This window comes from Cavia porcellus, unplaced genomic scaffold, assembly GCF_034190915.1.
Source record: "Cavia porcellus strain 051 isolate PalLab524CR breed Dunkin Hartley unplaced genomic scaffold, mCavPor4.1 scaffold_13, whole genome shotgun sequence".
NCBI lineage: Eukaryota > Metazoa > Chordata > Mammalia > Rodentia > Caviidae > Cavia > Cavia porcellus.
Genome location: NW_026947496.1, coordinates 12,563,756 through 12,782,118, shown reverse-complemented (window position 1 = coordinate 12,782,118; position 218,363 = coordinate 12,563,756). Strand labels below are relative to the sequence as shown.

The following is a 218,363-nucleotide window of genomic DNA, read 5'->3' as shown; positions in this document are numbered from 1 at the left end:
CAGAGCTGTGTCCTGGCCTGTGCCACCGTGAGGCCACGGTTTTCTGAAACCATGTACTTGGGCAGCTCGACAGAGCCTGCAGCCACCAGAAGGCAGTGGCGGCCGCAGCCCTGGGCCCTGGGCTTGTGCCCTGCACACTGCTCCCTGCTCCTCACTGCTTGGCTGTGTTCCCTGGCTTTTGGCTAATCCCCAGTAGATTAGCACATCTACTCTGGTTAATGTCCGCCTGTTTAAATGTCCCTGCTGAGCAGAATTGGGTGCTGTAGAGCCGCACCTGCAGACAGCTTGGGAGGGGCTGGCGGGCCTAGTGCTCCTGGCCTGGCACCAGGGCTGGGCCCAGGTGAGGTCTCCGCGCCTCTGTTCAGTTTCGGATTTGCCTTTGGCACAGTGAGGCATTAGACTGAAACCGCACCTGAGAAACCTGAAGTGCTTTTTTCTTTACAGAACTGGGTATCGGCCCCGGGGGCTCACCCCTGCTCAGTGAGCTCTATTCCCAAGCTACCCCAGCACTTTGTTATTAACATAGGATCTTGCCGAGTTGCTCAGGCCTCAGACTTGGAATCCTCCTGCCTCAGCCTAATGAGGAGCTGGGATTTTCAGACTGCATCACCACACTCAGCTCTTATTTAGTCTAAAAGTTACAGAGGTGATTCATGCCTTGCTCTGTTCCCTGGCTTCCCTGGTTGGCCCCTTAAGTAGCCTTCAGGAGGTGACATCGTCACTGTGTAAACATGGCTGTCCCCTGCTGGCCAGTGAGCCTTGTGCCTTGGGTTTGAGCCCTCTGGAAGCTGGTAGTAAAGAGTTATGGGAGGGAACAGATGGAGCTCAGCGTGGCTGCCTCTACTTCCTGCCCATGCCCTGTGAGGACAGGAGTGGGGAGGGACAGTGAGAGCTTGGGATACCCAGCCTGGGTGTTCCTCCTCCTCTGCTTCCCCTCCTCTTCCTCCTCTGCTGATGAATAGTAAGTGTGGGGCCAGAGCTGGGTGTGATAGCACAGTCCTGTAATCCAGCGCTCTGGGAGGCTGAGGCAGGAGGATCAAGCCCAGCCTGAACTCCACAGTAGGACCCTCTCCACAAACCTAGTGAGATGCAGTGCAGTGGGGAGGCCTTGGGGTCTGGGAGTGTCCTCAGTGCCCTCCAGGCCCTAGGTTTGCCTCCAGCCTTGAAAGCGTCCTGGGCAAGGCAGGGCCGGTGCTTGGCCTGGCTGTAGGGAGGCCACAGAGAGCCAGGCATCGTGGTGCTTGTCTTAGCAAAGGTGTTGGCATGCGGGACACCTTGATGCTGTTTCCCGATGACGAGGTTGACCTGATCATCCAAGGGCAGCAGCTTCAGACCCCGCAGGCCTTGGGATGCCCAGAGCTCAGCAATCCTGCCCGCCTGTGGAGTGAGCAGTGGGCTCTGCAGGTGTCATGGTCCCAGGGCCACCTGGCATCCCTGTGCTGGCACAGTACAGGGCCAAAAGACACGTAAGCACCCCCAAGGACACTCCCTCACAGAGAGGAAGCAGGCGCCCTGGGCTGGGAAGGGTGGGGCTCTGTCCCAGCCCTGTGCCTTGTACTTCGGTGACTGGTGTTTCACGGCTGGAAGGCTGCTGGGGGCTCTGATCGCCATGGCCCTGTGTGCCAAGGGCCCTGGGAGGCTGTGACCCCGCCCGGACAAGGGGCCACCAGGGTGTCCTCTCCCCTCAGACTCGCCCATAGCTGCCCTCGCCGCAACGCCTGCCTGACCTGTTTCCCTTGGGCTACATAGTGAAAGGCTGTCTCAAAAAAAAAAAGAAAAGAAAAGAGTGAGGCTGAGTGTGTGGCGCTGGGGACAGCCGGGCCTCCAAACAGAGCTGTGTCCCCAGCAACTTAGCGTTCCATGTTGCCCATACCGAGCTGGAATGTGCAGTCCTGCCTCAGCCTCCCAGAGCGCTGGCCTACAGCCGTGTGCCCCACATCCAGCTTTCAGTGCTAGCGCGTGCACAAAGCGTGATTTTCTGCAGCACAATTCAGTCAAGTTTTACTGTGGAACGCTGTTTGGCGTGAAGCTGTGGGTGGTGACTATTGGAACCGTGAGATCTCTCAGGTCTCCATGTGGCAAAAGTGGAGGCCGTGACCCCCAAAGCTCCTGCAGGACCTTCCCGCTCTCCAGGGATCTGTGTGGGCCGGTGCTTGGCTTTCTGGTGGGTCCCCCACCCGACCCGCGGCTGCCCTGCCTGCTGTTGGCAGTGCCACCTTACTCCTGTGGCGCCTTGAGAGTGAGGTGTGCCCTGTGCCTGTGACTGCCAGCTCGGAGCTAAGCAGCACAGAGTTGACCTGAAACACTGCTAAGCAGAGAAAAGCAAGTGTCACAGATGTGTCATCTCCCCGGAGCTCTTCTGCTTTCTCTTTGAGACAGGGTCTCACTGTGCAGTTCAGGCTGCCTTGAGCTCACTTTGGAGCCCAGGCTGGTCTCAAACTTGGCAGTGATGCTCCTGCCTCAGCCTCCCGAGTCCTGGGATTACAGGTGTGAGCCACCATGCTCAGCTCCACTCACTTTTTGCAGATGACATTTTGACACCTGTAGCAGCAGTAGCTGTGGTATCCAGGTGTGGAGGACGAGGTGACGCTGTCACTGCCTCTGTCTCAGATGTTGCGGCACCCCACCTGCCATGTGTGCCTCTCTGCTGGTGACACCGCGGTGCCTGGTTACTGTGAAACCTCTGTGCAGCAGCCACGGTGAGCTCCGGGTGTTTGCTCACCATCCTGTCCAGAGCGGGGTACTGGCTCCGCACCCGTGTCCTGCTGCACAGAGGACGCAGTCACCTGGGGAGGGTGGGTGTTCTCACACTTTCCTGCTGAAGGGAAGAGGAGCTGTTTGCAGGGTGAAGCATCTGGACAGTGATGAGCTCGGTGTCTGTCTTCTCCACAAGCTCACAGGCTCGGTGTTGGGTTTGAGTTCACTCCGGGTGTCTGGGAAGGTGGATGAGGGTGCTATGCGCTGGGGCTGCGGGGCCTTTTCCTCTCCAGGACATCTGCACTCTGCGAATCTCATTATGGGTGCCGTAAATGCAGTGTGGAACGCACCTGCGCCTGGGAGGTGCAGGTAGTGACCACGGTGATTTTGGACAAGTTTTCCGTGACCCAAGAGAAAATGAGTGAGCTGTTAAATCTTACCTGTATGTGGCCTGTGCAGAGGAGCTCGTTAGGGTGTGTGCGTGTGTGTGTGTGTGTGTGTGTGTGTGTGTGTTGTGGTGCTCGTTAAGGGCGTGTGTGTGTGAGGATGGTGCCGTGTGTGCGTGTGCGGTGCCCAGGGCCCTCACACTGGGCTCCACCCCAGCCCTTTGCCACTTGTGAAACTTTGGAGAGTGGCTGTCCCTGTGTCGCTCAGTTGCCTGAGCCGGGCGTGGGTGATGCTCCTGTCTCAGCCTCAGGGTGCGGGGACCCGCGGGTGCATCCTTGAGGCCCAGCAGGGGCAGCGTCCTGGATCCCGCCCGCCCTGTGAAGCCCAGAGAGCCGCCAGGATAGGAGGCAGGAGGCGGGGAGCCCGGGCTGCGGTGGGGGGGCAGAGCCTTGGCCCCTGCAGCTCGCCCTGGGGACAGCCCCCGAGGCCACGCCGGGTTCTCAGGGGGCCCTGGGTCACCCGCGGCTGCGTGGCTGAGGCTCGTGGCTGGGTCGGTGCTGTAGCCCAGGGCGGCGACAGCTCCGCGGGCCCAGACACCTCAAGGCAGAGCGGATCTGTGCCTGTCGCCTGGCTGGGCTTTGCCGCCCTCTGCTGCCCGCCTGTGGTATCGCAGCCACTGCGCTGTCTGCTGCGGCGCCTCTGCTGAGGCTCCTGGTTACTGCGGGTAGAAACACTGTGCCTAAGGCGGGTCCCCAGGGCCACCTGAGGGCTGGGTCACGCCAGTGTAGACCGGGGACAGTGAGCCAGTGACTGGAGCTGGCTCTCCCCCTCCAAGGTCTCACTGCTCCAGACCCCTGTGATCCTCCTGCCTCAGCCTCAGCCTCAGCCTCAGCGTGGCTGCATCTGTCTGGAGTGTGTGATTTAACCCTCACTGCCTCCCATGAGCCTTGGCCTTAGGGTTTACTGGCTTCCAGCACTGTGGGGTCCAAGAGCCCCTCTAGCAGGCCTGTCCCCCAACCCGGCTGGCCGAGGGGGTGGATGCAGACAGGCTGACCCTGGGTCCCCTCACGCCTCATGGCACCTGGGCCTCCCCGGGGGTGCCTGACTGCCCCAAGACACTTGTTCCCTGCCCTCAGCACTGCTTGTGCATCCCTGCCCACCACTCCATTCTCATCTTTTTATTTACTTTGCAGGACTGAGGACTGAGCCATGGCCTTTGCATTGAGCTGCATCCCCAGTCCTTTGTTTGTTTTCTATTTTGAGACACGGTCTTGCTGAGTCGCCCAGGCTGGACTGAAACTTGGACTCCTCCTGCCTCAGCCTCCGGTTGTGGTGAGCGTCCTGGTGTGCAGATCTTTGTCGCCCTATGCTGCTGCTGGCCCTGAGGCCGAGGCGTGCTCAGCTCCACTGAGCCAAGGAAGCGTGTGCTTTGTAGCTGCCAGAGGTGCTACTCCAGGCACTCTTGAAGGTCACCTGGCAGGATGAGAGCATCCCCTGCTGTTTGGGGATCAGGGCCGGGGCAGTGGGAAGAATGCGGTACTCTGCTTGACGTGGCACCTCAAGTTGCCCACTGGTGGTGGGGACACGATCACCTGCCCGCCCCCACCCCAGAGCACACAGCTGCCTTCATCCGGGTCAGCTGTGTCCCTGTCATGGCTGCCTGGACCCGCGCAGGTCCTCAAATCGAGAGGCAGTGGGAATGGGGGCCCCAGCTGGCCTGCCACCTGCCCCCCCGCCTGTTCCCGTGCCCTCTGGCCCCAGCCCCACCACAGCAGCCACTCCGAGCGCCCAAGCCCATCTGGTGCCTCTGTGCGCTTGTCGAGGTGCACAGCCAGCCTGCCGCGCCTGTGCAGCCCTGGGTCCTCGGTCTGCAGCATGGGTGTTAGTGCCTGTGTTGCAGACTCTGGGCAGCGTGGGGACCCTGGATCCTGGCCGAGACTGCTGGCTGTGGGGCCCAAGTTGTGAACTCCTGGTGGTCAGCTTGGGCTTAGCCTGGGGCACAGGTGGCACCGAGAGAGGGATCAAGCAAGGTCATAGGCAGGCCCCAGCTGCAGCGCAAGGTGGCCAGGCTGCGAGGTGCTGCCTACAGGTCACGGGCATGGCTCGTGCGTCCTGGCCTTGCATGGTACAATGCGGGTTGCACAGCACTGACACTACTGGCTGAAATAAATCTAGGGTGCACTTGCCCTGAGGCCCCACACTTGGGCCTATGCTGGCCCAGGTGGGGATGGGACGCTGGGCCTCTGGGTACTGAGGGCTGGGCAGACAAGAAGGAGAGGGGGAGGAGGAGAAGGGGGAGAAGAGGGTCTGGAGGACACAGGGCCCAGGAAGTAGCAGCACATGCAGGAAAGGAAGAGAAAACCATCCCCCTGTTCCGTCTGGGGACGGGGGCTGTGTAGGTCCCTCCATGGCGCGGATGCAACACTGAGCACACACCCTCCCCGAGAGAGTTATCCCGGCTCATGGTTACCCAGGGCTTGCTCTGTGGCCTCCCGGTGGCTGTTAGGAGTGAAGGTGACCACCTCAGGGCAGGAAGGGTGACGGCAGGACAAGGAGGAGCTGGAGAGGGGATCCCATCCTCATCGCCCGGCCCATACTGCCTGTCTTGGTTACTTTTCTCTCCTTGCTGAGATAAAATACCTGGCATCCAAAATGAAGGAAGGAAAGGTTTATTCAGCTCAGTGTCTGTGGAGGTTTCAGTCCATAATCAGCTGGCTCCAAGGCACAGTGGCACAGGGGCAGCCTTTCAAGGCAGCAGCCAGCAAAAGGAGGAGGGGGAAGCGGTCTCTTTCTATTTCTCCTTTATATTTCACATCCTCCCCTGCCCCCAGTGGGGGGTGTAATACTCAGAAAATGTTCTTGCCTTCCTGTTGCACAGGACAAGGTTGTTTACAAAGTAAGAACCCTGGTTCCCTGCTGAGTCTCCCAGTTAAACTTGTAAACTTCTCAAGTTGACACAATGTATCATCCATAACAATCCACCCGTTGTCAACCAGACACATTTCTTTAAACTGGTTTCCATATACAAGACATGCTTATTCTTACCAATTCACAACTTGAACACTGTAACACGGGTTTAACAACCCTTAAGAACCAGTATTGTCCGTCAACACTGTATTACATTAGAGCCTTAACATTTTGTCCTTGGCCCCCTAAAGACTCATACGCATCCCTTCTACGCAAAAGACTACACTACATAGTTAGTCTGTAAGAGTTGCCAAAGTCTTTTAACAGTTTCAGCCTTGCTGAAAAGTCCCAAGAAGTTTCAAGTATCTTCCAGGATGTGAGGCAAACCTTAGCTGCAAGCCCCTGTACAAATGAAAACAAAGTTAACACTTCCAACATGCAATGGCACAAGATAAACAAATGGTGATACAAAGCATTGGGACCAAAACAAGTCCAAAATCCAGCAGGGCAGATGTTAAGTCCTGGAGTTGCACATCCAGCATCTGAAGCAAACTGTGGGCTCCAAAGGGCTTGTGTGCCTCCCCCCACAGCACTTCTGGGGGTTGGAGCTCCAACAACTTGTCTCTTGGGCCCACTTTGCTCCCTCCTTGCATGTTTCCTTGACAATTCAAGCTCCTGGCTTTTCCGAACTTCTGGGTTCTCCACTGTACCTCTGGCTTCACGCCCTGCCCTCTCAGGGGCACACTGCCTGGCCCCCCAGGCCTTCTGAAATTGAGGCAGAAGCCTTTTAAACCTCAGAACTCTTGCATTCTGCATCTACCTAAAACCAGCACCATGCAGATGACGCTGAGGTCTGCTGCCAGCTAAAGCAGTGGCCAGGCTTTCCTTTGCTGTAGGGCCCAGTGGATCACTGGGCACTCTGGACCTGAGTGTGAGGAAAAATTCTCTATGCCACCACCACTCTGAAACTTGGTTCTGTGCGGCTTTCTCATCAAAGCAAAGTCTTTTACTTTTGCAGTTCTGAGGCTTCCAAGGGTAGAGACCTCTCACTTCCTGGGATGTGCCAGGCCATCTTTTCTAGCCTTGCTGTTCCTTCTCAGCAATCAAGATCTCAGCTCTCTCTTTGCAATCCAAAGCTTTACTGGAGCTTGCTTTCTGGTCCAATATACAATGTTTTAATTCACCCTGCTGGGCTCTTTGCTCTTGATTTGCAACATAAATCCGGCTAAAAGCCCCCACTGTAGCCATGACACAACCTCAACATTCAACTGCCTTGAAGTTTCTTCTGCCACATTAATCAGTCCGCCACCCTTAATCTCAGTCTAAGGCAAAGTCTCTGGACACGAGCAAAATGCAGACAAACTTTCTGTGAAGCTGTAACACACATCATCTGGAGTCTAGCAACCAATGCAGTCCTTCCCAGTAGAAACCTTCTGAGCCTGGTCTTTACCAATTTTTTTGGTCTTCTGAGCTCTGACCAGACTGACCATAATCTCCCATACAGAACAGCTTAACACATTCCAGCTCTACTGTTTCAGGCAATGTATCTGAACCTTTCCAAACTCTTCCCACCAGCCATTCCCAAAGGCTCTTGTGACACATGTTCAGGAATAGACACAGCAAGGACCTCACTCCTCTGGTACCAAATTCTGTGTTGGTTACTTTTTTCTCATTGCTGAGACAAAATACCCAACACCCAAAATGAAGGAAGGAAAGGTTTATTTAGCTCACAGTCTGTGGAGGTTTCAGTCCATAATCAGCTGGCTCTAAGTCTGGGTGGCACAGCACAGGGGCCACACTTCAAGGCAGCAGCCAGCAAAAGCAGCCAGAGCGAGAGAGAAGAGCAAGCCTCTTGTCCTTCCTTATATTGTATACAGGCCACCCCCTCTAGCCAGCGGGTGTAGCACTCACAAAATCTCTGCCCTCTTCTTGCACTGGACCAGGATGTTTACAAAGCAAGAACCCTGGCTCTTTGCTGAGTTTAGCTGAACTTCTAAACTTCTCAAGTTGATACAATGTATCAACCATAATCACACCACATCCTTCCACCAGACCCACCCAAAAGGTTCCTCCTCTCCCAAACACATCAAATCAGACTCCTTCATGGATTCAATGCTGATGAAGTTTGAGCCCTTGGATTCCAGCTTCTGAAATCCCCACCTTAGTGGCATGCATGGGATAGGGACAGGAGATCCACACCCCTACACCTGCTAGATGAGAATCTCGTTGAAGGGAATTGTAACCCAGCAGCTGGTGGGGGGGGGCACTTGGAGGGCTCCAGGCAAGACCAGGGCTCTTCCTCCCTGAAGAGCGTCAGGTAAGTGGTGTTCACACAGCACACCCAGAGCCCTGGGGTCCCTCACATGGCTGCAGGCCAGGAGAATTTCCCCACTTTGCAACCACATTAAGCGGACCCATTTCTTGTTCCTCTGACTGCTGGGAAGGCATCGCCAGTGATGTGTGGGGAAGAGAATGTGACTTGTGCAGCCTTTGCCCTCCCAGCATGGCACTGACGGTGCCCAGGGAGGATCTGTCACTGGGCCTCGCCCTGTGCATCCTTTTCTGGGCACCCCAAGGCGGCTGTGTGTGGGTGGCACGGCTTAGTTCTCAGAGGTTTCTGCAGTCTGGAGCTCCAGCAGGGCTTCGGGAGGCTGCGTGGATTCCGGCGTCAGCACTGCTGCTCTCGCTCACGGGCGCGATCTCTTTGGCTGTGACCCACGGAGAGCTCCTGGGTCCCTGACCTGCGGCTCCGGGCTCCAGGGTGAAGCCGGGCTCCAGGGTGAGGCCGTCCTCCTGCTCCACCATGCCATGGTCATCCAGTTGCCAGCAGTGCCACATTGTTCCCCTGTGCCCACGGCACAGACACCTCCTCCCCATCACCCAGCTGGGGCCCTGGCCTCCTGGGTCTCCTCGGCATCTCTGGGTCCTGAGTGCTTCTTAGAGGGCCAGGGCCGGTGTGGGACATCATTTTAATGCGTTCCTCCGTGAAGAGCTGTCTGTGGGTGCTGCTCCATCTGGGCACTGCAGCCGTCCGGCCAAGCCCTTGTCATGCACTGGATATGCACAAGGCCAAGAGAAACCATCCCTCCAGGTCAGCCCTTCCTGACGACATTTCATAACCAGGTGAACCCCACACATGCAGCTCCAGTTCTTGCAAGTAACTGGAGACCCCTCCCACACCTGGAATTCTAAACCTCAGCTGGGGGCGCACCTGTAGGTTCAGCACTCTGGGAGGCTGAGGCAGGAGGGCTTCCAGTTGGAATGCAGCCTGGGCAACTTAATGATCTAACCAGACCCTTTAAAAATAAATAAAAATTGAAAACGGCTGAGGATGTAGCTTGTTGTAAAGTCCTTGGGTTCAATCTGCAGTCTCTACCCCCGCTCCCCCCCCCCCAAAAAAAAAACCCAAGGAAACACAACAACCCGGAGATCAGAGCAGAGGAGCAGCCTGCGGGGGGCCTAGCTGCTGAGCTAACCTGAGTTTAAGGCCGGCCTGGGGGGCAGATTCTGTCTTAATAACTGACCAACGGGCTGGGGATTTAGCTCAGCGGCATAAGCGCTTGCGTTGCAAGCGCGCGGTTGTCTGATTCCCGTATTGATTTTAAAAAACAAAACTGACCAGCTCACTAGCACCAAGACCTCACCTGGGCCCAGCACGTGCCGAGGGCCGTCCTTGGCGACCCCACCGGCCCGCGGCGGGCACTGGTTCTCGGGCGCCCCCTCGCGGCAGCGCCGCGCCTCGGCACTGGAACGTCCCGGACTGCAGAGCCCGCGCCTGGCAAACCAACCCGGCCCAGGAGCCCCAAGTCGGAGTCCACGCGACGCCGCGCTGCCCCTCCTGTCCCCGGCCTGGTCGCTCTGCGCCTCTGCGCACCCCGATTCCCCGACTTGCGCCCCCTGCCCACCCGGGTCGCCTCCCTTCCTCGTCCCCGCCTGGAGGCGGGGACCGGGCACGCGTTCGCAGCATGTCCCCTCCTCGCTACTCCAGAAGCTGCGCCCCCCACCGCGACCCCGTGTCCGCACCCCAAACGCCCTCGAGCCTCCCACGAAGGAGTCGCAGTCTCTGGGCGACGACGTCACGGGCCTCGTCGAGGTTGGCTTGCAGGGCACCGGTGGGGCGCTGGGGCCGCTGCGGCCGGCGCGGGTGCCGAGGTCACCCGAGGCCAGGAGCTGCAGAGTCCGAGGCGGGGTGGGGTGGGGGTTCCGCCTGCTGACCGGAACCGGAACCCGGACCCGGGAATGGGGTCTTCAACCGCCAGCCTGGGGACTGGGGGGAGGGGCGCCGAGGGTGCTGGAGGGAGAAGTCGGGTGTGGGGGTCCCGGGATGGGGCGCAGCCCCCTCCATCCCGTCAGTGCCGACCCTGCGTCGGGAAGAGGCTGGGGTCACGGTGGCCACTCGGTCGCCTAGACCGCACGGAGCCTGGGGCGCCCAACGCGACCGCCAAGTCCTCCTGCATTGGGAAGCTGAGGCAGGAAGGTCGCAGCGAAGTTGGAGGCCGGCCTCAACTACACACTGCAAGTCTCCGGCTCAGAAACATTCTGCAAACTTGCCAGAGCCATGCTGGATCAGGCCGGCAGCCAGGCTGACGCAGGGGCAGCCCCTTTGCTTCGCTTCCTGTCCAGCAGCAGCTGAGGATCGGGCTGGCCCCAATCCTCGCCAGGCTGTGGCTTGTTTCTCCTGAGAAGCCCGGGAAAGGAGCGACTGCCTGTTTCTTATTTAGGACGCAGGCTCTGGCGGCCTAGACCGGCTTTGTTGCCCTGAACGTGCAACCTTCAATTATAAGTTTAAAATAAACGGAACGCTTTCCCTGCTTCCTGGGGAGCAGGCGATGGGCGGGGGCTGGCGGCGAAGGCACTCGGCCCTTCAGAGGAGTCTTTGGTGCCCGGAGCAGCGGTGCGCGCCTGTGACCTCAGCTATCCCAGAGGCTGAGGGAGAATTCTGATTTCCTGGGGGGAGGGGGGGGCATCTTAGCGAGATGGCATCTCCAGCCCTCCAGGAGCTGCCTTCAGGGTCAGCGAGCCTGGCGCGAGAAGCCCCGGAGACCCAGCAGGGCTGGTGCCAGGAGCTGCTGCTCTGCCCACCTGGGGGCTGGGGGTGCACCCAGCTGAAGGTACCGCAGCCTAGGGCCGCGGCCCCGGGGAGCGGGGTGTGTGTGTGTGAGGTCACAGTGGGGTGAGCCCTAGGGGGAACCTCAGCCTTGCCCTCTGCACACCTGCCCCCCGCAGTGCCACCTCAGGCCCAAGGGTGATGACTGAGCTGGTGGTGGAGCAGGAACTGGCCTCCTCCCCCGCTGAGCTCAGGGGTCTGTCCCCGACACCCCCTGCCATCCATCGTGACCCTGGGGCTGTCAGCCCTGCGGCTGCTGCCTGGAGTCTCCGGGAAAGGAGTCCTCCCTCGCGCCTCCCGGCACCCCAGCCTCACCCCACTCAGGACCAGAGACAGCAAAGCACAGGACGGCCGCGTGCCCGGCATCTGCCGTCTTTAAAACATAAGGTTTATTGCTCAGATGGTTCCATTCAGAATAGCTTTCTTCTCATTCTGGATTTGCAAGTTCTACACAACTTGAGTACAAAGAGGAACGAAAAGTACCAAAACCAAACTTGTGATTCTCTGTTCGTGTGGCATAGACCAATTTGTACATAACATGTAGCAGCAGTTTTTAAGTTCCCTTTAGAAAAATATGAATTCTACATATTATTGCTTCCTGTTTAATGCATGGGCTGAAATCACTAGGATCCACTTCCTTCTGGAGACCCGAGGAGGGAAGCCACCAGTGGGGCGCATCGGCCTGCAGCTGGCGTCCGGGACCTGTCTGCGGACAGCTCCTGGGCGCTTTGTTCAGTTCTCACCGCCGGGTGTTTCATGTAGTGATTGAATCTCAGCGTTATGTCCGTTAATCAAGAGAAAAAAGAAAACAACTTGCACCTCAAAAAACTTTTCAGAAGATCCATATATATATATATATATGTGTGTGTGTGTGTGTTTGTATATATATATATATATATATATATATATATATATGCTTTTCTTTTTTTTTTTTTCTTAATAGCCCTGAGAGAAGGAGAAAGAGAATCAAACAAAATGTATAGAAACAAATTAGCTGGACATGCAAACTAAGCTACGATTCACCCAGCCTTTAAACAAATCACAAATTTCACAGTTTAATATTGGGGGAACAACAAACAAAGAATACACTTCTCAACCTCACTAGTAAAATGTGGCAAGACCTTACTGACTACCGGTCCAGATCCAGGCTAAGTAAAGCTTTAACTCGATAGTGATCACTCCGCAGGCTGGGAGCCGCCTGCTACGTCCCGCCGCAGCGGGGTTTAGTCCTGGCTTCTCCCCACAATATTGCAAGTTTAGTGTGGAGAGCTGCGAAGAAAACAAAACACAAGAAACCCCAAACAACAACAACAACTGTAATAATAGAAAACAACTAAGGGTGCATGAACTGTTTTAACTTAGAGGACTCCAAGGGATGATTGGTTCTGATGTGCACTCGCCTCTACAGTAACTAAAACCTCCCGCTAACCTGCTCCGCACATCCCTCAACCTCCCTTCATCTGCAAAGACGCCACCTCACTATCTCAAGAGTCCCTTCCTGTGATGTCGGGGTTGTGCTTTAGGTGCTGGACACTGGGGAGGGGGAGGGGTGCAGGGCGTCCTCCCCAGGGAGGCTCAAGGCCCAGGGCTGGCCCGCGGCTGAAGCAGGCCGACCAGGCGCCCTGAGGGCCGGCTGGAGCCAGGGTGCGAGCACCGGGTCAGCTACAGTAGGATTTCCTTCGAGTCACGCAGCGGCTGGGCTGCTGCCGTGGGGCTGTAGTAAGGGAGGCCCGCCTCTCCGAAGCAGGGCTGCAGGCCAGGCGTCGGTGTCTGTCTTTAGGCAGCACCTCTGTTGCAGGAAGGGAGCGGAAACTTCCCATCTGACACCTTGCTTGTGTAGTTTTATTAGCAGTAGTAGTATTTCCTTGCTTTTCAAATGACAGTAGCACAGCTGGGGCGAGGCCTGCAGGGGCCTGGCAGGCAGGTGCCCCTCGCTGCTAGCCTCTCGCGGAGCCGGCCGGGCTCTGTGGTCCCGGAAGGAGGGCTGGTGGATACAGTAGAAGAGCTGTCACCGTGGCGGCCGGGGAGCGTCAGGCACACGGCACTGGGGACGGGGCGGGGGTGGCACAGGTCTCCCAGGACAAATATTGCCCACGTGTTTCTGCTGACTTAAGAGCCCAGCAAACTGGTGAACTAAAAATAATAATAATAATAATAATATTAATAACAACATATACCAAATGGGGAGGGGAGCGGACAAGCTGGCGTTCAGGTGTGTCTTCTGCAGGGGAATCCCAGGAGGTGACCCTTCTGTAAATCAGGAAGGGACGTCCTGACGCCTGGACAGCAGCCACCTCTGACGCGGGCAGAAGGCACACACTGGAGGCTGCAGCTGCACATCCTTCCTGGTTTTGGCTTGAGTTCCACTGCAGCCCGCGCCGACGGTCACATCTGGTGACAGAGGACCAGGCCATAGCTCCTCCACGTGACACGTGGCACAGAGCGGGGTCTACTTGAGACTTGGCGCGGCGCCCACTCCTGCCCGGGCGGGGCATGAAATTCACATCATTTTCTTCCAGTTATTGGCTATGGGCATCCGACAGTATGCGGTTATTTTATTTTTCTCCTGTTTCCAGCTCACAGAACGAACAATATGATCACAGATTCACCAAACCAGCGTGCACCAACACCAAAGGCCACATCAGCACTCAGGTGAGCAGGGCTCCTGGCGTGCCTCACGGGACACCTCCGTGCTGCTAGGGGCCATGTGGGGAGCCAGAAGGAGCTAAGGCACTGGCATGGCTGCTGGCCCTGCACGGCACACAGAAGGCTATGGCACAGCTGTGGGCCACACTGCTGTCCCTCTCCTGCCCCTGCAGTCCCAGTGTGGACGACACCGGGCCCCCAGGAGCGCGAGGCGCTGTGGCTGTCACTCTAGCCCCAGGAGCTGTGAGGCGCTGTCGGCAGCCAGGACAGGGCGTGCTGGCCGCTTGGCACACAGCTCCAGCAGGTCCTGCACCAGGGCAGCGGGGCTCTCCAGGCTGGGGTCCCTGGCAGACGCCTGCTCCCTGGGGGCACGCCCGGCCCCGGCCTTCTCCTCACACCGGCCGCAATTCTTGGTGGCACTGGCGCCGGCTGGGCCCTCCCTCCGGCTGCGGGTGAAGGCCACATGGCCCACCTCGGCCTCCTGCTCACAGCTGTGCGTGGACTCGCCCTCACTGTCCTCCTCGGCCCGCTCGTCTTTGTCGCTGTCCTTCCCGTGGGGCTTCCCGTGCCGGGCTTTCTGGTGGATGCGCTGGTGCCGCACCAGGCTGTGCTTCAGGGTGAAGGTCCGCTCGCAGGTCTGGCACTTGTATGGCCTCTCCCCTGGGGGCGAGAAGTGTCAGCATCAGAGCACAGCCCGCTTGTTTACATGGAGTGGTAAACGGGACAGACGTGCGCCCTCGCAGCCTTTCCTCCCGCTCTGCACCCCAGCAGGCCCTGGGGACACGCGGGGACCCCTGCAGAGGATGGGCCGGTCCGCCCCGGCTAGTGGGGACAGCAGTGCCCCCAGGTCCTGGGCCAACAGAGGGAGAGGGCGGGCTACTGCTGTGCAGGGAAGGTGGGGGTGAGTGCTGGCGTCCTTGGCTCCAGGGTGGACCCAGGAAGCATGGGCCTGGCCTCCTTACCTGTGTGCGACCTCATGTGCCGGGTGAGGTCCTGCAGGGACCAGAAGCGCTTGCTGCACACGCTGCAGACCTTCTTCCTCTTGTCGGCCTTGCTGGCTGCACTTTTGGGGGAGTCCGTCTTTGGCTTCTTGTCATCGTCACTCCTCTCTGAGGACTTCCTCTCGGCTGTGCCCTCCCCATCGGAGGGGCCCTCCGCCTCCTCGCCCTGCTTCTCTAGCGCAGCCTCCCTGGCACCCGGGGCCCGCTGTGCAGCTGGGGACTCCGCCAGCTTCTCCTCGAGTTCGGGGGTGGGTGGTGGGCCTTCACCCTCCAGCTGCAGCACCTCCTTCTCGTCCCCTGGCTCCTGGTGGCCATGTGCCTTTCGGTGGCGGCTCAGGGTACCCAGGAACTTGAAACTCTTCCCGCATGTGTCACAGGTGTGCTTCTGGTCCTGTGGGGCTGAGCCCTGGCCACCTGGGGTGCCGGCCTCGCCTTCTGCCAGCTTGAAGTCCATTAGCTTGCTGGCAAAGTCCAGGTCCAGGCTCCTGTTGCTGGCCGCATCTTCCTCCGGGCCATCAGCACCCTCGCCTCCCTCCTCCTCAGTGCTGCGCTCCTCCTCTGGCTCCTGCTTTTCCTCGGAGGCTTCCTCCTCTTCTTCTTCCTCCTCCTCTCCAGGCGCAGGGGAGGCCGCCTGGGCCTTGGCCTCCTCCTCTGCCTCCTCTTCCTCTGGGGTCTCCACTGGGGCTCGCTCAGCTGGTGGTGTCGGCTGCCGATCTCGGGCCGTGAGATCCAGCACCTCCCCGGCCACCAACATCTCCGAGTCCGACTGGCTGTCTGTGTAGGCAAGCACAGGGAGAGGTCAGGCTGGGGCTCCACAGGCACTGCACTGGCCCACTTGGGTAGCTGGATCCCCACCCCATAAAGTGGGGTGCCCTGCCCTTTACCACCTGACAGCCTGATGGGGGCCAAGGGACCCCAGGGGGTGGAGAAGGGAACCTGGGTGAGCTCTGGGCCAGCTAAGCACCCTGGGGTGCTCAGAGGCCCTCTCCCAGGAAGGCGTGAGTGACACAGGCAGTGCAGGCAGAGGCTTCAAGACAGGAGGGGGTGCGTTCACTAGGGGTAAGGAAGCCGAGCTGTAAGTCACTTTTCCAGCGCTGAGGTGACACAAACATGCAACACACACAGGGCTGTCCCTGCATCCTGCAAGCTGCTTAAGAAGGGCCCCGAGTACCGTGCCTGCCCATGTGGGGCACACACTCGCCTCTGGCCACAGGGCAGGGGCAAAGGAGACACATGCATCACTGTGCGGGTGCCACAAACACTTCAGGGGCAGCTGTGTGCGGCCCGAGTGTAGGTGTATGTGGGGATGGGGACTTCTGGGTCCCAGCCATGGATCTCACAGGCTCCCAACTTCCTCCTCCTGTGTGCTGCTGCCTGTCTACTTCCCTTATGGAAAGAGGTGTGCGAGGCCTCAAGCAGGCCAGCAAAGACATACACCCTGACCAATGAGCGTCACTGCTGAGGCCAGGCATGCCCCATGGGCCTCTTATTCTATCCAGAAGGGGGCCACGGGCTGGGTCCTGCTTTCCCAGGTCCCCAGAGGCGGCGGCACTCTCGCGCCTGCCTGCCTGGGCTCTGAGCTCACGTGTCCGGCACTGCCCCCTGCACTGCCCTGCTGAGCTCATGTCAGCTGCAATGGTGACAGCCACTGTCCAGGCACCTCGAAGAGCTCTGGAGTGTGGCTGTCCCAACATGAACCAGAGATGTGTGCTAAAGCCTAGGCCATGTTACAAGGAGAAGCCCAAACACACAGTGGAAAACAGAACCATTAGCTTATCTGTTGGCTTTGCAATTTTAAAAAAGGTCTAATGTCTGGTTATTTCCCCTTGGTCCCAGGACATCCTCCCCAGATTTGTTCTTTTCTGAGACAAGATCTCATCGTGTTGCCACCTAGCCTGGAGCCAGGCTTAAGGGATCTTCCTCAACCTCCAAGGAGCTGCAATCACGGGTGGGTCCTGAGACTGGTACCCAGGCTGCCTAAACCCCGTGGGATGCATTTACACCAAAAAGCCTAAAAAAATTCTGATGCCACACTCATGGATACACAGTGAGACCAAATCTCACCTCCTCGGGCTCTTCCCTAGTGTGGACAGGCAGTGGAAAACTCCCAGGTCCAAAGGCAGCCAGCTCCCTTCTGCTCTGAACAAAGCCAATGCCACCAAACCTCTGCTGGGGGCTGTTTCAGCAGGGTGGCCTGTACCCTTCATGTACAAGCCAGTCTTAACTGATTTCTACTGTGACTCCTGGTACACACCGACCACCTCTCTTTGACACCCGGGCTCTTGACACAAGCAGCAGAGCAGGTGCACTTTTGTAAGTAATGCTGCCATAAAAGCACAGATCGCCTCTCTGTCCCCAGGGGTGCCTGGTTTGTGCTGCTGTGAGCAGCCTTGAGGAAAGTGCTGCAGGCTTCGAGGACTCCGGGAGACACAGAACCCATGGAGCCTTGCAGGGCAGCCGGATAGCCAGGGAGCCACCATCTGCACTCCCTGGGGTCTGTCCCGGCCGGCAGGGGCCTTCTAGGCCGGCAGAGAGCCAGGGCGAGAACCTTCGAGTTTATACTAAAAGCAGCCACGCCAGGTACCTACTGCCCCAAGGGCGCCCTTCAGAGGCAAAAGGGGGTGAGGACACCCCTGGCCATCGGGCAGTTTCTGATTTAACCCGCGGCATCCACACAGCGACGGCCCCTCGCTGGGCACTTTCAGCTCTGTTTTGGGACAGACCTGGAAAGCTTTTCCCTGAGACTCCTTAGTTGACTAAAAGCCTCACTGACACTACGAAGTCATGGTTAGGAATTTTCAGAAGACGCATTCTAGATGTAGAAGTGTACAAATTCAGCCTGTTGGAGAACAGTCTTGCCCGCCCCTTCGGCTTCCCTGGTGTGTAACTTTCCCCTGAAATCCCTGAACTCCTGCCCCTGACCTGCTTCCTGGCCCTTCGAGAGCTTGCTCTACTCACCACGGACTGTGACCAGTGAACCCTAACAGCTCTCCTCTTTGCTGGATGCACATTGCAACTTTCGGTGACTTTTCTGTTCTGAGGCTTTATCCCTTTAAGAAAAGGTATACAACCTCTGGAAAGGGCGCAAGAAAAACAGAAGCTGTAACTACAAACTTAAAAAGCAAAGGCATCCACAGGCTCCAGGACCCAGAGGGCTCTACTCCTCCCACGGGACAGGAACACAGCATGCAGCCTGGGCCTCGGTGCACACTCCGACCCCTCAGGACACGTTTGCAAACACAGCAAGCAGAGGAACTCAACGTTCAAACGCCCGCCTCCTCCAGAAGTGCCATCACAAGGGACAATCCAGAAGGGACAATCACAAGGCTGCCTTGGAAACTGAGCCACCACAAAGTGTTCCAGACTAATGGATGGCAGGCCTGCAGCCATGCACCGACCGGATGGGCCGCGGTGAGGGCAGTTTTCCGCTGCAGGAGGCCCAACACCCCTGCACTCTCTATTCCACAGGAGCCAAGGAAAAAGGCCATCTCCATTGGGCTCACTGCAGCGGGGCGCAAGTCTGGGCTCAGTTCTGCTCCTGGAAACACCGCCTGGTGCCTTCGGCAGATCCTGGCACTGAGCTAGCACAAGGGGCAGAAGTGGGCCAATGCCTGTCCCTCTGTCCACACTGACTTCTACCCTGCACAGACTCCCATCCATGTCCGGGGAGGAAAAGCCAAAGGACACCACAGCAGGAAGTGCTAGGCCTCTGAGTCAATAGAACCAAACAAGGCACTGGTGACAGCCTTGCACCTCAGGCGCCTTCTGTGGTCTGGTTTGTGGCTGGACTCTTTTTGGGGTGGGGGTGTCACACCCCAGCAGCCAGAGACGATGGAATGTACGGAAGAGGACAAGAGAAAACACAGAAGCTGTAAGAACGAGAAGGTGGCAGAGAGAGGGGAGGGCGGTGGTTAATTGCTCTGCAGGGGCTGGTGGGAGGAAGCGCACAGCGCAGGAGAATAATACCCGGATTCGGGTCAAGCAGAGATGTGATTAAAGAAAGGACACGCAGAGTAGTTTTTAAACAAGGACACAGTTTTACACTGGGAAAAGGTGCTGGAAAGGAAACACCCTGTGCTGCCCCTCCCCAGCAAGGGCTCAGCACCCCAACTTTCTGCAACACCCTGACATCCCAAGGGCCCCTCCCTGCTCTGGGTGCTCAGGGCTGGGCGCTCCACACCTGTCTGGTGCCCCGGTCCTGGGGGCTGCTCGCTGAGAGGTAGGATCACTTGCCGGCCCCTCACCTCCCGCCTCCCGCACCTGGGGAAGGCAGCCGCTGCTGGCAGGGCACCGCACCAGCCGAGGCCCTGGGCTCTGGCTGGGTCAGTCTGCTGTGTCTAGGCTGAGCTGGCCTGGGGTGAGGCTCCCAGCCTAGACCGGCCCTCTCCGGGCTGGACCCAGTGAGCAGTAGAGGAGCGGGGGACAGGCAGTGGTGGCGGGGCCCAGGGCTGGCTATGCCTTCTCGTGAGCTCCTAGCACAGCTGAGGTTCTCTGTCCGCTGGGCACTACCTGTGCTATCATGGGGTCCAACATCACTCTCTCTGGGGGGGATAAGCCCGTTTCTTCTCGGGGAGCAGGCGGTAACTCCGTGTTTGCGCAACTGGTGGCGTTCACAGTTAGATTTGGTAGAAAAGAAGGCATCGCATTTTTGACAAGGGAAAGGTTTCTGACCTGAAGCAGGAAGAAAAATATACATTTATCTGGCTTTCTACCACAGTGCAAAAGAAAAGTCGCTTCTGATTTATTCTCCTGAGGTTACTGGCATTTGCTTCCCTCTCTTCTGCCCTTTCCTTTTAAGAAAAGAAACAAAACACATGTAAAACAAAACGAAACAAAAACAAAACAAAATAGAACAAAATGAAACACCAATGACTAAATGGGTAATTTTCCCAAGTGGAATGAAGTGAGTTTTTGTCTTCAAAATACAAGATAATTAACACTGAAACCAAGGTAACATGTTTGAAGTGACACAATGGTATTATAATTAAAATACATTAAACGGTGACCACATGGTGGCAGAGGGTCTCAGAGCGTGGTGAGACACCACCCAATCTGACTGCAAAGGGGAGGTAAGAGTCAGGCCTGGGCAGTGCCCAGTCACGTGTGTGCCCGGGAAGCAGGCAACCTGGGGACCCTCAACCCAGAAGCCTTCGGGGCCCTGTGGAGCAGCCAGGTGCCCCCACTTGACCTGGCATGGACCAGGTGGCCACAGTCGCCTGCGGGGACAGACACGAGCACCCTGACTTCCCAACTCTTCTGCCAGCTGCTGGGATGGCCTGCAGGAACCTCTGCTCAGTGTGAGCAGACAGGCTTCACACAGGGCTCCTGTGCCCACCGTGGGCTCTGGCCAACTTGTTGCCCTGTACCGACCACTCCCGGGGGCTCTGCTCCAAGGATGTGCTGCCATGAGAGGGGAAGTTGGCCACGAGTCCCTGAGGGATGAAGGCCCTCTTCGCCTCTCCTCCCCTTCCTCCCAGGTCCTGTCTTGTCTGGTCCTGCCCACTTTCTCCTTGTACTTGGATTCCATTCCTTTCATACTGCAAAGGTGATGTTTCAAATGCAACTTATCCTGGGTTTGTGTGGATGGACCGGCAGGGAGGGGAGTGGGGAGCATGGGAACGGCAACAGGAGGAAGAAGGTGAGCAGGGCAAGAGAAACAGGAGAGGCAAGGGAGGAAAGGGGTCAGCGCTCTCAGGACAGAGAAGGTGGCGGTGCATCATCTGCTACACCGCTGGCCACCAGATCCTAGATCCCGGCTTCTGACTTCACAGGGCAAAGGCATCAAGTGGCCTGATCCTGCTACCTCAGACCCTTGGGCATGTCAGAGCCGAACACTGGAGTCAAGAACTGGCACACAGGGCAGGTATGGTGGCATGCAACAGCACTCAGGAGGCTGAGGCAGGAGGGTCACTGTGAGTTTGAGGCCTGCTTTGCTACACGAACTACACAGCGAGCCTGTCTCAGACACCGAAAGAACTGGTGGGCAGTCACAGCACAGCTCCCTGCAGACACGGATTCCGGGACCTTGGGCCTCCACAAAGGCCAAGGTCACATGCTTGTGGGGCCTTGGCAAGACCTAGTGCCAGGCGGTGAGCCACAGGGCAGCTGGCTCCCCAAGGGAGGGGAGGAGGAACACTGCTTGGCACTGCCTGGCCGCATGACTTGGGGAGCACCTATTGCAGTCTGGAGGGCATGATGCACAGGGTGTCTGTTCCTCCTGAGCTGAAAGATTCCTAAGATGAGGGTCCGAGTCTCCCTTGTAGCTGTTCAAGAGCACAGCTGGGCTTCCCATGGCTCAGGAGCAGGAGCCCAAGGTTGTACCCCAAGCACCCAGACTCCCAGGGAGAAGGAGCAGAAGACCTTGTGCTTGGGTTCTTGATTGTGGAGGAAATGGCAGCTTCTCGCTTCTCTCCTGTATGACTTTCACACTGGGCAGTACTTCGCCTTCACCAGTCTGTGATGAAGACAGCGCTAAACACAGAGACAGTGTGACGGCCAGCGGCCGGCGCTTTACACTCAAGAGGAGGAGCCACAGTGGATGTGGTCAGCAGACACGGCAAAGCCTTACCATTTCAACAGTGGGTCTCAGCCTCCAAGGCTGGTTTGACTTTATTAAGTGGAACCGCCCAGGCTACCACTCAGGGAGGGCACCTGGGACCACAAGTGGCCTCTGAGCCCTAGACCTACTGAGCTCTAACCTCAGGAGAGCAGCGGTCTCTCCTGGCAAGCCTGCGCATGACCCTGGAAACACCTGTGCTCACTCACAGCTCGAGGCGGGGGGACCACGACACACACGGAGCCAGCTCCCCTCGCCACTCCTCCCCCTCAAGGTGAAGGTGTCTTCCTTTTGGTATTTCCTTCTCGCCCATGTCTGCAGAGGTGTACACAGGGCTGGGCTAAGGAGGTCAAAGCTGCCACTTAAGAAAATTAAAAGCAGCCAAATAAAATACAGCTGGTTTCTAAGGTGCTTCCCATACTTACAGAAGGGCAGCTTACTAATTTCAATGTTTTTTGTGTGTGGCACTAGGAATTGAACCCAGGGCCACATGCATGCTAGGCAGGCATTTTACCATTGAGCTATACTCCAAGCCCTTTTAAAATTTTATTTTGATGCAAGATCTTAAGTTGCTCAGGGAAGCCTTCAACTTGTGATCCTCCTGCCCCAGTCTCTTAATACAGCTGGGGTTACAGGCATGAGTCACCACACTGGTTCTTACTTAAAATCTGACTCTGATTTCCTGTTAGGAGTAGGTAGGAGGAAGACCCCCAACTGGCAAAGAAAAGGAGCTCCAGGTACCCACGTGAAAGCAGGCCAGTGGGGAATCCAAAATGCCAGAACCAGCAGGGACTTGCGATGTCCCGAGGCCTTGTCTCTGGGGGACAGGAAGGGAACTGAGGGAAGGAGGAAGAAGATGAGGCCAGAGCTTCGAGGGACACAGGACAAGATGCTGGTGAGAGAGGAGTCCTGGCAGGAATAGTGTGCTACCAGCCCGGAGCCGTCCCCACCGACAGGGAAGCTGGGGCTGGGACAGCATCCGAGAGTGGCAGGAGGGAGGCAGGTGCGTGGAGACCCTGCCAGGGGACGTGAAAGGTGACAGCCCACAAGGGCAGCTTCCTCCTCAGATAAGTACCTGGACTTGGTGCCAGGAAAAAAAGGGCCCACCGCACACTCTACAGCACCCTACACCTGGCCTCCTGCCGCCCTGTGGCAGGCTGGGGCCAAGTGTGGGGCAGCGCAGAGACACAGGGTGACTGCACAGTTTGCTGAGAGCGCAGCGACTGAGCTGCAGGATACAGGCAGTTTGTGGAACTCGTGCAGCAGACCCTTAGCCACTTGGTGCTGCTGACTGGAACCCAGCTATCGCTTTCTTTTGAGGTAGGGACTTGTAACTCATTTGCCCAGGCTGGCCTAAAGTGACTCCCCCGTTTCTGCCTCAGTCTCCTGGGGGATGCTGTCAGCTAGATGTAAACCACACTTGAAAGGCTGCACCCTGGTGACAACCCCAGCACTCTGAGGGGCTGGGACAGGAGGCCACAAGTTTACACTCAGCCTGTCCTTGCTGCTGAAGAAAACTTAGCTGGGGATGCGGCTCAGTTCAGAAGCGCAGAATACAGCCCCAGCACTGATTAAAAAAAAAAAAAATGCCAGACAGTGGTGCCCAACAAAGGAAGCTAATGGAAGCAGCCCTGGGCCACTGAAGACCCGAACCAACAGCACTGGGACTCAGCGGTGCTCGCCCGGTCCTCCACTGCTTCCCAGGCTTCAGGACTCCGATGTGTGAGGACAAGGGATGCCTCAGGGAGGCCCAGGTGGTCACAGGTTCCCTGATCTTAGCTGCTGCAGGGAGCCTGCCCCTGGGCAGAGGCATGTCAGCCTCCCCAGGCCTGGGGTCTCCTGTGGTAGGGTCAGGATTGCCTGGAGCCCTGGGTCTAAGGAGCTCTTGTGTTAGAGCAGACAGGACAGGCTGCAGGTAGCAGGCCCAGTCTACCTGGATCCTCAGTAGCCATGAAGAGCATGTGTGAGGAAGCCTCCGCTCACCTTGCTTAGGTCTGGAAACCACCTAATTTTATTTTATTTTATTTTATTTTTTTTTTTTTGTCTTTTTGAGATAGGGTCTCACTGTGCAGTTCGGGCTGGCCTTGAGCTCACTTTGTAGCCCAGGCTGGTCTCAAACTCGTAACAACCCTCCTGGCTCAGCCTCCCAATTGCTGGGATTACAGGCATGAGCTACCACACCTGGCTAGGACACCGAATTTTAAACCAATGACACTCACTGGGCACCCCAGAGTCAGGAAACCCCAACTGGAACACGCAGGGAACATGTGTCAGGTGCTGGCAAGACTCCCTTCCTTCCAGCCCGGTGCTTGAAAGGAAGAGGAAGCCATCAGCTTGCTGGGAACAGAAGCTCCCGAGGCTATGTGGCCGCGCAGAAGGAAATCTACACAGCCCAGAACAAGCTGGAGGAGGGACCAGGAGGCCAGGGACCGAGGCTGGGGGGAGTGGAGGCGAAGAAGGCCCGGGTCAAGAGGATCTGTGGGTAAGAAGTGGTGGCAGAACTATTTCCCCAAAGACCCTGCAAGTAACGAAAAGGGCAGCAAAAGACACTGCCAGGCGAGGCACTGACTTGGAATCACTGTGTTCCTGGGCACTGCTAGCCTGCTTAAGTTTAAATTATTTCAGTGAAAAGAAAAGGAGCCTGAAAAGGCAGGCTGTGCTTCAGGGACCTGGACCAGCACCACTTAATTCTTGGAGTCCAGGCTTCACCGCCAGGAACAGACGCCCCAGCTAGGTGGCAACCTCTGGCCCTGGGGCAGTGGACAGAGCCTCCAGCCTCTCAGCTGCAACCCGTGGCTTGTGCCCCCTCCCCTGCCCAGGTGCCGCCTGCTCCTCCCCCTCCTTGGTGGACACAGCCTGGCAAAATGGGGTACCCACCACACTGACCTTGGGCTGGCAACAAGTAACACTGAGTCTTTTCCAAACACTTCACAGAAAGGGTTTAGGACAAAATACTTGCTATCTGAATTCCGAATTTAACAGTGACCGCATTTTCATTTCCTGCGGCAGATCTGTACTGTGTGGACAGCACAGCTTGGTTTCTAGTCTTATCTGTTAATGTTTGGGTCATAAACTCCAGACAGGCAGAGATCTTACTCCAATGACTTAGTGCAATGATGTAAACCAAATACACAGAAAATTGTAATTAAAATGCATGGTGTGCGCTGGCATAAAATTACTGATGACATATTCTAAATGCTAAACTTATCTTTGAAACTCAACTTACAGAAACTAGCACCTGAAAAATTCTTTTGGTACATCACTTTAAATTTAAATACCTTATTTAGGCTTTCAGTCATTACTGGGAGGGTTTCTCTGAAAGAGCTGATGATACTAGCATAAAGATATAATCCATCACCAATTTTCAAAATAAACGATGTGCACCCGGCTTAGTGAACTGAAAGAACATGGCCAGTATTACATTTGCAGTATTTCCCTTTACCAAGGCACAGGGTGGCCAAAAAAACTTCACCATGTTTGGAATTTAAAAAGCTGCCTTGACCCCAAGACAGTGTTCTTGCCCAGCACTGAACTCACCACACCTCAGCATCTGGGTTCAAAGTCCCACTTCTCTGGCGCTGCTCCCCCCACTAGCCCTGAGGAAGGTCTGGGGCCTTGGAGGGGGTGGAGGGGCTGTGTGTAGGGGGTAACCCCTTCAGGCTAGGACCACCTTTGCCTGCAAGTACCTCACCCTGGGGCTCAGATCACTGGCACAGGTCAGCATGGGCGTGATGAACAGGGGGGAAATCAGAGCACCCCTGGCTCCGAGACTCACAGAAGCCAGAATGTGTGGGCCCTGCCCCTTCCACCTCTGTGCTCCCCTCCCCTTCCTGGCTCAGGGCACCAACAGGAAGCAGGCCTCTTACCAGTGTGTGTGAGCATGTGCCTCTGCAGGGAGCTGGCCCACGGGAAGACCCGGGGACAGTGGGGACAGCTGATCTTCTGCAGACAGCTGGCGTAGGAGTTCCGCTTTGCTCTCAGCAGCTTGTCCTCGGGCGGCCCGACCTGCTCTTCATCGCTGGGCCCGTGGGGGTCAGCTGCGCCCCCGGGCCCATCCTCCTGAGCATCGTCCTCTGCACTTTGCAGAAACGGGCTGAATTTATTGGTGTCTGTGGTGGCCAGCATCTTCTCGATGCTGGCGAATTCCCCGCTGGAGTCTAGGTCCACCCCACTGCTGTGGGCACAGGGCCGGCTCCTCATCACCTTCTTTCGGCCCCGCTTCTTGGAGGAGTTGGCCAGGCCTTGCTCAGTGGGGGAAGCCGCTTCTGGGCTGCTGGCCACAGGAGGCAGCTCCCCGGACTCCTTTGGGCTCGTGATGTCAGTGGGGGTGGCAGCAGCTCTGGGGACGGCACCTCCTAAGCTGTCCACAGCTGCCTCACTACTGCTGGAGCTCAAGGGCCCTGAGTTGGCCACCTTGGTGGTTTTCAGCAGGGTGGGGGCTGAGGACACGGATGAGATGATCTGGGCGATAGAGGCCAGCGGGGGTAGTTCTTCCGTCACTGGGGGCTTTGGCAAGAGAAGCGGGGGCTTGGGCCGCAGGGGCCGTAGCAACGCTGGGCTGCTCAGGAGGGCAGAGCTGCCCAAGATGGGAGAGCTGCTGACGAGGGCCGAGGAGTAGATGGGTACAGTCAGCTGCACAGAGCCCTGGAGGGGCTGGGCATGGGGGTCCAGGGAGGTGGCCGTGGTGGCCGCTACCACAGCAGTAGTGGGGCTTTCTAGGATCCCGCTGGGCCCCAAAGTTGGCGGCAGCGTTGAGCAGGGCTGCAGACAGGAAGCCAGCTGCTCAGGGCTTCCCGGTTCCTGCTCCAGCTTCTTGACTTCCCCAGGAGCAGCTGCGTCCTGGTCTCCTTTCCTGCAGTTCTTGGGGATGGACAGGTCGATGGGCTCCATGGAGCAGTCGTAGGGGGTCAGAGAGGAAGGGCTCAGGAAGGACACACTCTCCTGCTTCACCTGCACCAGCGCCAGGCCCTTTTGAGAGAAGTCCAGGGGCTCGTTGAAGTCCAGCGCAAAGCTGCTGGCCGGCTCCAGCTTGACCGCCACATGGGGAGGGGGCGGCTGAGTGGAGCCTCCGTGCAAAAAGCCGTTGTGCGGCTCCAGGAAAGCAGCAAGGGGCTTGTAGTCTCCAAAGGCCGCACAGCCGCCCTCCTCCCCTCGCCCCGGGGCCTCCGTGCTGGCCTCGGTGCTGCCCGTCGCCAGCACGTGGCTCTCAATGTCCTGCTCCGGCACGTGCACGTGCTGCTTGAGGATGTGGTGGACGCAGTTGCGCTTGGCGGTGAAGGTAGCACCACACTCCTTGCACTCAAAGGGCTTGCGTGCCTTGTGGCCGCTGCCCGGGCCACGGCCGCAGTGCGTGCGCATGTGGATGCGCAGGGCGCGGTAGTGCTTCAGGTCCTCACCACAGAGCCGGCACACAGTGTCGGGCGCGCAAAAGGCATCTACCAGCTCGGCTGTGCTGCTGCTCACGTACTCGATGTTCTTCTCGATGTCTTTTCGCGTGGCCTTGAAGTGCTTCTTGCGCAGGTGCCGCTCGCAGTTGGCTTTCACGGTGAAGGGGTAGTGGCAGATCTTGCAGATGTAGGGCCGCTCGCCGCTGTGCGTGCGCAGGTGGCGGATGAGTGCGGCCTTATCGGCGGCAATGTAGTCACAGATGTTGCACTGGTAGGGGGAGATGCCCAGGTGTGAGCGCACATGCGCGCGCAGGACCCCTGAGAAGGCGAACACCTGGTTGCAGAAGCGGCAGGGGTAGAGCACCTTGCGCATGGCGGGGGTCTTCTTGCCGCCAGGGCCCGTCATGATGGCCTTGAGGTCGCCCTCTGTGATCTCCTGTTTGATCTTGGCCTCCATGCTCAGTGGCAGCAGGGCCTCGATGATGCTGTCCTGTTCGAGTTGTGTCTTCATCTCGGGCTGGCCGGGCAGCTCTGGGCGCGGCTGCTGCAGGAAGAGTTGCGGGGCTGAGTTTGGCTGTGCCCCAGACTTGGATTGCAGCAGATGGGCGGTGGCGGCCGCCTCCACTGAGCCCTTCAGGAGCTTCAGCGGTGGTGGCGGGAGGCTGGGGCTGATGCAGCCCGGGGAGGCCTGCTGCGCATTGATGAGCGGCGGGGGCGTGGAAGTGGCCACCACCGTGCGGGGCGTGACCAGGGGCTTTGGCTTCAGCGGGGGCATGTGCTTGAAAATTGCCTGCAGCGGGGTGGCGGGGGCCTTGGAGAGTGGGGGGAGGCTGATCTGTGGGGGCGCAGACGCTGCCATCTTCAGGATCTGCTGGATGTCTGCCAGCTCCAGGGCCGACTCCCCGGAGATGGGCTTGACCACGATGCTGCTGTCTGGCTGGATGATGAAGCCCTTCTGAAAGGGCTGCAGGGACAGATGCCTCATGCCCTCCTTGGTGGCCGGGAGCACAGTGAGGGAACTGCCCAGGGAGGCAGCTTCGAAAGGAGACAGGCTCAGCATGTTGGCGCAGCTGGCATCCTGAGGTAGAGGACACTTGAGTGTCTGGAGCTGTATTGCTTGGTTATCATCTGGCAGGGGCTCCTCAGCGGGCGCGGGCCTGACGTCTTTGGTGTGCTGCAGGCCCAGCAAGGCCAGGAAGACCTTCTGCTCCAGCATGTCGCCGGCCAGGATGTCAGCCTGCAGCTTCTCCTGGCCCTGGTCCATGGTGACATGGGTCTGTTTGTGCAGGGTGAGTGAAGAGAGCATGGGGAATGCCTTATCACAGGTGTCACAGACAAAGCGGTGTTGCTCGCTGATGCACCTCCGAAGATTTGTCTCACACCAGGCCTGCAGGGAACCAGAGGGCAGAAGCAGGAAAAAAAGGCAAAGGTTTAAACAGAAGCATTAAAGGGAAGCATCTGTGGCACAGTAGTGCCAATGTGCAGCCTTTCTCTGCTAACATAGGAGCAGAGGACTGATCTTCCTGTGATCGCTGCCTTGGGGCTGAAGCGGTGAGACCAGAAAGCATGGAAAAAACCATGTCCTCCCTGCACCACCGTGCAGGGGGCCAACGAGGCCATGCCACAGAGGCACAGTCCTTCCTCTTTTTAGAAATGGGTGTGTGACACTGCTGATGGTGACAGAGAGGGGAGAATGGCCCCCTCTGTGACTGAGGAAGGGGACACTGCCAGGGAGGTGATACCTGTGATTCACAGGTCTATACATGCAGGAAAATCCACACACATGAAGCTTGTATGTTTATGTCAACTTTACAAACTAGAAAGACAATTTCAAAACACTTTTAGCAGGGTCTTTGTGAGCAGACAACAAGGATGGTTCTTTCCTTGTTCAAACAAAAAAATGATCTAAATCTTTTCTTTTGGGGGTGGTGGTGGTGCTGGGGACAGAACCTGGGGCTCTATTGCTCTATGCCCCCAGCCTCCAAACTGGCTCCTTTAACAGACACTGCAACGCTAAAACATGCATGTAGACACTAATGAAAGATTAAACATATGAATTCTAATTACCGTGGCAGGTGGTAAACAATTCATACTCTAGCTCCCAAATGCCAAGAATAGCAAAAAGCACCAAGGAGCCAGACCCACGTCACCCATCCTCCCAACCTGACACCCAAAGGAGACAGAAAGGGCCAAGTGGATGTCTTTTAATTCTTTATATTTTTTTGTCCTGGGGATTGAACCCAGGATCTTCACACTAATCTATGTCCTTGGTCCTTTTAAATTCTTTTAAAAATTTGGCACCAGGAATCGAACTTGGGTCTCTCATTTGTCAGGCAGGCATTGTGCCACTGAGCTCTATCCCCAGCCCATTTAAAAAAAATTTGGAGACAAGGTCTCACTACAATGCCCAAACTGTGCTCAAAATTCATGAGAAAGGAGATTATAAAAAAGATAAAATTCAATGGATAACATCTTAGGCAAAGGGAACTTCAGAGTGATGGAGTTCAGTCCACCTGAGTGGACTGAGCCAGTCAGAATACCTGAGAAATACAAGGGAACTTCCTGCAGGAGAAGTCCGTGAATCCTAGGTCGTGGAAGCCCGCAGGAATGGAAGGGTTGTTCTGGATGAAAGGTCTTCCCATCGAGTCCCGGGGAAGCTGCTTGTGGACAAGTGCGTTGTGGCGCAGCAGCCCTCGATGTGTTCGGAAGGTGACACAGCAAATGTCACATCTAGGACAAGGGGGAGACGAAGATTCAAGAAGGAGGCTCTGCTGGGCTTCCACTTGCCCCTTAGCTTAGCACCGTGCCTTCATTTCCCCGGGACGCATGGAAATGAGACAGCAGGAAGCTGCTGTGCTCCTGGGCAGCACCAAACATGCTGCCTTTTAATTCATGCTATGAATGACACTCTGCCAACTCTGGGCACCGGATCTTGGCAGGCAGTAGGAGAGGTGCCTAGGACCAAAGGGGAAGGGAAGGGAGCTGGGACCCACAGTCGCCACCACAGACCAGTGCTGTGACCTGCCTGTGCTACCAGAGGTTTTCTCCTTCCCCCACTCACCAGACGCAGTTACTGTAAATGTTTAAGTGGCAACAAAGCAGACATTGCTGTAGTGCCTACAGCGACCGGCAGCACATAGGCCTCTGGCCTCTGCTACAGGTAAAAGAATTAAATGACCTGCCTGAATTGGTAGCAAATGCCATCCCTGTGCATTCAGTTCTGGCATCATTACTGTCATTATCTGAAAACTGCCTGCACTTCTCACCTTTTTTGTTGTTGGGTTTTTTTTTTTAGGCAGGGTCGTGCTATGTAGTGGAGGCTGGCTTTGAACTCACCATGTAGCTCAGGCTGGCCTGGAACTCACAACAATCCTCCTGCCTCAGCCTCTTGAATATGGGACACAGGTGTGCACCCCTATACCCAGTGAGTGCCTTCCCATATCCTGAGCCACAGTGAGCACGAGGCCCTGCCATGGCCATTTGCACAGTGGTGGCAGGTGAGTGGGTGTCACCAGCCTCCTGTAAGGATGAAACATGAGGCTCAACGACTCTTCTTGGTGTGACAGACAGGAGGAAGGAAGCAAAGGCTGAGTCCCTGCTCCTGTGCTCACCTGTGCCAAGGTTGCGTCCCTTCCTCCACAGACTCCCACAAATGACTTCTACCTAGACGTCATGACTCTCCATTTAGAGATGGCCTTTGGCATCCCAAAATGTTCTGGACCACAGAGGTGGCGTAAACGCCATTTGATAGAACAGTTTCTACTTTTCCTACCGGTGCCAGCCTCTAGTCTTTGTAAGAACCACTGAAAAATGATGCAGGACTCATGTTATCAGCATGCCTGGACCTGTTCTAAATAAAGCCACCAGATCTGTGTAGAGTGACTATTAAAATTCCTGGTTCACAGTAGTCTGCTGTCCTTGGGCTCAACTGAGGCAGGGCAGATTGGGCATTCTGCCCGAAGGGTGGGAGCCCTGTGTACCAAGCATCCTTCCATGTGTAGCCTTCCTCCCACTGATTTCTGGAGAGGTAAAGCAATGCACACCTAGCTACACTGCACATTCTTTAATGGAAACTGTTTTTGGTTCTGAAATTCTTCTCTGAGAATAAAGATAATAATGAAATCACTTTGCTGAAGTGCTAAAAGACAGAAGTGTCTGGTGTGTGCTGCTTCATCATGTCGTGGTAGGGCACAGTGGAACACAGTCCTAGTGTATGGCCACTGTGTTCCTGCCTTCTGTGCATGGGACAGCTCTCCAGTGAGATTCCTGTCATCATACAACTACATTTAGAACACCAGCTTTCATGGACCACTTGAAACAGCACTCTTTGGTGGGCATTTTGCTGAGTTCCCCAGCTGTGGCCAAGCCCAGGGAGGGGATGAATTCAGACAACCTAGAAGACCTTAGGGGCTAGAAGTGCTTGAGCCATGGGTGCAGGCGGTGTGATTTGTACCTCCCAAAGCAGGGAGTGTCCTAGCGGACAGACTCCCTGCCACAGGGATAATTCCTCTACCCATTGCCCAGTGCAAGTCTTCAGGAGCTGACAGTGTTAAGTGGGGAAGCAGCATGGACACAGCTGCCCTGGGCAGGATCTCTTCTGGCTGGAACCCACCCCCCCCGCCCCGCCCTAAGGTGCACCCTCGAAGGGACTATATCCCTGGTGGCTGCTGAGCTCCAAGTGCTGTCCAGTGTCCTGAGCACAAGGGGTTCTGCTGTACTGCCCGGAGTAGTCCGTGTATTAGAGAGGCTTTGTTCAAGCACAACTTTCACTGGTGCAGGCCATGAGCTTGGTTAACAAGTCAATAGCATATGAATAAAGGTGTCCACACAGAAATGTAAAACCAGGCATGGCAACACACCCCTGTAATCCCAGCATCCTTAAAGCTGAGGCAGGAGGATTGGGAGTTCAAGGCCAGCCTGGCTGGCACAGCAAGAGCATGTCTCAAGAAACTAAAACAAGCAGGTGAGCAAGCAGGAGGCACAACAGAAACATAAATAAAACAAGCTATGTGCTGATCAGCTGATGGAAAGGAGACGAGAAGCACCAAGGAACTTAGCCCGTACTTTCCTGGGGACCAGTGACTCAGTGTTTGCTAATTCTGTTTACAGTGACTTCACAGAATGCAACCAACACAAGCAGTGAGAGTCAACTGGGCAGCTGGGCCTTCCGCATCCACAACCAAGCCTGGGTTGAAAAGACCAGGAGAGATGTGTCTGTACCAACCCACTTTGTGCCCTTGTCATGAAGCTGCACAGCAGCCTCGCTCAGTGACACTTGGCAAGGGCTCCCAGCACCACTTGCAAGTTTTGTGTCTTAGGGAGGGCCGAGGGGCAGTGCGTGCGTGTGCGTGCATGCTGGGACAGGGCCCAGACACAGGGGCAGGAGAAATCAGCATGTGGGGTGACCTTGGACAACTTATGTAACACCACCCAAATATGTCGGGGGGAGAGTGCCCTTGTGACTCTCTTCAGAGAGTAGATGCCTCACCACAGCTCAGGCCTATCGAGGAAGTGCAGGGAGAGGGCAGGCCTGGAAACCGGCCTAAAAGAGCACACCAGGGGATGCCTCACACTGAGGCAAATCCAAAAACAAGCCACTAGACCCTAGAACACCTGCAGCTATGAGTGCATGAGGCCCTGGAGGATCTTACCTTTGTAACCTGTCCCCTTTCTATACCTGCTTCCCTTCTCACCTGGGATGGGGATCTCCAGGGTCAACTCGAACACCAGACGATGAAATGTCTGGAACCCCAAGGCACTATTCCACATTTAACAATTATTTTATCTTGCAGGGAAGAACGAAACCTGGAAAAGCTGATTTCCTGGCACATGTTAGTAAACATGCAAATGCAGGAAAAGTGGGGTTTTAATTTCCAGTGTGTTTTCTTTTTTATTCCAGAGCCTCCCCATGGGCCCCAGTACTTTGGTTTAATCTTGATACACATGGGGTGAAGTGCATGCTGCTTCTGTGGAGCCTCTGCTCTATACCTCTTCCTTGACCCTGCCAGCTCCCGGGAGCCTCAGCTCCCAGAGAACGACGTGTCCTCCCAGTCTGACATGGGCCTGGTGCCTCCGCGTCTAAGGTGAGGTCCAGATCCACACTTCGCACCTCCATCTCCTTGGGCTCTCAGTCTACCTGCTCCCAGGACAGGGTCTCTGCTGTGCCGCCCAGGCCCTAGCCTTCTGAATCGCTGGGACAACCAGCAGGCACTGCCATATCCAGCTTCTGTTGCATTTCTGAAAATACCCATTCTGCTTTGAAATGAAAAGCTTACTGCTAGGTTGGTTAAAAGAGAGAAACACCCACAGAAAAACACTTGCCTCCTTGCCCCACACCTGCTGATGGCCCTTAAACCAACATGAAAATCCATCACTCAGAGATATGGGCAGACACCGGGCCCAGCCAGACCTCCCAAGGCTTGGGAACACTCTGCACCCTTGTTTCTAAGGAGCAGTTCAAGGACAGTGGGGCCACTGGGAATCTGTGCTCCAGGTTGCAGAGTGCAGAGCCCACAGCAGGCCCAGCTATCAGAGGGATGGTGCCACCTGGCTGGGGCTTGTTAAGCTTCATTAGGGGTACAGGTGGGGAAGGGGGTCTCTGAACTCTCTGCACCCCCATTTGTGAGGTTTTTCAGCTTTGCCAGGGACTCGTCAGAGAGAAGGATTGCAAAATATTTAGACGAGGTAGAACTCCAATTAGAGGGTCACAGCAGAGGGGAGTGCTGTAGGTCAATTTCATTTTGCAAGAGATTTTGACAATGTGCCAGGGGAAAATCTGACAAGTCTTGACAGCCCGCCTTTCCATTTTCTGGCAACTGAGATGGCCCCACACTGGAAACTCAGGGTAATTTTCCCAAGGGGAAACCGACTTTGCTGTCAGTAGGACTCACGTATTTGGGGCACTGTCTTTTGCAGAATCTAAGGAAGCTAACGGAACCTCACTGACACCTCCTTCTAAAAACAAAACTTCCTCTTTATTTTAAAATCATATTGAAATAGATTACCCTCAGGAAAACAAAACAAAACAAAAACAACAGCTCGTCAGTGGAAAACCCTCTGGCAGACAGTTTCCAGTGATGGTTACAGACAGATGCCTGGCTCACCTGGGCTCAGTATGCTGCGCTCCAAAGCACTGTGCCCACAGAACAGCATTCTGTGCGTGGCGCAGTGCACAGATCCACCCAGAAACCATCCACATTCCAGCACACATTAAATTTCTGTAGGAAAAAATGTGTTTGAGAATCCGGGCATGGATTTGGCCACTGCTCACTTTCGTGATACCCCAGCCCCCAACTTCAAGTCAGCAGGGCTGCCCCTGAGGCTAGGTGAGGACTCTAGCAGTTCTTGGGGGTAGGGAGCCGGGGGTCTGTAGTGTTGGAGTACACAAAGTCGGAGGGCTCTTTGGAACTGTAGAGGGCCAGCAGCTGCCCATGGCTTATCTTCTCTCTTCTAGTCATCCTCAGCACCCCTTGCATAGTCACTGAGGAGTACTAGATGGGAGTGAAACACAGACAGAGGTCTGGGGCTGGAGGGGGTTCCATGGCCAGAAACATCCGCCAGTGGCATGAGGGGTGGCCACAGGTTTCGTGGAGATTGCTGATGTGTAAAGTCACAGAAGCAGGATGGGGACTGTGATCACAAAGCTTCCATTTGAGCTTAGAAGCCCTTTCTGTTGTCAGGACAAGCACAGGAAGTCCCTGCCACAGTAGGACTAGCTTTTTGGGCTGCAGTGCAGCTCAATGGTAAAATGCTTGCTTAACATGTGAGAGGCACCGGGTTCAGTCCTTGGTACCGCGCATGTATGCACACAAACACAAACAAAAGGTTCTCCTGACATCTGTGACACCTGTTACTCCTCCAAAATCAGATAAGCACAGTCCTACCATACTCGGGCCAGGCTAGAAAGAGCTTAGTGCTAAGATGCAGATCGGAAGCCTGCCACTCAGAGCAGCTGGCGACCTCCATTCTGTCCTCAAGTTAGACCAACCTGCAAGCCACCACTTGGTCACGCCTGGGGTCACCAAGGCAGTGGAGGAGCCAAGCAGCTCCCACAGGTCAAGGAGACAAACATTTGCTAGATGACATTTGTCCTTTCAATTCTCAGAAGATTTTAATGCAAGAAATAATGTTTTTGTTGAAACTTGGGTCTCAGTCTGAGGAAACAAGAGGAACGATGAAAAAAGTTCCGGTGCCACTGCACACCTACTCAGAAGGGCACTGAGACACCCATCCTTAGACAGCAAATGACCTCGGAAGGCGATATCCATTTATACTCATTGATTTTTTAAAGAAAGGGACTTAATAGCGACATCCTGTTTGGGAAACAAACAAACAAAAAAAAAAAAAAAAAAAAAACAAAGCAAACAGAAAAAAATGGCTCCATGCTGGGCTGGAGTGGAAATGCAGCAGAAAAACCTGCTGCTATGTATGGTAAAGATCCTTGAAGAAGGGTGAAAGGACCAGCCTGAGAGAGCCCACAGCGGGAAATAGCATGCACCAGAGATACCGGTCACTGTTAGAAGCATCTCCCTGAAAGGCCAACTGCATGCCAGTGCTGCAACCTGGAGTGGTTCCCCAATACCCTCCCGGGAAGCCCCACGATGAGGTGAGGGGCATGGGCATATATACCCAGGGTGGGAGCCAACCCCATGCAAACTCAGCAGCAGCATAGTTCACAGACATGGAAAGGCTGACCCTTAGGATCTCCTGGCTTCCTTCCTCCTCCTCCCTGTGCTTTCGAGTTTTGTTGCTGCTGTACAAAGGGATCAAATCCCGGGCCACTTTTTCTTTATTTTTAATTTTGAAACAGGGTCTTGCACTCCTCGTGCCTGCTAAGTAGCTGGGATTACAGGCATGTGCCACATCTACCCCCTGCCCCGCAACTTTCTGGCAAAACAATTTTAGAATCAGTTCCCTCTGTGCCTGTGACAGGAGTACTTTTTTCATTGGGTAACTTTACTCTCTAGAACAAGATGAAAGTCCTGAAGGCAACAGAAAGAGCCTGACACAGGAGCCAGACTAAAGAAGTGAACCACTCAGGGGTCCCCGTGTGGCTTCCCTGCACTGCAGAGCACCACTGTGGACCTCCCTGTCTTCCAGCCCCAATCAGCAAGAAAGGGTTACTTTTTTTTTTTTTTTTAAACTACATAAAGTGTATTTTCAAAAGATGACACTGGCAACTTTGAAACATTAGGAAACTCATTTCTTTAAACCCCCAGGCCTCCCCAGTGACCTAACAAAACGATGTGTTGCTCTAATTTTAAAGATGTCAGCTCCCTTCAAGCTCCATCGGCGGCCTCCGACACAGTTCGGCAGGATTGTGAAACTCAAGGCTGGAGGAGGACAGGACTCAGATTGAGTTGAAATAGCACTCAGTTTCCCAATCCTGACAAAAGTAAAGCTTGATGAATACGGTTCTTTGTAAAAATAAAGAGTAAAGGACACAGTGCTTTCATGTCCTCTGTAAGTCAGCAGGACTTGGGGACTCCTGCATCTGCCTGCAGTGGGATAGCCAAGGGCCATAGTCAAATCCTCACTGTGAATGGTGGAAGGCTCAAAACAGTGAAAAAGAGATGTGATCTAAATAACAGTATCAGAAGAAAAGCTCACTTAGTATTTCTTGAAGTCCCAGGGCCGGATGAACCCCTTTATTCTCAGAAGTCTTCGAATTTATTTTCTGGATGGGCAGACTGAGCCTCCACTGTCCAAAGTCACAGAGATGCTAGGCAGCACATGCTCGGCTCCTTACATGACCTGCATCGCATCCTTTGTGCCCGGACACTGGCTCAGCACTGGCTCAGCCAAGTGCATTCCCGACCGCCACTCCCACTCCCAGCAGCATGCTGCTCTGCAGAACCTGAGAAATACACCTGCCAGGAGGCTGCAACTTGTAGGCCGCTTGCCGAGACACCGAATCCCTCGCTCATTATAGTGCTTTGAGAGACCAGCATTCCTTTTAAAAGGGATTTCATGCTTCATTTTTCTTGCTCTATCTCCAGAGCCAGGAGGAGTGAGTGCAAACAATCCCTCCTTGGAGCCCCACCTGGCGCAGACATTCCTGCCCCTCAGCCCACCCTCCCGCCCATCCTGGCCAGTGCAGGGAACTGACACCCACAGCTGCACTAATCTCTCCCAGTTGCTGTGAGCAGCGGTGACTACCCTGTGACAACCCTGGGTGGGAGGCCTTGCTGCCCTGTGCCCTAGGAACCCGCCGGGCTGGTGAGGGCCGAGAAGAGGGGGATTGAGTTTTAGGGGCTTCACGGGGGCAGCCAAGGAGTGGGCACAGGCACCACATGAGCTGGTGTCTTCCTCTGGGACCTCTGCCTGCCGTCCTCGGATGCTGGTGTCAACTGAAGCGTGCTTCCCCTGGCTGAGCCCCAAGTTGGACACTAACAGGGTGTCCTGGTTCAGGATAACATTCGCCAAGTGCAAGGCCGAGGCCTTGTGGAGAATGTCAAGGATTCCCTACAGGTGTAGGACATGCAGAGAAGGGAGCCCAAGGACCCTCAGAATAGCCAAGAATGAGCAGAAAGAAGGTCCTGGCATCTCCAGGAGCCAGTTCACCAGGCCAGATTTCCAGGGTTTCCCCTGTGCTCATTCCTACAAGGAATGGAGGGCACCAAGTGAGACAAAGGTTAGAATCACCTGGGAGGTAATCCTGCCCTGAGCAAGGGGCCTCAACCTGGAGTGGGAAGCCTGGGAGTGGGGTTTGCAGCAGGTGCTTTGGGCACAGCAACCCCTGGACCTGGCCAGAGGCAAGGGCCCCTATACCCCAGATTTCCCTTGCTGCCTTCTGAGCAGCCAGGGGCCTGTGGCTCAAACATCAGTTTTTCTCAAGCCTAGTCAGATCAAAATGAGGACTCTGTCATTTGCTGGGTACATTTTAACTGAAATAGTGTTAAAATTACTTATTACCTGATCTTCTTTAATCAAAAAGCCACCTAAGATTATACAGTAACTCAGGCCAGGGCCTGCCTCTGGCAGCTGCTTCATCAACACAGTGACCCCAGCTTCTGCCCTCTCAGCTCATGCCAGGGGAACAGTCACCCACAAAGAACACTGGGGTTACCACCCAGCCCATTTGTGGGCTGCTGAGCTCATGACAAGGGAGTCTGTGACAATGCCACATGAACTGGCATTCAAGGCCTAGGACAGCAAGAACGTAAAACTTAGCATCACTGACACTTTATGTACCGGGCATGCTGACAGTCTATTTTGACTACTGCAGTATGATAATCACCTAAAGCGTTAATATTGCTTGTTTCTTTTCTGCATGGGGCTGAGACCCAGGGCCTCACACATGGCGTGCACATGCTCTACCACTGAGCTTCACCCACCCCCAGCCTCTGTGACAGTTTTTTAAATGAGGCTATAGAAGATTTCAAAAGATGGCAGGGCCAATGCTGCGCTGGCCTGGCTGGACCTCCTAGCAGTGGACAGCTTACCTCTTTGCTCGAATCTAACAAGTGAGCAAGACCTCCCTTGTCCAGCACCCACACAGAGATGCTCACGGGTTACTGAAACTTGAGGCCAGGGCTTCACATTTGTCAGTGCTACATTCCTAGCACTTTTTAAATTTTATTTTGAGATAGTATTGCTAAGTTGCCCACTTTGGCCTGGAACTTGGAATCTTCCTGCCTCAACCTCCCCAAACAGCTGGGATTGCAGGCATGCATTGCCATACCCTGCTACACCTGCTCCGTGAACACAGCCCTCCCTCCAGGTGCCAGCATCTGCAGGCTTTGTGTGGTTCCCTTCCCGGCCTCTGCCCCCATCTGGGAACCACAAGAAAGGGACTGCTGACAATGCCTGACCCTGAGAGCTGGAATCTCTGCTAGTGGCTTGGTGCCTTCCTTTTGCTTGAGGCCGACGCTTTGTTAATTTGAAACACAGCAGAGTAGAGGAACATAGACTCAGCCTGTACTCAAGTTTGGATTTCCAACACTTTTTTAAAGAACAACAGGCACCTTGCCAGCTTTGTGGGGACGGTAGGGAGGGGCTGGGGCAGGAGAGAGAAAGTAGCAGCTGTTTTGAGTTAGACATTTTGCCTAAGCTGGTAGCATCCCACTGTGGCTCTGCTGCCTTTGGGGCTTGAAAATGGAGTCGGTGTCTATTTTAGTTCTGGGTTAACGAGCAGTCTCTCCCACTACCACTGCCACCTTCATAGCCTGGCCAGGCCTGCTGGCCCACGCTTGCCACAGGCCTCCTCTGAAAGCAGCAGAGCAGAGAGGGGTAAGGGGAATCGACTGCATTCGGTAATTGTTCATGTCCAGATGCCATCCCCACCACACACTGCAGTGGTCACTAGGTAGAGCCACGAGGCAGGGCTGCCTGCTTGGTCCGCACAAGGGATGCCAGCCTTCTTCCTATCACTGCCAACCCCATGGTCAGTGCTGTGGGTCAGCAGGGTGAAGACTACCTAGGAAGGCCCAGCTCCTGCTAGGCTACGAGGAGCTGCCCCCTCATCAGCATAGAGCCCAGGAGGGAAACCCTGCTCAATAGCAGACAGGCAGCTGGAGCTTCTGCCGCGTGGTCCATCTGTGCCACTGGCCCTGGAGCCACGGAGGCCGAATCATCTACCAAACTGCACCTGAAGCACGACCAGTGTTCAACACAGTGCCCATCTCTGTCTGCCTTCAGAGAACCCGGCCTCGCCAGACGCTAGTCCTGGAAACTCACACCTCACCACAAGTTTGAGGCACAAGGGGACATGGGGCCTTCTGCTGCTACTGCTGCACACTGCACTGTGCAGGTGTGGGTGCTCAGAAATCCTTATAGCCCTGGGTTTCCCTCTATGGGATCCAATTACCTACCAGGGGGCAAACAAGTAGTTCTTAGCCTGAGACTAAGCAGTTCTGTAAGGACATTCACAGCATTTTAATTGGTTCAGCAGGTTAGCTTCTCCATAAATTCTGTCTCTCCCCTAACTGAAAACAATCAAGCTAACGTGGTTAAGGATAATGATCCTGGCTGTCACCTCCCATCGGGGTACAGTTAAGCTTTTCCTTCTGCACAGGAAGTCACCTTGTGCAGATCTCAAGAAGTCACCTTGCATCCTTGGGAAGGAAATACAGTCGACAGATCGGGACACAGGCAAACAGGTGCCCAAACTGCTGTACTCCTGAGTCGCCTCTGAGAAGCCACACAAGGACCTGCCCTCTGCGCTTGGATGAATCTTCAGCAATGTGTGACTTTCAGGACCAGTAACTTTCTAGTCTTTCAGCTATAGGAGAGGCTCCTGGGTGGTTATTAGTATTTTTTTTCCCCTCTCATATGGTTGTAAGTTCTTATCAAAGCTTAAAAGTAATAGCACTAACTTTTTTTTAGACAGGGTTTCATTATGTAGTCCTGGCTGGCCCTGAACTTGCTATGTAGCTTAGCCTAGCCTCCAACTGGAAGATTCTCCTGCCTCAACCTCCCGAGTGCTGAGGTTACCACCATGTCCGACTGGTACGCTAACATTTTAAATGTGGTGACTGTGTATGAAAAGTCTCTACACTTTGCTGTTCAAGAACACAGGGCTTTGCCTGGTGAGAGTCAGCAGGGAAGCAGAGAAGACAGGCCTGTCCCTGAATCCCATCGGACAGCTGACTTTCTATCTGTGTTCACCACTGCGGGTCACAAGTACTGGAGCTGAGAAGACTAGAAATGAAAGATAAACAGGAGAATCACTGTTTAAAGCAGCTCTCTAGACCCTACTTCACTCGGTAGAATCTTTCTTACCCACAACACTTTGGGTTTCCATGCCACGGGTCCGGTTCAGCCCAGACACCTAGAAAGGTCTGGCTCTGTGCTGGGCGTGAAGCATACAAACAGTTCCCCAGCACCGTTTGTCCATGGAAGTTGACACTCATTTGGGTTGTGATACCTTGCACGGAGAAACTATGTTCATCGTTCAAAACCGCTCTGTGACAGGACAGCTCCCTGGGGACTGCCCACTGGGCTCACTGGACAGGAAGGAACAGGAGCGGCAACTGCAGCCCGCTCTCCTGGGGAGCCTCCGCCCGACCCTCCTCCATGCACTATGCATTTCTTAGCTGCTTACTAAGGTCTCATACACACATCTGATTGCTAAGGTGCGGCTCAAAGACAAAGAAGCATAAATGCCAGAAGAGATGGAAACCGAAAAGCGTCTTCCAGCCCGCAGGTCCAGCTCGCCTTCTCTCCTACCTCAGTGGGTTATCCGAATGGGTCTCCATGTGGGTCTCCAGTCCGTACTTGCAAACAAACTCCTTGAAACACACTGGGCAGTGAAAGACTTCATCAACTGCCTTCTCTGAGTCACCTGAGTGTCCATCCTCCACCATCTGGGGGAGAAAAGAGAGCAAAGTTACGAAGTGCTCTCCCCTGTGGACGCGCTTCGTAGGAGAGGCCAGTGCCAACACAGAGGCTCCTACTGAAAAGCACGTGTTCCCTGCCTGAAAGTGAAGAACCTGCTGCCCGTCCACTCCCTCACGCTTCAGACAGCAGAATGCACTCAACATACTGCCTGCCCACTGCTCCTCCATCCTTCGTGCCCTCGACAGTGCTTAGGGGGTGTTTAACATCTGCAGAACACTGACCACCAAAGGAGAAGGGCGAGGGGCCCAAAGCTAACAAAGCTTTCCTATTAGCTTGACGGCAAACGTAAAAAGTATGGAAGTTCCTCATTTCACTCCTCGGCTCAGCAAGGGGCGCTAAAAGAGGAAATACATACAGGTGTTCTTTTCTTAGTCCTTTATAAAAACAGTGTGGGAAAACACAGGTTAAAAAGCCTAGGGTGGATGCCTGCCAAGTCCCCATACTGCAAAAATAAAGATTAGAGGTATTTTTGCTAAAAGCCCTACACTGAGGCCTGTCTGTGCCAGGAGCTGATAGGACCTTTTTAGCAGGTGCTGGGTCTTCTCTCTCTGACTCGGCGTCATGACTCAGTTTCCTCTTGGAGGACAGCCGCCTGCGCTTCAGAGGGGATGGAGGGGCTGCAGTTGTCGCACTGTTGGGGTCTTTCTCATGAATCTTCATATGTCTGAAAAGAACATACAAACACATGATGTGAATTAAGAACAGCAAACTATCCAGTTCCTTTATTTCTTCTAAACTTTCAAGATTATACCTGTAAGCACTGGTATTTGAATTTTCATTTTGCAATGCTGGGAAGGGGACCCAGGGCCCGCTGCTTGTTAGCAAGTGATCTATCACCAAGCGACACACATCCCTCACTCCTGAATTTTCATTAGTTAAGAGATGCAGAAGGCAACTTATGCAGTGGCTTCTTTTTAAAACTTCATAATCTCCCTGAATCTCTGTCCAAGCTCCTGTGAGTGTCATCCAGAAGGGCTGGTCAATGTCTTGCTGATTGCTGGAAGACGTTCATAGACTTGACTGGCATTAACAAGTCGGAAACAAACTATCCAGTGACCTGTCCTACTTATTCAGACAGAAAGTACTATTTTAGGACACGTAGGTCTACAGAATGAAGGATTCCTAGCTCCCTAAACTGTACCACTGGTGCATAAGTCACCAAATCACAACTGTGTACAGCAGCCCAAAAGCCACCCAGCATCTACCAATCACAAGTCTCTCCCATCTCTGGAAAGCATTTGGGGGTCAATTTGAGACATGCTGCCAGAATGGATGCCCAGAGCGCTTAAGACCGAAAAGCTTTTCTCTGTGCCTCATGGTATTATATGGATTCATAGAGTGTGAGAGTAACTGGACAGTGCAGTGGGTGAGCTACGGGTTACAGCTCTAACATCGGCAGGATGAGGACACAGAGTAAGAAAGTGTTGTTCGTAATATCTATGTGTCTGTTCCAAAAAGTGAGTTTAAGTGTCCTGATTTAAGTGAGCTTATTTCATTTAGTCCTTAAAAAGGGTCCCAACATACACAGGAAAAGAAAGAATGGCATTATAAACAATCTAACCCAGCTTCCTTATATTCCAATGTAAAAAGGGATTCATTTTGCTAGTGACAGTCCCATCATGAGTGTGGTTAAACTGTGCCAGATGTAGGAATGTAGTACAGTTTTTACAAATACCTATTTTATGATGACTTTTCTTGAGCAGTAGTTTTATTTCCTAGTGATGCTGCTAGGGAAGTCCCCCACCACCAAGCGACACCTCCAGCTCCTTGAGAAGTTTTTAGGAGTGGGGAAAACAGCAAAGCTCTTGTGTACGCTCCTGCCACTCCCTGAAAAGCAGTTCAGTTTCGCCTTTTTGCAGTGCCATCTTAAAAGGAGATGATAGGTGGAGGGTGGAAACCCCAGGCAGGGTGTGAGTCTTTGAGGGATGTGTGCTGCAGCTGTGCCGGGCAATGACTTGAGAAGATGGCCAGGATGCTGCGTTCCCACACCACCTGTGTCCTCCAGCAATGGAGCCCTCTTTCCTAGAAGCACGTAGATGTGCGGTGCTGGACACTGCCGTGAGGCTCTCTGGTCCACTCTGTAGATGGATGTAGCATTAGCCCCCTTCGCCTCTGTCCTCTACAGACAATGCCAGCGCCATGGCCATCTGCTGACTGCAACTGCTGAAGCTGTGGCTTAACCTTTGCGAATGTGGGACTCAGAAAGGAGGTTCCAGCCAAGCCTTTGTCCTCCTCATGGGAATCAGTGTGGTGGGGCAGAATGATCCATGGGAGGAAACAGGTAAGAAGCATAGAGAGTGATGCTGACAGCCATGTGACTCCTTGCCTGACTATTCGGGAAGGACATCACTTAGCTGTTCGCCACCTTAATTTCCATGAGAAAATTAAATGATATCAGCAGCCTTGATAAGTACAGAAGATGGTGATTTGAGACTGTTTCTTCATATCAGCATTTGGGATAAAAAAAGAAAGGTTGATAAGTTTTTTCCACTTTGCATGGCTCACCTCAGTTTTAGAAATGTTTACTTTTAAAAAGCATCTAAAAATTGAGAAACATGATAAAGAGTGCAAGTGAGTACCAAAACTGCCTTTTTGATAACACACTCAAAATTCGTCTTAAATTATGAAATCAATATCAATACGTTGAAAATATTAGAAACTAGAGAATAACAACTGGCAACTGTTCTCTGCACACTTTAGGCTACATATTCTCAGTCATCCAGTACAATTACATGAAGTACACAGAAAGGATGCTTTGTTATTTCGTTCTGGGATTTATAAGAAAAGCTGTTTAAAAAGGAGAGGAGGAGGAGGAGGAAGTTTAGAGGCCAGAGCCTGCATTTAGCAAGGGTCTAGGGAGAACTTGTTACTGACTGCTCCTTCAATGTTGTGGGTAGGGCTGGTGAGCTGCAGAGGGGCCCTGTGGCCTCATGTGCAGAATGAACTCTGGTGTGCTGGTTCCCGCCTGCACGGTCTTTCTCCCACCTTGGTCTGCCTACTCATTAACTCCTTATGGACCACTGGCTGGACTCTCGGGGCAATAATCAAACCTCGGCACTTCTTCTCTAGTGGACTGTGGTCCGAGAGGGAGGAGCTGGTACTAAACTCTGAGTTCCACCAGAAGATGAGGGAAGAAGAGCTCAAAGGTCAGAACTTGTCCCTCCTCTAGTCTCACCAAGGACTGAAAAGGGTGGTGGGAGAGGCAGGTCACAGCAGTCTTAAGGGCTGCATGACATGGACGGGGCTGATGAGTACAAACCACTCTGTTCTGTCTGAGCCCCTCAGACCTCAGATTCAAAACAAGCAGAGTTCTGCTCCAGGGTGAAATTTCAGGTTGCTGGCCACAACAAGCGAAGTTTCCAAGCTGTCTCTCCAGCCACACAGTAACCAACAGCAGCCGGAGGAATCAAGTCTTTGATTCAGTCAGTGGCCTGAGCTCCAGCCAAGTCCCATGTCCAACTTGATCAGCAGTTAAATCCCTCCAACCTGAACCCTGCCCTGCTTCCCTAGGCTCCAGCAGGGAGCTGTTCATTTCCTCCCAAAGGCTCACAGGAAGTAGAGTAAGTCATCCTCTCGGCAGAGGGTCATGGCGGAGAGATGAGGCAGTAAGGAAGAGACATTTCTGGCCCTGTATTTAACAGCTGGGGCCTGCATCCCTCCCAGGTTTGACTTCAGAGGCCAGTCTGCCTCATTTCCATATGACCCAGGGTCAGTGGATGGTAACGAGCCCTGAGCTGGAAGGGGGCTGAGATGTTATCCAGCTACCCATTCAGCACAGAAAGTCCCTCTGCATAGCAGACTGGAGACGGCATCATCTGGTTCTGCTTGAATACTTCCAGCAACGAGGACTTCGCCATTTGCACCATTGTTTTCACTGAAAAGCTGCCACTCCCATAAACTCAGAAATTGCACTCCCACTCTAAGTGTCTGTCTGTCCTCAGGGGCAACATGGTATCAGTCTGTACTCTTCCATGAGGCGGCTCTGCTAGTAATGCAAGAGGACACTGCCTTTCTCCCAGTTCTTTTCTCAAAATTAAAGACTCCGCCTCTAGCCCCGACCCCTGGCTCCAAGCACTGCTTCCAAGTCGCTGGATCCTTCTGGTCACTGACCTTAGAATCCTCTCTAGTTTGTAGCTCTCCTTCACCAACATCTGATTGTGCTGGAGCCAGTACACACTCATCTGGAAGTGGCCTGTGAACTCACTTCTGTAACTCACACTGAGTTAATGACCTTCCATCCTTAGTTCCTACCTAACCCCAGCCCTGCCCCACTGTGGATTAAACCCAAGGCCTCTGCCCACTACATCTCTAGTCTTTTATTTTCTGAGGTAGAGTCTCACTAAGTTGGTCAGGCTGGGCTCAGACTTGCTCCTGCCTCAGCCTCCCGGAATGCTGAGTACAGGTGCACACCTCCACACCCAGCTCTACCTACAATTTGTTCATTCAGACTGCCATCAAACCACATCTCCCCTGCTCTGCACCTGAGCAGGCAATGGATGTCTTCATTTTCCAGGCCAGTGAGGGTGAGTCTTGCAACATGCAATGATGGTGGGAGAGAAAACTGGTAGCTACCTTTGTGCAAAGCAGGTGAAGGACAGGGACTGAATTTTCAAGATGTACATCTCCACTGCACTAATTCTACTGACTGGGATCACCGGAAGAGCTCACAGGCAGACACAGGCCACACATAACCACTATAGATCTCCTACTAGGAGACCTTAGTTTTGTAACCTGGTAACCACACTTCCTTTCCTGTGTGCCATGCATTCTCTGCAGAGCAGCTGGTGTGAGCTTCTAAACACAGACCCAGCACACCTCACTCAGCCCAGATCTTATGGCAGACTGGTTCTTGGGAGTACACCTGGCCTCCAGCTGTTTCCTGGCCCTCTGGGGCCCTTCACTCATCCAGCAAGCTCTGCAGGGGGCTCAACCCCTGTTCCCCCAGACCTGGCTCCAGCACTATGTTTCCCTCCCATGAGGCCACACAGCCCCCTCAAGCAGAGGCTCTCGAGCATACTCCTGGTTTATTCCCCTCATAGCATAAGGCAGGGACCAAAGCTACAGTGAATTTTGTTTTGTTTTTCGAGACAAGGTCTCACTATGCAGTTCAAGCAGGCACTGCACTCACTATTAGGCCAGGCTGGTCTCAAACTCCAGGCAATCCTCCTGCCTCTGATTACAGTCCTGTGTGACCTTGCCTGGCTATGCGTATCTGCTGCCTTATGGGAAGGATGAAAGCAAATACAAAGTCTTCCACTAGAGCATCATTAGAACACGCACTCTTGAGTTTGGGTCACTGTATGATTTATCTCACCAAGCCTGGCTTTTGATTATTAGCAGAGCTAAGCCAAAAGGTCTTTAAGGGAAAGCATCATGACAGTGGATGCTGGGGATAAAGGTCAGCACTTTGTTGGAATTAAATAGTGCTCCTTCATAAAGTAATACCTCTATTCATAGTAGAGGTTAGTGTAAAAATCAACATTTGCTTCTGCATAAAATTCTGGACTTTTCCTTAAAGAGGCATGCTATTTCCTCTCAGTATGATCCTGCCACACTGTAGTCTAAGGAAGCAATTTGTTAGCACATTGAGAATCAAGAGATGCTTTCTGCCATTTAGGAACAACCACAGGGGCTTTTATAGTGGTGATAAATGAAAACAAATACTGCAGATGAGAAAAAAATAACTTGGTACTTTTTCAAGTACTGAGAGGGGTCCACTTTGAATTCAGAAGTGGCAGTTGATTTCTAACAGTTTTTTCTCCAGTAAATCTAATTTTTTGCTTTCTATAGTTTGAGTAGATCTACTTTATTTATTATTTTGTGGTGCTGGTGCTTGAACCCAGGGCCTACACATGCCAGAGAAGTTCTCTATCTCCAGGCTACACATCCCACCCCCAGAGAGATCCACTTTAGTAAGGGAGACTGACCGTGACAAGAGGAAGGCACTAGAGCTAAACCAGATAAACGGGCGCAAGGGCGAATGGCAGCCAAGCACCAAGTCCTAACCCACACCCCTGGCCTTCCCAGGTCTAAACACATGGGCCTGCTGCCAGCCTTTCCCAGGCAAATGTGCCATGGAGATCATGCCCTTTAGACACTGGTTTAGGCTGAGCAGCAAGCAGGACTCTGGGAGGGAGATGGAGAAGAAGAATATGAGATAGCAAGTAGCAACTAAGTCATAGAGTGAACTTTGAACCCTGATGCATTTTGGAGGTCAGATCCTGGTTCTCTCACCCAGTAACCATGGTGATTCCAGTTACTCAGGCTATCTGGGCTTTTGTTAGTGCTTCTGTAAAATGAGAACAATACTGCCAGTCTCTTAGAGCTGGAGTCCAGATCAGGGTCTTCCTACCAGCAGCATGGCATAGTGGGAGGCTGTTACAGATGAAGATCCCTGTGGTGGGGCCCAGCAATCTGGGTTTCTAGTCCTGAGGGGGCAGGGATGGACCTGAAGCTTGCTCAGGTGTGAGAGCCACAGGTCCAACTGAATTCTTTAGCTCTTTATGTGCATGGGTTTAGTTAACTATTTGACTAGGATGTTAGAAGTTCTGAATACACGCATCAAACCTCATCTTCTAATAAACTGCAGTCTCTGGGTAAGTCTGCCTTGGATAAGCACTCTGCAAGGTTGGGAAATCTAACATGCTGTCCTCTGGGAGCAAAATCCCTTTGGGAAATACTCAGCAAATTTACTAGGACTCAACCTGAGCACTACATAGTGGCATCCTTCAAGCCTTCTGGTATCTAATCCGTTTGTGAAGGTTAAACTCAGGTGATCTAGCTAGACATTTCCAGTATTCGCTAACTTTCCAGTCTTAATTTCCTCATCGGTTATTCGTGGAAGAGTAGAATTGTTTGCTCCTCTCAGCAAAGTGCACTGTGACGAAGGTCGCTCTCACTACGTGGACAGTAGCTGGTGTGTTGGGGACGCTCACTGAGCACAGCCGGCTCAGGGAGGTTTGGGCCGCCTTGCTGCAGACGCCTCCACCTGTACAGGGAGCCGATCTTTCTGTCCAGCGATGCCTTGGGATATAGAGGCAGTAAGATCAACATGCACCACAGCCCTCCAGAAACCTCCATATCTAACCAAAGAAAAGCGCATTTCCAGAAAGATTTGTGTTCATGTTTCTTTGACCACTGCCTAAGAGGGGCACTCAGGGTGGAGGGCTGAGTGGTCTAACATCCAACAAGATCTGCGCAAGCAACAGAGCACAGAGCTTGAGGAGAGGAGAGGCCTGGGCGGGGTGGGGGTGGTAGGGCTTCTGCAGAGGCGGCGGCAGGTGCACCCCACCTGTCTGTCAGCACCAAGGTACCCCTGAGTAACTTGTATGTTATTCACATTCAGTCACGCTTGCCCTGGGCAGGTCGTGTCAGTTGTGCCAGGCCACAGAAGGCTGGGTGAGGTGAATGCAGCTGTGCTGACCCAACAGCCAGCACCTGGAAAAGTTGAGAAGTAGCCGGGTGTGAGAGGTGAACTTCTCTGTGGGAGTGCCTCAGAGCCCGTTCCGGTTCCTGGGAGGCGTGGGGAATCGCCCTTTACCTGCACCCATGGCCCAGTTACAGCCCTTATCCTTCTGCCCTTTTGCAGCAGATGTGGCCAGCAGAAGCTATACGTGGCGCCCCAGGCTGGACAACTGCGGCTCTTCCCCTGCCCCGCCCTGGGCGCCCTGCAGTGCTGGGCTGCGCACCTCCCTCACTCGGTGACTGGCACTCTGCCGCACCAGCAAAGGGGTAGCCCAGTTTTGTTCAAAATTGGGACTCTAAATTCAAAGGAGCTTTCATGACCACATTCTCACCACCCTTGCTGACACTTTGGGGGTGCTCTCTCCTCCACTGCTCTCCAGCCCAGCATGTCCCTGTCTCCTCATCCTAGGGTGGTCTCTCCTGGTCAGGCTCTTCTCTGACACAGCACAGCAGCGGGAAGAACCTTGTACTCAGGCACCTGGGGCGGAGCGCGAAGAAGAGCACCTCTTTTTTTTTCCCCCCAATTGGTACCGGGGATTGAACTCATGACCCCCTGCTTGCAAGGCAGGTGCTTATGCCACTGAGCTAAATCTCCAGCCTTGAAGAGCACCTCTGGATCCCAAGTTCCTCTCCTTTCCTCCTTCCTGACCTGGAAGCTGCTGGCCTTAGACCAGAGCTGAAGAATCACATCCTCTGACCGTGAGACTCTACTAGGAAATGGGGGCCCTCTCTTTACAGCTGCCACCACAGGTCTCTCTTCCTCTCCTGACTAATGTCCAGGGAAGAAGGCCTGGCAGGCAGCCCAGGTCCATCAAATATCAACCTTTAAATAACCTTTACTCTCCACACCACTCCTGGCACACTTGTGAATCACCCTAAGCTCACTTTGATTTCCCCCCTAAGTACTTATTTTACTAAACTAATTTCTCAGTTTTACATTCTGCATATATTACCTGCCCCTCCCCAACCTGTCTATAAAATCACAGATTCAGCCGGGTATAGCAGTGGTACACACATGCTTGGGAAGCTGAGGCAGGCGAATTGCCTGAGCCCAGGAGTTTGAGGTCAGTCTGGCAACACAGCAAGAATCCATCTCAGAGAACAAAACAACAATACCAGAGAGTTTTGAAAAACAAATCAAAGGCCTTAGAGGTTAAAATGAAAACTCTTTCATTTATGCAAGGCAGACATAACTTGCTTAGAACTTCTCCACGCAACTCCAGAGAAGCAGGCAAAGCAACTATTACCCACTTGCTAGTCTCTAAATATCTCAGAGACACCCACCAGGAAGAAATGAATACATTCTCTTCCCAGGCTGAACCCCACTGATGTCCTCAACATTCTGGAAGTGATTTCTGTGTTGACTGTTGTCGATGACAGAGCCCCAGCTGAGTTGGCACTTCCAAAGTGGGCCTCATCAGCCACAGCCATTTCCTCTGAGGAAGGCATCGCCAGCCCCACCATAGAGAATGCCTTCCTGTCCCCTAGCATAAACACCAACATCAACCCTCTCCCAAGCTAAGTGGCAGTGGCCACCAAGATCATTTCTCACATTGGCCTCAAGGGAGTTTGCTTCAGGTCTCCGAATGATGGCAGAACCTTAATGTGCATGTTTGTCCTCCTTTTGTGGAAGAGGAGATAAATACACTGGTGCAGGGAAGAAGTGTGGTGTCAAAGAAAAGACAAAGAAAAGGTCACCTGAGGACCTTGTTAAACCATGGAGGGGCAGGGAGAAACTGAGGAGATGGAAACCTTAGACCAGAGAGAGAATGATTCCAAATATCATAATCCAAGAGAAATGTCACCTGGTAAACCAGCAGGGAGACAACACTTCTGTCGTGAGACTACAGCAGTTCACGTCCACCTTCATGTCATGTGGGATGGTTGGGGACAACACACGGCCTCTACTTTCCAGAGACAATGGAATCAAATGCCATGCTGCAGGGAAAGGACAGCACATCACCCTACCAACAGCAAGTCGGGTTAGGGGACAGCTGGGGAGAAGGGCTTACAGTCGTGGTGGGACCCACAGCATGCAGAGCTCAGTTTTGTGGCCTGTAAAGTTGGGACAGCAGCCCTCCTAAAGGAGCTGGTTATATAAGCCTGAAACTCAGAGCGAAGTGCCGACACCAAACATACCCACAGGCCCATTATGCAACAGAATCTCAGGTTTAAGGAAATACAAAATCCCTCTCCACTGAAGGCCAACAACCTCTCCATGAAGGACCTTAGAGCCCTGAAAGAAGTGGGTAACAGGTCACAGGCACACACAAACACCAATGGGGAACAGGGATGCAGCATCACCAATGCACACGCTGGCTTGTTCTCTCTGCAGAAGGGAAGGCGGTGTGTGTGTGTGTGTGTGTGTGTGTGTGTGTGTGTGTGTGTGTGTAGAGGGTTAGATGTTGTTGCTAATTGCCTTCCTTAACAAATCAGAAAAAACGTTGACAGTGAGTGGGCACATAGAGATGTTTGCTAGCTCCAGCTTGCTCAGCCCAAACAGGTTGGACAGGTTGGATATTTAAACAAAGGAAGAAAAATGCAAGGTATAAAGCCCAAGGAAGAGCTGCCCTGGAAATGCAGCCAGAAGCCTCCAGGTTTCAGTTCATGATCTAATGCTGGAAACCAGGCCCTCAGTTTCATGTGACCAAACTAAACTGGACACACACTCAGGATTTGCTCCAAGTTCGAAGGATGCCACGCCAGTGGCCTGGTGGGACAGAGGACAGGACCCTTGGAAAGCTGTCTGCCCCATCCGTCCCTGCTTGACGTGACCTAATTTGCAGCTCTCATATCTGCTTGGCTGTTCAAGTGTGGGCAGGCATGATCTCTAGATTCTGATGTCATCTCCCACTTTTACCGGGTAAGACAGAGGTTTTAAACTATTTCAACGAGAGATGTCAAAAACAGGGCACAACCAACATTCAAGGGAGAAATTCTTTTGCATTTGCTTCATCGCCAAGAAGAAATAAATAGTCCCGTACTACCTGTGCCAGAACAGAAGACCAAGTTACAGAACTAGGGTCCAGCCAGCCAAATGATAAAGAGCAAATTATGAAACCAATCAAAAAACTGAAAAGCAGAGGTAAGAAAAAAAAGCCTAGCTGCTGTTTCACGCATATATGCATGCAGTTTTGTGAGTGAACACTCTCTTTGGCACAACTAGTCTTTGGAACAGAAATAAAAATAGGCACTAGCCACGAGTACATTATTCAACTGTTCCCTCAAAAAAAAAAAAAAAAAAAAAGCAATGCTGATTGTTAAGGGAATATTAAAGAGGAAAAAATAAACACAAAGTAAAAGAAAAAACTGTTTTGAAGATGTCAAGTCTAGCAAACCCAAAACTGGCAACACAATAGACTACTGATGAAGACTAGGTGACTTCCAGCTTGGATGTGTTCTTATCCTTTTTTATTTATTTGAATAATGAAATTATGTGATAAGTCATTCTCGCCTACTGTTTCTCAGAGAATAATAGTAGCTTTCTACTATTTGCAGATTTCTAAAATGCAAAGTAAAATTTTTAACAAAGACCACAGAATCTCATCTACTAGTGTAAATGCAAATCCACATCACAAACATAAAAACATCACAGAAGAAGCCATTTAGTAACAAGCAAAGTATTCAAATAATGAGGATTTACACATTTCAGAAGTAGAAATTCAGGCGTTATGGCGCACAGTCTCTGCACAAAAGCACTGTTAGCAGGCTCGGACTCTCGGAATGTGGCCTGTGTTACTCCTATTGTTAAAAGGCCTGAGGTCTATTTCTTACTTTTGCAAATTTATATTCTGAGCTGGTATGCAGAAGGGACCACTGGTTACATCTCTCCATGGTGAAGAGAAAGGACGGCAATGAGACTTTGTTGAGCATCTAATGTGAGCCACACGGTTAGCATTTAACTCTTGTAACAGACTTAAATCGCCTCCACTAACCATCAAAAAATAGAGACTCTTGGCTATGTGCAGAATCCTTTAGCAGCTGTAGCTAAAAGGGAAGGAAAAGTGACCAGAGGCCTCAGAAACACCGTAGAAACATCACCTTCACTAAAACCACTCGAAATGAAAAAGCTCCCAGGTAGTCCTCAAATCTGGTCAATGCACTATCCAGAAAGGCTAGAAATGTTTAAATATAATCAAACAGTAAACTTACTTGAAAATCCTAATGCTATTATAGCAGAACTGGTAACCTAAGATATTTTGCTATGATAAACAGATTTGTGAATGCTCATTTTCCAGGAGCTAAAATAAACCTTTTCTTTAAAAAAAATTCATTCCTCAGGGAAAATTATGGGCCACTCAAGATACAGATGCCAGGGAGTGAAACTGTAGTAAATGGAATGATTAAGAAACAGGGGATTATATTTGAATGAGATTTTTATATTTGTCTATTGCAGGAATACACAGAACTAAATAGAAAACTGCTTTGATACTCAAGTATTAGTGTCATAAACTACCAACTATTCACTAAATGCCCAACATATATAATGAGATATACACAGATATGACGTGTGCATATATAGTCCCATATACACATGTTTGGCACTGCTCATACATAGCGCTATACATTAATCATTTACGTAAGGAGCTCCATGGAAGGTCACAGAACTTTTATCTTTTAAGTACAGTTAAATGTGTTAAGATCTCTCAGGGTTCCTGAAGAACATTTCCTTCTGATTTGTATTTCCCCTTAAAATATTTTCACTGTAGAAAGCAGAAAAAAAGATGTCTGTGTCACACTAGGGATCAAACCAGGGCTTCAAGCATGCTAGGTAAGAGCTCTGTCTGAAGCCTCTTGAAATTTTTTTCCTCCTTTTTATAAAAACATTTCTAGGGCCAGATGCAGCAGTGTACACCTGCAATTTCAGCTACTTGGGAGGCTGAGGCAGCATTGCTTGAGAATAGAGTTCAGATCGGCTTAAGCAACAGTGAGACATAGGAAGAAAGGGAGGATAGGGAGCAGGGAAGATGGGAGTGGAAGGACAGATGGACAGAAGGGAATGAGTAAAGGAAATACCTCAAGGGAAACAAAAGTTCACACAGTCCTGGGCAGCATGACCCATAGATTTTTATCCTACAGTGAATGTCCTGCCATGTGAACTGGCACACTCCCTCCCTCCCGCAGATGAACCAGGTGGCAGGGTGAGCAAGCATCAGGTGGGTAGGAGACACATTTTAGACGAGACTGGCTGAACCTTCCAAGTGTTCAGCTTGACCCTGAAAAGCACAGGTACCAGAACTAGTCACAGGGCGTCCTCAGGAACCCGCTACTGGATGTGACAGTTCACAAGGCCCTTCTTGCTGGGCAAAGGACAAAGAATTGACTGTCCTCTGCTCTTGGGGACACTGTCCTACCTCTGCTTCTCTTTAACGCTGGCCACCTGTTCCGGACACCCAAGTTCAGTTGTGCATGCCAAGGGCTGGCTTAGCCTGAGCATCTGAGAGGAGCATGCTAAATTCAGAGTCTCCATGGTCTCATTTGTCATGGAGTAGGTCACATTTCTGTGCAGCTAAGATTTTTCTTCAAGCATAATAGGAACACATAAGCCTCTGTTCTTGAAGACTGTCTGTTACCCAGTGGCATCCTCGGGGTCTGAGTCTCCTATACTTAGCAACGGTAAAAAGCTGCATTAGGAAACAAAGCCTGAAGCAGAACAGCTCAGTGTTGTTCCAGGGATTCATTCCCTCCCTCATCAGCACCTTTCTGAAATGAGAACACATCCTTGCTTTTTTGCAAAATAGCTGAGAAGCTGATGTGAAATCTTGTTGCCACCAGGGCCTTTAGCATGTCCTTAAGCCTAACACACCCCCACAGCTGCCTTTATAATTTAAAAGCCTGTGATCTGCAAAATGAGAAGCAAAGTGGAAATTGATTTTTTTCCCCATTTTCCCAAGGCAATTGTGGTCTGCAAAAAATTGTTTACAATATCCAGCTTAGAGATAGGATTTATTCCAAATATCTGTTTCCAGTGCCAGGAATACAGCTCAGTAGCACAGACACTGCCTGGCAAGCACTGGTGCTATGAGTTTAATCCCTGGTACCAAAAAAAGTTTCCAAACTGCTTCCAAATACCACTTCAATGTAACTGTGGCCCACTGCTTTCTGGAATTTTGAAAATCACAAAGTTCCATGCTCTGCTCCCTGCAGAGAGCTCCCTAAGGGGGTGTCCTGCCTCAGCCTGCCAATTGCTTTGGAGACAAGTGCCACTCAATCTGAACTCTCAATGTGGGAGCAGAGATGAAGGGTTCAGAGAAGTTGGGAACCACTGTGGTTGCCCTGTGAAATAGGTTTTGTACTTGATGGTAACCTGTGATTGTGCTCAGGACCTAAATTGTTGTCTAAAAGGTTTAGAATGAAGGATTTTTAAAACTCAAGAACATGAGAACCTGCAGATAGAGAAGTGGCAACTTAAAACAACAACTAGACAAGATACAGTAATACATTAAAAGGGTTTCTTATCCAAATTTTGTTAAAATGAATTGCAATTAACAAGACATGTTATGCCAGTCTGTAGTGGAGTATCTACTATAATCCCACCTGCTTGGCAGGCCGAGGCAGGAGGACTATCTGGCTCCAAGAGTTTCAGGGCAAATGGACTAGCACAAAAATCCCATCTCAAAAAAGACAAAAGACAAACAAAAAACCCAACTAACATGATTTAATATGCTACTTTAGTCTCTGATACTGATTTTACTAAATACAACAATGCTACTGAAGGTTCTTTATAAAAATAAGGAAGCTCAGTGAGAAGTCAGCCAGGCCTTAGAAACAAGGATGAGGAAGGTATGCTCACTAATAAAAGGAGGACTTATCAAGAATACCAAAGAATATCCTGAAACTTGAGAAGGACAGAGTCCTCGGTACCCACGTGGTGAACCACGGAATGAGGGCTTCTGGTTCTCTGCAGCAGAAACTTATAGGCAGATCCTGGTCGCCTCACACAGCCAGCACCGAGGCCTGGGTGCATCCAAAGAAGGTGCACACCTGCAAGTGAGCGTCGCGCACGTCCAAGAGCTCGGCCTTCAGCACAGGGCTGTGCAGACAGGGAGGGAAGAGCAAGCTCAGTGGTTGCAAGCGACACCACCGACACCACTGGCCTGTGGAATCAGGTAGTCTGGCTCCTCTGTGGTCCAGGGACTGAGTGCAGGCACTCAGGCCTGCTGAGAGTGTGCACTTGTGGGCTGCTCCCCAGTTCCATCCAGGGATATCTGGGAACCTATGCCACAGGGAATCGGGCAATTGCAGCGGCACTCTGTAACCTGTCATGGGGGGAAATGCAAATCAGAGTTTGGAGCCCTGTCAGGAGACTGCGTGTTGGGGGGGGGCCCAGCTGAGGCCCCAAATGAGCCGGGCTCTGTTGGCGCCCACAGGCACGCGGCAGGGTTCTCTGCTCAGCTCAGTGCTGGCCTTCAGCTCCAATGAAGGACTCTTGGATGCTACTCAGACCCAGTGGTGCTAGTGGGCACCAGCTGGGAGAAACTGGGGGAGAACCAAACCCAGGGCCGCCGGACGCGCTTCCATATTCACCAGAGCCAGGCTGCACTGCCTTTCCTGGCACCTATCCACACATCCCAGAGTGGGGACCAAGGCACGCAACTGGCAGAGCACAGCCCACACCAGGGAGCTGGGCTCTGCACCATGTCCGCTGGGCAAACAGCTCTAATTCCACTCTTGCTGGCACAGTTTTGTGCTTTCACATTTTTATAATTTTGTTTCAAAGATACAGCTTTACTGAGGAATGAAGGTGGTAATCACTTTACTGTTATTAACAGAAATCCAAATGTCCTTTTAAACTATCATTTGCATTTTTATGTAGAAAAGAAAAAAGTAAGTATGATAATCCTGTTATTCTAAAGAAACTGTTGCTACTTAAATCACAAATTTACTATAGCAAAAAGCAAGCAAACAAATTAACAAAACACACATCCAATTTATTTTCTGGCATTATATGAATGTTTACTCAGTATTTTTCTCCCTGGCATATAACACAATAATATAAATAGCCATTTATTTATGTGTATCAATTAACAAACATTATCCTAGGTACTTGGCAAGTATTAATTCATTCACTCCCACAACATTCCCCATGAAGTTAGGTACAGCCAATATTACCTTTGACAGATGAACTAACCAAGACACAGAAGGGTCAGGTAATTTACCTAGGCCACACAGCTAGTAGTGGGAACACTATTTATTTATTTATTTATTTATTTATTTATTTATTTATTTATATCTATCATCGGTACCAGGGATCAAACTCATGACCGCCTGCTTGCAAGGCAGGTGCTTATGCCTCTGAGCTAAATCCCCAGCTCCCTGGGAACACTTTTTAACAGATCCTTATCATGTGGTCCCACTATAAAAATAGGAGACGTGGAGAAACCTCCCACCTGACACATCAACAATACGCTTCAAGCTTTCGGAATCCTTTCATATACACTTTTCCATTTGGACCCAATTCTAACTGAGGTGTAACTAAGCCATTTATTAAAATATTGAAAAATGCAAAAGATTTTCCCCATTCTCCAGAATTAACATGAGGATTAAGCCCCCGACAATTCAGTCCTTTCCTCCCAATCAAGACACTTTGCAACAAATAAAATCGGTGTAAAACTGAAAAGTATTAAATATCCCTAAAGGCCTACTTCAAAAAGATTACAAATAACAAAAGGTGTTCATAACTGAGAAACGTATCTTTGGATAATAGCAAAAGCTATGCTATAAAAAAAAAATCAAGATCATTTCTAAGTTTTTGCATGTATATTCAAACAATATCCAATAAAATTTGGTTAAACTGGTTGTCCCCAAAGCTATTCTTTGCTCATTATAGAGTAGGAGGCCATACTAGCAAGAAGACAGAAACAGTTTAATATTGCAGACAACACTGTACGTCAGCCCAGAACTGTGGTGGGAATGGGGAAAAGAAAGTGCCTTTGCCCATGTGCAGAGTGAGGGGGAGTTCCATCAACTGTGGCTCACACACTAGTCAAACACAGGGCCTCTGAGGCTGAGTAGCCTATGTGCTACATACTACTTGATCCTTTCCTCATCTCAAAATGGGGTGTATTTTATAAATGAAGCTTCAAGGGGGAGCATATAAGAATAAATGCAGGTTGCCGAGTGTGGTGGTGCACTCCTGTAATCCCAGCACTTGGGAGGCTGAGGTAGGCAGATTGTGGCCAGTTCAAGACCAGCTTGGGCTACAAAGTGAACCCAAGGCCAGCCTGAACTGCTGAACTGCTTTTGACACAGTGACACTCTGTCTCAAAAAGACAAAAAAAAAGAAGAAGAATGAATGAATGCATGCAGATCAGCAAGGACTTGTACAATACTGTAAAACAACTTGGCATATTTCTTTTTTTTGTACCAAGAATCAAATGCACAACCTTATGCTTGCCAGGCAGGCGCTGTGCCACTAAGCTATATTCCTGGCCCTAAACGAACTTGATCTAATAGCGCATCTGCTCACTCTACCCAGCATGAGCAGAACATAATGGCTCAAAGAAATCACAAAGAAAGTTAGAAAGTACACTGAATGAATGAGAAAGAAAAAACAGGGCTTGGGCTGGGTACGGTAGTACACACCTACAATCCCACCCTGGAAACCTGGAATAGGAAGATCACCGTAAGTTTGAAACCAGCCTGGGCTACGTAACTAGTTCAAGGCCAGCCTGAATTTCACAGTGAGACCCCATCTCAAAAAACAAAACAAAACAAAACAAAACAAAACACAATACACCACCAGGGCTGGGGACATAGGTCAGTGGTAGAGCACCTGCTTAGTAAGTAAAGACCCTGAGTTCAGTTTCCAACGTCACACAAAAAAGGAAAAATAACATACAAAAATTGAGGATAAAGTGTAATGTGAAGCTATAAATGCTGGTATTCAAAATAATGGTGGTTTTTGAATCAACAATCGAATCTTGTATAACACCGGAAAAAGAAAACTTTAAACCAAGCAGAACTAGAGAATAATGTTTAGCACAGAAAATTAACAGAATACAGAAAAAAATCAATGAAAGCAAACACCAATTCTTTGAAAAGATCAATAAAATCGATGTCATGTTTATCAACTAGATTCAGTAAGGAACAAAAGAGAAGAATCAAATTACTAAAATCAGGAACAGAAGTCAGCCTCTCACTACTGAATCTGTGGACTAGAAAGGATTACGGGGGAGGCACTGTGAACACGTGTATGTCACACAATTTGATCGTGTAAATGAAACGGCCAAAATTCTTAGAAAGACATGACTTTGAGGACAAATAGAACATTTGGAGAGATCTATAATAAGTAAAAACAGTTATTTAAAAACTGAGGTTTAGAAAATCCCAGATGACTTCACTGATGAGTTTTACCATTTAAAGAATTAACGCCAACTTGTTACAAATCTTTCTGAAAAACCGAAGAGGGAGGGCCTCTTATCTTATTCTGTGAGGGCAGTCTTATGAAATGCAAAAAAGATACAAAAAAACTGCATGAATATATGCACAAAAACCCGTTAACAAAATACAGCAAACCAAGTCCGTCAACATTTAAAAAGTATTACACACTATAACCTGGTGATATTTATCTTGGTATAGGGTTAAATACTCAGAGTAGAATAAAGGACAAAAATGAATTTGACCATGTATTATTTGACAAAACCTATGCACTTTGTTTATAAAAACATGCAATGAACTGCGACTAGAAGGAAACTTCCTACAACTGGCAAGGGGCATTTATGAAAAACCTACAATAATAGCTTATTTAGTAAAGAAAGGCTGATTGCTATTTTCCTAAGATTAAAAGTAAGACAAAAGTGTCCACATGCTTTACTTCAATTTAGCATTGTAATGAATGTGTGGTCAGGACGAAGAGGCAAGAGAAAGTAAGTGACAGCTGTGTTGGACAGGAAGAAGTCAAACTCCCTCTATCTGCAAATGCCACAACCACCATGCAGTGCCCCCAAGGCATCCACTAAGTAACTCAAAGAATGGATAGGGGTGGGATGGGGAGGAGAAAAGAACTGAGCCCTGTAAGGTAAACGCACCTCCTCCCTGAGGGGGATGTAAACCATGGACTGCAAACATATACTAAATAAATAAATATATACATACATAAGGTCAGTTAAAGAAAACAGTCAATTTTTTAAAAAGTCTTTTTTTTTTATTTTTTTGTCTTTTTCCTTTTTATCGGTACCAGGGATTGAACTCACGACTGCCTGCTTGCAAGGCAGGCGCTTATGCCACTGAGCTAAATCCCCAGCCCCTTAAAAAGTCTTTTTGAGACAGGGTTTCGCTATGCAGTTCAAGCTGGTCTCGAACTCACAGCAATCCTTCTGTCTCAGCCTAAGTGCTGGCATTACAGGTGTATACCACCACACACGGCAAGATCAATATTTGTGTATATGAGCAACAACTGAAAAATGAAATTAGAAAATAATTCTACTTATCATTATGAATAGGCATAAATTTAAAAAATATATATAAAATGTGTACTCTGAAAATCATAAAATACTGCTGAAGCCCAATATGGTGGCTTAACCCGGCAACCTCAGCTACCCTAGAGACTGATGCAGGAGGATGGCAAGTTTGATCCCAGCCCAGGCAACTTGGGGAGACTCTGCTTCAAAACAAAATCTAGGCTAGGTTTGTTGGCACACAGCTATAATCTCAGTACTTGGAAGGCTCAGGCAGGAGGATAACAATGAGTTCCAGGCCAGAACTATAAAGTGAAAGCCTGTCTCAAAAAAACAAACAGCAACAAAAAATAAAATTTCAAAAGGGCTAGAGTGCTTAGTTACCATGTGGGGACCTGGTCTCAACCCTTAATGATCACAAACCAACCAACTGACAAAAAATTATTACAATAAATTCAAGAGAACCTTATTGGAAAAAAAAATTTCACATAACTGAAGTGAAAGACTTGATATTATTGGGATGCCACACCTCCAAAGTGATCTACAGATTGAATATAATCCTTACATAATGATTCAAGCTGTCCTTTTCCACAGTCTCATCCTAAATTCATACAGAAAGGTAAGTAACCCAGAGTAGCCGAAATGATTCTGAACAAGACCCAAGTCGCAAGACATATACCTCATTATTACAAAACTTACCCTAAAACTACAGCAATCAATTCAGTGCGATTACAGTCTTACACAGAAATACAGATCAATGGACCAGAACTAAATTTTGACAAGAGCCATAGGACAGTTCAATGGAGTACATTTCTCAGCAAATATGGTATGAAAGACTGAATGAATCTGGATTTCTTCCTTATGTTACACAATCATTCACTTCAAATAGAGCATAAACCTAAGCATAATGAGCGAAGCTACAAGATTCATGAGATACGTGTCTTGCCTGATGGGACTGGAAAGCAGAGGACAAAAGTCACACGTGCTGGCAGCATGGACGCCCTCTTGCCGAACACGGGCCAGCCGCCTTGGAAAGCAGTTTGGCACTTTCTTAAAATACTAAAAATGGAACTACCACATGGTTGAACAATTCTATTCCTAAATGCCTACCAGGAGCAATAAAAATACATGTCCACATGAGAAGTTGTACAACGATGATAACAAACATAAGTCTGTATTAGAAAAACAATAGGAAGTCCTTGGCTCAGTGCCTGAACCACAAGGAGACCACCGATGGGTACACCCTGACGCAAGCAGTAGCTGCCTTTTATGCGTGCTTAATATACTGATGTCCTGGGGCTGGGGGTTTAGCTCAGCGGCATAAGCGCCTGCCCTGCAAGCAGGCAGTCGTGAGTTCGATCCCTGGTACTGATAAAAATGAAAAAGACCAAAAAAAAAAAAAAAAAAAAATACTGATGTCCTGAATCACAGACAATACCACGAATGAAAACTTTCCAGATCAGGAGTAACTAAACCCAAGAACGGAAACGTCTGACAGAGGGTCCCGAGCAAATGGTGGTCAGGGCAGAAACAGCTTTCAAGGGGGTTCTCACCACCGCACCTGCTGCCCCTGCCAATCTTCAAGGAGAAAGGAGAGAGACTGCCCAAGAAGCAAGCAGGCAACCCTCTAGGACCCAGTGTTGAGAAGGGCAAACAGAATGGACAATAGAAGCTTTAGGGGATGCAAGGGCAAAAGAACAGGCTACACAGAAGGCACAGTGATAACAACCGGCAAACAGGGAACTAAATTAGCAAAAGCTAAGAGGTGAAGTAGCACAAAGACACTATTCACTCCTTCACACCCAGAAACACTCAGAAGAGGAGATGAGAGGCCGGTGTGGTGATGTATGCCCTGTAATCCCAGCACTCAAGAGAATGAGACAGGAGGATCCCCATGAGTTCAAGGCCAGTTTGAGGAACACAGTGAGTTCAAGGCCAATCCAAATTACATGGTGAGACCCTGCCTCAAATCACTCCCCACCAAACAAAAGATGAGGGGGAAAGAGAAGGACCCATGAGGACTGAAACTCATGAAGACTGCAAATTCTTTAAGCATTCACGCCTTTCAAAATTATACCATCCCACTTCTAGAAACTTACACTGGGAAATCTGTAAGCTTTAAATTATTGCAACATTATCTGGACATCAATCAATAATAATGGATAATATTCACTGAGTACTTACCATGTCTTGGGACTTGTGTGCTAAATTCATTATGTTCTTATCGCTCCAACCCATAGCACAAACACACACCCACACACCACAGCTAAACTTAAAATTTACAAGTAGCAGCAGGGCTATGAATTCAAATGCATCATTCTCAAATCAGGAAACTACTACTATACCAATTTGTCCCAAGTATATTATCACTGGCTCATAAAATGAGGCTTAAGTGAGATAAACTGAACCATCTTTGTACTTACATATAACCAAATATAGTTAGTATGCCAATTATAAATTAGTTACATAAGATTTCCTTTTCTTGTTGATTTTTGAAGTTCAGGCTGGCCCTGACCTTGCAGCACTCCTGCCTCAACCTCCCAAGTGCTGGGACTGTAGATGTGTGGTGCCACCCCTAGGGGCAAGCTGTCTTTTTGAAACACATACATTAAAAAAAGTTGCTCAACTTTTTTTCTGAGATGGAATTTAGAATCTTTTTTTCTCTTTTTCTATAGTTTCAGTGTTTCTAAAATATTTGTAAAAAGTGCCCTAAAGGTCTTTGTTCTAATCTCTTACAACATAATATAATCACTCTAAAATACATTTCTCTTTGTTTTGAGTAAATCGCTATAGATAAACACATTGAGTTCTGCCTCATCTCTCAGTGAGTATCTGTCTCAGGAAGAAATTGCCTGCTGTCACATTTTCTTTTCTCCATTTTACCCTATCTTTTCTGGAATTCCAGGACCAGGTCATTAACTACTCAAAGATTCCAGAGTATTCTCTTTTTGGTAAACGTTTACAAGGAATCTGGTAGGCATATGAGAATATATTTTAAAGGACAGTGAAGAGGTCAGGGATATAGCTCAGTGGCACAGCACCTGTCTGGCAAGCCGGAGGTCCCGAGTTCAATTCTCAATGCCCACCAAAAACAAAAAAACAAAAACAAAAAAACCAGTGGAATGTCCACCCATGAGGATATCTTTGTCTGTGATTAGCTTCCCACAGAAACCGCAGCCAGCAAGGGCCACAGACTCAGCCCAGAGCTGTGTTTCCCACCATCAGGCACCCCTGAGAACCCGATATAAGGTGAAGGGGCAGATAATACTATCACTGGACTTTCTCTAAGGAGACCAGAACTTGAGAACCTCGGGCCTCCACGGCTCAGGGGTATCTGCCAGGCAGTGGGACGGGGAGCCTTACCCACCTGTGCATGTTCCCGTTGGTGGTGAAGGACTGGCCACACACAGTGCACTTGTAAGGCCTCTCGCCGGAGTGTACCAGCATGTGGCGGTCCAGGGAGCTGGCCGAACTCAGCGACTTCCCACAGATGCTGCATGAGTGATCGGTTCCTCCAGTGTCTGTGTTGTGCTGCAGAAAAGACACAGTCACTACAACCCCTTGAGGAGATGGGCAAAAACTTAGCTGTTAGGACATGCAGAAGTGGAGCATTATAAAAACCAACACATGTTCTTGGCTTTTTTGTTGCTGTTTCACTTTGAGCATTTTCCCAAAGGACCAAAACATGCTAGTGTTACAGCTTGAATCTAAAATGTGCCCCCAAGCCCCATGTGTCTTTGCAGAGGATGATGGGATGACAAAGGGTCTAATTTTGTGTGTGGATTACTCCATGATGGGATGAGAATCTGATGCACCATCAAGAGGGGATGGGATGTGGACGTAGGGTTGGGTGAAGGGGGCAGGTTCAGCAGTGACTAGGGGACGTTATTCTTTGGGTTTTTCCCTTCCTCATCCCATGAAGTGGGCAGCTCCGTCCACCATGTCCTTCACCAAAATGTTCTGCCCACCTCTGGCCCGCAGCAGACTGAATCTTCCAAACTGTGGGCCTCAGTAAACCTGTCCTCCTTATGAGGGACCATGTCAGACTCTGGGACTCAATGGAAGCTGACTCTCATGGTCAGGAATGTGGGCGAGTAACTTATTTTGTGTGACTTTCTTCCACTTCCATGTTCTAGATCTGAAAAATGTTTCTACTGCGAGATCAGAGATCGGCGGGGCTTCTGCAGGTCTTTCTTAGAAACACATACAGATGAACATATGGACTCCTGTGGCAGGAGGAGCCTCAGCTACCCAGCAAGCATGTGAGTTAGGATTCGCTCAGAGAGGCCCTTCCTGTTGCAATCTGCTGACTCAGGCCCACTGTCAGAGGAGGAGACCTGACCCCTGCACCGAGGAGAGCTCTGGCCTCCATGCAAACCCGAATCAAGGACTCGATGCTACTACTCAGCAGCATGTTAGGACTTTAACAGATCATCACTCCTTTACTGTCCTATACTCATCAATGGTCAGCTGTAGTAGGACAGGGAGAAGGGTCAATCCACAAATCTTGTAATAAAGGAAAAAAGATCAGCAAGTGAATAAATTCTAAGTTGCACGATGGAAATTTATACCAACATTAAGAACAGGGATCTGCATCTACAGTCTCATATCCTAAGGGATTAAATTCGTACTGACAAGTCCCATCGGATGGAATCAGATTTCTGTGTTAATCTGGGCTCTGTCATGGTACAGTACCATGAGCACACAGAAATTATTTCATAACTACTCTCCAAGATTATAAAATACGAAATCAAAAGTAAGCACAGTCCATGACTCATCCTTTAGAATGAAAGATCTTGTCCTCTGTGAACAAAGAATGGTTTAAGACAAAAATACAAAAGCTGCAGCCAACCTGACGGATGTGCATAGTCAACTGGTGCTGGGTAGTGCAAATCTTTTCACACAGCGGGCAGTTGTAGGAAGACTTCTCTTCTTTCATTTCCTAAAAAGAGATTAAAATTTTAAATCACTGTGGACGGTGCCTTTTATTTCTGCAGTGAGCCTGTGTCTGTAGGCTGGCGGTAAGCAGCTGAGAGCAGCCGGCCCGAGACCGTGCAGGTACCTGTGCAGGTGGCAGCTTCCCTGTCTGTACCCAGTTTCCTGCGTGCCGGTGGTGTGGACACGCTGTGCTCTGACACAGAATAATGGGTATGTGTAAAGCACTGCAGCAGAGCCTGCTACAGAGGATGGAGTAAGTGCTCAATAAACAGGAGTGTTTCCATTATAGCAGTTGGTGAAAACAGAAGTATCAGTTCCCTCACTTTGCTAGGAACTGAATTGTGTCTCCAAGTTCATCCCAGCTCCAGGCAGAATTTTCTGCCAGGTCCAGGTCCAAGTCCCTGGAAACACATCAGGGCAAACAAGGTCTCAGAAGAAAAGTCCACATTCCTCATGGTGGGAGCCCCTGGGTCTCTGCTTTGCACCCACGGGGCCTAGCTCAGCTCTGTGCATAGCCACCGCCTGCTTTCCCCACTGGTAAACAAGCAGCAAGAAGAGCTCTGCGAGGACCAGCACCTTGACTGACAACATGATGCACCAAACCACCAGCTCCCTCCCTGGTACAGGGCTCACTGTAGGTTCCCTCGAAACACACAGGCTATGTACGCTTCCTTCACGCAGCATCTCACTCTCTAAGAAGAGGCCAACTTCTTTCACTAACCCTTTGTTACAGCTCCTCTCCCAAAATAACTCATGGGGAGCTGCTAGGGCATACCTGTCCTTACCTGCACAGCTCTTAGAAACCATAAGACTCCATCTCTGTCCCCAAAACACAGCCCAGGTTTCATTTCTCTCCCAGGCATCTGGAGGTTAGAGACTGCCTTCAGTGAGTCTCCAAAGATCAGCAGGATGACCGGGGAGGCTCCGGGAAATACAATTCTGCCCCTCCCTTTCTGCCTTTGAGAGGAGGCCTCAGTGTATAGCTCGATTTTCCTGCCTCAGCCTCCCCAGGTCTGGGGTTACAGGCATGCATCACCACACCAGCCTTGTTGAAACTATATCTAGACCCAACTCTCAACACGCCGATAGAACTACTGGAGGGTGAGGTGAACCTCTGTCACCTGGCTCACCAGCTCCTTAGAGGACACTTATATGTGCCCAGGTTTGGGAACAAAGTTGCTAAGGTAGGTGACCAAAATCACGATCACTGGGGCATCTCCAAGCCTCAAGAAAGCAGTTGGGATCACGCTGGTGCTAACTGACTTGGGAAGCCAGGTAGCCTGAGTTGGGTTCGGGGATCTCTAGTGGCTGAGATACTCTGCCTGCCCCCAAAGTGGAGGCCATGTATCATTTCCTGTCCCTGGACATCCTTCAACAGACCTCTTTTTGTTTGTACATATTTGAGTAAGTTTCTGTTTCTTGCAAAGAACACCCATTATTGAGCACATACTATGTTCCAAGCTCTGAATATACAGACACACACAGGTTCTTTCCCATAATGGAGCCACTGTCAGTGTTTGGACGAGGAAACTGGAGTACTGAAGGGTGAGCAACCTGTCCTGAACTGAAAGACAGTTACGAAGCAGGCAGAAAATTAACACTCAGGCCAGCTGCTCTACAGCCTATGCCCTAAACCACGATGCTATAAAAAGTTTGACCAAAAAAGGGTTAGCCCCAAGGCACAGAAAGGAAACACCCTGTGGTTGTTCATGAGAGATGATGGAAATAAAGTCACCCTGAAGACTAGGAACACAAAGAGTACCATGGACCAGATGGGTGAAGTGACTGTGCGTGATGCCACACGGACCGCAGCTCTCCTGGGTGAGGCGGCTTCTCTGCATCCTGGGAAGGTCTCCGCCAGCCACTGGCTGCCTCATTCTCAAATTGTAAGGAGGCCGAGTACCCCAGAGGCATAAAAAGATAATGAACAAGAACAAGAAAGAAACCCTTGCCCTCGCTCAGCTGGCCGCACATTTCCAGTCCTCTCGGCTGTGTGACGGGGGCTACGCGGGGTCATACCTCCCCAGCCCAGGACAACCCCTCCGAGGGAAGACACCACCACCACAGCTACAAAAGCAGAGCACAAGCCCCAAGAACAAGGGCTATCTCACCACTGGGCTAAAACTGAGGGCCAAGTTCAGTCTCCAGGGCCTTTCTGTTAAACCATTAGATTTGCAATACTACAGATTAAAAAAAATTTTTTTTAAAGAACAACTTACTGATATTATGTAAATATACATTAAAAAGCCAATCTTAGCTGGCACAATGGCTTATTCCTACAGTATCAGCTAATGAAGAGGCTGAGGCAGGAGGACTTCTTGAACTCAGGAAATTTGGGACCACTCCATTAACACAGTGAGAGCTTATCTCAGAAAAGGGGGCTAGCCTCTTGAGAAGACAGCATTTTTTCAGAAATTATCTTGTGTTCACCTTGAAGCAGACAGGACACACACTGTACAGAGGTGCAGGAGCTGACTGATATTGACTCTAGGTTTGATCATTAACTGCTACCAGACCTAAACTTGGCAGTGGTGCTATGCAGACCACAACATGGGGCCACAAAAATCCGAGGTGGTCTGGGAGAGTGAGGTCTGTGGGACTGTGCCCCACTAATTTCTGAAAGCAGCCCACTGAGAGAGGAGCATGGGGTGCTGGGAAAGGCCCCCCAAAGAAGGCTGAGCCCTGATGCTATGGCCCTGCTGGTGTGAGAAGGATACTTCCTGAGCTGGAAGATAAAATTAGCAGCTAATGTGATAACTAACCGTTCCATGGTGAAACAATCTGGCACCCTCGTGGGCCTCGCGCCGGGCTAATCTGTCCCGGAACTCGGCGCTCTTGCGCAGAGGCCTTTAGCGCACGGCCTCCCTCCCTCCGCCGCCCTGCCAGTTCGCAGGTGAGGCGATGTCCTTCTTCCTGTACCATCCACTGCGGGCTGGCTCCTTCAAGGGGATACTGTGCTCTCTGTGGCCTGGACTGCCCTTTCAAAACCAAAGCCCAGTCGCCAGAAACCTCAAGGAGCAAGGAGGCAGACACCCAGAGGCAGGCTGCACCCACACTTTTGCTTCTGCGCTGGCCCAGCAGCCTCCATTCGGAACGGGTGGCGGAGGCCTGGGGTGTCTTCTGTGGCCCTAACTGTCTCTGCATGGTGGGCAGGGACCCAGAGCTGGGGCCTGGGCCAGCTCCGCCTGTGCCGGGGCAATGCTGTGCTATTTAAGGCACAGCTCCTGCCTTTGCTCAGCTCACTCCTGCTAGGGCATGTGGAAATAACATGACCTTGTCTGTCTTTTTCACCCCACATGCTTGGCACCTGGCACAGCAGCCAGCTGGAAGGAGGAGCTGGGCCTGTATTGTTAAATGGCTGAGTGACAGAGATGGATGGATGGAGGGACAAATGGACAGACGGAGGGACAGGCATGTGAGAGTGGAGGTAAACCTGTTCTTCCCGGAGCTAGTGCTCCTTCTTGACTTGAACCACAGTCACACAGGCTGAGTGTTTTCTCAGGCACCAATAGGAGAGAGGCACACGGAAGCAAGGAAAAAAAAGAAAGAAAACAGTCAATGCTCCAACCCCAAAACATCATAGCTTCTGAGTCTTCAGTCTTGAGCAAGGTGTGGAGAAATGCACAGGCTCCGACATTCCTGGTGGGTCGTTTGAATGCTTTCCCAGAGAGCAGGTGCTAGCAAAAACCTCCAGTGAGGCTCTACCCCCGAGGATTTACAGAGACACTCTGGAAATTTTGTATAAAGACAGTCATAGAAAGATCTCAGCACTCAGGGAGAGGAGGCTGAGGCAGGAGGATGGCAAGTTTGAGACCAGCCCAGGCAATTTACTACACTGTCTCTAAAGAGAGAGAGACAGACAGACTGACAGACAGGCAGAGACAGAGAAAAATAAAGGGGAAAAAAAGCAGCTGATGATGCAGCTCAGTGCATCTGGGTTAACTGCAGGTTATTAATAAAAAGGAAAACTAATTCACAAAGGTCCAACAAATTTGCTTTCTTGTCTATCTGTGGTTGCTAGAAGACCATTTTCTCTCCAGAAGTTCAACAACACTACACATGCATTTGTCAGTTCATCCTGTCTGACTCCAGGGAAGAGCTCAGTGCTCTATGCCTCTAGCTCCCTCCTCAATTTACCCCAAATGGGACAGAGTGTTGTCACCACAGTGACAATTCTCTAAAGTGTCCTGTTTATCCATTAATTAATTAAAGACTCATCTTACTTCCCAATGGAGGAGACATGGCCTTTTACAGTAGCACTCATCTCTCCCAATTCTTGTCCCCCGTTTACTTTTCCCCCACTTCTCCTGCTCTATACCCATTGAAAATTCAAGAGGACTAAACAGAATCTTTAGGACTTACTTCCTGTCTAAACTGAAGACATGAAAAATTAATTACTTTTTTAAAAACTGAGTTCTAAAAATCCAATAAAGAAAGAAATCAGATCATAGCAGAGGTATTAAGTCAAGGTCACTGCCTGGACCATCATGTGAATAAAGCTTATGTTTAAATCAAATCAAGGGGCAAAGAACAAGCATATTTTCACCAACACTGACATTACAGCAAAGAAAGCTTCCTCTGCAAGGGAAACTGACATAAGCTATGAAAAATCTGCACCTTAAGTGTGACTGCAGCCTCTGGGTAGGAGTTTCTGTAGGAGCTGTGGAACCTTCCCATGTTCTCACAGGCTAAACACACTGGATGCTACCACTCTACACACACTTACCTGGTTCCTTCTGCCAATCCGATTTGGTCCTGGAGGCTTTGAAGGGGACTTGATCCCCTGGGGGCTCCCACCATTCTCTGCCACGTTCCCTACATTCATTACTGCTGACATCATGGTGTTGATGGAAGACAGGTCTGAGCCTTCCAAGCCAATGGGCGAAGTTGACGTCATTGGGACAGGGGTTTACATTTGTAAGAAGTCTCTGCTGTAGAACTGAAGACCAGAAATTACTGATGTGATCATGGTGAGATTCAGGTTTCTATCACAGCAGGTATTGCTGGCTTAGTTAACTGTAAGTTAGATCAAAAACGCCCAACACACCCCTTCTAGTTTGAGCCTACACTCACAACCTGTATTTCTGCTTTCATCTAATGAGGGCTTGGTGCACCAAGACTAACCCTCCACCTCACTTCTTTTGGAGTGCATGTCTCTTTGCTTTTCCTAATCTTTTCTCTCCCCCTAACACCAAGGACTGAATTCAGGAGGGCCTTTGTACTAAGCTACATCCCCATCTCATTTTTATATTTGAGACAGATGTGTGAGTTCAAGGCCAGCTTGAACAGTGAGTTCCAGACTAACCTGAACTACATAGTGATATCCTGGCTCAAAAAACCAAAATGAACAAACAAAACAAAACAACTTTACCAAATGAAACAAAAGTTTAACAACAAAACAAAAACAAAACCCAAAAAACACATGTTTTGCGAGAAGGTACCTAAGTCATCCAGGCTGGACTCGAACTTGGGATTCTCTGGCCTCAGGCTCTTAGAGCACTGGGATGGCAAGTGTGCACCATCATGCCCTGCTGGCTTTCCTACTCTTCTGAGCAGATGTGAAAATGGCAAGCCACGAGGAGGAAGCCCTGACAGCCGTCACTGGCCAACACCCTCTACTCATCTTCTACTACTTGGGGATTCCTGGCCTAAAACTCGGTTTTATTTATCTCCACTGCTATAATATAGTGATTTAATGGGAGCCCCAAATTAGGTAAGAGACTGCAGAAGCCAGCCTTAACAACATTATAACCCAATATCAAATCAGCATTAGAAAGAAAAGGCCCAGTTCTTTAAAAATTGGTAATGCACCTGTACCCCAATTTCCCCACTGCTAGTTACCTCCATTTTCTGCCCCAAGTGACAGCCTTTACAATTTTCCCCAGCTATCGCTCTCATCCATGTGTAGTAGGAAACGGCTGTTTATTTTTCTTCTTCTTCTACTATCACTCGTCACTGGAAATGAAACAGAGAAAAGATTCAGGGAGTGTCTTTTTAGTGAGTGAACAAAAACCTAAAATCATTTACTTGCCACGGTCTCAGCCCACTGTATTCATGAACACACAAGCAGAGTAAGTGAGAGGCGATTTTGAAGTCCTTTCCTCCCCAAATCTTACTCTGCGTTGTTTCCATCCCTAAGTAAGGCGCCCGGCACGCTGCCACTCTCGTTCCTGACAGGAAGATTTCGCTGTGCTCTTTTTTTTCTGAAGCTCATATTTATCCACAGAACTTTCTTAAATGCTACACCCCAGTTTCTCAAAGACTCTCAGATCCCCCCAACCCACCTCATGCCTCTACCTAAACTGACCAAAGACAAAACATATGGAATTCACTGAAGGGTCAGAGTCTAGATGCTTTTGAGTCAGATCTAAAACAATAACAACAACCGCTGGTAACACAGAAAAAGGCACCAAAGGGAGAAATACGGCCCTTGCTGTGTCAAACTTTACCTCAGGTCATATGCATTTCTTACAACTAGAGGACTGTGGTCACTCAGATGGCCAATGCTAATAAGCCCACTGATAAAATGTTGCCCTTGTTTTATCCAGGAAGTCTTTCCTTAGCTGAATGCCTACAGGAGTAATACTTTAATATTCTGCTATCCTACAGTGTCATCAATAAATTCCAGAAGTCTGGCCTGCTTGTCCCAGCTGCAAAGAGTGTGCTTAACAAGAACAGAGTGTCGTGTAGTTTCTCCACCAACTTTAGGGGAGTATGATAACCCCCCTACACCCACACACGACATATGTTCAGCCTCCAGCAACAGAATGGAAAGGCCAGGGGAGACAACTTCATTCACTGCTGCTCCACCAGCTAAGTCTCAGAATAACATCCTACTCCAAGTGTCAAAGGGGAAAAAAGTGCACACAAATGCCATGTTAAAACAGATAAATAACAATAATAAAATCTTGGGAATAGAAATTTCTTTGTAAAGACACAAAATGTGCCTTACTGCCACCATGGCTTAAGTGTGACCCTCAAAGGTTCCTGCGTTGTAAACTTAATCCCCAGATTCCTAGTTAATGGTATCTGAAAGTCAGTCTTTGGGAGGTAATTAGGATTAGATGGTTCTAGCTGGGCCTGGTGGTGCATGTCTGTAATCCTAGCACTCTGGAGGCAGAAGCAGGAGAAGCCTAGGTTGCACAGTGAATTTATGGCCGGCCTGAACTACACAGCAAGACCCTATCTCAAAACAAAACTAAATCCTCCAAACAAACAAACACAGGATCCCACGAGTTCCTGAGAGCAGGGCTCCCACGGTAATATTAGTGGCTTTATAGCTGAGGTGGTGAACTATGGCATGTGTGCTGCAGGGGAATGTCTGTAAGCTCCTCAAGGTTCCCTATCATGGCTCTACAGGAAGAGGAGGAGATCCCAAACTAGCACCTTGCTGTATCTTGCCCTGTGATGCCTCCATCATGTGATAATACAGCAAGAGGACCTCAGCAGATGCTGAGCAATGGGGACACCATGTTTCTGGACTTTCCAAGCTCTAGAACCACCAGCCAAAGTTTTACTCTTATAAATCACTCAGTCCTAGGTATTCTGTATGGTAAAAGAAAGAGTACTGAGACATCTGTTAAAGGACACTCTGAAGACAAATCAAGGAGTTTTCTAAACAGCAGGGAAAAGGAACAATTGCATACAATTGAAGACACCCAGCTGGGGCTGGTGGCTCAGGGCTTTAATCGCAGCCATCTGGGAGGCTGGGGCAGAGGACTGCAAGTTTGAGTTCAGCATAAGCCACCTACCAGCTTAGCGAGACCCACTCTCAAAATAAAAAATGGGCTGGAGATGTAGCTCAATGGAAAGACCCTGGGCTCATTCCCCTGTACTGAGGCAGGAGATCAGGGCATGGCAAACTGGTTAGAGAGGTAGGCATGGCCTATCAAACACAAAGTTTCAAGACACAAGCCCAGAACAGTTCCCAAAGCCTTGTGTGTGGAACCAAGCTGGAACCGTTTTCTCCGGAAGTGCAGACTACAAAGACGGCACCAGGGAGTTCTTGCCCAGTGCTCTCCCTTTCACACAGGTCCTCTCTGCGGCATGTACTTCTTTGCCTACTTAACTGGCCCACATTTATTCTGCAGAGCATGTTTCTTTTCTTCTCCTACCTTTTATAAATGTTAAGCCTTGCTACCTTTTGTTCCTGTTTTATCCTTGCTCTGTACAGAATAAGAACTTAGAAAATATTGCTAGAAGAAGATCCCAGAACCTGGTAACAGTAATACACAGACACATAAACAAACAATGAAAATAACCCCCTCCTGATCCAGCCTCATGTCCCATATCTTTCCTCATACAGGAAAGCTACAGCCAAAACAAAAGGAAAAAACCTAAGTCACTGTCTTCCCGTGCAGTTTCCCCACCACGGCAGATCACTTTACAACAGGGCTTCATGCTTCCTGTTTTTAACTACTCTATTTATTTCCGTGATTTCTCTCTAGGAAAAAAGCGTGCAGATACAAGTGGATACATACACACGTGTACACATACTGCTTTCCTTCATGGCTTGCAACGAACGTATCCTCGGTTCCCTAGGAAGTTTGGCACCAATTGGCTTGTAATTATGTACTTGACTCCTACATGGATAACCTTCACACTGAGTTCCCCTCATCCTTTTAAATCTGTCTCTCACATGGATACAGGTATCGATCTGTATTTACCTATAAATTCATGTGTGTGCTGCTGGGGACTGAGCCCAGGCCTTGAATGTGCTAGGACAGTGTGCTCTGGGCAGGAGAAAGAGGACAGAAGGGGCCCGTGAGGTGTTGCTCTCTGTGAAGCAAACCATGACCAGCCTGAGAGTTCTCCCTGCCACTGCAGGCTCAGCAGATCAAGAAAGACAAGCAAGTCACAATTGTAATTCTCACCTGACTTAGGCCAAGTCTGAGAAGGACCTGGAAAAGCAGGGGGACAATTGTAGGATGAGAAGGAAGAAGAGAGAGGGAAAGAGAAGATCTGACATTCACCATGGCTACGACTCAAAGGCAGCCCATGAAGCCCAGCTGACCTGTTCTCCTTATAATGCTGCCTTCCTTACTGGGGTCTCGACACTGGCAGGGCCCAAATGCAGGCAGAGTCACCCCTCAAAGGCACTGCTTCTGGGGCACAGAGTGGCAGGAACCTGTGAAAATGAGAAAAGTGCTGTTTTAGAGGGGCTGAGACCAAAAATGATCCTGCCTCTGCGTAGTCAAGTCCTATAAAACACCACCAGGGGTCACAGACAAGGATAGGAGCCATGCCCTGGCTGCGGTTACATCAAGCTGCCTTTGGAGGCCACCCAGCAGTGGAGCCATCAGCACTGACCAACAGGTGGGCCCACTGCTGAAGGGACAGCAGAGAGGATGGTTCTGGGAGCTGGCTGCAGGCGCAGCTTCAACCAACTGAAGCATAACATAGGTTAGCAGGCTGATGGTGGGTAATGACGATGCTGCAGTTTACAGGGAAGAATAAACACGGTACTCATGGCATGCACACTAAACAGAATCGATGAAGTTGGGCATGGTTTTGCACACCTGTAATCTCAGTACTCAGGAGGCTGAGGCAGGTGGAGCTAAAGTTCCAGGGCAGCCTGAGCTATACAGTGAGATCGGGTCTCAAAAACAAAAAACACACAAACAAACAAACAAACAACAACAACAACAAAATACAAACAACAGGGCCAGGGATAAAGCTCAGCGTCATAGGCCCTGCCTGGCAAGCAGGAGGTTGTGAGTTCAATCCCCAGTACCAAAAGAAACAAGACTGGAAAATAAGAAACACTATGGGTGGGGAGAGAAGAGAGCTAAAGAAAATTGGAAATATACAACTAACAGTGCCTTAAAGTAAGGATTATCTCTGTTTTCCTGAGGGGAAAGTGCCTGCAACAAGTCAAACCTAACCAAATGTGCACCTTCTCCTCCCTGGGGAAGGATGTGGAAAGTGCCTCGCACGGCACAGGCCCCCATGAGTCGCACAAAGTCGGCTCTGGGTTGCCAGGGGATCTCAGAGCCCCAAGCTACCTTCCGAGGTGGAAAGCAGTGCTGCCAAAGCTATGGCACCAGCACGCCTGTCTTTGCCTCTGGCACTGCACTGCGTTAGAAGCGAAGCCGAGGAGCACAGAACTGGGCGAAGACTTGGGAGCAGTGAAGGTGCTGGGAGCGTGCAAAAGGGGAGAGCATTTGCCCAGCATGAGTGAGCCCAGGGTTCCATCCAGGGCTGAAAGAAATAAAGGAAAGAAGCAGAAAAAAGCCCATGTGGACAACACCGCGAGACCGCTTGTCACATTTTCTCTTTTGTACACTTTCGGGGTGTCTGGAGACGAGGGGCCAAGGCGTGTCAGAACTCTTATCCCAACTCTTCTGCAACTAGTGTGGCCTGGGCAACCAACCCTGCAGCCACACTGGCCTGGTGGGGAAGGCACCTCAGCCTTGTCTGTCAGAAGTGGCTCCAGGATGGGCCCAGAAGTTTGCCTCTTTTGACACTGCACTGCTTCGACTCCCCACTTTTAATCTGTGCTCTCCTTGCTTGAAAAGTTCTCTTGATTTTATAGTATCTGGGTGTGGTGGCATACCCCTGTAATCCCAGCACTCTGAGAGGCTGTAGCAGGAGGGGCAAAAGTTTGAACTGGGCTGAGGCAACTTAATGACTTCCGTAAAACCCTGTCCCAGAGCTTAACATTAAAAAAGGTTGGGGATAAAGCTCAGTGCAAAGGGCTTGCCTTGTGTTCAATCTCCAGCATGCAAAACGAAAAAGGGAAAAAGGAAAATAGGTAAAGAAACAAAACAAACAAGGAAAGCAACTGTGCTTTCCTTGATGTCTATGTGTGTGACTTGAAGACCCTAAAGCTAGCGCAACCTGCTGCCTCCCCAGCAGTGCCCAGTGCTTCCTTGAGAAGCTGATGAAATTTCTGTGCCCCTACCCAAATGCACCTACTCTATAGGCAAACTCTTCCTCACTACCAAGGAGGTCAGGGACCCCAGAAACCCACCCCGGAGCAGGCGGCAGGGTAAGAGTCCTTGGATTACTTGATATATGATCCATCTTCTTCTTTTTTTTGGGGGGGGGGTACCAGGGATCGAACTCACAACCACAGGCTTGCAAGGCAGGCACCTATGCCATTGAGCTACATCTCTGGACCCCTGATCCATCTTCTTTTAAACTGTTAATCAAATCAACTTCATTAAAATTCCCATGCAGTTTTCAGAAATGCACAAATTGAAAATATCCTCCCAGATCATGTCTACATATTTCAACTTGCACCATGAGAAACTAAACGCTTAAAAAAAGACTTTCTTTCAGTTTTTATTCATTTTTAAATTAATGGGAGGATAAGGGTACAGCACAATGATAAAAGTCCTATGTAGTATACATAAGGCCCTGGATTCAATTCCTAGCATTGCAAAACAACATATCCACATATACAGTACATTTTATTATTAAGAACGAAGAAAAATTTTGACAAGGCTATGGTGGCATAAACCTATAGTCCCAACACTCAGGAAGCTGAGGCAGGAAGGTTACAAATATGAGGCTGAACTACATAATGAATTAGTTCAAGGCTAGCCTTACTAAATGCTGAGATCCTGTTTAGAAAAAAAAGTTCAAAAAGGTATACCCCTTTTTTCCCCTAGAAACTACTGCATTAAAATCTTCAAAGGTAAAATGAACTGTATTTCTACACATATACTTTCAAAAGCAGACAATAAAGCAAAACTCACAGTTTGGAGTTAGAGATAAATGTCTGGAACTGAAGTTTTCCAGAATATGACTAAAATTCTCATTAAAATTTAGACCCATTTCCTCCTCATTTTAGATGAAATACTTAAAAAAAAAAAAAAGTATACCAATAGCTTCCTCCTCAGAAACAGAACCAAGGGGAAAGGTTCTATGTTACAGCAAAAGGCCAAGTTGTGACACTTTGAAACCCCATCCTCTGAACTTGGACACGAATGATTCGAATATTGAGAATGTGTTCCAATTGAGCTCAGTAACAGGAGTCACTACCCTATCTGTTTTTAGGTTCCATGAGGCCCAAGAGACTCACAGAACTTGGAGAGTGGAAAAGTACAGGATGCTTTTTAGAAGAAATTTCGAGATACCCCTTACCTCCATTACCAATGCCTCAGGACAAAAAAGCGGGGGGGGGGGGGTTGTTTATGCTCCCATAGGGCAAACAGGACAAAGACAGGCTAAGGGAGTTGAGGGAGTTGGGGGAGGGTCCAGGATGCCGGAGTTTCTAGGTTTTCATTTCCATAGGCCTTGCAAAAAACTCTGCAGTATGGTAGAATGTTCTGGGGAGGGCAGAGGTCCTTTTGAAAGGAGGAGGGGCAGAGGAAGGCTGGCCCAACCCCCAGCCCCCAGTCCCCAGTCCCCAGCCCCCAGCCCTCAGCCCTCAGCCCTCAGCATCCAGCCCCCAGGAGATAAGGGACAATGCTTTGTAAAGCCAGACAGAGAAGATTAAGGAGCCTGTCTCCAGGTCCAGGGAGATAGCAACTGAAGAAGACATGAAAGATAAAGGGGAAGATGCTTTAGGAGCAAAGGGCAGCATCTCAGCTACTTAAAAATCCCAGGGTTTTTGAAGTAAAATCTAAAATCTGTCCATAGGCCCCCAAGAAATAAGGGGTAAGCTGAGATGCCTAGGATGGTGGACTCTGCAACACCCATGCAGGATGGTACAGAGCTGTAATTCAGTGTTCGCAAAGCATGGCGAAGCAGCACAGGCCCGTGGAGGACCAGGGGCTCAGACACTAAGAAGGTCTGACTGCATGGGAGCCTGCAAGCGACTAGGCTTCCTGAAGGGCAGGCCAGGCAGGGGGACAGAGCCCCATCAGACTAGCTGTGCTGCACCAGCCCAGCCTGCTTCCCTCCCGCCTGCAGAGCCCGGGGCAAAACTGCCTTTCCTGATGAGGATGGCCTCCATGTGCACTGAAGGCTCAGACAGCTGTGCTGATGGCTCTGAGTTCCAGGAAGTTAATGTGTTTCTTGGCTTAGGGTGTGGGCTGTGCCTTGGACAGGGCGGCAACCCGTGAAAGTCACCCACCCCACCCTGCCTGTGGCTGGCACGGCTGGGCATCACACAGCACCCCCAGCATCCAAGCAGACCCTGTACTACGACATCACAGCTGCTCCAGCTGCCCTGGAGCACCTCTGTGGGTGAAGACAGGCTGTTAAAAAAGATATGGTGTGTGCCCCCAGGCTCGGGACACATCCGAAAGGGTCTTCACGATCTGGCAGAAGCTCATCTCCGACTCTGTTGGCTGTTAGTTCCCATGGTTACATGCTCAGTTCCTTCTCCCAGAGGTACCCTCCTGGGATGACATCCTGCATGATCATTCTGTGCGTGATACCTGATTCCTGCAGATCCAGGGCTCTTGGTTTTGACCCCAAAATGCGGCTATCTCCAAGTCTGCCACCACACTTGAGCCTTGGGTACTGTGCACCAATGCTGTTTGACTTAATCTCCACAGCAGCAATGCTGAAGGTCAGTCTCACGCATAGATAAGAAAACTAAGGCTTAGGGGCGAAGTCATCTGTCTCCAAAGCCTCACAGTGTGGAATGGGAGAGTGAAGTGAATCCTATTTCTGGGCTTACGTTCCCCTTAGACAAAACGTGTGGCCCCGGCACAGGGCTGAAGAGCACAGATACACTCCCTTCGTCACGTTCTCTGCCTTCTCACAGTTCGGTTCTGAGTCACCTCTGCCCTTTCAGATGTTCAGTGTGAGGCCTTCCATTCCTGCCTATTTCTGGGCAGGAAAAAAGACCGCCCCCTCCCCCAGCCCATCCCGTCCCCCCCAGCAAGAGGACAGTCTGGGCTTCACCTCTGCAGAAAAAATTCATTGTAGCAGGTGAGGATTTGGAAATACTGCATTTGCTGTGCAGGGTGATGGAGCCATCACAGTCTACACCCTTGAATTCTAGAAGCTGGCCAGGCTAGGGTGGCTTGAAGGAAGCCCTGAGGTTTGGCTTGAATCCCAGATAGCCTGGTCCTCCAGTGGCTGATGCAACTGATCCACCAATGTGACACAGGCACCAGGTCACCCCTGCTTCCATGGAAATGGTGTGCAGACTTTGAGCAAGAGGGGCCCACGCTTTGGGTCCTGGGGTGTGTGTATGGGGATGGGGAGTGACACAAGCCCTAAGCCAACGCACGCATAGGTTCAAAGAAGTGGAGGACAGGAGGCAGGGGGCAAGTGACTACTATGCACACATGACAAACCAGGCACATGTGATGCTTAGGAAACCTTACTAGAGTGGTCTAATCTGCTCAGTAAGAAGTTAACTGCAGCAGACCTAAAAGTCACCCTACAGAGCACAGGTCCTCCTCAGCCCACGGTGGGGGTCTGTGCGCAAAAGCCCACTGTAAGCTGAAAATGCATTTAATGCATGGGACCTAGTGAACCCCTAAGCCTGCAGCAGAGGCAGCAGAGTGAGCCTAGCATCCCGACAGAATGGGACTGAATATTCAAATTCCCAGCTTTGAGGGTGGTTTCTACTTTCATACCACCAAACAGTCAAACAATTGTATAAGTCAAAAATTCGAAATTTGGAAGCATCTGAAGCAACACTGCCAGAACAGCAACTTCTTAGGTCCCACCCCATGCCCACAGAATCAATGCCATCTGGGGGCAGGGCCAGCTGTCTGGTTTTTGGGGCCTTTCTAGGGATCCTACCCAGCCTAGAACCAGTACATGAAGAAAGGTAACAGAAAACCAAGGATATCCTGGAAAGCGTTCCTCAGAAAGCCATTGGTCTGTCACATCCTTGGGCAAACACCAAGGTACTGGAGCAGTGATCTAGATCCTAACTCTGGCTTTACTAACCATAACGCAGGTAAGTAAATAAACAGGAGACAAGAAAAGGGGTTCAGTACGCAGCACCTGAGTGGTCAGACCCCTGGCCTGGGCCGTCCTTCACACGGCTCTGGATTTTAAATGCCAAGTCTCCAGCAGCCTATGTTCCTCCCTGCACTGCCCGGTGGAGAATAATGGAATGGCCTCCGAGCACAAGACCTTGCATGAGGATCTCTGGCATCCTGGACACCCTCTCTCAGAAATGTACCACACAGGGTGAGAAGAGAAAAGAGTGCTGGGGTGGCTCCTGGGTAGGCAACCCTAGACCTCCTCCTACAGCCTTGAGAATAGCTCAACATCTACTGCAGTGCTGCTGTGCGAGGCCGGAAGGAAGGAGAACAGTCATTCCTGCCCTCTGGACTGGCTGCTCCAAGGTCAGATTAGGTTCCAGGTGCCCGACTGGTCTTTTTTGAGACAGGGTCTCCCTAAGCAGTTCAGGCTGGCCTTGAAATCACTATGTAGCCCAGGCTGGTCTCAGACTCCAGTGATCTTCCTGACTCGGCCTTCTCAGTGCTGGGATTATAGGTGCGTGCCACCTGCTCCAGAGGTCTTAACCTAGAGGATTTTTACCAGGGAATAACACAAATGGCTGATACTTTTCAAGAGTGTCCATAAACTGCATTAGGGAGACCTTACCTCAAAAAACAAACAAACAAAACATTTAGTAAAAGGAGTGTCCATGATCCTTAGGTAAAGGAACATTCTGTTCTTAAAAAAAAAATTATGTAAATGTTTTAACTGCTACATTAAATTCAGCTTCAGCAGGGAAGCAAGGTGGGGCTAGTGGTGTACAAAGTGGCAGAGTACCTGCTTAACACAAGCAAGCCTCTGGTTTCCCCCCAGTACCATGAAAATAAAATAGAATGTGAATGCCCGGAGGAGTGGAAGGGTTTTCCTGGTACTTGCTGGCCAACCACTCTCAGCCCTGCACTTCTGCAGGAGGCTCTTGGCTTTCTCAGAGGAAGGAGACGGGCCAAGGCCTGATCACAAGCCGTTCTGCTGGTACTGGATGGCGGGGCAGCTCCTCTCTGGGGAGCACATCTTACAGACAGGCTCTAACTACTGCCAGATTTGAGAGGCCAAGACGCAGCTGCCACCTGGCAGCCATTTGTCACACAGCGCCCTGCTCCTCTGGAAGGGGGACACAGGCAGCCCTTGGCGCCCAGCTGTGGGAAGAGCCAGTCCCTGGCCCTCGCCCCAGGCAGGCCAGACTTTTCTAAACACTGTTTTTCTGCTTGGCCACCAGGACCTGATATTTCATCACTTTCTTGCCTCACTTAGCAGAAACCTGCATTGAGGTTGACTGTGCTCCAGGCAGTGGGGGGAATGGGGGGCAGGCGAAGGCGAAGGGTCCAAGATGGTCTTTTTCTGAATGAGGAAGAACCCTTGCTGGACAGAGGAAGCAGAGGGAGACAAGGCGCCTCATCTACCCCCAGGACAGGACGAGGTCTCCTGGGCTAGGGCAGAGGTTAGCGTTAGCAGCCTCTGCCCTACTCCACCTTAAGATTTGCTCAGCTGGTTTATCAGCTAGGTAGATTCAGGGAAAGGATAGGGAGGAGGCTCCACCCCACACCTGGGCTGAGAAATTTAAAAATGGAAAACAGCATCGTTATATGTGATAGCAAACAGGATTTGAGTCTAACAGTAGTCTGTCGAGTATCCAATCGTGTTTCTCCTGGAGAATAACGAGGCTGCATTAACTATGGAATGTAGACACTTGTGCCAGGAAAGTGTTAGGCACTTTACATACATATAATCCTTCTAAAATCCTGTGAGACAATCACTAGGTTATCTGGTAGCTACCACACAGGTCTGAAGGGACAAGGAGCGCGCTAGCCTGGGGTTAGTTATCATGTGCCTTCTGCTGCACCACAAGCAAGATCAGTGAAAACCACCCAGAGAAGGGGATGGGAAAGCAAGTCAGGGGAAAACGGCTGAAGGACTGGAGATGCTCAGCCCATTAAGAGAAAGACTGGGGACTCATGGGACCTGGCCACAAATGCTGCAGGACTAGAAGAGAGGCGTATACACCCACAGGACCACTGGGCCAGCAAGGAGGCCCAGTCAGGGAACCTGCCTACTGCCCGCCTGGGTGTACTCAGCAGAGTGTGGGTATTCACGAACCACAAATGCTATGCAAAAACAACAACAAAAATCTTAGTCTTACAGCAGGAGGCAGACCAAGCTAAATACTCCTCTATGGCAGATCCCAGACTGTAGAGTATGATCCCCTTTTCACAAAACTGTCAGGTTCAGAAGCACATATAGCTGGAAGGGTAAGCTAAAGAGCATCTTAAATCTTGACCTGGAAGCTCAGTTTGCCACTACTGCAGCCCCATCTCAGCTTCAGTTCTCCTACCTAGCAAGCAAAGCTGATTTATTAAAACACTTGGCAAACAATAAGGCACCTTCATGTCTGCGCTGTCCACGTTATGCTACTTCCCTAGCAACATTCAGGCCGCATCCTCCCACTCCTCAGTTTGCCCACCAGCTTCCCCATTGGATTGTCCCAGCTCTCAGGGCAGGATCTCGTAGAGTTTATGATCTGCGTTTAAAAAAAAAAATTTCCACCCCAGCCCACAAGCTGGATAATTAAAAATAAATATAAGTTGGCTTATCACAAATGCAATCCCACTGACAGTAATGAGCAGAACAGCTGTTGACACTCGCTGTTCTGCATGGCGAGCAGGAAATAAAACCCCTCAGGCTTCAGTGGCTGCTGAAACAAATCCTGGTCACATTTATCTAATTGAGGAAGTACACACTGCTGGCTCCTGTGAGGAAGAAGGCTCTTGCTGCCCTATATTTCCCAACACTACAACACCTGAATCTTGTGCTGCCGATGCCAGCAGCTGCCCCAGCCTCCCAGGCCATGGGACTGTGGTCACTGGACGGTCCAGACACTTCTCCTGAGTGGGGCGGAAGTGTCTTTGGCCACATTCACTGCTGGGAAGAAGCTGGGGTAAAGTTCAGTAGCAGTTTGCAGTTTTGGGCAACATCCTGCAACTCTCTCACTGGCCCCGCGAGGTTCTGGGCTGCCCTTTCTGACAAGCCGGGGAAAGGGTGCAGCAGAAACAGGAATCTACTCTCCCCCAGGGAGGAGGAGTTCTGTGCATGCTAAGCAGCCCCAGGGCAGGTGGTTAACCTCCTCCCAGGTGGGGCTGCTCGGTCCTAGAATTCAGGGCCCTTGCAGGAAGATGCTCCCCAGAAAACCAAAATGACTTTGTAGAAGACAAGAGTTGTTTGAATTGTTCTTCTCCTGACAGCTTCTAGAACGCAGGGAGGGGAAGAGTTTACATCTTTCCTCGCCCACTGGAAAAGTGGTCAGCTGTGGTTAAAATTTCACAGTGGGTAATCAGACATTACGAACTGTCAGCTGAGAATGACTGTGCTGGGGAACTGCCTGGCAGCCCCAGCTCCCAGGAGCAGGGTGCATTGCCCGCTATGCACAGACTGGTGACCTTTCCAACCCCACCGCCCCAATTCTGCCTCTAAGAAAAGTACTCACCACTGCATCTTTGAAGGCCAACAAATGCTCAGATATAATTGGCTGGTAAGAACGCAATGCAAGTCACGCACACAAAAACACTAGTAAGCAAACGGTCTTCCAGAAACTGAGCAACCAAGGGCAACGATAGGGTAAGTTGGCGGCCTGCTAGGACACCAACAGCAGCGACCAGAGGGCTGCAGGCCCTCGCTGGGGAGGAGCCTGGTTAACACAACTGCACTCCCAAGGTTCTAATCACACTGCTGCTCCATCGACACAACAGGCCCAGGTCCCTTTTTTCCTCTCCTCACCAGCTGCAGGTCCCTCAAGCACACTGGTCCAGTTGCCTGGAATGAGTTCCCATCAGGTGCTGAATCTGCCCAGGCTCTTATATGTGCAGGTTCGTATTCTGTCTAGAGCAGTCAGTCCCTCCACAACTCCCTAAATGTTCCCCAAATGTTATACAAAGAACAGGAAGAAAAATAAAAGAGAGGCCAGGCATGGTGGCACATGCCTGCAGTCTCAGCTACTCAGGAGGCTGAGGCAAGGGGGTGGAAAATTCAAGGCCAATTTTGTCAGGGTAGCAAGGCTCCGTCTCAAAATAGATTTTAAAAAGATAGGATGTAGCTCAGTGTTAATGTACTTACCTAACATACATGAGGCCCTTAGGCTCTCTCATGCCTGAGCTACCACTGAAAATTCACCTAATCACGGCTGGGCACCCCTGGATGCTTGGAGAGCCAGGCAATGCAGCCACTTGGGACAGGGCCACCCGCATGCCCATCTCTCCAACCCAAGGAGGACCCCACACTTCCCCTGTGTGCCCATGGCCAGGAAACCTTGACAGAGACAATGCCTGTAGCACCAGAGCTGAACAGCCAAGCTAAAACCGTTTCAGGTGAGCATTCCCAACAAACAACTTCCGCCAGGATTTGGGATTCTTGTCCTGCTACTCAAACAGTTCAACTCACAAGCATAAAATCAAGCCACTGATGGTCACCCCTTTAATTAAGTTGAATGCATGTGATAAAGGCCCTCTCCTGTTGTTCAAAAGAACATCCTTACTCTTTCCTTTTATCTTCCCATAACAGTTTGCTGTCCTGTGATAGGAGGGGCCCAACCTCCAACAGTCCGCACTTTTATCTCCTGCTGACCCGAAGGCCGAGGGCTGGACTTCCTGCAGTTCGCCTGGAGGGTCTGTTGGGCTTGTTTCAAAGGCAGAGGACTCTGGAGCAACCTACCCAGCATCCACTACAGCTCCAACTTTAACAACTCACAGTGCAACAGGGCGGCGCTCTGTGAGAAGGAAGGACGGCTGAAGTGTTTTCGAAACAGCTTACTTTTGGGGCTCACTCACATACTCACTATCGCTCTGCAGCAAACACAAGAGCTATCTCCCAGAAACCCCAGATGTCAGTTACATAGCTTGGAATACTGTTCTTTAACCACTGGAGGCCAGAGCAGAAGAACTGAACATGCAAACAGTCTGGAATACGCTGAACTCTCTGGAATGGGGAATCATACTGTAATCTTTAATGTCCCTCCCAGCCCTAACACTGTACCCGAGACTCAACTGTAGGGTATTGGGGTGTTTTGAGGTCCAGTCTCAAAAGCACTTGCATCTGTCTAGCATTAGCAGCTTTCCTGTAACTATCCAAGACTCAGCAGCAAAACTCACTCTTTCTTTTTTTCTTTCACACGGGGGATCAAACCCAGGGGTGCTCCAATACTGAGCTATATCACAGCCTTTTTCATTTTGAGATAGGGTCTTACTGCTCATCCAAGTCAGCCTGGAACTTGTAATCCTCCAGTCCTGGACTCCTAGAAGTTGGGATCTTTGCACACGAGTCAGGGCAGCTGTGAACAGTGGCAACTCACCCTTCAGAGAGCAGAGGCCCGGACTCCCTGGAACCCTCCCACACGAGGCAGGCGTTCCATTCTCTTGGCATCACAACAGTGTACATGAGGTTAATGGGTTCCGAAGACGATAAAATCAGGTGTTTACAACAGTCCCCCCAGACAGATTTCTTTCTAGGGGTATAAAGATTATTTCCAAAATCAATTAAGAGAAGCTTCCTCACCCAGACACTCCTTAACCCTGCACCTTCTAACAGGTACGGGGGAAAGGTGACGGCACAGTGGCCAATGCAGGTGGGTGGCAGGAGGCCAGGCTGTGGAGATGTGGGGCAGATGAGCAGCAGGCCATGCTATTTACAGGCTGAGTTCGCAATATCATTCACTCTGCCAGCACTGTAGAACGGGCGGTGAGTATTTTTTTTATCAGGCCAGGTAACAGAGGAAGACAGACAGGAAGCCCCCACAGGGGCTGAGCTGGCACAGACCCAGCTGGGGACTCTGCCTTCAGCCTGGCCTCCCTTCCACAGGCCCCAGACCAGCCCATCAGCAGCCGTGGGACAACAGAAGCCAGCTAACCGGTTCAGCCCCGCCAGCCAAACGGCAGGCACCGTTCAGCACCCTCAATTTCCTCCCAGCCACGAAGTCAGGAACAACCTGTACAGACAAAGAAAATAGAAAACTTGCGAAACAACGGCATCCACAGTGCTTGCTGAATACGCCTGAGGAAACTTTTTCAAAGCCCTTGAAGATGCTTCCTTATGATTCTGGAGAGAAAACAGTCTACCAGATCCAGGGGCATGCGTGCGCACACTCAACCTCAGGCTCTGCTGGCCTCCCAAACACAACTCAGAAGTCAAAATGTAATTCAAGAAAATGAGGTTAGGTTCTTAACCGATTCAAAATGATAAGTCACATATCTCCATAAAGTACATTAGAAACCAGTGACATCCTGGTACATTCCTCCTGATCTGGAAACAGAATTTTCCAAAGGAATAAAACAAAAAAACAACCAAAGTCTAACAGATTATACAACTGTCTGGCCACAAAGAAAAATGCTATTTGCAGTAAAGACAGGGATTTAAAAAAGAAAACTCATAGACAACTATGGTGTCATAAACCTATAGTTCTAGTACTTGGGAGGCTGAGGCAAGAGGATTGCAGTGAATTTGATGTCAGCCTGGGCTACACAGTGAGTTCAAGGCCAGCCTGAACTGCATAGTGAGATCCTGTCTAAAAAAAAGACAGAAAAAGTTTTTCATAAGGTAAACAAAAATAAAAAAGAAACACTTCACCATCTCTTTGCTCCTTGTAGTTAACTCTTAATTACATAAGAGTAAGCTTTTTAAAAATATACCTCACAAGAAACCTTTTTTGAGACAGGGTTTTATTATGTAGTTTAGGCTGGCCTTGAACTCACTATGCAGCCCTGGCTGGCCTCATGGCCATCCTCCTGCCTCAGCCTCCTGTGTGCTGGGATTATAGGCATGCACCACCATACCTGGCAAGAAACTGCTAATTGTGGCAATGCATTTTTAATGGAATGGGAGTTTGGAAAGTAGATCTACACAGTAATCCTAGTTCCACCTGTATCATGTGAAGGCTCTAAAAGTACCGTCTAGTTCCAATCATATATTCCATTCAACTCAAACTCACAGCCAAGTATTATTATTCACAATCAGAGTGTTGGGGAAATGTTCCTTTCATTTTTTAAGATTGTAATAAGAAAACAAAGGGACATACTAATCTATCAATGTTGCCAGGCTTTAAAACTTCAGGTCTTTGCGCTCATCTGTGATGTGTGGCTTCAGGCACTGAGCACACATTTTACTCAAAGGGGGCGGGGCCTTTTCTGTTGCTCCACTTGGAGTTCTGGCTCATCCTTGCTTCTTTGGGAGTGTGTCCAATCCAATACCTAAGAGAGCCCACAAAAGTGGCCCTTCTCTATGAGGTACTAAAACTAGTTGCTTTAAAGGTCCCCAACTGTTTTTGTGCCTGAGACGGAGGATGGGATCTGGCCTTGGCGTGGAAATTAAGATATGATGCGCACCTTTGTGCACTGAGTCCACTGAGGTTCCAAGAGGTGGCAGCTCAAAGCCAGGGATTCCCAGGCTGGGAAGCCAGGAGACACAAAGAGAAATTCCAACCCAAGAGCAGGCGTGTGAGCCAAACAATGTAGAGCTCTGGGCTCTCTAGAGGTAAGAGGCACTGATGTCAGCAGCGGGGCAAAGGCAAATCTGAGCTTGGAGCAGGAAGCTGGAGTGGTGTGGAGAAAGCCAGAATTTCTAGATGTCTCCACTGTCACCCTTTTCTGGTGAGATGAAAAAAATTAGATCATTTGTTGTTTCTCACAATGCCGAACAACTCCAACAGCTTCTCCTTCTTCTTAAAAAAGCCCCCTTTAAAGTAAGAAGGTAACGAGAGTAGATGGATGAGATTGTTCTTACATGCCCTCACTTGGCAGAGGAAGACACAGCAACCTCGTGTCTGACTGCAAAGGCCCTGTGCAAGCTCCGCCTCCCCCACCAGAGCCCAGAGCACAGCAGTGCGCTGGGAAGCCTGGAGACAGGAGTGGGGGAAATGGCAGAGACAGGGCTGACAGAACAACTCGAGAGGTCAAGGTTCCATCCGTGAGGGATGAACTTTATCCTGCCACCGTGGAAACTCACTAATGCCCCCCCGGCCTGGCCTGGGATGAAATAATTATATCCAGATTTTTAAGAGCTTTTGCCAGCAGTTTTAAAAACAGATGATTACAGGCACATAACCCAGTTGGGAGGAGGCACTGGTGGGTGTGGGGGTATCACAGAGGGAGAACTGAGAGGAGCCGGGTGACGTCCAGATGACCCTGGGCTGCCTGCGTGTGGCAAACCAGTGGATAACAAGGCTGTTAATGGAGAAACTTCCTCCCGCAGGATAGAGTAGAGAGCAGAGAGCAGGCGAGCCTGATTAAGGGACAGTAGGATTAAGAAAAAGTTTTGTTTTAAGAAAAACCTACAAATCTACAAATATCCACAGCCAGGAAGGAGCAGATGGGAAAAGCAGAAGGTCTGGGAGGAGGAGGTCAGGAGGATCAGCAGGCTCTGGGGCACAGGAAGATAAAACACTTGTGGTTAAATGTAACGCGTGTGGACTGGGGCTGGTGTACAGGCACTTGCTAGCGTGTGCAGGGCCCTGGCCTTAATCCCCAGCACTGTCATCAGTCAAGCATCCATCAGTCAAATGGAACTCTACAAATGAACTGAATGTCATGAGTTGCAGCTATGAGGAGACAGCACTTTAAAAAACTTACAAGACCATACAAAACCTCTCCAAATGTGAAACTCGGAAGACAAACCTATTCTTTCTTTCGAAGAACCTATCCCATAAAATAGGTCATATCCTGAGACATGTAGCTGGGATGATATGCTCTCAGATGGTACTGTCCAGCTGATGGGCACGTCCTGTATCTGCACTGTCAACACGCCAGCTGCCAGCACACGTGGAATGGGGTTAATGTGACTTTATTTAAATCTAACTTAAAATTAAATGGCTACACATGACTGGTGGCTGTTGCGTTCGATAGGGAAGTTTTGATACTTTCTCCCCCACAGCAATCTTGAATGAGTAGATGACAGCTCCTGAGGTAGGAATATAAACAGTCTAGTAGATTCTCCCTGCAGACATGCAAGAGGAGTTCCCAGAAGTATCTGACTTTGCTCAGTATTTGTAAGAGTTTCGGTGAATAGAGGGAAATAACCCAAGAAACCAATGAGGACATCTCCAAAGCTAGCAGACCTCTCCCTGGTGAGTCACCTCTACTCTGCCCCATCTACCCAAAACCTGCTCAAAGCTGGTCCCACCTCAGTCAGGAAGACCAGCGTGTGAAAGCAGGGGAAATGTTTATAGAGCTAGGTCATGTTTAAGAAGCAGGTTGGGGGTGAGGAGTGCAACTCATTAGCTTAGCACTGAAAAGATTCTGGTTTGATCCCCAGCATTATAAAAATAAAAATTAAAAACATAAAAAAGCAAATTGGTACACTGAAGCTCTCCAAGATATAGTAACATTTATGGATGAAGTCTAGCAGAGGTTACCTAAAATAAGGTATACAGCACAAGAATATGGAGACTTCTACAGTTTTTTAATCATCAATTTATTTTGGTTTTTTGAGACAGGGTCTCACTGTGTAGTTCAGGCTGGCCTCAACTTTGTAGCAATTCTCCTGCCTCAGGCTCCAGAGTGGGCACCACCATGCTGGGCTATAAAAAAAAAAATTTTTTTTTTTTTGGTACTGCAAATTGAACTCAGGACCTTGCGCTTGCCAGGCAGGCACTGTGCTGCTGAGTTCTATCCCTGGCCCCAATAAGTCAATCTTTTTAAGAGGTGGAGCTGCTCTCTGCTAGCCCAACCCTAACTTACATGTGTTTAGGAGCCGAAGGTTTATCTTGCTCTATAAACAGACCAAAAGCTACTATGGGCAATGGAGTTTAGCAGAGGAGGGAACAGGGTCTGGCTGATAAGCACGGCTCTATAGACAACCACAAAAGTCAGATCTTTGATTTTTCGACATTAGGGACTGAAACCAGAACCTGCTGCATGCTAGGCAAGTGCTCTACGGCTAAGCTACATCCCCTGCCCTTTTGATACCACAAATGACCTTAGCCCAAAACCTAAGAAGCAATCCCCACTCTGTGTTGAGTCAGGAATTGCCTAGTCTGGCTTTGAACTTGCCATCCTCTTGTGATCAGCTTTAAATTGCTGGAATTATATATATGTGCCACCACTTCTGATCTCTTGAAATCTTATATAAAATTTACAAAGTATTCAGCCTTTTAAGAATCACAGATCCTATCAGATTTCCCAAACAGTTGTTCTGATTTTGACAAAGGCTCAGTAGAATGAATTTGACCTTTGGAGAGCTAAGCAACCCAAAGGCTTTTGAGTTGTTTTTTCCAATGCTGGGGACCAAGTCCAGGGCCTCCAGCAAGCAAAAACATGCAGACAAACACAGTCCCCAGAGGCTTCTTCACTACTGCTGCCACCAGTTTCAGACAGGACCCCAACAATAAGGAACACTAACCCTTCTAGCCTGCCCTTTCCTTGTGAAGACACGTGTTAAGACACAGGATTCCGTAACAAAAGTATACATACATGATACAATCCACACACATCAGTCAGATTAGTCCCTCAAACAAACCCCCCAGTGCAGGTTATAAAAGAACTCATCTTTCCAAAGAGGAAGAGAAGGGAAGAGACCATGATAAATCCCAATCTGGGTCACTGCCTTTGTCTCTGCCCCCAGGCACTGCTGGGGTTCCAGCTAGCTTTTTTTTTTTTTTAAAGATAGGGCCTGGTTCTGCTGCCCAGACTGGCCCAAATGCAAAATCTTGCTGCTTCAGCCTCCCGAATTCTAGGATTAAGGTGTGTGTTCTTAGTACATTAAAACCTCCGGAATGTGTGCAGTAGCCACAGGCCTTCGACCTCAGATAGGTGTAAATATGGCTCATACTATTAATTCCTGTGAATCTCAAAAGAGACACAGAACATAGTGGTCTACTGGAAGATTTCTGTGCTGTAATTAACAAAAGGTAAAAGGGACTCAACCTTTTAAAGGAAAACCAAGAACGGAAACAGTCTCTAAGCAAAGAATAGTTGTGTTTACTTGAATTGTGATGCATAAATAATGCTGTCAAGAGAAGAATCACTGTCAGGAGTCACCATAGGGTAATGGGAAAGTGACTGTGATTAAAAGGTATTTGGGGGCAGGAGGTGGGTAGGCAGTCCTTATTTTTTTTTTTTTTTTTTTTTTTTTTTTTGTCTTTTTCCTTTTTACCGGTACCAGGGATCGAACTCACGACTTCCTGCTTGCAAGGCAGGTGCTTATGCCGCTGAGCTAAATCCCCAGCCCCTAAGTCCTTATTTTTTTAAAAAACTTCGAAATAAACAAGTGGGACCTACAGCTTCCTTTCCAACGATTTCAGGATAAAATGTTCTACTCAAAGACCTCAAATGAATCTCTCTTCCTTCTTTCCTTCCTCTTTCCCCATCCTGGAAATGGAGCCCAGGACTTTTACAACCCCAGCCCTTTTTAGAGACAGGGTCTTATTGTCACTAGTCTAATGTCATTTTCCTACGTCAGCCTCCAATCCATGAGATTACGGGAGTGTGCCAGCATGCTGGACTTCAAATATTTCCTGATGATAAAAATGCATGCCAGTTACCTCAGTTAGTAGTTACTGATGTTACTAAACTGAGATTGGAGTGCGTTAACACAAGCATGAGAAGCGAAATAAAAATTGTCCATAGAATTCTTTATTTTAGGGTTGGAAATGCAGGGACCAGTGTGGACCCAGCAGTGTGGTGGACATGGAGAGTGCGGAAGAGGAAAGAGGCTGGAGGGAGCTGACACACAGAAAGAGGCTGCTGGAGGGCAGAGGATGATTATAGAGGGGGTGGAGGGGCAAATTATGGGGAACTGGGAAGCTGGGGTTGGGTCTGGGGGGTGTGGGCTCAGTGCAGGCTGAGAAAGATGATGTAAGAGTTTTCAAGAAACCTGTTTGAACACGGTGTGGACTGCAGGGAAAGGGAGAACTGACTAGAAACAGGAACGCAAGGGAGAGGCAGGGCAAGGTGAGCCAGAACAACTTTCAAAGAAATGCAGGGTCCTTGAGGCAGGCTGGAGAGACAATGCAAAGAACAGATGGAGGGAAGATAAAGGCTCCCTGGCCACAGGCAAGCAGCCCAGGGCACTGGAGGGGTGGCTAAGAGTAGCTCCATTAGGGAGCTGAGCTAAATTCTTTGTAGACTGCGGATGTGAACAGGCAGAAGTCCTGAAGGGGTGAGCCGAGCGGTGCTAAGGACAGACCCCTCTGAGGAGAGGCCTGAGCTAGGCCCATGGCTGAGACTCAAGGACAGGACACAAAGAGCACTCCTGTTAAGCCACAGGGACAGGAACAGGGACCGACAGGAAGTCTTGCGGTCCCTAGGGGGAGGAGAAGGTGGCGCTCAGATAAGTGGGAACACTCCTGGCTGGGAGTTGGAAGATGAAAGGGCAGGAAGAAGATCCTTGCAGGGGAAGCCTCAAGAATCACGTTTGCTGCATGACCTCCCTCTTGAGCGCATAGTAGGCACCCAAATGCCTCAGGAGTAGGAAGACGTTTAAACTACAGAGGACCCTGGGGAGCTGGCCAGGCAGTTCAGCGGCGCATTAGAGATAAACAAAGGCCTCCCTCCCTGCCAGCAGCCCAGAGGATGAAGCTGAACAGACAAGAAGCTCTCAGTTAGTTTAGGTATTTACAGCCACGTGACCTCAAGGTCCTCTCATCAGGAATGGGTCCAGGGAGCAGCTAAGTGGCTCTCTGGCCACCCCTCCTTCTCTTACTCCTGGGGTGCTTGTGGCATCCTGCTTCCTACTCAGAGCAGAGGAAAGCTGTGCTATTTCAGATGACTGCATCTCACATCCCAGTGGGCAGAGACAAGCCTGTGACTTTCCCCCAGCTGATCCCCATTCACACATGCAGCTCTGCTCCCTAATACTAAGGAAGCTGATTCTAAGGCGCTGGGCTCGCTGGGCTCCGCTCTCAGAGAGAGGGAAGACAGTCTTCCAAAGCCCAACCCCAGACGGCCTTCCCTTTTTGTTTTTTTGTGACTTGATACAGAATGCTGTAGGAGACCCCCAGGGATTGGCTGGGGTCCCACTCCGTGGCCACAAGGGCCCCCCAAGCAGTGCCCTGCTGCCAGCCTGTTCTCACAAGTTCAGCTGGTTTAGGCAAACCTGTGACTCCTTTAGTCTGAATTCAGCTGCTCTCTTTTAGGTCAGTTCTTTCTTCTTTTGTTTAGATTTGACTTAAGATTTCCCTCAATTATCTACACCTCTGTTGGAGTAGCTACACAAATTAAACCATTTAAAGTGAGAAGTATATGGAGCTTTAAAACAACGTATGCAAATAGCCTCCTCCTCCTCCTTCTAGTTCTGTTCTCTACCATCTCTGTCTTGTCCATTACTAAACACCAAGATAAGCAACATTTCTCAAAGCAAAATTCTAGACTCCAAGTCTAAAGATCAGAACCCCATTGTCATTGTAAAAACTGGTTTCCAGAAAATGAAAACTTTCAGCAGGTCAGGGATGAAATGTTGCGTTCAGGGCTGTACAGAGCTGAGCAGCTGCTCCCAGCCAACATGAAACCCGAAAGGGCTGATGCTATCTTTATCCTCTACTAAAGTCAAAGCCGGTACTGGCCTGGTGAAGCTGCCAAGGAGCCGTCTCAGCACAAGTCCACCGAGCACAGGAGACACTGTGGGCAAGGACACCTAAAACTACAGCAAACAGCAGACTGCTAGAAGGAAGGCAGTACCAGAGTGAGTCACGGGTTTTAGAAGATGGACAAGGAAACAAGCAGTCCCGGTATCATTTAGAAATTCTCTCTCCATTAGTTCAAAATGCAAATGATTAGGCTGCCTCTAACTCTTAAGCAGAAGGGAGAGAACACTTTTATCCGGTTTTCTGGAAGACACATTTTCTCAATTTAAACTGGAATCTGGCTCATAAAGACCTCAGAGAAACCTTGTTGAGTCTGCCTGGTGGAATTGAGCCGCAGATGGCAGAGAGGAAGAAAAAGGAAAGACCAGAGAAGAACCGGAAGGGAAGGAAAGGAAAGGAAGGGAAGGCCAGGCCGAAGGGCCTGTCTCCAAAGCCTGGAAGCACTCAGGTTAGATAAAGAGAAGTTCTACTGTGCTGGACTACCGCAGGCTGAGGAACCCCTTCCCACTAGTGCCTTGGTTTTGCCCCCACTCTGGAGCCACGTGGCCTGGGTTCAAATCCTGCCTGTCGCTTGCCAGCTGTGCTAAGGGGCTGATCTTTAGTGTTGCCCTTGGATAGTTGATGCCCTTAGACAACTGACCTCTGTATCTCAGTTTCGTTGGCTGTAGGATGGGGACAATGACAATTTCTACTTTATAGGTGTTATGGGAAACGCATGAGTAGCATCCACCTGCAAAGCATTTCACATACATGCTCCTGCGCACACACTAGCAAGTGCCTACCAGTGCTTCAGGCTTTCGGCACCAACCCCAAGTCCAGCAGGAACTGGAGATCTGTTCTACCTAGGAAGTCACTCTCAAATTGTAGATGGGGAATGCTTAGTGTGACAGTCTCCTGAACCCTACACCTTTGCAGGGGTGGGGATCAAACACAAGGCCTGTGCACACTTAGGCAAGCACTCTACGACTGAGCTACACCCCCAGTCCTCCAAAGCTTCTGATGAAACCCGAGGTCCTAAGAGCGTTTTTAACACGTTCCCTGGTGCTCCCGCTGCCAGTGTGGGGGCCACACTTCGATAACTGTTGCTGGAACACTGGACTCATTATGTTCCGGGCTTTGGACCTATGCCTTCCCTAGTTCATGAGCACAAGTCTTCCAGGTGACAGTCTGCAAAGCCGCAAGTCTCACCTGCTGCTCTCCTGACTGCAGCGGCCTGGAGGCATGTGTACGGCAGTGGAGCTCACTGAGAGACGACCACCGCCCAGGTCCCACCTGGCTGATTGGGAGGAAAGTCTGGTAGAGAGCAAGTGAGCCTTATGTAGGAACAGGAAATGACATTTTTGGGCTGAGTCTTTTAGATTTCAAGGTTTATTTGATACTTCAGCAAAGCTTAGCTTAACCTGCATTAAAAAATGCCTCTCCTTTTGAATAAGATTAGCCATGTCATCAATTTTATCAAGCCCAAAGTATAAACACACATAGGACATATTTTATAAAATCATTTAGGCAGGATTTCTACCCTGTCCTATTCTCATTTATTTATACTTACCGAAACAGATTTTTTTCCCTAAACCTCCCTTTCAGGGCCTGTTTCTCATCACATATGAAAATTCCTCATGCTGCAATATAGTCATGAAATAATTGCTAATATTTAGAAAACAAATATTGAAAATATGTAAACACAGCAAAAGATTTTGACCAAGAGCTCTAGGAAACAAAGCACATACAGTTAGCCCTGTCCATCTGCAGGTACCACATCAGATTCAACCACAAAAAATTCCAGAAAATTCCAAAAAATGAAGCCAGGCATGGTGGTATATGCCTGTAAGAGACTGAGGCAGGGAGATCACGAGTTTGAGGCCATTCTGAGATACATAGTGAGACCCTGTCGCAAACACAAACAACAATTTCAAAAACCTGCTATGGGCTGAAAACACTGCACTATTCCCACATGAACCCAGTGCTCTGTAGGCCCTAAAATTAGATGTTACAAGTCACCTACAGATGAGCTGACACATATGGTAAATGTGCGTAGCTTACATGCAAATAGTACGTGACTCTAAATGCAAGCCTTGAGCATCTCTGGATTTTGGTACTTACAGGGAAGGTGTCGGAGCTGATGCATGTAGACCCAGGGGATGACAGTATATATGCTAATATGCTACCTCTCTCACCACTGGAGTTCTTTCACTTTATTTCAGCTTCTTTCAGGTGTACCAAGGGTACAGGTCTTAATTTTATCTAATCACATGTGGACTGATAACCTTTTGTCTGAACAGAGAAAGATGTGCTTTTTGTTTTTTGTTGTTGTTGTTTTTCTGAGATAGGGTCTTGCGATGCTGTTCAGGCTGGCCTGAGTGCTCTTTGTAGCCCAGGCAGGCCTTGAACTTGCAGTGATCCTCCTGCCTCAGCCTCCTGAGAGTGCTGAGATTACAGACGTGAGCCACCACTCCGGGCCAGTGATTTTTCTAAAAGATCAGCATTTAACCACAAACTACTCAAGAAAAAAATAATCATAGTTTCTAGTTAGGAACATTCTGTAATTTAATGGGCAGGTAATGAGCTGTCCACAGTATACTACCTACCAGACTATTTTGGAATGAAATACAAAACGTCTCCTTTTACAGAAATTACCACCACCACTCCCCCCACACAAAATAAATCTTAATTTAGAGCAGGCTGTAGTACAGGCCTGCAGCCTGCTAGAAACTGGGATGCACAGCAGGAGGTGAGCAGTGGCCAGCTGGGGGCAATCTACCTGTACTTACAGCTGCCCCACGTCCCGAACACAGCCACCTTGTCCCCAGCTCCACCTGGGGCAGGGAGTAGATGCTCCTGGCAGCCTGAACCCTACTGTGAACACAGGAGGGCTTGGTCTGGGAACCTTATGAGAGTCTAGTGAGTGACGAGCTAAGGTGGTGATGTTAGCACTGGGGAATGGAATTATTAGGTACTGGAAACGGAAACAAAAATAAAATAAAACGCCCCCCTAAACTCCAGCTTGTAGAAAAAAACTTTTTTTGTGTGTGTCTTTTTGAGACAGGGTCTTACTATACAGTTCAGGCCTCGAGTTCATTTTGTACTTTGTAGCCCAAGCTGGTCTCAAACTTGCAATCATTTTCCTGCCTCAGCCTCCAGAGTGCTGGGATCACAATGGTGTGTGCCATCATACCTGGCTGAAAAAACTATTGTCCTCAAAACTACAGAAGCCCCCAATGCCAAAAAGGTTGGGGATCACTGATCTAAAACACCCTGATTACCAAGCTGTATTAGACAGTGAGGTGCAGCTCAGTGGTAGAGTGCTTACCTAACATGAGTGAGACCCTAGATTAGGCCTCCAACATAGCAGATGGGAAAAATTTTTTTTAACTAGAATGTTTATGAAATAGACAAAACTGCAAGAATCAGAGGGGGAGACTGAAAGCAAATATGTAACAGCAGCACATAGGAACTCAGTCTCCAGGTTAAAACAGCCTTCCCAGGAGGGCTTCCCGGAAAACTCCAGTGAGACCTAGGACTCTGACTCTGCTCCAAGGGGGCAGGGTTTCCTGCTAGCATTCTCCCTTGAGCTTTCTACAGAACACAGGGCAAGAGGACGGCCTCTGCGGCTCACATACTTCAGTCTTTTCCTAAGGAGCTTGGTGGTTCTCCTTCCCCACCCAGCGATGGTGAAACTCGGCCCCAAATGAAGGATCTTGCTGCATCTGGTCTTGTTTGGCCTTCTGAAGTTTGTGGGCCCCTTGAAGGCTTTGTTCTCTGGGTGTGTCACATCCCACCCCTTTAGGTACCGTTCAGGTGGCTCCCCTGCAGAAAGGCCAACACTCACATAACACACTGGGTCACAAGTCACAACTCAGCTGTATAATCAGTTGAAAATAATAAAAAGCCCTTGATTTGAAAAGGCAAATTTCTCTAACATTTTTAATAGCTATTCAGCACTGTGAGTTGATTATTTTTGGTGTGTGGATATTTTTTCTGTTTTCAAGTCTGTTATTTAAAAATAATAAAAACCTAACCTAAGTCTGTAGTCCCAGCTACTCAGAAGGCTGAGGCAGGAAGATCACTCTAACCTAGGACTTTAGGGCCAAAAAGAGGAACAAAAAAAAAAAAAAACAAAAAACAAAAATTCAGCATCAGTAAGGGCCTACTTTTTGTTTTCCTGTAAATACTAGGGACTGAACCTGGAAATTTGTACCAAGCTACATCCACGGCCCTTTTTATTTTTGGAGACAGGGTCTCCCTAAGTTGCCCAGGCTGGGCTTAAACTTGTGAACCTCTTAACGTTGGCCCTCCAGAGATTTCTATTTCTCAAAAACATCACATGACATATTAATTTTAAAATGTTAGGGAAGCCAACGAAATCTACGTGTACACCTTAAAATGGATTATTTCTTTACTTTTCATAAGGGGCTAACACTGGGAACATTCTCTTAGGCTAGTACTAGAGAAAAAGGAATAATGTGCAATTAGACACATCACTAAATGTACCACGAAAGCTTAGCATTACATCTTGCTGTACTCTCCCACGAGCCCCCAAAGTCCCTGTTACTCGACCAGGTGATTTCATACCACTCACGCTATCGCCTCAAATCAGAGCCTCTGGAATAGCCAACGTGCAGAGACTGAAAGCCACACAAAAGAAATGCCATAGAGTTGTGTGATCTCGCTTGATCAGTTTCTTTCTTCCTTAGTCATGAATATTACAAGACAGAGTCAAGCTACAAGGAAATTCTGAGTTTATAAATGGTATCAAAAAAAAAATGGTATCCTTTATATAGCCCAAATCCCCTTTCCACTTACTTATGCCCAGAGAGATTTGTGGTTTCAGTCTTCTGTATATTGTCCACCTGTCAGTTACTTCTGAGAGCTAAACAAGATGATGCCTCTGTCCCCAGCCCGTCCCAGGCCAGCTTCCTAATACCACAGAAAAAGTGCTGCTCCCAGGTGGCTTTCCCAGTGTTGCTTCCTCAAGCTCCACCAACTTGCACCCAAATAAACTGTAGGCCATTCACGTATCACATCCCTGAGATGTACAACTTGATGTAAAAGCCGCCTACCAGCCAGCACATCCCACCCACTTGGAAGCTCCTTTCTACATGGACTGTGGCGCACAGAGGCTGCCGGCTTCTGCTGGCATATAGATCATATGACTGTCAGAATCCCTTGGATAAAAGCAGGCATTGTCTACTTTTCCTTGAAATCTCAAAATCCTGGTTAAAACCAGCAATCAAGTAACATTTCAATCCTCCAACAATCTTAAATCAATGATCGAATTCTCTTTGGGTACCCCCCCCCCTCGATAACTCACCATGATGTCTACTGAAAGCAGTGCCAGCCCACTTTTAAAGCAGATGAGCTGCATTTACTTTAAATAAAAGATCAGGACTGTGTTTAAACAAACGATGTGTGTGTGATGGACTGAGACAGTAGTAACTGCCCAACACATCAATGCAGTGTCTTGAAAATGCTCTGGAGGCATTAGAGCATTAACAGGAAGAGAGCTGCACCTCTCCGCCATGGCCCCGGTTGGCACAATGACTTTCTGTGCCTATGATTCAGAGGCTGATCTCCAGGCAGCCAGTGGCTGTTCTAATCCATGCCTGGGTGCTTCCCTCTGTGGCGCTGCCAGCTCTACCAGCTCTACCACCAGCTCTACCACCCCAACATCTAAGGCTGGACCCTGCAGCTCTGCATGTTTGGCAGACGTCACAAGCAGATCCTCTCAAACGGAGTCCCTACAGCAGCCAGCTGCAGGTGACTTCTGGAGGTTGTCACCCACCTCAAAGACAAGCTCTTAGGCCCCTGATCACATTCCTCTAACAAGTCCCCTCTGTGTGGCTCCTTCCCCACCCCAGGGTCAGACTGCAGATACTTCTTGGGAAGTTCTGGGATTTTTTGGTTTTGCTTGTTCATTTTTGTGGTACTAGGGGTGGAACCCAAGGATGCCCTACCACTGAGATACATCCTCAGTCCTTTTCATATTTTTTAACATTTTGAGACAGGGCCTTGCTAAACTTACCCAGGTTTGGATTAAATCTGTGATCCTTGTAAGCATGAGCCAACACGATTAACTAAGTCCTAGTTTTTATTACTTTTCCATCTCCTTGGAGTATCTAACAACCAAATAACTAAACTAATCCTCACGTTTTATATGTAATTCATATGCATTTCCCTTGCCTCACGTGTCAAAGATGTATATACACTGTTGAAACAATACTTGCTATCTCTCGCTTGGCAACTTGGAGTTACAGCTTTTCTTTTCTTTTAGCTTCATTACATAGTTTGGACTAGCCTCAAGCTGGTAGCTATCCTCCTGCCTCAGCCACCCATGTGCTGGGATTACAGGCATGCACTACTACGCTGGCCAGGAGTTATAGTTTCCATGGAGACTCAAGACCAAGTTTCAAGTCTAATTAAATTTTCAAAGGAATAATTTCTCTTGGGAAAAATAGCAAAAATCAATTTGAATTAGGAACAGAAATGCATCACAGCAAATCTAAGTACACAGGAAACTTAACACTAGTGAAAGCTAGTATTCAAGTATTTAATTTTTTTTTTTTTTTTTTGGGTCTTTTTCCTTTTTATTGGTACCGGGGATCGAACTCATGACTGCCTGCTTGCAAGGCAGGAGCTTATGCCGCTGAGCTAAATCCCCAGCCCCAGTATTTAAAATTTTTACAATTTAAATATTACCTACATGCCTAGCCATTAAAACCTTGGATCCAGCAATGCTCCATCAAACTTATGGTGATAAAACCAAGTTACCTGAGAACTTTTAGCAAGTAATCAGCAGCTTTGGAGAATTTTCAACACTAATTTCCATAAAAGATCTGTAAATACTTAACACCAATAATAATTGAGTAAAATGAAGACAAACTCACAAAAATAGATCAAATGATCTCCCAAGTCCTTTATGAGTCTAGAATTCTATGGTTCTCAGTATGTCTATAATTGGGATGCAGAGGAAAAAACACTTTTAAGAGTATAATCGAGATGCAGGGGAAAAAACACTTGTTTCTTCTAATTTATCAGCTGCTGATTTCAAATTAACTTGCTTAAATATTTAAGTTACCTAAGGCTTCTTTAGTTTTTTCTACAGAGATTGTGGTACAGGATACCTCTGACTATCCTGGCATCCAGAGAGCTTTTCTATTGTCTATTTTAAAAAAAATAAAAACCCATGGCACTCTATTCTTAAACTCACTTTAGACATATAAACAATTTGATGATGGTATTTGACATGATGTGAATCTGTTAATAAATAACTTTTCTCCTACAAATATGGACAAAATAATATTTTAGTACATATTTGACAACACTTGAAGATTAATTCTCATGCTTAAAATGTTAACTCACAGAATAGCTGCACATTGCTGGGTAGAGGGTACTCAAATTAATTTTCCATCTCAAACTCCTGGGTGTAAGCCATGCTAAAGTATCTTTGAAACTTCCCAAGCCCCTGAAGTACAGTGTGGTGAATCAATGTATGATTAATCCAACCTTCTGGGGAATGACTCAGGATCATCACAATGAACAACTCTTACACAAGGCTGCCTCTGGAAACTCGCAAACGGCCCTACTTTAGTTTTGCCCCTATCCCACACTGTCTCCGTTGGCCATGCTTTTATTTTTGATTGCAATCTTTGTGGATGTACGTGCAGTTATACGAAATCATGCAGAGGGCTCCTCTAGAGGTCTAGTTTGCTCAATTTCCTCCAATGCTAACTGGCTATTCTTGTCTCATCTCCTGACATCCTTCCTGGTTGCTGTCTGAGGGCTCTCACAGCCCTCAACCTCTAACTGGGGCCTCAAATTTGTTGTTGACTGAGAAATGGGAGAAGCAAGGTGGTCAGGGCCAGATGTACTGTAAGAATAAATAATGCTCCTCCAACAAGGACCTACATGGTCAGTACAATTCAAAGATAAGTGTTTCTGAACCTGGATTTCCTAGCATCTCTGCACCTTTTGAAAGTTTTATTTTGCACACCCTTCCCCCAATAAAATATTTCTGCTAGCTTTCACACACACATCACTGACTGGATATTCTGAACCTAGGAATGCCAACAAAGTGACCTCCACATAAGGGATATATTACTTTTGCATACTAATTAGTTGCTGTCTCTGTGCTGATAATTTGTCCTCTGATGGTGCCAGGGTCTTATTCTCAACATTACCTACCAAGATCACCTTCCAAATGCCCTTACCAGTTTGTAAATAAATATACATACAGCTTTTTAAGTCTGTGTGTTTGTTTCCTTAAACTCACTCATGTCCTTGAGGAAATTTTAATTTCCTTAGTCAGTTGTCCTACTTGAAACAGTTCAAGTCTTTAAATTGAAAAAGTAAATTATAAAAATATAATGTAGAGCATTATGAATGTGCCTTAGAGAGGCTTCAGTAAATAAGAAAAGTGTCACTTTGTTCTTCCCCTGCATTAGGAAGCTCTCAAACAAAGAGGCTTGATGGAAGCAGACAGAGAGGGGTTTATCAGCTTAGGAAAGGGGAAGGATGGTACAATTAACTGTCACACACAGATATAATTCACTCTGAGGAGGCCAGTGAAAGGAAACAAGGCAAAGAAAGTACCATCTTGTCCCTTTACTCAAATATCCCAGCGTGGCAAATCATCTTTTCTTAAGAGTTATCTACATATGTCCTGAGCAGAAAAGCAGTAAGGTGGGGGTGGAGGGAGGAAGGAGGGAAAGGAGAGGGGGGATGGCAGAAGTCCTCTTAACTGGACCACAAGTGCCTCATGCTATCGCCCCAAGCTGAAACGCAGGATCCTATGTGTTTCACGGGAGAAAAACAACAACTGCATTTCTCTCCTGTTCCTGCTTCTTCCCTGCTCCGTAGGCCAAGCTTTGCCAAGTGGGAAACGGCTGCCGGCTGCTGGCTGTCCTACCGAGAGCTGTGCCCTGCCCCAGAAAGCAGAAGGTGACACACGGTACATAGAGGCAACTTCTCCATGGCCACTGATACGCCGTACTATTACAGGGCATGGCTCATCCTCACGGAGGGAAAAGATGGTCCAAATGCAGACAGCGGGAGACCTGGGACCATAAACACAGAATGTGGGAGCTGTGGAAGCTACTAAGAAAAACAAAGCTTTGTTCTAAAACAGATGCACACAGGGAATTTGGTGTCTCCTGCAACAATACAATTCTTTAGCTCTCTGACTGCCAGGAAAACTAGGATGAGAAACATGTTCTAAATAGCATGAAGATTAAAAAAAAAAAAAAAAAAAAAGACTTTTTCTCCCACCTCACTCCCCTAAGAGATGTGTAAGCCAGATACACTGCACACATCAGGAGGCCTATGTGAGCCTGCTTCCCAGCACCAAAGGAGCTAGCGGCGCCTTAGGAGGGGTTCCCTGCAATGTGTTATAGTGAGCTCAGGCTTGACTATATATGGTATGTTTATGGAGCGAATGGATGCAAACACTATGCAGAACTTATATCAGATCCCAACTGTCTCCTGAAGAGCTCAATTCCTCTGTGTTCAGGGCCCCAGGGCATCCCACGAGCCAGAGCTGACTGCAGATGCTTCAGGCAATAATGTCCCGACTTACTGGCACTCTGGGCAGTGACTGCAACTCACTGCCTGCTCCATCCGGCTGCGTGCATGCTACACACACACACACACACACACACACACTCCCTTCTGCGCTCCGCCTCCATGCTCCCCTCCCAGGCTGGCCGCCCCGCGGGCCCGCAGAGGCATACATGTACGCTCAAGAATGCTGCCGCTGAATGGGGCCTATGTTACACAGTGGAGGGCACCAGCGACTGCTTGAGAAACAGCTGGCCAGGCCAAGGCCTGCAGCCGGCTGCCTGCCTGTCTCACGCACACAGCCTCCTCCTCATCTACACAAAGTATTTTATTCACATTGAATGCCCTGGCGAGGGCAGAGGAAGCCAGACGCTGGGGGGGGGGGGAGGCTGCGTGTGAGGCGGACAGTCTGAAGATGTTTCAACGTCCTGAGAGAAGTGGGGGCAGAGGAGGAGGGAGAGGAAGAGGGGAGGCTTCATCACTGGCTTTAACAGTCTTGCCCAACCTGTTCTGCGGTATGTTCTTTTAACTCCTTTCTCGCGAATGGATGCACACAGCAACCCCTCTCTAGTCTCTCTGCCTTTCCCCACACCAGACAGACAATTCAAGGCAAATACACAGACCAAAGTGCCAAAGACAGTCTCAACTCATTCCTCACCAGGGTCAAACCCACAATTCTGATCCCACAACAGCGCCCGGCACCAGCAACTACTGGAGCCAAGGTCCCAGTGGAAACTGTCAGGCCCCAGCCACCTGCGGTTCCAAGCTCTTCTCCTCTTCCTCTAAAACAGGCAACGTGGTTCCACTGGGCTGGCCCGGCTTTCACACACTTAATAAGGTACTATGTAAACAGAGGGCACAAAGTTCTTTTCCTTCTGGCTTGCCATCAGGCATTTCTAGGGTTAACGGGCAGCCTCCAGAACAGAAATGTACCTGCTTAGCAACAGAGGCATCAACTGTGGCTGAGGCTGGGTGGTTCTGATACAGGAAAGCTGTTCATTCCTACCTGGTGAAAATTCCTGGTGATGGTGCAGTTGCCATTTTAAGCCACACACAGAATTATTCACACTGTAAACTACAGCAAAGGGAGAAAAGTCCAGTGAAACTTTACACGGTTTAAAGGCCCAGATCAACAAAGCATCCACATGTGGGCCACCACAGATGTAAAACACACCCTGAAAGCGAGATCAGACTCAGGGGTGAGAAAACTGCCAGGGAAGCATTAAAACAGGAGCTCCATTTCCCCCTAACCTGTTGCTTCTCACCACCAATCTTCTCATCAACCTTCAGGATTCCTCAGGTAGCGGGAAACTTAATCTTTCCAAAAAGACACCTTTCCCTCTATACATGAAGTGAAAAAGCAAGCAAAAGCCTAGACTTTTCCTCTTGAATGCTTTAGAATGTGTCAATTTTAGTAAAAACACAAATGTAACCCAGAGCCTCTGTTTGAAACACAACAGGTGAAGACTCAATAACAGAAAGCTTCTGCAGTTTCAGCAGGGGACCTTTTCATTTATGGAAGATTTAGACATTAGGATCGGCGGAACCGATTGCTATAGGATGTTTATGGTCTGACTAACAGAAATTCATTTCCTTAGCCCAGGACAGGCTTAGTAGTATTATAACAATTTTGTGCAGCTGTTAAAAGGTGAAAACACAGAAAAAAAGATGTTAATAACATCAAAATAGACAACTGTATAACACCACTTTTTATAATTACACAGGGCCAAAAAATGTACATGTGAGAAAAACAAAACAAAAATTCTAACACTAATGGTATCACATTTGAAGGAGACCCTGTTTCAAGTGGAATAGATGATAATGTTACCTATAAATACTCTAAAAATATTTGAGAATATTACACTACAGATTGTGGTTTTGACAACTCCTCTTATTTTTTAATATTTTCAATTGTGATAAAAAAGTTAATAAAATTTCCCAGGCAGGGGTATAGCTCTGTGGTAGAGCCATTGAGTACACTACTCTTAACATTACAACAAAACAAAACATAAAAAAGAAACCCCCTACAAAATCTGTATTTATGTACAGTGTATACATTTTTATATATGTATATATTGTGAAATAGTTAAATCTATCAAATTAACACATCGCCTCATCTATTCACATTTTGCTATAAGAAAATTAAGATCTACCTTGAATTCCAAGCCAAAGGCAATAATGACAAAGAGATGATGTGTAAAGGTCAAATAGAAACATAATGACCTACAAATAAAAGTAAGTTCAAGCCAATTTAAAATACAATTCCAAAGTTACACTGCTGTTTGAGAATTTTTTTGAAAAAAAAAAAAAGCATGTACTACACAAGCCATCAATCTCTCCCTTTAATAAATAAAAATACTTATTTGAGATCGCTAGAGAATTCTAACTAAATTAAAACCTTGCTTCTGAAACTTATGTTTTAAAAATGTAAACTGGGTCAAAGAAACCCTCTTGCAGACAAAATGGGGGTATTTAAAGCAAAAATTTGGCCTATGCAAAAAAAAAAAAAAAGCCACAGCGATGCACACTGGTTGGAGGCAGAGTGGGCTGTGAGGCCAGTTGTATCTAACAGTTGTGCTCCAAACAACAAATGGTGCATTCATAGACTGCAAATGCAAAGGCTGTTCAGAGGCTGTAAAGTCTGCACCCGACACGATGAGTGGCTGACTTTCCTGTTGTTCCACAGGGAAGGAGTGAAAAAAAGGGCTGAATTCAGTTAGAGGCACATGCTGTCAGTCACTTCAGAAACTGTGGCAAAAAAAAAAAAAAAAAAAAAAACGGTCTAGATAAAGAGGCCCCAAGTACCATTTACTGTCTCCTCACAGGAGCTGGACCTAGTGATAATTGAGTCAACACCTCCGCAGAAGATAATACTTTGAGAGCCCGAGTGAGAGGAAAGCACCAGCGAGGGGAAAGCACGCAAGAAACTGGTGTCTGTATCCTTCCCTCCCTTCTGAAAGAAGACACTCAGCACCCCAAGACCCACAGCCTCAGATCGAGGCATTCAACGTCTACAGCCTGATCGCCTGTGACACCTTCTCCCCCTTCCCCAACAAAAGACACATCTGGTGCCAGCTACTCAGGATCCCCGATAATTCTGTCGGTGCTCCAACTTCTTAAAAAATTAATGGCATTGGTGGCATTTACACCTGCCAGCGCAGAAGGCCTCCAGGGTTCTAGCGCAGGTCCTACATTATTACCTTGTTCAACAGGAGCTCAGCTTTGCAGCGAGCTGGCATCACACAGGAGAATGTCAGGGTTTCCTTAGCATTTCCTAACCTTCTTAATGGTTCTTTTCCAGAAAAATCCCAGTGGTTGATATGGACCCATCTGTCTCATCAGAAGTTTCCAATCCTAACACACAAGAGGTGCCTTCACCCAGAGGTGCTCAATCTGAATCTCCCGGGGTGGGGGTCCTGGCTTGTGAGGTACAGAGAAACTTCTGCCCTGGCAAGACAAAAAGGAGGCGAGTCCCAGAGAGAAAAGACCAGGCCACGTGACGCTGCCACTGAGTACCACAGTGCTTCGCAGATCTGGGGAGTCACTTCCCTGGGGAAAAATGTGGGTACTCCTAACTCCAGAGTGGCTCTGCCCTCATCACAGGACGTCAAGGTGCCGGTTCATTGCGCACTGCAGGGGGGCGAGGCTGGCCTCGGGATGCCAGGGTTGGACAGGGCACACTTAAGGCATCTATCTCCACAGCAGGTGGCCTTTGGCCATCAGGAGCAGCGCTGCTGCTGTCCCCGTGGTGATGGGCTTGGCGTCTGGAGAACATCGAGATGTGGCATCGCAGCTGGATGGCGCCGATCTTAGGGGAGACCGGAAATAGCACGTGGGCAAGGCTCTGCTCCCGGACCGGGGGTAGGGGAGACTGGTATGAGGCAGCGTCCCTGAGGGACCGTGTGGCGCACTTCACAGGAGGTCTCCGTGGGAGGGAGCCTGGCCACCCGGCGTCACTCTGCAGCCTGGGCCTTGCCGTGGGCGTCGCGTGGCACCGCGCGGCTGTCGCTCCCCCTTTCCCGGCCGCCTGTCGCGGGCTTCGTGCGGCCACGTGCTGCTTTCCCTCAGCTACAGCCAGCAGGGACACCCACGGTTTGAACTGCGGGGACTTGTTAGGGAAATCAATCCCAAGTGCGAGCCGAAATCAGTACAAACTCGCGCCTCATGCAGAACTGTCCGACACTCAACACGAGGTAAATTAACCAGAGGGCGACCTCGCTCAGGGCACACGCGTTTTCCAGTTCCTGAGTTTTCTTTTTTGAACCCAGGGCTCCTGAAAAGCTTCTGTCGACTGGCTGGTGTCGCTTGAGCGGCCAAACGTGCGGGGCCGCCCGCCCCTCAGGACAGCGCGTCAAGGTCTGAGGAAGCGACGCCCCCGAGGCGAAGGCCGCCCCTGCTAGCACCGCCGAGCTCCGCCCTCATCTCGCCCCCAACAGCCAGCCGGCCAATCAGCGCCCGCCGCTCTGACGGACGGCCCAGCTGCCCACTCGCAGGGTGCGCACTGCGGGGGGGGGGGGGGATGAGCAGTAGAGCCGTAGAGCAGCGGAGCAGCTGGAGCCACCGCAGAGTCTGGCTGCCCAACAGACCTGGCCGTTGCTTCCTGCTTCTTCAGTCGCAGTAGACCCTGGCAGATCCTCGCCCGGGTGCCGTGCTCCGGGCAGAAGCGCGACTGCTCCCACTGCCTTCGTGGGCTACGGCGGCGACCGCCCTGAGCGCGCCCGTCGCTGAAGGAGGGCGTCCTCTCCATGCCCGGCCACTCGCTGACCCGAGCTCCAGAGCTGCAGGGTCCCGTGGCGGCGACCACGGCATACACGATGGCACGGCTGGAACGCAGGACCCCACTGCACTTCGGACGCTTAGACCGCCGGCTTCGAGTTGAAATGAGGCACACTGTCTCAGAGCAGCTCGGCCAGGTTGGGTACTGCCTGCAACCCTGCTGGGGGTCTCGGCCTCGCACCCCCAGCCACGAGGCGCAGGAAGACAGGCTCGGGCTTTTTCTTTTACTTTTTTTTTTTTTTTTTCCTTTTTGAGACAAGAGTCTTGCTATGCAGTTAAATCTGGGAGCTCACTTTGTAGCCCCTGCTGGTCTCGAACTTGTAATGCTGCCTCAGCCTCAACAAGTGCTGGGATTACAGATGTAAACCACCACGCCTCCCACTAGAAGATGGGTTAGGGTTAGGCTCTGAATGCCAGCCCTAGATATCTCTCTGCACAAAAAATAAGCACCAATCACATTCCTATTTTCCAAAATGATCCAAAGATCATTCCGAGAGACAAAAGTTTGGGAATATTATGAATACCCGAAACTGGCACTTTTGTTCTATCTATATTAGGCAGCACTTCATTCTTGTCATTCTAGCACTTGGTTTGCAGGGTTACTGTGCTAACTGTGGAAACCAAACTGACAATCAGACAGCCATCTCGAATTAGCCTTGAAAAAGGAAGAAAAGTGAAATCTCTGTAACACTGAATAGGTTCTTCAGAATAACATGATAAACACTGCCTTCCTTGAGTGAGCCTGGATACTCATCTTAGAAGATGCTCTGAACCAACATGACCTTTTAAAAATTATGACAGAAAAAGAAAAGCCAGCAAAAACAAAACAAAAAATCACTTGTCTAGCTGCGCACGTGGAGCATCTGAACAAATGTGTGTAAAAATGCTAGGCCAAGTAGTCTTTCAGTGAGCCCGCGTAGAGGACAGTTCCAGTGTGAAACTTGATTTCTTTCTCCTAAATTCTCCATAATTAAAAAAAAATTCAATATCCATGTGACCTTGGACTCTCTCAATTTCATCTGCCTCTTACAGAACACTCTTTGCTAGCCATTCAGCACACTGCAAGCCCTGATAAAAGTGGTTAATGTTTACTGAAACCTGTGCGTGAACTGTACTAAACCCGATAGGAGTGAAAAGGCAAAGTTCTGTTAACAGCATCCGTGGTACTAAAAAGTGGGGGGGGGGACCCAAGAAGTAATCATTTTTTCTATTCTGAAATCTAAAATCTCTCACTCTTGTGAAATGTAAATTTCCAGTTTAATAAGAGAATTCATATTGTCCATGAAAAGATGCATTTCATCTATTTTCTCTTTCGACTCTTTTGACACAAAGAAACCTCAAAGGCGCCAGATTTTTCTAAAAAAAAAAAAAATTGTACAGAACTTAAAAGGCCCACCTACCTTATCATAACTAATTTTAACGATACTCTCATTTTTCAACAGCCACACACATGTTATAGCTGAGGAACTATTTCATGAAAAAAAATTTCAGTTATCTAAACTATTTTTCCTCCCCTTAACTCTTTAGTTTTCCAAATGTAAACAGCTAATTCAGTCTGATCCAGTTTTTAAATCTAATACTTTGTATATTGAATTAAGCATCAGAACTGGGCTCTTTTTCTTCCCTTGCCACACTATTCCTTTTGCACTAATAAGGTCAGTTAAAATAAAATTGCAGCTTCCACACACACACACACACACACACACACACACACACACAGGCTATCCAGAATGGGATGCTCTCAGGTGTTCAAAGGCAACTTTCTCTCTCCCCATCCCCCCTTGCTTAAAGAGCAGCAATAGAATCAGTCACCTTGGAAACAAACATCACCCAGTGTTTGCAGAGCAAACAATGGTACCTTTTCAGCCAGTACCAGGCAGGCAGGGCAAGGGGCAGCCAAGCAATTCTGGGCCGTACAGGAGTGTTAACGTATTAAATTCATTCAGTGCACCAAAAAGCAGTTCAGTGCTAAAAATGAAGCACTCGCCAACTCTGGCTAGAAATTATGCACAAAGTGAGTGAGGTTGACAGTAGGATAAGGATATTCCAATCTTCAACTGATTGGAAACAACAACAAAAACCCTTTCGATTATTTTTGGAATTGTTTTAGATACCTCATGATTAAGGTAAACAGTACTCCTGTCACTGAGGATTAACTTCAACAACTAAGAAGTTGCTTTAAAAAACAACAAAATAAAACAAAACAAAAACCAACAGGCATGTTTTCTCTAATTATTCCTACCAAATCACCCTGCCATTCTTCTTTTACTATGCCACTATACATTGGTTTTTAAATTGCTTAGGACTTTAACTTGTGTATGAGTTTCCAGATTTTTTTTTTAATCTGCCTGTAGCCTAGAAAGCTGTCAGTTTCCAGAGCAGATGCATAACTTCGAAAGGATAGCAACAATTACTAAACTGTCACTTACTGAAGACTCACAAAAGCCAATCGTTTGAAGGGCTCAAGTTTTAGAAGATTCTAGATTCTGGTTGTTGCTGTTTTTAAAAAGCTCAAAGGGGCAGCTCATCTAAAAAAAACACGTGCTCTTCATACCCTAAGGAATAAAGTTTTTAAATGTCCAACAAAGTAACAGTTTCCTCCTTTTTCTGGGTGTGTGCCTAAGTTTTCCTTCCCACCAATTAAGAGAGAAGGCTGGGCCCAACTGAATTATTTGGATGGGAGTTTGATGTCAGTTAAATACCACAGTAACTAGCACTTTCTGTCACGTCCAGACTAAGGGACAAATGCGGAATTAACATGGGCCAACATGCAGCTTAAGCTGGAAAAGTGCCTGTCCCTTTTCTTCCTTTTTTGTTTTTTTTTCTTCAAAGACTTAGGTCTTTAACATCCTTGAGTTAAAGTGCACAAAGGGTGTCTAATACCATCTGACCAAGGTGTAAAAGTCTAATTAACTAATGTTTTTCTTTTGCATTGACAGTAAATCAGTTCACATTATACATCTTCCTGACTGGGCATAAGGGAGTGGGCTGGGCTACTGAAATGGAGCTAAACGGTTCAACTGGGGACCCTGGAAAAGCAACAGGAACTCTGGGAAGCAATGACTGATGACACTGAAACTACGGAGAAGCCTCTGAAATCCAGCCCTGGGCCTAGCATCAGGCAGCCACTCTGCAGGCTGGGCTGCAGCTCCTGGGCGAAAGAGGAGAAGCCAGCCAGCCAGGGTGAAGGGACTCCCACTCCTTCCAGCACCAGCACCAGCGAGAAGCTCACCCACAGCCTCCCTCTCCTCCTTCCAGGGCTGCACCTCAACGGTGCACCAAACAAAATCACTGCCTTGGGTACTTTCAGCAAATAGCTGAAATACTCCAATAGCTGGGCCAGCAGGGCTGGTTTCAATTCATCAGAAAACAGCCACTACCTGAGCATTTGGCTCCTGAACTTTTTTATTTGCTCATATATCTGGCACCCCAAAATACACATGCATATCATCATACTTGTGATAGCACACTATAAATTTATCCAATGCATTCCCTGAATGCCGACAGTCAACCACAGCATGTGAACAGCACACAGCCCGGCCTGTGCCCTCGACACTCTCCTCGGGGTTTCCAACTTCCCATCCCCGGCTCTCCACACCCAGGGGCAGGGAGCAGCATCAAAGAGGGCATTGCACTTTTCTGCCCCTTCCTGCTCTGGCCTGCTCTCGCCAGGCCTTCTGGGAAAGTTGGGACAGTACTGCCCAGCTCCTGACAACAGCAAAAAGTGACAAGTCAGCTCGGGGCTTTGGGGAAGGAACTCCCAGTGCTGGGCTACTCCCATCGCTTGATTCCAGGGTGGTGACCCCAAGCTCAGCAGCTTCCTCTGACTTCTGGAAGAACATCTCAGAGGGGCAGAGTTGGGAGAGGAAGTGAAAGGCGGAGGCCAGGTGCCGAGGTGGCTTTATCCTCCAGATTTTGGGCAAGTTTCTGTTTCACTGGCCCTCATGGAAGGAGGATGTGACCCACTGCATACCTTTTTAATAAAGTCCTGAGGGCGACACGTTGATTAACGACAGGCTTTTAAGAGCCACTTGTTAATACTGTTCTCTTGAAAGTATCAGGCTTCAGAACTCAACCCATTTTGAATAAAGATGTTTATGCTCTGTTTATAGATTTACATGTCTTTCGAGACTCTTATTCATTACTCGGTGTACTATTACACCTAAAAATCACCCTTTCTTCTGTTCAAGAAGGTGGGCAAACTTCACCTATATTATTCCTAAGCTTATTATAAATTCAGACCCGCTCCCCCATGGCGTCTCTCACATTTTCTCCATATTACCTACTTGCTGGGACCTGAAGCAAGTTTGTCAATGAGGGAAAAAACCCAGACAATTAAACTATGCTTCATAAGAAACGAAAATCCTTCAGATGTTCCTTATAGCTCATTTCTATCTTTAAAAAAAACTGTAATTACAGATATCAATAAAAGACAAACGAGAAGGCACAGATAGGGACCCATTTCAACTCAAAGTTCTGCCAGATCTGAACAGAAACATTACTTTGGAATCCCTAAAATCATGTTTGGAAGGTTTATGCCCTGGGAAAGCATCGAGGTCTGTGTCCCTCAAAAGTAAACACGGCCTGTGATCTGGGCCACGTGGCTGAGCACAGGCGGAGGTGGTGCTGGTCTCACTGCCTACCTAGGTGGCCGCAGCATTTTAAGGGAGGCTGGCTGACCCTCTCTAGTCACCTGCTGCTTCTTTCACCAGGTCCATCTCACGGAAGCCACCCTCCTTGATGTGTGGTGGAAATCCAGCTTTGGTATTTGTAGACCAGCCAAACAAAATGATCTAGTGATCCTGGCTTCCCTCTCAGCTCACAGGTACTTACTGTCTGCCTTCCTTCCCTAAGACACTGTTGTGGGTTCCCTATAGCAACCTGAAAAGCCTATAGGAGCTTGACACGAAGAGCACATTTAAATGTTTTTGGAAAACACATAGACACTGCCTAAAATGAAAGCCAAATACTTGCTCCTAGGAAAAGGTGGACCTGAAACAAGGTCTCGTTATGCAGCCCAGGCTGGCCTCCAACTCACAGCAATCCTCCCGCGTCAGCCTCTGAGTGCAAAGTTTCTCTAAATTGCCCAGGCTATGGTGGAACTTGCAATCCTCCTGCCTCAGGCTTCCAGAATGCTGGGATTTAGAGACATGCACCAGCAAGTCTGACCATGGGATTAACCTCCCTTCAGATAACATGGGGACACCTGATCTGAGACAGCTACCTGCCTCTTCTACCCCCATCTTGGGAACTAATGCACCAACAACTGCTGTCAGAAACCAAGAAGAGTGACAGAAGAGGTGTCACTGGTGAAAACCCAACATATGCTATCACCGCTCATTTTAAAAAGAGGAAAATACAACTACAGGAGAAGGAGGTCTCTGGAGGAAGGGCTCACGCCACTGGATGGTCTTTCAGCTGCAGCCCTGCCTTAAAGCAGCTTTCAGGATGCCTGAGACTTCCCCTAGATTTATGGTACTTTTCCTTTAGGTGAAAGGACAATAGCTTACATCCTCACAAAGGTTTTTCTGTTGGCTTGTGCTGATTAAGCCTAGGCGCATCATTACATCACTTCCTGAGACTATGTTACAAGAAACACATTCTGCCCATTGGAGAGATGGAAAAAACAAGGCACAAAATATTTCACTGATCATAATCAGGATTGGGCTTGGGTTTAGGATTTAGGCATCTAGCTGATAAATCTAGTCCCCTAACAGAGCACCACAGATAATTAAAAAGGCCAAGGGAGCATTTTAGAGGTATGCCAAAATGCATCTCATTGGTCGGATTCAATCTAGTTCTCGCCTTTGAAATAAGAAGATGGAGCTGGTGTCCAGGGCTGGATTGCTGTCTGTGGCCAAGCAGGTGAGAACAGAAAGCCTCTTCTTAATTTGTTACACAATGGTCTGACTGGAGTTAATGAACTCCACCTGCAGTTCAGAACGGATCATTATTTTCCTGACATTAGATCTTAGAGTTATTCATATGCAGGACTTGTCTTTCTCTAGGGTAGGAGCCTTCAGGGAGTTATGTCAAGGGATTCACTTATTCATCTATTTAGCAAGCTTCTACCGCCAAGAAAGTTGCTCCCCAAAATAGTGTGATTTTCATGTCAGAGAATATTTTAATACACCCCAGAAGACTCATCATATCGTATTACATTTTAGAAAGATACAGTGCAATTTAAAGGCACTTAAAGTGTTTATTGTCCACAAACAAATCTCATTTTTATAGTACATGCATGTATCCAACAGAAAACCACCTAAAAGGGGATATATAGGAAACTATCTTGATGGTCATCTCAGACTTCAGGGAGTAAATAATGACTTCTTTTCCATTTTTCTTTTTTTTCCCTTTCAGTACACTTAGATTTTCCCTCGCTGACTGTAAGTCATATGTGCAGGAAAATAAGAATAGCTCAGAGAGCTAATGGGAAAAATAATTGTTAATCCTGAGGACTATTTCCTCAGGAATGGCACACTTTACAATTATCTGCAACGAATAGAATCCTTTTATGAGGATGTTTGAACAGGAGTGTGATCTTGATTTACCAGCTTGTGGTGGATTATTGATATAATCTGCTCACTAACATCATAGCAGAAGCAGCCGTGGCTCCACCACGCCAGTGTTCAGACAAGCCCACAGAGGACAAAACTCCGGGCTCCCGGAATTGGCAGGGCGTGCTGACATCTGAAAGCAGCCAACACTCAAAAACCAAAATCCACACCCAGCACTCCCCTTGTGTCTCTGCCAGCCTCATGTTCCTCACCTGTAAATTAAAGGGATGTAAGAGGGATAAAGGAACCATAGTCCCGGAGGCCCTTTCCAGCACGATACTCCTTCATTGTAAACAAAGATGCAAATACTGTTTAATCAAACCTTGCTAGGCATCACCACTTGCACAGAGTAGAGCTCAACTGATTTTATCAATTTTTACTGTCTGAGTCCTTGATAGATAGTAAAGCAAAGACAGGAACATGGACCCTTTTAAAGGCTTCAGTAGTAGCTAGCAAATTTCCAGGCTACTAACTTGTGGGATGATTCTACCCAAAATAAAAGTACAGACCAAAAGAAGACTCCATGCAAGACAAATACAGTACTGGACAACGCTGCTTATTGGATGTTTACCCTGTAGCAGGCACCGGGTGAGTATTTATAGTGTTTTATATAATCCCACGACATAGATCTGATTACTCCCATTTTGCATGGGTAAAACAGATCTGTTTTTTTTTTTTTTTTTAAGCTCTGTGGTATGAAAAGCAAAGTCGTTTTCACCACCCATGAAGCCACCTGACTGTACTGTCTCAACGGCTCCACCGGCCAAGCAGGTAAAATCCCTTCCTTTATCCAATACTGACGGAGCACCAGGTGCCAGGGATGTGGCAGTGAATATAAAGTGCTTTCTAAAATACCCCAGAAATACAGCTTCTGCACATGGGAAGGAGAAGAAGGGTTGGAGGGGAAGAGCACAAAACAATGAACTAAGATGTGTCATGCACAAGGACAAACTGCCCCTATTGCATGTGGCATTATGTACTGCAAACATGTATTAATAAACACAACATCTGTGGTATGAAGATTTTTCTAGATATTTTTGAAGGCAGTACCTGTGCCTCATACGTAGTGTGTGGTGAACAAATATTAGCTCCCATTCTTCCCCACTTAACAATGGGAAAAGCACTAGAAGTCAAATCCAACAGAAGCCATCAGCTTTGCCAGCTCTGAAGGAGAAAAAGTTTTCCTTACACAAATGCAGATGAGAGAGAGAGAGAGGAAAAAAAAAAAAAAAAAAAAAAAACCTTAAGAGCACTTGTGTTGCAGTCCATTGGTCTGGGTTTGAATCTAAATCTTCATGAGCTGCAGTGACCTTGGACAAGTTATATAACTCTTGGCCCCAGCTTTCTCATGCGTAAAATGGACATAAACACCTTGTAATGTGGATGAAAAGGTTAAATGAGATCAACTGCAAAAGAGAACTGCGCTGTCTCCTAGATAATCAGGGCACAACATGGGATGGTTAGGACAATCACCCCAAACCCCGTCTGCCACATTTCCAAATGACCACAATTATACCAGCTGACAAGCCTGTTGTAAGGTCCACTGGAAAAATACATAGAAAGCCTCGGAGGTGACTGACACATGATGCTATGTTTTTGCTTCCTAAAAAGGACTATTAAGCATCATGAATGGGGAGGGGGACAGGAATGGCCACAGCCTGAGAGAGAAGAGCTGGGAGAAGCCATGCCCAGGCAGAACACTGTGCTCTGAAACACCAGGCGCTGCCCCCAGATGCAGGTGGTTGTGAAATGACAAATGCAACTGAATCTGAGTCACCCAGGGTGACGTGCCGAGTGTGTGGATTATGTAGGCCCAGGCTCTGGCTGCTTCTCTTTCAGGCACTTCCAGCTTTACCAGAGGGCTGCAAAGAGCAAGAAGAGCCATGGGAAGGGATTTGCTACTACTTTGCAGGTCTTTAGAGAAAGGCACATTGGCTGGGGAGGATCAGAATGACTTGGGAGAATTTCAGGAAAAGCCACATACATCTAGACTCGATCCGGCTGGAGATGGAGCAGGTGAGGGAACAGACCATTCTTTCCTTGGGGAGGTGGAGGCAGCAGATGGGCTCAAGTGCCATGCCCATGATGCTGAGTCCATGGCAGGTCCACAGAGCTCTGAGCTGGTACCTGAGTGGCCAGCACACCACTCAATACCATGTCCCAGGGCCCAGATGTGCAGATGGGCCAGGGGGTTTTCCACACAAGCCCATCCACCCAAGCACCCAAAGAGCCTTCCAGACCAAAGGCATATGAAGCGAAACCCTTGGGGTCAGGGCCAACCTGGAACCTTGGTGTCTGGATGCCTAGCCACGCCTTTCCTATAATAGGACGTCACCTCTCTCAAAGGTGGCTCGCCTGGAACTGGTAGCCACAAAGTCAAACATTGAGCCAGAGGATGTGATTCAGCTTTTCAACAAGTCCACGGCTGTAAAGAAATAAAGCCTCCCTGTGTGTGTACATCAGCGAATAGCTTCGGGCAACTCTGAGTCCTGCACAAGGCCTCTCCGTCCACCTTGCACCAGCTGCCCGTGGGATGTGTGTCCCACCTTGGGCTTGAAGCAAAGGGGGCCTCATGGCCACCAAGGCCCTAGGGCCCAGGTCATGTCACTGCTTCTCAGGATGTCACCAAGACCACTGTAGGCAAACCTGTCAGCTGTCTGCTCAACACCTAACACCCCCAGTGATTTACTCCACCCTGTCCCATGTCAACCTCCCAACCCTATCATCTTCAAGTACATCATCTTCAACGCCAAATTACACCCTGGGCTCCCAACTGACCTAACATCCCCCCCGGGACCTCATGCCATGTGTGCCTTTCCTGGAAGTGCACATCCACTCCTGTGAGTGCCGGCCTTCCCATGGGAACTTGGCTCAGGGTCTGCGCGCACTTTGAATTCCTTTCATAACGTAAACTCCCCGAAGGCAAGAACCACCATGCTCCACCATGCCTGAACCAAATGTCCTGAACACGGCAGTTGCTCAATGCAGGGGTATTTCACCTGAAGGTGGAGGCAATCAAAGGGTGCTCAGATCTAAGCAGATGGATTGAGATGACTGAACCAAGTGGTAGGAACTTTCTGGGTACCAAGGTGGAGGGACACTATCCATACCATAAAAGAACAATTCTTGGTTTGGTGGCACAGCTCAGGAGTACAGAACTTGACTGTGGTTCCATCCCCAAACCACCACCACCAAAAAAAAAAAAAAAAAAAACGGAAAAAGACAAAAGACCCAGACTATAGAGAAGGGCCATGAAACTTCCTGGTTGGGAGACTGCCGCTAGCTGCATGATCTCTTGGAAATATAAAACACTTTCAAGCCCCAGTGGCCTATCTTTAAAAAAAGAGATGGAAAACGGCCCAGCCACACCTCATCAGGTGGGTGTGACCATTACACTTGGGCCTAATTGGTGCTTTCTTCCTCTCCCCAGGACAGTGACACACACCAAAGGAACCCACAGAGCAGTCTCCCCCAAGGTTCTCTTTCTGGTCCCCCAAAGGCCCACTTTGGCTTACGAGGATCTTGTTTCCTCCTGCACAATTTTAGCTCAAATGATAGAACATGTCACAAAAACAAAACAAAAGGTTTTGCCACCGAGTGATAAAATCATCAACTATATCACTCCCAGTTCTAGGTGATGAAAACGATTAATCGGAAGCTCTGGGTTCGGTCCAAACCACCAGATCGATGGGGGACTCTTCACGTTTCCCATTCCTCCCAGCTGGTTCCCTGAGTCCCCGAGTCCAGGCTTTGAAAAGCATAAAGTCAGACCTATAAAAAAATTAATTTCCTCCCCAGAGGACAGAGGACTCTGAACACCTGAAAGTACAAGGGAATATTGTGTCTCCGCAGTAATTACTAAGCTGCTAATTGTCTTTGGGGCCTGCTGTCTGACTTCAGTCACATCCACCCCAATTTTGCAAGCCTTGGGCTTCCACACAGGGCTTCCTTCTCCTGACTACATCTGCAGTGAGGAAGACCCACAGAGCACATAAGCCCCAGCTCTGTCGCCGTCACCGTCACCGGGCAGGGACACAGGCTACACAGGTGAGTAGGCGGCTGGCAACAGCCGTATTGCAGTGGATCTTAGGAACAGATTCTGTTTCCACAGAGGCCCCTGAAGCCACCGCCCCTCCTCCATCATCATGATTGCAAATTATCCAGCCGTCTGCTGGCTTCCCAGTCCTAGCTGGTGCCCACCTGCCAATATACTTGAAGGAAAGGTAATGAGTCTTTCTCTTACAAAGAGGTCTGCTCTGTGATGAGCTTAAATAAGTGTCAATTAGTAAAGTATAATTAAGGAAGTTTAAATATTATCTAATTGAATTCTACTTGCTGTAAGTAAATGTTCCCACCTTCCTTCTTTGCTTGTTTTCTTTTTTGTTGAGGGGTAGGGGGGAGGTAGCCCTGAGGATGGAACCCCAGGGGCCTGACACATGCAGGCCAAGCATTCTACACCGCTGAGCGCCCCCAGCCCCGTCAGCTATCACTGTGCAACGCTTCAGAAAGCAGCTCTTAAGACCAAGCTGGGAAATCCTTTGAAGAAGGTGGAGACAAAGATAATTTCATTAAAAAGGGTACCAGACTCAGTTCGTGCTATGTACTTTGTTAAACATGATGCTGCCTCTCCTGCCTGATTTTCTTAAAGGGTTACAGTGTTCCCTCCGAAACACAAGGCTGCTCACATCACAGCCCTGCTTCAAAGCACCTGATGGCCCACAGCAGCCTACACAGCCAGGGCCTGGTCTGCTTCTGCAGACCAATACCTCTGCCCACCAACTCCACAACACGCCCCCCCCCCAACCTCACCCTTTGGCCACACTCTACTTCTTGTCCTAGCCTGTCCCCAAAGAAGCTTCAGCTTTGCACACTCCGGGGCCTGTACGTGCACTACTCCTCCTGCCTAGAAGCACTGTATGTTTTACCCGCCCCCCTCCACGTGGCAAACCCTTTGCAACCCTGCCATCACTTCCTCTTTCCCCTGCCACTTTCCACTTGCAGCTCCTGTGCGCCTGCTGCTGGGAGACAGTGGGGGAGTTTTAGGGCAGGGACTGAGTTTACACCAAACCCGTAACCGGTGCAGGTGTTAAGGCAGGGTGACCGGCGCTGGCTTGCTGATGGTGATATTGCACATCTGAGAAGAAAAGAACATACATAGGATGCCTCCTATTGCAGACCGCTGCTCGCTGCTCTCGGGCTGAAACTACTGCGCCAGGCTCACATTCTGTATCTGTTACTAGTTTCAAAACCATCCTCCTTCACCGACCCAACAAAAACAGGAAACAGACCTCAAGTAGGTATCTCCATTCGAGAGCTGCCATGTCCATGATTGCTCAGGGTGCCTGGTAGGCCATCAGGCCCCGGTGCACTCCCCAGTATCATTAAGGAGAAAAGAAAAAGCAACACAACAAGTAACACTTCCTGGAGGTTATCTCACTTGGATCTGAACAAATCTTAAAGCTAAGGCTAGTAATTAGAGCCATGCTGTTGCCTCCTCTACATCTCTAACACCATAGAGCACTTGGTCTCTGAGGGTCACCCTGGAAGATAATTATACCAACTTAGCAGGATAGGAAGAAAATAACAAATCACATCCAGCAACCATAGACCTGTTTTCCAAGGCACTGGGCCTTGCAGAAATCCAAAGCAAAAACAAATTTCCCAGACATACACATGTGGTTTCCAGCCAGAAATGGCCAACCTAGGAGTTTTCCTTTGCAACAGGGCTCTGGCACTCTCCATGTTAAAGGGAGGGGATACCCACATGAAGGGTACAGAGAGAGGAGAGGCCCCTACTACCTATGCCACACTCTTCTTTTTTAGGGCATCTCTTGCCACTGAGAAAAGCAAGTCTTTCTTAGCAGGATGCGCTCAGGGCTGCTCCAGCAGTGTGGGCCCCTGGCACTCAGCTGTGGTGCCCTCCCTATCCTCCTCTCCTAAGAACACCCAGGTCCTGGCCAGCTGGTTTACGTCCTAACACCACCTCTGCAAGCTGCTCACTTGCCCCATGAAACACTGAGCTCCCTCCCACACCACGATGGTCCCCAGTACCGTGATGAGCTGCTCCATGGGCGAGCTCTGATTTGCTGCATCCAGAAACTGCAGAATGCTTGTTCATACCCATCTTCCCCCATGAAGCGCGCCTCTGGGAGGGTTCTATATGAAAAATGTTTTCAAGGATTCTCTCCTGGAGAGACATGTCCACTACATGTCATGATGTAGACTGTGGCACGGGCTCGGGAGTCAGACTTCACTGCCTAAATCTTACTTAGCCAGCTGCCTCTCTGATCCAGAATTCCTCATCTGAGTCATGGGGATAACTGCACCTACATCACTGAGTCAAGGAGTCACAAGGAAAGAACTTAGGACCATGGTGACAGTCCCCACTCAACAACACTATCATGCTGAGAGGTCTTCTATGGGAAACTTAGCAGTCCAAACAAGTGAAAAAGAAGGTCTAACAACTTTTGACTGTTGGTTTGAGTTGGCAGAGTGCAGTCACACAGAGCACGTCTACCAAAGGCAGAAGGTAAACTGGACGGTTCTGCTTCAGGTTTATCAGAGGCAAAGCAAACAGAGCAGGCTGTGCCTGTGATGTCTTTCACCAAAGGTGGGCTGTAACTCTCATGCTGTTTGTTGAACTTATTTCAGTATGCTCTAGACCGAGATCTACTTGTAGCTGGATACCCGCACCACAGTAGCTTCTGTTCTACTCCAGATCTCGGCGCATTCTCAGAGAAATGAGCGCCACCCTGACTACCATCAGATTGCCAGAGAAGAGATGCTCACTGAGCACTTCCAACATGGCAGGCACTGTGGAAATAACAATGCAATGCGCCCAGCCTCTGACTATAATAACAGTGCTAAGCACACCACCTGCCGACGTGCACGTGGTTCCCTCCTTTTTTGCTTGGGTACAGTGAAAAATCCACATACAACACATACCACCTATTTGCCAGTGCAGTATGGAGTGACAGGCACAGAACAACCTGCAGGACATCCCTGCCACCATTACCCACCCAGAGCTGCTTAGAAAAGAAACAAGGGCCAGGGCGGAGGTAGAGGTCTTGCCTAACCTCCACCTCTATGTTCGAGGCCAAGTTCAATCCCAAGTTCAATCCCCAACATCCGAGAAATGACAACAAAAACCAGCAAGAAAACCCAACCAAATGCACATAGTATCCTAAGGCAGAACCTCACTTTCCTGCAGAAAAGTCATCTGTACAGCATGTACCCCAATACCACATTCCTAGCAGGGTAAACCGGCTTTTGGGTCACCAACAAGGGATGTATCATGGACACCCTGAAGACTAGTGGCCTCGTGATGGCATTTAGAACTCCTCTGAAAAAAGCTCCCTGAACTTCCAAAGCATTTATTTCTCTATGAACCCATTTCATTGATCACCTCAGGGGCTTTATATAAAATAGATCAGTCTTTTACTCAATCTTAACACAGCGGATGGCCTGACATATCCAGAAGCCAGCCACATAGATGATGTATCAGTGTCCCAATCCAGGTGACAGAATACACCAACCGCAGTGGTGCAAGTTCAAGGGAAACCAAATCACCGACGTGGTGTGGACCGCCAGAGCGGTCTAGTCCTCTCTGAGATCAGCAGTCACAGAGGAGCTGTCCAAAAGGAAGTGCACACACGTCTGTCACTGGGACTTGGTCCCGAATGGACTGTGGACACCAATTTTGGAGACTCATTACAAGGCAATTAACTGGGAAGCTACATCTGTCACACACTTCTTATTAGATGGCCAAATCCACACATTTGGGTCACCATGAGGGGAAGGTTTCTGGGTGGACTGGATAGTATTTTAGCATTTAAATTTTCAATATTTAAATTCTAAAACTAAAAAAGTAAAGCCCAGTTTTAAGTTTTCTTCCCAGCAACTCTTCACCAAGCCATTTCAATTTTCAAAGTAGGGAGGATCAAGATCTGTGCACCTGCCCCCACCCATCCAGTTCAGTATATTTTACCAAATACTGGGCTGGGGCAAAAGGGTGGTCTCAGCTCTAGTGGGGTTCACGGGGACGCATCCATGCTTTCAAGAAAGGGATGGGAAGGGAAATCCTGCTCTCCCTAATGTGAGTAAAGGACCAGTGCTACCCAGAGCCTAAAGAGATGTTGGGTGACATTTGCAGGACTGAGATCATGAAAGAGAAGCAACTCTGAGGCTTGCTAGGGCTTACCTGAGGATTTGATGCATCATTTGGATGACATCCAGAGAAAAGCATTACCCAAATTCAGGAGCCCTGGAAAGACTTTCTTATAAGACATCTTAACAGAGGGGGCCCCAACACAGACACAAGGGGATGGCTGTGCAGACCAGGCCGCCCCTTCCACTCCAGCAGGAATCCGAACTGGGAGAAGGCCATGAGGGGGTCAGATTGCACGCTGTGTACTTAGTTGCAAAAAAGCACAAGACAGCGTGCCTGCACTCAGCCTCAGTGGAAAACAGTGCTCCCTGGTTCCAAAAAGACTGGGTCTGCTATAAAACACCAAGTTCATGCCGCAGAAACTCCAGGACCACTGAGGTTAGGAAGCAGGCTTGTCGGCAGAGGTGTTGCAATACCGGACAATCACTCTGCGGAGACAAGTTCTACTCCTTGCGAAAGGGGTCAGGTCTTTGCCCTTGGCATCCACAGATCCAGGGGAGAACCCAGCTCACAGGAGATCTGTGAGTTCTGTTGACTGAGTGAACTTTGCTTTCATACAGATTACTGCTCAAGCAAACTACTGATGCAACTCTAAGACATTAATGATATCAGGTAGGTTCCTTTATGCCATTCCAATTAAGAACAAAGATGGAAAACCAGGTCATGAACAGAATTCTACGCTAGGTAAAAGGCCACAGCAATGCAAAGAGCATTAGCTTGGTTCTTACCCAAAGCCTCTTCCGGTGAGTCTCCTGCCACAGGGCAGACACACAGAGTACTATGAACATAAACAAAACTCAAATGTGCTTAAGATTCAGGTGCACATCTCATGTGAAAGCCATTCAAAAGCTAAAAGAAATCCTTCCTACTCCCTTTAGCATCAGGAAAATAAAAGAAAAGGAGTCAGGGGGAAAAGGAAGCCACTCATCTACTTTCAGGTAAGAAAAGGACTTGTTTTTCACTATTATCTAAGTGCTTCCCAGGTTCCATCCATGCCAGGTAACTTTTTAACCAAACAAAACATACACTAGAAAAAATACTTTTAAGATGGGCATGGTGGTGCATCCCAGTGATGCCAGTGCCTCAGAGGCTGAGGCAGGAGGATCCCTACGAGTTGGAAGTCAAGCTGGGTTATATAGTGAGTTCAAAGGCTAGCCTGAGGCACATAGCAAGTCTTTGTCTCACAAAACTAAAACAAAACTAAAACAAACATAAACCTCTTTAGGGAATGTGCTCCATCGACTTTTCCTTAATCCCATATTCCAATCTCAGAGAATTCCAGAAGCCAAAGACCTGGAAGCTCTCTTTTCCTTCCCTACCCTGCTCCACCCAATCCCCAAGATCTGCCCACTTCTCAAATCTTTATCAAACTCATGTCCACTCCTATTTCTATTACCATCATACTGCAGCCCCCTGGGGTCTTAAAATCTCGCCCTCTAACTGACCTTGCAAACGGCAGAGAGAGAACTAATATCTCCAGCATTCTTGCTTCCTTCTAGCCTGGTCTACTGCCCACTGTGCTGGGATAATCTTTAAAAATGCAAATCTCCCACTGCTGCTTGGCCTAGTACTTGCTATTGTTTCTTAGGGCCTCCTCCAGCCCAGTGCTAGGGATCCAACCCCGGGGACTTGCACATGCTAAGAAGGGGTCCTCTACCACCAAGCTACACCTCCAGCCCTTTTGAAACTTTGAGACTGAGTCTTACTAAAATTGCCTATGCTGGCCTTGAACTTGTGACTCTCTTACCTTTTCCTCCTGAGCAGCTGGGGTTTACAGCTACATGCCACCAAGTTCTTTAGGAACTCCAAGCACCATATTCTTGTCTCTATCGATCAGTCATTTATGTATTTGCATTTTTGTTTTCTCTTCCTCCAGACACATTGTGCTTCTCTCCCTGCCCTGGATATATCCCATCTTCCAAAGTCAAGGCCTTTGTACAAGCTGCTCTCTGAAGCACTCTTTGCTTCCCCTTAGCATCCGTAAGGCACAAGCTAAATGTCACTTCCTTGAGCCTGCCTTCCTTGAGCTACTACCCAGAATTCCCTGCTGTGATGCTTTTCCTTGAGCTGCTACCCAGAATCCTCTGCTGTGTTTTCTCAGACTGCTTCCCAGCATCCTCCACCAAGATGTCTTCCTCCCAGCATCCTCCACTACTACCACACATGGAGGTCAAACTTCATTTCCTAAGTTTGTGTTATATTAACTTGTAGTGCTTTGCACAAATGACACATATTCAAATATTTATTAAATAAATATAAATCTGTAAATGTTAAAAAACATCACCCTGGGATTGGCAAATTTGCTGGTGGGAAAAATGCCTATTTTCCAAGAGGAGAATCTAATACTGAATTGCACCTGATATATTTTTAAAAGTGAATTGTCAAGCTAGCTAAGCTCTTGAACAATAAAGGATTCTCAGAGACATTATTTTCATGACTTAAATATAAATCAATGGAGCTGGGGGTACTGCCAACCAGCAGAGAACTTAGCTCTTTTAAACTCAGGATCTGAGTTTAAATTCTAGCACTATAAAAAAATGAGTGAATAAAAAATAAAATTCAGAGACATATCAGCTAGGCCTCCTTTATTTTACTTCATCTTATTTTTTAAAGACAGAATTTTGATATGTAATTCACACTGGTGTCAAATTCTCAACCCTCTTGCCTCAGCCTCCCAAGTGCTGGGACACCCAACAGCACTCTAAACTATACTTAGCCTTAAGTGTTAAGTAGAACAGTTTGACCAAGTAAATAGATATTTAACTAACCAAGTCATGTGAAACCTGTTTGAGATGTTCACTGAACAGTTTTAAGAAGTTATCCTTTAAAATAACAATTAGAAGCACTAAAATAAAAGAGAAAACATCATTTTTAAAAAAAAAAATCTGTTTTCTGCATCAGAGAAAAAAACAAATAAGCCCCCTCAAAAATAAAACTAAGTTGAAATGTCATGTCCGAACCCATCTGCCAGATCTAAACCTAAACTGTAACCGGCAGGTAAGCACTTTTTAAAAAATATTGAAAGACAGTAATGTTTCTGCTTTAGATTTTTGGGACTGAGGATTGAACCCAGGGCCTCATGCATATTGGATAGTAATATATTTTTAATCAACTAGAATTTCATCCTGTATAAAGGATGCCATGCATTTCTACCATGCAATTTCTTTCTTTCTTTCTCTATTGCTTTTTTTTTTTTAACTTATTGTTTGCAAAGAAAACTCATTCATATGGCTCACATTGTTTTTTAAAACACCCATTCCATTTTCCTGGTATCTTCCCTAGTTTTGAAAATATATGTACCTCTTTAAAAGGAAAGCTAAGACAAGGTTCAAGATGATTTCATATATCCAGAGAAGTGTTTTATAAGTCTCAGCACAAAGGAAGTTCCCCTAAAATGATTGTCTTTACAAGTATAATCTATAATCAACTTTTATCGAGTATGTATGCAGTACACACTCATACACACACATAAGAATAAAAGAAAGCTTACTCCCCATAGGTTTCCTGATTTGGCATTTTGTTTTAAATCCAAGGAGTAACGGAAAAAAGAGAAGTTAAATTATACACAGACCAACACTCCCATTAACTCACACCACTAATGAAACACAACTCTAACTAGGCAGAGAAAATGGGCCCACACATTGAAGCTCTGAAATGATTCTGGTCTTTGATCTGGGTGCCCATCTCTCTTACTTAATGTAAACTTCAGACCAAGAGCCACGAAGAGTGGTTATAATTAGTAAAGGCCTCAGTGTGACAGTTTTTAGAGCAAGTAGATGTGAACAAAGTGGGTTTTTTTCCTCCCTCCTCTTTAAATTTGATGGAGCCAACTTTTATTTTAGGACTTCTGAAATTTTAAAGACTTTCCCGCAACTAGGCACCTAGCACCAAACCTTTGCACAACGGGTGTACTTTAAAAAAAAAAAAAAAAAAGTTCCTGTTTCCTCCACGGAATCTGCAGTGCTCTTTAGGCTGAGGCTTCCAAATTACATATGGCTCCTCTCCAAAAGCTCCCCCCGTCTATGCATTAGATATCAACACACGTTACAGTGCGTGTGAGCACCGACCACACCGTTGGTGGGCTGGGTGTGGAGGCTGGAACCTTACCCCAGAGGGAGGGGACACAGGCTAGCAGATAAATGACAGCAGACAGATGTGACAGATGGGTGTAAACATGACTCTGGAAAGAGGACCAAATGCTTGCTGGAAGAGCGAGTCTTTCATAGGCTTGAAAGAAGAGTAAGAAATGTTCTTTGCTGAGGAGGCAGACGGTCCACGGCAGAGGGAACCATGTGCACGAAAGCAGAAAGAGATCACTCGGTGGCTGTGGTGGGGAAGATGGGGAGGTGGGGGCTCAGACAGAGATTCGGTTCGGGAGCTGCAGAGGAAGGCGGCTGTGTGCAGAGTGAAGAGCTTCGATTTCTTTCTGCAGACAACAGGGAGCCGAGAGATGTTTTCAAGCAGGCAAACAAGGCACAGGGCTCTAGCTTTGGAGGACGAGGCCTCTGGCAGCTGAGGGCAGGATGAAGTGCAGCCGGGAGGAACCCGGGGCAGGAAATTCACTTAGGAGGCACTGGTGACTCGATGAGGCAGACCAGACGCAGGCCAGGCTGAGACAGGAGCTGGAGGCCTCGGGAAGGCTCCCGGCCTGCAAGGCTGGGTGGGCCGCTGCACTGACTTCTGCCTGACTTCTCCAGAAGTCGGGCAGAGGACTTTCATTTTTACAAGCACCTGCAGGGTGAGGTGTACCTTAGGCTCCACTTGGGAGAAGCTGTAAACGGAGATACAGTGGGGAGTTGCCGGTTTATGGGTGAGAGGAGAGGCAGAAAAGCACCAGAATGCACAGGGCGCCAGGACTTGGGCTGTAAAGGCAGCTGCCAAGCTGGGGCACTGGGCACTGTCAGGGAAAACGGTGCTGGAGGGAAAGAGAGCCGTCGCCCAGTTACCAATGTCCATAAAGCAAGCAGGAGCCAGGCCACTGTGGGGGCAACTGCCTGCCCACTGCAGGGAGCCCCTCCTTTTCTGGAATTCTGTCTCCCAGTAGCTCCCACTCCATGGCTTCCTCCTTGCCTCCTGCCCATGTGAGATCTGAGGCTTGAAGGGGACACCGGGGACAAGTGGCAAGTAAGTGGCACTTGAGGATCGCTCCTGTCACAGTACCTGATATTTCTGGGTTGAGGTCCCTGGGTCCCAGGAACACAACAATGATCACCGTCTCCTTTCCTTCACCTTGTTCCCTCCTTGTCCATGGGCCAACTGTCCAGCCACCCTGTTATGAGACTCCTGGACACAAGACCCCCAACACCCCTCACAGAAAAACTGTACTGCAAAAAGGGTGGTGGTTATGTAAGAATTTTTTTTCCCAAAAAGTTGAGAAAACAAAATAAATGAGGCTATGAGTGCAGAAATATCAAGCAAGTAGAGGCTAGTTCAAATACTTGAGAGAGAGAGAGAGAGAGAGAGAGAGAGAGAGAGTCTCAGCGAGAGGAAAAAAAAAAAGATGTATTCCACATAGCTTGAAACTGACCTAGCCTGGTGGATGACAGCACCAAAGCAGTTTCCCAAGTAACCGGAAGAAGGGACTCTGAAAGCTGTGCCTCCTACCAGATCCCGGTTTGTCTTAGAAGCAGATGAGCCCCAGAATTCTCACTGACTCACTCAACATTTTCTCCAGCCCTAGATTTTTTTGTGAGACTCTGAACTTGCCAACCAAGGTACCCAACAGCCAGGTAACAAGAGCTTGCTTTTCCTAATGGAATTTCAGCTCTCCAAAAGGAACATGTGTGATGCAGCCAGCAAGTCCAATCTATGGTGCAGTGACAGGGGACTGTACTTTTCTTTTTGTAGTGTTGGGGCTTAAATCCCCAAAGCCAGCTACTGCTGCACTTTTAATGTAGATCTTCTCATCCTACCCTATCTGGGGCTGAATAAACAACCCTGGGGCGGGGCGGGGGCCGTCCTGAGCATCTCTGGTCTCTACTCACCAAAGGCCAATAGCGCCCCACCCCCTGGCCCAGCAAGACACTAAATTATGTGTCTCCATACACTCTAAATGTTCCCCCAGGGCAAAGCCACCTGGCTGATAAGCAGGGGACAAAGCCACCTGGCTGATAACCACGCCTTCTGAGAGTGAATCTCAATCTCCCTGCCCACCTTTTCCTTGAAACCCATCTCTAATAACCTCGTTAAGAAGCTGCTGGTTCTCCTCGCTCCTGGGGATGCAAAACAGGAAGAAAGTGCTGTATTTCTCACATTTGAACAGAATCTCGTAGTTAAATTCTGCCTCAGGTAATGGGGCTGAGTAACACTCTGGAAAAGAAATGCAGAGTGGATGCAAAACTTCCTGAACTCAAAATATACCGTTGTCCTCCACATACAGATTCTGACTTTCTGGGACATTTTTATCCTTCCAACAGACCCACTGAGGTAAAAAAGCCAGGGAAAAGAGGTGTATAATCACACTCCCCAACAACAATGCTGCCAAGGGCTAAAATTTCAATTCCCTTCCACTTCCAAATGCATCCACAGAATTAATTGCAAAAGGCCCTGGTCTTGCTTGTGAACCACACACTCACCCCGAGATAAACAGGCAGTATATCTTTAATGCTAAGTCCTCTAGGCCAAGCTGACTCTGAAAAGCAGTTGTTCTCCAGAGCTGGGCTGGGCTTGGGAGTGCTGGGTCAGGAATGATTTCTTACTAGCCAAGGGGGGACCCAGGGATGTGGCTGTAAAACTGTTGCTCTGAGCATGAGATCAAACTTTGCAAAACGCCCGATTTTGCAAAAGCAGAGTGAAACTAACTTGGTCCAACAAAGTGCAGCCGAATGAGAAATTTTAAAACCAACGCACCCACCAGGCATAGCTAATATTTTATAACCATTCCACCACACGGTCTCTGAAGGGATGAAGTGTGGAGGGGTGAAATACCAAGCAAGCTCAGGGGAAAAACAAATAAGAGCATTTAAAAGCTTTATCTAATTACCCCCACTGAGACTTTTTTCTCTCCAGCCTGGCTGTCTGACAAAGCCAGTGGGGGATTTCATTCTTTCTCCACCCTGTGAGTTCCACCCCGCCCTCAAGGAGTCCTGCAAGCCTCAGGTGAATCCCTTCAGGAGCAGTCAGTCCCCCATCCCTGCTTCACAGAGGTTTTCAAATTCTCTAAGCATTACTTGCTTGAATCACACAGAACAAACAGTCTCCACCCTCTCCCACTGCTTTGTCTGCAGGTCCCATTCATAGGCAGCCACCCCGACCGACGGGCAGACAGGCTAACCTGTGCCCAGCCGACCCATCACCAGCAAGACGCACCGAGGACCGGAAGGACAGCTCCCTGTAGCCTCCTGGCCGCTCTGGGAGGCCGATGGCAGAGCCTGCGACAGCCACCCGCAGGTGCCTTTCAACCCTAGCTGGACAGCCAGAGAAACTGAGTCAAGCTTAGCTGATGGCACTGCCCAGGAGACTGCTAAGAAGAGCTCCTCCCCCTTCCTCATTCTCTACCTCGGCAGTAAAGAAAACACCAGCGGCCGGGTTTCCTCGCTGTAGTCTGCCTTCCATGTGGGAGTGGGGAAATTAAAAGTAAGTGATGCATTTCAGAAAGCACATCGCATGCCTCCCTCTGGGTTTCAGATGGTTTCACCTTTTACCTCTGATTTATGGGGAGCCCCCCGCACGGGGTATAGAAATCACTCTCTGACTTTTGCTTTTTGAAGAAGGTCCAGGCTATTTTTACTTTTTAAAAAATCACTTTCTCGGTGTAAACAAGGGAAAAAAGAAATACAAAGAAAACTTACCACTTTCTTAATTATATCTGAATATAAGAAGTATGACTCAACAATGCCTGTGCAATGGGTGAGATGTAACAAATGACTTTTTAGGCAGAGGAACTACTCATCCCACCACATTAGGCCTGGGATCCAACCACGCTGACACCAGCCTCGGCCTCCTCATCTCAAACTTTTCCCTCACTGAAAATCACAATTCTTTTGTCAGTGCTTTGGAAGAGATTCTCCATCTAACATAACTGTTTTTCAAAAAAGTATCACTGTATTGCACCGGGCCTGGGATGGGCGGGGGGAACACAGGGGAGGGGCTGCCTAATCTAAAGAGAACGGGATGTCAGTGAAGGGGGAAAAAACTATTGTCCCTGTATCAAGAGACACCGTCCTGGATAGCTTCTATTGATAACCATACTGCATTTCTAGCTTTTCAATGCAGATCTGTTTAGTAAAGAATAAAGATAGGGCATCACTTTATGGGTTAGATAGAGTTTCCAAAGCCAAAAAATACCCCCCTAAAATCTATTATTGATATGTAAAAGGTTGGGAAGGTGTATCCTAAACACAAAAGTACTAGACCAGACAAGCTGCCATATGACACCGAAGGCTGTGTCAGAGAACACTGAACCTCAATTAAAGACACTAACAAAAGAGAGAGAGATTTAAATCAAATTATGAAAACAAAATCCACTTTCACATCCCACCTTTCTTAGGTCAACGAACATGGAAGACTCAGAAATTAATTAAACCTAGTAAATAATGTAAAAAGGGAAGGACTCCCTTTCAAAAATGCTTTAGTTAATTTTAGCATCCTTCTGTTTAGCTGCTTAGCAACCCTTATCCTATGACCTTCTAAGCACCACCTACTTTTCAGAAGGATAATGAATAGAAACATCAAAAGAATTCACTTCTGGCTGCTACTGGAGAGCACGTTTAAGCGATTTTTGCAGGAGTTAAGTTTATATTAATTACACCAAGCAAGAGTAGAATTTTTCAACTTTATCAGCCAAGACATTGGCTAAAGGAGCTGATGATGTGAAAAGATGTTAAGCAGTGAGCGTGTGAGAGCAAATGAAGACTTCCACGCTGACCTAGGAAGTAGAACCACACTGTAGTTCCAACTTGAGGAATGAAAAATGAAAGTCCCTGAGCAGCAGCTAGCTAGTGCCTGGCTCACAGCAGATAACCAATCAACAGCTGCTGATCAGACCCAGGACGAACGAGGTTAGAGTTTACTTTCCTCCTTCAACACTCAGTACCTGTGTCAGAGATCAGGCATCTGCCTGGAGAAGTTAAAATAAAAGACCCTTCCATTTAAAGGTCACTTGTTGGATGATGTCAGTGGTTAGGAATGGATGCACCACCTGTACCAGCAGGGTCAGATGCGTGCTCCTTACACAACAAACATTTGTCTGCCACGAGGGCACCCAGCCTGAATTTCTCATGAGAAAGGAAGTGGTCCCTAGGAAAATCCAGAGAATGACAACCCATATAGTACCAGCAAGCATCTGCAGCATCTCGCAGTATCATGTGTCCAAGCAAATCCTCTTTAAAAACAAACACCCTAAGGACAACTTAAGTATAGCAGTCATTTTCAGACAGATAAAACTGCAAATTCATTAACCTAAAATGGAGAAAGGGGAACAATTAAATCAAAGAGCTCCTTTCTCCCTTTCTTTTGTAAAATCAAAACAAAACAAAAAACACGGGAGGGTTTTTTTTTTCACGCATTTAAAACTTGATTAAAGCCTTTCAAATGTTTAATTCATCAGTGTAACCAAAGCTTAAAAACACATCAAAGCAGGACCCATTAGCCAGTATCCAGAAAGCTCCCTCCAAAGGGCAGAGATAAAGAAACAAAACCAAATTTTTAAAAATCCTAAAACTGTAGTCCACTTTTGCATATATTATTTGAAGAATATTTCAAACCCATGCCTTCAAAAGTTCTGTGGACAGTAGAAGGAAGCATAATTTTCCCCCCTCCTTTTAAAGAAGTTTTAGCCAAGCCTTTAGCCTCTTAACTCTGACTTCCGGGTTTAATTATGTCTTAGAAACCATACCTGCCTACTCAAAAAAGCACCAAAGCTAAAGGATGCTTTTCACAAGGGTGGAAAAAAAAAACCAAAAAACCTGTTTGCTGCCGTTTTCATTACCCACCTTCTGCTTCAATTCATTTATTTCACAATACTCTCGAACACATGCACAGATCATTACATTATACAAAGAGGGGGGTCTCAAAAACGGGGGACACATGCCAGCAATTCAGCCTTTGCACAACTCTTTCAACTGTCCTTCAAATCAGCTATACCTCGCAATTTCCAGCATCCCTATCCAACAGGCAAACTTTCTTTCCATTGGCTTTTAAAGTTAAATCTAAACTCCAAAGCAAGAAACGAGGGGGAACTGAACTCCTGAGGAAAACCCCCGGACAGGTTTTTCAGCATGCCAAAAAGTTGTGTTTTTTTTTTTTTTTTAATTCACCCTTCTCTCTCTCTCCACCACCACCACTTAGCATCCTCCAAAAAAATTAGAGAAACCCCCTCCAAAGTGCCCGAAAAGTGTGCTAGGACTGGCTCTGCAGCCGTGTAGAATTTCGTAATGGAATGTGAACTGCTCGTCCGGATCTGGGCTCACGTTCTATCTCCTAACCAGTAAGGAGCGAGGGAGGGCAAATCTGCTGAGCAAGGAGAACTACTTTCCTCCTCTTTTATAACCCATCACCGATGCACCGCGGACGAGGGACGCGAGCTGCACGCCGCGCCTGTCAAGCGCCCGGCCCGCGCCCCCCAATCCCCCCGACCCGCCAAGCACCTCGCACTCACGCGTGGCCATAGGGGAGTGTGGAGGGGAGGAAGCGCGTCCCATCCTGGCCACGACCCCGGCCCACATCCAGAAAACACGCCGCTTCCCAGGGAGGGGGCTGGCGACGGAAAGGACCTCCCCTGCTCCTTAGCAACCGTTAAGGTCGCAGTTTCCTAAGAGACTGCGAGAGGGGAGGGGGCGCGGGAGCTGAGCGCACCGCGAGGGGGGGCGCCCCGGGTTTCCTCGCCCCCCCCCATCCAGCCTTGCCAGCACTGGTCTCTCAGCACAGCTTCCCCCACCACCACCACCGCGCCCTAGCCACCAGCTCGGCGCAGCCGGCCAGGATGGGAGGAGGAAACTGAGCCCCAGAACTCGCAAAAAAAAAAATTGGTCCAGCGGGCGGCGGACAAAAGTTTCCGAGCGAGCGCGCTGCACAGCTGGGCGGCGGAGGGGCCCGGCGGCCGCCCCGCCTCGGATGCTCCGGGCCTCCTTCCTGTGCTCGTGACGGCGCCGGCTGCCGAGCACCCCCCCACACCGCGATGCAGGCTCTCCCCACGCCTAGGGCTCCCACGGAAACATGCACCCCGCCGATGGGAGATCAGCGAACAATACGAGCCACCAGGGGCTGGGTCCCCTCCATTCTCCCGGCGCCCCCCGCCGAGATCGGGCCGGGACGCTGGACAGTCCGAGGCCCCCTCCGGCCCGGCGCCCTCCGCCCCGGGGATCAAAGTCCGCGTAGCAGGACGCGGCGGATGCTCCCACCGAGCGTGGCACCCCCGCGCCCTGCACCCCCGGCGGACACCCCCAGCCCTCGGCGGGCACCCCCGGATACCTTTCGGTACTGGCGACGACAGGCGGGCGGGCGCCGTCATCTCCAAGCTTCCCGGCCCGAGAGGGACTCGAAAGTATGTAGGAGAAAAGTTTCCCCTCCCACATGGGGGGGAGGATGTCGGGGGAGAGAGGGCGGAAGATGGAGAGCAGCGCTAGGAAGATGTTTCAGGCCGGCGGTGCGCGCACCATCCGAGGCCCCGCGGTGCTGGTTAAAAATAAACTCGGCGGCGCGGGTCGGGCCGGATTCCTGCGCTCGGACGGCTAATATGGATGCGCATCAGGTCCCGCTGGCGGGGCGCTGCGGCGGCTCGCGCCGGGAGCTGGTTGGCAGAGCCGCGGCTCGGGAAGGGGAAAGGAGCGGAGGAAGGGGAGGAGGAGGAGGAGGAGGAGGAGGAGGAGGAGCAGCGGCGGCGCGCGGCCGGAGGGAGAGGCTGGCTGCCCCGCTCCTCCCGGCGCCCCGGCCCACCGCCCCGAGCGCACGCCGCGCGCTGCACGAGGCTGCGGGGTCCTGCGCCCCGGAGACGCAGAGTTTCCCAAGTACAACGCGCACTGCAGCCCTCACCCTCCCCATCTCCAAAAAAGTTCTTTAAAAGGTCGCTCTGGCTGAGCCCCGGACATCCCGCTGCCACCCCAGCGAGGTCCGCGAGCCGGAGCCCAGGGCGCATACTTACGGCCCGGCGGGGCGCTTGGCTCCCAGGCATGATGCGGTGGGGACCGGTGGGCTGCGGGGAGAGGACGAGGAGAGATGCAAACTTGTTCCGGAAAAGGAATCAAAATGGCGTTTCTGGATGTGCAAAGTTCATCAACTCCGCAGTCACTTCCCCTCCTCCTCTTCTCCCACTGGAAGGGAGGTGGGCGCGGAGCTGGCGACCCCAGCGCCCCAGCCGCGGTCCGGGCCCCCGCCCCGGCCCCCCGCCCCGCTTCCTCGCCCGCACGCCCCGAGCTCGCTCTCCCCCTCTCACCCTGATAAGTAGACACATCACGTGTTGCTCCTGCGAGTCTCCTGGGGACGTGTTACTGAGCTGCCGCGGCGCTGGGGGGGGGGGCGGTACCCGCTCGCCCCCACTGCCGCCCCCGCCCCGATCTTAGCGAGGTGACCAAGGCTGCCATCCGGGGATGGATGGAGGCGTCCCCACCCCAACCCCCCACTGCAGCCCCAAGTTTGCTTTGCTACCTCCGGAGGCGCCCGGGGCCCCCGAGGAGCTGAGCCGCCCACCGGGAAGGGGGCTCGGCCGCCGCCACTGGGCGCTGTCCCCATCGGCTCGGCGACCACCATCCCCAGCCACCACACCCCCTCCCCTGCTGCCCCCAGCTGCCCCCGGCTTCCCATCACTTTACAACACGGTTTGTTTCACTATTTTAACGGAGACGGGGAGATGGCGATGCCCTAGAGGGGCGCCTGAGAGGGCAGAGGGATGGTGCGAAGCAGGGAGGTGGGGAGGGTCCTCCCCCTGGCGCCAACCCTCGGGCTGGGAGGGGGCGCTCCACCCGCGCCGTGCCCGCCCCACGCGGTCCTCGCTCAACATCCAGGTGGGGCGAGTTAGGATGGGGCCGGCGATCAGCAGAGCGCTTCACCCCGCCCCCAGTCCCACGCCGACTCCCTCCCAGGTCCTCGCTCCTCACCCCCGGCCGCGCCGCGCCGGCTCTCCGTCTACCGGACACGCAGCGCGCCTCGACGTGTGTCACCTTCCCTTCCCCACGTCCCACCACGGATGCTCCAGCGGGGACTGCCTGCCTGCCTGCCTGCCTGCGAGGGCCCGGGGATGGTGGAGACGCCTACCGCCACCGTGTCCCCACCCCGCGAGGGAACGGCTGATGCTGTGTCATCCACGTCGCCCTCCAAGGCGTCAGGGAAGCCACATGCAATATCTCTTTCTCTCAGAGGGCTCCTGTTTCAACTCGGGGAAGCAGGAGCCCTCCTCCGACCCGCTCTGCATCCCTGCGGCTCCTGCCGCCAGCACGCGCCTCGCCCGGGCTGCCTTGGCCCAAGTTACCCTGAGCTCGGAGCAAACAGGCCCGGGCTGCGCTTCCTCCAGACGGCGGCTGACCAGGTTCCTGCTGGTAATCTTCCCCTCTGAGCTCCTGAAACGCCGTGCACGGGGTCTTTAAAGCATCTTCGGAAATCCAAGGATGAGTGCTCGCGGCAAATAAACGTCACAAACTCCCAAATTTTAAAGGGGTAAGGAGAGCACAGGCCCATAGAATTAGGCACGATGAGGCTGTCCAGGCAGAAAGCTGCCTCCTCTCTAGGTAGTGTGACCTTTGACCCTGGCCCCACCCCACCGGCTCCTCCGAGAACCCTGGAACACCATACAAAGTGGTAAGGGCCCGCTGCGGGTTTTAAGTTGAGGCCTTTCTTCATCTGAACTTTAGTTTGCACAGCTCTGACAAGTGCCAGTCTGGGGATGGGTCCTGGCCAAGACAGAACTCTCTGGAACCAAAGAAAAGCAGTTGGACCATTACCTCTAGATAAGTAGGCTAAACCACAGCCCAACTGATTCAGCTGCTGTTTCTCTGCTTCCAGTCATCACGGTGAAGTTTTCTGAACCTGTTCTGTTTCCCAGGGTCTCCTGTTTACTGAGGCAAATTCACCCTGAGACACTGGAACACTTGCATTTTTTTCCCTAGGCCTTTCCCCGCCCAGGTACATTATCAAAGGCTTTTTATGAACACTGCCCCATCCTGAAGGAGAGGTGCTTCTCAACAGAAACCATGGTTCACAGTCAGCCTGGAATTGGTCTCTCAGGCAAAGGTCCTGGAGTGGAAGAGGGCTGTCATTACTTGCTTGCCTGGGATTCAGAAGTTTGTCTTTTCTGGTTTCCCAATTCAGTCGTAGCTTTTGAGGAGGATCAAAGTTGGAATTTTATTTGTAATTTAGCTTACTGTATAAAATACACTGCAACTTCCAAAGCTACAGGAATTTTCACAACAAATCAGTACTTCTTTAATAGCAGCTATTTTATTTTATTTTATTTTTATTTTACTTTGTCTTTCTGAGACAGGGTCATGCTGTGCAATTCAAGCTGATCTTGAACTCTACCCTAGACTGGCCTCAAATTTACAAGTGGCCACCTAATACCATCTAGATAATACTGTCAACCTAAAAGAGAAAAAGCTATTATTAAAAGTTGCCCCCCCCCATTTTGCAATTCAGTTTGGCCTCAAACTCACAGCAATCCTCCTGCTACAGCCTCCCAAGTGCTAGGATTACAAATGTGCATCGCTATGCCCAGCACAAAAGTTATTTTTTTTTTTAAATTTGGATTTTAGAGCTGAGGTTGTAGCTCAGTGATGAAAGCACTTGTCTGCCATGCACAAGACTGTGAATTTGGACCCTAGCACCAGGGAAAAAAGAATCAGTAGAAACACTGAAGTTTAGCCAGGGATGGTGGCCCATGCCAACATCCCAGAGCTAGGGAGGCTAAAGCAGGAGACTCGATAGCGTAAAGCCAGCCTGGGCTACACAGTGAGACCCTGTTTTTAAAAAACATTTTTAATGAGATGTACAATCCTCATGTTTATCTAATTAATAAATTTAGAAGTCAAACCACCTGTCCAAAAGATTATTTGTTCATATTTCATGTAAATATTATTTATCCAACAAATATTGACTGAAAATCTAATAGGTAAAAAATAAAAGCACCCTAAGTTCATGAGCTGCCACTTCATATAAGATAGCTATCATAAAGTCCAGGCTCGGCCTCGGGGTGCACAGCTGTAACCCTAACACTAGGGAGGCTGAGGCCGGAGAATCCTGGACTTCAAGACCAACCTGGACTACATGGTGAGTTTAAGGTCAGCGAGATCCTGTTTCAAAAAACCAAAATGAAAACAAAAGAGAAAGAAAAGTCTCAGACATCCATGTGTAAATGCTGCATCGTGTCTCTGGTATGAAAAACCAGAAGTATAAGGACCAAAATGTAAAACAGGTATTGTGAAATAGGAAGAAAATGTTCCAATGGGGAGGGGAGCAGGGAACAGTAAAAAAAGAGAAAAGTTTGGAAACAAAGCTTTGTAAATGGGGAGGATAGAGGGGTGAAGAGAGGGTAGGGGAAAGGGAGGATATACAAGTTATATTGCATACAGGCACAAATTCTCTATGAAACATGTGATCATGCTGTGTATCTAAAATGCACCAATAAAATTTGGGAAAAAAAGAAAAAAGACAAGTGCTGACAAGCACGTGGAGAAACTGGAACCCTCACCCCTTCCTAGGGGCGTGTGAAATGGTGTGGGCACTGTTCACCATAGGAGTCTCCATGAGACCCAGTGATTCCACCCTGGGCACACACACTAGGAATGAGAATGCACAGATGTTCACACCAGCGTTATAGCCACAACTGCTGAAAAGCAGACGGAGCTGAACATCCATCAGGTGACAATCGATCAATAAAATGTGGCGGATCCATTGTTCAGCCACAAAAAGGCACAAAGATGACTCACACAATATGGGTGAGCCTTGAACATACTATGCCTTATAAAGTAAGTCAGCCCCCAGCCTCCAGGTAATGCCTGAGTCCTTTTACATGAAGTACTCAGAATATGTAAATCCAGAGACAAATGAGACCATGGTTCCTAGGGAAAGGGTTTGTGTGTGTGTGTATGGGGTCAATTGTTAGAATCACTTTTTATGGTACTCGAACTAGGACTTGAACTCAGAACCTCGAGCTTGCCAGGCAGGTACTGTGCTGCTGGGCTACATCCCCAGCCCCCTCGAGCCAATTGCTGATGTTCATGGGGCTTCTTTTGGGGGTGATACAAATATTCTAAAATTGTGATTCCAGTGGCACAACTCTAATTATACTAAAAAACAACAAAAACCTGACTTGTAGACTCATGGTCAGGTTTACGGTTGGTGAGTCACATCATGGTAAAGTTGATAATGCATTGCTTATAAAGAATCCTGCTACCTTCTATAGTGAAAAAATGGTTCAAAACTGGGTAATTTATAATCCATACCTTAAAAGAGCTGATAATTGAATCTCTGTAGCCACAGGAAGTAATCAGGAAATGCCAACCAACATGTACAATAGGTACTCAAAGTACAAAAGTCAGGTGTTGAAAGAGAACATCAGTAATAGCAATGATCAGAGGAAGCTTCATGGAACAGCAAGTGATAGAATCGGGTCATGGGAAATGGCTAGGAATTCAGGAGATGGAAAGTAGGATTAAAGCATCAGATTGGCTGGGTGTGGTGGTGCACGCCTATAACCCCAGCACTCTGGTAGGCTGAGGCAGAAAGGGAAAATTTGAAGGCTGCCCTGGGTAATTGGACAAGACCCTCCCTCACAGCAGGAATTTAACATGGTGTATGTGCCCAGGGAGTTAGGATGGGATGGAGTCCAGTGCAAAACCCTTGGGCTCGTTCCTCAGTACCACACTTCCACGTGCACCAGATCGGTCAATGGAAGATACACGTGTGTATTATGGACATAATACAAGGGATGCAAAGACCATACCACAAAATCCTGAGTCCTGTGCTGAATCAGTAAGGATGCTAGCATGGCTGGATGACGGCATATACAAGGACAGCCAGGCAGCAGGACATAAAGAAAACTCAGGTAGCAGGGGTGGGAGACGGGGAACGGAGAAGGGAAGACCAGGAGCCACAAGAAGAACTGACAGGAAGGCTGGGGGACCCGGGACGGGGGCCAGGCTCGGGCAGGGGTTCTATGTGAAGAGTTCAGGGCCAGCGGGATGCCTGGGTCCAAGCCAGAGAGCTGGGTGTGCACAGTGGAAGTCAGAGGTGGCAATTCGTTTAAGTAGAGCTGTGTCACGAAGAGGATTCTGAAGGAAAAGGTCTGGACACTGGAGAAGACACAATCTGCCCCATCCCATGGGGTGTGCAGGTGTCCTCCAGACAGAAAGGAGGGGACAGGACACCCCAGACAGAGAGGCAGGAGCAGCAGGCACAGGGCACAGGCACACAAGCAAACACAGCTCCCTTGCTCCGTGTGGAATGGAACAGCGGTCAGGGAACCTGGTCGCCAAGAGCTCTGCCCCCTTCGAGGCCAACCTGGACATGACCTAACAGTGAGGCCATGAAAGGCTGAGGGAGGAGGAGAGTGCCAGCCTTCCCGTGGCACTGCGGAGAACATTCTGGAAGGTGATGAGGCGAGACAGGGAGGCTGATTAGGAGAGCACAGAAGAGCTCATCCAAGAAAGATGAGAGCTCCAGACAGGCCTTGCTGCAGAGCAGAGGACAATGCATACGCCACGGAATCGGGAGAACCTGAGTGTGAAAGAAAAAGAAATTCCTGTAGAGTACCGGCCAAGGATGGCAGGCCACTGCAGCAGGGTCAGCAAGCAGAGGCAGGAAGGGCCCCAGGGAGGGGAAGGGTATGGGAATCACAGGGAGACCGGCCTGAGGGAGGGTGACTCCGAGGTCGGAGGGGCAAGGGGGTCTGTCCCCGGTGCATGGATCTTGGGGACAGAGAGAGGCTAATGCATGGAAGATGAGACCCAGCACAGAGTCCCAGAGTGGTGACAGGCAACAAAAGGCCAGTGTGGCTGAACACAGGGAGGCGCCTCCCCCAGAGGGATGAGGAAGAGACAGTGCCAAGGGGGCCTCTCTCTCTTCTCCAAAGCAGCAGCTGGGCTGAGGAAGTAGAGGGTCCCCAGGCAAAAGGTGGCTCACCGTGGCCCCACAGAGAGAAATCAAGGCCAGCAACCCAAGAACGCTGGGAAGTAGGTTGGAGCCAGCGTGGAAGGCCGGGTGGGCCAGGGAGCAAGGGGTTAAAGAGTAACTGGCAGAAGAGGAAGTGAGGGGCCTGTGTGCTCAGTGAGAAAAGGAAGGCAGAGAAAGGAAAGCACAGCAGCCTGGATGATAGCAGCTGAGCTCACGGCCTGCACGGCAGCGGCTGTGTGCACCGGGCCTGGCTCCCAATCGCCCTGGGAGACCCGGCTGCACGGCTTCCCCCTCGGCTCAAGAAGGTGCTGGGAGAGTGCCCATCTTACGACTGGTAAGACTGAGGCAGAGAGGTTGTTCAACAGCCCAGCATTGTTGTTGGTCAGCCGTTAATGGTCATGCTGAGGTGCAAACACGGCACGGAACCCACACGCTTGTTGTCATCATGGTCAGCCAGGTGAGAATGAAAACCCCCGTACTAATAAAAAAAAAGCCTGCTTGATTGTCTTGACTCATCTCAATAAAACCCTTGACTGGAGTCCTGCTGAAGAGGCCCTATTGTGAGTGCGGTTGGTTAACAGGCCTCAGCTGGGAAGATAAGTGAATGCACACTTTTAAGGATCACTAATTTAGTTTAGAATCGTCTCTCGCTGGCCTAAACACAAGGCACAAACTACTTTCTGTTCTCCAAGTGATACAGCCAGGATGTGCAAAAGCCTCAACTGGACAGTGTGTGGATTCCAGCACACCTCGCTCAGTGAGTTTAGGGATGATGACACGGGGTGGGGGGATTGTTTGGTGGTACTGGGGTTGACTCCAGAGCCTTCACACTGAGCTGCATCCTCACACCCTCCTCCCCCCTCCTCTTCTTCCTCTCCTCCTCCTTCTTCTTCCTCTTCTTTTAATTTTGAGGCAAGTTCTCACTAGTTGCTAAATTGCCAAGCTGGGTTTGAACTTGCAATGATCCTCCTGCCTCAGCCTCCCAAGTCCTGGGATTACAGGTGTGCATCACCATGCCAGGCCCAGAAAATTACTTTGGAAGGAGAGAGAGAGAGAAAGAGTCAGTCTATGGCAGAGCAGAAAAGTTAGATCAGCCTTGGCAGGAAAAGAGGGATAATTCTGATTATAAGAAGAGAGGAAGGGGGGGGGGGTGGGAGGAGTGGGACAGAGGGCTGGCATCTGGTGCAGCAGAGACCAGCCCAGAAGAGTGAGGAGGCCAAAGGAGGATGGGGGATGAGCAGGCGAGGTCCACCAGGGGTCACAGTGACAGGAAGGAGATGGCGCCCCGGGAGAGGAGCGCAAGGACGCGGGTGGGATGGGACAGATCCCCTAAGGACGAGGCCAAGGACCCGGAGCAGATGTGAAGCCGGAGTAGGACACAGGGGCTGCACAGACAGTCCTGTCGCTGAAGCTGAGGAAGGACACGGGGCTGGGAGCAAAGGCAGGAGGCGGCTGCCAGGCCATCATGAGGGCGACAAGCAGTAGGACCCAGGAGGGAGGCAGAGGCGGGGATGAAGGGTCGGTGCCAGCTTCGGAGGTCTTGGTTGTGTCCCCCCACATTCCTGTCTAACCCTGAACCCCTTGAACCTCGGAATGTGACCAGATTCAAGACAGACCTTTAAAGCGGGTGGGGAAGGCAGGGCAGAGCCACTGGGGCGGGCCTGGCCCAATCACACCTATGTCCATGTAAGAAGGGGCGACCAGGACGTGGACACACAGACAGAAAGTTGTGTGAGGACACAGGGAGAAGGTGACATCCCTGAGCCACGGAGCGAGGCCAGCTGTAGTCTAGTATTCGTGCCCGCCTGAGCCATGGTTAGATTTCAACCCTAGTGCTGATGGTGCTGGCAGAGTTGGGTTAGAGGAGGTCGTGAGGGCCAACCCAGGAGGCGTCACTGGCTTTAGAGGAGGTAGACAGGCCTGAGCCCACAGCCAGCATCTTCTCACCCTGTGATGCCCTACGCTGTGTTATGATCCTGCAAAAAGTCTCTCGCCCTGGCCCAGTCAGGTGGCTGCACCAAAGCGGGCCCTAGGGCTTCCTTAGCCATGATCGAAAGCCAACACTTTTCTTCATAAATTACTATCTGTGGAATTCAGTCATGGAGACAGAAAGCAGACTTAGACAGAGACCTCAGAAAAGGAGCAGTCTACTAGCACCTTGATCACGGGCTTCCCTGGGAACTGTGAGGAAATAAATCTGTTGTTTAAGCGTCCCAGGCTGTGGTATTTGTCACAGCAACTGAAGCTAAAACTGATATAGGAAGGAGAGATGCCGGAGAGAAGTAGGGGCCCTAAATTTGGTAGAAGGGACAGGAAAGAGCGCATGCGTGGACTCTGCATCCTCTCTGGGACCTGGGAGTAAAGAGAAGTGTAGAAGTGATATCAAAGCCAGGCGTGGTGGTGCATGCCTGTAATTCCAGCACTTGGGAGGCTGAGGCAGGAGACTGGCGAGTTTGAGGCCAACCTGGGTTCCAAGTGAGTTCAAAGCTAGCCAGAACTACATAGTGAGACCCTGTCTCAAAAAAAAAGTGACATCAGCCTAGGATGGTGGCATACACTTTTAATCCCACGGCTCTGGGGGGTGAGGCAGGAGGATTACAGATTCAGGCCTATCTTGGGCAATTTAGCCAATGAGCAAGACCCTATCTCCAATCAATCAATCAGTCAATCAATTAATCAGAGAAGGAAGTGACTGCCAAAGACAGTTTAGTTTCCAGAAGGGTCAGGAAGGCAGAAGCAGTGCTGGTGAGAAGGCTGAGGATTTCTTTCTCAGAATAAGAACTCTCAGCCTCAGTGGACGGGACCTCTCTGGAAAGCAGAGACTGGTCTTGGCTAAGGATCCCCACACTTGCGTGCTAGCGTGGGAAGGGCGCACACCACAGGCTCTTCATAGACAAGGGAAGGGCTCCGAGGTGGAACAGGCAGGGAGAAAGGTGGGCACATGCTGCAGGAGGCCTGGAGGAGGCGCTGCCTGGAGCACCCAGCGACCAGCACAAGCAGCATGCTGAGGGGCGGCTGGGGAGTTGTTATTTGGATCTGCAAAACCCTTAGGAGAGCAACCATTAAACTCTTTTCACACAGCCACACTGCTAGGGCTGGGCCGCTGAGGACGCCTCTGTGCACCCTCGGGCCTCGGGGTTCCATTACCGCAGCCACCCAGATGACTTCAGATACGCGTGCGTTCTGGTGGAGAACGTTTTCCCTTTCTACGTGAACCATTTGAAGCAGAAAATGTTTCTAGAATGCACAAGGCACTGCCTGGCTTTCTCTCCCTTTTCTAAAAACCAGAAAGATGATGATATATGAACAAAATGAAATGATTGTGAATTTTCAATACTATGTAACTGTCACTCAGCAGCTCCTCTTTTTCTCTTTCTTTCTTGGTGCTCGGGTTGAAGCCAGGGCCTCGTGCATGCTAAGCACCTGCTCCACCATCAGCTACACCCTCCACCCCCCGCCCAGTGCTAACATTTTATAAACAATATTTATAACAGGCCACAGGTGGTCACATCCACAAGCAACTGCTCATTTCTGAGGTGTGTAATAGCTGTTTGCCAGCGTTCCCCGGGACTCTGCAGGCCGTGGTGACTGCGTGTTTGTCTGCTTTCTGTTGCTTCTCCTCCCTCCCTATCTGGCTGACCCTTGGCTCTTCTTTCTGAACTCCCTTTGCCTGCCAATAGCGACTTGTGCTTCCCTTTCGGATTGATCGCTTCTAATCTGCAGCGGTTAGGAAACTGGATAGCCAAGGTTGTCAGAAATGTGTCAAAAGTAAGTACCAAAAGTTGTTTACTCTCTGATTCTCAGCTGGGTTTTATTGTTAATTTCACTCACTGATTAGTTCATGCTGGTACCCCATCGCAAGATCTCCTGCAAGCCCGGCAGGCAGAACTACACCCTCTCCGCTCTCCAATGCAAGAGCATTGCTTGTTAAGATTTCTTTTTAACACAGAAGAGATGATTTATTGTACACGTGTTAGCCTCAGCTTTAGTGCCATCTTCTTTGTTAAGATTTTTAAATTGCCTTCCTCCAGGGAGATACCCAAAGGGCCAACCATTCTTCCCTCTGCCTTTAGACAAGGCCACAGGAATCAGAGAATCTTGTCTTCCTGCCCCGGGATGAAGATTCTTTGCCTGATGGTCATGCAGTTGTAACTCAAGGTACCCTCGCAGAGTGGAGTCCTTCTCTTAGGACCCAGGGAATGGACAAGTAAAATGAACACTTCTTCAGGAAGCAGGATGTACAGGGATCTTTAGGGTCCAATGGAGTAACAGCGCAGAACCAAAGTGAAATTTCTGTAGCTTCAGTTAACTGTGCCCCCAAAAGGTGCCCAGACATGGGGACCACGAATAAGTGCTTTACTCTTTTAACAGCCGTTGACCATTCTGCTCCCAGGAAGGGTCCTCACGTTCCCAGGTCAAAGATCGGACTGGGGTTTGATTTAAAAAGTGCTGACGAAGTGGCAGGGAATCATGCCACATGCCATACAGAAGGAGTTGCAGGAAACCACATTGAATCCATTGGAAACACTGAAAGCCACAATGCGTATAGGACTGAGCACAGACTTTTCCTCTCTCTCTCAGAAAGAAACAGGCCTGTAATCCCAGCACTCTGGGAGGCTGAGGCAGGAGGATCTCAAGTTCAAGCCCAGTCTGGGCAATTTGGTGATGTAGCAAGGCCCTGTCTCAAAATAAAACATTTTAAAAGGCCTGGGGATGTAGCTCAGTGTGAAGGCCCCAGAGGCTCCCACAGGCCCAAGGCTGGCTCTGTTTTATTTTTATTTTTATTTTTTCTGGCTCTGTTTTAAACAATAAATGAATGTCTGACATGGAAATGTTAAGAGCTGTACAACCTGTGCTTCCTGGGTTCAATCCCCAGCACAACAACAACAACTACTACTACTACTAATAATAATAATAAAACAAGCCCCATCCACACCTTTGGTGCCGTTTCACATTGCGACAGGGATGTGGGACATTGTGGCCCTGGCTGGCAGTGGGACCTACTCTCACACTTCACCTCTGCCCATCCCAGGATGCCCTGGCATCTGATGGGGCTGAGTGTGCAATAAGACGCCTATAGCCTGGGGCCGACACAGAATCACAGCTTCACTTTGCCGAAGAGCCCACGCCCACGCTTCAATCAGTGTGACCACAGCAGGCACGGTGGGCGGTGTTCCAGCCTCTACCTCCAAGGATGCCAGCACCCGAGAGCCAGGGGCTCCCACATGCTCAAGATCGTTGTTTCACAACAGATGTCTGTTGTGGAAGTTCTAGAAGCTGCACAACCAGTGGCCTCCTCAGTGGGCCCTTTTAAAATAAAGCCAGTAGGCTGAGGATGTGGTGCAGTGGCTGAGAGCCTGCCTAGTACGTAAGAGGTCCGGTGTCCACCCCTAGCACTGCAGCTGATGATGATGGTGATGGTGGTGACGGTGATGATGGTGATGGTATTAATACACCTCCAAATACAGCCAGTGTATCACTGCTGTGGACTGGATTATGTCCTCTGACCCAGCCCCCTGTCCAAATCCTCATGTTAAACTCCTAATCCCCAGTCTCCAAACATGTCTGTATTTGGAGGCAGGACCATGAGGATGGGACTAGGCCTTCATTGAGCGTGACGAGTGTCCTCATGAGAAGTGAGGGCACAGACACCTGAAGAGGAAGGACCTTGGAACAACACGAGTAGAAGAGATTCACCAGCAAGCCAAAAAGAGAGGCCCCAAGAATCAGCCGTACCCACACCCACACCTCAGACCTCCTGCACCCAGACTGAGCAGGTGTTTCTGTCGCCTCGGCCACCCAGTGTGTGGCACCTTTGTATGGTATCTGGGGCTGACTAACAAGGCCCCCAAAGCCTGACCACCGGTGTCCCTGAGCATAGGGAATACCCCGAGCTGGAAGGGTCGCATCAGAAATAGAAGTAGGACGGGGATGCGAGCCCCTCTGTGTAGACATCATGCATCAGAAGACCTTAAAGCATTCAAATGACGTTCGTGATAATCCTGAAGGCCAATTGGAAGTGACCTACTTAAAATCTGAAGTTAACTACGGAAACTACTGTATATCCACAAAACAAAACACTTTATCAAGGGAACAATACTTGGTTTCATGTAAAAAGTTCATGATATATGTAATTGTTTTTGTACAAGGGATCAAACTCACAACCCCACACTTGCCAGACATGCACTTATATCACTGAGCTATATCCCCGGCCCCCATGATATATTTTTAAGCGAGAAAAACTGACTACAAATATATGTCCTATTTCAATGGAAGTTATATCCAACATATAAACATAAAAAAAAGAGAAATGAACACTGAAATGTTGAACAGTGATTCTTTCAGAGTAGTGGGATTATAAAAGATTACACCATTTGCCATTCTGCTAGCCTGTTTTCTAATTTTTTTTAAATTTATTTTTTGTCTTTTTCATTTTTACCGGTACCAGGGATCGAACTCACGACCGCCTGCTTACAAGGCAGGTGCTTATGCTGCTGAGCTAAATCCCCAGCCCCGTTTTCTAATTTTTGAAAATGAGCATGCAATTTTGTCATAAGGAAAAAAATCTCATTAACTCCATTCCACAAAGGAGTCCATGGAATGGAAGACAAATGCCATGGCATTGAATGGCACTTCTGACTCTGGAGTGATGATATTTACTGTCAGAAATACCTCCATCAAAGTCAAAGATACGATGCGATTATCCAGGAAAGGTAACAGGCAATATCTGGAGTATAAATTTATAATTATAAAGTTTGCAGCTCTCTCCCCGTGTGAATTTCCCCCTTCTCTCTGCAGCTTGTCTTTGCACTCCGGTGTTTTCCTTTGCATGCACTCTGATTTTTATTAGTTCTTCTCATTTCTGACATGCGAGTTCTGCGGAGTGTGAATACAGTTAGAACCAGCAGGTTACAGGGGAAAGACTGCAGACCAAGAAGTCAGACAGCCTGGGGCCTGTCACTTGCTGGCTGTGTCCCCAATCACAGCATCTAATTCTAGCCAGCCTCAGTTCCTTCCCTGGTGAAACAGTTGTAATCATCACCTGCAGCACTGTCATGAGGATTAAAAGCTTCCAGTAAGACATCTGCCCTGTGGTAGGTACTCAGTGCACTGTGGTTCTTACGTGTTTATGAATTAGTTGCCTAACAGTGGCATTTCACAATCAAACACATTTACCTGAATCCAATAAAAGTGTCAAGGCTACATCAAATTCTCTATGTAATCTTTTTTTGAAAACAGTATAGCACCACCCCAGGGTCACCATTTCTAAATTACTACATAATAATCATTCATTTATGAGTATGTCTCTATAGCTGAATTTATGTATCTACATGACATATACATATATATACCACATATTTTATATTGCACATATAAAATAGAGCTGCTCATAATCTTTGTAATGTTATTAAAATTATAGTGACAACAGACAAGATAAAAGTTATAGCCAAAATACAGAGTTATAAATGTTTTGCAGTCATTAAAGCCTTTTATGGAAATGCATAAACCTGAACATGACTCTATGATTGGTCAGTTTGGTCTCATTATTTCAGATGAATTTGGGGTAAGTGTTGATATTTACAAGGTGACTTCAATAAAGCATCTTAAGGTCACAGTAAATAATACACCCAATTTCAACAGCTGCTGAGTGCAGAGGCAGGACTAGGATGCAAAAACTGTGAATCTGCAGCCTCAGTTTTTTCTACTACATGGTACAAGTGACAGGAAAACTTAAATCCTGATCAGGTTGTAATCTAAGCATGTAGTTACGCACAGAAACAAATTCTCAGCTTTGAAAATAATAGATAGGGCAAATCTCCAAATGAAATTTGGAAAACCTAAAAAGGGTGAAGAATGTAGCTCAGTTTCAATGCCCTGAGTTCTATCCCCAATACCACATTAAAAAAACAAATAAAAGTAAACATTAAAGGGTAAAAGAACCCAAAGAAAAGCAGACCCATCTTTGAAATTCTGGAAGACTCTTTGACAGAAAACAAATCATAAAGTAAAAGTATTTTATTTGTATGACAATTTTAAATTTAAGTATACCACTCTAATTACACCTTGTATACATGTATCAAATTATCACACGGCACCAGAAATAAGGACAATTAGTAGGTAATCAATAAAAATATACTGTTAGCTAAACTGAAAAGGAAATCACAAATTAGGGAGAAGAAAGCATGTTTACAGGCAGAGTTTGGTAAAAGCTTTGATATAATAAGAGTGATACTTCACTAAGTTCTTATAAGTGTGTAACAGATACTAAGCAGTTTGTACATAATATCTCATCATATCCTATATGGGAGATATAATTACTTCCTCTTTGTAAAATTTAGGTAATTATTTAAAAAAATAAAATAAAATAATATAAAAGTTAAAAATAAATAAAAAATAAGAAAAATAAAATCAGAATAATACCTTATCCCCCAGGAAGGATGTGAGAATATAACTACATAATGCTGTTCAGCCAATGCAATAAGACATGAAATAGATATAAATACTGGGAAGAAAAGTGAAAACTATCATTATAAATTGTAGGATGTGTAGCTAAAAAACCTGGAGAAATTAATAGAAAATTACATTGAAGAAGGATCTGATAGTAATAACCATCATTTATTGAAGCCCTATAAGCCAAACACTAAAGTATGCCATGAGGTCGTGGAGCTGATTAGTAGCAGAGCTAGGATTTAAGCTCAGGTCTGAGTGTCCTTTCAATTTGTCATTTTTTTGCTCTACAAAGTACACACAAAGTTCACACATACATCATTCTCTATCTGAAAGCAATAACCATCACAAAAATTTATTTTTTAAAACCTCATTCACAAAGCAACAAATGTAACAAATTTTGTGTATAACTAAGAAAAAAGATGTAGATAGGAAGAAAGATGAAAGAAAATTGATACAGAAAGATCAAACTTTTTATTTTTAAATTGTACATCCCACCAGGTGTGGGGGTGCGTGCTTGTAATTCCAGCACTTGGGAGGCTGAACCAGGAGAATTGCTGTGAGTTTGAGGCCACCCTGAACTACACAGCAAGAACCTGCTTCAAACAAAACAAAACACAACAAAATAAACTCCCCAAACCCCAAAAACAAAGAGGTACATTCTAAATGAATTCATATGTTAAATGCACTCCCAAGCAAAACACTAATTGGATAAAATATTCATTCATTCATTTTTTTTTTTCAGTACTCAGGGGTTGAACTCAGAACCGTCACACTGAGCTACAGTCCAGCCTTTTCTTCATTTTTTCTTATTTTGAGACAATATCTTGCTGAGTTTCTAAATTGCCCAAGCTGAGGTTGAATTTTCAATCCTGCCTTAGCGTCTCAGGGTACTAGGATTACAGACACACGCCAGCACACTAGCTTGTATAAAATATTTTATAGAGAGAAACGAAATGCTTTTGAAGTATATCTGAAAGAAACAAACAAGTGAAAATAGCTGCTCAAGAAGTACAGGAAGAAGAGGTACTATTAAAGTAATTATAAATCTATAATTAAGAAAGGGAGCCAGGCATGGTGGTACACACTTGTAATCCCAGCACTTGGGAGGCTGAGTCAGGAGGATCACTGTGAGTTCAAGGCCAACCTGGGCTACAAAGTGAGTTCAAGGCCAGCTTAAACTGCACAGTAAAACTCTATCTCAAAAAGAGGAGAGAGAGAGAAGAAAGAGACAGAGAACCACGCAAATGATACACTACTTCACACCTATTAAGATGACAGTTACAAGCAAAGACAAGACCCGGAGAATCACAAATGTGAGATATGGAGAAGCCAGAACCCTGCTACACTGCAGTAATAATGGTGAACTGTAAGGAAAACAGTATGGCAGTCACTAAAAAAAATATCAAATATAGAATTGTCATATGATTCAGCAATTATACTTCTGGGTGTATACCTCAAAGAATTCAAAGTACAATCTTACACTCATGGTGACAGGGGCATTATTCCAACCAGCCAAAGAAATAGACAACTCAAGAACCCAGTGATGGATAGATGGACTGACTCCATGAAAATGTAGGGAGACTACTACCCAGCCCTAAAAAGGAAGGGCAGGTCGACACATTACAAGTGGATGGACCTTGAGGACATTATGCTAAGCTAACTAAGCCAGCATAAAACGACAAGTGCCACATGACCTCATTCCTGTGAGGTACCTGGCAGCCAAACTCACAGATCGGGGGAGTGGATGGGGAGGATGGGCAGGGAGCTATCGTTTCATGGGGACAGAGTTTCAGTCTGGGAAGACAAAACTTCTGAAGCTGATGGCTGCACACCGATATGAGTGTGCTTAATCCCACTGACCTATACGCTTAGAAAACACAGTCCATAGCGTACCACAGTAAAAAGCAAATTGGAGCTGTGTGTCACATGAATGCTGAAGGCATGTCAGGGACAGGAAGCATTGTCCTCAAGGATGCAGTCTGCCTGCTCGGATCCGCGGCTGGGTAGACTGGACATCGTCCGTTCTAGGTACCCCGTCAGCAGGGAGGGGTGTGCTTGCCTTTTCTGTGACTCTAAGAACTCAGGAGCCACAGGAAACCAAATGCTGGACCATAAAACAATGCACAGCAATTTCCTTATCACCATCCTCTTGGCTTACAATTCTTTATCCAGGTGGTTTACGGAGGGCAAAGTTCTCAGCACGTAGGATCCCGGGTCTGGCTCGGCTGATGCGAAGAAAGTTCTTTCGAGTCCCATCCAGCACACTGGAGGGCCTGTGGTGCTGGGAGGGTGACCCTGCGCCCTAAATTCAAGGTTAAAATGAGGTCGGATGGGACTACTTGCTTCAGGGAGGGCTCCAATTTTGGGGATTATTCTGAGAACTTAATTTAGCGATCATCCAACACAGTGATTGGTAACAGGCCTAAAGAAGTCACCTGTCCTTAAGCCGGGGCCCTGACGCACCATTCAACTCGCCCAGCATTGTTTGTCTTACAAAGATAGAGCGCATTTGCACATTCGCTTTTTTAAACCTGGCCCAGTGGCTCCCTGTGTCGTCTAAAGGCTTTGGCCACCTACTGGATTTTTTTCAGTGCCAGGCCTGGGCAGAAAAAAGAGCAACTTACTGCCCTTATTGAAAGGAAAGCGAGAGGAGCTGGAGACTGCAAGCTAGACAGACTATTATTCAGCGCCCATGGGGATTTGCAAAAGAATAGCTCAGACACAATCTGGGACTACCCTTGCCTCAAGGAAAAAGCCAATTATTTCTGCTACCTAAGGAGTTTAGCAGGGAGGTGGGGGGGGGTGCACATAAAAGCTTCTGTGACATCTTTATCCCGGGCAAAAGGAGGGAAAAAGAAAAGGTGACCGTTGAAGTACCTTTGCGTGTTTGTACTAAGTTATGGGCGTGCATGTGCGTGGGTGAATGACTCGCTCGTTGTTATATATAAAGAAGGTGCAGTAGCTACTTTCACTTTCTTATGAACAGCTCTAGCCTTCTAACCCAGTTCTCCGGAAAGCATTTCATCTCAACCCCAGTTGTTTTGATTCATAGAGAAAGAGATGTGGGGATCCCTCCCACCCTCTTTTTTTTTTTTTTTTAATCGTGAACATTCTGGTAGATGGGGCCCTTGACATGAGGGAGGGAAGCTAGAAAAAAAAAAAAAATGGAAGTCCTGACTCAGTCAGGAAGAGCACACCGAAAGCGAGAGGTTACTGATGATCAGTTTCTGGCTCTCAGACTGTGCTGGGGGCTACAGGGCATCCGCAGGTGGGAAGCTGGCCGAGGGGTGAATGCTGGGAACTGAAGCCCAGCTCCTCAGCCACCTGGGTCACAGCCTGTGCACCCCGGGGTCCCCAAAGCATGATATTTCAAGAACTGATCAGGCCAACCAGTGCTGGTGGTGTTAGCCAGGTGCTCGCTTGGCCAACCTCGATGCTGACTTGAGAAAGAGCAGGCTGGGGGGCTGGAGCTTTGGGGGTGGCACTGTGGGACAGCACTGGCCTCGCCTATCAGAGGGATGGCAGGCGATTCCAGATGCTGGTGTGGAATGAGTCTTTAACAGCTGGCGAAGCCTGGGCTCGAAAGCTGGTGTGGCTCGAGGAAGGCCCAGAGCCACTGAGCACAGCCAGGCTGGGCAGACCTGAAATGGAGAAGCAACATCGGGGCTCCTGACCACAGGGCTGAGAACCACGCAGTTTTCTCACGGAGTGCAGGCTGTGCGCATCCACACAGTCTGAAAGTGACTTAAAACCACGTGGCCCCGTGCAGGCATCACCAGCCCTGCTCTGTCATCAGAGGTGTGGCTTTGGGACAGGTTCCTGGAACTCCGCCAGGCCTTCAAGTCTCTGGTTGCAGCCTGCTCAGCATGAAAAGAAGTCAGAGAAGCCAAGGTGCAGTGGTGCCTGCCTGTAATCTCAGCATTCTGGGAGGCTGAGGCAGGAGCACCACGAATTTCATTGCAGCCTAGACAACTTAGCAACTTAATGAAGCTCTGTCTCAAAATAAAAAATAAAAAATATAAAGGACGGGGATGTAACTCAGTGCAGTCCGCAGTAACACAGAGTGGCAGGGAGTTAGGGAAGGGGGTTAAGCACCCCTAGAGCCAGCAGGGCAGAAGCAGCCCACCCGCAGGCCTCCCAGCTTGCACTGCCCTGGGGCCTCCCACCCGCTCCAGGCCTCCGAGGAGCTCAGGTTGCTTGGGCATTGCTTTTAATGGCCTCTCTTTTGTTTCTCTTCCATCTTCTAAGCAGCCAAGGATCTGATTGTACATCTGGTTCCCCTTCCTCCCTACTCTCTCCCCTTCCCTCCTTTCTTTTTTTAGTGGCAGTGGTGAGGACGCAACCCTGGCTCCTGCACAGGCTAGGCAAGAACTCTACCTCCGCGCCGCCTCCCTCCCTTCCCCTTCTGCAGTCTTAATGCTAACTGGAGTGATTTTCAGAGCAACAAAAAAGTAGCACCACTGCCAGGCATGGTGGTACCTGCCTGTCATCCCAGCACTTGGGAGGCAGAGGCAGGAGGATCCCTGTGAGTTGGAAGCCAAGCTGGGCTACGTAATGATTTCAGGGCCAGCTTGAACTACATAGCGAGGTCCTGTCTCAAAACAAACAAACAGGCATTAGCAGATCCGAATGAGGAAATTAGGGTTAAAAAAAATTAACACCCACCAAGACTCTGGCCTCCCATTGGAGCCAAGCAGCCAGCCTCCATGAGCTCACTTAACCTTCCATGAAGACGGGGTGCCCTATTTATGGAAGAGAGGTTTAGAGCGGTTACCTCACCAAGGTCACAGGCTGAGCATGTGTCACTCCAAAGTCCCTGCTCTTATCACTCTGTGGTAGGCAGTGAAACAACACAGGACAGGCTACCTGCACCCAGGACTCACAGCAGTAAAGGGGCCCCTGACCAACATGGCCCCTTTGTGAAACAGTGATTTTAATCCCCTCAAAAGGGATTTTCATTACCAGAGCCCACAGATCAGGCTTGCTTTGCTCAGATGTTCCTGCAGGGCCCGGGGGCTCCCTCTCTGAGCACCCTGCCCTGAGGACAGGAGACCAGAAGGAGAGGGTTAGGGGTCAGCTCACGGTGACCTCTGACACACTTTGCAGCCAATCCCTGGCTGGAATCACCACTGCATTCCCCCAGTGCACAGCGGGACACAGATGCAGGAATGGTGGAGAAAGGTTTTCTGGACAGAGCGGTAAGGCGCACCCAGGCATGTGTGTGAGAGGACAGACTGTCCTGGCGAGAGCTTCTGTTTCCTGCCTGGTCCGTCAAGGCACCAAAACTTGGCCAAGCTCACAGGGAAAAGAGTAGGGAGACACTGGTCAGCTGGGGCAGGCACTTGCAGCTGAGGCTGCTGACGCTGTCTACTGCTCTCAAGAGAAGCTACAGGACTTGGAAACAACCTAAATGCCCATGCACTGAGGAATGGATTTTTAAAAAAGAGGTGGTACTTTTACACAATGGAGTACTACTCAGCCATAAAGAAGATAAACTGGAGACTTTTATAGGTAAATGGATGCAACTTGAGACCAATGCATAAGTGAAATAAACCAGACACGTGTAAACATCGTGTTGCCTCACTGGTGTGAGAAGCTGAAAGAAACAACTTGTATATGTATAGAAAAAAGATAGTTAATTATGCTACTGATTTCTCTGAGGTCGCTAAAGAGAAAGCTCTGTGCAGTAGTGTTCAGACAGTTGAATGCCGATGTCTTGTGCTCTGGGGATGCTTTGGGGATGATAATGCGCAAGGTATGAACTACTGTACTATTGATGTGTTTTGAAATTTTGCTTTCTCTTTTTTCCTTTCTCTCTTTAAAATAATTGGATTTTAAAAAGAAAAAGAGAGAGACAGAGAAGCTTCAGGAAAGGAGAAGGGAGATGGTGTCGTGTGTCCAGGCAGAAGGGCTCAGCTGCCCACAGAGGCAGAGCCACGCCTGTCACAGGAGCTAAGCAACCACTGTGCTGCGCCAGGAGGCCGCCCAGAGGCCTTCCAGAGTCCGGCGGATCCCACATGGTGGCTCCTTTCTGCTTGTGTCCTGTCACCTGCCGCTCAGCACGGATTCTGCGACAGGTGCGCCAGGCACGGCTGACGGAGGTGTATCTCACGTCCCGCACACAGAGGCCCCAAGTCCACCCTCAAATAAACACGAGGTCCAGCGTGAGGCCAGCTGGGGTGAGATGAAATAAGACAGGGCTGAGGGCGCAGTCCTGGGTCCTGTCCCCCGTGTGGGGCAGGCCGGGCTGTCGGTCCAGTTCCTTAGCCTTCTGAGAGACACTGGAAGCTTCCAGGATCACATCACGCTTTAGTTGCAAACACCAACTGTATTTGGGGTAAACGTACAAAGCGGTCACCACACAGAGCATGACCACAAGTCTCCGTGTCTTCTGGCTGATGGAGAAAGTTCTCCCAGAGTGGGGAAGAGGGTCCTGTGGACTGGAAATGCCTCCCATGGCAGCTGTCACAAAACTCTTAGCCACTGAAATTTACTGGCTGCTCCGGGGTCGGGTCCAAATGAAAATCATTTGCAGGTCCAGAAAGGTCACCTCTAGCAGACACTCTACAATCATCAGTCTTGGCCAAAAGAGAGAGGATTTGAAATCTGAACTAGCTGTGGCAGAAAAGATGGCCCATGAGCCAACCTGGGGTGGGGACTTTCTTGGGTGTCAACACTCCCATTGTGGGACCCCCCTGGTTCTTGGGGTCCCCCCTGGACCCCAGTGGCAGCCTTTTGTGGACTCAGCCCGCACAGCTCCTGTGTGGATTGTATCAGTCCAGTTCCCAATCCGGGTTTGGGGAAGGTTTCTTCACTTTTGCTCTCCGAGCTGCATGAAAACAAGGCCCAAAACGCACTGACACAGATCTATAGAACACACACACTCGGTTCAACCTCACCGCGTGCACCCTCTGTGGTCCTGGGTTGGAAGGCAAGGCCTCGCAGCTGCTGGGCAATGTCGAGCCCCAGCCCTTGGTCTTCTGTCTTTCTCACTGCTAACCATCTAACCTGTCTCCACTGCTCACCAATAAAGGCACAGATCTTATACACAATGTAGAATTGCTCCACAAATTAAATAATGCCAAAAGTACTTTGCACAGAACCCAGCGCATAGTAAAGAGCAGGGTTCACTCCCTCTGTGGGGCTATTCTTTTTCTCTTTCTTTCATCCTCCCCTCTCACCTCTCCTCTCTTTTTTGCAGTTCTGGGATCGAACCCAAGACTTTGTGCATGCTAGGCAAGGGCGCCACCACTAAACCACATCCCCACCCACAGGTTCTCCTCCTACCAATTCCAGACTCACAAAAAATCAGCCATGTATACTGAAATGATCAACACTTTGTGTGTGTGGGTTGGCTTCATTTGGATTTGAAACGCAATCTTCCTATATAGCCCAGGCTGGCCTTGAACTCACAGCGATTCTCCTGCGTCAGCCTCCAGAGGGCTAGGATGACAAGCGTGTGCCACCACGGCCAGCTGACAGTTTTGATTTCTTGATGCACTTTTGTTCACAATGAGCTCTTGAGGGCAGAGATCTGTCTTGTTAACTGCTGTAATTAAGCTCAGTGCTAGGTGACTATCAGTCGTATGATGCACTAAGGGTGATCGTGGAAAGACCAACACAATTTGGAATGATCCTGTCCATTTACTTGTAGGTTTGGGTTCAGCATTTCCACCATCTCAGGAACGGCGGATGATCTGTATATTATCACTTGGGCACAATAGCAAAAACGTCTACAGTGCCCACAAGCCTACCACAAGGGCTCTGATATGTCTTTGTTTTAGAACCCCTTCACAACCTCAGAAACCCCAAATGGCTTCTATTTTTATAGGTTATGCCTATTGGTGTCTGTCCTATAAGAAATTAATACTGTGAAATTTAAAAATATTTGTTCATCTAAAATAACAAGCTGGGCATGGTGGTTCACTCTTGTCATCCGAGCTACTCTGAGAGTTGAGGGAGGAGAACCCCAAATTCCAGGCCAGCTTGGGCAGCACAGTGAGACCCTGTCTCAAAAGAGAAAACCCAGCTAAAATGACAATAACAAACCTATAGCATGTTAACACAAATACCATATTTTTATGAAAAATAACTATACATCCATAAAGAAAAGTCAGTAAGAGAGGAGCATGGCTTATGTTTTTGCAAATCCCTTTGAGTCACTGGCTCAACAGAACGTCACTGGGTTTTCTGGATTCATCTGTTGTCAGATCACACATCAGAGATGGTCTGGGACAGCCCCGAGAAAAGAAGGACAGAAAAGCCAAAGCTACTGCAAACAGTCCCAATACACGTGTCCCCAGCAAGCCAGCACAATTCCGGGAATCCCCGAGGCAGACATAAGACTGGCTGCTCTGCCAATGAGGAGCCGAAAATGCCACGCTGTATTTGCTTTGAGTACTAAAGTTGGTTTTGTTTCGCAAACATCTGAATTTCAAACTTTAAAATGAACCTTGCTGGGCATGGTGGTGCATGGGTGTGATCCCAGCACCGGGGAGCCTGAGGCTGGAGGATTACCATGAGTTCAAAGCTGGCCTGGGCTACGCAGTGAGTTCAAGCTATCTTGAGACATTTTAAAAATACTTTTTACTTTTTCTCTTTCAAACGAGCATACAACTGGGAAGTCTACTCCTCAAAGCAGCTCCGAAATACTGTCCTATCTCTTTAGGGTCTTCCATAGAAGAGCAATATTGAGTTCTTCATCCCCAGCCCTTTTTAAATTTCTTTTGGGTCAGGGTCTCACTGAGTCCCTAAATGGCCTGGGTTGGGTTCAAACTTGTGATCCTCTTACCTTAGCTTCCCTGAGTGCTGAGATTACAGGCATGTGCCCAGCTAAACAGTGTATTAATTTTCATAGTAGCATTATAAAACTGGAGAACAAAATATAACCCATTATTGGTCATTATCAAACTGTTTTTACTAAATGAAGCACTGATTTTGTGTTATCTGTCCACACCAAGACACAACATAATAAACCAGGTAACTGTGTTTATTACAAAGACTCCTACTATTTTTTAACTAGTTCTTTTCATGAACACCCATGGAAGGAAGGTTTGGGGGCTAAGCAAAAAGCTGATCTTGTTCTGCACAACTGGTTTGTTTTTGTATTATAAGGACCCTCTAAATTGTATGACTAATCAATTTTCCCATGTGAGTTGAGGGCCAGTATAACACCCAAAGCCAGCCCCAAAGCCTACATCTAGCAAATAAGTGAGATCCTAAGATGTGTGTTTTGTTTATCAGCCTTATCCCATACTTTACCCTTCACACACTTCATCCACCCACCCACCCATCCATCCAAGTACCTACCCACCCTTCCATCCACTCATCCTTCCATCTACCCACCCACCCATCCATCCAAGCATCTAGATCCTTCCATCCACCCATCCATCCATCCAAGCATCTATCCATCCATCCAAGCATCTATCCATCCATCCAAGCATCTATCCATCCATCCAAGCATCTATCCATTCATCCATTCTTTTATTTTAGGTGTTGGGGATTAAATTCAGTGTCACACATAGTAAGCTACCCAATATTTCTTTCTTTCTTTATGTTTTGGTACTAGGGATCGAATTCATGACCACATGCTTGCAAGGTAGGTGCTTATGCTGCTGAACTAAATCCCCAGCCCCCAATATTTATTTTAAATACTGCAGAATTACGTGTATTTCTGCCTTTTTTTTTTTTTTTTTTTTTTTTTTTTTGTACCAGGGATCGAATTCATGACCTCGTGCTTACCAGGCAAGCTCTTGAGCCACTGAGCTAAATCCCTGGCCCGTGCCACCACTGTTTACGTTGAAGCAGGCTATATGTGAATTAGTAAACCAGCCTCCTCAGATCAGTCACCAGGTGAACGGATCGAAAATTGAAGGAGAAAACGGCAACCCATTTTGCCACTTGTTCTCTGTAGTCCATGTGATTAACTAAATTTCCAGATACTCTTACTTGACATGACAAATATTCAGCTATACACGGAACACACGCTGAAGGTGTCTGTTTGCAAAAGCTTTTCTGGGATTAGAGAAAAGGAAGAAGCCTGGCACATAAAGGATCTTGTGTAACTTTCACTCCTCACCAACGCCTATGAAAGACTTACTTCTCCCGCTTGGACAAGTGAGAAAACAGAGGTCTGAAAAGGTTAAATAATTCTCACAAGGTTACTTGACACATGGGAAGCGGCAGCAAGGCCAGACTTGGAAGTCAGGGCTGTGCGTATGCGTCTGCTCTCTACGTGAAAACCTGGAGAGCTGCACATTCCCATATATGCATTTTTATGAATATTATTCTGCAAAAAAAGAAAAAAAAAGGGAAAGGAAGAAAGAGGGGGTAAAGAGTTCCATTCTATCCTCGTGTGAAGACCAGCTCAAAGTGCTGAACTGGAGGCATGGGCCCTGGTTCTGGCATTACCTTGTAAGCACTGCTGAGATTATTTCCAGCGAATGAAATAGTAAATGTAAGGAATGCGTTTCTCATCATGTCTCCTCCTCCCCTGCCTTTCTTGAAGGCGGTGGCGTAAGTTAGAACCAGTGCCTGTATGTTCCAGGCCTTGACAGGACAAAGAATGCCAATCGTGATGACAGCAGTCTGCACCTCTTCATTTCATGGTCTTTGTTAGATTTTCTTGTTCTACATTAAAAACAAAGACAGACAAATCGAGTGTCTGTACGTAGGTTTCCATTCTGCTGGATTGCAAGCCCTCTAGCAAGCCCAGTGATGTTCTAGGACAGCCTCTGTCTTCCTCAGCTCTGGCGTATTTTAGAAATGCACAGGAGGGCCAGGGCTACAGCTCAGGGGCACAGCGCCTGCCTACAAGCACGAGGTCATGATCCAATCCCTGGTACCCAAAAGGAAATCAAAATGTAAAGGAATTTTATTACTAGCTGCAAGAACATGTGATTAGGAAGGTAAATCTGCTCTATAAGGAAAGCCCCAAGGTAGGGATCAGTTTGAGGTTAAATTCTTACGGATTCTTTCATTCAGCTGGATGAACGCAGCATCACCGTAAACTGGGTGAAAGGGTACGGGGAGGCACTGGGTGACAGGGCAGGGTTTCCGGGGGTCCCTGAGCTGCTGTGACTTGGAACAAATCACTTACGAGGTGGGTTCTTCCTTTTCTTTTCTTTAGAACGGAGAAACTGAGCCGGGCAACTTGTAAGATTTCTTTGCGACTGGATTCAGCAACGGCCCACACTGTCCTTACACTGGCTTTCGGCTTATGTGTGGCATAAGGATTGTGACTTGGTCTAGGGACAGGGTGGTAAGGACAGCAGAAGCAGGGTGTGTGTGTGTGTGTGTGTGTGTGTGTGTGTGTGTGTGTGTGTGTGTGTGTGCGTGTGTGTGTGTGTAGCGTTAATAAGGAGGCCAAGCCAATGATACTTGTTCTAAATCACCCAATCAATCTCTCTGAGCCCCCCAAAGTGATCCTGGGGCCCAGAGTGTCTGAGCCGTCATGCAATGGATGACAATTCTCCTGCAGAAAACAAAATCCTATTTAGTCACAGAGTCAAAAGCAGAAAAGATGCGGGGACACACATTCGGTTCCAGGGACAGAAGGTATTATCTTCTTGTCACCAGCCACGCCCTAGGGGCTGCAGGGCTGTGCGTGAGCTACATTATGCTTCAAAGCCTCACTTTCCTGCTCAGTAGGTACTAGCAGAATTTGACGAAAACTCTTGTAAGAAATAAATGAATAAGTCCTTAGAGCACTTGGCCTGGTACGAAAGCCAAGGAATCTCCCTGAAACCCTCCTGTGTACACACGGCATCTGCAGAGAAGTTCCTAGTTTGTCTGATACACTGCAACTTCCTGTGCATGTCTGTCTTTGGAGGGTCCCTAGGTCCCTGCCCTAAGCTGTGGGACTCGAAATGGACTTGCTGAAGCCCTGAATAATGGAACTCATGACCTCATGCTCGCCAGGCAGGCACTTACGCTGCTGAGCCAAATCCCCGACCCCTTTGTGTTGTTTATTTAATTTTTTATTAGTACATATTTGTCATACATGCTGGACACATTCACTCTAGAGAATTCTGAACCTGTACATAATATGTATCTCAATTCTTTATTTTCCCATTCCCCACCCATTACCAAAGCTTCCATCCCACTTTCCCTATATTGTCTTTTTCCCCTTTGCCTTCCTTTCCTCCCCTGTCCCCTCTCCTTTGTTCCTCTTCCCTTCTGAACATGTTTTTCCTGCTTTCCAATATGTAGTCTCTATCTTGCTCCTTAACTACTCTCTGGGCTTCTCACACAAGAGAGGCACTGTGATATTTAAACTCGTGTGTGCCATTTATTTTAAGATTGTGGTTTCAAGGGCACCCATTCTCCTACAAGGGACTGAAGTTTATCCTTCTTTACGGCAGAGTAGTACTCCATTGTGTATAAATGCCACATTTTTTATCCACTCACCCGTGGATGGATACATGGGCTGCTTCCACAGTTTAGCTATTACAAATTGGAGCACTGAAAAATTTGTAAGGCACCAAGCACAACACTAAGACACAATATGATCCCTTCGGAGGGCTGGGGATGTAGCTCAGTGGCAGACTGCTTGCCTAGCACGCATAGGGCTCCAGGTTCTAGTGCCAGCACTAAAACAAACAGAACAAAAACAAAACAAAAAATCCAAGTAGGTTCTTTAGGACCTTTTGGGGGGGGCAAAGAACTTTTGGGGGATTTGTATTTTTTTAAGACAGGGCCTTGCTTCCGGCTGGCCTTGAACTCACTAGTTAGCAGAGGCTGGCATCGAACTCGCAGCAATCCTGCCTCAGCCTCCCAAAGCACGGGATCACAGGGTGTGCCCTCAGGCCAGCCTATGTTAGCTGTTGTAACTCACGAAGATCGGTGTTGTGCCCCGAGGACCCACAGACAACCTGACCATTCTGCAGACCGCGCTGGAACCTGGGCAGGTTACTGGGCTGCTCTGCACCTCAGTTTCTTCTCCTGCCAAGCGGGGCTCCAGCGCAGCCAGCTCCTCCCTACATGCACAGTGACACCCACCAAGGGGAGGTGGGGACCACAGGATGCAGAGTCCATAGCGTCTGCTCTGTGGCAGGCACATCCTGCCCGATGGGCGGTCGTGGCAGGGGATGTTTTAAAAAGAATCTGTGTCACCTACTCCCACGCTGCCTGACTCTCTCGGCCCAGGGCAGGCCCAGGAATCTGCATTCGGAGTGGAACCCTTGAGTGAGTCACACAACGCGGTCATCGAACTGACAACTATTGCGAAGAAAAAAAAATCCCTGAACTGCACACTGGGACCCACTAAAGGACTGGGGCCAAAGGCTGGGTGATTTCCCTCCTCTCCAAGGGAGGGATTTATGGTTTGGGTAAAAACCATTAAGAACACATTGGTTTTTCATTGGTTTCAGTTTGAGTTTCTGCCTCCTGCGAGGCCAAGTGAAATCACACCGGGCCTCACAGCTTTGGTCTTGGCCTCCCACGTGAGGCGGGGCCACGTGGCAGAATCTCAACACTGAAGAACCGAAACCGGAGGAGGAAGACATGGCAGGGGAGCCTGCAGCTAGGCCTCTCTCTCTCTGTCTTCCTTTGCCTCCTATGAATGGTTCCATTTTACTGGGATGTTCCCATCTGTTAACACAGTTACCTGTGTGTATCTTTTCTGGTCTGGCTTATTTTCACTTAGTTTCCAAGGATCATGTATATTGTAGTTTGTACCAGTGCCACATCCCTTTTGATTGCCAAGTAATTTTCCATTGCGTGGATGGACAACACGTTATCTGTCAATTGAGAGTTATTTGGGTTGTTTTATACATAATGCTGCTATGAACTTTTGTATATATGTTTTCCCATAGGCATGGTTACCTTTTTTTTTTTAAAGAAGAAAAGTCCAACTCCAGGTCTGGGGCTGCGGCTCAGTGGTAGAGCGCTGGCCTAGCATGTGCAGGGACCTGGGATCCACCTCCAGCTCAGAAAAAAATCTCCACCTCTATATCTGTATCTCCACAGAGATATTCATGACCAATAGAAAAGGAAAGTGATTACTTTCATCTCGAACGTTTATTTTTATTTTTGTCTTTTTGAGACAGGGTCTCACTATGCAGTTCAGGCTGAACTTGAACTCACTTTGTAGCCCATGCTGGCCTCAAACTCGCAGCAATCCTCCTGCCTCAGCCTCCCAAGTGTTGGGATTACAGTTGTGAGCCACCAGGCCTAGAGAGAAGTTTCTTCAAGCCAGATGCAACTCAGGGTATGGAGCTGTGATTCTAATCTCCAGCAGCATGGCACCATAGGTACCAGCATCAGGACCCAAGATGATAGCAATCAGTGCCTAAAACAGATTACATAAACCCAATAGCATGCATAAACACACTTTAAAATCCTGTTTACAGTGTATCAAAAACCTGAGGTCTTCCGTATTTTATAAATGATATATAATCCTCTATTGTATGCAATGTAGGAATATATTTTCTATACTAGTGACTGTGTAACACGTACTACTTAAAATACAGCCTACTTACACTGGGATGCAGGGAAAACATATGGCATATGCTAGAGATACAGCTTCGTATAGAGAATTACAGAACCTCCTCTGGACACTGAAGAACTTCCTCTGGTGCACTGATATAGTTTTCTATGTCCCAGGCCTAATTCTTTACACATATTATTTATATAATCCGGGTACTCATTTAATTACCCAGTAAGTTAGGTTCCACTGCATTATGATCCTTTTCTTTTCTTCTTCTTTTTTCCTTTCCTTTCCTTTCCTTTCCTTTCTCTCTCTGTCCCTCCCTCCCTCCATATGCAAGCATTTATTTATTTCAGTGCTCAGGACTGAACTCAGAGCCTCAAACATGCCAAACACACGCTGTACCATTGAGTCACATTCCCACCCATGATCCCCAGTTCACCAGTGAGGACACAGCGGCACGCACTATAGGTCACGTGGCCCCTGAGGATCTCGTCTCCGGAGTCTGGCGCCACCCTCTCCACGGCTACACAGTGTCTTTAAGTGGCAGCCTCTTCGTGGTGAGCATGTCACCTATCCCCGATTGGCCTATAGATCCAGTGCAGTCCTAAAAAAAATTCTGAACAGGTTGCATGGGTGGGGCTACTGGAGCTGTTCCTAAAATTCAAACAGGAGGGCTTCCAGCCAAGAACACTGCCACAGCCCTGGGGAGCGAGTGGAGGAACATGCCCTCCTCCCAGGTGGCGTGACTCACTGGGGACCTGTCACCGTAACACAGTGCAGAGCTGGACAAGCGCTCACGGAGCTACCGACTGCACAGAACCGCGGATGCAGGAAGGGGCGGGGCACACACTTGACTGACAGGTGGGGAGGAGGGGCACTTCCATGCACATCCCACCACCCAACACCCACTTAGACAAGCCTGGGAAAAGGGTGCTATTCACAAGATCAGTTCCAAATGAGTGAAACGCAAAAGTAAAATATGAAAGAAAAAAACCTGAAGAATACTACAAATATCTTCAGGGATAGAGGGGAATCTATACAAAAAGATTCCCTATAAGGGAAAAACTGAGGAATTCAACAACATTAAAATTAGGAATTTCTGTGCAAACTGGTCAGGGACCTGTAGTCCTAGCATGTGGAGGGTAAGGCAGGAGGATCACTTGAGCTCAGGGTAGTTAGGCAATGTAGTGGGACTCTGATTCTTGGGAAAAGATTCATGCCAGACTATATAAAAGGATTCTACAAATCAATGACAAATCAGTATGAAAATTTCATAGAAAAATGGGCAATATGTTTGAATACATACTTACGGAAAAGGGGTACCCAAATACCCAGTAACCTTATCATTAATCAAGAGAAAGTAAATTAAAACTACAGGGCCAGGTATTTGGCTCAGCAGCATAAGTGCCTGTCTGGCAAGCGCTAGGTCATGAGTTCAAAAAAACAAAACTGATACCAAAAAAAAAAAAAAAAAAAAAAAAAAAAAAAAAAAAAAAAAACCAACCAAACAAACAAAAAAAACCCCCAAAAAACCCCCAACTATAAAAAGATTGCCATTTCATACTCACAAAGTTGACAACATTAAAAAGTCTAACAATACTAAGTTCTGGTGAAGGTATAGAGCAACAAAAATTCTCATTCAGAAAAATATTTTTTCCTTTTGAGACAGGGTCTTGCTCTGTAAATCAGACTGGCCTTGAACTCTATGTAGCCCAGGCTGGCCTCAAACTCACAACAATCCTCCAGCCTCAGCCTCCCGAGGGCTGGGATTACAGGTGTGCGTCAGCATGTGTGGCCCTCAGAAAAACTTTTTAAGATAACTCTGTAAGGTGACAGATGTGTTACTTAACTTGGCTGTCATCACATATATATTTAAGTATATAGACACCCCTCATTTGATGACCAAGTCCCCTTCCTCCCACTAGGCTGTTAAATAATTGGTCATTAGTAGAGGAATCGCATATAGTATGTACACTGCAATATTCAGAGCAAAGAAACAGTCAAAGGAAACCCCAACTGGATGCCTTTGCTTTTATTTGCAAACTCTTCCACACAAAACTAAGCCCAGTTCTGCGCAGTGCAATCAGCAGAAATGACAGCACTGTCATGTAGAAGTCACCAACGCCTGCCCTGCCGCTCATGTCCCACCGTGGGAAGTCTAAGTGTGCGTGGCCATCCTGAGCAGTGGGTGTACATCTGCACACCCGCCTCCAACCTGAGTCCGAGCAGTCATTAAACAGGCAGGTCATTCAGTGGGGATTATCTAGCTACCTAATTACATGTCAGTTATACTTCAATAAAGCTGAAAAAAAACCCCTCTCATTTACTGTCAGAAGCAGTAGGAACTGGGGCAATCATGTTGGGAAACTGTTTGGAATTACAGCCCGAAGTGAAGAGCACAAATATCCTATGACCCACCAACCCACCTCCCACCTAACACTCTGGGGAAAGTGTGGTACACAGCTGGGAGGTGTGTGGAATGATCCTAGCAGCCCTTTGCATAGGAGCCCAGAGCCGGAAACAGTTCAAACGCTCGCCCACAGTGCCATGGACAAGGCCATCGTACACAGGAATACCAAAGGATGGGAGAGAAGAGACCATCCCTGTCGGCATCCACTGACATGGCTGAGCCTCGAGATCATGATGTGGACAGAAACAAACAAGCCAAAGATAACGTGCAGTCCTCCTTCGGTGTGCTCTGGGGATTGCTCTCCAGAGTCCCCTCAGATGCTGAGGTTGGCAGATCCTCAAATCCTTTATAGAAAATGACACAGTATTTGCACAGAGCCTAGGCAAATCCTCCTGTGTATGTTTAAATCGCCTCTTGGTTACTCATACTGCAAGGTAAGCGCTATGCACACAGGTATTGTATTTTATTGTTTAGGGAATGAAGAAAAAGTCTACCTGTGTTCAGTGCAGACACGATCAAGTAGTTTTGATCTGTGGCGGGGTGGATCCCTGGGGTTGGATGTGGAGTCCGTGGCTATCAAAGGCTGACTGTATATAATTTTAATTCATATGCATTTCAAGGTTTTTTTTTGTCTTTTTCATTTTTATCGGTACCGGGGATGGAACTCACGACCGCCTGCTTGCAAGGCAGGTGCTTATGCCGCTGAGCTAAATCCCCAGCCCCAGAGGTATGGTTTTGAAGTAGAGAAGATTCTAGGCAATGTCCTACTTCTTAAGCTACATGGCAGTGATACTAGTGCTCCTGCTTGCTAATGAGTCTTTAAACCCTCTCTAAGTATTTTATACATTCTTATGAGTATATAAAATATGTACGCAGTGGGACCTATTCATAATTTCTGATTATCCTTTTAAGAAAGCACCATAGCCAGGATATAAATTCAACATGCAAACATTAACAGCATGCCTTAACACCAACAGCGAACCTCTTGAGACATCAGGAAAACAATCCCATTGGAAATAGCTTAAAAAATCAAATGCCTAGAAATGAACCTAACCATGGAAATGAAATAGCCCTACACTGAAAACTTCTACTCTGAAAAAGAGATTAAAGAGAATATAAAAATGAATCCTCTATTCTTGGGGAGGCAGGACCAGTACTGGCCAAACTGGCCATCCGACTAAAAGTGGTGTACATATTTAACACAACCCCAATCAAAACACCAACAACACTCCTGGCAGAACTAGAAAACTAATCCTGAAATTTCTATGGAACCAGAAGAGGCCCAAAATAGCAAAAGCATCTTGGACAACAGGAACAAAGCAGGAGGCATCACAATCTTGGATTCTGAGTTTTATTATGAAGCTATGTTATAACCAAAAACGGCACGGTTGGTACTAGCACACACACAGGTAGTGGGTTGAAGGGACAGAACTGAAGATGCAGAAACCACCGCTGGCACCTTCACTGCCTGATCTGCCACGAAGGAGCCACGTCATATGCTTACAAGAAGGCGGCCTCTTTAGCACACTGGCTGTCTAGATGTAGAATACTCATCGCCTACCTGTACTAAATTAAATCAAAATGGGTTGAAGAGTTAAATATCAAAACAGAAACACAATCTCCTGGAAGACAGAACAGGTAAAACTCTTGAAGACAGCGTAGGCGAGGACCTTCTGCACAGAACCCCAGTTGCACAAGAAATAACACCAACAATGACCAAGTGGGATTCTACCAAATTAAACAGCTTCTGCCCAGCAAAGGACACAGAGAACAGAGCAAAGAGACAAACTTCAGAATAGGAAAGTGTTCCCCAGCTGCTCCTCAGACAGAGGGCTGATCTCTAGAACTCAAAGACTTAGACCACCCCCAACAAAGACCAAATTTAAAACGTTCCTTTGAAATGAACAGACACTTCTCAAAGGAAGATGTACCAATGGCCAATACGTACATGAAAAAAATTCTCAGCATCTTTAGCCATTAGAGAAATGCAAATTAAAACAACTCTGAGATTGTATCTGATGTTAGAAACAATGGTTATCAGTAAGAATTCAAAAAACAACAAAGGGTCAGGGTGCAGGTTGTGAGGGAAAGGAACCCTTCCACATTGTTGGTAGGACTGTAAACTGGTACAACCACTGTGGAGATCAGTATGGAGACTGCTCAAAGGACTACAGGAGAAATCGCATTTGATCCAGCTACGCCTCTCCTGGGCCCCCTCCCCGAAGAGTTAAAGACATCATCATTGCGGTGGTCCAGGCATAAGCATGTTCATAGCAGCACAATTCACAAGAGCCAAATGTTGAAAGCAGCCTGTATGTCCATCAACACATGATTGCATAAAGAAAATAGGAGAGATACACACAGTGGAATACTATGCAGCCTTAACAAGGTTAAATTTGACTCCTGTAGGAAAATGGGTGTCCCTTAAGACCACAACGCTAAATGAAATAAATCAGATATGGCAGGTTAAGTATTGCAGCACAAGAAACCAAGTATAAATAAAGGGTAAAATAAAACATAGGTAACCGGAAACAGGGAGATAGACTATGTGAGCCGGGAAGAGAATCTGGGGTGGAGGGAAACGAGAGGGAGAAAACGGAAGTAAAAAGGACCCCCGTGCGATGGGTGTGCACCAGTGCCCCATGGGGAAATGCGTTATAGTGCATGTCACAACATGCCCTAATAGAAAAGGAAAAAATAAGTATGGTAGCCTCTTCCTCAGTGGGAACCAGGGCTACTTCTTAACAGCAAAACCACATCACCACCGAACTCTCAAATTTACCCCCCCCAGGTGTTTCAGAGGATGACCCTCTGAAGACGTATGGTCCCGGCAGCTCACCCAAATGACCGGCTGACCATCAGTACAAGATCTAAAAGGCGAAGGCTGAGAATTAACACTGACCTGGAGGAGCATCACGCATTGCACAACCCCGGGGCCAGCAGGAGGAGAAGAGGGGAGAGGAGGGGAGGAGAGGGGAGAGGAGGGGAGGGGAGGGGAGGGGGAGAAAAGGGGGAGGAGAAGGGGGAGGGGAGAAAGGGGAGGGGAGGAGGGGGGAGGGGAAGGCCAAGGAGGGCAGAGGGGGGCGAATGGCAGAGAATACTGTGCTTGAATTTTCAATGTAGACTCCAGAATTCAAATGGGGCCATGTAACTTAGGTATTTCACTGCTGAGCCCAGCCTAAAAGATGCTAAGCAAATTCTACCTCTGAGCTACATCCTTGGCCCTAAAAATACTTTTAATTGAGTAACTCTTTACTATTTTTTTTTTTTCTTTTTCAGACAGGATCTGGCTATGCCCTTCAGGCTGGCCAGTACTCACAATGATCCTCCTGTCTCAGCCTCTCCAGTGCCAGAATTATAGGTGTGTGGCACCACACCCAGCTTCTTCTGTGTTTTTGAGATAGGATCTTGCTATGTAGTTCAGGCTGGCTTCAAATTTAACAGTGATCCTCCTGCCTCAACCTCCCCGAGTGCTGGGATTATAGGTGTGTGCCACCACACCCAGCTTCTTTACTGTTTCTTAATCTTTTGATATATCAGCAAAGGTATAAGCGCCTGCCAGGCAAGCGGGAGGTCACGAGTTCAATTCCCTGTACAAAAAAAAAAAAAAAAAAAATCTTTTGATGTAAAAAAAGAACTAAAGCCCTTACCCAAAGCTAAGACTTTCTGCCCTGCCTGCAGCTGAGCACAGAATAACACAGAGAGTCCGGGCTGTTTCCCTGGTGTCCCCGCTCACTCACAGCCAGTCTCCTGCGTCTGTTTTCACTAGGAGGCCACTCCAGCCAATCTCACCCACTTGTTTAGCTGCGAGGATGGAAACAAAATGTTTGCTGGCAAAACAAACACTGGCTTTAAAATTCTCTGTTTGGGCTGCTGGATAAAACACTTGTTTACTGAAACAGATGTTTGATTTGGAAAATGCCTGCCAGTGTGGACTTTTTCCAAGAAACACACCAGGATGCACCAGGGCAGTGACCTCAAAGCCTTGACAGAAGCTGGCATTTTAGGGCCACTTCCCGAAGTTCGCTTGCAGAAGCAGCAGCGACACAGGGAAAGCCAGGCTGTTAGAAATCCAACCGGCAAGGCCTAACACTCCCCCCGCCACCCAACTGATTTCTTTCATCCAATCAAGTGAGTTTCACATGTGACGCCATCACAGTTAATACTAAGTGGAGACCTGCATCTCTTTTTGGATTTGATCAGTGATTGCTGATTCTATATACAACATGGCATGAAAAACCATTTCTGCCTCTTAAGAAGATACACTAGCACCCTAAAATGCCTCTAGGAGGGCCCAGTTCAAGGCAAGCTTAACTTGAAACCCATCCAAGGAGATGTTCTTTCTTAAGTTCCAGAAGAAAACATCATAAAAGAAGGTCTCTGGACCCTGGGGTTAAATTTTTTTTTTTTTTAAACAAGGTCTCATTATCTAATCCATATTGGCTTTGAATTTGCAGTGATCCCCCTGCCTCAGCTTCCTGAGTCCCTGGATCACAGGTGTGCAGCACCACAACCAGCCTTACATTTAGCTTCATTTGGAGGCTCCAGGAAATACATAATATAAGGCCAAATAAGAGTCCCCTGATAAAGTTTAGGAATTTTTATCCATAGTTTCTTGCTAATGTTAGGCCTAAGGTATAAAGTGGATCACTGTTATGTTATGTCCATGACAATGGTCTCCTAAATTTTAAAAAGCATATCCTCCTACTTTTAAAAAGCATTTATATATCTAAATAGATGCATATTTATAAATCACATGCTACTATTAATTCTTCAGGAAATGTGCAAATATGCACAATGCAAATGATTTAACAGACATTTCTCCAAAGAAGTTATACCAGTGGCCAAGAAGAACACGCAAGGATGTTTATTATCATTAGTCACCTGGAAAATGGAAGCCAAAGCCACAATGAGACAGGTTTTTATGCAACACGATGGCTAGAATTTGTTTTTAAAGGTAAAATAGCAAATGCTGGCAAAGATGCAGAGAAACTACAGCCCTCATCTCAGAAAAGATGAGATAGTGCAGGCACAGTAGAAAATGGTCTGGTGGCTCCTCAAAAAATTAAGGAAGGGCTGGGGATAGAGCTCGGGAGCATCAGGGCCTGCCTGGCAAGTGCAAGGTTCCCAGTTCAATTTCTGGTACCAAAAAAAAAAAAAAAAAAAAAAGGTAAGCAAATGTATTACACGATCAATTCCACTGCTACCGGTATGTCCCCAAGACTTGGAAACAGGTGTTCCACCTGTTACCTGTACTCCAATATCCACAGCAGCGTTCTCCAAAATACTGAAACGAGCCAAGTACCCATCAATAGATGAATGGATGGACAAACCGTGATATACAGAGACAATGAAATGTCACCCAGCCACGAAAGGAGTTAAGTACTGACTTATGACACAACGAAGATGAATCTGGAACACAGTATAGTCAGTGAGATAAGCCAGGTTTAAAGGACTAACGCTAGATGATTTTACTTGTATGAAACACCAAGAGTAGGCATCGGAGGTAGAAAGGAGCTCAGAAGTTAGCAGAGACTTAGGGAAGACAGGACGGGGAGTTAATATGCTTAACAGGTACAGTTCCTGGTTTGGATGATGAACGTTGGAAGCAAGGCAGTGACGGTTGTGTATGCCTCTGAGGCTGGAACTCTGGGAGGCTGAGGCAGGAGGATCTCGAGTTGGAGGCCAACATAAGCTACGCAGCAAGTTGCTAGTCGGCCTGGAACATAGTGAGACCCTGTCTCAGAAAACAAAACAACATAAAATACGAATGTTGAAAACAGTGTTGATAGCTGCATAACATTGTGAATGCAATGAACACTGCTGAATTATTATTTAAAGTGGTTAAAATGGCAACTGTATTAAGTTTGTTTTATTTTTCTAAAAAGGACAGTGCAAATGGAAAAGGTAAAATACACATAGATATTGTAATATTTTCTTCTGGTACCCCAGTGTGTTCCCTGCATGCTAAAGCGGGGTCCGGTGGGTGCGGTTTCTAAAGTTAGACCAAGAAGGAATGAATGGGTGATAGGAATCTCGGGAGAATAATTGGATCTGGATTTTGATGATGTCTACCACTCTCAAACAATTTTCTTTTTAAGCCTAAAGGAAACAGAACTTTATTCTCTAACTTTTCTGCGAGACTAAGAAGGAACCCTATAGAAGACCTTAGGTCCCTCTCAGCACGCACCTGGTGCTCTAAACCGTCTGAATCACGCAGCCTCAGGCAAGCCCTCTCTGCAGCCGCGGGCACAGTGCCCTGCAAAACACCCATTGTGCTTCTGTGTGGTCTCTGGTAAGACCCACGTTCAGCTGGGCATGGTGGCATACACCTGTCCCCTAGCACTCAGGAGGCTGAGGCAAGAGGGTCACTGAGAATTTGTGGCCAGCCTGGGCTACACAGCAAGACCCTGTCTCAACAAAACAAAACAAAATAACTTCAACTTAAAACATTCCTTTTTGAAACTGTTTTCAAAATCATTTTCTGCACTATATCTTTTCTTGCCCAAGAGCATCGATCGTGGTGGTGGGGTAGTGGTGGTGGTGGGTTAACAGGAAATAAAACGATTAGCAGCTTGCCATCGGGCTGGCACCTCCAGGGCCCAGGCCGAAGGTGTGAAGCAGAAGGCTGGCTGAGGACCAAGGTCATCAAAAGCAAAGCACACTGAGTTGAGGGCAAAGGAGACATTTCAGGAGGCAGCAAGCCCTGCTAAGCATGGGGGTGACAGAGCTGGGGCTGCTGTGGATAAATGATGTGCTTCCGTCCTACCAGGCTGGACCCACGTTTGCTCAGGCTTTTTTAAAATTTTTTTTTTTTAATCACTGAGTTTCATTGTACAAATAGGCTCATGTGGATTGCTAGGGTTTGATTTTCTTAAAAGCTGTTTTCTAGTAAATGAAAGAACTCAGCTTTAAAATAAAAGTTAAAGCACCCTCGATGCTCAGGACTCTGCACCTGCTTTTTCCAAAGATCTGTGATGACCTGATCAGCGCTGTGCCTTGGTAATTCCCATCGAAACCCCTGCCTCTCGCATACAGGGAAAGACGAGTATTCGAGAACTGCTAGAGGAAAGCCTTGACTCACAGCCTTCACACTGATAGTCACATATCCATGTAAAAACAACTGAGGCTCTCAGATGAATCCTGCAAGAGCCGCCCTCTGAAACACTGTTTCTCTACTGCAACAGTGCAACGTTTCTAGAAATGTGTGCAAAGTCTGCTTCAGAAGGGATTCTAGCAAATTCCCCTGCCAGAAGGCAGCGTTCTGAGAGCAAGCCATAGACCTTCCTTCTGAATCAACCGACTCCCAAGTTTCTGGTGACACTCCACTGCTTGTACATGGTCTGGATCCCCCAGCAGAAACTCCTCCCTGCAAGGTCCCGTCATGAAATCTTGGCTTCTAAAAGATGAGTCCTCCCTAAGGACACGAAACGTGTACCATGAATATTCTTGCTTAAAAGTGTTCCATTTTAGTTCCAACACTGATATTGTTTCAAAACTCTTTTCCCAAGGCCTTCCTGCATGTTATATTTAAAAAGTTGCCAAACTGGTTTTTGTTTTTTTTTTTTTAAACACATCTTTTCAGGACTGATAAGCAAAAGTTCACCACAGCAGTTTAGAGTAAGATCGACTCAGAATTATTCTATACATTTTGAGGAAAAAAAAAAAAATCCAAGGGCACTTTTCAGATGGAGGGTTATCAAAGAAGCTATAAATTTCCAAAGCCACAAAAGTTGTGCAAAGGAGTTTCTCTTTTGGTAAAAGATGAAGCCACAGCTTCCTTGGAAACAAGCTGACATCCTGTTGGATCCACTGCCTGCAAACCTGTTTTGTAGGTATTATGAATGACTGCAGGCAAAGAGTAAGTGGTTGTGAAAATAAATTTTCTAATGTTAAAAAAAAAAATGTCCTGTTAATACATTTGGCTTGACTAAGAACTTTGGTAAGCAGAAATCATGTTTCCAATCTTTCTTGTGCTCCTTAAGGAAGATTTATTTAACCTCAAAAATTATTTCACTGTGTGTGTGTGAGGCCCCGGGTTTGATCTTTTGCATTGTAAAACAAATTTTTTAAAAAAAGTTTAACAATGTGGTCATTTCTGTGATAATTATTCCAGAGGTTCCTGCTTAGTTTGAATTTTTCTGGCTGCTGATACTCACAGTATGGTCAATAACAAGCCGTATTTCAGGAGGCAAACTAGGATTACAGAGGCAATTATTACCTGCTTCTTTGTACACAAAAGGATGTGTTTATTGGAGGCCAGGAAAGCAAACTGGAAACTGGGAAATTGATTGCTGGCTTCTTAGGAAATCTCACATACAAAAGGGCATTTTTTCCTCTACTGAGGGACTCCACAGTGAACCACCACGACCTTGTGAATGCTGTGTGTCATTATAGTTATTCACTTTTATTTACATTTTTTGGTACAACCTGGGTTTCATTCCCTAACATTTTTAGGATAATTTATATTGTTAGGGAATTTTTCAAAACCTAGATCTACTGCACTACACTGTGAACACATTTAACGTAACAATGGCACACGGAAAAGGTTCAGACTGGAGTCAGGTTGGTGACACAAAGCTGTGAACTCCACGCTGGGGAAGCCCTTGTGTGTGTGGCATGTGCAAGACCCTGGGTTCCATCTGCAGCCCTGGGGTGGGGGGCAAAAAGATGGTAAATTTGATGTTATGTGTATTTGACTATAATTAAAACAAAACAAAACTTAGATCGATCACCTTCTGCTCTTCTCTGACGGTGAAAAGATCCCATGATAAAATAGCTTGTCTGTGGTTACAGGTTGGACTAAATGGATGGCTTCGACTCTGCATGTGTTTGGGGGCTGAGGGGAAGGGGTGAGGGAGAATTCTGCCCCTGACGCCCCTCAGCATCCGTTTTAAACTCAAACCTTTGCCTGCCTAGGCAGTGGACAGCTAAGAACCTAGACGTGCAAATTCATTGCAGATTCATCTCTTTCTGGTCAACACGTAGGGAGGAGCAGCAGGGCCAGTGTCCCCCAGTGGCCAGGTAAAGAGCTCACAGAAAGCAGGCTTTGACGGAAGCCCCCTTCAGACAGACTTGTGTTTTAAAGGGCCAGGGATCCCTGGAGGAAGGTGTGCCAGTCCTCGCCTGCCTTTTAGAGCCTGACCGAGTTTCTGCAGCTGCAGTCTCTCTGCCGGCGGGAAGCGGCCCCTGTGGGCTGACAGCCTGCAGCTTGTCCCGCCTCACCTCTGTGTGTCCCACACAGCCGCTGCCCGGTGCCCCGCCCTGGCCCTGGGGACCCAGAGGGACAGGAAGTGGTCTGCCAAGGGCCAGGCCATTGGCTCAGCCCTGCACGTTTCCACAACACGGTCTGAGTCACTCCCCACCTCCTTCCAAGCCGGCTGGATGCATCCCTCCACTCGTCCAGACCAGGGCTAAATTTGGAAGGCAGTGGGTCATGGGATAAAAACAACTCTGGGCACTGCCAATCAATGAATGTCCATCGGATACAAAGGCACAGGCGCAGGTTGAAAGGCAGGAGCACTCGGGGGAGGTCAGGGCTCCCGTGCTAGGCCTAGGAGGGACACAAGAGGCCTGGAGGGGAGGTCCAGGCTAGACCAGAAGCCAAGGCCATGAATCTGTATGGAGCTTCATGCCTGGACCGCAGCTGGCCCAGGACACTGGGATGCAGGCCCATGGGCGGGGCCCCTTAATCTGGTGAGCCAGGTTAGGGAGCCCCACCGGTTTACAGCATTTGGGGCAGAAGCTTGCTGAGTCAGCATGCTGGCTCCGTGAAAGCCCCAGCAGTGACTCACTTGTGATCCACGAGGAAGAAGAATCTTCAAGATTGTATTTTCAGGCACATTCAAACAGGGCAAGTTCCCCCAAATCAGACCTTGGCCCAAAGATTCAAATTTGGGTGCCTGTTTACACCTGGGACCTCCCATCATTTCCTTGCAGGTGATTCCCATCGGGCCACGACTCATCCATCACCCCTACATCATGGGAGCCTCAAAGTCTCTTCTGTCAAATCAGCCTTTCCACCTGCCTTGCTCCCGTTTCTGGGGGTGGTCCCACCTCTCAGGATGCCTAGAAGTGAATCTTCAGTCATCTCTGAGTTCACTGCCCCTCCACGTCCAAATACTCTACAAATCTTGTCCATTTTTTTTTCATTAATACTCACAAAGCACTACCTTCCAAGCAAACCCCATTGCTACGATGGGGGTCTCCCCACTGTGATCCCTACAGTAGCCACTCCTGGCCCTCGAACTTGAACTCTACCCTACCCTACCAGATTACCCTTCCCCACAGCCAACTTTGACTGACATTGAGGTTTCAGTTCCAGCCCCTGCCAGAAAGCAGGTCAGACGAATTCTGTTTGCTAGTACATCTCGAAATTATCCTTACACTATCCTGTGGTCTGTTCCATGTGCAATAGCATTATATCTGAAAAAACAATGCACATACCTTCAGTAAAGTTATTTTAGCTGAGCACAGTGGTGCACAACTATGATTCCAGCTGTTTAGGAGACTGAGGCAGGAGGATTACAAGTTTCAGACCAGGGCAACTCAGACCTGGGCAACTCAGCAAGACCTTGTCAAAAGGAAAAAAAAGTATGTGTTTCAATCCCTGGTACTGGGAAAAAAACAATACTGCTAAAACATGCTATCACCTGCACTGCTAGAAAAATGTCACTCAAAGATGACCTGAGTTTCCACAAATGTTAACACAATAAAGTACAATAAAGCAAGGTATGCCTATACTTCCCCAGGTCAAAATAAAAATCCTTGTGTAATTCCCCATTACCTGCATGTGAAGTTCTGATACTGGGCTTAGCCAAGCATTCATGGTCCCCAACTGGTCTGGCCTAATCTATCACATAAAAGACAAATTTCATACTGGAGCCATCTCTCCGAGCAAAGCTGATCGGTTCCAATTCCCCAAACACACCCTTCCACCTCCTGCTTCTTGGTTTATCTCACTGGGTTACAGCACTGGGAATGCCTTTCCCTCTCTAGCTATAAAATCACATCCAGCCTTTAGGCCTAAGTTCAAATCCTACCACTGCTCTCTGAAGTACTTCCTGATGGCTGCCACCTAGCAGCCAACCTGCAGGACACATTTCATACCCAGAACACCTGGCCAGCGCTAAGCAAGGGCGTGGCCTGTTTTCCTTTCCTCCCCTGGTCCCCTCTGTGTTTACTTTCAACTGCCCTCAGATCTTAGCTCCCTGGAGCCTCTGGGCCCAGCCCACTTTGTTCTCTGATCCTTTGGGCAGTTCCCCTGGCTGGCTGGCAACGTCTCCTTAAGAAGAGCAAGCCTTCTATTTTCTTACAGGGACAGTACAAGTTCACTGTCGACGTTTGAGAGAAGCGAGGGGAAAAAATTAATCTCTTCTTCTAATTGTCAACTGCTTGTGACTTTTGTAAACAAATCCATCACTTCCTCTTATACACATAGGTACCCCCCGCCATGTTGGTATTTAACTCCTAAACAGTTGAACTTCATGTATTTGTCATCCAGCTGTCACCTCCAAGTACAGTTTGTTAGACTTGACTCTGAGGAACATGCATATGCTTCTCTGTAATTCCCACAGGCCTGCCACTGTCCACACACAGGATAGGTGGTGTGGAGGTTTCCAACGCATGCTCACTTAGAAAGTATTTTGAAGACGTCAGGAAGCACTGTCTATAGTAATCTATGTGAAAATCTGTTATATGGAGATGAATTCTTAAGAAGAGCTCCACAATGTATGTGTCAAGTGGGTTTTTCTTTTTTTCTTATTTGCCACTGGGGGATTGAATCCAGGGCCTTCCCATTGAGCTGTCTCTACCTTTCAAAAGGAATTTTTTTTAAAAAGCTTTTTTGAGACAGCATCTCACTAACTTGTTAAATTGCCTAAGCTGATCTTTAACTTGTAATCCTCCTGTCTCAGCCTTCCAGAATGCTGGGATCACAGGCATGTGCCACTTTGCCCATCTAACTAATTTTTGGGTTTTTTTGTTTGTTTGTTATTTTTGAAGATCCTCTTTCTAAACAGATATCCATTCCTTATTTTACTTTCTAAATCTGACTTATACCGTGAAGTCTTCATGTGAAGAGCAGATCATCCTATGTGTAATTATTTCACTTAGGAGGCAAAATTGGGAGGAAGGTTGAAAGACAAAAGACAGATTGCCACTTCATTTGATTTAAATTTGCAATTCATTTCTATAATAGCCATTCTTGTACCAACATTTTTAAAGCTCATTCTCTCTCTTTTTTTCCTTTTTGAAACAGAGTCTCACAGTGCAGTCAGGCTGGCCTTGAGCTTACTGTGTAGCCCCGGCTGGTCTTGGACTTGCAGCAATCCTCCTGCCTCAGCCTCCTGTCATATAGGCAGAAATTACACTCCTTATGAGGAGATCCTGAGCACATTAGCTGTTTTTAGGTTTCCAGAAACCTTTGGTATAACTCTCTTTTCATTCCTAATGTGAGTGTATTTCAATGTACAGAATTTCTCAGCTCCTAACTACTGTGATGCTACAGTTTATGCAAACAGCCTAGGTGAAAATAATGATTTTTGCCAGTTGAATTGAATGTAAAAAGTCCAATCTACAACTCAAAAGGAGAACAAGTATTTCACTTATTTATTGACTGATGTGTTTCTTGTTTTTGTCTTTTGAGACAGGTCTCACTGTGTAGTTCAGGGTGGCCATGAACGCAGTACGTAGCCCAAGCTGGCCTTGAACTTGCAGTGATTCTCTTGCCTCAGCCTCCCGAGTGCCAGAATTACAGGCATGTGCCACCACACTGGGCAAGGAGGCCAAATATGGTAATTATTATTCCTATTCTAATAGTGAGACAACTTGGAAAAGGTACCCAGTTACTACAACAACAGTAATTTGGATCGGGCCTATAGTTCAGTGCTAGAACACGTACTTAGGATAACCAAGGCCCTGGGTTCAACATCTAACACACAAAAAATTGTTTTTTGCTCTTCTCATTGATTGTACTACATCTTCATAAAAGTTTGTACAACAAAACAGTTTAATTTATGTCGACTATGATTCAATTTAGAAAAATAATTTGATTTCTCTATTTTTGTCTCCCAGGGTCAGATACTCCGAAAGTAAAAACACACCCTAATGGATGCAGGTATCCACACTGGCCAGGAGCCTGGGACAGAAGCCGGCATTAATCCCATGTCAGCTCCGCAGTGAACCCGGGAGAGCTGTGTAGAGGACAGATGCCCCTCTCGGCTCTGACAAGGACTCCCGCTGTGGCACTCTTCTTGGGAGAGGGCTTTGCTGCCCCTGAGGCCTTGTTTCAGCGGCCCTCTCCTGTGTCTTGTGACTGAGGTCCACCAGGCAAAACCAGACTGAAAGCAAACTGAATGAAACCCAGGAAGGGTGTGAAGACCTAACCTGCTGAGCTCTCCCTTTGCAGGCTCCATTTGCAAAAAAAATTAAGTAAATAAATAAATATTTTTTTCCTGGACACCGGTTTGTTTCTGGAAAGCCCACAGCCCTACATCTCAAGTCCTCCCTCCCTCCCTCCCTCCCTCCCCGCGTGCTTGGGGTGGGCCTGAGCCCTGGCCACCACGTGCAGGGGGTACAGTCTGGCTTCTGCTTCTGGGAGGGCTGCCGTTTTTCCCTGTCTTCTCCTTTCAGTGAAGGCCTTTTCACATTTGCTTCTCAGGCCTTCCCCAAAGACAAAACTGTCACTGTCCCCTGGCCCTTCTAACTCCGGGGTATCAACTTCAAACCTCTGTATCAACGAAGTCAGAGTCTGTTAATAAGTTCAGGACATGTATAGCAGCCTAGGCCTGCGCGTGCAAGCCTGGGACCCTCATGCAAAAACTTTTATATCCTCCGAGACAGAAAAAAAAAAAAAAGAGAGAGAGAGAGAGAGAGAGAGAGAGAGAGAAAGAAAGAAAAAGAAAAGGAAAAACAAACACAAAACAGCAAAACCCCTCCTCCTCTCCAGCTTTGCTTTCTGGTTCAGTAATAAGAAAAGTTAATCCACCTCTTGGTGCCACCGCTGCTCCTCCACCGGCTCACCTAGAACACTCACTACATCATTGCAGGGAAGCCAAGCCCGGTTACTGAGGCAACTAAGTTTTTCTTCCCAAAGGGTCACCAGGAAACACATCCCGCGGGATCCCCTAGTAACCATCCACAGATAATGCCGGGGAACTACAACACCGAGAGAGAGACTCGCTTTCCAAGGCTTGGCACTCGCGGCCACAGGGGGGTGTGCGTAGGGGGTGCGCAGCGTCCAGTTACATTCCTGACCCACTTTCGCATCCCCTCCCTCTTCTTCCTCCTCCTCCTTCCCCTGCAGGCCGGGGAGCCGCCCACAAGCACTCCCCGGGCATCCGAGGGCGGTGCACCGGCTTGGGCACTGCGGGGACCCAGGAGGACCCCACTGCCCCCCCACACCCCCGGCTTCCCCTGCGCGCGTCCCTCCCAGGTCACATGGGCTCCAGAGCACCTGTTGGCGACCTCAGCCCCCAGCCGAGCCCGTCCCGCCGCCCTCCCCGGCCAAGCCCGCTGCGGGAGGCAAGGGGAACCGTTCTGCAAACCCTGCTTTCCGTGGCGGGGCGCACGGGCCGGCGGGCGACGCCTGCACACGCTCAGCTTTGCAAAGTGCAAAGCGCCGGGGCTGAGTGGCGCCTGGGTGGAGGCGATCCTACCCGCCCCCATCCCTCCTCCCGGCCCCAGGCGAAGAGGGAGTGGGGTGCACTCCGCCCGCCCCCCTCCCCGCCCGACTCCGCTGGAAACCTGGGCTCCTCGCGCGCTCGGGGCGGGGATGCTGCGGGGTCCGGCGGGGGCCAGGGCAGGTAGCGGGCGGTGCCGGGTGGGTGTGCGCTGCGGGCCGCGGAGTCCAGGAAGGGGGCGGGAAGCTGCCGTCGCAGCTGCAACTTCTGAGCGTGCACAGCAACTCAGCAACTTTGCCTGCGCCGCGCGCCCCTCCCCCGCGCCACCCGGCCGGGCCGGGGGCTGCGCGTGCCGGGGAACGATCGGGCGTGCGCGTGCGTGGGGAGGGGGCCGCGACCGTGGCACCGCGACCCGAGGCTGGGAGTCGGGGTCGCTGGGGCCGCACCCACGCGCCCCAGGCCTTGCAAAGGCACCGCTCGCGCCCCCTAAGGTCCCCACCCGCAGCCCGGCTGTGGCTGAGCTCCGCGCGGGGAAGGGGGCGGGAGGACGGCGGCGGAGCCATGGAAACTGCGCCGGAGGATAAATAGGGCGAGGGCCGAGCGGGGCAGTCCCACCGCCAGCATCTCAGCGGCCGGCGGCGGATGCAGTGCCCGGAAGGCCAGGCCCAACTAGAGCTCTTCCTGAGCTGCCCTCCGCGCCCTACTCCTGGGGAGGGTGGTCGGGGGAAGGCAGCGGAATAGACTTGAGTGGGCTGCGAGGCCTAGGACTGAGGCGAGGATAAAGTGACCTCGAGGTCATCAGATGTTTGTTCCAGGGCTTCAAGGACAGCGCGAGGCCTCGGCTGGCCCAGCCAGTCCTGAGAACTTGGAAAACCCCAGGAAAACATCCAGGAAGATGGAGACAGAAGCGTCCCTGCGGCTGAAGCCGGAAGCACAGGGAAGATGGGGTACCTGAGGCAGCCTGGGATGGTACCTGATGTCTCCGGAAGTCAGACCTTCAGGGGTGGCCACTCCTGGCTGGCTAAGAGGAGGAGGAGTTTAGGCCAGGTGGAAGAGTGACCAGAGGGGGAAGGAGGGAGGCTTGGGCCGGGCCCACGGGCTCCTGCAAGGGAGCTAAGGGCCCAGGCTATCAGCCAGCCTCTCCCTGGAAGCACACATACTCTCCTCCCAGCTCTCTCAAACTTCATCTGACTCACTGTAGAATTCCTGATGCCATGCGCCAAGGGCTCCTCTCTAACTAGAGATGCTGGTGGCGGTGTTATGACGTTGAGTCACTTCAGGGTGTGGGAATCTTCCGCAGCAAAGGGGTCATTTCAAGTGAAAGTAAACTACCTGCGTGGAGAAGCTGTCAGCCAGCTGAATGATTTAATTACATGCCATCTTAATTTAAAGAGATTTGTGTGCTCATTGCGGGCAGCTGGACAGTTACCTGCTGACGTGTACCTGGAAATTACCTTCTAACTGGAGGTCAATTCAGTTCACACCGTGAACAGGTAACGAGTACTTTCCTCTCTCAAAAGAGGCAGGTTCTTATTCTTCTTAATAGGAGAAAATAAACTCTCCCCTGAAATGATTAGGAAACCTCTAAGCCACAGCATAGGTTTCCAAGCAGTGCTGTTTCAGAGAACTGGATTCTCAGTAATATTTGAGGAAAAAAGGGGTGGTGGTGCACAAGGTCATCATATGCCACATTGCACCGGCCCAGAGGGACATCATGTTGAAATTTAGCATCTCTGATGTCTGTCTGATGCCACCCAGCACTGAGTGACAGTCTCAGTCCCAGTGCTTTTCTTCCTTAAGGTCTGTAAAATAAGGAAGTCTGAAGTGCTGAGGAGAGCAAGTAATTGGTTGACCAACAAGCACAGCGACTTTGTAGCGAGACCTCTTAATCTCTGGGGTGCTAATGGACCCTCCAGTCATCAAGCAGAAGAAGTGAATGATGTGCACTTGTTAAAAATGTACAAACAGCGGTTTTTCTTTTGGGGCACTGAAGATGATCACTTAGATCTGATATTCCTGTCGGGATCTGCTGCTCGAGTGTTTGTGCAGGATTTGAACACATCAAAGAGGACGGGTTCCTGAATGGTGTGATTAGGAATTATTCAGCAACAAACTACCTTTAGTGTCATTGCAAAGAAATAACGAAAGGAGAAAGAAAGAAGCCATTTGAGGAAATATTCAAAGGCAGAACCGTGCATTCAGCTGTAGTAGAAACTGAATCAGAATTATCTTTAGGGAACTGATTCCAGTGAACGCTTAGTCAAAAAATTCGTGTGGGCTGGGGGTTTGGCTCAGTGGCATAAGCATCCACTTTGCAAGCACGCAGTCGTGAGTTCTATCCCCAGTACAAAAAAAATCATTTCTGATACATATATATATATATATATATTCAATTTTAACTGATTGCCTGCACTAGTTTGATTCGCAGAAATCAATAGGCTTTATTTAAATTAGACTGGTACCAGGCTACTAATTACAGACACTCTTGGACTTTTCATGGGTTTAGTTCTAGACAAACATTGTAAGTTAAAAATATCATTAAGTCAAAAACCCTTTTGTGTTTTCTGCACTGGGATGGAATGCTGGCCTAGAGAACATCAGGCAAGTGCTCTGTCCCTGAGCTACACCCCCAGCCTTCTAAAATGTTAAAACACATACCTGACCAACATCACTGCTTAGTCTGGGCTATCTTCCGTATGCACAGAGCACCCATAGTAGCCTACAGCTGGGTGAAATGGTCTGATGCAAAGCCATTTATAATAAAGTGTTGTATATTTCACGTACTCTGAGAGGCAGCCTGTGGACGTGATGGGATGTGCAAACATAGAAGAAAATGTCCAAACAGTGCTGGCCACAGTGCACAGTAAAGTCCGGTCTGCATCTTCTCACCATCCCCTGCCTCATGGAACCATGGTGCACGCCTGCCTGGCCTCAGGAAAGAGGACTGTCTGCATATTGCTAGTCCGGGAAGAGATCCAAATTTGAAGTATAGTTTCTACTGAATATGTGTTGCTTTTGTTTCGGCCACTATAAGGCTGAAAATCAAAAGTTGCATCATCCTGAGACAGGGACTGTCTATACTTCTAAAAATTCTTCCAAAAGATTGCTAGAGAAAAAGTTTAAAAAGAGGGCGAGTGCCTAAAAGTGTACTTTAATTTAAAAAAAAAGAGAGAAGCCAGGCACAATAGCGCATGCTGGTAAGTCCAGCTGCTTAAGAGGCTGAGACAGGAGGGTGTTCAAGATCAGCATAGGCAATTTAGTGTCTCAAAAAGAATTTAAAAGGAGATAGCGAGTTGGGTCCCATGGTGTGTATTGTAATCCCAGCACTTACAGCAGACAGATTGCCGTAAATTGGAGGCCAAGTTGAGTTACATAGTGAGTTCAAGGCTAGCCTGAAATATGTAGTGATACCTTGCTTCAAACAACAGCAAAATTAAAACAAAAAAGAGAGAGAGAGGTTTTCAAAGGAAGATGAAATTGGGCATAAGAAAGAAAAAAATGCTTACAATTCATCCCCTAACAAAGGTTTAGAAAGGTTAATGACTTACCTAGAGAACCAGAATCAAGATTCAACTGGTCTTGTGATTTCAAACACCCTGCGGTCGCCTCCAGTGGCCACGCTCTCATCTTTGCAAGATGATGCCATGTGGCTGTAGTGTGGTTGTCTGAGAGGCATGTGTGCTAGGATACCTCCCCCTTGGGTACCAGGATCTACGGATGCTCAAGTCCTGCCTGTACAATGACATAATATTTGCACAGAAGCTGTACACTTTCTAGCTTACTTTAAACCATCTCTAGATGACTTGTAATTCCCAGTACAATGTAGATGCTCTGGAAATAGTTGTCATCCTGTGTTGTTTAGGGAATACTGACAAGAAAAATAAATCACATTCGGGAGAGATACAATTTTTAATTTTTCCGGCAGGGGATGCGTTTCATCTGAAGTTGGTTGAATCTATTAGCACAGGACTGTTGAACACGGAAGGCCAAGTGCATTTGAAATTAATTGAATGTAAAAGCAAATACGTGGCATTGTAACATCCAGAAAGAAATCTGGAGGTTGTGTAGGTTAACCCACTCCTTCCCAGGACGAGTCATGGAGATACAGACCAAAATGGATTTGTTCAAAGTTATGCTGTTCAGGTATCTAATAATGGAATTGGGATTAGAATCCAGGTTTCCCTCCAGCCAGCTCTTTGCTCTGCAGGAAGCTTCCTGGCAGTAAGAGGTGGCTGTACTGAGTCTGTTTCTACTCTTTTGCAGAGCCGAGGCCTGCAGTGGTGGTTGAATTTATGATAAAATGCCCCGTGAGTAATACTTAAAGAAATAAGTTTCTTAAAAACAGCCATGAGCCTTAAAAGTTGAAGATACATTTGATTTTTTTAGAACATAGTACCAGGCACAGTGGTGGATGCTAGGAATCCCAGCACTGAGGAAAGCTGAGGTGGGAGAATCATGAATTTGAGTTTCATCTGGGCAAATAAATGAGACTCTACCTCAAAATACAAAATAAAAAGGGCTGGGGTGTAGCCACCATGTCTGGCTTGTGATATATATGTATATATTTTATTTGTGGTACCAGGTATCAAACTCATGACCTTATGCTTGCCAGGCAGGTGCTTGTGATGATTATATTTTTAAAAAGATAAAATCCAGAGCCAGGCATGTGGCTCATGCCTATAACCCCAGTACTTGGGAGTCTGAATCAGGAGGATCCTTGCAAGTTCGAGACCAGCCTGTGTTACAAAGTGAGCTCAAGTCCAGCCTGAACTGCATAGCAAGACCTTGTCTCAAAAAGACCAAAAATAAAAAAAAGTAAAATCCTATGTCTTAGATACATAGTGAAATACTTGCACGAGAAATACTATGGTGTCTGGTATTAAAATAATCCAGTTTTTTTTTTTTTTTTGTGGTTGGAGAAATGATGCCATATGAAAACACTGGAGTGGTAGATATTTAAGGATTCATTACACCATTATGTCTACTTTTGTGTGTCTTTAAACTTTTCCAAAACAAAAGGCTTTTTTTTTTTTTTTTTTGAGTTCTATTTTAAACTCCTTTCATTTTCCGTAAGCACGAAAGGGATGTGCTGCTCTTTATTTTAGGGAGCGAAAGTTCTTTTTTGCTAAGGAATATGAAGTTAACCCCAAAGCCACATCATCAAAGAATCTATAGTATTATTAAGGCCTCTTTGTGGCTCAGAAGAGTTGGTATGTGATTGTTTTTATTCTGAGATTTATAGTGCTGCCTTATAATACTGTGTTCTTTAATTTATTTAAAACATAAGTGGCAGCCACAGTTCCCGTTCTATTTTGAGCCACTTTGGACACCCCCCTTTCTAGTCACCTAAGGTATATCTGCATCTGGTAACTATCAAAATATCACTAAGCCGGCACAGTGACTGTGGCTGATGTAAGGGACAGACACCACCAAGGCTACCAGTGAGATGGCTATCACTATCCGTAACAGCAGTCATAGTCCTTGTGGTGTGCAGGGAGCTGGGAGCCAGGTTAAGGGTGGGATTTCCAAGCACATGGCAAGGATGCTAGGTGGGAGAGGAGACCCGCTTCCCGTGCTTGGATGCTCGGGGAAGCCTTTGAGATCTACGCTGGCTTCACTGACAGAAGACGGGTTAAGGGTGTCCTGAGCACCTCTTCCTGCTTTCACAGTGTGTTTCTACTCAAAGCCAGTGGTTCCAATGACTCCCAGATGGACAGATTTATTGCAGGGTGCCTGCCGTGCTTTATCTGGATCCAACATCTTCTATGTGTGGAGCAATAACAATACTGACACATAAAGATGCTTTATCTGAGCGGATGCTGCTGTCGCTAATTAATAAACTCAACACCTGCAAAAGTCTTTCTAAATTTATTCTACCACTGTGCTCTTAAATCAGGTCTTACTACTGTCTTATGTATGGATGGACCAAAAAATGGAGACAGCCTCTTTAAAGTTACTTTTTTTTTTTAATCAGTGCTGGGCATCGAACTCGTGACCACACACTTGCAAGGCAGGTGCTTATGCTGCTGAGCTAAATCCTCAGCCCTAAAGAAGATAATGTCTTTTTTTTTTTTTTTTGTCTTTTTCATTTTTTATCGGTACCAGGGATTGAATTTACGACCACATACTTGGAAGGCAGGCGCTTATGCTGCTGAGCTAAATCCCCAGCCCGAGACAGCCTCTTAAATGAGAGGTTTTTCTTCATCAATTTGGCAAAGTGCTCTCTCTCTCTCTCTCTCTCTCTCTCTCTCTCTCTCTCTTTCATTTTATGTAACACTTTTTTTTGCTTGTTTGTTTATGATGTGATATAAGGAGGAAAGGTTGATTTTGGCTCATGGTTTCTGAGGGTTCAGTGCATGATTGCTTGGCCGGTTGCTTTGGGCCTATCATGGCACAGAACATCGCGCACTTCATGGTGGCCAGGAAGTAAGGGAGACAGGAAAGGGTGGGGGCCCCTTATCTCCTTCAGGGGCACATCTCTGAGGATTTAGCTTCTCTTCACTAGGGTCTCATTTCTTAATGGTGTCATGCTTCCTAAGAGCTCCACAGGGTAGAAACCAAACCTTCAGAATGGAGCTCTGAGAGACAGTCAACATCTAAACTATCACAATGACACAGGAGATAAATTAGAACGGGGGCTAATTCCATGTACTGGTCAGATTCTCTTCAGCATTTGTTTCTTAGAACCACAAGCTCTAAATATCAGTGCTGTGGGTCACATGTGTGGGAATGGAATGGAATGGTGCTGGGAATGGAATGCAGCATCTCAGTCATGGCAGGCCAGCCCTGCACCTCTGAGTATCTGTCATCTCCTATCCCTTTCCTTCTTGAGAGTTCCCTAATAGCCCTCTATATTCATGGGTTCCACACCCACAGATAGAAAATATAAAAATTGCCTCTGGGGGCTGGGGATTTAGCTCAGCAGCATAAGTACCTGCCTTGCAAGCAGGCAGTCGTGAGTTCGATCCCCAGTATCGGTAAAAATGCAAAAAGACAAAAAAAATTGCCTCTGTATTGAGCTTGCATAGACTTTTCTTCTGGTCACTATTCTGGTCATTATTCCCTATATGGCAGTGTTACACCTCTTTACACAGCATTTACATTGTACTATGTAAGTTATCTAGGTGATTTGTTTGTTTGCTTGTTTGAGAGTCTCACCATGTAGTTCAGGCTGGCCTTGAACTCACTATGTGGCCCACGCTGGCTTTGAACTCATGACAATCCTCCTGCCTCAGCCTCCCAAGTGCTAGGATGACAGACTTTTGCCACCATGCCCAACTATTTAAAGTATATGGGAGGATGTGTATAGATTCTCTGCAAATACTGCAGCATTGTGTAAGAGATTTGAGCACCACAGGATTTTGGTATTTGCAGGGAGTTCTATAACCAGGACACTGAGGGACACCTGCACTCCCTTTAGTGCCCTAACCTAAGAAACGTTTTCATGATCTATGCATACATTGAACCTAAAGGACCATAAAACTTGATCTCTTCTGGAGCTTTCTACAGTAGTGTAAACTTAAAGTTAGGTGCTTCTTGTTTGAAAAGCAAGTCTTCGGAGTATCTCAGAAGATTCTTATTACAGGATGAATTTTTACTCTAAATGTGCTAATGGCTCTTTTCAATTCTCCCTGAAACCAGGCATCTTTAAAAGAGACTTTGGCCTTGGATTATTACTGCAAGTGAACAAGCAGATGGCCTCAGCGCTGAGCAAGATTCCAGGGAGGAACGCTGAGCTCCCCCCTCATAACTGGAGGTGGGATTAGTGGAGGAGACTTGTTTATTAGCAAATCCTCTCTCTTCCTTTTATTTATTCCCCCATAATTATTTGCCACTTGCTAAGCCCTTGTTCTGCACCTGGCATTTTATGCTAATCTTTGCAACAATCCCACAAGGCAAAGCTTCTTCGCCTTCCATTTAATGGAAGAGGAATCTGACACGTACAAGGGTTAAATAATTGCTCTGAGGTCACAGAGCCACTCAGTGACAGGGTTAGAATTTGAACACAGATCTGTGTCCCCAGAGCCTTCGCCCACAGAGATGGGCCTCCTCTTCCTTGTAGATCTTAAACATCTGGTTATTCCTGTCTTGGGAGAGGTAAGAACTGCTGCCAATCAGACCCACACCAAGGCCCTTGTTTCCTTAGCCCACCGCATTTGTCTCCCCAGGAACAGTAGGTCCCTAAGTGGCTTAGCCACCACCAAGATCATCCGCACACTCGATGCACAGATGGCTGGGAGCTGGCTGTGACTTAACCTAATTATTCCGGCCTTTCCACTCTGAGAAATACTCATCAGAAAGCTGAGACTTTGAAAGACGGTTCAGATCTCAGCCCCCTAACGAGAACCATTCTGCAGGCAAATAAGTTCCCCACTTAAAGAAAGGGACATGGGTGGCTTGTTATTTGTCTCGAGAGAAGGAAGGAAGAGGGTGCTGTGCACAATGGCTCTTCAGTGAGCAAAGGCCACAGAGGAGCCCAGAAGGCCACTGTCTGTCACACAGGGAGTCTGCAGAGCTATCATCCCCAATGCTCCCCTCCCCCAGCCTCTTTTGCATGCTTTGATGGGAACTCACCTCTCACTTCCTAGTCTCTGCAGGACCCTCAGCATTTTACTGTGGGCTTTAACTGGTCATCTTCTTCCTGTCTCTGTTTCTCTGCCTATCTTTGTCTGTCTGTCATTAGCTCTCTGTCTGTCTGTCTGTCTCTCTCTGGTGACGGTGCGAAGGGTCACATCCAGGACCCCACTTATGCTAGGCAAATTCTCCACCACTGACCTACACCACTAGCCTGTACTTCTCATTAGGAGATAGAGATGAAACCTTGTTAACCTCTCTTCCTTTCAGTCCTAAAGAACTGTCTGCTAGAAATAAATTTCCCCACCCGACTGCCATTAAGACAAAAACCAAGCCCAGCAGGCTGGCATGTGCCTATAATCCAAGCACTGGGGAGGCTGACGCAGAATTGTAGCAAGTTTGAGGCCAGCCTGGGTTACAATGGAGAGTGTGAGGCCAGCTTGGATTACATAGTGACTCCCAGTCTCAAAACAACAATAACAACAACAACAAAAACCAAAAAAACAAAACAAAACAAAACAAAAAAACAAAAACCAAATGTAGACAGCAGGAAGACCGATGTATTTTAAGAGTGCTCCTGCATGGCATGAAATGGTCCCCACTGGCTTGGCAGAGACAGAAGAGGAAGCCATTTATATTTGGGAGCTGGGAGGAAGGGGCGTGTCCCCGCAAGGTCAGAAGCAGCGGTTTCTGGGTCCCACAAGCAGTGAGGCGCCAGAGCACACAGCAAGTGCTACATGTCAGGCAGCCAGCACTGCAGCCAGCCCGGGGGGCGCCGGGGGCCAGTGGTGACCAGAGCACTGCCCCTTAATGTAGCTCCCGCCTGGCCTGCGGCTGGGTCAGCCTGAGACTGCAGGCTCTGTGGGGGTAGCTGGGGACACAGTGTGGAACCGGCCACCTTCTAGTGGCGAAGGCAGCAGCTATCCTCTCCTATTCATTAGACCTCAGCGAGGAACCAGGGCTTTCATGTTCCTCCCCAGACCTCACCTGCTTAACCAGGATGTCTGCTCTCGGCTCTGCCTGGTGCAAAGAGCTCAGTTTTTAATTGTCTGTCTTCTAATTAAAGAATGTGTCTGTGTTGTTGGTTCACACTGGAGGCGATGACCCTGTGCCTCTAAATTTCACATGGAATAAAAAGCAGTGTTTGGAATCCTAAGTTCAGCTACCGAGAGATGTTTTTTTTCCCTGATGATTGTTGTTCCCTGAACTCTGCAGCTGCGATACCTGTCAGCTGTGCATTGCTTTTTTAACACTCCCAGGTCCCCAGGTCCCAGGTAGTGGGCTCCAATGGGTCTCAAAATAGACCAGGAACACAGGGCTGATAAGGTCCCAGTGGGCAGAAGGTAACATTACACCATCTGTGACCAAACCTCTAGAACAATCCGATCTGGGTCACCCTTTGCTCCAAAAGCTGGCTGGGCTGTGTTAAGAAGTGGGAGCTCCTCAGACAGTGTGTGCGCTTTCCTTGGAGTCAGTTAAACTTCCACTCAGCTTTGCAGGGGTCACAAACCACCACGCAGTAGGTAGGCTTTTCTTCTTTTTCCTTTTCCTTTTTTTTTCTTTAGAGGGCTGGATCGCCAAACAAATGTCCTGGTGGCCGTTAAGCTGAGCGAAATTCTTTGCAGGAGCACGTGTGCCAGTGTGTTGACAATGCCCGGCACACTTCGGGAGCCTTTTGGCACAGAGAGTAGCACAATTGGATTCTGGTGCTGGGGGGGGGGGGGGCAAAGCGTGCTGCTAATTTGTGCAACCACTGCCTGCGAATGAGGAGCCCAGGGATGGTCCCTCCACAGAGAGACCTTCAGGGCCCCAGGGCAAATGGGTTTTGCAGGTGATGAGAGGAAAGCCCCAGCCCAGAAAAAATGTTGGTTTCTGCTGGCCAGTGCGCCCGGTGTGAGGACACCTAGCCCCTCTCCAGTGTGGTCTGGATCTTGTGCCTTCTCTCCTGGAAAAAAGCTGCCTCTCTGAGCGACAGAATGGCAGCTGTAGACCCCATTGGGAGAGGAAGGGAACACACTCAAATATTTATAGAGGAAACCAGGAAGCGAGGAGGTGCAGCCAGCCTTCCTGGTGGGGCGGCTGACGCACACTGCCATCCTCAAGGCGGTTTCCTTCATTCCTCTGTACCTCAGTTTCTCAGTGCAATAATGGACGAAACAGGACCCCCTGCCCCAACCGGAGGCGCCGAGAACACCTAATTCATGTTTATGCTTCTTTGAGATAACTGGGATTACCGAGAGCATCATTACACAGAAGATTACATCTTTGTTGTCAAATGCCAGACATTCATCTGGATACCATGATGTAAGGCAAGGGCTTGCCAAGGACTTTCTTGGGGCCATCTTTTTGACTGTCTACTCAGGTGACGTCCCTTTCCCCTCTCTCCTTTTATTCTTTTCCACGGTGACTCCCAGTTGTGTCATTTGTGGGGAGTTCTACAGGGGAGGAGCCTCCGATTTCTCTTTGCTTGGATCGGAATCTGTTCGCTCATAAATCTTGGTCACGGGGCTGACTGGACGGGACCCTGCTAGCCGTGACGCTTTAGGTCACAACTCTGTAGCCTTTTATGGAAGATAACCTGTCCCTTTATACTTGGTTTCCCCCCTTTCAAAGTGCAGACTTCATTGTTTGGCCGGGGTGAATACATTACTTCCTCTTTGGGGGGTATGTGTTTCGTATCCTGCTGAGTTTGAAATGTCATATAATTTGTTGGTCTTGCTGGATTCTCTTGGAGGTTTGTTTGTTTTTGGTGTTGCCAAATTGTCACTGGCCACCAGAGCCCTGGTGCTTCCACCTCCTGATTAATGATGTTATAGAAACTCCTAGCCCTTAGCATTTACCAAGAAATAGGTATTCGGTTTTTAACTGCTCCCTTGGTTCTGCTGCCTGAGAAGGGAGTTCCCCCAGCCGGCACGACAAAACCCACAAAACCCCACAAGCCTGTTATCTTTTCTTCCTCCTGTGCTGTCAGGCTGCTGTGTTGCTGGGCTCATTATCTGGCTCAAAACTGGGCTTCCTATCAGACCATCCCCTGGTGGAATAGGGTGGTGATGGGGAGCGGTTGGGGGAGACCCACAGACTGATCTGCTGTGCTGCAAAGTGCAAGATTTCTGATGGTGCCTGGGATCGCCTATATCATGCTCCTAATTCTCAAAGCACCATTTCATTATGTATTATAATGGAACCATTTCCCTGAGCCCTTACTTTGGGCCAATCGCCAAGCCAAGACATCCGGGTCCCTCCGTAGGGCTTGGTGGTGAGTTCTGCTTCTTCCTTATTTAACGGATGGTAGAACAGAGACAAAGTGGTGAGAGGTGGGTGATTAGTTCACTTGGAACTCAAGGGTCGGGCGGATACCTCCATCAGCTCCATCGTTCCAGTGTTCTGGAAGAACGCCGTGGGAGAAGTCTGTTACTGGTGCCCAGTGCGGCCCGCACGGCCCCACTTCTGGGCTGTCTTAGTGAACTCTGGGATGTACTCAGGGAACACTGCGCCATCCTGCTAATCCAGTGAGGGGTGCTGGCTTAGAAAGTGATTCTGGGGGTGACACAAGTAGCTGAAAACTCTTTCTAATATGTCTTTAACTATTAAGACTGCCTTGTGGGCCCCAGGTGAGCATCCTTGAGATGGACGTGCTGGTCACAGTCTTGGGCCATGTCCCTGTTGCTGAGTTTTGGGGACACAGCACACTTCTCAGAATCCTGTGTTGCCGTCACCTTTCGAGCAAGTCCATTTTCTTGGCTTCCTGATTTTCTTCCTATCACTCTGGGCAATGTTTTGCTTGCTTCTTCAGAGTCGGTGGTCCCCAATGTGTCTTATCTCAGGGTGTTCTCATTTTCAGGGGTCTCCTTCATCATGGAGGTTCAATCGGCAGCTCCATGTAAGTGGCTTCTAGGTCTTAACTTCAGACTGATCTTTCTTCCTGGACTTTAAACTCAAAAGGTCCAATACCTAACACACTTTCTGGGTCTCTTCTCTCTGTCAAGGGCCCCACTGACCATCCATTCATCCAGCCAGAGGCCTTGGCATCGTTCTGTATCCTTCCCACTCTCTCCCCCAGGACACCCTTCTAACAAGTCCTAGACCATAAGGACTTGAATTCCTCCATTTCTCTCCATCCCATCAGAACCACAGTATGAGTCCTGGGGCATGGACAGAACTACTTTATATCCCACTGTCTTCCCAGAGCTTTGCAAATGGCAGAGGACAGAGGCCTCTGTTAGTTATGTCTCCGGTGGCAGAACAAATTATCCTAAAACTTGCTTGCTTAGGGCAATGGATACTCATTGTGTCACCGTTTTTGTGGGTCGGGAGCAGCTGGACTGAGGTTAGCTGGGACGTGAGCCTGGGCTGCTGTGGCCTGAAATCATACTGGGCTGCATGTAGGATCTTCTTCAAGATGGTGCATGCAGGGGCCCTTGGCTACTTTCTGCAATGTGGGCTTCTCCAAATGTCTTCTTGAGTGTCCTCATGTCATGGCAGCTGACTTCCCCAAGTTGGGGAGATCCATGAGCAACAGCAAAGAGGAACGTGCTACCCTGCTGCCCTAATCTCTCTCGGATCATTTTGGAGGGGGCATACTGACAACATTTTGAATTCATTAAAAATATGAAATATAGCTCCCTGCTACTGGGAAGGGAATCAAGTTCCCCCTCTTTTCTTTTCGACAGGGTCATGCAGTTCAGGCTGGACTTGAACTCAATATGTAGCCCAGGTTGGCCTTGAACTCTAGGCAACCCTCCTGCCTCAGCCTCCAGAGTGCTAGAACTGAAGGAGTGTGCCATCCTATCTGGCTGAGCTCTACCTTTTGAAGAGCACATTATCAAGAATCTGTCAACTTTCTTTAAAACATCACAGCATCTGAATAAAGTGAAAATGTGTTGAATACATGTACCAATATTAGACTCTCAATTCACCAATTTATCCGGCTCTTTACTGGGTACTTAACATCCTCAGGACTTCCCCCTGGGGAGAGGTTGAAAATCCTCACGAGAATGGAAACCATAAAAACCGAGATGGTCCTGGGGCTTCATCGTGTGAGTGGTGCAGACCAAAAGGCCACTCTGCGCCATCAGCCTGGCCATTGCAGGCCCAAGCCCACCCCAATCCCTGACCTAAAGTCACTGTTTGTTTCTTTGTGATCACTCAAGCTCTGAATAACCTCCTTCTCCTGCTTGGTTGCAAAATGTATTTTGAAGGCATCTCCGCGGTTGGCTCCCGTTTCGTTCCTTAGCTGGTGGGAGACTGCGTGGCAGCGTCCTGAGTCTCGTGCAGAGCTTTGCACCGCTCAGCCGCATAGAAGCAAGGTTGCCCATGTCGCCTAGCCCGTGCGTGTGTGCCCTCAATGGTGGCTATGGTTTGTGCATTGTGGGGCGCTGAAGCTGCTGCCCCACGGCCCGGAGAGCTGGAGACCCACTTCCGGGCTCGTTCTCAGTCTGCTCCTGGGCCACAGGTCCAGCGTCAGGGGTCAGATTCTTGGCGTCCCTTTCTGAGAGGTTGCTAGCCTCAGACAGGGCCCTTTCTGCCTTTGTGAGCTCCTTTGGAAAGCCTGTCTCCTGTCCTCTCCTGCAATCCCATAAGACCCAGGGAAGCCCGACACGAGGAAGGGCAGAGCCTGAGAGCTAGAAAATAGCTGTGGAATGCAGGTCAGACATTTCCAGATCTTCCTCTGTGTCACTCCAGGGGTGGCAGGATGGCCTAGGAACTAAGGAGCTGGGCTCCACACTGGGCTCGTGGTTTAGTTCTGCTCCATGCAAGACTCACCTTGTTTTTTTTTTTTTTTTTTTTTTGAGACAGGGTCTCACTGGGTAGTCTAGGCTGGCCTCGAATTTGTGGCAATCCTCCTGCCTCAGCCTTCTGAGTGCTGGGATTATAGGCGTGTGCCCCCATACCCTCCCCAAGAGACTCTTTAAACCTTAATTTATCATCTGTCAAACGGAAATAATACCCTCTTAAAATTGTTAGGAGAATCAAATGAGATAATCTATACTACACAATGGCCTCGTATCCAGTGTGTACTTAATACACATTAATACTTACTGTTTTATCTCTACCCACATTTTATTGGGAGGGTGGTACGCAAATATTACCCCTGCCAGTAGAGGACCCTTGTTTTCCTATTTTTGGATCCTAAATAAGTAACCCTCAATGTGTCCTTGGGGAGGGGAGCATATGATGTGCTTTTTGCCCTCCCAAAGTAGAAAGCTAGCCAGAATCAGTGGTTATAGTTGGGGTGTGTGTGTGTGTGTGTATAGGACTGGCTTGATGTTTTTACGAAGTTCATTGCTGTTAGCTTTTTGTTATGAGGTTGTTGGTGAAACAGTACCATCACAATGAAATGACTGGGGACTTTTGCTTGTAAGTGGAAGAGACAGACAGACAGGGACAGACAGGGAGAAAGGCTTGTAGATGTTACCTAACATGGGCAAAAATTTAGGCCAAGACAGAGATGTGTATTCAAGGCAGGAGTCATAAGGTATAAAGGTACAGGGGATGTTTTCCTCAACTATTTTGGTGAGCAGAAAAAGGAGAAGGGAATTATTGTTTTAGATGGGTGTTGGCATCTGAGGAAGAAACCAGACAAAAGCAACTCTGTTCTAATTTTTTGAAGTTTCTTTTTCATAATTTTATTTGATATAATGCCTTCCTTGGGTAATATTCTCCTGCCTATCTCTGTCTATCGGAGATTGAACCAAGGCCTTTGCAATGAACTAAAACCCAAGCCCTTTTTAATTTTATATTTTGAGACAGGGTATTGCTAAGTAATTAAGTTGCCCAAGCTGGGCTCAAACTTGCTATCCTCCTGCCTCAGTCACCCAGAGTCCTAGAATTACAGACATGCACTACTACATCTGATTGGATGACATTGTTTTAAAAATTAAAACCAACTGATTTCAGAGCTAAGTGTGTAGGTCATGGGTAGAGCACTTGGTTACCATGAGCTGGGCCCTGGCTTTGATACTCAGCAAAAAAAAAAATAATAATAATAAAGTTGAGAGCCAGGGATTTAGCTCAGTGACATAAGCATCTGCCTGGCAAGCGTGAGGTCGTGAGTTTGATCCCCAGTACAAAAAAAAAGAAGTTTGAGAATTGAACCATGTCACATCTCACAGATGTGACTGAAACCTTGGTGTTTACTCCATGCATGCCCAACAATCCCTGGCTAGGTGTCCAATGGTTTCACTGTGACCAGGGGAATCTTGTCACTGTGATGTGACCCTCCAAGGCCTTTTCTTTTGCTTTGTTATTTTCCAACATGCTGGTGACTTATTTTGCAACATGGTGACTTATTTTGCTTGGTTTTAATTTTTCCAAAGAGAACAATTCCCTGCAGAGACTGCCTGTGGCTTCTCTATCACCTGTAGTGAAGTCTCACTTTCTGCACAACCCTGGCAGCTCGGACCTGTGGCTTACATTTCACCAGAGCTGCCTCTGCCACACAGGTAATCAAGGCCGGACCTTCACACCAAGGCTGTGCCACAGACCGGATAGCTAGGGGAACTCGGAAATCTTTATTTGATCTCAATTCTACAAGAAAACCTGTAGATGGAGAGAGGAAGATACAATGCTGACTGTCGGTTTCTACTGTTTTGTTTTTTGAGACAGGTTTTGCCATGTAGCCCAGGCTGGCCTTGAACTCCTGGCTAATTCCTCCTGCCTCAGCCTCCAGGGTATTGGAATTACAGGCTTGCCCCACTTCCCCTGGCTCTGCATTTCTGCTTTTAAAATGCTAAGATGCTCTTCCTGCCTCCCTCTGATTTGTCACTTGGCCTTGGTGGTGGTGTTCTCTGTTGCAAGGCAGCAAAGCCTCTGGTTAGTTCCTGCTGAAGGCTCTTTGCTGCCCAAGGCTCCGGCGTTTCCCTTTTGTCCGCCACACGCCCCCAGCAGAGCAGGGCCCAGACCGTGATGTTGGGGGAGGAGCTCTTACTTAGAAGTCAGCCTGGCTTAGCGCACGCTGCGTTCTAAGAGGGCGCAGGGCTCGCGCTAGGCAGGGATGCGCGGGCAGAGGCGCCCCAGCCCCTGGGGCAGGGTCGCGCCCAGCTTGCTCCTCCCCGTCGGAGCGGAAGGCGCTGAGGTCAACAGCTTCAGTTTGTTTTTGCTCCCCGCCTCCCGAGGTCCTCAGTCTTGATTTTTCTGCTCTGCGCTCGCTCGGTTGTGTTTTCCCTCTTACTTCCTGTTGCTGCCCAGCTCTTCCTTTGCAGACCGGCAGCCGGGAGGAAGCGCACACAGCCAGAGGGAGCGGGGAGGGGCTCAGGAAGCGTCGCCCCGAGCCGCAGCGAGGAGCAGCGCTTAGGAGTCAAGGTCAGGGCTCCCACGACGGCCCGCCCAGCAAGGCCCAGTGGGAGGGATCGTTTGCATCGCTCTGTGCAAAAACTGCACACAGGCTGTCCCCAAGCCTGCTGGTGTGTAAGGTGGTGCCTGCTTTAGAACTGCGCGACAAGCAGGCGGTTCCCAAGGGCCAGTGGAGGACACGGAGAATCACCTGAAAGGGAACCGGCGCCCGCAGAGCTAACGCGGTGCACCTGTCACACTAACGTCCTGCCCATGTTACACGGGGATGCCAGACCTTTTTTATCTGGTTCAAAATGGCCTTGAGCTCACTCTCGAATTTGCAATGATTCTCCTGCTTGGCCTCCCAAGTGCTGGGGTTACAGGTGTGTGCCTCCACGCCTGGCTAGATCTATGTGGTTAGAATTAGACCTCTACCCCACCAGCTCTTCCTCCCTTCTTTCCTTCCTTTTTTTTTTCTCTCTTCCTCCCTTGCTCCTTCCCTCTGTCCTCTTTTCCTCCCTTCTTCTTCCTTCTTTCCTTCCTTTTCAGTCACTGTCTTGCTATGTTGCCCAAGCTGGCCTCCGACTCCTGGGCTCCAGCAATCCTCCTGCCTCAGCCTCTAAAGTAGCTGTGACTACAGGAGTCCACTACGGTGCCCTGTTGGTACAATTCTTCATTTCTGGGAGCCTCGGTTCTCTAAATTTTAAAAATTTGGGGCTGGGGATTTTGCTCAGTGCCTGATGAGTGCGAGGCCTGAGTTTGATCCCTGGTACCAAAAAATTTTTTTTGATTTTTCTGTTTAGCACTGGTCTGTAAGATGAATTTCCTACCCTTGAAATGGGACCAACAATATGTTCCTTTCAAGAGTGTCATGCGTCAATGAGAGAGTAATGAAAATACCAGGAGTGGCCCCCAGCAGGTTCGCAGGATAAACACACTTCCCTCTCCCTTTGTAGTTATTGTATCTGGACCCAGAGTGGCCTCCATTAACATAATAAAGGTTTTGGGGTCTAATTTCATTTAAGGGCTTTAGAAGAACTCTGAGAAACTACTAGTGAATGACTTGGCAAAGAAAAAAATAAATAAATGCATGACATAAACTGCTTCTTTGGCTTGTGTTTCTTTTATCTGTCACAGGGCAGTGAAGCGGGAGGGCGACCAGGAGCACTGTCCATGTTCACTCTTGGTAGCTTGGAGCCTGTCTGGTCCTGCAGGAGGAGGGCATTGAGGAGGCATTGCAGCAGGGCCTGTCCAGCGTGGCAGAGGCCCCCAGGCGCCACCTCCCTGGGCACACGTGCCACCTGCCAGGGGATCCCGCCCTGCCCCCAGCTCTCACCTCACGCTGAGCTGCTTGCTGGGCTTCTCTCCCGCCTCGATGTGGGCCTTTGGAAGTGCTGCGTAGCCCTGAGGATGGGACACTCAGCCACATGGCACTGGCCTTGGCCTTCTCTCCAGCCACCTGGCTCCTCCCCATCCTGGATTATCTCGGGGACACAAAGCTCGTCCTTCCACGTGGCCCCCCAAAGCACCATTTTAGGCAGATTCACTCAGATCAAGGCTGAGCTTGGGGTCCCGCCCACCGTGGGTCCCCCATCCTGGGAAGACACTTTGTTCCTTGCATGCAGCGCTCACAGCTGGTCTCTATGCACAGAGCCACTCACTGACCCTCTCCCTGCTCCTGCAGAGCCCCAGATGCCCTTGCTCCCAGCCTCTGCAGCGGGCCTGCTCCCCAAGCCTGCAACAGGCGGGGTGGGGGAACAGGAGAGAGGCAGGTGGGCTGTCTATCTGTTCACTCATCTCCTCAGAGCCCTCACTGGGCTGGTTTCAATGAGGAGCTCATAGTCAGGGGAACCTTGAAGTGTGGCCACCAATCCATCATGGGGTGCTCTGTCCTGTGGGGACAGAGGATTCTGGAAGGCTGAGAAGCCAATTCACGTCTCCTTTCTTCCTCCTGTGGTACACAGGCTCAAACCCAGGGCACTGCGTGAGTGAGGCAGTGCTCTAGTGCTGAATCTTGGTATTTATTTCTATTTATTTCTTTTCTATTTTGAGATGGCTTTTCACTGAATTGCCCAGGCTGGCTTTGAACTTGTGCCTCAGCCTCCTGGAACTCCAGACACCCACACCACTCCCAGCAGGCAGAAATTCCTTTCTTTCTTTTCTTTTCTTTCTTTTTTTTTTTTTTTGAGACAGGGTCTCTATGCACTTCAGGCTGGCCTTGAGTTCACTTTGTAGCCCAGGCTGGTCTTGAATTTGCAATGATCCTCCTGCCTCAGCTTCCTGAGTGCTGGGATTATAGGCATGAGCCACCACGCCTGGCTAGAGATTCATTTCTTTTTTGGTGAATGAAATACTTCTTGAAAGACACTAAGAAACTATTTAATCTTTTCTAATTATTAAAATAAGAGCCACTTTGTAAAATGACTTTGTAATCATCTTTGCACGTTATTTACTAATCCCCTTTCATCTGGTGATTTGAATCTTTCTTCAGCCCTGGGAGAGTCTGGCATAGTTTGTTTTCCTCTGGATTCTTCTCTGTCCTGTCCTGGAATTCCTGTAAGGGAGCTGGACCCATGGATCATATCGTCACGTCTCTAAATGTCTAGCTCACGTTTTCAATCTCATGAGAAAACCAGCCTGCTCTTCCATTTAACACATTCGCTCTTTGTGGATGAGTATCTGTGATTCATTGCATCGTTCAGCAATTAGGTCTTCAATTTCCACTGACGCTAAGGGCTTCTTTTCCTAGACATCCGGTCCTTTGTGGATTTTGCATCTTTGCACATCCCTCTGGGGACAATAATTATACTTAATTTAAAGCTCTCTTCATTTTCCTGTAGTACCTCTCTCCCCAGGGTCTAATTTCTTCAGCGCATTGACTTTAGCGTTTGATTTTCTCAAATTGGTGGCGATCTTGTTCGCATGTCAAGCATCAGGTGAAGCCCGGGAGCCTGACAGGTGTTGGTAGCCGTGCGTGGTGAGGGTCGCTCCACTTCCGGAGGTGACCACAGGAGTCAGAGCCTGGCAGCTGTGCAGGGAGGCCGGAGTCCGGATGGAAGGAAACCAAACCTGGGATTAGAGATGAAAGGGTTAGAATGTGGAATTCAGATGAGGGGCCCAGCCTGGACCGAAGAGCCGGAGATGAATGCAGGGTGTTTGGGGCTGGAGGAGAGAAAGTCAAGATCACAGATGAGCGTCAGAGGTAAGGAGGTCGTTTCCGGGCAGGTGTAGCATTTACGGCACACGGAACAGATGGAAGTGGGCAGAAGGGAAGGAGGAAGACAGTCTGGTGACAGTGAGCCTCACTGGTCATTGGGCTGCGGAGAACTGGGGTGACATAGTGGAGATGGCCGGGGACTCTGGTCTGGGCGATTGGGGGCTGAGCTGCCAGAGAGGAGGTCAGAAGACAGAGGGGCCGTGGGAAGGGGTGAGCAGCTGGACACCAGGAATCCGAGCTGCTGACAGGACGTCAGGGTGGGCCATCAAGCCTGGACAGGCTGGGACCTCAGATGGGCTCGGGACCTGTCCACTGGAGGCAGGAGCTGCCCACCCATGTGGCCGGGGCTGCTGAGAGGGGTTGGGGCTTTGAGGGACTCCTCGGGGCTGGGAGGATGAAGAGGAAGCAGTAAAACAACCCGAAAAGGAGTAAGCCAGGAAGCAAATAGTCTGTGTCACAGGAAACCACGGGAAGACAGATTTAAGATGGGCCAGGCAGCGGTGGTCGGAGTGCGATAGGGAAGCAAATCCCAGAAATGTGGCGAGGGCACCGCGTCCTGGGTGCTGACCCGGCCGGGCTCTGGGCTACCCACTTCCCTTGTAGGAGCCTCAGGAGCTCCTAGGGGTGCTTGGGGAGGTGACCAGACTGTGGGAGCTTACAGGTGACTCGCTGTTGGGAGGGGGGTCTGGTGGGAAGAGGTGGGTCCCTGGGGCATGGCCTGGGGGTTCTCTCCCCCCCCCCCCCGAGCTGGGTCTCCTTTCACTGTCCACTTCCTGTCCACCACGCCCTGAGCTGCTTCCTCCGCTGGACCCTCTGCTACATGGTCCTACCAGGGAGCCCGCTGACCACCGTGGGCTGAGACCTCCACAGATGGTGGACTGCAACAAACCTCTGTCCCTTGAGGTCGTGGGTGTCAGCAATTGTGTCCTGGTGAGGAGGAGAGTGACTAAGTCAGCAGGTGCTGCGCTGTCTCTCATCATGGAAAAACTTAAAGCAGAGTGAGGTAGGCAGCGTGACCCTGGTCACACACGGCAGGGCGTGACACCATCTCAATTCCACAGCCTTCTGCATTATGAAATCCCACATTTGTAGCTCAAGGAGATGCTTTTCCTGCTCGTTGATGTGAATATACATAAATCGGACATAAATCTGTATTCCCTATCCATGGGCTCCAAGTTGAGAAACCCCTCGAGGTATCTTCCCAAAAGAGTTAAAGTCACCCTCCTGCTTCTTACGTAATTCATGGTTGCTAAATCTTGGAAGTGGCCTATCTGCCTCTCAAAAGACAGATGGATAAAGAAAATGTGCCATTTACTCACAACGGAATATCATTCTGCTCTACAGAAGGCTCAGCTGAGTCCTTTGTAGGCAAATGGGTGCATCTTGAGACCGTATTTTAAGAGAAATCAGACACACAAGGTTAAATATCACATGGTTTCTCTGATGTGAGAAATGCAAACTATACATAGCAAAACAAAAAGATGGATAACAGGAAATAGATCTGCAGACGGGGAGGGGACCAAGAAATGGCGGGGAGGGGAGGGGCTCTGTGAGGCCGCTGCCCACGAGGAATGTGAGCACGGGGTACTGCAAACGTGCGCTGATAAAAATGAAAGCTTTTTAAAAAGCTGAGAAAAGGAAGTCCCCTCCTTTCCCCACTGAGCTTCAGAGAGGAGCAAACCTTTGTGTTATAGGTAAGCGTGCGGAAGATGGTCCCACGTTTTGATAGCTCTGAAAAGCAGTGTAGGTCTTGGGTGTGCAGAGCTCACGTGTCCTCCACACCCTGGGTCCTGGTTGTTTGGGGAGTACCTGCAGTACTTGGCAGTACCTGCAACCTGGAGACTTGGGTGAGCTCAGCAGGTTGAGTCAGTTCTACTTCTCGGCCTCCAATATGTGATAGACCTGGTAGCCCAGGCCCTGACTGCCTCTCTGGTGTTGTCTCCCTCTGTCCCATCTGGCACTCCATGCCAGCTACTCAGAACACTCTGGTGACCTCAGGACAGATCTCCCCTGCCCCTGGGCCTTTGCACATGCTGCTCCTTTCAGTTTTCTCCATCCTCCCCACTTCCTGGCCCTACCCAGCAGCCAGAATGATCCTTTTGAAACCTACATTCGAGCTTATCACCCTCTGGCTTGGTAGTTTTCCCATAGTGCAAGTAACAAAATCCACTTAGGATCAGTGGCATGGATGTGGTGCTAGGGCCACCTCCTCCGGGCAGTCTCCCCTGACTGACTGCTCCTCCTTGGCTTGCTTTAGGTTCGACCTGGTCGTCCTAACTTGAAGCCTAGGCTTGCCTCAAGTCTAGCACCATCTACATGGGCTTGTCACTGTCTTCTTGAAGAACTGCCCCATTACCCTGACAAGTCCTGTGTGTTTCTACAACCTGGATGAGCTCCCTGCCCAGCACCTGCCTTGTCTGATGGCCTTTATGGGACAAGGAAGAAGGAACTAAGAGTCTCTCTGACAGAGAAGAGTCCCTCTTCTCGTGACTCCAGGAAACCCTGAAGCCTCCTCGGCTCCCACAGCTGGCTGGAGCAGGAGGCAGCTACGCTTGCAAAGCTGAGGTCCTGGCCTGCAGCCCCACCACCTCCTTTTGGAGTTTGCTCAGTGCACATGCCTCTGAACTGACCCAGGAGAGCCGGGTAGCCGACGTGTCCCAAAAGGACGGCCGGCAGGTACAGAATGCCCCGGAGGCTTGCCCTCTGGGAGGGAGGGTGACATCTAGAAACTGGCCTGGCTGATTTTTATCAACCTGCCTTTCAGTGAAACTGTACGGTGCGAAATGGAACAAAGCAATCGCTTAACCATCACTGTCTGCTGAACCATCCTAGGCAGAAGCAGTTTTTGCTCAGCCTGATGGGAGAGGTAGTTATGAAGCCTTGATTAAAAAAAAAAAAACTCCCAGATGTAAGTGGCTGATGGCAAGATGAGTATTGGTGAAGTCTAGCCTTCTACACTGTTTATTGAACTTTACAGAGAGGCGCCAATCGTAGGCCTTAACTCTGCTGCTTTCTTTATAGCAGTGATGCTAAGGTGGAGGCGGTGTAGCTAATTAAATATTGTGGGCTGGAGTGGCTTTTTGGTGCTGTTGTTTCCGTACTGGGGATTGAACCCAGGGCCTCCACATGAGCTACACCCCTTACCCTCTTCTTAAATTTTTTATTTTGAGACAGAGTCTCACTGAGTCACCAAGTTGCCCAGGTTGGGCACCAGCTTGTGGTCTTCCTGCCTCAGCCTCCGACAGCACTGCAGTGACAGGCGTGACCGTGCCAGGCTGATGCTTGGTTCTTACCCCTGGGGTAAGTATGCTTTCTCAGAGCACGCTGGGAGTCAGAAAGGGAGAAGTCAGTTTAATTTTGCCGACGCCCCTCGGGTCTCGGCTGCGGTTCTGGTTCTAAGTCCCACTTCCTTGTTTGGAACCAGAACCGCAGCCAAGACCCGAGTTGGCTGGACTCCTCACTGCACAGCTCCTGGGACCAACGCGAGGGGCACACGTCAGGGCACAATGGAGCCTGGCGAGAGAATGCATGGAATAAGGTGTTATTCCATGCACAGAGACTTGAGCACGGAGCAGCTCTGCCCAGCAGCACAGCACGGAGGGGGTCTCTGCCCTGGGGCATCGAGTGCCAGGGAGTCAGGCCTGTGAGGACCACACTGTCCCACAGGTGCCCAGACTTTGTTCTTATTCCCTAACCTGTATGGTGTGACCACTGAGTGCAGAGCACTTCTGAGGTGTTGGAGATTTCACGGCATCTGCAGGGGTCCTTGCGGAGGCTCTGCATGAATCCTGTGCCTTCTCATCAGGCAAAGGACTTGAGCATCATGAGTCTGGTAACCCTCGCTGGGAGAGGGTGCTGGGCACCTCCACTACCAAGGGGACGCCCACATATTGCACAGAGGCCCCCGGGATCCAGGGACACCGGAACCCTGTGACAAGCCCCTTTCACTGGATACCTTCCGAAGTATGGGAGACAGGAGGTCCCAGCACGCGGATGTTTGCTGCCAGGCCCCATGTCCTGGAAGACACTGGAGGGCTTTTCTTCACTCCATTCCTCAAATGCATCTCCAGAAGTACAGGAAGTGACATTTAAAAAAAACATTAACACTCTCAGTGCCAATGGCAACTGCCCTTCCTCTGTGTTTCCCCGCTTGCTTTTGACACCAGCGTCCTGTGTCCTGCAGAGCTGCTGTGTCCTGGGGCAGCATCTCTACCTCACCCTCGGCCCCAGTGTCTGCTGTGTCAGCCTTGGGTGAAGTGGACACACAGCCCCGCCGGTCAGATGGGCAGCCGTGAGCCTGGCCCTCAGGACGTCGCGAAGGATCCTCCGGAGGAATGTCCATGGTGTGCTACTTGAGACCCTAGTTCAATCTTTGACCTTCATATTTGCTCTGGTGCCAGAAGTGATTTGTGGTGTTTCTGAATGTTTTGACACTGTTTCGAATCCTAACCCTAACCCTAACCCTAACCCTAACCCTAACCCTAACCCTAACCCTAACCCTGATCCCAACCCTTGTTCCTTGTTGCTTTTCTCCCCAAGGTGTAAAGTCTACCAATACTCTCATGCAGGAGCTCTGAAGATGGCCCAGGACCCACACAGGCTTTCCTTACCTTTCCTTTCTTGCCTCTCCACCTCCGATCCCTGCCAGGCCCTTCGGGCAGCCCTGTCTTGCCTGCTGTGTGCGTGTGGCCCTCCAGCCTCTGCTGTTACAGCTGTAACCATAGCGAGACCCCCAGCTTATGAGAGATGAGTGAGCTCTCTTTCCCAAAGCTGAAATCCCTTTTGAACTGGGCGACACTCACAGCTAAGCTTCCCTGTGTGGGTGGAGAGCCTAGTGGTTGGGGAAAGAAAAATTCAGCAAGCTGGAGACATAGCTTGGTGGTAGGGTACTTGCTAGCATGTATGGGGCTAGATTCAGTCAATTCTTAGTCTAAAAAACAAATCAAAACAAAAGAGGCTGGGTGTGGTGGCACACGCCTGTAATCCCAGCATTTGGGAAGCTGAGACAGGAGTATCACTGGGAATTCAAGGCAAGCCTGACCTATGAAGTGAGTTCAAGGCCAGCCTGAACTTCATAGTTAAACCTCGTTTCAAAAAAGACAAAAACAAGGCAACTCTTCCCTCCCCCGCCCAAGTTAAGCATGAATGTACCTTAGTGCAAAGGAAATCTATTTTGGTAGTAAATGGTCATTTTAATTTAGTTTAATTTTTTTTTGGTACTGGGAATTGAACTCTCGACCTCACACTTGCCAGGCAGACACTGTGCCACTGAGCTCAATCCCCAGCCCAGAAACCTATTTCAGAGGCACAAACAACCTGCTTTCTTACCTGCATGCCCCTTTCCTCCATGGACTCACAACAGAGAGAAAAGGAAGCAGAAAAACCCACCATCATTTTCCCCATCCAGTGTGTTCATTCCATGCAACCATGCATCCATCCTTCCCTCCATGCATCCATCCCTCTGCCCATCCATCCATCCACTCATCCATGCATCCATCCATGCATCCATCCATCCATGCATCCATCCCTCCACCCCTCCACTCATCCATCCATCACCCATCTGTCCATCCATCCACCTATCCATGCACCCCTTCCCCCATCCATTCACACCTCCATGCCTCCCTTCGTTTACCCATGCATCCCTCCCTCCTGTATCCCTGCAAACCTGCCCTGTGCCCTCTTCCTCCCTTCTGCACTGTCCTCCACCCTCCCTGGGGTGGCTGATATGAGAACCCTCCCTGCTCCCTTCCTAGCCCCACTGGGATGTGTCCTGTCCTCTGTTTTTTTTCTCCCTGCTTCCCTGTTGATTACACCACTGTCCTCTCTGTGCTCCCAGGGCTCAGCGCTCTCACTGTCCCATCCAGGTCGTCCTCACCTGCAGACGGGCCCCAGGCAAGCCCTGTGTGGAGGTCTGCATGCGTGGCTTCTGCTCTGGCTTCTGGGACATGGCCCCTCCACCTCTATGTGGCCCTTTGGTCTCTAGAGTGGCTTTGTTCTGGCCAGAGCCCACCCCTCCTGGCAAAGCAGGTAGAGATGGGCAGTTCCTTTGCTTTACTGTGGCTTTTACTAAAGTGGCAGAGGCTGGCACAAGAGAACAGGTGGAAGGACGGGATGCTAAGGGGCACCGGAGAAGCCAAATCTCTCTCACATGTTGCTACACCGTTCTTGGGGTGCATATAGAAGACCACGCCCTTGACCATACTTGTTAACCAGGAAATATTAGCTGTAAAATAGCATGCACAGTCTCACAGTGTCAATTTATGGTGGGGTTACATCACCACAAATCCACTGCAAACTGAAAATATTACAACAAAAGTGCTTTTACTAAGGAGACTTGGTGGTGTATGCCTGTAATTCCAGCTACTGGGGAGGCTGAGGCTGGAGGATTGCAAGTCTGTGGGCTGGCCTGAACAACTTAGCGAGATGGTCACAAAATAAAATCAAGAGGACAGGAGAATTCCTAGTACCATGCCAAAAGAAAAAAATTACTACACCAACCTACCGATCAGCTTAGGTGAGCCTCGCCTACTTTGAATATGCTCAGAACAACTACATCAGCTTATTTTACGATAAAGTATTGACTGTCTCAGGAAACTCATGAAACACCGTCCTGAATGCAAGAAGCAGAAGGCTGTGTAGGCGGGGATGGCTTTGCAGCACCATCAAGCTGAAAAATCTAAATCAAACCGTGTAAGTCAACGGCCATCTCTATGAGACACATTCATGAACACGGAGAGCCGTAACCAAACCACACAGTCCAGACCCATTAAAGAGACTCTGTGCTTTCCTCTTTTTACATTTTATTTAGTTTTTGAGACAGAGTCTCACTGCTAGGTTGTCCAGGCTGGCTTTGAACTACTGGGCTCAGACAGTATTCCTGTCTCAGCCTCCCCAGTGGCTGGACTCCAGCTACAGTCTACCATGCCTGGGTCCCTGAATCTTTTACAACTAGTATACACCAATGTGTTTTTTGGTGTGTGTCTTTTTTGAGACAGGGTCTTGCTATGCAGTTCAGGCTGGGAGCTCACTTTGTAGCCCAGGTCTCGAATTTGCAATGAGCCTCCTAGGAGCTCCAGCCTCCTGAGTGCTGGGATGACAGGCGTGTGCCACCACACCTGGCTTGCAATGTGTTTTGTGCATATGTGCTTTTTAAAAGGAAAGGTAGAGCGGAGCTTTGCAGTGCAAAGGAGCGGAGAGCTCTCTGCAGGCTCTCAGGCAGCTCCAGGATAGGCCGCAGAGGTCTCTGCTGCGGCTGGCTCCCGTGCGCTTCTCAGGCTGAGGGTGACCAGAGGAGGCTGAGAGTGCCCGGGTTGGACACTAAAGGGCCATGTGCTCGCGGCCTCCAGGGACAGTGGAGCCTGGAGGCACAGAGCAGATGCTTGCACAGTTAACTTGCCAGGGAAGTTCACCGAGGGTCGCTACAAAGGGAGTGAGCTTGCTGCTTATGTTTATTGTTTGGGTTAATTGCGTGTAAACCTATTTTTGTATTGTGGGTTATACAGCAGGAGGCAGACAGGTAGTCACCTGTGGATCCCTGGGATCAGGTCTGGACCCGCTCAAACACAGGATGCCTCGGCTCTCTGGGTCCTGGTGCTCAGTTTGCACAGAGCCTGGATGCAACTTCTGCGCGGGCTCTGAATCATTGCAGGAGGATGCATAGGAGCTCATGGGTGCAGTGCCCTGCAGATGAGAGATATGGCATCCCTGAGGGAGTAATGAGAAGAAAAGAGTCTGTTTGTGTGTAGTACAGATGTAATTCCGTCCTCCGAAATATTTCTCATCTTCAGTTGGTTATATTTTTGGATGTGGAACCCATTGATTCAGAGGGCCAACCAGGCGGGCTTATGGTTCGCACTAGGGCATGGCAGATTCCTGGTTCCACGAACAATATAGCTAATGTGTGCAAAGGTCCTTAATTACCATGCTTTGTGGCTTTTTTCCCCCCTGAGACAGAGTCTTGCTATGTAATTCAGGCTGTCCTGGAACTCACAGTGATCTTCCTGCCTCAGCCTCCCAAGGGCTGAGGTCACAGGTGTACATCACTACGCCTAGCTCCTGGCTTTGTTTTAATCGCCGAATTTCCACATCCTCTGGGTTTCTCTGTGGCAAAGAGTAGATTTAATGTCTTATAACTCAATTAGTGTGTGTTGGTATTGTTATCATTATAATTACTAGAAGGGTCTTTAGATGGATTTGATTTAGAACTGCAAAAGACTTCACCATTTGTAGTTATTGTCAAAACATATTATATATATATATATACACACACTCTTATGTATGTGGCATATATAAGTATATATAGCATAAGTATATTATATATACATATATATTTTATTTTATTTTATTTTTGTACTGGGATGACCTTTTCACTGAGCTACTTCCCTAACCCTTTTGAAAATTTTTAAATCTTGAAACAGGGTCTCGCTAAGTTGTGCAGGCTGGGCTCAGCTGTGCAAGTCTGATGGTCAGCCTCCCGTGTGCTAAGGTGACAGGTGTGCACCACCACTCCCAGCTTTTCAAATACATCTGCAACTTCTTTGGGCCCCCACGGTTCTTTCTCAAGCCTCATTGTTCTTCCAGAGCTTCGGCGAAGACACTGGAGGCAGAAGTGACACCGCCCCAGGAAGCACGCGTGGTGTCCTGGAGCTGCTGGCTTGGTGACCACAGAATGCCCAGCGCATGTGCTGCAGGGCTGAGCTTCTCTCCGTCGCAGAGGCCTGCATTTTAGTGTAAGAACAATGTCAGTGCTGCTCTGATACAGGCTTGGCGCAGGAGAGATGGAAACTTGTTGAAGTGGAATGATTGCCACTGCCGGATACATTTGGGCATTTTTCTTCCTTGCTAATGAAAACACAAAACACAAAAACACCCCCCCACCACCAAAAAAAAAAAACCCTTGGAAAAACCTAGCAAAGTATTTCGTTACCATCGAGAGTTGAGCGATGGTGGCCCCTGGTGACACAGCATGACACACAGCGCAAGACACACACACAGAGACAACAGCGGTACTGCCCACCGAGGGGGGGTCTTGAACCTTCTCTGCTTTGCCCCTTCCCAGCCTTCAGTGTCTGAACACGAATCCTGACCGCCTCAGCGCCAGGCCTGCACAAGCGGTATGGTCTCTTTGGGGAGCTCCAGGCTTAAGCTTCTTTGGGACCCGGCTTGTGGCTCCCCCTGACTGAGCTCACGCAGCCTCTCTTCCCATAGCGCCCCACTCTGAGCTCACTGTGCTATCAAAACCCGTCTTTCAAGCCGAGGGCTTGCAGGTCAACCGGACTTTCCCTCCGAGCTGTTTTTATTTTCCTGGGAGACTCCCGGTAAAATTACCTGAGCCTTCATCTAGGTAAATAAAGCTCCATGTGGGGAATTTGAGGTATGTGGTGCCACAAGTTGAGGAGATAATTTTGCGTGGGAGAGGGGGTCCTTTCCAGCAGCCTTTCCTTCCTAAAGGTAGGAACCCTACATTTCCCAAACCATCTCAGGGAGGTCACTCCATGACTGTGTCCCTCTCTGTCTAGGATGAAATAGGGACGAGGATTTTATAACTTTCCTACCCGACATGCTCTGACTCCAGGGAGCATGTGATTTCCTGGCATCAGTGGGATAGAGGGCACCTACCTTGTTCTCTTGAACATGCCTGGCTCTCCAGGTCCAATGATCTGCCTCCAGTGTGGGTGCCCCCGGGCTCGAAGCTCCACTATTCACAAAAGCCGGACGGTGGAGTCTGACGGGAGAAGGATGCTTGCAATGTGATCTGCACGGGCAACAGAATGGTCCTGTTCCTAAAAGGAAGGGAATTCTGACGCATACTGAAATATGGATAAAAATAAGAGATGTTATGCTCATGCAATAAGCATAATGCTGGCTATGAATAATTCAATTTTTCAGGGGGAGTCAGTACTAGGAATTGAACCCAGGCCCTGGACAGAGAAGTACATACTTTGCCCTTTTAAAATTTTTATTTTGAGACAGTCTTGCTAAATTGTTAAGTTGACCAGCGTGGGATTCAATTTTTGTGATTCTCCTGCCTCAGTCTCTTGAGGTGCTGGGACCATAGGTATGAGTCATCACATCCCATTTATATGGTTCTGCATATACGAAGTGCCCAGAGTAGGTAAATTTTAGGAAACAAGAGAAGATGATGTTTATTAAGGCTGGGAGGAGAAGTGATAATACACAGTTATTGTCCAATGGGTACAGAGTTTCATTTTGAGATCCTGGAATGGTTATGCAGGCCTATAATTCCAGCACTCGGGAGGCTGAGGCAGGAGGATCCTAAGTTTGAGGCCAGGATGGGGTACATAAAGATGTCTCCAGTCCTCCCCTCCAAAAACAAAAGTTTCAGTTTGGGAGAATGAAGAGGTTCTGGAGAAAGAAACAATGACAATGTATCTAATGCCACCACTCAGTTAAACATGGTTAAGATGGTGACTTTTGTTATGTACCTTTTGCTGCAACTAAAAAAGAACTGGCATTGAACTTAAGATGGACATTCAGTACTGTTGATTGGTTAATATATAAACTCAGGTGCCTCCCACTCCGCTTCATGGTCATTGTATTTTGTCCTCCTGTGCCTGTGAGAGGTGGTTGATTCATGTCACCACAACTCCTCAGCTGGCTTTTTTTTTTCCCTGCGGTACCAGGGATTGAACTCACGACCTTGCACTTGCCAGGCAGGTGCTCGTGCCACTGAACCACTAAACCCACAGCCCTCAGCTTGCTTTGAAACAATAGTGACTTTCACTGAGTTCTGTGGGGAAATGCGCACAGCGAGGAGTTTGTCACATCTTGCTCTCTTAGATCATGGGACAGGAGACAGCTGACAGAGGGTCCCAGGTGACAGCCCTCATTTAAATGGACCCAGTCTGGCCCAGTAGAGGGAAGGAACAGGCCCTAGAATGTTACTCTCAATTTTTCTTTCTTGCAGTTATGCAAAAAAAGGTCTAAGTAATGACATCTTGTCCAACCAGCCCCTTCCCCTAGAGCACTGAGTTTAATAAGGAATTAATTAATTTCCTTTAATAAGGAATTTCCTTTAGGAAGGTGACTTTTAGAAAGGAAACAAGCATGGTTTATTCTTGCTGCTTGTCTTAGTTACTTTTCTCATTGCTGAGGCAAAACCCCCGACCCCCACAGGTGAAGCAGGAAGGGATTATTTGGCTCACAGTTTGCAGAGGTTTCAGTTTGCAGTTGTCTGGCGCCAAGGCAGGGAGAGGGTTAGAGGAGAAGGAGATCCTGGCAGGCACAAGGCAGCAAAAGCAAGCAAGCAACCCAGTGAGACAGTAGCGGCTTCTTTCTGCCCCTTTTATATTCTATCTAGGCCACCCAGCTAAGGCGGTATCAAACCAATCAGCACACTGACGTAGTAATGGCCCACTCTTAATCCCAGCTTCCTTCATGCTGGTGTTGCACCGTGAATCAATCATAGCATCACACTCTAGATCTGGGAGCTCTGACAAAGCCCCACCAATGACCGTGTGCGCCTGGGAGAGACCTCTACACACAGGTCACAACACTGCCTAACCGGGAGCCTTCCGTGAGTCTGACTTGGGCCCACAGAACTCTCACAAGCATAGGCTTTGGTCTTTCTCCGGGCTATGGAGGTGCTGACAGGTTTGCAGAAACCATGGACATCAGGGACATCAAGGCTGGGAAGGCCACCTCTGGAAGAGCAGCATTGTGCAACCGCAGCCTCCCATCCCCTCTCCGCAGCCCCTCCTACTGCCCACCTCTGAATTTGACTCCTGTAGGTGCCTGGCGTGAGAGGGATCCTTAGTACTTGTCTCTCTGGAATCGGCTTCAGGGTTTATGCACACTGTCACACAAGTTAGACTTTCTCTGGTGGGCTTCCTTTCCTTTTAAAGGTTGAAGAATAACTTATCCCTTCAATGTGAACATCTATTTGGGTTGTTTCTCATCCAGATTATTTTGCAAATTATAGGAACATGTCATGAAAAAATAGTTTATAATACTCCTTGTGCCTGGAGCGACTCACAGGGAAAGACAAGGGTGGGGGGTAAGGTGGGCAACGGGCGTAAGTATCCTAAAGCACTTGATGGGTAATGCAGAAAAGTCTCCTAGAAATAACCCTGTAATTTTACTCTAAGAAAACCGAGGTGCAGGCCTTCCTTTGCGTCTCTGTGGCTCTCCCTACAGTGAAAAAATATTCTGATAAAAACCAAATGCTTTTTGGTTCACACATGCCCTCTTGGAACCGTACAAATACAGTATCTGGATTCTTAGCCAGCTGGGTGAGTTTCGGAGCACTGGAGACCAACGAGCTGGAGTTCGAGACCACCCCGAAGCTCTTCATGGATCTCAAACTGGGAATTTCCCCAGTGTTCCCCTCGAAGGCAAGCGGGTGCTTCGCAGATTTCATGCTCCCCCCGCCATGTGGCTCTGCCTCCCTGCTGGGCTGGGACTTCTGGTGGGGACAAGAACAGTGTCATGGACACAGCCTGTGGCTCCCTCCTCCTGTGTCGCTTACACACACCAGGTACTTCTCCATTGTTAATTTTAAAGGCCAGAAGCTTAGTCTTTATTAGCCTTTCCAAGATGGTCTATTTAGGACAGTTATTGCCTATTTTGAAAACACTCTAAGGGATAGGTACACATTGTGGTGTTTGACCCTAAAAATAGGAATTTATTCTTACCCTCCAGCACTGCATATAAAGAAAAGAGACATTAATGTCTAAGGTCTTCCCTCCCTGTGGCTAATGCCGAACAGCAACGTGTGTTAACCATTTTCAGACTGTGCTTGCGGGCAGAAAACAGAGGATTTCTTCTGTTATTTGTGAGTGTATACGGCAGACAGTCAGAGGGAAGGTAGTTGGTTAGATTTTAGTGATTTTTCCATTTTCAGATGTGTGGATCCCTGTCAAAAATGCTGGCTAGAGATGGGAGAAGCGGAAAGCAAACCGTGGCCTGCTGGGCCTGAGTCCACGCAAACCCCTAGGCTGCCCACACTTGGCTTCAGCGTGGGGCATCCAGACAGCCTCTCAGCTGTGGCCGTGAAAAGCCCCGGAGCCTACTAAATACCAGCTCTTGTCCTGCCCAGAGCTGGTCTGTGCTCTGTGGGGATGGGTGATGCTAGTCAAGGAAATTATAGGCTGTCCAGCCACCAGACCTTCCAGAAAGATTATGGGGTGACTTACTGATCTTTAGGTGGGTCAGGGATTTTGAAGGAAGGTTAGATTTAAAGCCTGTAGTTAGGTTTGGAAAGGTTGGGCTTGGAATCTCAGAGAGATGTAGATACAATGGAAAAAGCTCCAGGCAAAAAGGCACTTGTTTCTGTTCTTGTCCTGGTTCCCACACAGCCAGGCTCATCCCCTGGGGACATAGGTGACACAGCTGGCTTGTCAAGCCCTCCACCTTACAGATAGGGACACTGTAACTGAAAATGTGAAGCGAGTTCATCCCATTTCCCCACTGGTCAGATCAGAACCAAGGCTACAACATATTCTGCTGGCATCTGTGACTAAGCTTCCTCCCAAGGATGCCCTAGGACCTGATCATTCAGTTTCAGTGACTTACCATCAGATTTGCTATACCCTTGGAGGGCCTTTCTGGAGCTTCAGAGGTTCTGCTTTTAATGTGTTTCATGTTTAATGAAAGGGATTATGCTGGGGCCAACCACAGAAAAGTAGAAGCAAGAGAAATTTGGGAGGGTTCAATGTGGATAAATGACCTTAGCTCCTGGCTGTGGGCTAAATTATGTCCCCTCAAATTCATATATGGAACCTCAACCACCATGTATTAGTCAACTTTTCCATTACTGGGATAAAATATCCACAATTTAAAGAAGAGGTTTAATTTGGCTCACACTTTTAGGGGGTTCAGTGCATGGTTAGCTGGCTCCAAGGCAGAAATGGCATGGTGGACGGGAGCTGCTCAATTTATGGCACTTAGGAATCAGAAAGAGTAGGAGGGGGGGAGGATAAAGACAAGAAGACATTCTTTCTGGTCACATTCCCCAGTGGCTAGTCCCTGCCTCCACAGGCTGTGGTGGGCTGAATCACATCCCAGCCATAATCTTCCCTTCCCATAATGTGACCTACTTGGAGATACAGTAATTGAAGGTGTAATTAGCTAAAACAAAGTCCTGTTGGATTAGGGTGAGGCTCTAATCCGATGTGATGGGCATCCTTATAGAGAAAAAAATTGGACATAGAATAGTGTGAATGCCACATGAGGATAAAGACAAAAATTGGCAGGATGATTCAATAATCCCTGGGACCAAAGATTGGGAGCAAAGCAACAGAAGCCAGGAGAAAAGCATGGATCAGATTCTCCTTCACAGCCTCAGAAAGAAGAGTTAAATTAAATAAGTATGAAGCAGATGGACATGGCAGCGTGCGCCTGTAATCCCCAGCACTCAGGAGGCCGAGGCAGTAGGATCTTTGCAAGTTTGAGATCGGTCTGGGCTACAAAATGAGTTCAAGGCCAGTCTGCATAGCAAGACCCTGTCTAAAAAAAAAAAAAAAAAAAAAAAAGTATGAAGCCTTTGGTCTGGGCTGTCTCTATCCTTACCATTCCCAGGTAGTCTATTTCTGTAACATAACTTAGTGTATTTCTATAATGGACACTTAGGGCTTACTTGAGCTTCAGCCAATCCCAAGCAGCTGACTGATCACATTGTACTCAAATAAAACAGATACCCCAGTGTAGCCAATCCAGTGATGTCTCTATCCGGCACCCTTGTTTGGCTTATTAACTTTCAGGGGTTAATGTACCACTTCTGAGTCTGAGAGCTGCCTGATTCCTGAATTGTTTTTTCCTCAAATAAACTCTGTTAAATTTAATTTGTTTAGTCATCTTTTCAGAAAACTACTCTACCAACCCTGAAAACAAACTTGCCAACCCAAAACCTCAGTTTTGGTGACTTCCAGGGTCCCAAATTGAGCCGGTAGATTTCTGTTGCTTCAGCCTCCCAGTTTATGGTACTTTGTCCTGGCAGCTCTAGCAAATGAATACATTTTTTTCTTTTATACTCGTCATGGATGACTATATCATTGCTTGTCTGTTTTGTCATTTTCCTTCAGCTGTTTATCTCACAGCCAAATATTTAATGTTCTCTAAAACATTTTTTAGTCCTGAAATGATCTTGGTTAAAGAAAAAAACTTTTTAAGGGCAATGGAAGTGCCCCAATTAATTTTAAGACTTTCTGTTTTAGTGATTGACAATGAAAATGAAAAACAAAACAAAAACTCAGTCTGAAGCAATTTATTTGACAAATTTTCTCATGGGCTTTATTGGCTTCTACAGCCTAAGATCAGAATCTAAGGTCAATTATGCTTCCGTCCAACCCCAGGATTTACATCGCGCCTGGATTGTACCAAGCCCCACTGAAGAGGGAAAGTGCTCTTCTCTTCGGGCCTAACAGCCCTCTGTCTTCATCACTGGCTTGGGGAGAATGCTGCAAGGTCCTGCTTTTTGCTGGGGAGCTCTCTGAGGCCTGCTCTTGTAGTTGTGGCTTTGGCCTATGCTGACCACTCAGAAGCCACATGAGGCAGATGACCATCACGTGCTTTAAGAGCTGCCTGGCTCTGGAGGACATGGAGTTTAATGTTGTCCACTCATGCGGAACTCTCTCAGTAGCACTAATGAGTGCTAATGATTCTCAGGGGAGGGGCCTGGAAAGCACAAGGTCCTGAGTTTGATTCTTGGTCCAGAAAAATGTCTTAGGGGAGTGAGAGATGCCTGCTTGTGCGGAGGCATCTTCCCAGCCCTGTGTGCTTAGCATCAATGGGGCTGGGTACGGATGGAGGCAGAACAGTGGGAGCCAGTATCCCTGAGAGCCCCAAGACCACAGCTGCCCCGCAGGGCTCATCTGTCCTTTAATCTGGCTGGATTAAAGTGCTGTGCTCCACACAGGCCACCCTCTGTCCCTTACCAGGCCTTTCAGATGGGTTCAGATGAAGTTACATGACAGCTGTCCTTTAGATCAGTTCTGAAGTGGACTACATGAAATGCCCCATTTGAGGGTCAAAAGCAGTCAGTAACCACAATGTCAGCTCATGCAACCTCATAGATGTTCTTTAAGCTTTTCAATTGAAATTAGTTATAGGCAAGAAAGAAGTTGCAAAAACTGTACGAAAAGGTCCAACATATTCATTGCTCGGTTTACCCTCGTAGTAGCATCTACGTAATGAGGTTCATTATTGAAAACAGGTAATAGATGTTGGTACCATATAATTTACTAGTTTACAGGTTTCCCTTAGGTTTTACTAACTCAGTAGATTCTTGGGTCCTGATTATTGCTCACATTAACATAGTTAGGGGTCTGTTAATTTTACAGATGATAGATTTTCATTTTATTTAATTGAATTTATTTAGTGTGTCGAGGACTGAACCCACGGCCAGTTGTGCTAAGAATGTGCTCTAACGCTGAGCCACCCCTCAGCCCCTTTCATTTGATAAGTTTAATAAAAAGTAGATTCCTAAGGTCAAAATTCAAATATAAAGTAGAACAGGAACGTTTCTTGCTCTCTTCTCTTATTCTACACGAGTAGCTGCCGTTAGGAGCTTGGTGTAAATCCTTATGCTAGCTTTCCAGCTCTGTGACAAAATACCTGACATGTCATGTCAGGAGGAAAGATTTATTTTGGCTCATGGTCTCACAGGGCCCAGTGGCTGAAGGGTGTGCGGGGAGGAACAGCTCCGTACAGAGGTGTGGCAGGGCAAAGCGCTGGCCTCAAGGCAGCTGGGAAGCAGAGGGAAGAGAGAAAGTATATGTACTCCTTTCGCTAACAATCTTTGCTGCATCCGGGCTCCCAGCCTATGGGATCGTGCCATCCACATGGAGGGTGGGTCTATCCCTTCAGTTCGCTGTCCCACATGTCAGTCATCTCTGGGACTGCCCACAGTTCGCCCAGAAGCTGCTCTACTGGATCCTTAGATGTTTGTCAGCTCAAGCTGACAATCAAGATTAATCACAATCTCCTTTTTTTTCCTAGGGAGAAGAGAGGAAGAAACGTTCCCGTTCTACTTTATATTTGAATTTTGACCTTAGGAATCTACTTTTTATTAAACTTATCAAATTATTTAGAGGTAAATACCTATATGATTTCTTTTTTTATTTATTTAGAGCAGAAAATTTTATTAGGGAAAAAAATGGGGAGTAGGAATAGCTCCCGAGAGACAGGAGGAGACCCGAATATGCTGCGAATGAGCCCGTTTTTCTTTCTTTTTAAACATCTGGTTGTTTACTACTGTCAAAATTTAAGATCAAAATTATTTTATAAGGTAATAGTATATAAAATTCTCCGAAACGCTAAGATCATGTGACCGTTTTGTGACTTCACCGTTTGAATTTAATCTTCATGGCGGAGTCTGCACAGAAAGTGACATTTCTCAAACATTATAAGAACAAGGACAAATCGCTGTAAATGTTCCTCAGGAGTGTCCTGGCTTTGCCGGATGTGGAACCCACTTTTCAAAGGAAGATTTATGAGCAAAACTATGAGGTGGGTACAACGTGGGACCGAATTTGGATCAAACAATAAGATTACAAGTATGGTAGTTGAAGAAATACTGAGCCAATAGTAGCGAGGGCATTTGGATGGCATCATTAATCTTGGTCAGTAATCTATAGTCTTAGCCTTGTCATCAATCACAGTCTCAGGTCAGTCTTAGTGTCTAGTCTTAGCCTTAATCCTCGTGGGTGGGAGAGGATATGGCCACCATGAGATAATGGTTAATTTATATGGGACTCTCATAAGGGTGGTGCTAATTGCAAATTCCCTTTATCCCTTAGGGAAATGCGTAAATCTGCCCACTGTGATTTTAATCATCTTCAGATACGCCTCCAGCCTCAGTTTTGATGTGTCCTCATTCAAGGGCCTAGTCCTGTCTGACTGCCAATACTGTTTCTGGCACTCTCCGGCTCTGAAGAGCTGCCCTAACCCCTGACTGCACTGCCCATCCTGGCTTCCAGCTGAAGGGGTTCCTGCTTGTGATCAGCAGTCAGAGACACTCCACAGGGGGGCCTAGCTAAAGGCCCCATAGATGCTAGGCCTTCTTGTCTGGGCAGGTGAATAGCTTTAAGTCTTCTTCCA

At 48.7% G+C, this 218,363-nt stretch overlaps 1 protein-coding gene and 3 long non-coding RNA genes across 20 annotated transcripts; 3 read left to right on the top strand and 1 right to left on the bottom strand.

Annotated features, from left to right (window-relative positions):
• Nucleotides 1-11,454: 11,454 nt before the first annotated feature.
• Nucleotides 11,455-180,735, bottom strand: Rreb1 (ras responsive element binding protein 1). Of its 16 annotated transcripts, XM_063259831.1 has the most exons (15): nt 134,666-134,683; nt 134,375-134,425; nt 73,843-73,956; nt 70,671-70,784; nt 69,556-69,768; nt 64,744-64,833; nt 63,259-63,422; nt 41,548-41,692; nt 40,858-40,994; nt 33,792-33,905; nt 29,229-29,418; nt 25,168-28,075; nt 19,255-19,416; nt 14,707-15,519; nt 11,455-14,404 (listed from the first exon to the last, which is right to left on the bottom strand). In XM_063259831.1, the coding sequence occupies exons 5-15, from the start codon at nt 69,724-69,726 to the stop codon at nt 13,968-13,970; spliced, it is 5,331 nt and encodes a 1,776-aa protein (XP_063115901.1). In that variant the 5' UTR covers nt 69,727-69,768; nt 70,671-70,784; nt 73,843-73,956; nt 134,375-134,425; nt 134,666-134,683; the 3' UTR covers nt 11,455-13,967. The 16 variants fall into 16 exon arrangements, with proteins under 16 accessions (XP_063115901.1, XP_063115904.1, XP_063115905.1 ...); XM_063259834.1 differs by lacking the exons at nt 134,375-134,425; nt 134,666-134,683 and adding an exon at nt 180,369-180,735; XM_063259835.1 differs by lacking the exons at nt 134,375-134,425; nt 134,666-134,683 and adding an exon at nt 176,070-176,157.
• Nucleotides 126,307-129,873, top strand: LOC134478491 (uncharacterized). Of its 2 annotated transcripts, none has more exons than XR_010051129.1 (3): nt 126,307-126,534; nt 127,340-127,419; nt 129,522-129,873. It is a non-coding gene; the product is annotated as an uncharacterized LOC134478491 (long non-coding RNA). The 2 variants fall into 2 exon arrangements; XR_010051128.1 differs by having other exon boundaries at nt 126,467-126,534; nt 127,337-127,419.
• A 9,480-nt stretch (nt 180,736-190,215) lies between the features above and the next one.
• On the top strand, nt 190,216-214,614 carry LOC106027438 (uncharacterized). Its single transcript, XR_001201029.3, has 4 exons — nt 190,216-190,341; nt 202,564-202,982; nt 203,481-203,606; nt 208,887-214,614. It is a non-coding gene; the product is annotated as an uncharacterized LOC106027438 (long non-coding RNA).
• Nucleotides 191,870-193,872, top strand: LOC134478490 (uncharacterized). The gene is made up of 3 exons (XR_010051124.1): nt 191,870-192,074; nt 192,660-192,698; nt 193,489-193,872. It is a non-coding gene; the product is annotated as an uncharacterized LOC134478490 (long non-coding RNA).
• Nucleotides 214,615-218,363: the final 3,749 nt, after the last annotated feature.

Coding starts and splice junctions, on each gene's coding strand:
- Rreb1 (XM_063259834.1), bottom strand. CDS start 69,726: ATGACGTCAACTTCGCCCATTGGCTTGGAAGGCTCAGACCTGTCTTCC. Junction 29,419..33,791: donor GCGCAGCATACTGAGCCCAG/GTGAGCCAGGCA, acceptor CCCTTGTCCTAG/ATGTGACATTTGCTGTGTCA. Junction 14,405..14,706: donor GCACATGAGGTCGCACACAG/GTAAGGAGGCCA, acceptor TCTCGCCCCCAG/GGGAGAGGCCATACAAGTGC.